Source organism: Podarcis liolepis (assembly GCF_965112155.1).
Source record: "Podarcis liolepis genome assembly, chromosome: 2".
NCBI lineage: Eukaryota > Metazoa > Chordata > Lepidosauria > Squamata > Lacertidae > Podarcis > Podarcis liolepis.
Genome location: NC_139555.1, coordinates 50,919,729 through 51,208,086, shown reverse-complemented (window position 1 = coordinate 51,208,086; position 288,358 = coordinate 50,919,729). Strand labels below are relative to the sequence as shown.

General features: G+C 42.9%; 3 protein-coding genes and 2 long non-coding RNA genes across 21 annotated transcripts; 2 read left to right on the top strand and 3 right to left on the bottom strand.

Moving 5' to 3' along the window:
• Positions 1–43,738: 43,738 nt before the first annotated feature.
• Positions 43,739–54,346, bottom strand: LOC310699317. The gene is made up of 3 exons (XR_014522035.1): positions 54,285–54,346; positions 52,554–53,217; positions 43,739–44,005 (listed from the first exon to the last, which is right to left on the bottom strand). It is a non-coding gene; the product is annotated as an uncharacterized lncRNA (long non-coding RNA).
• Positions 54,347–135,358: 81,012 nt separating this feature from the next.
• On the top strand, positions 135,359–198,648 carry ADRB2 (adrenoceptor beta 2). 4 transcript variants are annotated; one of them, XM_083483800.1, is made up of 2 exons: positions 135,359–136,982; positions 175,041–175,117. In XM_083483800.1, the coding sequence occupies exons 1-2, from the start codon at positions 135,779–135,781 to the stop codon at positions 175,100–175,102; spliced, it is 1,266 nt and encodes a 421-aa protein (XP_083339926.1). In that variant the 5' UTR covers positions 135,359–135,778; the 3' UTR covers positions 175,103–175,117. The 4 variants fall into 4 exon arrangements, with proteins under 4 accessions (XP_083339926.1, XP_083339928.1, XP_083339927.1 ...); XM_083483802.1 differs by lacking the exon at positions 175,041–175,117 and adding an exon at positions 139,307–141,515 and having other exon boundaries at positions 135,363–136,982; XM_083483801.1 differs by lacking the exon at positions 175,041–175,117 and adding an exon at positions 196,742–198,648 and having other exon boundaries at positions 135,366–136,982.
• Positions 169,801–178,978, bottom strand: LOC310697386. The gene is made up of 3 exons (XR_014521015.1): positions 178,790–178,978; positions 178,105–178,351; positions 169,801–170,505 (listed from the first exon to the last, which is right to left on the bottom strand). It is a non-coding gene; the product is annotated as an uncharacterized lncRNA (long non-coding RNA).
• An 11,238-nt stretch (positions 198,649–209,886) lies between the features above and the next one.
• Positions 209,887–213,070, top strand: LOC310700369 (uncharacterized protein). 3 transcript variants are annotated; one of them, XR_014522585.1, is made up of 3 exons: positions 209,887–210,243; positions 211,412–211,496; positions 212,669–213,070. XR_014522585.1 is itself a non-coding variant. In XM_083489710.1 (3 exons), the coding sequence occupies exons 1-3, from the start codon at positions 210,215–210,217 to the stop codon at positions 212,697–212,699; spliced, it is 390 nt and encodes a 129-aa protein (XP_083345836.1). In that variant the 5' UTR covers positions 209,887–210,214; the 3' UTR covers positions 212,700–213,070. The 3 variants fall into 3 exon arrangements, 1 of the variants encoding a protein (XP_083345836.1); XM_083489710.1 differs by having other exon boundaries at positions 211,412–211,741; XR_014522584.1 differs by having other exon boundaries at positions 209,887–210,235; positions 211,412–213,070.
• Positions 213,071–233,054: 19,984 nt separating this feature from the next.
• Positions 233,055–287,495, bottom strand: SH3TC2 (SH3 domain and tetratricopeptide repeats 2). Of its 12 annotated transcripts, none has more exons than XR_014520931.1 (19): positions 286,642–286,710; positions 284,812–284,912; positions 277,074–277,193; positions 270,217–270,344; positions 268,450–268,555; positions 267,073–267,216; positions 265,670–265,865; positions 265,055–265,128; positions 264,163–264,358; positions 257,809–257,945; positions 257,271–257,312; positions 255,460–257,175; positions 254,580–254,760; positions 251,833–251,983; positions 250,478–250,600; positions 248,959–249,109; positions 243,244–243,440; positions 241,031–241,588; positions 233,055–234,393 (listed from the first exon to the last, which is right to left on the bottom strand). XR_014520931.1 is itself a non-coding variant. In XM_083483418.1 (19 exons), exons 2-19 carry the CDS (start codon positions 284,906–284,908, stop codon positions 241,397–241,399), a joined length of 4,065 nt encoding a protein of 1,354 aa, XP_083339544.1. In that variant the 5' UTR covers positions 284,909–284,912; positions 286,642–286,746; the 3' UTR covers positions 240,832–241,396. The 12 variants fall into 12 exon arrangements, 10 of the variants coding, with proteins under 10 accessions (XP_083339544.1, XP_083339541.1, XP_083339547.1 ...); XR_014520932.1 differs by lacking the exons at positions 233,055–234,393; positions 284,812–284,912 and adding exons at positions 271,564–271,668; positions 283,309–283,449 and having other exon boundaries at positions 240,832–241,588; positions 248,963–249,109; positions 286,642–286,708; XM_083483418.1 differs by lacking the exon at positions 233,055–234,393 and adding an exon at positions 271,564–271,668 and having other exon boundaries at positions 240,832–241,588; positions 257,271–257,322; positions 257,810–257,945; positions 286,642–286,746.
• Positions 287,496–288,358: the final 863 nt, after the last annotated feature.

The following is a 288,358-nucleotide window of genomic DNA, read 5'->3' as shown; positions in this document are numbered from 1 at the left end:
TTGCTGGAAATAAGAACTGGAGAGTGTGCTGTTGCCATGTGGGCTTCCTACAAGCATCTGGTGGACCACTGTGGGAACAGGTTGCTGGAACCTTGGCCTGATCCAGCAGGGCTCTCCTTAATTGGCTTCAGAATACAGAACAGTTAGAAGTAAGTCTTCACCTTTACACCCACAGAGGTGATAACTAGCTCTAAGCAATTGGTGCCTCACAACCTTCTTCTCACCACTGGCTCGTTCTAGCCAAGAGGACGGTGGGGTACGCAGGTTATATGTAAAACAACGATAGGGTGACAGTTGGCTGGCTTTCCTCTGATATATGGGAAGAGAAAAATTGATTATCCTGGAAGAGGAAGTGACAGGATGAAATATGAGTTTCTTTCATTCATGCTTAAGAAAAAGCTCCTTTCCCATTCCGAAAAGCACTCTAAAACTTCCAGCTTCTTTTAAAGCAGGGGATAGGTAGGGAAAACCAAAAGTCCCAAGTTGCAGGTCTAAGGAGCACGCCCGTGTGCCGACTGTACACTCTGTACTCAGCTAATCAGGACGTGCTGAATGCAAAGACCTCGACAGGAGCCTTTTGTTGAATAGCCAAAACATTCTGCTTTGAGGTGGAGCTCTGTCAGTGTTGGTATATTGCAGCAGCATAAGGAGCAGCCGTGGAGTCAGTCGAGGTGAATTCTGTCAGGGACACAGGTATTGCGTTATCAGGGTAGAGCTTTCCTATTTATGAGCAACCTGTTGAAAGGGGACAGAAACCTGTTGACCATCTAGGCTTGGGAAATAGCCACTTCTTGAAGTGCTGTTCATCCACGGCAGGGGGCAATTTTTTCTCAAGATGGCCCATTCTTTTCACTCCCTGAAAAAGTGACATGATCCCATCTCCCACAGTATTTCTAGAAAGGAATAATATGTGATTGTCTTCAGTAGATGCTGTCAAGTAGAGTTAGGAGTGCTTTTGCACATGTGTGGAAGCTATTTGGGTGGGGAGGCAGTTTGCTGGCAATTGGATGGGATGCCTAATGCTAATATGAAAGATCACTGTAATCATAGGTGGAAAGAAATGAAGCCCACCACTTCATGGACATAAATTGGATGGCATCTTTTCAAAAAAATTATTTGGGGAGCTACAGCAACTTCTGTTTTGTTGGAACTTATGAATCTGCGGGTGCAGAATGCTGCAGCGAGGCTCCTCACGGGGTCTCTGCCATGGGAGCATATTCATCCAGTGCTTTTCAATCTGCACTGGCTCCCGGTGGAGTACAGGGTCAGATTTAAGGTGCTGCTTTTGACCTTTAAAGCCCTTCACGGCCTAGGACCCTTGTACCTACGGGACCGCCTCTCCCGGTATGCCCCACGGAGAGCCTCAAGGTCCATAAATAGCAACACCCTATTGGTCCCGGGCCCTAAGGAAGTTAGATTAGCTTCAACCAGAGCCAGGGCCTTTTCAACTCTGGTGGAACTCTCTGCCTCATGAGACCAGGGCCCTGCAGGATCTGATTTCTTTCTGCAGGGCCTGTAAGACAGAGTTGTTCTGCTTGGCCTTTGGCTTGGAGCCAATTTGATTCTCTCCCTCCCTCTCTTTCTTTTTTCTTTTCCTTCTCCTCCTGCGAGGAGGCTAAATTTTAAGATTTTTAATGTTCCATTATTTTAATGTTGTATTTTAATTTTGTTTTTAAGTTGTAATCATTCAACTTGTTTTTATTATTGCTTGTAAGCCGCTCTGAGCATGGCCTTGGCTGGGGAGGGCGGAGTATAAATAATAATAATAATAATAATAATAATAATAATAATAATAATAATCAGCACACTTGAAAATCTTCTATGAGACCACACACTGTTAGCCAGAAGCAGGGCTGGTCCTACCATTAGGCAAAGTGCAGTGATGACCTCGGGTGGCAGATGGGGGCATCCTCTTGGCTGCTTTTCCTAAGGACATAATTGTGCATGCTACATGGCTTGTCCTGGTCACAAGAAGTGGGCTACAAGCAGAGTAAGAGGAGTGTCAGAGCTAGGGTATTTGTAGTATGAATGACATTTTAGGCACTGAGAAGCTCTGGGTTTTCTAGCTGCATTGCTGCGATGGCACCCAGGTCAGCAGAATTTCTTGGCCTTGGGGAGGACTTTGTGGGAGTAAAACCAAGAGTTTTGTAGCTTTCCCTTCCCCTCCATGTAGCAAAGCACCTGTGATCACTTCCCAAGAGCCTGGCATCTCATGCAGTAAAATATTGTTGGTTCATATTTTTTAAATCTCAAACATTTTTTTAAATGTGCATATTGTGAGTCCTGTAGCATCACACAAGTCTTATTTTAATCTCTTGTACAAAAATAGTTCACATTTGCTCAGAAACTTGAGAAGACTCATTTACCAGACTCAGGATAGTGTGCATTTTCTGTGGATGGTTTCTAAGATGGCATCTTTTTGTGTGTGTCTCTGACCTTAATAGATTCTTGGTTTGGTCATTCAACACAGTGTGACTTCTGAAGATAGAGAAGTTCCCAATGATGAAACTGATCCTCATTTTACACATAGTATTGGGAAAGTATCTAATGGGTGTGGTGGCGGCCTTGTTGAGGCCTGCATTCTCTTAGTGGTACTCTGTTGGGATACCATCAGTGGGTGGGGCCAGAAGGTGGGGCCTTTCTCTTTCTGCCACCCCTTTCCTCTCTATCTTCCTCCTCACCTAGTGGACTGTGTAAGGAGGAACGAGCCACTCTTTCCAGAAGTGTGAAGTTGATCCCTTGCAGGTCAAAACTGCATGATATGAGGCCAAGGGCACCTGTGTGACCCTAGGTCCACAGGTTTCTCACCTCTCTTTTACATATGGACCTTTTGATGTTGTACAGGCAATGCAGAACAAGGGGCTTTGTTTCTCTAGGAATGTACAGTAATTAAGATTCTGCAGGAAGCCTATTGCTTCCTTACTGTCTGGGTGCACGTGCTCAGATCTAAGAGAATGTACTGCCAAGTCTAGTGAGAACTTCTTCCAGTGCAAACAAAGATGAACCACACACCAGGATGTCTCAACTAGAGACATGCACTGCATGCATACAATGTACTATACATCTGAGAACACTCAGGATTCTGATGGACAAATAATAGCAAAGCTGTTTTCAAAAGGACTGCTGTGGTAAAAGATGCAAGCAAATGTTATGTACTCTTGCTGTTTCTTAAGAGTCAGGTAAACATGGCATGCCACTGTGTATGTAGAACTATTCATTAGTACCAACATCTGACCAAACAGAAAGGGTATGATGAATCAGATGTGAGCCCTAGTCCTTATTTCTTTTCTGCAAGATTAGCAAGAGAAAGGTGCGTGTGCATGCTCAGGGCATATTTTCACAGTGTATGTCACTAGAAGTATTTTAGGGAGTGGTGGGGCCACCCCATCATCTATAGCTTGAGGACACTTCCATATCTGTCGCTTGAGGCTCAAGTGGCTTGGGAGGCGCAATGTGCCTTCCATCAGCTTCAACGAGTGGCCCAGCTATGCTCCTATCTGGACAGGGATAGACTAATTTCTGCTGTTTGTGCTCTGTTAGGTTAGAACATAGGTTAGATTACTGTGATGCGTTATATATGGGGCTGCCTTTGAAGAAGGTTCAGAAACTGCAGCTGTTGCAGAAATGCAGCTCAGGACCTCAAGAACCACCTCTTCTCACATGAACCAACTCAGATCTTGCATTTTTCATCTGAGGCCCTTCTCTGTGTTTCTCTTTGTAGGATGGTGGCACAAGAGTGGGCATTTTCATTAGTTGACCCCCGTTTATGGAATGTTCTCCCTGGGGAGGCATGTCTGGCACCATCATGAGCTCTCCTTAGGCTCCAGGCAAAATGTAGTTGTTCACCCAGGACTTTGGATCTTAATTTTAGCAGGGGTCAGGGAGTGGGGTACAGCTGGATCTGTTTTAATATATATTGTTTGTGTATTTTAGGCTGTTATAGCCTTGCACTTAATGTTCATTTTTTTGTAAGTCGTGATGAGTTTCATTTTTTGGGGGGGGGGGACAGATTATTATTATTCTTATTAATAGATCACACTGCACTTGGGGGCCAGGGTGGAAGGTTGCCAGGTCACTGCACCAGCCTGGAGCTGACACAGCAAAGAGGCACAGATTGGCCCCAATACCATCACGTAATGACAGCACTCAGACCCCCCCCCTCACTCTTGGAATACCCCCTTTTGCCCAGTCTATACACAGGCAGTGGCTGATGGGAAGCCAGCAGAGGCCAACAGCCTCAAGACATCATTTATCACATAGTTCAGAAAAAGAAATTAAGCAGACTCTTTTCGGCTGCAGTCCCATACACACCTACTTGGGAATAAGCCCCACTGAACTTAGTACAGTATAGCTTACATTTGAGTAGACATGCATAGCCTTATGTTAAAACATTTCCCATATGTTCTTTAAAGCTTCCGTTATTTTGTTTAATAAAAATAAAACTTCCAACTGTTTTTAAAGCTATTATCAGAAGTTCAAACGTATTGTTTGTGTGTTTTCTAGTTGTTGGGCACAGATGCAATGAAAGATGCACTGTAGGGGGGCTGCTGCCGTGTTTCTGTGATTCACACATTTCTTCCCGCCACTTCCCAGAAGAATATTCCTCTGCTCTGCTTTGATCTGATGCTACTTTCCATGCAAATCCCTCTTCTTTACTTAGGGAGGGTGTTAAGGTCCTGATACCATCCAGGATGGGAGCCAGCACTTCTCATTGACGTAATATTTGACCCCTGCATGATGCCAAGTGTCAGGTTACAGTTTAGCAGCATTTTGCCTTATAGCTGCTCCACACTGTGCAGAGAAGCTTTTCAAGCTGAAGGAACCAGTGCTCTGGGAATATGCAGTAGTGGGTCTATTCAAAGGGATGAAACCATAGTTTTTAATTAAAGAAATCCAAGACTTCAGTGGCTACTAACAAGTACCTACCCTTTGGAAGCATGGAACTTCAATACTGAACTTGGTTCTCACTGGTTTCCTTTTGATCTTAATGAGTTGACTTCAAGTCACAGGTTCAGGAGCTAATCTAGAAAAAACCCCCAAGAGGATTCTGAAACACAGCTTCAGACAATACTCAGGCCACATCTAACACTTCCAAGAACGTTGACCAACCACATTGTATATATTCAGCATATTGCTGGATACCAATCTGAATCTTCCTTTGTTTGTAATCCCGGCATCAAAATCATAAGAACATGCAGCCATAGGAACAGCCTGCTGGGTCAGGCCAATAGTCCATCTAGTCTTGCATCCTGTGGCCAACCAGATGCCTGTGGGAAGCCCACAAGCAGGATTCGAGCACAAGAGCACCTTCTCCTTCTGTGGTTTCCAGCAACTGGTTTTCAGAAGCATTACTGCCTCCCAACTTGCAGGCAGACTAGTTGCATTTTTTAAAATGTTTAAAAACTAAAATGAACTTTGCCTATGAAATAATATCCAAGTGGAATCAGGGGCTCGGCCTTTGATGCCAACATTGTTTTTTTAACCCCCTCAGCCACTGGGAGAGTTATCTATCCTAATCACAGTACCTGGGTGTCTGAAATGTGTGAAAGTGGTTACGATAGGGTCAGAAGCATATTATCAGTCCTCCTCCTTTGGTCTTATATACAGTATGGCTTCTTTTGCAAAAGTCTGTGATAAAGAAAATCAGTGAGAGACAAGCTAGATCCACAGCCAGTAAGTTTCCCAGGGCTTATTTATATATAGATCACGGGCCGAAGTCTCTCTCCAAAACAACATTCTGCACTAAGTTCCCTAGGTAATACTGGGGGGTGGAGGGGAGAGAGAACTTTGGTGCCTGACTGTTCATCATATGCTGGTTTAATCTTTTACTCTAATCCAGATAGGTTCTCTTCCAATTTATGGTTATGGAACAGCTGCTATTTTGGTGGAGCATTTGATGTCTTTCCATATATGTATCAGCATCCTTTATTGGCTCTTGGGGCAAGTTTATGATAGAGAGACTTTTATACCCACCAGCTGCCAACTAGGGATGGACAAGTCGGTTAGTTTGTTAAGGGTGCTGAGAGTTATCTGCCCAGATTGCTACAGTTCCCAAAGTGGTTTAACAATCAATCCATGTTCCTAGAGCAGTCTGAGAGTGGTGGCTCTCTGAGGGGGAATAGGGGTCTCCTAACAACTCTCAGTTGGGGGAAGCCATGACAGTTAAAATGGTATAATGCTGCTTTAAATGTACAGTTCAGATGGGACCCAAAATGCTTAGGAATGAGGTATGATACTCATCACTCATCACTCCCCCCCGATAGCATCTTGTTTGTGCTTATGTCTCTCTGCTCTGTTGGGGCCAGTGCTAAAAAGGTTCTGGCCCTATTTGAGACCGATCTAACCTCCTTGAGGCTGTTGTTATTTATGGACCTTAAGGTCCTCCTTGGGGCATACCAAGAGAGGTGGTCCCGTAGGCATGTGGGTCCTAGGCCGCATAGGGCTTTAAAGGTCAAAACCAGCACCTTAAACCTGACCCTGTACTCCATCGGGAGCCAGTGCAGTTGGTAAAGCACTGGATGAACGTGATCCCACGGCAAGGACCCCGTAAGCAGCCTCACCGCAGCATTCTACACGCGCTGGGGTTTCTGGGTCAGCTTCAAGGGCAGCCCCGCATAGCGTGAGTTACAATAGTCAAGCCTGGAGGTGACCATTGCATGGATCATTGTGGCCAGATCAGGGTGAGAAAGGTAATGGACCAACTGCTTAATACGGCTGAGATGGAAAAATGCCACCTTTGCTGTGGCTGCAATCTGCACCTCCATAGAAAGGGACGCGTCGAAGGTCACACCCAAACTCTTGACGGAAGGCACTGGCACTAATTGAGCCCCCGCAAGAGATGGGAGTTGGCCCCCCAACCCCATGTTGTCCCAACCCAGCCAGAGAACCTCTGTCTTTGAAGGATTTAGCTTCAACCAACTCCGATGCAGCCATCCAGCCACAGCTGAGTCAGGGCGGCTGTCCATCAACAGATAAAGCTGGGTGTCATCAGCATATTGAGGACAACCCAGCCCAAAACTCCAGACAATCTGGGAGACAGCAGAGACAAAGCAGAGTTGGCTGGGATGTGGACTAGAGAGAGAGAATAAAAGGCAGTTTGTTAAACGCAGCAAGTTGAGCAGAGGGACAGAGAGCCATGTTTTGTTTCTTTTTGGATCCAAGGTTGCAGCAATGGGAAAAGCAGGACCCTACTGGAGTGTAATGCTGTGAACCCCTCCATCATAGGCTCAGGTTGTATATATGTGTAAAGAAAACCATATCTCATAAAGACACCACAGTCTCTGCTGTGCCTCATTTACAAAGGAAACATGAAACAGGTAAGCACCTGGACCCAGGAATCTCATGCCTCTCAGAGACTGGGGTAACATGTAACAATACATAAGGAAAGCCTATCCACTTGCACCCTATAGATTTGGGAAGGTATGTTGTGTTCCCTTGTCTTACAGCTCAATCCAAGCAACATAAGCATCTCATTACTTGCATATTGTTAGACACCCATGGTTCATTTCAGCATCTCTTGTCAATATTTCTGAGAATTGTAGCATGACATTTGCATAACAGTACTGTATTTCTTTGAAACAGTTTCCATCTTTGACTGATTTATGCAGATGTGCAGCTCCTAATGAGAGGACTTGACAAATGAGATGTCAGCAAGAACTGTAAACTAGGTCCTGGGCTCATTGACAGCAAAAGAGAAAAATCTGCAAACTAATGTCTGAGCCTCTGGAATGAGTTCACTTTCAGAGAGACAACAAGGTGGCAAAGGTAGAAATTACCCTGTAACAGTGAATGGATTCATTTAACACAAATGTTTATTGGCTCCAATGTCATCATTTTTCACTGGGATGTTCCAGAAGTGGAAATGGTCATATTCCTCAGAAATAAAGGACATGCAAATATGCCCTGTGACACAGGTAGGCAAAGGAAACTACAGTTTGATGTGACCTGGAACAGTGTGCTTTATTGATGGCCAAGCCAGAGACAGCCAGTTTGAGACCTGGTGGCTCCGGCGATTCTATCATCAGAACAATCATTCTTAATATGTCTTTATTTATGCCAGTATAGCTGTGACTCAGTCCACATTGTCAGACAAGAAATTCATATTCTAAAAGGCTTGCAGTCAAAAGAGCAGCACCCGCAGATGTATTTATTAACAATATTTATACAGCCCAGTAACAAAATTCTCTTCACGGCTTAGAGTAGCATTAGAAAACATAAATTTAAATGATAAACAATAAAATAGAACCAAGATATAAACTGAACATATTTTAGATTTTAAAAAATAAGAGTTTAAAAAGCCTTGGAAAATAAATGTCAAAAGTCTACTTGATACTGAAAAGGCCAAAAAGTAGGTGCTAGATGATTCTCTCTGGGATCAGTCACGAAGCCACCACTGAAAAGGCCCTTTCACCTGTAGCATCTTACTTGGCAGGGACATCAGGAGATGGTCATTTCAAGATGACCCCAGGGTCTGGGTAGGAAGATATGTATGTGTGGGAATTAAAATAAAATAAGAGAACATTCTTCGGTAGCCTTGTCCTAAGCAGGTCAGGGTTTTGTAAGCTAATGCCTCCACTCTGAACTGTGGCTTCTTAGAAATGGATTGGAAGCCAGTGCCATACTATCACTGAAGTGCCCATACTCAGTTAGCAATTTTGCAGCCCTCTTCTATCAGTTCAAGACATAGTGGGGTAGAAGGATGTGAACTGGGCAGATTGTCCTATTGACTTGCACTGGCTGGGGACTTCCCTCATTTCAGCATGGATCCTTTTGTGTGTGTGTGTGTGTGTGGTAATTTCCCACCATTAATTCAAGATCTAACAATATTTTTAAGGTTAAAAGTTATTTTACAAAGTAAATTCCACTAACTTCAATGGTACTTGCTTTCTTGTTAGTGGGTTTAGGATTGCAGTCATAGAGGGCTTCCACACTAGGCAGTTAGTGTGGAATTGCCATGCTTCATTTCCAGACTTTTTAGGGGGCAGCTACATGATGCTGTCATCCAGGTATTGGCATTGGGTATATTCCCTGCAGTTCTTCCATCTTTTCTCAGACCATAAAAGTTGGACTTATTTCATAAGAATGGGAAAGTAGCATAAGCTCCACAGGTGCAGAGGCCTTTAGGCTACCCTTCCACCTTCTTAAAAGTGTAGGGTTTTTGACATGAGAAGTGATGTATCAGGAAAGTGAACCTATTACGACTCAGTCCATGTTCCTTATATAGAGAATGTGCCAGATTTACGTATAAGCTAAACAAGCTATAGCTTAGGGCCCCACTTTCTTGGGGGGGGGGCAAAAAAATGTAAAGAAAAAAACCTGGATGTACATTTCCAAAATATAAGATAAAAAATAAAATAAAATAAAACCTACATACAGCAACATGTGTTGTGTCGGCTCCTGTGATGTAAATAATGGGTGCCACCTGCTATATAAAGGGCCCCATTACCTTCAGTAGCTTAGGGCCTCATCAAACCTAAATCCCGCCCTGTATAGAGGATGTGCTCTGCCACTCAGCTAAGGCCTCTCACTTCCATTTTAGCATCCTTAGTTTCACCAGCTCTTTAGGAAAGATTGAATCTTTATTCAAAGAACCTCTTGATTCTTTCTCATTTGACATACCTTCCAAATACCCTATTTAAATATAGCTTATTTCAAGCCTACCTACATATTTTGTAAATTACATTTTCCAGTAGCAATGGTGCTAAAATTGGCATGCTCATTTCAGGGGATTTTTATACTTTTCAAAAGTGGTGGTTCAATGAGTTTGCATTTCCCATGTCTGTGATTTGACGGAGGCTAGAAGATAAGTTTGATTTAAAAATATCTTTGCTCGGTTTTGTATAGACACATTTATCATTTTCATATGCGGTACAGTCTGAAAGTTGTATTGACTGTCATTCATGAAACAGCCTGTATAGTTAGGTTAGAGCTACCTCCCCACTTCTCCCTCTAAAAAGGACTACTATATTGGTACTATTGCTGTTAATCATTTAAATAGCACCCACAATGGTCTGTGCGAATGCATTGTGTGAAAATTTGGGTCAGGAACTAAAAAAATAACCTCTGCTTTTACCCTTTTGGGTGAAGACTGTGGCTGATGAGGCGAGAAAAGTTCTTCCCTCAAAATTGAGATGCTGTGATTTTAACCTAACATCATCTCTGTTAGTTTTCAGTGATCATTAAGAAAACAATCATTTTCTTTCCAATGAGAAATCCTTTAGGATCTGGGTTTGCTCACATTGCTGTGTGTGCTGAAAGAGGATGCTATAGGTATTGTTTTTAACCAATGACAACAAAGAACCAGAATAAAGCAGAAAACAAGCTGTTAATCAATTAGGAAAGCCTGAGTCAAACTAACAAAACATGTTTGGCAGGCAAAATGTTTGAAAGAGGAGTAAACAGGTTGCATTGTGTTTATGGCACATCTGGCAGAAGGCAGTTTATATATGAGATTTTACTTATAGTTGTGTTATTATTCCATAGACTTCTGCCAGCATGCATTTAAATGACTGGTGTGTGTGTGTGTTTGTGTGTGTGTGTGTGTGTGAGAGAGAGAGAGTACATGATTGTCTCCAACAAATATTGCCTTGCATGAAATACTTCTGTGAGGTTAAGTTGATTTAAAAGCATTCCTGCATTTGACAAAACATTTGCCACATTATGAAGCATGTTCATAAATCAGCACAGCTGAGAAAAATTGGTCAGAAGGACTGAACACAATTCATTTTATGATGCACTGCCTGAGCCCTTTCCTTTCCCTTTTATTTACCGGTACTTGGTAATTTGCAAATTCATTCATTCGCAGTAAACAGTGTGACTTGCAGGTGTGTGTTCATATATAATCTCCCTGTAGAACATTTAGTCTGCCCGATTTCCCCCCTGAAATGATTAAGGACTGAAGATCTGTTGGCTGAGCACCTATAAGATACAATAAGAGTAGGGACGGACAAATTTGTCAATTTTGTTTTTGATCATTCTCATTTTTCCAATCTTAAGTTCAGTTCTTCACATTTCCATACCAGTTTGTGAATTTTTAAAAAGAAGAGTCCTCATGAAAATTCACCAGCATTTTAGTGTTAATTTCTCCCAATAATCACATTTCTTTGTATGTAGTTTTGCCCAATATACACATTTGCGTATCGAGGCCCCATGACCACCCTGTTCCCTAAGGTGCAAATAACTAGACACAACACAGGATATTGGTTTGGAATCAAATAAAGCTACAACTTTATTGGTTACAGATGTGAGATTTGGCATTGTGGTAAGCAACTGTGCATGTCACTCCCGCCTGTCCACTGGGAGTATTTCTAAGGGTGAAGTCGGTGTTGGGAGGGGACTGGCATGGCAAGAGAAAGGCCGAACGGCCCCACTAGCTGGGCATTTAAACTTCCCCTGGGCGTGGTGCCAAGGGCCGTAGTTAACTCCTGCCCCCATTGGTGCATTTGGTGGTAGGGATGTGATCCAGCCTGCGACAGGCTGGTTTTCCAGGGAGGCCCGGGGCCCACTCACAAAGCTGCCCACCCAAAAAGGGGGCAAATGGACTTTTGCAAAGTAATTTCCCCTAATGCATATTTGCATTTCATTTTCAAAAATATATGCATTTTCCTTCACATTATTTGGCTGGAGGACTGCACTGCAAAATTCAGAGAAGTGTGAATTTCAAAGAATCACTGTGTTTCAGTTCATGTACTGTTTCAGAAATAGAAGATAAATTTGCCTTTAAATGGAAGCTGAATTTAATTTCTGCCCCATGTCTGTGTGAAGGTAGTTGAAGCTACCAATTTCTACAGCGTTCCCTACTTGGAATATCTTCTTGATTCTCCGTCTCATGATCACCCTGAACATTTTGGGTAGGGCACTCCCCAAACCATCGTGGCACACCACGTTAGCTGTATGATCTGACAGTAACATGAAAGACTACCCTGAAACACCCTGTTATAAGGGGTATTCATGGTTGATTGATATGTCTGCTAAATGCATTGGGAGGCCACTTTCAGAAAAAAGTATTTTCATTTCTCCTTTAAAACCGTACTAACCTAATATTACCTATTGATGATAGCTGTGTAACTGTGTATTAAAACCTGAATTATTTTTTATTGTAAATAAGAAGGCACTATGAATTAGGACTGGGGGTAGAACAAGTGTGGCAACATCATGCTCTTTGGCACAGCATTGATAGGCCTTCTTCCTCAGAGGGAAAAGGTTCTGTATTGTCAGTGGCTCTGATAAGATTAGACAAGGTGCTGTGGATCTTAATGCTCCATTGTTACTATAGAGCACTAGCTTGGCTGCTGCCAGAAGCAAATAGCAAGGTAGTTGCACTAGCGGAAAAGGCCACTATCACACAAGATGAAGATGAAGCAGGATTTAAAGTGAACTTGACTCCTGCTCAGTAGGCTGAACTTTTCAATAGCATGTGGCATGAAGTGGAAAATGGGGTTCTACCATTCATCAAAATCCACAGTATGAGCCAGTCTCAAGCCTGAGATATTTGATGATAGGGTGATTTGCTCATTTTACAGATTTGCACCACAGAATGCCATCTCGAGCCTAGCATCAAACTATCTGTTTTCATAATTTGGATCACTGATGTCTGGTGAGAGAGCCCAAAGCTTCCACTACTATCTTTTACATAATTGGGATATATCAAAACTCTTTTGTCAGGCTATGATAACTTGACCAAGATCCAAGAAAGAACAACATCACACACTGGGAGGAAAATAATGTGTAAATAAATAATACCGAATGTATACATTTCCCCCTCCACCCATGCTTATTTATTACATTTAAATCTCACCTCTTCTCCAAGGTGTCATTCATAATCTCCCTGCCCAATTTTATCCTTACAATAAACTTGTGAGGTGGGTTAGAATAAGAAATAGAGACTGGCCCTCAGTTGCCCAGTAAGCACTGTGGCTCAGTGGACATTTGACTTTAGGTGTACTCAGTTTGAGCCCAGTCTTCTAGCCGCTAGAAGCACACTGGCTGTCAGTAGTGATATCTGATTTTCTATCATGTGTCTCTAATGACATCTATTTTTATGCCTTTTCAGACATTTGATTTAAGACCAGGTATTACCAACCATGAAGATATGTCTAGCTCTAGGTACTACTTTTTCTTTTTAAGTATATTGGGCATCAATCAGTGCTTGAGGGAAAATATGTAGCAGCAGTGAGACTCTATTTCTTACATTTTGAGTCTGGCATAGCAAAAACTACAGTTATTATTATTATTATTATTATTATTAATAATAATAATAATAATTTGTTACTTATACCCTGCCCATCTGGCTGGGTTTCCCCAGCCACTCTGGGCGGCTTCCAACAGGAGATTAAAAATACATTAAGTTAGGGAGTTCCAACCCCCTGCAGTGCAGTGCAGGAAATCACAGCTACAGGATCCCTGAAAGGTTGCCATCCAAACTATGTTTAAAAACATCTAATGAAGGAGAGTTCAACACCCTCTGAGGTAGTCTGTTCCACTCTTGAGCAACTCTGTCATAAAGTTCTTCCTAATGTTTGTTGGAATCTCCTTTCTTGTAATTTGAATCCATTGGTTTGGGTCCTACTCTCTGGAGCAGCAGAAAGCAAGTTTGCTCCTTCTTCCACATGACAGCCCTTTAGATATTTGAAGATGGCTTTCAACCTTCTCTTCTCCAGACCAAACATACCCACTTCCTTCAACTTGATTTCCAAACGCTTCACCATCTTGGTCACCCTCCTCGGGATTTGTTCCAGCTTGTCAATATCCTTCTTCAACTGTATTTCAGTGTAAATAGTTCTGCCCCAGTCCTTAAATACTCTCTCACTAGAGACCTGTAAGTTCATCATCATCTCCATAGCCCAGCACAAACATCTCATTCTGCTTCTTCCCTCAAGAGTGGCCACTTATGGATCACAAAAAAACAAGGACACTGGTTTGCATGACATTTGCACATGCTAATTTATATGTATAGATTCAGATTTAGAAACAATTAGTATAATTTAAACAGCAATATAATGTATCTTGCCACAATGAGGACTACTAAGGCCAGTTGACCTGTGTGTCTTCTTGGTTTGTTGCCCTGATGCTTTAAGACAATTTTCTCCTGTCTTCTGATTCTTTATATTTTAAGCAGGCTTGGACTGGACAGCCTTCAAATAAGTGAGTGACAGTCCTTTGATAGACAGCTTTCCTTTGTAAAATATGACACTTGGCCACCCTGTTCATCTGGCCCAGATAGCATGGTAATATTAGCAGGGCATGGTGTACTCTTAGTTCCTGCTTTGCAAAGCACAATGAGGACATTTTTTGCGCTTTCCAGATAGGGTTGGTTCTTTTAATGTGATGCTGTGACTTCTTAGCCCCTTCTTCTTTTAGCAACAAGCCTTGCAAGATGTGTCAACAAGCCTTTTATAATTGGGAAGCCCTTGCTCTGGTAAAGCCAGTGCCAGAATTCTCAGAATTCACTGTGTTCAGGACTTGCCTGGCGTTCTGTACTTAATGCCGTGGCCAAGCACACACTACGTGATGAAACTCACATAGCCAGGTTCATCTGGAAATTGGCATCTGGGCTAAACAGCATGTGGCCTGAGAAAAACCATTGGCAGGTCCGGGAGCAGTCGCAGTGTGAGAGTGTGCCCGATCCTCTAACCGTTTGTACCCAAGCTTCCCTTTTTCAGTGGGACCACCCCGGAGTAAGCGGCTTGAGATTTGTAATCAGGACTAGAGTGTGTGTCCCATTGATTAATGGATTGATTAATCTGCTTCAGCACAAATACAGCAAGGTTTGCCAGTGTTTACAAAGCTGGTGAGATTGATGTTGGCTTTTTATATCTTGCTAATTAGTATTTCAGCTGCTTATTGAATTAAATCAAGATATATTGCTGAGCAAATCCAGAATCCAAATGCCAGGTCAGTCCCGGATACAAAATAGAGAGATTTAAGCCTTCCTTATAAACAGAGAACAAGGGAATTTCCCTTCAGTTGTGGAGGATTGGCAGCCCTCCGCTCTGCTAAATGAAGGATCGGTACTCTTCCAAAGCCATCTATTAGAGTATTGGCTGGAGGATGAGTTTCAGGATTAAGGGCTGAGGAATAGTATTCTTAAACTGTAGACTCAGGCAGCTTCCACTGAAACTTTGAAAACTGCTGTAATGTAAACTCTACTTGTGTCTGCACCAGTCAACCCCACTGGTAGTAGGGTTACCAACATTTTCGACCATCTGCTGCTCCTATTTTTTTAAAAAAGCAATTTGATCTGCCGTACAAATGAGGGGGAAATGTTATGTGATTTAGAAATAGAGTTAAAATGCAGACAGAACACACATACTAATGCAACAAGATAATGAAAGGAATAAAGAAATGCAGCAATAACAATTTTTTGTATATCATGATTGTGTGTATAACCTGTTCTTTTATATTCCTTTATTTAACAAAACTTCTATATCGCTTGATTGTAACAAAACCTCAAAGTGGTTTATGAAAATAATAGTTATATTTTATTGTGTTATTCTGCCTTGCCCCTACCCCAAGTGCCATCCAGGTATGCTGAGACAGTGTTGGTTTCAGGAAGCTGGCTCCCCAGGTCTGCTGCACCACACCAGCCACTACTGCTGATTTCAGTCAGGGTTCCCCAAACTTGGTATTTACTTTAAAAACTGATTCACACAGTAGCCGATTGCAGGAATAGAATCACCTTGACACTTAAGAGAGGAAGCTCTGAGTCTGATGACATGACAGCACACATTCTCTATGGGACTTGGGGAGTGGCGCAGAGGCCCTGTTTTCAACAGCAGTTGTACATCTTCCACAATGTGTAATTCTACCATTGCACCCAGTGATTTACTAAAGTTGCAATGGCCATCCCCAAACCCTCTGCTGCTGTAGAGCTGAACTGATGTAGCTGCTGTGTTGGCTTGGAGTTGAGGCGATGCTTCTCTGGAATGCGGAAAGCCAGCCAAAACAAACAAAGCTACAGGCAGCGGTCCTTTGATGGCCAATAACTGGTGTGAGGAGGACTGAGATTACACATCGGATGCACTCTGACGAAATGTTTCCATGTGTTCTAAAGAAAGCATTGGCTCACACACTCCTGAAGCATTCGGCAAACTTCTGCTTTGAGGGAGAAAGGTTGGAAAAGGCCCTAATGCTCCTCAGATCTTCTCAGCATCTGGGGGAAATGGGAGCCTGGATGGCTCACGCATTTGGAATGCAAAACCCCACCTAGAAGAATTCAGCTGTAATTACTAAAGAATGAACCTCAAGGAGAAACTCACAAGTTTTGCCAGGTATAAACAATAGAAGTCTCTGACATGTTTGTATGGCATTTCTCCAGGATTCATACAGCAGTTAGTTTGTTTTGCGGGTCAAAACAACCTGTCAGAATTGAAGCCCACATTGGATCCTGAAGCTGGGGTCTGGTTGATGTCATGTAGCATCCAGATTAACCAGGGTTAATGCAGAATGAAACTAAAGAGAAACTCATAAACAAAACAGGATACTGTGCATAAAGAAAGACATCTCTTCCAAATCTGGCTCATTCTGGATCTGATTCAGAAAATTCAGTTGGGCAAATACTCTGCGAACTTTGAAGAATTAATATTACTAATATTTTTGTAGCTGGAAGAATCTGAAAGTTTCAATTCTGTTGGTTAATCTTTTTTCATAGTCAAGTCCTGTAACATTACACCATGTTTTTGGTAAACTAGTGAAGTGAGACAATGTAAATCAATGGGACATGAAACAAGGAATATTCAAAGTCTCTGAAAATTAGAATGTTGTTAAACTGAAGGAGGAATTAGATATTACAAGAGACACGGATACACCTGCTTTTTAATTTAGGTATTGTCCTTATCTGAGCACTATTTAGTAATTAATCTACTTTCCCCCTATTTGAATTAGACCAGCATAGTCCATACCCGCATGTGTAGTTGTACCTTGGAAGTCAAACGGAATCTGTTTGGGAAGTCCGTTTGACTTCCAAAACATTTGGAAACCAAAGCACGGCTTCTGATTAGCTGCAGGATGTTCGGTTTCCAAAAATAGTTCACAAACCGGAAAATTCACTTCCGGGTTTGTGGCATTTGGAAGCCAAAATGTTCGAGAACTAAGCTGTTTGAAAACCAAGGTACAGCCGTATTTGAATCTGTATATGAGGAGTAATTTGGTCTTTACATTTCATACCAGTAGGCACCTGCTTTTGTGTTTGTCTCTACCTTCTAATTTGTTGACTCTATTATACCACTTAAATACTTGACAGAGCATCCTTGCAGATATCTGTGCGCACACTTAATAAAAAAAATCTCCCCGGTCAATATTTTCCTGGACACATCCAGAATACTGCACTCAGCAGCAGTGTCTGGGCAGAAATTGGGAAAGTGTCTGGGAAAATCTGGACATATGGCAGCCCATGTTGGCAGTGCCATTTTTGCCATATTCCCATAAAAACATCCCAACAAATTTGAACAAAACTGAAAAAAAACCTCAACAACTTTTGCCAAAAAAGAGAGCGCAACTTTTCTGTCCAGATTTTTACTGTTTGAAATATGGCAACCAAATAAGCATGCAAAAGCGCACAGGCAATTGTAAATTTGCTCTTATAGTTTTCTGGCCTTGTGTAAATCTAAAGATAAAAAGAAAAGACATATAAAGCCAGTGCCATTTATTTCTGCAGTTTTCTGGTTTTGTGCAAATCTGAGGGATCAAAATGAGAGGAAAAATACTCATTCAGGAGTGCAAATAGTCTTTGCTGTTTTGAACAGACGGAGAATCTGAGAGACTGAGAGACAGAGGGCTGAAAGTTTCTTATGAAGGTAGAATTTCTTTCCCTGCTTCCAACTAATGAGAGATTGTGGATCTGCCACCTTGTAGGAGGACTGTTTGCTTTTGCCTTCTCTTCTTTAATATGCTTTTATATTTGTAAATGAAACAATAGTAGAAAGACACTACTAAGTGCTGTCTCATCCAAAGGAAATCAGACTCCGGGCACGCTGTCCCTGGAACTATTTAAGAACTGCTTATATATGGAATACTTACTCATCTGAAATTTGAGAGAGTTAGAGTGGGGCAGAAGATGTAATCGGAACTATTTCTCTTTCTTTTGGTTTTTAACACAGAACCTTATAGGTTTGTTTTTTTAAAACTAACCAGCAATGCTGATTTATAGCAGAATAAAAGTTTGTTTCTAAAACAAGGGGAAGGAAGTTTGTGAATATCTATAAGTATTCCCTAGTTCCTAATCTTCAGGTGCCTTGGGCTGCTGTAACATGCCTAAATTGCCTTCAAAATGATTGTTGAAATGCTCCCTTTGGAAAAGAACAGAGAGAGAAAGCAACCACAAAAAGCTGTGTAATAGACAGGAGTCAAGACATTCACTCTCAGAAGTCATCATGGTGACTTCAGGAAGATGAAGCAAAGCTTGCAGCATCATGCAGGTTTTCTGTCATGCAGACGACAAATATGTTTGTGAACAAAGCAACTGATAAAAAGGCAACCCTAAAAAAAAACAGACCATCAAAATGCATCTACTGTATTCAAGCTGTAGCCCAACCAGCACGTGGAAATGCTAGTAAGTGACACAAATGAAAATAGAGAGACAATGAAAATGTTAGAAAAAGTGAAACTAGTCAATCAGTCTAAGAACAATAATTCCATACGCACTTACACAATTCAGGACCAAAACCCTTTAATGAAGGAGCAGCCCAGCTTGTATGTTCAGGTCTACCATTTGGGTGGCTGTATATCTGTAAGATACTTTCTGGACCAATGCAGCTCACCCTTGCCCTTCTTTGGCTTGCTTGTTGAACTTGATGAGGAGCCAGCAGAGTGGAATGGTTTGACAGGATGCCATGTGGCATCAAAGGGACTACCCTGTTCCCTCAGTTTCATTTCTTAGGAAGTCCTCCTCATATAACAAGATAACTTCCAGAGCACAGCAAAGGCATGGGATGCAGCTGTTTCTTGAGACACAACATTTGTCACATGGTTGGCTAACCCGTGGCCTTGCTGATGTCGTCAGACTCCCATCAGCCCCAGACAGCATGACCAATAATCAGGGATTATGGTAGTTGTAGTACAGCAACCTTTGCAGGGTGACAAGGTTGGCCACTGGGCAGTGACTCTCACTTGAAAATGACTTCCAAGTATGTATAACCCTCATGCTGTTTTCAAACATGACAGTGTGTGCATGGGTGCACTTGTTTCTTTCCTACATAACTATTTGGGTCATATGTGAATCAGACTTAAGTGCCCTAAAATGGTGTAAACATAGGTTAAGCAAGAACAGTTTGAGGTAACACTAATTGGAGAAAAGCAAAGAACCTCCCTTCTGACAAAAGAGTGCTTCACTTTTTACCCCATCTCCCCTTGATGAATATCTCTTTTGGATCAAAAGATGAGCATCAAGAAATGGATACTAGCTTTTCAGTTTCAAATGACACAGGAGTGTCCTTATATACTCATGCCTGTGACAGTTATGAGAAAACAACAAACATTTATGAATATTCCCTTAAGACATGTTTATACTTTCTCTCAGCCATCTCTAACACCATGCAGAATTGTTTTGTGAGGGTTTCTATATTTCACATCCCTGTGTCTGTATTTCCCTTCTATTTGTGTATGACACTGAACGTAATATTGAGAGCTCACTGTTTAAAGCTAAGCAGGCTTTGCCTTTATTGCCTTTATTGAAATTGCAACATTCAGGAAAGAAAATGAATGAAATACATAGAACGTCCTGTATTCCTGTAATTTCCCCTCACTGAATCTCCCATTTGAATACCAAAGTGTAAGTGTTTGGTAGCAAAGAGGACCCAACTCATGAAAATAATTCTGATAAGATTAAGTCACATTTAGGTAATTAAGAATTGGGCTGCATAGGTCCTATTGCAGGTGTGGGGGAACTTTGACCCTCCAGATGTTGTGGAACTGCAACTCCCATTGGCTATGCTTGCTGGAGCTGATGTCAATTCTAGTTCAGCAGCATCTGGAGGGCTAAATGTTTCCCATATCCTGTCCTATATCATCCCCATCATCATAATCATTTATTGGATTCATGATAACACAGCAGTGGAAAACAAAATGCAAATGGTTAAATAGTATTTTTTTTAAAAAGAAAACTGATTAAAATGACAATGCACGTTTTTATAAAGGAAAAATGAATTACCATTATCTCTATTCCTTCTTTAGACAGGCAGGGGTGAGGGAGTGGAATCAGTTTTCTGCAGTTCCTTGTTCAGTAGAATTTGGCACACTGACTTTGTATACAGGATGCTGTGATGAAGATCCCCTGCTCCGCCCCCCCAGTGCTAAAGTAATAAATAGTGACATCTGAAGTTCTGTTCTGTGTAACCAGAGCCTTATAAAAATCCACCCCAAAATGCCAGATAGAGATTCTTTCCATAGCTTTGCTTATTCATAACCCTCCCATCATTCTAATGGCCGAGGCAAACTCGAGGTGAACAGGAATTATCAGGAGAAGAAATCTGAATGCATGCATTAACTTGCAGTGGTCTCTCATCCCTCTTCTTTGACAGGGTTCTTTATTTTTTAAAAAGTGAGCCTGAACTGTAGAGAGTATTTTAACCCTGAATACGGTGCTTCTGACCTTCTTAAGGCAGTCATCTCAATATCAGTTCTTTTACTCCTTTGTATATTGCACATAACTATATAGGAGGCAATACCACAGGAATATGAGGAATGATAGGGCAAATATGCTCTCTCCCTCTTTTTTGTCAACCCACCTGCAGGTGGCAAGAATCCAGGGGTATTTCACTGATTTTCTGTGAGTGGAGGGAAAGCAAAATACCTAGAAAGCGGGAGGAACTTGCTTTTGCTGGCATCAGTTCCTTTTGAGCCATTTCTGCCACCATCCAGACACCCTTATCACTCCAATTTTCATGTACACAAAGCTGATATGCATCCCTAGTATATGGTACAGGTGGCAAAACTGTGACTCCAATTAACACCAGCCTGAGCCACAGTGGCCAGTAGTTAGGGATGATGAGAGATGGAGTCCAGGAACATCTACCGGGCCATGGATTCGCCATCTCTGGTATGGCCTTCCTGCTGATGTATGGAGTTCATTATTGATATGAGTGGGGAGGGGGAGGCAGACTTCCCATAATTCCTGGACGTAGTAAAAGTTAGAATTAATTAAGGTTTGATTTAATTGCGCCAAACGCTAAAACTCACTGGATTTAGTTTATGCTAACAACCCAGGCCAACTTGGCATAACCACTAAGATGGGCCAGCAGCAGGGAACAAACTCTGGTTTCAGCAAAGAAACCACCAGAGGGCAAGACTGCCAGGCAAGAACGGGAGGAGCTGCTTCTCCAGGTGTGTGTGCTAGTGGGCAGGGAAAAGAAAAGGTTTAGGGTTTCAGATTGGATGATGTAGGCTGAGGTAAAATTGTGGCATTTTACAAGAGGTTTGGAAAGCAAGGGAAAAGCGGACTAGCAGAACTCTTGGGGGCTGGCTGGATCAAGCTGTAACAAAGGGACAGGCAGCATGGATGGTTCCTCTGTTTGTAGCCCTTAGCCCACTGCTCCTAAGAAAGGAGCAAAGAATCATCTTGAGATGTGAATGCTGGAAATCCCTCCACTGTAGACTCAGGTTGTATATATGTGTAAATAAACCATATATCATAAAGACACCACAGTCTCCACTGTGCCCAATTTTCGAAAGAATCTTAAACCGCGAGTAAGGACCAAGACCCCAGGAATCTCACACCACTTGGAAAGTGGGGTGGCATGTGAATAAGGAAAGTATATCCCCCCCCCGGGCCAAACCAATATATTCTTTGGGGGAAAACATCCTGTCAAAGCTCTCAAGCCACTAGAGACAGAAGAGTAATGATGAGGAAGTCATCTCACATTCTCCTTCCACTTTAGATTCCTTTGGCAAGGACGCTACTGCCTTTAAAGCCGTTTGAGCACCAAACTATGTCTACAGCATCTCTTTCGCCTGACTCACATTATTCTGCACTATACCACAGCATATAAAGGGATGGCCACTCCCTCAACAATCCTGGCTTATTTCTCAACAGCTCGTTTTTTTGAGAAACCCCACAGCTGGGACTCAGGATTCCTTCTTCAACTCATGCAAATATGAGTTTCCCTTTCACTCATTAAATCTTTCCCAATCTACTCATTAAATCTTTCCCAATTAAACTGAGAATTTGCCTTATGGCTTCTGAGACAGGCTTTGTAGTCGTGACAGTTCAGTCTGTCTTGGCGTGCTAACCACTGTGGAAGAGTTTAAAGGTCCCCTGTTCTCTAGGAAAAGCCAGATCTTATCCATGACTCCCTGTGCAAGAGTCTTAAGCTGGTATGTGTGCTTGGGCACTAGATGGGAGATTGCCTTTTCCACTGATGCAATTTGTTTACTTGGAAGCTTGTACCTCTGGTATGAAAAACCAATCATTCTGTGCTATAAAAATGTTCAGAATGAACGGTTTCAGATCAGCCCCACATTTGGATGCAAACACTAATCTGGACTAAATAGTCAGCATGTCTTTCTATCGACGAAGCTGGAGTTCATGTCCTGTGTTGATACAACCAAAGCCCTTGGCATCTCCAAGACACTGCAGTGAAAATGGTTGTATAACAGGATGCCAGCCGAAATTGTTGAAGCATCACCACTAATGTGGTCTGGTTCATTCCATGCTGACAAATCACTCTTATTTCATGAAGGATCAGCGGGTCTCTTTTGTTACGGAGTTCCATGTTGCAGCTTTGCTATCACACACCACTGCATCACTATGCAACCTGTTGTGTAACTAGAATGCATATGTCTATCATGGTCCTCCAAGGGCTAAGCTGAAGTGGTAGAAGTGTACGGGCAACAGTGCTCTATCATAGTCCATCAAATAGCTGTGCTGAATAATTTTTCAATAATTTGGGGCCTGACCAGATGGGACACTAAACTCATCATATACAATCACATCAGTTTTGAATTTCTTTTTAATGTTTATTATTATTATTTCCATTTGTACACCACTTTCTCATATAAATATGCCCAATGCAACTCACGATACAACAGCAAAATACAAAGAGACAATCCAAACCAACCATTAGTATTCTAAAACTTAACAGCAGTTAGGGTGGATCCCTCCCTTTTTATTAAATTTTGTACATGTAAGCATGCATTCATAAAATGAAAGAATAGTGAACAATAACATCACAGGAAGTCATAACCCAGAACATACCAAGTCCTACGAGGTAGATTTCATTGGGCCAGCATGACTTCTCTATCTCCCCCGGCAACCTCCAGCTGAGCAGGGACTGCTATCTCTGTTTCTTAGATTAAAAATCTTTTTCTCTTCACAATTTTCAAAATAAAGGAGCTTCTTCAGGAGGCCACAACTCTTCCTTTCATTTCTATTTGCACTGGTGGCATTTTATTACTAAGGGAAAGCTTTCATTTAACATTAAAAGCTGCTTAAGCTGTGAAGAACAGCCCCTGTTATATATTTGACATAAGCTTTTGGCAAAGAAGCATCAGTGCTTTTGAAGACACAAAGTTCTCATCATATACACTTTTTCAACATTTGTTTTCTCCACTTTATTACCCCTTGGAAATACCCCCCCCTTTCCCCATCTTTAAAACCCAAGAATTCAATACTGCTGCCAGGGAAAGGGAATTGTTGGGATGGAAGGGATCTGACGGTTATTGAGTCCAGCTCTCGGTAGCTTCTTAATATTCCTGACACCCATCTGATAAACAGGTCCACCAATTATTGTCCATATTATGCCCCCAGTAAAAAGAGTGAACTAACAAAGTAAAATATAACAAATATGTTTAGTTTAACAGAACTGTCAAGCAAAGTTAAAAGCATTCCATGGGAGAGATGGAACCAAGAAACACTCTTCTCCCTACAAAACTAACCCAGTCTAGCATTCCCCACTGATCAGACATATGCCGGCATCACTTTTATGGTATATTTCTGACTGTTACAAAATAGACAGTCTTACAATGCAAATAAATACTCTGCACCTTCCTCTGCAGTTCCCTCACTTCACACTGGAGTGACATGGGAGGGCGCCAGGGAGGGGAAAATTCGGTACCAAAGAAACCCCCCTGGACATTTTGGCAAATTCAAGAAATCCACCCAGACAGAAATTTTACTACTGAAAAAGAGGACATGTCCTAGAAAAAGAGGATGTATGGCAACCCTATGTATTATTCCTGCTCCCCAAACATTGGATGAAGGCTACTTGTACTTTAATAGACAGCTTATGTTCAGGAGGTAGGAGGGGTGACATTGTTCTCATCATGCCCATGTTCCCTAGAATGCACAAAAAGACTATCCAGAGTTTAGTGTGTCTTTTTCTTAATGTCTGACCTTTCTTGGCTGTTTCCCTAATGCTAACTGCTGCCTTCTTGCCAATAACGCAGCCTGCCAGTGAATAAACTTTCCCCAGCACATTTATAAGCAAGAGATGACATTGTTAATGGTCCTTCCCACTAGGCAGAGATACAATCCATTTTGGACAGGCTTCAAAAGGATGTTGGCCTGATTTTGGCTAATAAAGAGCAAGAGTAAAGTAACAAGATTACAACCAATCTGTTTATGCTTTCTGTTCTGGATAAGATGATGAAAGCAAAGTGGCATTTAGTGGGGCGTTTAGACAGCAGATGATTTTCCTGTAGCCCAGAAAGTGTGGACAAAGTCCTTTTTGGATAAGAGCAGATTAGGGTTGGCGGAGTCAGTCTACAAGGGTGGGGACTTCAAGCCTACCTTCGCAGAGATAGGCTGTGTGACTGAGTTTCCCATGTGGAACTTGTTCACACAGCTAATCCAGACACATCTTTACCCACCTCATATTTGATGTCAGGAGTGCGGCAGGTGGGTGTGGTTTGGGGGTGGTGGCTTTCTAGGCCAAATTTGACCCATGAACTGGAGGTCCTCCATTCCATGTAAGAGAAGATTTGCTGAATGGTGGAAGAGCTGGGAGAGCAAAACATGTGAGAGGTCTTTTTTTGCTATACATGAGGCAGAAAAGCAATAGTACTTAGGATATCGAAAGAATAAGAGCAGTTCTTTGGATATAGACTTGGAAGTTACTACTTACATTTGCTGCCGCATCAGCTTTCTGAGTCTATCTTCATTGTCAGTGTTGAGTATTGACTGGAGAAGATAATCTGTGCTCCAGGATTCTCAAGCAGATCAATAAGAGTATTAAGTTCACCCCTATTTCTCCAAACAGTGGATTAGACTGGCTGTCAGCTGGCATGATATGTATCTCCAAAGCTCTCCTCAGGCAGCCTCCTTCCCACCAGCCAATCCAATCTGCTCTTTCAAAGGCATCCTATGGGCCATTGATCCACAGGGGGGGGGGGGAAATAACCATGGGGGCATCCTGATTGATCTCCCCCCCCCCCGGTGAATCACTGAAAAGAAAAACATTTTCCACCTCTGCCTTAAGGAAACCCACAGTGAGATTCCTATTCAGAAAAATGTGGTAGAAAACTCATAACAATGGCTTTGTGGAGAAGGAACATGGCATCACAATGTGCATCTTTCAGGCACAGTGATAATATTCTGTTGAGGAGATTTGATAAAATCTCTGGCCGTGGTGTGGCAGGAAGAGGCTGATCTAAACCCCAGCCATTTAAGTTAAGACTCCTACTATTTATTCATACACACACACACACACACACACACACACACGTCAGTCACATGTCTGGGACATGTGAAAATTAGGAGTTTGAACTGACCACATGATTCAGTTTGGATCCTGATTAATCATTTAAAAAACCTGCCCAATTTCTTTCTTTCTTTCTTTCTTTCTTTCTTTCTTTCTTTCTTTCTTTCTTTCAAAAACCACTGTCTGATTCAGCTTGGACTGATGTGGAGACTGCCCAACTCATCTTAGGTCCAAATCCAAATCCTGATTTAGGGAAACCGAAGCTTCATGTCTCCCTAATCACTACTATGGGGTTGCTGTTATTTTTAAAGCTACTTTTTGGGGGGCAGAATTAGATGAAATTTGCAGACAAGGCAGCTACTCCTTAGTGGACAAAACATGGTAGATTCCAGACAAATAGGTCCAGGGTTTTGTTTTGGAAATACTGATTTTTTTAAAAACGGAATAGTCTATAACTTCCTTTAAATTTTGGCAAACTGGGTGACATTTACAGGCATGGTAGCCCATTCAGAGGAGGTGAATGGGTGTTCATGCAAGGACAATATTTTCAGATTTTAGGAGGTAAAAATATTCACTTAATCTTCCCCCTTTTTTTACAGTTGATTTTTTCTGAAAACAGAGGTGACCCTCAGTCAGAAAGTTGGCAAACTTTAGAATGATATACAGGTTATTTTGTGCTAGGTGCTTTTAAGATTGATTTTAAATCTTAAATGGAAGAAAGAAAAGACTTAAATGGAAGAAAGAAAAGATTGTATGATTTATACAATTTTCAATAGTATGATAATTGTATAAATCATAGAAGTGCACTTAGGAAACTAACCTCAAAATTTCAGGCTAGGGAATTTTGATTATATATTTTTTAAAGCTTCAGACCAGTGTTGTGTTCAGTTGGCACCAAAAGTCACAGGAATTACGTGCAAAGCTGATTTGACAGGAGAGGATGTGTGGGCATGTGAATCTGATGTATACCCTCTAGAGGAAAAAATGTAAACCACAAAATGCTGCTTTCTTACTGTATTTGCTTTCCCCTTCTGAGCCTTTACTGAGATTTCCATCTGAAATGAAGTTTCTGGCTGCTTGTTTGATGTTAGCTAAAAAGAAAGAGAGAGAGAGAGAGAGAGAGAGAGAGGGAGGCAGAGAGAGAGAGAGAGGGAAAGAAAGAAAGAAAGAAAGAAAGAAAGAAAGAAAGAAAGAAAGAAAGAAAGAAAGGGACACCTCTGCCTCATGCTAAACAACAAAGCACTAAGCAATCATAAAGCATTTTAAGCCCAATAGCAACATACCAATTTGTTATTTTGAATTATAGAACATGCACTAAGACACAGAGCTTTCTGGCACTTGAGAAATCAGAAGGAGAAAGACAGACATTCTGCTTCAAGGGACAGGAATGTCTTATCCTAGTTCTTCATTGTGAAGTCATATTTCTCACAGTTTTATGAGATCAGAAGTGAGGTAAGCGTAGCTTCCAAGGAGACGATGTATCCAGTGGCTCTGTAGGACTCAGTGCTGGCTGATGCACTGCCTTAAGGCTGCCTTAAAACCACTGAGAAGTACAAGGGAAAGGAAAGGAGGGAAGGTAGAAAGATGGAATGCAAATGAAGGTCATCCGTAAGCTTATCAAAAGAGAAAAAGGAGATAGCAAGTATTTTGTTTACTATTATTATCATTATCATCATCATTTACAATCATTGATATCCTGCCTCTCAGGATGCAAATCCTTCAAATGCGGTTTATAAGTAACATAAATGAAAACACATTAATAAAATCAGAATGTTACAATATAACAGTGAGTCAGAATATGTACCAGAGAGCAATTGGTGTTAGGTAGATGGCTTTGGATGTGGAGTTTAGCTGCAACAAGCTCCTCTCTGGCCTAAAAACCCTGATTTATTTTTTTAAAACATTCCTATGATCCAGAGGGCTGTAGAAATATTTGAAGTTGTCTGCGAAGACTTTATCAAAAGTGGAAAGTGTTGTGCTGTTATTAATGAGAAAGGGTTTGTGTCTCTTGTGCCTCTTTATCCTTTGGCACCTCATTCCTAATGTAAATTGGTGTGTGAAGTACTTGTTCCCCATGAAGGCACATAGATGCCCAGCATGTGCAATTTATTCCCTGCATGCTTTGTCACAGAGGCTGTGACGCTGTGTCACCTGGCGCTCCCCTCTGAACACATTCTTGGAGATACAACTACAGGTATCACAGACTGTGTTTATTGGCAAGCTGGAGTGCTTAGTGCAACTAAATAATAGGCCAATGTCCTTAAATATATAGTTTCTGTAGGGGGGAGTCGGGGTTTTTTTGCCCTTGGTGAAGCCTCCAGAGGGATGCTATTGAGGCTCCCAGCCTGTGTGTGTGTGTGTGTGTATACAAATGTCTGTTGGGGGTGCCAAACTGGGTCTTTGACCTACACCCTTGTGCAAATTAATTGAAACAAAGCATGTTTTCTATCTTACTCACAACCCTGTGCTCAAAACAAACACACAAAGTCAGTTGATCATTATGGTGTCGGATGCCTGCAGCCAATAGAAGGAATGATGCGCTTGCCACAATATACTAGGTTCTACAAAAGAGTTATTCCAGAGCTGGAAAAGAGGTATCCTGACGGTACTGGGATATTGCAGCAGGACCTAGCCCCCTGTCACACATCAAAAGTGGTGAAGAAATTCATGACAGAGCAGCAAATACAGGTACTTGATTGGCCAGGGAATTCCCTGGACATAAATCCCATTAAGAATTTGTGGTCTATATGCAAAAGTTGCCTCCGTGCTGTAGACTGTGTAAGACTATGGAGAAGCTCATTCAGGCGCTGATTCAAGTGTGGTACAGGGACCCGAAAATCAACAGTGACTGTTCGAAACTAATAGACGCCATGACAAACCGTGTTCAAATGCTGCTTAGAAATAGCGGAGGTCATATCCGCTACTAATGTAAGTATATATGAGTTTTGTACATGTATATGTGAGTTTTGTACAATAAACTACATTCCTTGTTTCAATTAATTTGCACAAGGGTGTACTGTAAGTGAAATAAAGCCTAGTTTTACCCCTGTGATATGGAAAAGCTGTCTAAATAAGTCCAAGCTGGCTTTTCACTCTGACTATAGATGTGGTAATAGAATATGCATGGTGCTAACAACTGGGACTCACTAATCAATGAGTATTTTGATTTCAGAGTCTCCACCTTTGTCTACTTCTCCACTTTCAAAGGGTCCAGAGGGGGCAACTCACTTAGCTTCTGTGAGGGACCTTCAACAGAAGGCTATGGGGTATGTGGGTTTTTGGCTAAAATTGGAGGGAGTTGTGGGACTGGGGATTCAGGCATTGGTTCTGTCTATATACCAGGGCTGAGGAAAAAACTTTCAGCCCAAGGTCTGCATTCTCTCATGGGTAACCTTCTGGGTAAATCAGGGCTCAGAGGCAAAGATGCATGAAGCCAAAGGAACAAGTTGGTGCACTACCAGACTTGGTGCACTACCTTTGCACAGCAGGCTACATTCCAGCCATGTAAATGTTAGTGTTTTTACATGCAACCACATCTCTCCAGCCACACAAGAAAGAGGCATTATCCAAATTCAAGGATACATTTCAGTCAGGCACTCAAGGATGTTGTGGAGCAGGTCTGGGGTGTTTGTGGCCTGAGGGGAAGGGGTGACCCAAGGGTAGAGAGGTCTGGAGGACCACATTGGCACCTGGGACTGAAGTTCCCCACCCCTGGTTTAAACAAAGAACAAATGCCGGTAAAAGACTTCTGGGAGAAGATTTATAATGAATTGAAAAAAATGTTGAAATACACATTTATTAAGAAACCAGAGGCCTTTCTTCTTGGAATAACAGGTCTGGAATTGCCCAAGAAAGATGTTAGATTGTTTTTGTATGCCACAACTGCAGCTAGAATTTTGTTAGCTAAGAATTGGAAAACACACGAAGTGCCAGCAGTGGAGGAATGGCAGATGAAGATGATGGGCTTTTCGGAGCTAGCTGATCTGACCGGAAGAATCCGCGACCAGAAGGAGGAGGAGTACCAGGAGGAAAGGATGAAATTCAAAGATTATTTAGTTAAATATGTTAAGATAATTTAAACAGAAAAACTTGCAAATACCAGATAGGCTTAGGATTTAAATATGTGATGTTAGAGAATAATATGTTTAAAGTTAAAATGAAAAGAAAGAAAGATCTTAAGTGATGAATTTTATGAGAAAATTGGTTTTGGAAAACTGTTACAATGATATACACTGAAACTCAGTCAGGGGGATTCGAGGAAGTCACTTAACAATGTTACTAAGATTGGATTAAGTACAGTTAAGATTTATGTTTGTTTGTTTAAAATTTTTGGAAAATCAATAATTTTTTTGAAAAAAAAGAACAAATGCCACTTCACTGTCTTGTATGGAGAAAGCAGAAGGCCTTGAAATAACAGAACCCCATTAGTAGGAGGGTTATACTCCTCCTTCCCACCCATAGACTCTGCTTCCCCCACATCTGCTTCCATGTTTCAGAAATGCCATGCACAATAACACAGTCACAGTCCCAACATCTAATTTGACTGAGACATCCCACCAGGACATTCTGTTGGACTGGACTTCAGCCTCCTTAATTTATTTGACTCTGCTTGACAGAAGATATGTTCAGGCGTGCTTGATAAGAGGTTAACTGGCGTTCTCTAAAACATAACTCTTCTCTGTTCAGAGATATTTGGGTTGCCAGATCTCATGAATATGCATCATTTGGAAAGTTCAGCAATGACACATGCATGCCCAGAATTATACAACACATCAAATGAAAGAGTAAAAGGCCTGTTTCTCCTAACGTATTGCTTTGATTCTGGAATTTGTCCATCTTTGTGTGAAGGGGATATTTTGGAACTTTGGGTTGTATCCAGTGTAGTGGTAAGTTAAAGTCCTTTAATGTTGTACTTGTTTTGCACCAGTGGAACATTGTTGCAAAAGAGAATGCACAAACAGGTTGCACAGTAGATTGCACAATCTCTTGCACAACAAGTTTCTGCTGGTGCCCTGGTTGTGTTGGCTTCCTCTGTTGTGCAGCGCTAAAACTCACCCATCTGCTGGCTCAAAGGCCCTTGGAGAGAATGCTGACTGCAGCCCTTTAAATTTTCAACCAATGAATTGAAACTTTGAGGAAGATTTTATGGAAACGAGATGGTTATTTTCTTTAGTGAATTACTGTGGCTGAGAGGAGACAGGTTCTGTACATTATAGGAATTACCACAGCAATAAATATTAAGTGCTTGCTATAGTGCTGCCTTTTAACTTCTTGGGCTTTACTCTTGCACCAAGCAACAAGATATACATTCAAAGGGGCTGGCTGAAGACATTTTGCTACTTGAGGCACCTCACTCTGCCTAATGCAAAATGTCCTCCAGATGTTGCCAAACAACAACTTCCACCAGCCCTAGCAAGCACAGTCAGGGATGATGGGACCTGTAGTTCAGCATCACATTGAGGACCAAACCTGGCGCATGGGAGGGCTGGGCCTGAATCACTAGGAATTGGTTGAAATGCCAACACCAAGGTTATCTGAGCTTCAACATTCCAAAAGAGAAACAGGCCAAAAGAACGTGCACAAAAGGCCAGTGATATAATAAGGTGTGGCGAATGACATTGTCTGACCTCACCTTACCTGGAGGGTCATCTGCTTATGTTTCATTCCATAGTGACACTGGATTTAACAGTGTTAAAGATAGCTCTGTCCCTGCCCAGCTGAGTCATTCTGCCCAGACGGAAAAACAACAGTGACTACTTGTAGGCATCTAGATGTTTGTGAAACATTCATTAAAGAGACACACACCTAGCAGTTGACTTAATATTTCCAGTGCTGGCATGCAGTGTGAAAAACAAAAACACATGGAAATAGCGTTTTGGCCTCTGGTCTAAGAACAGATTCCAAAACTGTGGGAAAATATATTTATAGAGAAGGCTACCTGATAACCAAAAAGACATAAAAATAGTGTTCTTTGTGGGCTAGGATCCGCAAACTATTATTTATCCATTGCAACGAACAAGCTGATTTTGAAGGCTAGTTTATGGAAGTTTGCTTTTGGAAGGTTGTCTGCTCTTTCCCTGCTCTAGTTCAGAGTATTCCTTTTATCTTCCTCATGCTGCTTTTGAAGGATATATGCGTGTGTGTGTGTGTATAATTAACGATTTAAAGATGTACAGGATGGTTAGAAATGTGGGCAGAACTCCCAGGATATGAGAAAGAGGAAGAGAGTTGCTGAAAGTAGCTGTATTTATTGACCATGGCTACGTAGATAGTCGGTGAAAATAGTACTTTAAATCAGGATTGATGCAGTGTGTGTCATGCCTGGTCTGAGTTTGAGTGAGGACAGCTCCTCATCAGATGAACAGCCCAAGGGCATTTACAAAGGGTTTATAGGGGTTCCTGTCTCCAACCAGAAGCCTCTAGCACCTTGGAAGAAGCAATGCAATATTAATCTGCAGCTGAGAGCCCTTGGACAGGGTTTCTGACTTGCCCGTGGAATTGGACAGCGCCTGGCTGTGTGTTGCTGCTCCAAACTGGGATTAGGGCAGAGACATTGTTAGAGAGTGGTCTAGGCAGGTCAAGCTTGAGATCTTTTGCATCAAACTCTAGATCGACTATACCTTTCCATCACTATTTTTGAAAAAAACTTTGCTTATAGGACAGCTGGGCCCACTGCAAAGTGCAATGCTGGTGACACGCCAACTATCTTTCCCACTTAACTTGCCCAGAAGTATGCCAGCTTTACAAATCAATTAGCATATGCAACTTTTTTTCTCTCTTGCAGGTTTGTGCCAGGGGCCTGTGCTGTGAGTCCTTTAGGTACCTAGCAACGTCCTCAGAGTATGGCTGGGTGAGCCTCTTGGCCCCTAGAAATGAAAATGTAGAAGGGAGTGAAGAAAACCCTTGCATTAAGCCTTAATGAAGGCATCCTTTCTCTTATTCTTCAGTACTTTCCCCCAAAGAGTTGGCAACCAGTTCGCCTCCTTCTTTGTTGCTGTGCATAGCTAAACAAGTTACATAGGCAACTGGCCATTAGCTAATGAGGTGCTGGAGCCTATCAGCCCAGAGAACCTTCAGTGGTGGAATATTCATGCATCAGTCAACGGAAAGGGAAAGGGGAGGCACCTGGGGGAAGCAGAGGCAGCCACTCATCCAGAGCTATCTACCAAGAGGCAGCTTGGATAAGCTGACAAGCTGCAACCAATTTATCAGTTGTGCCTTAAGGAGAACTGAGCTGCTTCCCTCCCTAATAGTGAGTGCTTTATAACTTATGCACGACATTTATGCAGATCTAGGAATGTGGGAGTAACTAGATTTGCCCATGATTTACCAGCAGATGTTTTTCCATTCTCTCTCTCTCTCTCTCTCTCCTTCCATCCTCAACCCCATTATTCATCATCTGGTCTGACAAAGAGTTCTGGGGAACTTCAAAGCTTGCATGGTCTTTTGCAATGACCTGATAATGGTATTGCCCTCATATGGATTTTTAGAATTGATTCAGCCTGTAGCTGTATATACATGATTTCCTTTAAAAACAACAACACAAAAACCCCTACCATAGCTAAATACTGGTTCGCACACAGCCATGTTATGTATGTTCATTTTTTAAAAAATAAATATTTCTTAGGATTTTACAAGTTATAACAGACATATCAATACACACAAACACAAACAAAAATAAAATAAAAAAGAACAAGTATAGTTTCAAAACCTTATTTTCTTAAAACTTATTTCACCGACCTCCTCATACCTCCCCTTTCTGCATTCCCATTTCAAAAATTTAGTTCAGCAAATCCTCACCCTTAATTTTGTCTAATTATCATCCTTACTTTTCTTTCACTTAATCTTTACAGCTGTACTTCATTTGATTTTGAAAACCACATCATTCTAAGACTCATGAATTTTACAATATTTCTTAAGATAATTCTTAAATTTCTTCCAGTCTTCTTCCGCCGTCTCTTTTCCCTGGTCTCGGATTCTGCCAGTCATTTCTGCTAGTCCCATGTAGTCTATCACCTTCATTTGCCATTCTTCCAACATGTTATGTATGTTCACCAGGTGGTAGGGTGCTTGAATTAAACTTGGTTTTCTGGCACCTGTACCTCCACCATGTGGTGGGGCTTGTGCACCTACGTTTGTGAGTAAGCTAAGAAGAGCCCGGCTGGATCAGGCTAATAGACCACCTAGCCCAGTATCCTATTCTCACGATGGCTGAAAGCTGCCCCTACTCCACTCACAAGAATGAAACCGGAGCATTCTAGGATTCAATTTAGATTAAACAGCACTGTGGTGTGATAGGTGAGCCAAGACTTTGTTTCTGTGCCACATCATGGGTGCTATTCTTTTAAGTTATTGCACAAGCAGCACTGGGGGTTGTCTTATACATGGGTGGACGTTTGATGCCGTGGCTGCCAGTGGCTATTGTGTGTTTTATTGTTTGCTGCGTCAATGGGTGGTGTTGACTGGCTGACACTCTGGCAGTTGGGTGGGCGATTTGCAGCTTCTGCTGGTGATGGGACAGATGGGAGGCAGATTTTGCGACACATGAGGGTGAGTGATTTTTGGCAATCCTCCACAAAAAAAGCTCAACAACTCTGTGCCATCTCCCCCCATTTTCTTAAATTTTTTTGTCCCCCACAATAGGGGGCGTCTTATACATTGGGGTGTCTTGTAGATGGAAAAGTAAGATAGTAGATAGCAAAATGGCTAACATAGTATTTGGCAGAAACTGAACTGCAGTGGAATGGATATAACACTGATTGTGATAAAGACAGGTCAAAGCCTTCTTGCCTTCTTCTATCCCTCACCAGAGTCCCTGTGTGAACCAGTCGTAGGCCTCTCTACAAACTTACTTCTCTTGTTTAGAGGAAATTGCATTTTTAGTTTATTTTCAAGGAAAATTCAAGTTAAAACAAATCCACATCAGCATATTGAAATTATTCTGTGGAGTTTAGCAGCTTAAAAGAAGATGAAGCTATAAAGGCTGAGTAAAGAGTTTATTTAGGTAGCTTCTGGAAGGGGGCCAGGAAATGGTAAAAAAAAAGTGTGAGAGAGGACAGCTGTCACACCTGAAACACGTGGGCCCTGAATTGATTGTAGCTTTCCCTAACAAGGACTATGCACACTTTTCCTTTGTATATAGTTATGAAATGTTCTACTGTGTTCATTTAGCCCTGTTTCCTATCTTCAGCAATGACTATTTTAATAGATAGTGCAAGTGTGTGAGTGATGTTTTTTGTTTCCCAAAGGTACTTTTCTGTGGGCCTACCAGTCCCAATTGTGGAACATCCTGATTCCTTACATTTTCCTTTGGTCCTGTGACTCCTCAAGCTGAAATAACTGTTTGTTTGTTTGTTTGTTTTTACATGGTTGATATTACATGGTTGTTATTACTTTCAAAAATTCTGGCATTCTGTACATATCCAGACAGAGTGCTGAAAAACATTTAGATTTTGAAAAATGGTCTTAAAAGCAAACATCCTCTGAGGATGTGTCTCTTCCCTTTGCGTGAAATGAACTTTTGTTTTTAGAAGCAGACATGAGGATATGCAAAAGGATTACCTCGCCACCGCCACCCCCCCAACTCAAGAATACGCCTCTGAAAAACAGAAATGCTCAGTTTGGCTGCAGGCAATTTAGACTCCAAGCCCAACTGAACCATTTTGCCAACTGTAACCAGGGCCAGATTTAGGTTTGATGAGGTCCTAAGCTACTGAAGGTAATGGGGCCCTTTATATGTCCAGCTGTCCTTTGTCAACAACATATTGTCACTGTTTTTTGCTATATGGTAATTTATGGACCTAATAGGTATCTAAAGCCATTTGCTGTATGTAGGTTTTATTTTATTTGTTTTTTATCTTATATTTTGGAAATGTACATCCAGTTTTTCCCCCTTTACAGTGGTACCTTGGATTAAGAACTTAATTCGTTCTGGAGGTCTGTTCTTTACCTGAAACTGTTCTTAACCTGAAGCACCACTTTAGCTAATGAGGCCTCCCACTGCTGCCGCGCCACCACTGCACGATTTCTGTTCTCATCCTGAAGCAAAGTCCTTAACCCGAGGTACTATTTCTGGGTTAGTGGAGTCTGTAACATGAAGCGTCTGTAACCTGAAGCGTCTGTAACCCGAGGTACTACTGTAATTTTTTAGGGGCCCCCCCCCAAGAGAATGGGGCCCTAAGCCATAGCTGTCAACTTACAGATTTGAAAATAAGGGACCAGCAGCCTTGAAAATAAGGGATTTTTTGAGCACAGATATGTTCTACTTCTGAGCCCCTTCAAGCCAAAGGCAGAAAGCCCAGCCAGCAGCCAAATGAAGCCTCAAGCTTCGTGGTTCCCACAACGCAGCAACCCATCAAAGCGGATGCAGCAAGGAAAATCACCGTCACCTCTCCGCTGGGAAGCGCTGAGCAAAGGCGAGTCCCCAGGCAACACGGCTGATTTGATCGGCACAAGGCATGCAAGCTCCACCCCCCGGTCGTTCTTAGACTGCTTATTAGGTGAGCAACGCAGCCAAGCATCACAGTTGGAGCCTCCCTCCTCCCTGGCCGGCAGGGAGGGAGGGAGAGGAGCTGCTTCCTTTGAAACCCGGGAAATTTCAGGGACATCATCAATAAGGGACAGCAGCGGGACACAGCGCTGGGATAAGGGACTTTCCCACCAAATAAGGGACAGTTGACAGCTATGCCCTAAGGTATAGCTTGTTTAGCTTATACAGTGGTGCCCCGCAAGACGAATGCCTCGCAAGACGAAAAACCCGCTAGACGAAAGGGTTTTCCATTTTTCGATGCGTTTCGCAAGACGAATTTCCCTATGGGCTTGCTTCGCAAAACGAAAAAGTCTTGCGAGTCTTGCGATTTTTTTCGCTTCCCCCCCTTTTCTAAACCGCTAAGCCGCTAATAGCCTTTTAGCCGCTAAGCCGCTAAGCCTTTAATAGTCGCTAAACCGCTAATAGCGCTAAGCCGCTAAGCCGCTAATAGGGTTGCTTCGCAAGACGAAAAAACCGCTAGACGAAGAGACTCGCGGAATGGATTAATTTCGTCTTGCGAGGCACCACTGTACATAAATCCTGCACTGACTGTGACTGCCCTCCATGGACCAGCTATAGTCACTGAGGATACTTCATTTCCTGGACTGTCACTTTTAAAACTTTTCCCATAATTTGAAAGCTTCTTCCCCTTCCAGTGTTCAAGCATTAGACACTGCATCAAATTGACAAATGAAAGGAAAAGAATTCTGACTTATTTGAGCAGATCCTGTGACTATTCCAGCTGTCTCTACAGTGTCATTCTTCAGATGAGAGCTATGTCATTATTATAACCCTATGCAGAATTTTCAACCCTATGCAGAATTTTTCCTCCACACACATTGACTAAACAGCCTGAATGTCTAGATGGCTGTCACATTAATGTTAGTTGCGATGAGGGAATCTGGATGATGCTGGGATAGTGTTAGACTGTTTCATTACGCCCAATGTGCAAAAGGATCACAAACTGAAGCCACCACAATCACTACCAGCCATCTCCCATGTAAAATGGGCATTGCAGGAGAGGATGGCTTCAGCTCTGCTAGTGGAAGGAGGTATTATGGAATAAGTAGAGGAAGTGAATCAGTTCAAGAACACAAGGATTCAAGAAGGAAAGAGGAAGTCCTATGGGGCTGTGATTAAAAGGAAGGCGCTGAGCCCTCGCAGAGTTCTTCACATCCTGCTGGCAGGTGAGGGGCACTATGCTGATGCAACTGTGTGGAGTTCATTTGCTATGATGTGTGCATTGATCATATAACTGTAAAACAAAATCCTTCATTGATTTGCAGCACAATCTTATGTATGGTTATCCCCAAATCCTACACAGTTCAATGAGATCCTCTTACAACTAGGGATGTACAAATCAGTCAGTTTCAGTCTCTCTGTTTCTTACTTTTCCAATCTTCAGCCAGCTCATTCCATTACCACATCAGTTTGTGAATTGAAAATAAAGTGTGAATGAAAATTTTCATCCACATTGCTCTTAACAAGCACATTTTTTGCATGCAGTTTTGCATAATATACACTTGTTTGCATGTCATTCATGCATTTTTAAAATGTCACTTCCATATATATATATTTATGCACACTATCCCCAAAATTTGGAGAAGTGCAAGTTTTGAAGAATAGCCACATTTTGGTTTGTGTAGTAGTTTGGAATGTGAAAATGTGAACCAAACAAATTTCTTCTCCATTCCTACTGCCAAGAAGAAGTGAGATTTGACTGCAGTCTTTATGTTCCCAATTGTTCCTTTGAAGTCCTGCCACATACCTGACACCATGTATCATGTCAGGTGCAGGGTGTGTGTGTGTTTTCTCTGAAATGGCCATGCAGGCCAAATGGGGATGCCTGGTGAGGTGAGTCTGGCCCACAGGCTAGAAATTTCCCACCCTTGGGCTATTCTATCCATCCTCAGAAAACCATCAAATTTAGAACTGTCATAATTCATTCAGCTCAAGTAAGGTAAAGGGACCCCTGACCATTAGGTCCAGTCGTGACCGACTCTGGGGTTGCGGCACTCATCTCGCTTTATTGGCCGAGGGAGCCGGCGTACAGCTTCCAGGTCATGTGGCCAGCATGACTAAGCCGCTTCTGGGGAACCAGAGCAGTGCACGGAAATGCCATTTACCTTCCTGCCAGAGCAGTACCTATTTATCTACTTGCACTTTGACGTGCTTTTGAACTGCTAGGTTGGCAGGAGCAGGGACCGAGCAAAGGGAGATCACCCCGTCGCGGGGATTCAAACCGCCGACTTTCTGATCGGCAAGCCCTAGGCTCTGTGGTTTAATCCACAGCGCCACCCGCGTTCAGCTCAAGTACATGAACATCATTTATCTTTTAGTCTTAGTAAACATACAGTTTTCAGTGCAAGAAAGTTCAGCTTCTTTTAAATATTATTGCCACCATGAGCATGGAATATCATTATCATAGAATCATAGAATCATAGAGTTGGAAGAGACCACAAGGGCCATCGAGTCCAACCCCCTGCCAAGCAGGAAACACCATCAGAGCACTCCTGACATATGGTTGTCAAGCCTCTGCTTAAAGACCTCCAAAGAAGGAGACTCCACCACACTCCTTGGCAGCAAATTCCACTGTCGAACAGCTCTTACTGTCAGGAAGTTCTTCCTAATGTTTAGGTGGAATCTTCTTTCTTGTAGTTTGGATCCATTGCTCCGTGTCCGCTTCTCTGGAGCAAGAAAGTAAACATACAGTTTTCAGTGCAAGAAAGTTCAGCTTCTTTTAAATATTACTGCCACCATGAGCATGGAATATCATTATCTTCAAGATGCAAAAAAATTCTTCTCACTCCAGTTGAGCAAACAAAAACCTAATATCTTGTGTACAGAACTACAAACTGACTTGTCTATTCTCAGGTCTATGAAGCTGGGTTACATAAATGATCTCAACAATCTCATGACTGCTAGCCAACATTCCCCTTGGTGTTCATCAGAGATGAGAATGGACAGTCTCCAAGGTGGCTGCTCTATGATATATCAGAAGTCCACAGCAATTTTTCTGCAAACTCACATATCGCACATTGCCAGGTCCTCCTTTGTAGAATCCCTTATTGCATCCTTTGCTTTCTATTCCAGTCTTATCAGAGAACCTGATGTTCTTTAGCCCAACCATCCAATTATGCGGGTTTGACTCAAGATATTGCTTGAAACTAACTCTCTTTGGACCATGGAATACTATAGTGTGCAGCATTATTAGTGGGAGACAATATTTGATCCCAGCAAAGAAATCCTGCTTTCAGCTTCTTCCAAAACAAATAGCCCTTGTGATGGATGGGACACGATGATTAATCTTGCAAGTGTCACTGCCTACAGGCAGCAAGAAATGATTATTTTATATCTTAGAGTGAATCAGCTGGGAACACTTCCCCATTCCTCTTCACCTCTCTTGCAATGTTGCATCCATACCAGCACTTCCTTTAAAGTGACAAAAGGAACCTGCTTACTACAAATATTTGGCCTTTGTAGTCACATGGCCGTGCACCTTGTGGAGCTTCTGCAACAGCAGATAATGAAGAATGAGACTCCATTCTCTAAGTATCATTTAAATAAAGGACAACAGAGGCCGGCTTCTTCTTAGTGTGACTCTCCAGCTCCTTGGCACTGTCTGGCTATGTAAATAATGAGTATACAATTGATGCTAAAACCAACAGACCATGCTCGTTATGCCCTTAGCTCTTCAAACATCACCGAGTTCTTGGAAAAGTGGCATGCAGGCTACATTAAATTGACTCCCATCGCCTCTGTGTTTTCTCTCTCTTTCTCATCCTTTCTTATTGCTGCCAGGATTGACATATTGTAGATACGGTTCAGGCTCTGCAGTGATGGCTTGTACCCTGTAAACATCAAGTAACTGCCTGCAAGTGCTAGAGACCTGTTGAACAAGGAATGAAAGATCCGGCACATCCCCATTCTTTGTGGCAGTGTGCATTGCAAAAATTTTTGTTACACAGTTCTGCTCAAACGGTATGTCAAGGGAATGCCCTGACTTCCTTTTGTTAGTGCCAATCCAGCCTTTACAAGCAATCAGGGTCTCCCCTCCTCCGCCCCAGTTATATACTGGGATTTTCCATGCCAAGCTCCATAAATTGTTTTCTTACTTTCAATTGCCCAGTTTTCATGCTTAATATTAGCATGGCATCTTGTGCAAATGTGTGCAAGTGGGAAGGGAGATGCATGCCTTCAAACTATCTGCGGCACAACATGGATAGACCTCGGACTCCCTAGGATGTCCCCACTACATGCTTCTGCCCATTTGGAGATATTAGTCCTGCTCTTTTACTCTTCAGTAACTGCTCCTGCTAATAGCAATGGAAATGCAGAAACTCAGAGTCCTTTGACACATTACATGTGGTAGGTGCATCTTTGAACTGCTTTTTGTATACACCAACAAGTGTAAAGTATGAACATGTCAAATGCAGTTGCAAACATGCATGCAAATCATGTTTGATTGCAACTCTTTGGGGAGTAGATACTTTCTGGCATATCAGGCTTCTGTGTAATTTGTGAAATAGCCCACACATACCACTTAAAATGGGGAATAAATGATGCTGAATAAATGATGCCACTCCATGGCCTTTGGTCTGTGTGGTGACACAAGGGTCCATTTTGCCCACCATCCTATCAAACTTCTACATGAAACTACTGGAGGGAACTGTCCAGAGTAGATAACCTTTATCTCCCCTTTCTTTTGAATTTTTGGGAGGCTAGATTAACTGATAGAGGGTGAACAAATCAGAAATTAATCCAGATCCCAGAAAGAACTTGTGTGGACTGGCAGTTTTTCTGAACCTGAGTCACATTCCCTCCATACAATCAAAGCAGTCTTACACCACTTTAACAGTCATGGCTTTCCCTCAACAAATCCTGGGATCTGTAGTTTGTTAAGGATCTCCTAACAACTCTCAATAAACAATGAACGACAGTTCTTGGTATTCTTTGGAGGAAGCCATGCCTGTTTAAGTGATACAAGAGGGCTTTAGATATGGCTGTGACCCTGAAATAGCAGTTCAGCCTGTGCTGGACAGGGTCACACTCTCCCTAAGGACTCAGGTCCACAGCTGCAATGCAGTCTCAGAATCTGAGCTGTCATACTTTTTAAATTCATTTGTTTTAATATATGTTTTTGTTCATTTAGTTTATTGGTTTATTGGCTTTTATTCAGTATATATGTTTATTGTTTTTTTGAAAATACAGCTGCAAAAAGTCAATAGGATGCACAGATCAATAAAAAGAGAATAAAAAAAAACCCATAACTGTAACCGTGACTAAGTACAGAGGTTTTTTTATGGGAGCTTCAATATTAAGAAGTAAATATGGAGTGATAGGTCAGAGCTTACATTAGAGTGAATTCAGACCAGTACTAAGGTTATTTATGTTTCATAATCCAGCTGAGTGGTTAACCATTTGTCAGATCAATTGTTTTATCTCTATCCTTATGTGTTACAGCCATTGTGGTTGTCACAGGTGAGCAAAGGTGACCATGCCCTTCAATAACCAATTAGCAAGTTTGTTGCTTGCTCACAATCAGAGCTGTGGGTGTGTATTTTGTACTACAGGAATCCAAATTCTTGGGCCAAGGTAATCACATTCTGCGTTGAATAACAGACTACAAACAGTCTTGGTTATAATGTTCTGTCATTATAGCTCATACTATACACACACACACACACACACACACACACACACTGACATGTTTGTCTGGGGCTGGGCAGAGGAGGAAAAATAAATACACAATGGGCAAAGCAACATAGGAAGATGCACATGGCACTGGGCAAAGGAGCTCTATCCTTTACCAGCTGTTTTCTGTTGCTCTTGGCTGAATAATTGTTTAGCCACCTTGAATGCCGTTTAGCTGAAGGGCTTCTAATAAATAAGCAAGCCGCAATTCAGAAAACGTAAATTGAAATGACACAAAATATAATCAGGATATCCTGGCAGGTAAATATAGCCCTAGTTATGAAAGCAAATCCCTGTTGCAACGTTCCACCGCAGCAAGAGATTACATTATACATAACACAACAATAGATTACATTTCGAAATAGGAAAAAAAAAACTTCCTACACAAACTTGTGCAACATCTCAAGGATTTGTCTGTTCTAAAGGCACATTTTTCAATATATGCTTTCTCTGATCAAGGTGGCTAGTGCATTGTAAGCATATTCCTCTCTCAGACTTCTAATAATCTAGTAATATCTATCTAATCTATCTGTCTGTCTGTCTGTCTGATTGACTATGGCCTATATTGTATTGCCTGAACTCACTCCTGCTTTAAGTGTGAAAAAGGCAGTGCAGAGCAATCTTTTGGCTGATTACCATATTTTTTGCTCTATAAGACTCACTTTTTCCCTCCTAAAAAGTAAGGGGAAATGTGTGTGCGTCTTAGGGAGCGAATGCAGGCTGCACAGCTATCCCAGAAGCCAGAACAGCAAGAGGGATCGCTGCTTTCGCTGCACAGCGATCCCTCTTGTTGTTCTGGCTTCTGAGATTCAGAATATTTTTTTTCTTGTTTTCCTCCTCCAAAAACTAGGTGCGTCTTATGGTCTGGTGCGTCTTATAGAGCGAAAAATACGGTAGTTGCCAAAAGATGTCTTTCTAGTGTAACTAATTTGGCTATGTAGAATAATGATTAATATAAAAGGGAACTGGTGTCAGGGGTGGTGAGGCAACAATGCATATCTCCAGCTAATCCTATCCTTCATAGGCGCCAACGCCTAGGGGCCAAGGTCCCTTTGCCCCCCAATAAAATATTTGAGGTAGCCAAGCCCCTGAAGTTGATGGGCATTGCCATTCGAATGGTGTGCGTGTGTGCCATATCATGTAATCAATTATGCAGGCGAGGCTTCCCTAAGGCCCCCAATATTTTATTCAAGTTGGCACCCCTGCTATCCACCCATTCGGTGATACAGGGCACTTCCAGTCTGTCACTATTTTGGGGTGGCATTCAATCAAATGCTTGCAATTAAAGCTGAAGAAACCTACCCCCCCAAAAAACCCCTCCCAGACTTCTTGAAACGTAGGGGGTTTGATGTGATGTTGTATAACTTCCGTAAAAACAAACCAGAGGGAATACTCAATAAATTGCCAGCATCATCTAATCTCCCCACAAACTTTGTGCAAAAAGGCTGAATGCTTAATAACCAGGTCATATGGAAGTGACGATAAGAATCTGCATCATATACTATAGATAACTGGTTCTGCACTGATTCTAGAGAAGATCTCAGCTCCTTGTATTGTTCTCCCAAGTAGCCAGTCACAGCTTAGGCTTAGTATTCTCCTTCTCCTATATAACAGAATTAGATCCAAATAATTGTGTTGCAGCTAACCAACCAGCTCACTGTCATTTTAAAAACAACAATAGTCCAATGTCCCCTCCATGATTATTTTAGTCCAAGTTCCTTATGTTCTAAAGGAGAAAATACCCCCCCCCCAACCTTAAAATAGCAGAATGTTTAATTGGTTTGCTCAGAAGCAGCAACATCTAATTTACTCATGGCACTAAGTGCCCCACTACTGAGGAATGAATGCTTTTGAACTCCCATTTTATTATAAGTGGAGAGCTTCAAGAGAACATTGTGCCAGTTTCCCTTACAATGAACACTACGCCAAACACGTCTTAATTGTGCTCGGTGTTTTGTCAGTCTCTGCGAAGTGACTTCATGCTTCCAGTAGCTGGAAGTGTGGACAGGGAACGTTCGTAGAAATGGGCCAGGCACACAGCTAGAGAGCCATGCCAGAGCCAAATTCCTTAGTCACAGGCTGTGCTCTCTTATCAGAAGAAGGTACTTCATTCCTGCTGCTATAAAGATTCCATGACTCATGACAAGTGCAGTTTCTGTAATGCGAGAAGACGGAAGAAGGAAATGCTTGAGCAAAGTATGGAAAGGATGATTTTCCTGTGATTTGAGCATGTAGAGTGTTTGGAAACGGGAATTGACATTTTTAATTTTAAAAATAGACTCAAACCGGTTGACTGTCAGTTAGCAAGATACTTGAAAATTGATAATGATGGGGGGTCATTTTGAGATTTCCAAGCTGAATGTGCTCACTCAGAAGTTAATACCACTGAACTTAAATTGAACCTACTTCCAAGTCAATGGACTAAGGTTTGGGGCTAGCTCACTTCTGGCCAGTACTATTGCTACATCAATTTGTGGTATTTTAAAATTAAAAAAAGCTCATGAAAATTCATCAGCATTCAGTATGAATTTCCCCCTAATATACACATCTTTTTATATTATTTTCATAGCTGTCAACTTTTCCCTTTTTTTAAGGGGAATCCTATTTGGAATAAGGGAATTTCCCTTAAAAAAAGGGAAACGTTGACAGCTATGATTCTTTTGTCTAATACTATGCATTTTTGTATAGTCATATTTTGGCACATTTTATCCCAGTGTATTTTTGTACACTTTACTTGGCTGGAGAACTGCAGTGCAAAATTAAGGTATCTGTGAATTTTGAATGATGCCTGTGTTTCGGATTGTGAATTATTGTGGAAAGTGCAAATCAGGTAAATTCACATTTATGAAGTCCCACAGATTACAAGTGGGGCTAATTTTATAGATAGAAAAGAGCCTCTTTGAGTCCTCAATGGTAAAGTGGTTGTATAAGTCTTTGTGAATCAATGCTTTGGCTGGTACCAGCATTTAGAGAGGATAATAGGGAACCTGTGGTCCTCTGGATATTGTTGGAGTCCAACTCTCATTAGCCGCAGCCAATGTGACCAATGGCCAAGGATGATGGGAATTGCAATCCAGTATCATCTGGAGGGCCACAGGCTCCCAAACCCTGATTTAGAGCATTTCATTCACATTTCTTGGGCTTCAACTTGTTTGTACTAAGCCCCAACTGGTCTATGCGCTGCACCATTGTGTGTGTGTGTGTGTGTGTGTATGTGTGTACATACATAAACATGATAAATGACTTTAAAAATTGATTTAATGCCTTGGCTCTCCTCTGGTCGTTAATCAGCTCACAGTGGCGATTTACTGTTTCTAATACCAGAGACCAATAAAGATTACCCTGTAATTAATTCACACCTAGCGTGTTGGTGGGCACAAGGCCAAGAGCCCCTTGCTATCGAAGTGTGGAAACACTCAGGATTTTTTGCCAGCTAGTGAATCTTTAATAGGCTCATTAAAAACATTGCCTTCTTCTAATAAAATACACTGGATTGAAATGATGAAGTCTGTAAAATGTATATTAAGTCAGATACTAGGAAAGTTGGATCCCATAAGCTGTGTTTTGCATTCTAAGTTGCACTGGACTGTAGGCTGAAAATGTCTAAATAAAGTAAAAAGTAAAAAGGCCACCCAAGTTGCAACTCTATACATGGTTATCTACAGAAAGTCCCATTGAACTCAGTGGGACTTACTTTTGAGTAGACATGTACTGGATGGCAGCTACAGTGGCTCATGTGGAAGTGCAATCCTAGGCATATGCAATTCTATGGATTAGTTCTTAGAATCACTGAACTGTAGAGCTGGAAAGAGCCCAAAGGATCATTTATTCCATCCCCCTGCAATGCAGAAATCACTGCTAAAGCATCCCTGACAGCAGTGGCAGACCTTGAGGTCTCAAATTTCGGTGGCACCCTGTGAGACACCAAAATTCAGCTCCCACTGCCTCTCCACACTCCATTCTAAAACATAGTTGCGGTGTCTCCTGCAGGGCCACTGAGGCTCTGTGCCCAGTGCGACTGAACATGTAGTGCTTCCCTAAATCCACCTCTGCTGACAGATGGTTTCAACATACGTGGTTCTAGTTAATTAACCCATGAATCAGTTAAATCTGTAAAGACCTGCGCACGAGACAGAAATCATTCTAAAGAGGTGGGGGACCACTTCCTCTGCTTGTACAGAGAAAAGTCTTGTTCCTGGTCAGTCCCGATGTATATCACATTACAGTTACTTACATGTAAAGGGCACTTGTCCATTCTACTGCCCATGCACACCATTTGGAGACGTTATTTTGGAGATTCTTGCAATCCTAATTTAACCACCCTAAGCAATTTGGAAACAAACAAACATAGCCACCTCGCCACAACTGACCTGGCACAACCTTATATACGTGCCTGGTGGTAAGGTGCACTTTGCTCTCAGTATTCTCCTAAACTGCTGCCAACAAGAAGGTGTCTGCCAATGAGCCTGTGAGACCTCAGTCCCCTCTTTCTCCATGGTCTGCACCCACAGGCACACCCATCACTGGAGGTTTGAGGCAATCAGAACTAGCCCATAAACCATGTCATGTGAATCAGCAAAGAGCTCCAGCTAGAACACTGATGGAAGGTTATGATCTCAGAATATAACACTCCAGGAGATAACATGTAAATCTTAATGCTGTAAACAGGCCCGTGTTCGATTTCCAATCATGTAAGCAGTGTAGCCACATATGGCAATCTTGGGAAGCAGAGAAATGAGACACAAAGGGCCCTCCCAGGTGGTACTTGTGTCAACACAGCTCAACTGAACCTGAGAACTGTATTCTATCCAAAATTATTTTGTCTGTGCTTCCAATCACCTGTTCCAAAGTGAGCTAAAAATAACTTCCCCCTGAACACTATCACACTAAGAATACCTTTCTTTCTCTGTCTGACAGCCAGAGAACTGACAGCAATTTGCTAAGGCTTTGCCAATTGACTTATCTGTTCCTGTTGCTTAGACAATAGTTTCAAATATTGATCGTTGTTCTCTGTGAAGTGCAGATCGTACTCAGTGGGCAGAAGGAAACAAATGAAAATTTAAACTTTTTTATTGCTGCATTTTGCTTTCAGTTGATGATGCTTTTAGTTGAAAGAAAATGTCAGCATGCCCATATTGCTGGGCTACCTACCAGGGAGTTTTTAAGGTCTCTCCAAATATTAAATTTGTAGTACAACACACACATGCTTTCTATGGGATCCAGGCATCCTCTTTAAAGGACTGTTTCAGGGGGGTTGCATTTTCTCAATGCACAATTTACAAGATGCAGTCACAGGGGGAATGAAATGCTTTTCCCAGCTGGCCAAGCTGTGGCCATGATGCCTATGTGTAGCTACATCACAGTTAGTGTGTGGTATGACATCCTTTGTATGACACCATATTGGAGGAGGCCAAGTACATACGAAATTACACCTAAAATGATTGTGTCCAATACATTCCTAGACCCAAATAAAGAATTAAAGATGTAATTTCATATCAACAACAGTCATAACAACATACTGTTTTGGGACACTCCTGCCCCTTCCATTGGGTGGCTGAGCCTATGAGCTTCCCACCATTCAAATGCCCTTGAGAGCCAGTGTGGTGTAGTGGTTAAGAGCAGTGGACTTGTAATCTGGTGAACTGGGTTTGATTCTCCGCTCCTCCACATGCAGCTGCTGGGTGACCTTGGGTTAGTCGTACTTCTCTGAAGTCTCTCAGCTTCACTCACCTCACAGGGTGTTTGTTGTGGGGGAGGAAGGGAAAGGAGATGGTTAGCTGCTTTGAGACTCCTTAAGGGGAGTGAAAGGTGGGATGTCAAGTCCAAACTCCTCCTCCTCCTCCTCCTCCTCCTCCTCCTCCTCCTCTTCTTCTAAAATCCTGGTGCCCACCCGCAGTGACATATTATTCTTATTATTCAAAAAGTGAACTCCTATTCCAGTAGAGGAAGCCTAAAAGGCCATTAACTGTTAATAACACATTCTTGAATTGCCCCCCTTAAAAATCTAATTGCCTCCCTGTGGGGTGTGTGCTCCACGTTGGGAACCACGACACTACAGTGCTCATGCAACAGGGGGGCTGCTTCAGATTTCACCTCCCTGATAAATGTTTCTGTATGATAAATGTATTTTCAAGCATCAATTCATCATATTCACAGGGCTTATATTTTTTTTAATGTATGCTACTTTGGGGGGAAAATAACTTTAAAATATGTTAGTTTGACATTTACAATCATGTGTGGAAAGATGTCAAATGAAGGGAAGTGTGCAACAGAATGCGGGGAATCCAGATTTGGAGACTGACAGAAATACAATCTAACATTGTTATATGCACCTCAGCCTCCGTATGTACTATTTCAGGTTCTCTTTTTCTTCTTTCATAGACCCGATGCTAAAGTTTAAACAGCATTAAGTATCTAACTTCTGCTAACTCAACGTGATAAAAAATGAATGTCACCCATTAAATGCTTCCCACAGAAGACATCTCATTTCAAAGAAAATCAAAACCTCCAGAACGAATTACGTTCTTAACCCCAGGTATCACTGTAGCCGTGTATCGCAGGCCAATGTATGTGTGTTTTAGCAACTTTGCATGGACTGAATGTGAAGTAAGGACACTAATTTAGCAGGGTGTTCAGGACTTTTTCCATTTCATGAGCCACTGATTATTAACAGTCCAAGCTGATGTCTTGTGGATCTACCTATGCAGTTACACCACTGAAAAATTTCCTCCTAAATCCACAGGGATCCTATTTTGAAAGAGCAACCTGGCGGTGTGTGTGTGTGTTTTGACAATTGACAGTATAATAAACCCACGCCAGTGCAAATCAATTGTCAATAATAGAGGATTATACAATACATACAAAGCACAGGAATTAATACTGTTTGAAATGTGCTGCCACAAACTGTGCTAAAGCTGAACAAGCAATTGAAACAAAAGGCTTAATTTAATCATATTTCCCTTGAATATTTTGCTGTCACAATATTAAATTCATTAAACAGCTACTGCCTGGTTTCCTAAGACTGAAATCCTACGCATATTTGCCCTGGAGTGTGGGTTAAACCACAGAGCCTAGGACTTGCCGATCAGAAGGTCAGCGGTTCGAATCCCCACGACGGGGTGAGCTCCCGTTGCTCGGTCCCTGCTCCTGCCAACCTAGCAATTCGAAAGCACTTCAAAGTGCAAGTAGATAAATAGGTACTGCTCCGGCAGGAAGGTAAATAGCATTTCCGTGCATTGCTCTGGTTCGCCAGAAGTGGCTTAGTCATGCTGGCCACATGACCTGGAAGCTGTACGCCGGCTCCCTTGGCCAAGAAAGTGAGATGAGCGCTGCAACCCCAGAGTCGGTCACGACTGGACCTAATGCTCAGGGGTCCCTTTACTTTATCTTTAAGTCCTATTGGACACAATTGACCTTCCATCTATGACAGCTATTAAGGTATAAATTGATTACCTTTTTTCAAATTAATTTTCGTGGACATTTACTGATCATCAAAGACATAAATACTGAGATTGGCTCAGTTTATGACTGTGTTGGAGATAGAAGTGAAGTCCACTTCTGAAATAACTGTGCACTGAGGCACCCATCAACTGCCCTCCCCCCAAATCAGTTAATCAGATTTCAAGACTTGGGATTAGTGCCTCTTGTGTTTATGTTACTTTTAAAAGTGACAGAAGTGATATTGTCCAAACAAAGGATTGACTTGGCTGGGCTTAGTTAGGACCAGACAGGTCAGCCTTCTATATTTTCAAATCTCTCATGTCTTTGCCTACATCTTTTATATTGCAATAATAATAAAAATTCAAGTTCCTCTGCCTCTGATGTATGTCTTGGCATATTTTCAGTGGGACTAACCAAACATTTTTAAAATGGTGGTGTTTTTTTCCATTCATTGTTAAGTGGAATATAGTTCTGAGGACATTTCAGAGCATTCCAGGGATCAGCTAACATGAAAAGTGCCATTTATTTTCCTTTTTGTGATTAACAACATACCGCCTTTCCGCTTATCACTCTGATTCATTGACTGGTACCATCCTGCTCTCAGAGTTATTGTTAATTCAGGCAGGCCAGTCTTTTTCTATCCCATAAATATGAATGTTTAAGATTTTCAAAGGAATCATTAAAATAAAACTCTGGGAGTAATAAAACACGAATTAGACAAGGAGATTTGGACTCAGTGTAGGATCTAATGAAAGCCATAAAAGTTGTGGCATGGGCAGTTAACAGAGGTTTGAACAAGTGTGCAGCATAATGGCTAAAAGCCTAAGCTACAAACCAAGATAAAGCTTGCTTTTGCCATGAATGTAGGGCATGCACTAGGTCTCAGGGCCGAGGCAGAACTAGAGCAGCACAACCAGTTTCACCATACTGGGAGATGAGCTTAGGGGGTGCCATAGGGCACCACAACTATGACACAATGAATTGAGCATAATGGAAGGTGAGTGGAGGGTGGGGTGAATTTTGGGCTCACACAGGGTACCTCTGAAAGTTGAAAGACCAAAGTCCATCCTGTCAGGTGCTTCCAGCAAAGCATCTGCACCTGATTGGCTTACCAGCTGGTTGTATCAAGGAGTAGTTCTATGATCTAAAGCAGGTGGGTATTGGTCACCCACCATTTTAATTTCTCAGAATGCTCCCTACACAACACTGCTCAAGAAGAGTTTGAAGAAGAGTTTGGATTTGATATCCTGCTTTATCCTTTAAGGAGTCTCAAAGTGGCTAACAATCTCCTTTCCCTTCCTCCCCCACAACAAACACTCTGTGAGGTGAGTGAGGCTGAGAGACTTTAGAGAAGTGTGACTAGCCCAAGGTCACCCAGCAGCTGCATGTGGAGGAGCAGGGAAGCGAACCCAGTTCACCAGATTACAAGTCCACCGCTCTTAACCACTACACTAGAGATGTTTAGGTGGGGCATGGCCAAAAAAAGGTTGGGAACCACTGCTCTCAGGGAAATCCAAGCTTGTTGCTATGTACTGGTCATGCTTGGATGTAACACTAAGCCATAGTTTAGATCTTATGACATTTTTTTCTTGCAAAAAAGTCGGGTGCAACCATTATGTGAAGAAAAAATTTACGAGTTAATGTGTCATTGTACAGTCTAGCTATCATGTGAAGATGCAAATCTTACTGTAACATGGAACTGGGGAGAGAAGGCATCATTTTGTCCTTGGAGTCAGGCAGCAAAATGTCCTCTTGAGCGAGTCCTGGCTGTGCTCCTCATTCTGTCTCACCAGCAGGGTTGGAAAAGCACTTACACACAGCCATTATGTCCTTCAGTATCTGTGTTCATTTGCAGGGTCTTTTTCTCAACTTAAGGTTCTTTTTAGTACAGCTTACCATAAGAACTTTGTGCAACTCATTCAGTCCTAGCACAAAATCCATTGCATTATAATAATAAGAAGGATTTGTTTGCTGCCAGCCTTTGCAACAAGAAGAATGTTACTTATCCACAAACGTCTTCAGGGCAAATGCAAATTGGGTGGTGGTGGTGGGGGGGCAGGAGAGAGAAAAGTAAACAATATTTTCAGTGTCTGTGCTGAAAACAAAAGGAAAAAAAAACTTTAGGATGAGCTGTGACCTGGGGCCATGAACGATTGTGATTCACCTCAGGTCTTACTAAATAAATTAGAAGTGTAACTGGATTGGCATCTTCTAAGAATAGCTGGAGTGGAACTATAGATAATTGTATTAAGCTATCTTTCACCCTGGGAGTCAAAAGGCATTTGGAAGCATTTTGAATGTTCAAAGCACCACTTGAGATCTCTTAGCCAACAAGGCGGTTGTCTCTTTTTCCCTCCTAACAAAAAAAAACCCACACATACACAAACACATATAGGCTACTTCAAATGTTACATATTTCCTATATGAAGACACTTCTGTGTGAGAAAAGGTATGAAACCAATGTTCAGATTGTCATGTACAATATAGGCTTACTGCTATATTGGTATAGAATAGCAGTCGCTGAGTCATATTTTCTTTCATTCCTTTCCCACCTGTAGGAAATTGGTGTAGGTTTAGCTACTTCTCCTCACAAAACCTGGCACAAAGATTCCCAAGGTGGGTGTAGCAGATTTTGTTACTGTTTGGACGCTTGATGCCATTTTGAATCAATAAGATAATACAGTGCCAGATTTTCATATAAGCTAAACAAGTTATAGCTTAGGGTCCCACTCTCTTGGGGCCCTCCCCAAAATTTAAAGGAGAAAACACTGGGTGTACATTTCCAAATTATAAGATGAAAAACAAATAAAACAAAACCTACATACAGCAACAGAGGCAAATGGCTTTTAGGTCCATAAATTACCATATAGCACATATTCAACACAAAAAACAACGACAATTTGTTGTTGACAAAGGACAGCTGGACATATAAAGGGTTCCATTACCTTCAGTAGCTTAGGGCCTCATCAAACCTAAATCCCGCCCTGAGATAATATATGAGCTGGTCTTGAAATTCAACTCAGCTTTTTAAATATCTCCGTTTTAAAAACAAAATTGTTATTATGAATTCACTGAGTTACAAAGCCATAACATGCAAATAAATAATGCAACCAACATTTTAAAAAAAACATGTTTGTGTATGAACAATAGAGAAAATACCCCCCAAACTGCTCATTCATTAGGACATATGTTACCCACTTCACTTACAAGATGAGCACTGTAAGAATAAGCCAAAAATCATACCTCAGTACAATCCAGCATACCTCAGTACAATCCAGTGCATGTAGCATACAGGTATGTATATATATATAGTCCAATGGGCCTTTTAAAGATGGAAAGCAACTTCTGGAAGCCATTGAAGTTACTCTGATTCCTGCTGCTTCTAGCTTTCAGTGAAGACCCATTGCAAAGTTTCCTCACACAGTGAGTATCCTCCCACAAGCCATGGGATACTACCTGGCCAATTTCCATCTCCTTGCTGCAAATTACCCCCCTTAGAGGGTGCACGTTTCAAATGCACATTTGTTTCTGTTTTCTGAGTAGGATCAAAGCAAAGCTTATAAATGAATCTTTATTGCAATTCACACCAAAAATGGATCTCTGTCAACGTAGAGAATGTGACAGAGCAGGAAGGAGAATTTATGTGCTAAACTGTGGATTCAGTCCAAGTATTTCCTCACACACTGTATCCCGGCGTATAGCTCCCTTGTTTCATATCATCAGTGAGAGGGAAAATGGTTTCTTTATATTGTTGCCTGGAAAAACAATTATGGCTATTAATTGCACTAAATGGGAAGGTGGGGTAAGAACTGGAAGTTAAGCACCTTTCTTTTCTCATAAACAGGAAGACTCAACCTTTCCCGCCATTCTCCATGATTTGCGGATGGAAGCACCATGTGGAACTCTAGGTCTTCAAAAACAGGAGCCCTGTGGGAAAACAAAGCAAGTTGACAAGCATAAAGGAAAAAGATCACTGATAATCCTAGGACAGTCAGGATCTTAATTCCATAATGTTGCAATTGTGTCATGCAAAACTTCAGTGGTTCCATTCAGCACTTTGGAATTTTCCTTGAACTCTTTATAACCTAGTGGCCTATGTTGAGACATGCATAAATATCCAGCTCCCTATTCTATTAGTAAATCACAAAGATCGCATACGTACAATCCCCCAAGTTCTTATTGGAGCATTCTGTCACACACAATTCCACAGCAACATATTGATGGAGAGCCTGACATAAAAAGATGTCAGAGATGTAGCATGGGCTGTTAACATACTCAAGGACCTTGCTGAAATTATACCAAGAAAGGAAGAGGGGAGGGTGTGACTACGAAACGAGACGTTGGTTCATGCTTCTATGTCTTTTTTTAATGCTTCAGGGAAACCAGGAACTGGAGCCAAAGCTCAAACATAAGGTATTTGGGGTTATTACTGCTACATATTTATTACAGCCAGGGCTTTCCATGAGCAAAGATGTGACGTTAGTTTTGCTCATAAAAATGTGTAGTCTGCATCACCTAGACAAGCCTGTTCCAGAACTTCAATTCACTCTAACATTTTGAGACTTTTGCACCTATGTGTGTAATGAAACTAGCTGTTATAGAATAATTAAGTACCATCCTTAGCAAAATAAAGATTATATGTGTTTGATCTTTTTCACATTCTTTCATTTTAACTAAATGCAATTTTGTTAATTTATAATATTCTAAGAAAAGATGTTGCCCTTTTAATATTAAATGTGATTTAATTTTGCCACTCAGCCTAACCCCTCTGAATCTCAAAATCATTTCTCAAACCGCATACATTTATGCTTTTATAAAAAAATCCAGAATTAACCCCCTTCACAATGACTCAGTTTTTGCCTTTAGAATATAAAACACAGCAAAGTTGTTCATTTCTCCATTCAGATCAAAACTGATTTGGGGTGAAACACATCAAAATGCAGTGTTTCATAAGAAATGACAAGATTTATACAAGATAGATATGGATTAAGTACCTTTGAGGCTGATTCAGATGGGACAAAAGGAATAGAAGTCCCACAGCCCAGCATTCTGTTCCAGTTATGGTGTGACAATGGACATGCTTTGGTCAAGAACTTTGGTCTATATAAAGAACCTGAGTGCAATTGTGCCTCCTCACTTTGGATTCCTACTCACTGGTTCTCAGAGGCATACAATGAAGAAAGTGGAGGCACAACATAACCATTGTGAGTTGTAGCCATTGGTGGCTTTGTTTATTCAACAGGATTTACCATATTTTTCCTTGTATAAGGCTAGGTTCCCCCCTAAAAAATAATGTCCAAACTTTGGGGGTGTCTTATACATGGCTAGATCTCCCCCCATTTTCTTAAATTGGAGTCCCCCAAAATAGGGGGCGTCTTATACATGGGGGCTACTTTTAGATGGAAAAATACAGTATATAGTACTTGATCATTAAAGCCTCTAAGGCTTCTAAGCAGTTTACATAACATATTAAAAATACATTTAAAAGCCATCCAAGTTAGTGGTCCTCACTGCATCTTGTGGTAGGGAATTTATATAACTAGGCACTGTGTGAAGAAGTACTGCTCCCTGAGAATCCTGAATCTCCCAGCATTCAGTTTCCTTGAATGAATAGGTTAATAGGTGCGCTCACATTTGAATTTCTCTGCAGGCAACTGTGCCCAACACACAGTTGTTGCAGAAAGAAGATCAAATGCACCTTAGCAACAAAAGGAACTAGGGTGGACTGAGTAAAGGAAAAATGGATAAAAAAACTTATGGAATATGCAGAAATGGCGAAACTTACTGGAAGAATAAGAAATCAAGACAACATACTTTTTATATAAGAATGGAAATGGTTTATTGAATATTTACAGATAAATTGTAAACAGATAAAAAACATTGGCAGGATTATTGTATTAACCTACAGTTTCATAAGAGTATATATTTAAAGTAGATAATTAAATGAGCAAGTTAAATAAATTTGGATATGCAGAAGATATTATAAAATGAATTTAAGGAACTGCAGAAAGAGGGGGAAGGAAGTCAAATTTTGCAATGTTAAATTGATTGTTAAACTAATGAAAATGTATAAATTTGAAAAGAATAAATGGACTGAGTTAGGTTTTATTCTCTTGATTTCCATTTTATTATTCTGCTGGCTTGTGGACATTGATGGGCAATGCTTAAGGCAAGATTCTGTTTATGTGTGGGGTTTGCCAAGCCTGAAACTGCTTGTCTTGTCCAGATTCTATATGCCACCATAAGCCTGGCATGCTGCCATATGTGTTTCTTTTAATCAAGCTTCTATTAAACTTTTGCTGAAAGGGATTGCTCTCCCCAATGGAATAGCTGCCAGGCTTCTCCACCCCTTTGCCTTTTGAGCACTGGCACAAAAGCCAGCTGCCAGACAGAAACGGGACAGAAAAAGCACTGGCACCCGGTAAACTGGCTGAATGGATGTTGTTTGTGCTTCCCTGGGAAGAAAAGGAGATCCGTTACTTTCCTGGGAGAGATGCCACTTGAGAGGCAAGAGATTTAAAGTAATTAAACTGAGCATATAGCATTTCTCTGCCAGAGTTCATGTATTAACCTGAGCAGTTATAACATGGAAACCTGGAATTTCATAGGTATCTACAAAAAACCAACCTGCTTTTTTTCTGGAATGATCTAGCAAATCTTTGGATACAGGTTCAATTGAGAGGTTAGGTCTAACCCTTAGGTTTGAAATGTCGCCTCTGAGCGATGTGGCACACAGGGCAGGAATTTGAAGTGAATTCATCGCTTATTTGCAGAACCACACATTTTTAGTCCAGATTAATAGTTGCTTCTATCTCTATGCCCTATTAAAACCATTCCTATACAAAACCCCACCCATGAATCCCTAACCATAGAATGGTTAGGTGGACTATTTAGCTGGGCCCAAAGTTAACATTTCTCCATGTGGTGAATATGTCTGTATGAATGATAGATATAGGAAAGCCTGTCTCATGGATGGTTATGGAAGAAGCCCAGGCAGGAAGAAGAATAAGGCCATTCTTGCCTCTGTGCCCGGCAACCATGACAGGAGTAGCCCTCTAGTGCAAACTGGTAATGAAAAGTGCTTGGGGAAGTATGAGGGATGGAGGGAGAAGTTTTTGCAGGTAGTTTAATCTACAATGTGAGAAGATTACCTTTCCATCTGATGGTAGCCCAATGGAGTCAGTCTCTATCCTGGTCCCAGTTAATGACCAGTCCACCCATAAGCTACTGTCATCTTCCTGCTGGCTTGAATAGATGCACTAAACTCACTATCCACTCATTTGGAGATGGTGCAAGAGACTCAGTGTTCAGTTGTTGTTTCTTCTTTCCCCCTGCTGTTTGAATAAAATATCATCTTGGCAACTGACATGTTGTCCCGTTGTGGAGAAACTGGCACAATCACAGTGGTTTTAACCGAGTTTCAGCTGCATAATACTTAGGCTATGAAAATAGGACTGTGCTGATGACACTTCAGACACCACGCCTTTGATAAAGCAAGGAGAATGCTACTACGCTGTCTCTGTATCAGGATAGATGAAGATAACTACAGGTGGTTTTTTTTATTCCAACACATGATCCCTCTATATTCAGTTTGAACCGGTTCAGTCCAGAAACAGATTGTAAAAGCAAAGAAATGCAATGAATTGTGGGTAAATGACAGAAGTAACTATCTGAAGGAGCGTCTCCACCCCCATCGTTCTACCCGGACACTGAGGTCCAGCACCGAGGGCCTTCTGGCGGTTCCCTCACTACGAGAAGCCAAGTTACAGGGAACCAGGCAGAGGGCCTTCTCGGTAGTGGCGCCCTCCATGTGGAATGCCCTCCCATCAGATGTCAAAGAGAACAACAACTAACAGGCTTTTAGAAGACATCTGAAGGCAGCCCTGTTTCAGGAAGCTTTTAATGTTTGATGTATTATAGTATTTTAATATTCTTTTGGAAGCCGCCCAGAGTGGCTGGGGAAGCCCAGCCAGATGGGCGGGGTATAAATAATAAATTATTATTATTATTATTATTATTATTATTAATGGTGCTCTCCTCTCAGAGGCATCCCCAGTTACTGCCTTGTAATTGTGCTGTTACCACACATCCTTCTTTACATTTGCATAGAACTACACACATAAACCCTAAAGTTCTCTCTCACCCAGAGTCCCTGGATGCCACAAAGGAATTAAGATTCCCAAAAGGAGGAATAAATAAGGAGAGAATAACCAGAAAATAGGGCACCCAAATACACTGTGGCAAAGGCACATAGGTAAAAAACAGATAATGATTGGGTTAGCACAATAGCAGGGTTGCCATATTTCAAAGAGTGACAATCCAGACAGAAAAGTTTTTTTAAGGGAAATCCCCATATCCTGATTTTCACAAATATTTAAGCCTACTAGTGGTGAGCATTTTGGAAGATTGGGCTGTTGTAGAATTGTGGAATTGTAGAGTTGGAAGGGATCCTGAGGGGCAACTAGTCCAACCCCCTGAAATGCAGGAATCTCAACACACAGTCCCTCATCCAATGTGAAACCATACTGGACCCTGCTTTGCAAATGCACTAATAATTTTCTTGCTACACCACTAGGATGTGAGGAGCGCTGTGGAAGACCTGATACAGAGTTACAACTATCACTAAATAAGGAAGAAAAGGGAGGAAAGATGTAAAGTAGGCAGAAGATGTAATAGGTTAAGAAATGGATCCAAATTAACCATTGATACCTAACCCAATGTGACACAGGTAGTTTTTTTGCAAGTTAGGCAGGCAAGAAGAGAAACAAGCAAGGAAGAGGGTGAGGAGAACACAGCTATTACTCACACTCACTTCATCTTGGAAGAGGTATGTTTTCCCTCAAAGGTTCACTGTAAAACAGGCACAGCTAAGCTGCTCGGCCCTTCTGAAGCCTGGTATGGTATGGAACTCTCTGGAATGAAAGGCGTGGGGAGGGTATACAGGCAGGCTAAGCCATGGGTTCTCCGGGAGCCCTCATAAAACAGGTACTAAAATAGAATAAGATAGGAAAGAAAAAGCCACCAAAGCTAGATGGAAACTCATCTTAAAGGCTCAATTTCCCAAGGGAGGGGTTTCATGAAAGAAAAAAGGAAAAGGAAAGAAATATATATGGTGCTAGTGGGAAATGTCTACTCAGGCCTGTCCAGCTTCTGGCCTCTCAGTCACTTTATCAATGGCTGCTAGTCATATGCCATCTCCAGGATTATTCTCATGCCCTGCCTATGGGCTTCTAGAGGCATCTGGTTGGTCACTGCAAGGAGCAGGGTGCTGGACTAGATATGCATTTGGTCTAAATCCAGCAGTGCATCACAAGAGTGATAATCTATGTTGGAAATTTAAAGAAAAAGAAGGTACCTTTTATCACATGTGGTGGACCTGCCCCAAGGTGAAAGACTTCTGGGAGAAGATTTATAAGGAATTGAAAAAAATGTTGAAATATACATTTATTAAGAAACCAGAGGCCTTTCTTCTTGGAATAATAGGTTTGGAATTGCCCAAGAAAGATGTTAGATTGTTTTTGTATGCCACAACTGCTGCTAGGATTTTGTTGGCTAAAAATTGGAAAACACAAGAAGTGCCAACAGTGGAGGAATGGCAGATGAAGATGATGGACTTTTGGGAGCTAGCCGACCTGACCGGAAGAGTCCGCGACCAGAAGGAGGAGGAGTACCAGGAGGAATGGATGAAATTTAAAGACTATTTAGCTAAACATGCTAAGGTAACTTAAATAGAAATACTTGCAAGTACCAGATTGGCTTAGGATTTAAATATGTGATGTTATAGAATAATATATCTAAAGTTAATATGAAAAGAAAGAAAGATGTTAATTGACTAAGTAAATTTTATGAGAAATTAGTTTTTGAAAACTGTTACAATGATATACATTAAAACTCAGCCAGGGGGATTTGAGGAAGTCACCAAACAATGTTAACAAAAGTGGAACTATTATAGTTAGGATTTATGTTTGTTTGTTTTAAATTTGGAAAATCAATACTTTTAATAATAATAATAATAATAATAATAATAATAATAATAATCCAGCACTGCATTTTTTTAAAGCAGATGCTTGCTTTAACCCAGCTTTTGGAGGCGCATCTCCTAAGACATGATTTCTTCTAATATCAGTAAAATAGCCACTGGCATGCATTAGATCCAGGTCGACTGCATATTGTCCCCCAACATCTGCCTGCCAGCCCCCATGTAGCAAATTGGCAGGGCTTGCATTGTGCAAGAGGGCTTTTGCACGTGTCCCCACTGCACACACTGGAAATTGGCTCAGGGTGGGGTGGGTAAACCAAGGAGCAGCAGACATGGGAGGGAAGAACAAATGTTCCATCTAGCAAGCCGAAACGCTGATACCAACAGAATGTTGGAAATGGTATGATGTTGAATTCCACCCTTTGTGCCTGCCTCCCCCACTTCCTAACTGGGGGAGCTTCCATTTGAAGGCAATGTGACCAGCCTGGTCCTCCAGATGTTTGGGTCTACAATCTCATCAGCCCCAGCCATCAACTACCCTCTCCTTTTTTTTCTTGAGAAGTGCTGGCATGTTGAATTGAAGGATGGTATTTGGTTTTGTTCCCTATATTTGTTCTCTATGTGAACTATGCCTGGGAGACACCAACTAACTTCTCTGGAGGAAATGAGATTGGAAACACTGGTTTGAAGTGATCTGAAAACAATTACTTGATTCAGGTTGATGCTTCTTATCTTGCACAACACTGATAAAATCATACAACAACATCCATTTTTGTGTCTCCCTTCGGAGTAAAGTGACTGCCTCTTTGGTTATATAACTTTGCACTTTTTTTTCTTGGCTGGGCTAATTTAAGAATCCAAGTCCAGCATAGAAATTGTATACACTTTCTCTGATAGATAAATGTCACGACTGCAGGAAGCAATTCCAATGCTATTTATAGGTTAAGTCCAGAAAGTATGGACATCCAGAGGCTTGTAAAAGACAAACAAGTCTTTCTGATCTTTGGAGATAGGACAACACACAAGAGATAGTATGTTAGGATGTTGATTTTAGAGGGTGCAGGTGGAAAACTCTTCCTTGCATAATTTTGTCAACTTCCTTTGCTGTCAGAAGTAAGGAACTGAAAGAGTTTACAGCTTTCTAAAAACCAAAGAGTGAAAAAAGAGGAAGGGGAAGTCCATGAAATGACTGGAGCTGGTGTGAGCAAGGTAGTTTTGCTTGTGTTCACAATATTTAAAACCATAATTAGATAAATGATCTCATGCATCTGATACAGCACTTGGACCCCCTGCTTTTAAAGTCAATATCTATTTTTACATGCATTAAAGGCCCACACAATCATGCAGATGTTGGGGAAAGATTTACACCACTCATAGGCGGAGATGCGGTGAGTGATTTCCAATAGGTTTCCCTACCAATTGTGTAAATGCTCTTCGAAACAGCATTTACAGTTCCAAATGAAGTGCTAGATAGAAGAGAATTGCAATTTTGCAGGCTAAAAACACTGCTATTTCAGTGCTGAGGTGGAAATGTAATTTCCCTCCATTATTTATTTTATCTAAAGGAGAGATGTTTAGATCCCCTAGAATGGATCTCGGCTAAGCCTCATGTAATTGGAAGATTAAGTCCCAAACAGGCAGGCATCTTTCAAGGGACAGTAAAGACATAATAAATGGCAGCTGTTACAAGCATCTTAAGTCCATAGCAGAAGAATGGATGAGTCTCCAGAGACTTTCAGCCGGGATATAAAGGCAAAAACTCAATATACCTTCAACATCATTTGAAAAGGCCAGTAACATAGTCTAGATGGCTTATAATTTAAGAGGATAGCATACATAGTACAAAAGAGAAAGGCAAGTAGAAAGGAAGAGGGACATTAGTAAAAGTAGGCACTAGCTCTTAAATGCTGCTGCTGCTTTCTCCACTCTGCATCTCTCCCCCCCCCATCCAATATTCATTTGAGTCTTCCTGTGCTCAGGTTTTTGTAGCCAAAGCCACAGCACCTTGCAAAAGAGGCTGGGTCCCTGAATGGCTGTTTTGGTGGTGGTGTTAGCGCTGCTTCTGCACAAGAACCAAGCTTGATTTCCATCTGTGGCTGCCCAAAATTTTAAGATTAAAAGGTCAATGGGACAGAACATTATATTATATGTAATTTATTGATTTCATAGATCTGTAGGCTGGGCAGGACACACACACACAGAGTAGGGAGAACCATTTCATTTTATGAACCACTCCCTGGTTCACATTGAGAAGTTATTTTTAAATGTCCTCCAGGGATGGAATTGAGAGCTGCCCATAGAGATTAAGGGAGAAATCAAATATTTAATGTCACGGGGATTGTTCACAGTCAGTGCATCTAACCATCTGCAGCCCCCCCCCCAAAAAAAAGATGGGGAAAGGCTAAAATGTGGAGGGGGAAACCCAAACAGACCATTGAGCACTCAACAGGCTCAGTGGGCATGGAAATATTTCTGAATGTTGGAGAGGGAGTAAAACCAGGGGGCAGAATGAAATGGATTGTCGAGAACCCTAATCATTGTTATACACATCACCAGGTAAATTGTCTGAGTGAAAGACAGTTCTTGGAAGGAAGAAACCACATGGCAGCTGGTTCTAGTTGAGCCCATAGAGTAGATCTGCTGTCTTTTGTACATTTCTAACTACATAGTCCTTCCTTGTACCCTTCCATCCTTGTTATAAGCCTGCTGTTCCTCCTTTTTCTCCTTCATTACCAGAAGGAGAAAAATCTTCGTGAAACAGACTGTTGAGAAATCTTAGACCCCTGAGTCAGATAAGGAGGCTCGAGCATGAAACAGTAACACAGCAGACAGCAAGCAAAGGCAGAGCAAAATGAAAGTGTGTATTGTTCGACTGACCTCCAAAATATTGGTTTTGGCGGAATCTGGGTGGCTGTTCCAGTTGAGCAAAGAAACAGGGGACAAAGGTCTGGGAGACTACTAATCTTGACCTGGCTTTTTGACTTTGATATTCAATTGGTGCTTTGTACACTGAGTGCGTTCAAGAGAGAGAAAACGGGATTCTCTTTCCTTCCAACCAGGGAGGATGGCAGAGGCTTTCCATGAATGTGCTCCAAATGTAGACTTTTGCAAATGAGGATTTTGGCAGTCCACACTCTGGGACCTGGCATATATCCATGGAAAACCTTGCTGCACACAATGAGGGATGAGTGAATCTGTCAGTTTCGGTTTCTCTCATTTTTCTCCAGTCTTCAGTTCAGTTTTTCGGTCTTAAACTCAGTCTGCCACATTTCCACACCAGCTTGCAACTATTATTATTTTTACAAAACCCTCATGAAAATTCACCAACGTTTTAGTGTCAGTTTCTTCTAATATGCACAGTTCTTCTATGCAATTTTGTATAATACCGTATTTTTTGCTCCATAGGGCGCATCGGACCATAGGGCGCACCCAGTTTTTAGGGGGGGAAATCAAGAAAAATAATCTTATTTTCCCCCAGCCCCAAAGAGCAGCGTACAGGATGCACGCAACCTCTCCCTGCCGGAGGGGTTGCGCGCGGCTATGTCACAAGCCAAGGCAGCCAGCGGGATGGATTCCACTGGCTGCTATGGCTTCCTCTTTAGCCCCACGCAATCTCTCCCTCCCGGGAGAAGCTGCATGGGGCTAAAGAAGTCATAGCCATGTGCAGCCTCTCCCTGCCGGAGGGAATGTGCGCGGGTATCCCTGAAGCCTGGAGAGCGAGAGGGGTTGGTGTGCACCGACGCCTCTCACTTTCCAGGCTTCAGCGAAAGCAACGTGAAGCCTTTGGAGCACGAAGGGAGTGCTCCCTCTGCACTTCGGAGGCTTAGTGTTGCTATCGCTGAAGCCTGCATTCGCTCCATAGGACGCACACACATTTCCCGTCAATTTTTGGAGGGGAAAAAGTATATGCTTTCACTTTGCAGAGCGGTTTTCCCCAATAGAATGGACCTTAGCATGTTATTTTCACTAATGTATGCATTCTAATGTACACTTTACCCTAGAATACAGTGGTACCTCTGGTTAAGAACTTAATTTGTTCTGGAGGTCCATTCTTAACCTGAAACTGTTCTTAACCTGAAGCACCACTTTAGCTAATGGGGCCTCCTGCCACTGCCGCACGATTTCTGTTCTCACCCTGAAGCAAAGTTCTTAACCCAAGGTATTATTTCTGGGTTAGTGGAGTCTGTAACCTGAAGCGTCTGTAATTCGAGCTACCACTGTATGCATTTTTGTACACGTTACTTGGATGGAGAACTGAACTGCCACATTTGGAGAAGTGTGAAAGGATGGCTGTGTTTCCATTTGTGTGTGGATTTGGAAAGTGTGAATTCAGTAGGTTTGCTTTGGAATGCAAACTGAGTCAGATTCCTTCTCCATTCCTGCACACAACTGGCTGATCTTGGAGGTTTCCCAGATGACAAAAAGAACCATAGAACCGTAGAGCTGGAAGGGACCACGCGGGTCATCCAGTCCAACATCCTGCAATACAGGAATCTTTTTGCCCAATGTGGCATTTGAACACACAACCCTGAGACTAAGAGTCTCAAGCTCTATCAAGCACGCTATAAATCATAGGACAGGTTATTAGCAAAACATATATAGAAAGTAGAAAACGTCACAGAACATCAAGTTTTAAAGCCTGTGCCAAACTGGCCAAGGAGAAGATTTTCAGGAAAACTCTGGACAAGTACTAACATTAGCATTAACATGGGATGCCGGAGTGAATTTGCTTTTTCACCCTTTGTTCCGGACCGCTGATGGGGATATCTCAGCTACGTGCCAAGATATGTAAGATTCAGATGTGTGAATAACTCACAATTCCCTCTTCCCCTTGAGTCATTCACACATGTTCTTTTGCCTTTACTTTCCAACATGCAAAGCAATTCTAAATATCCTCTTGAACATGGGCTGACATAATCACCAGCCCTTGCACAGAAAAGTCCTTGATTCAGCTCTTATCGCACCATCTAATGCGTATTTGTTTTTCCTGATCTGTGGCTTGATATTCTAATTCCCCTTGGCTGCTGGTGCTGCTTTATCTTTTAATAAGCAGGAATATTCTCTCTTGTGAGTGGGTGAGAAGAGCCTGAAGTGGTGCTAGCTAGTCATCCATCTCGGGCTTTTATGTCGGGCCAATTCTGCTGATACCGGGAGGAAGCCGAGTACTTCTGACACCACCACAAAGACTTACAAGATGATCTCATCTTCTAAGAGGTTCTGTATGTAATAATAAATACATGTTTATTTCCAAAACATGATGTGCCCATAGGCACTCCTTGCTTATAAATCTCCTTGCTGTGAGTAATCTGCTCTCACACTGCTTTTGAGAGGGAAATGTCATAACAGAATCTCCCATCTGGTAAGAGAGTCAATTTCCCCACTCCTAGTCAGCCAAAAGGCAAAAGAGATTAGATTGCAAGTTTACGCCAGTCAGGTGCTTCAAATGGTTGGATATTCAAATTGAGTAGCAAATTTGAATTGGAAATTAAGAGAAAGTTTTAATTGTTAAATGAAACCCATTCTTGTAATTTCTCTCCTGCTTCCTCAGTTGTGAATCCCAAGTGTCATGTCTGCCCATCCCCTTTGCATTTGGTTTGTTTCTTCCCCCCTGGAGGGCCAATATTCTACAGGTAAAACATATTGCTTTAGTGTGCTGGTGAGAGCTTGATACTCAACATAATAGTCAACCTCCTATATCATGATATTTCCAATGTGGGAATATAAAAAGAGTTTTCCTTTTTAATGAAGCAATTTGCATTTCCTTTTTAAAAAGCTGTTTTGGACCTTTACCTCCATATTCCAGTCATCAAGGAACGACAATAGTTTCTAGCCATTAACCTGGTTTGGTGTTACTATTCCAAATAGAAACAGAGAAAAGCATTGACAATGGAGCCTTCTGGCTTGTCTCTCATGGAAAACCTGGATCGCATACTAGGTGGAATAAATAAACAGATCCGTTGTTTATTCTTGGTGCATAAAATGGAAATGAAGAAATATTTATTGCTACTCCACCGTAAATCATTTAAGACACTGTGCCTTTGTTTAGGCAGCACAGAAGCCTTATTTAGTGACATTCATTCTTTAAATCTTCATATAGAATTCTTAATCACTGCTGTTTTCTTCATCAGATACGATGACTTAGAGCAAATAATCTGTTTCATGAAATACTAGCATTGAAGTCTCAGTTTACAGCTAGCACATCTACAGCAGACCTGCCCAATTTGTGACTGGCCAAGTTGAGCACACCACTTGAGGCATGTATTGTGGTTCACCAAGGACTTGATAAAGTACCTGGTACTCCTGTCTGCCTGGAACTGCAAAAACAAGTGGATCAGCAAGCAGGGGTGTTTTTAGGTACCCAAAAGACATACAAATATACACAAAACTGGCATATGCTTATTTATATGTACAAATGCACATTTAGGTCTCTGAGCAAATTGAGATGGTAGCTGGTTGTGGTTTCTTTTTTGAAAAGTTTAAAAATAGAGGGCAAGTCTCAGGAGATCCCAGGGCCCAGCACCAAAGGTCTGCAGTTCATGCCCATGGACCACTCTCATAACATTGTGTAGCACCCTGCTTGTGGTTAACGCTTAGCTGGAATGAAATATTCAACGCAGCAATAGAGAATTTAAAATAATTATTTATTTGTCAGACAAATAAATGAGAGGCACAGTGGTATATGGTTACCAAGCTCTGGCCTGCCCTCCTGCCATTATGGCCAGCACTTATATTCCCTTAATCCAGCCCCCTTTGCTCCTCCTTGGGCTGCCTCTGTCCAATCAGCCTGGTTGGATTTCCTATTGGCTGATTGCTATATCCAATCCTAAAAGATACACCCACATCCTCCTGTCCTTATAAGGAACACAAACAGCTATATATTGTTACATCTATAAATGACAAATAAGTAGTAATATATCTTACATGTGTCTCAACAAGGAATCTTAATTACCAGCTCACCTCTTGCCCTCCCTGCCCTATTGCCTTCTAAAACAAATGGTTAATCTTAAATTTTTATCTTAAACATATGTCAAGGATCTTGAGTTTCACATCAACATTGAAAGATATCCTTCATTTGAAGGTTTCTAAACAAATGTCTGGCAGCTAATATATCAGGACAGCATTTGATGGCGTCTTCTTGTCTGGCAAGAGGCTGGACTGGTGGCTGACTTAATTTCAAGATAAATACAACTCTTCTAGCATTTGTTAAATCCTTTGCATAATTACATTTAAGCCAACATATTTAATACACAACACAGATAGCCTCTTAAAAGGAATAAGGCCTTTTTAAAGTAGAGAGAGAAAGAAAGAAAAGGACTCAGTTTAAAACAGTTTCAAAAGAAGGCTCTTCAGTTCACATCCCCCCCCTTCAGCAAGCTGCTTTTCCCATTATCTGTTTAAGGAAGAAACAGCTTTAAAAAGACTTCCCAGCTAGATGCTTTTTTCTCCCATTTACCTCTGGCCTTAGAAAATACAGCTCAAGGTTTTAAGAGAGGCCCATGGTATCATTTTACTATTTGCCCATTCCTAATTATATTTATCTCTGCCTTTGTTATCTTCTGTAACATGTAGGGTCAATGTCCTGCTTTTAGTCTGTAATTTCAGCTTTTATGACTTTGAGAATTGTTTTCTGCTATCAATCAAAAAAGGGGCCCCTTGTCTTAGGAGAATGGCCAAGGTTTTCTCTGCCTGGCATTGAAACATTTGAAAATCTTTTAGGCTCTCTCTAATATACAAGTCCTGATCAAACATTAATAAAATGCAGGCTTATGCCTGATGCCTCATTCCCCCCTTTCAAGCTCAAGGACCTTCGTCCCAAGTGTCCTTGATAGCTTGACCTTCATCATATTCCTGAGGTAAAGCTCTGTATAGGGCCATGATATGAGGTAGAGTTTCATTTGAAACCATCTTGCTAATTGTACTTCTAAAACATGAAATGATACATGGCATCATACATAAAACCATTACCACTACTGTCAAGAAAAACAAGCAAGACAATAGTATCCCTTTGAGTCCTGTGACATTAGGTAACCAATTGGTGAGCCATCCCATATCCCATCCTTCCCATGTTTGTACTGGGACATGTGCTATATTCTCCATCTTTGTGGCCAACACACGGATTGCCTCACCATTATCTGAAATGTTAAAGCAACAGGCATTCCCTGTCAAGTTCAAGACTCCACATAGGCCTCCCTGCTTGGCAAGTACATAATCCATTCCCATTTTCAGCTGCAAAATGGCGGCTCTACTTTCATCCAACTGTTGTGCAATAAGTCTCAAACTCCGGGCCGTTGCATTGGTTACAAGTTCCACTACTGCTTGCAATCGAATTATTCTGTTTAGATTATAAATAGGATCCCGTGCCCCTTGTATGAGCTCACCAGGATTCCAGGAGGCAGGATCATAATAGGCTATAATGCGCTCTGGTGGCCAATCATCAGTACCGCTCCAACTTTGGGTACTTCCTCCTGCTATATGAGAAATATCAGCGTTTCTTCGTGTACGCTTGGGCAAATTAGTAGGCATAATCCACATTGGTGGTAATACCCATCCCAGGAAACAAGTCCCACTCCATTTGGAGGGGAGTTTCTTGTATGCCCATTCTCCACATATCCACCACAACCATCGTGTCTGAGGTCTTTGGTACGTGGAGTACAGAAGGCGAAATAGCAAAAGAGGTAGAGAGTTCACAGTGCAGTATGTTAGATTGCCTTTTTCTGTCACAGTTATGTTCCATACCACTTTCCATGCATGAATAAAAGGAGGTGCACAGGGCAAGGCATCCCGAGTTCGATAGGTAGTATCGTGTGCCCAGGTATTCTTAATATTATCCCAAGTATAGTGACAATGAGAAGAGCCTATCATGGTAGAATCAGCTGCATCTGATGATTTATGTACACAGAATTCCCCTTGTACAGGTATAACTCGTAATGGTTTAGTTGAGTTCCATCCGGGGAAATTCTGTACTTCTGTTTGGTGTGGTATTTCGCTTACCATACCAATGGCATCTAATGGTATCGGTAATAAGGGCATACCTCCCTCTGAATCATCTGGCCCAAGAGAGCAAACAAGGCAATTGGTCCTATTTGCAACATTGGCTACCATTTCAGCTAAACCTACCCACATATTGTGGTCATGGTGGAATCCATATTTAGTCAATTTGGCCAGATTCAAGGACCCTTCCCCTTCCCAAGGGATCAGGATTAATAATAGAATCATGTTGATGTCTAGCATATGCATTCCTTCCACAAAAGATTACCTTATAGTGATAGCAAATAGATATTAGTCCCAATATAATTCCCCCAGTGACAGAAATGGGGAACCACCAAGACCAAAACATATATCCCGAGGATCCCCAATGAGTAATATCTCTGATAATTGTTCCACAAGGGGGTGGGCAGTCAATTAATTGTATAAGAGAATCTTTCCTTTCACAATCGCTGGTTCAGATGCTCCTCAAACTTCAGGCGTGCGCAGGTCAGCCAGCTTCCAGGTTGTGGCTGCAGCAGGCCGGTCGTCTAATGTTGCCCGTGACCTAGCCCGTTCCCGGTAGGGCTAGATACAGGGGTTTTTGGAGAGAGTCAGTTTAAGAGGATTAGAGGGGTCACCTTTGCACGTCCAACTGCCTTCGGACTTCTTCAAACGGGAGTGATGAATCCAGGGGGTCACCTCAGCTACCTTCACCGCTGTTGGAGTAGAGAGCAAGACGGTGTAAGGTCCACGCCACTTAGGTGCAAGTGGATCACGTTTCCACTCTTTCACCCATACGCTATCGCCAGCCTGGAACTGATGAATCGGCTCGGCAATGCTGCACGGCGTGCGCTCGAGGACCCACCTGTTAAGAGAAACAAAAACACGGGAGAGAGATTGCACTTGTCCCTGTGTCACATGGTCTCCTATTTGTTTAAGATCAGCTGGAATATCCTGAACAAAGGAGGGCGGTCTCCCATACAGGAGCTCAAAAGGTGACAACTTAAGTCTTTTTGTGGGTGCACACCGAACACGAAACAGTGTTATGGGTAACACATCTACCCATCCCAATCCCGTTTCCTGGGTTAATTTTGCCAATTGGGTTTTCAGAGTCCGATTCATTCTTTCAGTTTTCCCTGAACTCTGAGGCCTATAGGCTGCATGCAGTCTCCATTTCACTTGTAGGACTCGACATACTTCTTGTACTACTTGATCAATGAACGCTGGCCCATTGTCACTTCCAATGCATCTAGGTAATCCAAACCTCGGGATCAATTCAGTGAGGAGTCTCTTAGTTACCTCTCGTGCCTTTTCAGTTCGGGTGGGAAAAGCTTCAACCCATCCGGTAAGAGTATCTACAAACACAAGGAGATACTTGAATCCCTTAGAAGGGACCAGCTCTGTGAAGTCCACAATTAGGCTTTCCATGGGGACATATCCCACATGTTGGATTCCAGGAGGTTGTACCGGTCCCTGCCTGGGATTGTTTTTAGCACAAAGAACACATTTCTGTGAAATGCAAGTTGCTAATTGTGATAGGTTAATAATATACAACTTCCGACTGAGACTCTCTCTGGTTGCAGTACCACCAAGGTGAGTAGATTCATGATAATTTCTTACAATTGTGCCTGCTAGATGATGAGGTACATAAATCCTATTGTCTGGCAGGATCATCCAACCGTCCTTCACAACTGCTCCTTCCTGTTCAGCCCACTTCCTCTCTTCTGGGGTATAGTGAGGTTTAACTTCTTCTGGAGCTACCTCTGGTATGAGGGCTGCTATAAATCCTCCCACAGGCTTTTGGGCTGCCTCTCGAGCTGCTTTGTCAGCAGCATGATTTCCTCTGGTTATTGGATCCCTTCCTCGTCCATGACCTTTGCAGTGCATTACAGCAATCTGTTCTGGAGCCCATACTGCTTCTAACAGGATTTCTACTTCAGGTCCATATTTCAAGGCCTTCCCGTGGGCTCCTATTAGACCTCTTTCTTTCCATAGAGCACCATGTGCATGCAGGGTTAAGAAGGCATATTTAGAATCAGTATAGATGTTTGCCTTACATCCGGCTGCCAATTGCAGAGCTCTAGTTAAACCTATAAGTTCAGCTTTTTGTGCTGAGGTGCCAGCAGGCAAAGCTTCAGCTTCCACAACTTCCTCATTGGTGACCACAGCATATCCTGCTCGTCTGGCACCTTCATGCAGGTAACTGCTACCATCAGTATAATATACAACATCTGGATTTTTCAATGGTTCATCTTTCAGATCGGGTCTACTGGAATAAACTTCATCCATTATTTGGAGACAATCATGTGATTCTTCATCATCTACCTCTGGTAGGGGCAGCAAAGTCGCTGGATTGAGCATATTCACTACTCGTAGATGAATCCTGGGATTTTCACACAATAGGCCTTGGTACCTAGCCATCCTTGGGTTCGTTAGCCAATAACTACCCTTATATTCCATGAGTGTCAAAACAGCATGAGGTACATTCACATACATTGTCTGGCCGAAGGTAAATTTATCAGCTTCTTTGACAAGGCTTGCAGTGGCCGCTACTGCCCTTAGGCATGGAGGCCATCCTTTTGCTACTGAGTCCAATTGTTTTGACAAATAAGCTACTGGACGGTTCCAACTTCCTAATCTCTGGGTCAGGACTGCCGCTGCAATCCCATTCTGTTCATGTACATACAGCTGAAAGGGTTTTTCCGAATCAGGCAGTCCAAGGGCTGGGGCCTCCATAAGTCGTTGTTTGATAACTAAAAAGGCTTGTTGCTGCTCAGGTCCCCATACGAATGGGTCCTTTTCTGCACCTCGAGTGCTTTCATGTAAGGGCTTGGCCAGACTGCTGAAATCAGGTATCCATAGTCTACAAAACCCTGCTGTTCCCAGGAATCCTCTGAGTTGTTTCCTTGTGGTAGGTTCCTTGATAAGGCAAATAGCTTCTTTCCTCTCTGGCCTCAATGCTCGTTGTTGGTGTGAGATGTCAAAGCCCAAATATTTGACCTTTTCTAAACATAACTGTGCCTTTTTCTGGGAAACTCGGTAGCCAGCTTGCCAGAGCAAGTGGAGCAGTTCCTCTGTACCTTCTTTACAGGTCTCAAAATCCTTTGCTGCTAGTATAAGGTCATCTACATATTGCAGAACCACCTTTTCTCCAGGTATTGAGGGGTAACTTGTTAGATCCTTCGCCAAGGCAGTGCCAAATAAAGTTGGGGAATTTTTGAATCCCTGGGGCAATCTCGTCCAAGTTAGCTGGCCTTTTGTTCCTGTTAAAGGGTCTTCCCACTGGAAGGCAAATATAGGTTGGCTCTGTGGTGCCAGCCGGCAACAGAAGAATGCATCTTTCAAGTCCAATACAGTAAAAAATGTTGCTTCTGGTGGGATCAAACTCAGCAGGGTGTATGGGTTTGGTACATTTGGGTGCAAGGTCTCGATAGCCTGGTTTACGAGCCTCAAGTCCTGCACTGGCCTGTATTCATCTGTCCCAGGTTTTCGAACAGGCAAAAGGGGTGTGTTCCATTCTGATTGGCAGGGCTTAAGCAGACCATATTTTAATAGGCGGTCCAAATGTTTCTGGATGCCCTCTGCTGCTCGCCGGGGTAAAGGATATTGCTTTACAGATACAGGGGTAGCCATAGGTTTTAAGGTTACTACAATTGGAGCTATATTCTTGGCCATTCCTGGTGGGCTATTTTCGGCCCATACTCCTGGTGGCACCTGTAGAGTTCGGAGGAGCTTGTTTAACTCTGTATCCAATGTAGGTTGGACTTGCAGGGCTGACATTAGGCGCCATGATTGTTCCTTAGGTACTGAGAGGGAAATTATTCCTGCTGCCTTTGATGGCAGTTTCATTTCTGGACCTCGAGGAGTGAAGGTGATTTGGGCCTGCAATTTGGACAGCATATCTCTACCTAAGAGAGGTATTGGACACTCAGGTATATACAAAAACTGATGGGTTAAACGATGTCCCCCAATCTGGCATTCCAAAGGTTGGAGGAAAGACCTCTTAGCTGACTGACCAGTGGCACTTTTAATGACTACACTTTTGGATGCCTTTTTCTGCAATAGTTCTGGGAGTACTGAGTATTCAGCCCCAGTATCAATCATAAAGTCTATTAAATGGCTTCCTAATTGAATCGTGACCGTGGGCTCCTGGAAGCCTAACTTTATGGAGTCCGGTCTTTCCTAGTCTTGGGTAAAATCCTCCTCTGCCAGTCCAATGACATTGTCCCTACTCCGTCCTTGTCCAGGTCTCTGATATCTTCCATTTCGGATCATTCCCCGTCCCCGTCCCTGGTTTCTTGGGCCGGAGCCTGGGCCTGGGCCTGGGCCTGGGCCTGGGCGTACTTCTTCCAACCTCAGGGGTTCAGGACACTCCCGCTTCCAATGACCCTCCTTCTTGCAATTTGCACATTGATTCCTTCCCAGTGGTGGATTCCTTCCCCGCCCTCTTCCTCCATTTAAGGGGCGGTAGTCTTGCTTCACTGCTGTGGCTAGCATTACCATCTTTTCCTTCTGCCACTTCTTCTTCTCTTGTTTCTCAGCCTCATCCCTATTCCGATAAACTCGGCGTGCAATGGCCATAATTTGGCTCATCAGCATCCCTTCCCATCCTTCTGATTTCTGAATTTTCTTACGAATGTCAGAAGCGCACTGGGCCACAAATGTAGCAGTAATCATTCTGCTGTTTTCAGGGGCTTCAGGGTCAAAAGGAGTCCATATACGATAGGCTTCTTGCAGCCTCTCTAAAAAGTCTCCTGGACTCTCATTTGGTTTCTGTTCTACTTCTGAGACTTTAGACATATTAGTGGGCTTCTGGCATGCCCTGCGGATACCTTGCACAAGCGTCTGGCGGTAGGTGGTAAGTCTGGCCAGGTGAATTACATTGTTTGGATCCCAATTAGGATCTTCCAAGGGAAAGTTGTCTTGGAGATGACGGTCAATATTAAAAATATTTCCCACTCTGGCCTGCTCACGCAAATATATCTGTGCCTTTTCAATTATGTCTCTCCTTTCCTCAGTGGTGAACAGAGTATTCAGGAGCTGGCGGCAATCTGTCCAAGTAGGACTATGAGTATTTATTATTGAAGTCACCAAGTCCATCATAGCCTGAGGTTTTTCTGCGAAAGATGGGGTGTGTGTTTTCCAATTCATCAGATCTGTAGTCGTGAATGGAATATATTGCAGGGTCGAAGTTCGAGGTGGCCTTGGTCCAGGTAGCCCGTTAACCAGCACAGGCTCCTCAAGTGCATCAAATACTCTTCTGAGAGGGGCTACTACGTGATCTTTCTCTTCGCTTTGCTCTAGGGGCCTCAAATCATAGGGGATGGTATTTGTCCCAAGGCGTTCTTTTAGCAGCTTTATACGCCTGGCTGTATTGCTTGCTGACCGATTAAGGTCTCCCTGTAACTTCTGTAATAATTCTCTAGGACTTGGATGTACAGGAGTTTGGGGTAGGCAATCAGTTGTTTCACTAAAAGAGACTGTAGATGGAGTTCTACTGGGACTCACAGATGGAATAACCACTTCTGCTTGGGCTTTATTATAGGCCTCCAATGCCTCCTGAAGATATTTATCATAATCTATCAAGGAATCAAGTTCTGTGACTCCAGCCCCATTATTCATTCCACTTTCTTGCCTTGGGGTTACAACTGGTGGAGGGTTTGGATTAGGCTCCCTTCGATGTGGAGCATAAGGTGGAGGTGGAAGCAGCTCTTCCTCTGGTCCCTCAAAAATGGGTTTGAGTTTATTTGGCAAAATTCCTTTCCTGGCTTCGGCTTTTACAGCCAATAATTTGCATCGTTGGACTTTGCATTCCCTTATCCATGGAGGATTTTTATTTAATGTGCTCAGCCAGGAATCTATATATGAAAATTGTTCTGGGCACCCTCCAATTTCTTTGGCGATGTTAGACCAAAGTTTGCTTACTAAATTTATATCAAAGGTTCCTTGAGATGGCCATTCAGTATTTTGCTTCGGCCACTCTAATTCACATAACGTTCTCAAGCGCTCTGGCGTCATTTTGACTCCATATGCCCCTGAGAAGGCTTTCTTAAAATTATTTAACATACATTCAAGAGGTGTATTTCCCCCCTTTGAACCCCCAACTCCCATTGTATGGCCCTGTGAAGTATCCACTCAGTCACTCACACACACGCTTCGTGGGTTTCCTTGCCCAGATGGAGTCGCCTCACTGGGAACCGAAGTACTACCCACTCCACACTCAGGTCAGCTACAGATTGCTCTGTACTTTCTCACACATACAATGCGCTGGATACTTCACCACACACTACCTCCCAACTTCCCCTTTTCCCCCACCAGACCACCATCTGATATACCCAACCACCTAGCGTACTCAGTTCCCACTTACTGAGACGCAGAAGTTTGATCAAGACTTCTCTTCCTCCCAGTTAATTGGAGGGCCAAAAATCCCTTTGTGCACTTACCCCTGGTTGGTTCCGTTTCCCCCCGGTCCGTCGCCGCCAGTGAGCAGGGTATCAGACAGACGAGACTTCTGCGTTCCCCCTGGAAAAATTTACCAGTGCGCGCTTGGGTAAGCAGTTTAGAGATCCTCTCTCTTGTACCCTGCTCAGTAGAGCGAAGGGGCTGCGTTCCAGCAGACCACTTATCCGAGTCACAGGGCACCATAAAATGTAGCACCCTGCTTGTGGTTAACGCTTAGCTGGAATGAAATATTCAACGCAGCAATAGAGAATTTAAAATAATTATTTATTTGTCAGACAAATAAATGAGAGGCACAGTGGTATATGGTTACCAAGCTCTGGCCTGCCCTCCTGCCATTATGGCCAGCACTTATATTCCCTTAATCCAGCCCCCTTTGCTCCTCCTTGGGCTGCCTCTGTCCAATCAGCCTGGTTGGATTTCCTATTGGCTGATTGCTATATCCAATCCTAAAAGATACACCCACATCCTCCTGTCCTTATAAGGAACACAAACAGCTATATATTGTTACATCTATAAATGACAAATAAGTAGTAATATATCTTACATGTGTCTCAACAAGGAATCTTAATTACCAGCTCACCTCTTGCCCTCCCTGCCCTATTGCCTTCTAAAACAAATGGTTAATCTTAAATTTTTATCTTAAACATATGTCAAGGATCTTGAGTTTCACATCAACATTGAAAGATATCCTTCATTTGAAGGTTTCTAAACAAATGTCTGGCAGCTAATATATCAGGACAGCATTTGATGGCGTCTTCTTGTCTGGCAAGAGGCTGGACTGGTGGCTGACTTAATTTCAAGATAAATACAACTCTTCTAGCATTTGTTAAATCCTTTGCATAATTACATTTAAGCCAACATATTTAATACACAACACAGATAGCCTCTTAAAAGGAATAAGGCCTTTTTAAAGTAGAGAGAGAAAGAAAGAAAAGGACTCAGTTTAAAACAGTTTCAAAAGAAGGCTCTTCAGTTCACATCCCCCCCCTTCAGCAAGCTGCTTTTCCCATTATCTGTTTAAGGAAGAAACAGCTTTAAAAAGACTTCCCAGCTAGATGCTTTTTTCTCCCATTTACCTCTGGCCTTAGAAAATACAGCTCAAGGTTTTAAGAGAGGCCCATGGTATCATTTTACTATTTGCCCATTCCTAATTATATTTATCTCTGCCTTTGTTATCTTCTGTAACATGTAGGGTCAATGTCCTGCTTTTAGTCTGTAATTTCAGCTTTTATGACTTTGAGAATTGTTTTCTGCTATCAATCAAAAAAGGGGCCCCTTGTCTTAGGAGAATGGCCAAGGTTTTCTCTGCCTGGCATTGAAACATTTGAAAATCTTTTAGGCTCTCTCTAATATACAAGTCCTGATCAAACATTAATAAAATGCAGGCTTATGCCTGATGCCTCAATTGTCCCTGTTGTCAAGCACTAGGTTGATGGACTGTCTGTGGCTTGGTGTGGCAGGTCACCTGTTGAGGAGTCCTGATCCACTAGAAGGGAATTCAGTTGCTCAGGGTGCTCTGAACCATCTGATCCAGTCTGCACACTCTTCATTTAAACTGTAGATAATCACCCAAAGATACAATTCCCTGCACCCTTAATAAACTACAGTTCCCAGGATTCCTTGGGGGAAGCCTTGTGTTTAATGTGCTTTAAATGAGTAGTGGTGTGCGTGCGTGACCTAATTCTGGTCTTAATTTAATCTTTAAGGCAGGCAAATGCACAGCTGCTTGTGCAACTGCAAACTAGAAGTGCAAACAAACTGTTGTTTGTTTTGTACTGCATTCACAGAGCTTCATAGATCACAGCTTCTATCCCTTGTCTTTTATGGGTCTAACTCTCTTTGTTTATCCCGATGTCCACCCTTTCCGTGCAAGTGGATTAATTAAGCTTTACATATCTAGTTAAACTTCATGTTTACATTTTTTTATTCTGAAGCAGAGCAACCAGTATTGGGAAACAGGGGACTAAGTACAAATTAAAGGCGATGTGTAGGTGCCGCCGACCAGCATCATACGCCTCATGCCAAGTAAGCTTTGATAAAAGAAGTGTGTGATGTGACACATTGCCACATCTGCATCTTGACTCCCTGCAGGTGACAGCAAACGAGTTGGAGTGAAAACATGGGAATGATGGGCAAGATGGCTGACGTCTCTACCAAACATTAATCAGAAGAAATACAGTAGAGGAGGGGCCTGGTCCGGAATGTATCCCCCCTTACCTTTACTTAATTGCCAGACTAAACAGGTCTGACACACTCCTGCATGAGCGTCAAAGGCAAAAAGCAGCAGCTTGCTTTTTCTTAAATATTTGAATATGTCTAAATGAATCTGCAGTTACGTTTCACTAAGTAAATTTGGCGTTTGTGTTTATGTCTGCCTTGGAGCTATGTATGTGATTACCAGCAAATGCCTTACACCCTTCTGTAATAACTGTGATGTGACAATGACACTCTGTTTTTGTTTGTATAAGTTATCCTTTAGTGTTGTTGGTTGATATTTTTGTTCATTGGCTCACTTTATCTAGAGCAGAGCTTTCCAGACTTTTCATGTTGGTGACACACTTTTTAGACATGCGTCATTTTGTGACACAGTAATTCAGTTTTATTAGCAAACTAGAGGTTAAACTAACCCCTTTCCAGCCCCAGGAGGAGCGCAGGGAGCGTTTGCGCAACACACACACCGCAGCCGACATATTAATATATCACGACACACACTTTGGAAAGCTCTGGTCTAGAGGATGAAGGTTTTCCATGTTATATAACAGAAGTAGAGGCTAACAAAATAAGCATGGTCCCACCCAGTCCCATAATGAACTGTGAGTGGGCTTGTCAGCTACAGAACAGGCAGAAGGCTCACCTGTTGGTTTTCCATCTGTGAGGCAGCTGTTAAAGGCAAAAGAGCTGTTCCTGAAAAGAAAAGCAGGCAGAGGGAAAGAAGAAACAAACTCTAAAAATGAGTCAGGGCAAAACACGGAAATTCTTTTGTAGACTTATATTTAAAAGGTTAACGGTTAACTTTAAAAGTCTTCAGACACCATCTGGCAAGAGCCTAGTTTGCTAGCTATGTGTCTTGATGGTGTTTACATTCAGCAGCATTGTGAAGCCTCTTGAATTAGGGAAGGAAACCACAGAGAGAAAATTATGACATTTCCCAGGAGCAGTAACCTGAGTATTCAAAACCTGAGAAATTGTCTTGAGCCAGTCAAATGTGTTATATGACCTACCGTTTTGAACTCTCTCCCATGACATATCAGCCACATGCCATCTCTAGTTTGGTTTCATCACCAACTGAAGACCTTTCTTCAACAACGCTGAACAGATGCCGGTTTGACAACAGCCGCATTCACAGCCGCTCACAGAGGTGCTAAAAACTATAGCAAGCTATCTCCTTAGCTCAGGCATGACCAAACTTGGCCCTCCAGCTGTTTTGGGACTACAACTCCCATCATCCCTAGCTAACAGGACCAGTGGTCAGGGATGATGGGAATTGTAGTCCCACAACAGCTGGAGGACCAAGTTTGGCCATGCCTGCCCTAGCTGGTTTGGGGGTTGCCCCTGGTTCTGAGCCAGGTCAAATCAATGTGCCCCTGCCTCCCTTGTTCTCTTAGATTCAGGCAGGTGGCTAGGGCAGCTCTGAAGGGCCGTTGTGCAAACGTGTGTGTGTGCAATTGTAGAGATCTGGTTGGAAAGCTTAAAGCCCACCACTGCTACACAGGAAGGATTGAAGAAAAGGAAATATGAATTGCCCCCACCCTGTAGCATGACCAATTGTGGCTAGGAGCGGCTAAGAGCTAGGTCTAAAAAACAGTGTAGACTCACACATGCTGGTCAGCTTCCATTTTGACTCGAAATATTCGTTTGGGGCTTCTCAGAAGTATGTAAAGACAAGCAAAAGCTGTTGGGGGGGGGGGAGAGGAGACCAGCCTGCAATGGCACCCACCAGAGAGCGCTCCAGCTGAAAAAAAGCTCTATCTCTGACTTGGGAATTATGGAGAATTAGCCCAACATTCATATAGCATAGATTTCCCATGTGCACCAGGCTCCCTCTCTTAGTGCGTTTCTTTACCCCATGACTAAAGTCCGTGTTTTCCATTGTAAAGCAGAAGAGGGCTGCAGAAGAGGTTGCCAAAGTGCAAAGGCCTCCATAAATGTCAGACTGCTGTGCTTGCCGGTCCTTGAACTCTTGCACTGTTGGAAATCTCTGAACTGTCCCATCTTGATAGCTAAAGTCAAAGCACTTGGAAATGCAGAGAATCCAGTGAATTAGCAAGGAAATGGGGTGGGGTAGGGTAGGTTGTTGTTGTCATCGTAGGGTAGGGTAGTCAAATGACCTTTTCAACCAGTTGGCTTTTTTGACATCATAATCTGTCTCAAAAGGAAAGGAATGTCTCTTTTGAAATAAAAAGACGACAGGTAAGAAAAGCTATGCAGTATGCACAAGCTTTTGCCAACCTTGTACCTTCCATGTGTTTTAGACTACAACTCCTATCAGTCTCAGGGCAGCAGTGCTGACTGGGGCTAATGGGAGTTGTAGTTCAAAACATTTGGAGGGCACCAAGTTTACAAAGGCTGGTAAAGTTATGCTTTTTCCAATGAAAACCTGTCTATTTGCAGATCTTGTTTTACTCAGCGATAAATGGGCACCAATCACAATTTTATCCATTTGCAAACTTGTTCTTCTAAATTGGATATCTCCCAAAGTTTGTATCTTTTATTTGGAAAACAAAGACATTGGGGCATCAATCTCCCACGGAAGCACTTAAGATGGTTTAACAGCTGCTATCTGTTTCAATGGGAGATATTTCAGCATGTGCTTCTCTCTCTCTCTCTCTCTCTCTCTCTCTCTCTCTCTCTCTCTCTGTGTGTGTGTGTGTGTGTGTGTACTTTGCCTCTGCAGCTCTGTTCTTCTCTGTTATACTTCTGGGTAGATAAATTGTCAAATTCATTTATGAAACGATTTGACTTGGACCCACCTTCACAAAATACCGGATGAGTAGCAGTTGGCTCTTGGTCGTGTTTTAGACTTGTGTGGACATTCTCCTCTGTGACACAACATTCCATGTCAAGTTAACAAGAAACAATGCTGTGAACCATATGAGGCTTGCTATATAAGGTTTGCTCAGCTGTTCCACAGCAGTTATTTTGTTTGAGTTGAGTGAGCAGCAAAGTCTAACGTCTAGCCTGCCCTTAATTTGTGTTTCCTTTCCACCCAGAATTTCTTTCATGTTCAGTTACGCTTTCTGTGCTATGTGGAGTGAAGCCCAGCACTTTACAAGCATTCTCTAATTGAAAATGAGAATCTCAGCAATGCAGTCTATATATGTTTACTCAGAAGTAAGTTACATTGTGTTCAGTGGGGTGAGTTGATCCCAGGTGAGTGTGTTTAAGATTCCCAGAGGCTCTACCAGGCTTTTTGGGGGGGTGGGGGTCGCAGTGGACCAGGTGCCTTTCAGCATGCACACACCCAACCATTCTGCATTTTTCTTTTCTTTTTTTAAAAAACAGCTTTAAAATAGAAAGGAGCTCACATCCCTCACAGTGGTGTGAGCCTCTCTGGGCTCTACCCACTCCCTCTACTGGTGCCTACACATCCTAGGTCTTCAGAGTGATGCAACACAATACATGGTTATGTTGCTCCAGAGCTGCTCCAAAAAGCGTGGCAAGATAGTCTCAGCCACCTCATACACAGGACCAGATTTAGATGAAGAGAGGCACTAGGCTATTCCACTTGTGAGGCCCCTTCCCATCCCCCACCCTCACGAATAGAAGAAAATGGAAGAGTGTTATAAACAAAATTGAGGGAAGCCAAGGATGATGATGGGAATTTAAAAATCTGCAGTTCACAATTTCTCTTCTAAAGGACATAAGATGTTACATACCATTGTGAATTTAAAAAATGCATAAAATTAACACTCAAAAACTCTTGCAATAACTGAAATTGGAAACATTATTTCTTAGGAAAATGAAGTTGTAATGCTGGACAGGCTGGTCTTCCTGTTATATACCTGCTGGGATTGACAAGGCATATGACCCTCACCTGAATCTCATAGCTGTCCTGACAGGTGATTTGGTCTGCAGCCACAGTGTGGAAATAAAGGAGAAGATTGCCCACCAGATACCAGGCACTCTATTATTCAAATTAGGCCCCAGTGTTTTTCTTACAATCCCCTTCTAGAAGGGTTACTGTTAATAAAGCCTAACATATTTTACTGTCCCCTCAGAAAAAGAGGCTACATGAGTCCCCCCCTCCCCCATGCTACATTGTATTTGTGGTGGTCAATGCAATAACCTCAACTGCTGGCTGAAGTGAAGCAGTGTGTAAGAGGAACAACTGGTGTTTCCTTGCAATGCCTGGAATGCACCTTAGTTGACAGAAGCCCCACAGCTCATTAAACATCTTTGAAAGCCTTGGCCATTTCCTCTTCATCATTGTGATCCAACAGCTGATAAGACTGGCTCAAGAATCATTACAGTGTTAGTCACTTGTCAGCTCACAGTCCAGTGAGGGCTGCCTGGAATGAATACATTCTCTGTTTTATGTTTGGCTTACTGCATAGATAGTGTGATTTCCATTGTATTTCATCTCTGGAACTTGGAAACACTTTGACATTGTGGCTGACATCAATAGAAGCTTGTAGACAGGGAATGAGCTGGGAAAATGTACATGGCTACCTCAGCCAATTAGCACAAGGAACAGGATGGTTTTGTTGGTAAGAATTTCAATGATCCTCATGGTCCCTTCCAACTCTGCAATTCTATGACCAGAATTATATAGATAGATAGAGAACTTGGAAAAGTGGAGGGGAAACTAACAATGCTAGTTCTCAGATGTGAGCAGGATACTTTTTTAAAAACGACCACAACAACCACAACAACATTGGGTGGATATGTAGAGAAACTTCAATGTGGGCAAGACTGTACTTGGGTAGCTCCTTATGAGTTGGTTAAAAAAAAGATATGCATGGGGGGTGGGGTGGGGAGAGACAAAAGAAGACACAGATCAGCATAAAAATTACTTATGCATAATTTAAATATTGCTCACCATAGCAGGGATGGTGTGACTGTTGATGGGCTGCTTCATGGCTCCTGCTTTCTCCTGTGTAAGATAGGGTTGTGTTCACACTCCTATTTGCTGTGCACTCCCTGCATTTCCAGTACTGGGTTTTTAATGAGTTTTCGTACGTTATCCAAAATGCATATGTATCCTGTACTTTCTTATAAAACACTTGTTTGATGTGCTGCTTCTCAAAGCTGCTTCACATCGATCAGGGTCCTTAAGCCGTTCCTAATTCATCTCTAGCCAAGGAGTGCATCTCCTGATGTGTACACAAACAAACAAATCTGACACGAATGAAGCTTTCCTGATGTTGACATGGGGGGGGGGGAAGAGCTGTGAAATGTGCCAAAAGCATGCACAACTTCACTGCACTCTAAATGCACAACTCACTGTGAACATGGCCTAAGACACATGGCCACTCTAGACCATGCATCTAGGATACAGCCTAAAGTATCGGACTGCTCTTTCTATGATGAGGGGCAAAATCTTTTCCCAGGTACCATGACCACAGTCAATGCCTGCTGCCTGGTAAATGCTGTATCTGCATGTACAGCCCAGTTAACAATATGGAGATTTATCCATGTAATTCAGGATTGAAATGGTTGGCTTGCCTGTGTGAACACAACAAGGGAGCTAGAGCATTCATGACTCCTCGAGGTTCTGTAACCACTGTGGTACATGATGTTGACAAAATTTGAAATTCCTTCAATCCAGGGAATCTTGAGTGAGGAGCTAGGGAGCAGGGATACTCTGAGACCATAAAGCTGCCTTGTCCAACCCACTCAGAGTCTCATTCTGAGGCCAGCTGAAGCCAAATCTTACTAGGTTGCCGGAAAGCTTTCCCTATTTCCCACCCCCTAGAAGCAAAGAAATAGCATGAGTGGCAAAATCATAATACTGATCCTGAATGTGAAACGCATGTTGTCTTTGCTTGTCTCCACCTTGTATCCAGCACTTACTGAGGCTCCCTTGTGTCCATAGTAAGATATTGGCTGCCCAGGGCAATTGAGAATTGCTCAGGGAGTACACTGGTAGATGGATGGGCTCCTAGCCACTCTGAACTAGAGTGGAGAGGCATGATCTTTGCAGCCCCTTGACCTGCATACTTGGTGGAGGCCAACCTGACCAACCCCTAGGTATGTCCCTGGTCTCCAGTTCCTTTCAACAAAGCAGTCCGTTGATTAAGCTTTCAGGCCTCAGCCTAATTTTTCTCATCAAAATCCAGAGTGAAGTGCTTAAATTTGGCAGGGTCATTTATTTATTTGAAGGTGTGTGTGTGTGTGTGTGTGTGAGAGAGAGAGAGAGAGAGAGAGAGAGAGAGAGAGAGGGAGGGAGAGAGAGAGAAATATATACTGTCTTTCATAAACATTTATTTCAGGGAAGTTTACATTGCAGTATGAAATCCAAAGTGAACACTAAATTATGTAATAAAACTATTAAAAATCAATAAAAGGTTGAAACAACAGAGCAGAAAACAGAAGCTTAGTAAAATTCCTGAGAGAATAAAAATGTGTTAATCTGGCACCCAATATACCCACATCTATCTATCTATCTATTTTCCACATCACTTATTTATCATGTGTTGGGAGGACAGAGATTTCTGAAAGTGGTTTCCAACAATATTGGACAATATATAAAACATAATGAATTTTAAAGGCATTAAAAGTGGGCACCAGAGATGCTGTTTGTGACTAGGAATGGACAAACCTTTCAATTTCAGTTTCTTTCAGCTTTTCATTTTTCCAGTCTTCAGTTTTCCCCATTTCCACATCTGTTTGAAATTTGGTTTACTTTTTAAAAGATGACCACATGCAAATTCAAGCACATTTTTGTGCAATTTCACCTAATGCACATTTTTTTTTGCATATTATTTTGTGTGATATATGCATTCTTGCAAATAGTTTTTTGTAAGGTAATGCATTTTTTGGTGTTAATTTCACGGGTACAAGTGTTTTTGAGTACACCTTCCCCTTACGTCCTTTTAAAAATGTATTTTGGTTAGAGGACTGTATCATAACACTGAAGACAGCTGTGTTTCAATCACAATTTGTGTAAATTAAGTGGGTTCACATGTGAACGAAACAAAATTCTCTCCCTTCCTTATAACAGAACTCTCCTGACCTCTGATGGCTGGGATACCCTTGGAGATCAATGCAGCTGCATAAAATATCCCCAAAAGAAATTTCAGTGAAGCAGAGCCACAATAAAAAACCATGATATGGCCGAGAAGTCAGCTGGAGAGTATATAGTTATCTATGTAGAATAACTCTGTTTATTCTGCATAGTGTTTTAGGTTGAGCCAGAAAGTCTTTTTGCCTTTTATCTTTATTGCTGAGGGGATTCTGTTTACATCATTATACAAGCAAATTTAACAGGGCTTGGTCTCTACATATCAGGCTGAAAGACAGTCAGGGACATTCTAATGTTTGCTGTATGCGGTGTGGTCAGGGTTCAGCCCTGTCCAGACTTTGAACCTGAGACCTCTTGAGAAGAGGATTGAGGAGAACTGAACCCTCCAGTGGATCTCCACGTCACCACTGCCTTTAATGAGCTAATGGATCCAGATATCTTTGCTTCAAGACTCGAAGTCCCCAGATCAGCTGCCTGGGTTCCTGGCTGGCTCTCAGACACCCTCTTCTTCTCCCAAAGGACCACAACAACAGAGGAGACAGCAAGCCACACAGAAGTTTGAGAGCTGCTGCCAAAGTGCCCAGCTGCCTACTCAGGAGGAGGGAGAATGCACAGAAGAATCTGCCTAGATTAATGCCTAGCTGAGAACCAAGAGGGATTGGAGCTTCCAGCTCCCATATAAGTTCTCAGACTCAGCTGCTTCCTTGCTGAAGTAACAATGAGCTCCAGCCTTCCTGATCTGGGAAAATTGACAAATCCACCTCCCACCCAACATTAAACTGCAGGCTTTTCCTTATGAATGCCACTAGTCTCAGGAGTGAACTTTGGTAATATGGCACCCTGAGCGAGGCAAAATTTGGTTCTCATTTTCACAATAATTCATTTTAATAGAGTTGCTTTTTTATGGATCTTCTCAGTAGGTGCCTGTATAAATATAGATGTTGTTGTTGTTTTGTGACTCTTGGATTTAAGATCTCCATCTCTGCCAGATTCATGAGTCATCTATGCAGTTCCTTGTCTTGCAACTCAAGCATGTCTCCAGTCAGCCAAGAACATGGGGAGTCTAATGTAGAAGGTTATTTTGTGGGCTACTTTGCTTTCACTGTACCTCTCCTCCTCATCGTATCCCTTCCTGAGTCACCTCTTCCCAAATGTAAAACTTTGTTAAAAAGTTATTTGTGTTATTTTAAAACAGCTCCAAAATGGTCTAGGAGCAGAATATCTTGACAAGCACCTACTCCATAGAGGCCATCCCAGCAATTTCAGCCTATTTTATGACTCACCCTAGGAGAGTGATGTACCTTAGAAGAGCTGTTTGTGCCATGCGACCTGTCCTTCAGCTGTGCTATCCTATTGCCAGGGTTGAATATTCAACTGCCAATCCATTTGGCTTCTGTATATGGAAAGGTTGGGCACTATCTTGTCTTTTGCCTCAGGCAGCAAACATATGAGGCAGGACATATGGTAGAGCATATGCCTTACATGCAGAAGGTATATGCCAGGTTCAGTCCCCAGCATCTCCAGGTAAAGTTGGGAATGAATCGGGTTTAAAACCCTGGAGAGCCACTGATAGTCAGTATAGACAATATGGAGCTAGTTGGGCCAATGGTCTGGCACAGTGTACAGCATCCTCCATATTCCTTCCCATGTCTCAGGCACATCCTTATTCTGGGGGGAAGGGGGTTCCTGCTTTGGGTCTGTCCATTCTCCTGTCAGAAATATGGTGGGTGCATATAGAAGATGGGGCTTTTTCAGCTGTGGTCCCCAAGTCTCTCAAGGTCTACCTGGATTTATCACAATTTACTTTTAGGCAGGCATCAAATATATGTTTCTTTGCCTTGGATTCTTGTTTTTTTTTTAAGAAAGGAGGGATAAAAATATGGATACTGATTTTTAAAAATAAATAAATTAAAATCCCCCTTTTGGAAAAGTCACTCAGATATTTTACTCCACTGGCGCAAGATAAATGAGCAGCTATCATCTCAATTTCAGCCAATGAAGAAATGAAGACTTTGTATTATAATATGCTTAATCCCTAGAAATAAACTTTGCCTAGATATTGGTTTTTAATTATGCATCAGCATGCAACTATCTACATTTTGCCTTTACATGGAAAAATAATTTCTTCTTGGCTACACACAAGCTTCCTTATCTTAACACTCATATTGAGAATCTTTCCCTGGTTTATGTCCAATGTGGAGAGTATCATTCTTGCATAAACACACTCTCCAAAGAATTAGAAATGGTGTTTTGGGGATTTAGAACAAAATATTTCTTTTTCCTTTGAATGTATGCTCTCTACAGCGTGACTTACCATTTTAGTGTACATTTGATCTTCCCCAGTACTGGTTTGAAAATATATGTCATGTTTAAAGAAGTTGGCAGTGTACTTGTGTGACAGAACTTCCAGGACTGTGAATTCTCATAGGATATCCTACTTATCAATATTGTTCTTCCCTAATAGCTGGTGTCAGAGTTCTCTCGCTGATAAAATGTTCTGCATTTGGGAACAAGCTTAAAAGTGGTTGCATAAATGCAGTCACTTGGAAATTTTACTTTTCTCTGCTGTAGGAAGAGGGGAATTTTGGAAGGAACAGGCATATTTTAAAGGTTTAACAGCCTGTATTTCCATGTTTTACTTTGATGCCTAGTTTGTGATTCGAAACCTCTGCTGGGGCTTTCTCCCCAAAGAGTACTTGCCTCAAACCTGGATCTTGACATCCAGGAAATTCTTCATTTTTATTTATATATATTTTCCTTTCTACAAACAAGATGAACATGCAAACTGTGGGAATTTCACTTCCTTATGACATTTTGCTGGATGAAGAATACTTTTCTCACTAAAAGGGCATTTGGCTGACAGTAGGGATAGGGAACCTGTAGTCCTCTAAAGATTTATGGACTCCAACTCCCATCATGCCTGACTACTGACCATGCTGGTTGGGACTGATGGGAGTAGAAGTCCAGCAACATCTGGAGGGGCCCAGGTTAACCCTGCTTAACAGGCTTCTGATATTGCTTTATTCTTCTGGGATGAGGTGTTAATTGATGCTATTGTGAGTGTTTTTCTACAGCTATTTTTATAGGTTATGTTTTATCTCACTTTTTAATGCTATTTAGCATTGTAATAAAATGTTTAATGTTTTTATTGTTTTAATAATGGGTTGGAAGGTGACACTCCTTAGTTTGCTCAGGCAACATTAGACAAGTGTATTTGAGGGGATCCTGACTGACAATTTGCCATAAGAAATACTTGATTTACAGTTGACAAACAGGAGCAAACTAGCTCACACACATATGGCTATACAGTGGTACCTCGGGTTACATACGCTTCAGGTTACATATGCTTCAGGCTACAGACTCCGCTAACCCAGAAATAATACCTCGGGTTAAGAACTTTGCTTCAGGATGAGAACAGAAATCGTGTTCCGGCGGCGCGGCAGCAGCAGGAGGCTCCATTAGCTAAAGTGGTGCTTCAGGTTAAGATTAGTTTCAGGTTAAGAATGGACCTCTGGAACGAATTAAGTTCTTAACCCGAGGTACCACTGTATTTTATTCACATGCACATATATGCATATATGGAGGACTTCTGAGCACATATCCCCTCTAGTCATTGGTTTCCTTAATGGAAAGTGAATACATGCTAGACAACCATAGACATAATAGCAGGTGTGGACTAGGGATAGGTTATCTTCAAGCCCTGCATGTTCTAGTTTGGGCTGAGAGAAAACAATCCACAGGTTTACTTTTCCCCCCCAGATGGTTATTTTCTTTCTCCCCACTCTGCATCACTGTCTGCCAGAATTTCTCAATGTGTTGTAGACCTATCACAGGGTAAGTGATCCTAAATATTATAGGGAAGAGCTGATAGACCTGTCACATAGATGCCATTTTGAATGGCGTGCATACTTTGTCACTTTGGTCTTTCCTCAGCAGGCTCACAGTTCTTTAAAGCCATGCCTTCCTCACTGATATTTACCAAAGGAAAGTCACTTCTCAACCAATCTGGTTTCCACAAAAATTTCTTTGTCAGATAATTGAGCAATATGTGTTTTTAGCAAGGTAGAGGTCAAGGAGTTTTGAAAACAGAATTGTTGGACTAGAGGGGACACTCATTCAGCTCAATTTTTCCAGGCTCACTTTGGACCAGCTGCAGAAAACCAAAACAGAGAGAAGGGGGATGAGAGCAAAGGCAGGGGGAGGGGGAAGCAGGCTTGTTTTTGTCTTATTCTAGAATGTAGCACTTAGCATTCTGAGCCACGTCCTTCTAATTTCAGCCTAAATGTATTAATAGCTAATTCAGAGCCATTGGTGTTACTCACAGCCCCCCTGCAAATAATTATTGCCTTCTTTGTATTGTTACTCATTTTGATACATTTGTAGAGCCCAACTAGAAAAGGGTGTGATTGTGTGATAGATTGTGGCCTCTTCCTTCCTCTGTGGGATATCAGTAGTCTAATCTTGTACAAGGAGCACAGGGTGATGTTCAGGAACCAACTTTATTATGAAAGTCACAAAGAATATTTTTAGTATTGAGTTCTCTTATAAGAGAGACCTATGAAAAAAGCTGTTAAAGGATACTATAAATAAAGATCCAGCGGAAGTGCAGCAGGACAATCAACATGGCAGACTGGCTTGACTGTTCAGCTCGGACTTCAGATAACCAGATTCAAACCCTTCCTAGGCTGTGAAGGTTAGGTGTAAACTTCAGAAAGTTAGTGAAACTCTCCCAGCATAACTACTTCCTAACATTCTTGTGAGGCTAAATCTCTGCTCCAGATGCCTTCAGAGAAATGATAGGATTCTGTTCTAGGTCAAAAAAGCTACTCCCCAAGGTCCCAACACACTGCAGCAGTTATGCTGAGAGATAGTGATGTGCTGAAATTCGAGCTTCATAGCTGAGCAAGGATTTGAATCTGGGTACTTTAAGTCCAAGCTCAACAGTCTGGCCCAGGGACAGGGAACAATTCGCAGACCAAGGACTACATTGCTTTATGGGCAACCTTCCTAAGGTCATGTGCCAGTGGTAGGCGGGGCCAGATGCAAACGTGGGTAGAGCAATGGATGCAAATGTTTGTCACTGTACACTAGGCTAGTTTCTACACTCACACACTCACTCTTTTCTAACTTCCACCTAAGCAAACAAGAGACATTATCAGAGTTCAAAGATACATTCCAGCTAGGCAAAAGCTCTGAGAGGTTAGCAGCCAAGCCTAACAAATGCATATTCTTGCTAGTTAGCATGACAAGGGGCTAATTCCATGGAGCAAGGTTTCCTGAACTTGGGTGTCCAGCTGTTTTTGAGCTACAACTCCCATCATCCTTGGCTATGGGTCCTGCTAGCTAGGAATGATGGGAGTTGTAGTCCAAAAAAGCATTTGGACACCCAAATTTGGGTAACCCTGCCATAAAGCTGTTTTGCAGATAGGCAGATACTCAGACCATAGAAATAGAATTGACAGAGAGAGCTCTGTGTGATGTCATTTCCCCTCCTCTTCTGGAGAGGAAGGAGCAAATAGTATTTCCCTTTGCACCCCTCTCTCTCATCCTTTGGCAAGTGTTGGATGCAGACATATCTCTGCATGCTCCAGTTTTAGGCACATGCCTGAAGCTGGTTATACTGCATAGTTTTTACTGCTGCCAGCAATGCATGATTATATAAGTAAATCTTATTTTTACTTACTTTACAAGTTCTTGCCTGATTCTTTGTTAAACAGGGTAAGAAGGGGCAAGGTAGCTTACTTCCAAGCTGGACTTACTCAAAACTACGTTTCACAGCCTAATTACTATGCTTTAAAGTTTGCTGCCAAGGATGGGATTTTGAAATACTGTTCAACCCATAGATGTGGGCACCTAGAGGAATAAATGACAATTTATATATCCTCTCCTACCCATTAAAACCCATCCCACAAAAACAACTGGGATACAAAGCAGGAGCATTGGGATGTGTGCCTTGGGGGAGTGGGGTGTGGGGCCTGGAGAGATTTCTAAGGGTCAAAGAGAAAGACCTGGAAGGATGCATTTGGCAACTGGGCCTGAAGTTCCCCACCCCAACTTTAGCTAGTACACAACATTCGTTATCTTGCTGCCTTTCCAACAGATAGTTATTTGCATTTATAGTATAGTATTGTGACCAAGATGTAGAAGACTAGGCAGACAGGATCCACCATATTGTTCTCAGTAAATACCAAAATATATACATAGGCCTTCTCTTCCCAGCATTCGTGGGTGCACACACCACAGTAAATGTGGGTATTTTGCTGACACCAATGCTTCAGGAAATACACAGTTGACGACAAGGAAGGTGCCTGAGGTACCACAAGATCAGGGCCATGCATTTTTATGCGACACAAAATAGAAACACAGTTAATGATAAGTCATCCATGAAATGATTGCTAGAGTCATTTAAATTAAAGAGGAGGATAGGATGAGTATATGCCAGGTGAATTAATTTGTTGGTTCAGCTCTCTCACTAAGGCTGGTCAAAGCAAAGTTTGCAAATTGCTCAGCATTTTTGCAAAGTACAGCAGAGTTCAGCTGCCAGCAGGGCTTAAGGATCTGAGAAGGAAGAAGGCCCAAACTTTATATGAGTTTTATCTTCACAGCAGCGTCATGTGAGAGTGATCATCAAAGCAGTCCATTCCCAGAGAAGCATCAGTGACTGTTTCTTATTAAAAGTCTGCATCAGAGTCAATCTGCAACTGAGCAGATAAGGAGAGAAGGAAGACCAAGAGCAAGCTGCATATATATTATTACCTATACTATTAGGAGCAGGATATATTAATTCTAACAGTACTGCGCTGTTAAAAAATGTACTAGGTTTCAGCTTTCAGTTTGTTTGTTCCTCTGTCTCAGTGAATAAATCTGTGAAAGACAGGGGTAGAGGCATCTTTGATCATAAACCTCATCTCAGACTTAAAACACTAGTGGAGGCAAGCACCAGCAGGTGTGTTTTTATTCTAAATTCAACATGTAAATTTAATTCTACTTTCACAGATTTGATGCAAATGGATACCTGGCTTGTTTTCTTTTGATTGGGCCTGAGTTTGTGCAATGTTAACAGTAGGGTATTTGGCTTATCTTGATATAAATGGTGCAAATACATTTTGTATTGATTCAGCCCTCTAATTTCTTTCCCATAGATTGTGGTTAATAGATAATTAGCTGGAGGCAGCAAGAATCCAAAAGGCTTGGGTTATTTCCCTGCTTCTTGTTGACATGGCTCCCATTGAGCTTCACCTGATATTTGTAACTTTATTGATATATTAAAGACAACAAAACTGTAAGCAGAGCCATCTCATCATGATTTACAAAACTTTAGGCTCTGTGCCACTGATGTCAAACAAGGACTGAGGGCTCTATTATATATACACACCAAGATAAAGCAGGAGAACTCTTAATGGGATTACGACGATGTAAATACAATAAGACTCCGGTTATGTAATGCATGTAGCCACCCACCCATTCCTTCCACCATTAGTTTGTAAACACAGTCAACATTCCTAAGATCTAGAAATAAGTCCTCATCTGAATCTCAACAAATACACCTTATATTGTATTGCCTGAGAGAAGCCAGGTTCTGACCCTGGCAAGCTTCCAAGGGAAGTGAGAGGGAGCCAAGGGTGGAGGCCCTTTGCTCAGCTAGCCTTGTTGCCAGCCCTGCACAGTTCACAGAAGTAGTGCAAGGGAAATGCTATGAGACATGACAGCATAAACAGCATTCTCCAAAGAGAAGTACACAGCAGCGTATGCATTATGGGTGGCTGGGAGTTGCTCTTAGCATGCCCCATTGCATAGGACAGTGGCAGACTCATGGGCTTAAAATCCAAAACATGTGCAAAGTTGGGCATGTGCGCGCGCAAAGGAGTGTGTGAGCAGGGGGTGCTGGTTCCTGAAACTGCCCCTCTGCCCCACAACTACTTCTCTTTTTGCTATAGATTCATTTCTGGTATTGGAGCCAATATGTTATCGAAGCTGACTATTCCATTTGGTCCGGACAACTGGCGATGACTAGAATAAGAGATTTATCTTGTCCCTCCTTGCTGCTTTCTGCACGCAACCACATGTGCACACTCATGATCCTAGCCTCAGAAGCCCCAATCTTTATCATTCTCTACTAGGCTATTTGTCAGATCTGTCCAGTCACTATCTCAGCCGCTTTTCAAGTTTTGAAAGATCAGCCTCGTTCAGACAACAAAAGGAATAATGTAAAGGCATGGAAGGAGAACAATGACATGGTGGTGGCAGGCCCCACTTCTGACCTTAGCACATTCTGCTAGAGATAATAATAGAGCCTACACATGAACATTATCTACGTGAAGCATCACCCATCAATTGCTTCAGATGTCTTGTAAAAACATTTTTTGCCCAGGCTTTCACTGACCTGTAAGACTTGTCCCTGTTATTGCTAAAGTTCTGTTTTTATAATACTGTTTGTGAAGGGTAGCTTCTGATCTCAGAAGAGGAAGGGTCTCATCAGGAGTCTTTGAAAGCTGGGACACTGAAGGCACTTGGCATCCAAAAGATAGAGGGGGGAAAGTCACTGTTTTATCGCTGTATCTCTATTTTTATGATACTGTTTCATTATTTTTATTTTATATACCAGAAATGTTTTACAATAAATGCACAGACTGTATTCCAACCTCCTGCTGAATGCATGACGACTGGGAGTAGGGCTGTATGCACATTGCACAATCACATCCCCACCCCACAGGCACTGAATTTGTGAAGAGGACTAGAAGAAGTGTAGCCAAGCTCATTTGGAAAGGTCAAAATCCCTATTCAAATTCTGGGTTGTCTTCAAATAACTTTTGCCCAGAACAGAGCCATTGAAATGAATAGACCTAAATTAGTAATGGCCATTAATTTCAATGGGTTTATTCTGAGTAAAAATCTGCTGACTACCACTCCTACTAAACAACAACATCAAGAACATGAATGCATCTCCCTGGTATGCACTAGGTATGCCAGAGACCCTGTGAAAAGAAAGGAGAATAAGGGTAAACAGCCCAAAGCGGAGTCAGCTCCAACTTATTGCCAGCAGTAGAAAGATGGCTTTTAAAGAGAGAGCTGAGGGTGAAATGTGGTGAAAATGACTAATCCTTCTGCAAATTCTAATTTAAAGACATCCATATGCAGAGTGTCTCTTAGGGCACACTTGTACAGGCTGAGCGTCTAACCTCTGAGACAGGGTGACCCTTGCTCTGTGATGGACAGAACATTGCAGCACAATTCCATGCATGCTTACTTGGGGGGCCAGTGGAACTAAGTCCCCCTGTGTTCAGTGGGGCTCATTCACTCTTTAGTAAGGGAGTTTATGACTGCAGTATTGGACTCAGGTTCTGATCTCTGCTCCCTGGGTGATCTTGGGCCAGTTATTATCTCTCAGCTGAACTGACCTCACAGAGTTGTTGTGAGAATAAATAAGGGAGGGATGTGCACGCCATTCCAAGATCTTTTCCTTAGAGAATTAATATATAAATTACAGACCTCAACATGTAGCTCAGTGGTAGAGCTGGTAGATTTTGGAGTTCTATCCTCAGCATTTTTAGGTAGGATTGGGAAAGGATTATCTGAAATCCTGAAGAACTGCTACCAGTTGGTATACCAAGCAGGTGATATTCACCTAGATGGAGCATTGGTCTGCTTTGCTATTGGGCAGCTTTCTTGACTCCTAATAAAGAAACAACTTCACAATCAAGCTCATCTTGAAAATATAGACTGGTCTGTCCCTTGACACCTTATTTCATTCCAGATCTGATTTCATAAGAGGCTGTTGCTGTTTTATCATGTCCTCTCCCACCACTGCTGAGATGGTTTTTTCCCTTTTCTCCCTGTCGCTGGGAACTCTTGTAAATCTCTAGGGTGGGTCCCATGCGGACATCTGGTGCAATCAGAAACACAAGGGAGTGGCCCAGATGATTTGCTGCAACAGATCAAAGTGGCATGGATCTTGATCTAGCATCATGCTTCTAGAGGTGTTTTGTAGCTGCTGCCTCAGGGCAAGGTTGAGCCCTTCTCAGTGTCAGGAACACGCCCTATATAATTAAGGGAAAGCCTCTGGCAATCGACACTGGCATACTCAAGGTAGGATATCTCGTGGTGCCCATGCTGTCGAAATGGATCAGAGCTTGGGTTAGCCAGCATATGAAGAAGAAAATGTATTGTGGGAGTCTTTACTGCTGGACTCCTGATGTGTACCTTAATTCTGATTCTGAGTTGCTGGTCAGAAAATGCTGAAAGAACCTACTTGTATGATTCTACCACCTTCTAGTTATACAATGTATTTTGTTCTCAGGTGAATGAGTATTCTGGTTGTTCTGGTTGCACATGAAAGCTCATACCAATAATAAACTTAGATGGTCTCTAAGGTGCTACTGAAAAGAATTTTTTTATTTTGTTTCGACTGGTTGTCATCTGTCTGTCTCAGGAGACAATGGAAGAGTGCACCTTCAGGGGTGAAGTCAAAGCATTGAAGAGTTGGGGTGCCTGCTGTGCCTGTAGAGAATGATATGGGAGAGATATGTTTTGTTGCAGCCAGATATATTTATTTTACTTGAAACCTGTGGTAATTATTTGGTTGGTTATTTCCAATTAATATCTGAAATTCAATCTTCTTCTGGTCTGTTTCCCTAACCAATTGGCAGGATACAACCTTGCCTATTCCTTGGTCCTATGTGGCATTTCCACTCATCTCCTTGTTTATAGTTCTCCAGGACTTGGTCCATACCCTCCAACATTTCTCTGATGAAAATAGAGATGTCTGATTCCATAATGATAATTTCACTATTTATACCCTATTCATCTTACTGGGTTACCCCAGCCACTCTGGGAAGCTTCCAACATATATAAAAACATAAGAAAACATTAAACATTTTTTTAAAAATCCTATCAGGATTGCCTTCAGACTGCTCGGGGGTCAGATAACGCCATACCCTCCAACATTTTCCCAATGAAAATAGGGACATCCTAAGAAAAAGTGGGACATTCTGGGATCAAATAATAATAATAATAATAATAATAATAATAATAATAATAATAATAATTTATTATTTATACCCCACCCATCTGGCTGGGCTTCCCCAGCCACTCTGGGCAGCTTCCAAAAGAATATTAAAATACTATAATACATCAAACATTAAAAGCTTCCTGAAACAGGGCTGCCTTCAGATGTCTTCTAAAAGCCTCGTAGTTGTTGTTCTCTTTGACATCTGGTGGGAGGGTTTTCCACAGGGAAGGCGCCACTACCGAGAAGGCCCTCTGCCTGGTTCCCTGTAACTTGGCTTCTCACAGTGAGGGAACTGCCCGAAGGCCCTCGGTGCTGGACCTCAGTGTCCGGGTAGAACGATGGGGGTGGAGACGCTCCTTCAGATATACTGGACCAAGGCCATTTAGGGCTTTAAAGGTCAGCACTAACACTTTGAATTGTGCTCGGAAACTTACTGGGAGCCAATGTAGGTCTTTCAAGACCGGTGTTATGTGGTCCTGCGGCCACTCCCAGTCACCAGTCTAGCTGCCGCGTTCTGGATTAGTTGTAGTTTCTGGGTCACCTTCAAAGGTAGCCCCACGTAGAGCGCATTGCAGTAATCCAAGCGGGAGATAACCAGAGCATGCACGACTCTGGCGAAGCAGTCCGCAGGCAGATAGGGTCTCAGCCTGCGTACCAGATGGAGCTGGTAAACAGCTGCCCTGGATACAGATTTGACCTGTGCCTCCATGGACAGCTGTGAGTCCAAAATGACTCCCAGGCTGCACACCTGGTCCTTCAGGGGCACAGTTACCCCATTCAGGACCAGGGAATCCTCCACACCTGCCCGCCTCCTGTCCCCCAAAAACAGTACTTCTGTCTTGTCAGGATTCAACCTCAATCTGTTAGCCGCCATCCAACCTCCAACCGCCTCCAGACACTCACACAGGACCTTCACTGCCTTCACTGGTTCTGATTTGAAAGAGAGGTAGAGCTGGGTATCATCCGCATACTGATGAACACCCAGCCCAAATCCCCTGATGATCTCTCCCAGCGGCTTCATGTAGATGTTGAAAAGCATGGGGGAGAGGACAGAACCCTGAGGCACCCCACAAGTGAGGGCCCAGGGGTCTGAACACTCATCCCCCACCACCACTTTCTGAACACGGCCCAGGAGGAAGGAGCGGAACCACTGTATGACAGTGCCCCAGCTCCCAGCCCCTCTAGACGGTCCAGAAGGATGTTATGGTCGATGGTATCAAACGCCGCTGAGAGATCCAGCAGAACTAGGAAACAGCTCTCACCTTTGTCCCTAGCCCGCCGGAGATCATCAACCAGTGCGACCAAGGCAGTTTCAGTCCCATGATGAGGCCTGAATCCCGACTGGAAGGGATCCAAATGGTCCGCTTCTTCCAGGCGTGCCTGGAATCAGAAACCAGGACAGCTTCTCTAAATCAGGGACATCCCTGGAAAATAGGGACATGGAGGGTCTGTTGGCCCATCTGCCTCCCACGCTTCCAGTCTCATTGGCCCTCTTAAAGCATGCAAATTTTCTTGTGGGAAGAGTGCTGCTGTGTTCATATCTTGCTTGTAGGTTCCCATAAGTATCTGGTTGGCCACTGCAAGAAGAGGAAGCTGGACTAACTATATGTGCCTTTGGTTTATCTACCAAGACTCTGCTAATGTTTTAATCTATCCCCTCCTTCTCTGCTCTCTTGGCTGCTCAGTCCTCCACTGTCATCCATGCCTTCACAATTCCTCTGCCACATGTAGCTCCATCTAGGCCATGTGAGTTGTTTCTCTGTAACACCTCTACCTAGAGGCTGTATTAATTATGGAATATAGAGGGATTTGTAGCAGGACTTGAAGGAAAGAGGCATGGAATGTTAGGAAGAAACAGCTAATAGTGGCTGGAGAAATTGAAAAGCAATAATGATGATGATGATGTTGCATGCCACTCCCATCTCCAAGTGGCACAAGGTTCCAGATGCTTATCCAGGGTTCAATTTCCTTGGAATGAGGGACAGCGGAGACTGTGGTGTCTTTATGACATATGGTTTATTTACACATACATACAACCTGAGCCTACGGGAGGAGCCCACAGGATTAACACTCCTGAAGGTCACAGCCTTGGATTCAAGCAAAAACCAAGTGTGGCTCTCACTCTCTGGCTTCTAGCCCAGCTGATACACACTCCACTGCCCCAGCCTTTGTTTTTCTCACAACCAGCCAGGTGAGGGAGCAGGCACACCCATTTTCCCTCTGGCACAGAGCAACCACCTTTGTTATATTAATAACCATACTTGGGAGGTAAACTACAACCCTTGTCAACCCTTACTGGATACAGGACCCCAGGAACTGGAAGGGTCTCAAGCATCATGCATACTAACCTGGCCCCCTGCAGCTCACAACACTAGTAATATTACTACTGCTACTACTAATAATAATAATGCAGAAGTTGGCAAATGAGGTGATGGAATGCTGAAGTGGAAGTAGACTCACTGTACCACTTCAGTTTGTGGGGTAAACCAAATTTTTAATGCTTTGACATGGAAAATTCTTTGCACATGGAAGTGCAACACAACCAGCAAAAGGCTTGGTTACAACATTTCCCCTAAAGATCAGCTTTCTGTTTGCAAGGATTTACTTATTTTTACATGGAGGAAGATTCAAGTGCAACCTACAATCCATTCTATCACTTCGTTCTGTTGCAGGTGTAAATCACTTTGTATAAGAAAACGGGGTACAGAATGAACTGAAATACTTTTAGCTGTACATCACAAATAGTTGATGGGTCATTTAGAATACCCCCCCTTTTGGTAGAGATTTGCTGTTTGATCCTGGCACCAACTTCGTAGTTCTCAGGCAACAGTAGAGGAAGCACCACACTTCCATTGAAAGATGTGATAGACCAGATTAATCGAATTGGCAGTAGATACATATAAACTATTTAAACTGGGATTAGCTGATAGCAAATTGTTTGTTTAATTACATATTTAACCTGAATGATTTTTCATGGCTTTTGTTTGAGATTGGATATAGTTAGTGTTTAAACCTTCCCCACAGCTAGGGGTGTGATTCATCTCCTCCCCCTCCCCCTTACATTTAATTTAATCTAAAAATTTGAAGCTACTACAGCTTCTTCAACCAACCAGGACAACCTCCATCCATGACAGCAGCTCTACAGTTTGTTAGCGTTCCATCACTTGTCCCTAGACCGTTCATGAATATTCTGTGATAATTGGTGTGAGGGTTCTGTTAGTGACCTTTTGAACTATTTCATATGCAAGGTTTTCAATAGATGTGTCTGTTTTGCTGCTGGTAAAATCCCAAGGCACCCGCACATCACACCTGTCACTTTTGTGTTCAGTCCGTGACTATGCAGATGCCTCTGTCCTACTTATCTTCTTGACTATCCTATATCCCTTTAAAAAAATGTAGCAATTCCAGACTCACTCCTGGGCATGGTGAATTTTGTCTGGATAAATGTAACTTTGAAAGGAAGAACAATACATAGTGAGAGTCTTTTGGTGGGACTTCTAAAATGTACAGTGCAGCTACCGAGGCCATAATTTGAAGAGAAAAAACTGAGTACAGGGGAAAGAGGAGCTCCTTATCTCTTATTCCTCATGCTGCTTTTTGCTGCTGAAAATTGCCCACACGTACTGCTTTTCTCCCCGTTTGGATAAAGGCAGGAGTAATCATTTCATTCTCTCAGTGGAGGTAGCCATAAAAGCAGCTGTTTGGGTGCACTTTTCAATGGAAAAATAGCCCATGAGGAAAGGGATAAGTAGCCCCTTTCTCCCCAGACTGGTCTTCCACCTCAAGGTCTCCCCTCGAAAAGAACCGCAGAGCTACATATGTGTTCTTCCTCCTTTGTAAGAAATGCATGTTATCAATAAATAGTGACAAGATTCAAACCTTCAGGACAATAAAATTGCACCTTATCACAAAAGAACACATGTATTTGCTTCCATTCTGTTCTTTTCCTCTTAGTTTTCATTTGGAAACAGATGTTTAAATGGAATTCTTAGGAAACCCTGGACACTCAGGAAACCTCATTCCTGGAAATCAGATTTGGAGAATTATTGGCATGTTCCTTGCTACCTTGCTGATTACCACCATGGCTTTCTATTTCTGTCTTAATTGCTGCCCCTGTTCCCTTTCCATTTCCCTGCTTTGGGTGTGAAAACAAGAGTTAATTTCTAATTTGATGTCATCTCTGAATGCTGCAGCAGCAGGAAATGTGAGATACAACAGATGATCAGCGGTCAATCAAACCGGGTATCACATGCAGTCAAAAGTATAACGTTGATAGCTAGGCTTTTTCTGGAGAAGAGTTGAGTTTTATGATTTGACTGCGCAGTAGGTTGGTATAGAAAGTGGAGACAGTGCTTCTAAAAAACGGGTGCTGGGCTCAGGCCTATGTAACAGTCATCATGCCATATGCCATATAAAGGTTCGACTTCCATACTTACCGTAATTATAAGAGTTAATGTGTGTGTGTGTGGACATCTAAGCAGTCATGAGGAAAATAAGTTCTCTAAATTTGCAGAGGCACTTCTCTTCTTGTATTCCAGAACTCAGTGCTGGTTTTTGAAAAACGTATTCTATGGTATTATCCCTTGTGACATTTTTTTTAAAAAAATAATATTTATTAAAGGTTTAAAAGTTACAGAAAAAAGAAAAAAGGAAAACAACAAAAACAAATTACAATACATTAAAGAAAAAGCATAGAAAGTGAGGCATCAGGCATAAGCCTGCATTTTATTAATGTTTGATCAGGGCTTGTATATTAAAGAGGGCTTAGATTTTTAAAAGTTTCATGCCAGGCAAGAAGGCTAGCTGCTTAAGAAAACACTGACAGTGTTTTCTTCCTAGACAAGGGGCCCCTTGATTGATAGCAGAAAACAATTCTCAAAGTCGTAAAAGCTGAAATTACAGACTGAGTAAGGACACTGACCCTACATGTTATAGAAGATAAAAAAGGCAGAGATAAACATAATTAATAGTTGGTAAATAGTAAAATAATGCCAATGTGCCTCCCAGTAAAATGAGCCAGATCTTCTTTCCAAGGTTAAAAAGGCCAAGACCAAATGGAGAAGCATTTAGCTGGCAGAAATTTTGGGAAGTCTTTTAAAGCTGTTTCTTTCTTAAACTGAGAGAGTTTAAGGGCAATAAATGTTGGGAAGAGATAATGGGAAAAGCAGCTGGCTGAAGCAGCTGGAGAAGGGGGGGATGCAAACTGAAGAGGTTTCTTCTGAAACTGTTTTAAACTGAGTTCCTTTTTTACAAAGGCCTTATTCCTTTTAAGAGGCTACTTGTGTTGTGTATTAAATATATTGGCTTAAATGTAATTATGCAAAGGATTTAACAAATGCTAGATTCTTATTTCATATAGTTGTAAAGAGTTGTATTTATCCTGGAATTAAGTCAGCCACCAGCCTAGCCCTCCTGCCAGACAGGAAGACGCCATCCGGGCGGTCCTGATATATGGCTGTCAGACATTTGTTTGGAAACCTTCAAATGAAGGAGATCTTTCAATGTTGATGTGAAACTCAAGATCCTTGACATATGTTTAAGATAAAAATTTAAGATTAACCATTTGTTTTAGAAGGCAATAGGGCAAGGAGGGCAAGAGGTGAGCTGGTAATTAAGATTCCTTGTTGAGACACATGTAAGATATATTACTACTTATTTGTCATTTATAGATGTAACAATATATAGCTCTTTGTGTTCCATATAAGGACAGAAGGATATGGGTGTATCTTTTTGTGATTGGTTCTAGCAATCAGCCAATAGGAAATCCAACCAGGCTGATTGGACAGAGGCAGCCACAGGAGGAGCAAAGGGGGCTGGATTAAGGGAATATAAGGGCTGGCCATAATGGCAGGAAGCCAGGCCAGAGCTTGGTAACCATATACCACTGTGCCTCTCATGTATTTGTCTGACGAATAAATAATTATTTTAATTTCTCTATTGCTGCGTTGAATATTTCATTCCAGCTAAGCGTTAACCACAAGCAGGGTGCTACATAAGCAATACAGCAATACAACATAAAAACACACAATAACATTAAAACACACATCCAATGTTCCATAACTTTATCTTTCTTTTACTTGTTTCATCGACCTCCTCACATCTCCCTTCTCTGTGTTCCCATTTCAAAATCTTATTCAGCAATGCTTCACCTTCTCTCAAAACTTATTTTAAATTATACGTTTCAGCTATTATGTCTCCGATTCTTCCCTTTATTATCAAATATTTAAGCTTGACATAATATTGTTCAAGTTTCACCTTTGTTCTTATAGACCAATTATTTTCACAATCCTTTCAGCTATGTCACTAATGCCATATTATCTTTATATCCTGCATCATTCTAACATTCATACAATTTACAATATTTTTGCAAATAGTCCTTAAATTTCTTCCAGTCCTCTTCCACTATCTCTTCTCCCAGGTCTCGGATTCTGCCAGTCATTTCTGCCAGTTCCATGTAGTCTATCAGTTGCATCTGCCATTCTTCCAGAGTGGGCAAATCTTGTGTCTTCCAATATTTTGCGATGAGTATCCTTGCTGCTGTTACTGCATACATAAAAAAAGTTCTGTCCTTCTTTAGCACCATTTGGCCAACAATGCCCAAAAGAAAGGCCTCTGGTTTCTTAGGAAAGGTATATTTAAATACCTTTTTGAGTTCATTATAGATCATTTTCCAGAAAACCTTAATCCTTGGGCATGTCCACCAAAGGTGAAAGAATATTCCCTCAGTTTCTTTACATTTCCAACACTTATTGTCAGGCAAATGATATATTTTTGCAAGCTTGACTGGGGTCATGTACCACCTGTATATCATTTTCATAATATTTTCTTTCAGGGCATTACATGCCGTAAATTTCACACCGGTGGTCCATAACCGTTCCCAGTCAGCAAACATGATGTTGTAACCAATGTCTTGCGCCCATTTTATCATAGCTGATTTAACCGTTTCATCCTGAGTGTTCTATTTTAACAGCAAGTTATACATTCTTGAAAGTACCTTAGTTTTTGGTTCTAACAGTTCTGTTTCTAGTTTCGATTTTTCCACCTGGAAGCCTGTTTTTTTGTTCTTATTAAAAACCTCCCTAATCTGACCATAGTGTAACCAATCCCACACTTTATCCTTCAATTTCTCAAAACTCTGCAATCTCCATGTGTCTCCATCCTTTTCTACTATCTCCTAATATTTTGGCCAATTGGCCTCCATATTGAGTCTTTTCTGAGCCTTAGCTTCCATTGGTGACAGCCACCTTGGGGTCTTACTTTCTAATAAATCTTTGTATCTTGTCCAGACATTAAACACTGCCTTCCTGACAATATGGTTCTTGAAAGCTTTGTGAGCTTTAACCTTGCCGTACCACAAATATGCATGCCACCCAAATACATTGTTTATCCCTTGTGACATTGAGGTTCTGGACAGGAGACCCTTTTCTCTGTGGTTTGGGCTGGAATGCTTACATTTTTAAAAAACAAACAGACAAGTCTCTCTCCAAGGCCTTTGCTTCCTGAGAAACAGAGGCCTTAGGGGAGCATGTGGCTTGAAGGACAGAGGGCTACAGTAGGCAATAAGTCAATGGCCTACTGAGTCTTCAAGCCTTTTCTGCCTAGCTAAGATATAGCAAGAGCGTGGAAGGAGCAGAAGCCTGGATTGGAGTCTGGTACTCCAACTTTGCTGGATGGCCTCCAGATGGGTGAATGAAAGGGCCTTGGGCTCTTGGAAATGTAATGAATGTGTAAATTTGGGTTTTTTGAGGAGTCTAACCACCTGACTCAGGGTACAGTCAGATATTCCTCTGGGTGGCTTGCAAAGTGAATAGCCCTCTAGCTGGCTTGGGGTCTGTGGGAACCTGTGACAGTCCTGCTTACCCACAGCAGAGCTCTACTTTGCTTCAGGAACACTGCCCAAGTTATCTGGTTTCTGGGGCAACACAGATCCACAAACTGTTGACATTTCTAGAATCCATCCTTCCTTGAGGAGAGCCATACCTTACTGAATACTTAGCAGAAAGTGAACAGTTCCTTTTACTGCTGTCTCGCCGGAGTCTGCCTGCCTGTCCACCTGCCTGATGCATTACTCTAGAGCCTTCTTCCATGTTCTTCCCACATGAAATTGTGTTGGGTGTGTCAAAATTACATAATGGAAGGAAAAGCTGTAGGAGGTGGATCATCTTGCAAAGCTCTTACATCCCCTCCCTTTCCCACCACATCTCTAATCATGATCTGTCATCAGCATTATACTTTTGTCCAGACTAGACAGAGTGAGGAATGCAGCCAAGCTCCCTTAATTCAAGGGAAGCCCTGGGGTTGACCAATCTCCTGCTCAGTGCCAATAGTAATCAGAAGATTAGTTGGCAAGGGAGATGCCTTCTTGCAGCAGGTACAGCCAACCCTCCCTTTATCAAGTTGTGTTGATGTAGGTGAGCCCAACTATTCTTTCTACCATATAATTTATTTTTTATTTAAGTATTTACATAATGCATAGCTAAGCAGTCAGCCTCTGAAACCTTCATTTGTTAAGACTGAAGCCAGATCTAAACACTAGCTGCATTGTTGTTGTATAAATATTTCAATAAAAGTAGGTCAAGAAAAGGGGAAGTGAATGTTTTATAAAATGTGCAGAGCGTGCCTGCTCTGCTCTGGGAGATAATTCTCTCAAGTCACCCTGCAACAAATTATACTACTTAACCAGGCAGCCTACCTAAGGATTTTGAAGGAGAAAGCACAATTTAAAACAATGTAGATAAGTAAACTTTGATCAGAGGGAGGATGACCGTTTAAGGAGCACATGCAAAAGTGTTAAAGAGTTACACACTTTCTGGTGAAGACTGTGACGAGGCACAAACTATCTATGAAGACTCGTATATTTGTCCCTTCCTCTACAGTCGTACCTTGGATCCCGAACGCCTTGAGAGTCGAACGTTTTGGCTCCCAAACATCACAAACCCAGAAGTGAGTGTTCCGGTTTGCAAATGTTCTTTGGAACCCGAACATCCAATCCGGCCTCCGATTAGCTGCAGGAGCTTCCTGCAGCCAATCGGAAGCCGTGCCTTGGTTTCTGAACGTTGTGGAAGTCGAACAGACTTCCAGAACGGATTCTGTTCGACTTCCAAGGTACAACTGTACTCCCACCACTGTATTTATCAGTGTTTTTCACTTAAAATTGGTGGCAACTAATAGACCGCATCTCACCTGGAGTGGATTAATGACCCATTTGGCCCTGTCTTCTTTTTAGGACAAAAGTTTGCATTGTGTATTAAATATTGTTGAGGAAATGCAAGGGGTTTGAGCTAGGAGAGAAAATATTATTTGGGGCAGTAATGTGCAGGAAGCAGCAGCTCTGGACCTGAACAGTGGGGAGAAACACATAGCCAATGAGACAATGTTAGGCTTGTCTTGCAAGATTGATATCGGACAAATCAAAATGATTGTGGGAGAAGGACGGGAAAAGAAGTTTTAACTTCCTTTTCATCTCCCCACTTCACTCATCCTACCTGGCCTTTATTAGTTGCTTTGGAAAGTAGATTTCAGAACTGCCGTATTCCAATGTTTCACATCCACCACAATGCATTGTAAAAAATTGGATGAAGGAAGAGTTTCATATGATTTTGCCTAATGGAAGAGGAGCCCTGGCCATTTTGAGATTGAACAGCTCAGCCAGAAATGCATCCAAGCAGCCATGGTAACTGTCATAGGAACTGACATGTAAACAAAGAGAGATTCTGGCATTTAACCTATATTTATAGAATAATAGAACTGTAGGTATATCAAGAGCCATCAAGCCCAAAGTGCTGGAATCCACTTGGTGGTGATTTATTCACAGAAGAGGTGTGCATATAGAGTCTGTGAAAAATCATAACTCATGTTGATGTTACTGTAGATCAGTGGATGTCAGAGTTATAAGCAGAATTGGGTTTGACATTTAATTACCAGAGGTAAGTGTTTTTGAGCTCTTTAATCATTCATTTGCGCAACCCACTGACTCTTTAAAAGAAGTTTTATCAGCTCATATCCTTAAGACTCCTGAATATAATTTGGTACAAATTTAGTATTCACAAATTTAAGAAACCAGGCAGACAGTTTTGTATACTAGGTGGGCAGGAGCTATAAAATATTTTCATCCTACATACTTCTATACTTTAATCCAGACCCACAGTCTTCCATGTTTTTCCAGTTTAGGGCCTTGGCACAGAACTGACAACATACTTCATGCTTATAAGCACCAACCTCTGGCATTCCACTCTTGGGAACCCCACCCACATGTGCACTCACACAGACACTCAGGCAAAGACCTGCCATGCTCAACTCTGTTTTAAATCATCAGCATTTCTTGCAAATGCCAAACTCTTGTCTCGCTTGGGTTGAGCTTGTCAGTTACAACAAATATATGCAAAGCAGGTGAATATTATCCCATGTGCCCATATTATAATCAGGTTGCTATTTGGTATATTGCAAAACAGATGAAGTAATATGGGATGAGTAATTCCTAAGTAAGTATCAGTCCTGAGTAACTCCTAAGTAAGTATCAGTACATTAGTGTATTGGCAGAACTCATGCTCAGACTGAGAAACTGCATAACCTTCTTCCAAAATGCCTCTTCTTCAAAGTCCCTTGTACAGCATCACTGTCATGTTTCTAAGGATGCAATTTTATACCCACTTTCCTTGTTATTGAGTAGACGCTTCTAAAACTGCACTGTAACCTTGTTCTGCTACCATTAAATCCCATTAAAATAAATCACAATACACCCGCCTGCAGTTTCCAGTCCAGAACTTATATCCGGGATGGGGAACTTGCGACTTCTATCAGTTTCAGCCAGAAAGGCCAATGGTCAGGGATAGGAGGAGTTGTAGTCCAACAACAGCAACAGCAACAAAAATGTGCGCTGCAATCAGTGGATTTGCCAAAGATTCCTTTGCATCAACGTCATCATCAGCCTATCAATGTACATTGCACTAGAGTTTTGCAGATAAGAGAGAAGCTCCTGCCCCTAAGGAGTGTATAATCTAAATAAGACAGCAAGGAAGGTGACAGAAGGAGAGGAAGACCAGGGTAGCAAGGGATGAAGGTGTACAACTGCAGTCTCACTTATTTAAACTAGGCTACAGATGGGGATTAAGAGATGAAACACAAAATCTTGTCAAAAAGATGGGTTTTGACAAGGGATTTGAAGGAAGAGAGATGGCGCCAGGTCCAGGGATGAAGTTCTTGGCATAGGAGACAGTTGGCAGAAAGGAGGAATGGTTAAGGAACACGAACCTTTCAGACAGCTGAGAGTTGTAGAAGTGGAGAAGTTAAAAGTTGGCATGGATACTAGTCATATATTGGGAAATAGTAGTGGACTGAGTTAAATTGTGCTTGTCATGGAAGGGGACAGAAAACCAGGGTCCAGATTCGATGAGGGGTGTTACAAAATATCCTATGAAGAGCCCTGATGTATTAGGCCAAAGATGTATCTAAGTCAGCACCCCATTTCCCAGAGCGGTCAACCAGAGAGAAGCCCCCAAGCAGGATATTAATGCAATAGCCATCTCTCATCATGGTTGTTTCCCAGTAACTGGAATGGTGCCTCTGATCTTGCAGGTAGCATATACATATAATGACAAGTCAACACCGATGACTCCACGTTTCATTTGTATCTAGGTAATAGCCAAACATACACATGAGGAGAGCTTGGATCTACAGTAGCATTGCTATTGGTGTGTGATTAGTTCCACAATCAGAAATTAAGCCACCCATCCTCAATATTTCACTTCACCTCTGGGCTCCAGAGACAACTTCTTGCAGTTTTGAAAATACGGAATCAAATGGATCTACAGTTTCTAACAAGGTGTTGCTTTTCACCAAAGGGTTTCATGAAATATTGTGTGGAAACAGCTTGTTCCCCCCCTGAAAGCCAGAACCTGGGGAAGAACCAATTCACAGAATACATATTTATGAGCACATGATGTCTATCACACGTTCTTATTTTAATACCAGGCATGAGCCAGGAAGCCAGAACACACTGAACATTATTATTGCTATTGTTTTTATAGGGAATACTTTGCCTTTTGTTCTCTACATATCAGCTTCTACCTGGCTTGGAGGTTTCAGTGAAGCAATAAGGGAAGTGGCTCATCTATAAGGTAGTCTTCCCCACCCTGTTGCCCTCAAGATGTCCATAGAATCAGAGAATTGTAGAGTTTAGAAGGGACCCTGAGGGTAATCTAGTCTTGCTCCCTGCAATGCAGAAATCTCAACTACATCATATTTGACATATGACCATGCAACCTTTGCTTAAAAACCTCTAAGGAAGAAGAGTCTACCACCTCTAAAGGGAAATTGTACCACCGTCGAACAGCTCTTACTGTCACAAAGATCTTCTTGATGTTTATTCAGAATTTCCTCCTGCCTCCAGAGCAAGAGAAAACAAGCTTGCTCCATCTTCTATGTGACAGCCCTTTAGATATTTGAAGATGGCTCTCATATCTCCTCTCTGTCTCCTCTTTCCCAGGCTAAACACACCTAACTCCCTCAACCATTCCTCATAAAGGGTCTGGAAACCAAGCCCTATCAGCTTGGTCGTCCTCCTCTGCACATGTTCCAGCTTGTTAATATCCTTCTTAAATTCATCCACAGCCAGTATGGTCAATGATCAGAGTAATGGTGGGAGTTATAGTATGACAATTGGAGGACGATTGTCATACTATAACCAATATGACAATTGGTTGGGGAAGTCTACCATAAGTACTTAAAATTGAAGAATGGAAACCATGTGGAGAGTGGGGACCAATGATGAGGTGAAATTATAAACTGAAGCATTCCAACAGGCACTCCAGATTGAATAAGAGCACCCAAGTGGCCTAAAGGACCACAGTATAGTGCAGCTGAGAGAGTGTTAGACTTGTGCCAGGAACACCTGGTTTCAAATTTCCATTGGATGCTCTGCCATGGATGTGCTGGTGATCCTGGCCAAGCCACTGTCACTCAACCTAACCTCCCTTAGTGGGCTTTTGTAAAGGGTAAAAAAGAGAGAGCAAATCATGTACATTTTCTGGAACTCCTTGGAAAAATAGGAGAATATTAAAGGGTCTGAAAGTGAAATGTGTGGCTCTCATTATAGGGCACTCACCTGGATTCCAAGTAGTGAAGAAACACAACAGGGACTCGGTGCAGTGATTGCTGAAGACTGCAAAGCAGGATCCAAAGAAAAGAAGGAACAGAACTTCCAAAAATAGCAAGCAGGATTACTGGGTTTTGAAAGGTTTTGAACTAGTTCATTGGGAGGGAACATTTTAGCAAGAATAACATCAACTCATAAACATATCAGATGGCTTTTAAAAAACACACACCAGTTCCTGATATAATCTGGCGTGGGCTATTGCCACCACAATTATAGGACGACACAGTACTTAAGACATATTCTAATGTTGATGGTTGCCACATTGAACAGGAAATCCCAGGCTGGTTATCATTGTTTAAGGAGTTGTGCACAACCAGTTGTTTTGATGTGATACAATAGGCCTGGGCAGATAAGGGCACTGGGTCCAGTGGCATGGGGCCTTTCGCTCTCAACAGTCAGCTGTTATGTAAAGCAGGTTGCTAAAGGAAATGTCTGGCTAGATTCTTCTTGGGCTCTTTATCCCTTAACAAAACAGTGTTTTGCTTGAGCAGGGGTGGCTAACCACCATTTTGAGGTAGGGGTGGGGGGCTGACCTGCAGCCCTAAGCAATTTTTCTGCCTTTGCAAGATCCCAGCAATTTTGTTGGCGGGGCAAAAATAACAGAAAAATTGAAGTAGACACAGCACTGAAGTAGGCAGAGCAGATTTCAGCAGCCTGGCAATCAGACTGATCATAGGTTAAGTGGTGAGGGAGTGATAACCCCCCATCTCAGATGATTTACATGGATCAGCTGACGGGGGTAGGCACTGTGTGCCTGTCTTTGTCCATGCAAGAATGTGCATGCAAGAGTGTGGAGTGGATACACCCACTGCTGTCAGTTAGCCCCAGAGAGTTATCCAAAGATGAATATAACCCTCAGGCTAAGCATGGTTAGCTATTCCTGTGATAGAAAGTGCTATAGGCTACAATGGAGTCATTCTGACCAGGGTGAAAGTGGAGCATTGGTTTTCCACTGGTAGATTGTGATGGTAACTTCCGCTAGTGAAACCATTATCGGTTTTCGTTACAGTATTTTTAAGAGACTCAGAAGGGATAGAAGGAAAAAACAGGAGGCAGATGGACATACATGGTTAAAAAAAAAAAAAGGTCCTCAAATCTGGGCTGAAGAGGATTATCAGTTGGTACAAGGTCTGAAACAGTTGAAGAGCACATAGTTAGGGTGGTCCTTGGCATCATATTTTCACAATGGCAGCAGCAACATCCACAGGGTGAACAATGGCCCACTACAGTATTGTTCCATATGGTTGTAGCAGCTACACTGAAACATGCTTGCAAGTTTGGGCCATGTTCTCAACCACCCCTCTGCTATGACATGAATGTGAGTTGGATTGTTAATCCATGCCCCTTTCTTTCCCCATTCTCTAGGCAATCCTGAAGATGTGGGCAGGCAGGCAAAAATAAATAAATGTGTGCTTGGTTCTATTTTCTTCTATGTGTAATATTTTATGCATTTGGGAGATGTTGTCTGCACAGGCATGAAGGTTGGCAGCCATCCACCATTATTATGTAAGCTACCCTGAGCTCCTGCATAACCTGAACTCGCTCCAAGTGCTGCAGTGCCCTGCCTCAGTAGCCAGGTGGGCACTCCTCCTTTCCCTAGTCCCATTTTTTTTAAGGGTGGAGGTCGTTATTGGGACCACTGGGTACTAGGAAAGATAATTGCTGCCCCCACTGCAATTTAGGTGGTGGTGGTAGTGAGAAATAGATATAAAGGAAAGGGAAGAGTTACAGCTGATTTTTAGAGAGGAGATACAGCCCAAAGAGAAGGAAATGGTTAGAGATATTTATCTAGGGCACAACTCGTCAGGGTAATTATTGAATGGCTCTCTGACAGGCCATCTAAACCTAGGGAAATGTTATCACTCTTCTATGGTTGTTTTTTTTAAATGATGGATTTTCTGTATTCCTAGGGTAGGGCGGGGCACAGGGACAGATGCTGAACACGGGGAAAGATGTTTTGATCACAATATTGTACCTCATAGAAAGCTAGTGAACAAAGGGTGGCTATATCACAATATATAACCAGTGTGGGAATTGCACTTTCAGGGAAAAATATATCCATAAAAAAAATAACAGCTGATTGGGATAATGGAGGTTGAGTTAGAAAATGTTACCATGAGGTGATTTTCCCCTTTAGTTTTACATATTAACATGGTTTTATGAAAAGATCCCCCATGTAGTAAAATTGAAAAGTTTCCAAAAATGTTAGCAGTCTAGTAATTTATAGGACAAGAAAACTGGGGATCTGGGAATATTTTTGGAAGACAACTGTACCTTGTAAAAATGAAGGGGGAAAGATCATTTGGGACAACGTTTTCAAAAATAATTGTGCAAATTGGCCATACATGGAAAACAATCGGAGGCTGTTTTAAGAATCTCCAGTTTCCAGTCATTAGCAATGGAAAAATGCAAAATAAGACCAGATCACACCCAGTAGCTTGATCTCGCAATCAAAGAAAACAATATATCGTATTCCCATTCTACATGGCACAAATTTCTCTGTCTCCATTTCATCTACCCTCAGTGCTTTGGAGCAACCTCACAGAATAGAAAAAACTCTATCTGACTAATAGCGACCACATAAGCTATTTTTGGTTTGATAGGAGATTTAATAAGAAAGCTCTCTGCGAATTAATTTTCTTTCAAAGAAGAATAGAGCACATAACGTTCCTTTTCCTATAACTCAATTAAACAAGTTGCTTTCCTAATATTAGGAAGGCCTCTTCCCCCCCAGCTGTTTGACATCAGTGATTTGGCTTAGCACATTCTCAGGGCCAATCAATATCCAGCCATTTGTCACCAGGGGCAAAATAAATTCACTTCCACTATAGGGAAATGGGAGAGGAAAGGAATGTAGGCAACAGGCTGTGTAGGCAAACTGCAGGAATGGGCAGTGTTCTGTTCTGTTCTAGGCTTCTTTGTTCCTTAAAATTATACATGATAGGACATATCTGGGTTTAAACAAAAGGATGTGCTGGCGTCAGACATATGTGTAGTTTGAGCCTAGGAATGTGTTGGTTTATGCCTCCTTCAAATGAGGATCTCAGAGTGGTTTGTGAAGTGGATGAAACCGTACCAGGATTTTACAGATGGGCAGTAGCAGACAGCGAGGTGGGGTGGCTGTGCTTACCTGACATCCCAAGCAATGGAGTCACCACTGTGTACTGGGATGGAGAGTGGGAGAGGTAAGGCAATGGGAAGGTCAGTGTTATGTAGATGCATTGGCAGAAGGACCATTTTGGCTCTACCATCTTGTTACACTGTGCCAATCCCCTTGCCCCTCCCATTCTCTCTCCTGGTAATTAGCAGCAACCCCATGGCTGCGAGGTCAGACAAATACTGCTGCCCCATCTCTCCATTTGCTACTAAAGATGGCGTCAATGATGCATGCAGAAAAATTACTCTATCGATGGTGACAAACTTACCGGATATTTCCATTGCTCTCTTTGCTTCTTAGTCCCAAAGGCAGTAGACCTCAAGTCATTCCCATGCTTGGTGTTGATTTTTCAGAGGTGTTGCTTTCAGGGTGTGAAGTTATGCTATGAGCTTTTATTCAGAAACCTTTCCAAAGACCTGAAATACTAGGAAAAAAGGCCTATTATACAGTGGTACCTCGGGTTAAGTACTTAATTCGTTCCGGAGGTCTGTTCTTAACCTGAAACTGTTCTTAACCTGAAGTACCACATTAGCTAATGGGGCCTCCTGCTGCTGCAGCGCCACCGAAGCACAATTTCTGTTCTCATCCTGAAGCAAAGTTCTTAACCTGAAGCACTATTTCTGGGTTAGCGGAGTCTGTAACCTGAAGCGTATGTAACCTAAAGCGTATGTAACTCGAGGTACCACTGTACAAGCGTTTGCTCAAGAAAAACAAAGGACATGTTGCATTACAAATCATTGAGTGCTTCCAGGATAGCATCCTATTGAAATGTTGCTTTTTTATGATGAGCCAGAAGTGGCACGGTTACTGGAGGGTCACACTGCATGTAGACAAGAGCTTTATCTTCATTGCAGTCTCACAAAGTTCTGTCCCTAAGATAAAGGTTAAAGTGGGCACAAAGTTTTATGCTTGGACTAGCCCCCATACAGCAAGATCTTAAGAATGCTTACCCAGAAGTAAAGAAAGCCTGCTTAGAGCTGCAGTCTTCCATCATAAAAGTGTTCTCCTTTGAATTGATTTAAAGTGGCTCCTGGTTTGCCACAACATTGTCAGAACTGCTTTTTAGTTAATCATTTCCCAGCATTAGATAGGTGGAACTATGCTAAGAGGAGGAGGAGGAGGAGCTGGTAGATTTCTTTCTTTAAATTGGAAGGACCACAGTGTAGTTATTCCAGTTCAAGCACATTTGCAAATTGCCATAAGTAATTGCCTTTCTTATTAAAATTGTTGCTGTATTTGAGCAATAGGTCTTAATCCCCATTGCCCCCTGTACTTCTGATTTCGCCTTCTTCAATAAAGTAGCTAATTACACTTATTGGGCTGGCTATTAACCAGAAGGGACATTTAATCATGCACCATCTTGCATTTGCTCCCCTGAGTCCAGCCTTCCTATTTGCTCCTGTTTCCAGGGATGGAACTATCAGGATACCAGAACATTTACTGAATGCTGGGAGTGAATGGAGGAGGGACAAGGGGGAGGGGATATTTTGCAAATAGTGACCAGCTAGCAAGAGTGGGGAGAGGGAGAGAGAGTTGGTAAGGTGGAGAGCAGAAAGAGGCTGTAGTATCTTTCACCTGGAAGTTACCTTTTTCTTTCTTTCTTGGGAAAAATAAGGCTTTTGTGGAAGCTTTTTAGGTAAAGGTAAAGGGACCCCTGACCGTTAGGTCCAGTCGCAGACGACTCTGGGGTTGCGGCACTCATCTGACTTTATTGGCCAAGGGAGCTGGTGTACAGCTTCCGGGTCATGTGGCCAGCATGACTAAGCCGCTTCTGGCAAACCAGAGCAGCGCACGGAAACGCCGTTTACCTTCCTGCCGGAGTGGTACCTATTTATCTACTTGCACTTTGACGTGCTTTAGAACTGCTAGGTTGACAGGAGCAGGGACCGAGCAACGGGAGCTCACCCCATCGCGGGGATTTGAACCGCCAACCTTCTGATCGGCAAGCCCAAGAGTCTCAGTGGTTTAGACCACAGCGCCACCTGCTTTTTAGAATGCACTTAATTCAATCCTAATTAGAAGCAGGTCTGCTCTCTCCAGTGCATAATGGACCCAATGTCTGATTGCTTCCACTGTAGAAGTTCCTTAAGTGAAAGTTCCTAGCAGGGAAGTTTCATGCTAGGCATTTACTCTGGAATTGCCTTTCTTCATTCGCTCACTTTTTATAGGGCTTCATCAGATTGCAAGCATCCTTTCCCACCCACTTGTAATTTATTTTTTTTCAGTCCACAAAAATAAAAATAAAAATCCAGCTCTCATGAAAACAGCAGACCCCCCCCCCCAATCCCACAGGTTTAAAGCACTGTGTAGCACTACATTTATTTGCAGAAATCTGCAAATAGCATAATGTGTTGCCAACATCTGGAAAACCATAGGAGCAATCTCCAGAAGAGATTTACAGTGCAGCACTACACATGTCTACTTTGACTGCAATTTTAGAGACACTTACCTGGAAGTAAACCCCACTGAACTCAGTCAGGATTATTTCTGAATAGACATTTATTGTCTTGCACTGTAAACCTTTAATATATAGATATATGTACGGTACATCTGCCCTTGATAACATCTGACATTGCTCTTGTTGGTTTCAGGGCTGGCCAGCCTATGATTCAGCACCATTCTGATTACATTATGAGCAAGTCTGAGATATAATCATATTGAAAGTATAACATATATTTGACTTGGAACAAGATAATGAGCTGGCAAAAATATCCCAGGGTTTTTCCATGATTGTGCATGTTCCCCTTAATGAGCAATTTGCCTCCAGAGGACTGGAGGGCAAGTGTTTGAGCAAATATATGTTTGACAAACAGCAGTTTGGCAGTTTAGAATTTGGAAAGCCCTTAGGCCTGTTTGGGCATTCAGAAAAAGCATGAGGGCATAAAAGGTGGAGGCATCACAGGAGCACACATTCCCAGGTCCAACCCAAACGGTCCCTGTCTGTTCCACCCCTGACTTCGTTGTGTTGAGCAGGAAAGCATGTAGGAGCATGATTGTACAGGGTTCCTGATCACGGAGAGGCTTCTAACCCCATTCAGCTAAACAAACTTACAAGCCTCCTTCACACCTTTCTCCTCAATGAGAGTGATGGAGCAGATAGTCAGTCAGGGGCCCAGCCCTATCATTAGGTAGAGTGAAGCAGCCACTTTACTGCAGTAGATACTGAAAGGTGGCAGTGATGTGTTGGGGGACAGAGGTGTTTGTTTCATGTGGCCTGGCCTTCTCTGAAACTCTTAAGTTAGCCTGCTTCCTTCAGGAGCAAAAGGAAATGCTCTCCTGTCACAAAGATGGAAGTAAGAGTCAATTGCCAATCCAGCCAGCTTCTGGCACTATTTTGCTTTATGTCTTGGCTCAGCTGTGCAGATGGGGACATTGGATGGTGGGGTTGCATATGCCCCATGTCCCCTGCATATTTCATTGCCTCACACATTCTTTGAATGCCTGAACAGGGAGAAGGAAAGGGAGGGCGGGAGGGAGGGAGGGAAGGAGGGTGCACTGGGAATTGGCTGGAAGTGAAGCACCTTGAGGTGTTGGGTGTCTTTTCCCATTTCTCTCTGGATCTATGTGGGGCAACAGAGCTTCTGCCTTTCAGGAAAGTTGGTTTGCTCCTTTCACATATTTGTAAGGAATATAAACAGACACGGGTAGTGCTGTGGGTAAACCACAGAGCCTAGGGCTTGCCAATCAGAAGATCGGCAGTTCGAATCCCTGCGACAGGGTGAGCTCCCGTTGCTTGGTCCCAGCTCCTGCCCACCTAGCAGTTCAAAAGCACATCAAAGTGCAAGTAGATAAATAGTTACCACTCTGGCAGGAAGGTAAACGGCATTTCCGTGCACTGCTCTGGTTCGCCAGAAGCGACTTAGTCATGCTGGCCACATGACCCGGAAGCTGTATGCCGGCTCCCTTGGCCAGTAAAGCGAGATGAGCGCCGCAACCCCAGAGTCGTCCGCGACTGGACCTGATGTTCAGGGGCCCCTTTACCTTTAAAGAATATAAATAGTACAAAGACAGCACCAGTACTGCCTCATCTACAGATGGGATTTCCTGAAAATCTTAGCATTGAGCTTACCTGCACATTTATTTTCCTAATTCCTATCTCACTCTGTGATCTCAATGGGACGTGAGTTGTTGTGCTTTTACCAGTTTCAATAAAAAACATGAACAAACAACACATATTCCTGAATTGGAGGGGTTGGACAAGATGATCTGCAATTCTTCAGTTTCTATGATTTATTGTTCTTTCACACGCATGTACATTCTGGTTTCCTAAAGTAATCCGCACATAAGCAGATACAATAAATTGCATGTAACTCTCTTTCTGTGTGTGTATTTATATGTGCTTGGGTGCACACTGTTGAAACTGTGCTGCAGAAATATAACACTGCATGGGTCTTGGAGGGTACTACATTGACTTCCTCTAATGCAAAGGGAAGTTACAACCCTGAACTCATTCCTTCAAGATTGCTGTTGAATTCTGCAGCTTAATTCTGAAGTTAGTAGGTTCTTGGTTGTAGCCTAAGAAGCAAAGCAAGCAAGCAAGCAAACAAACAAACCCTCCCTCAAGTATAAAATAATAATAGAAAGTTATCTTAAATCAAATAACCCCCCTAATCTTTTAAATCTGTAAATAATATTTTGAGCTGCCTTTATTTTATCTGTTTGGCTCCTGTTTCTACCATCATTTTCTAGCCTCTGTTAATCACATGCATAGATTTATGCAGGGAAATGCAACATTTGGCTAAATGATAAGTTTCTAATATGTAGCAGTTATATTCAGTACTAGAGGTTATATAAGGAGAATCAGCTACTGTGGGATGATTTATTTTATATTTTTTGTACTTGATTACGTTTTTACATTGTCCTGGAAAATAACGAATATCAGAGATTCCTAAGTCCCCAAGCCAACTGATACTATATCATATAGACAGTTAAGTGGCAGGGGGGACATTGGGCAAGTAGTCAGTATATAAAATACTGCTTGCAGGGTTGCCTATCCACTGGAGGCCAGAATCCAGAAATTGCATGCTGGATTCTCCCAGGATTCTTTGGGGGAGGTTATGTGCTTAAAATGTTAAAAAAATTGCTTCAGGGTTTGTTATCATAAGAGGCGCTAGATTTAATCAGAGATAAACTGCACTTTAGAGATGTTTACTGATTGGTGGTGTAGCATGGGGGCTGCCACAGGAGCATTTGCCCTGGGTGCAAAGTTGTTAGGAGCGCAACATTTCGATACTAGGCGCTGCCTCAATACAGCTGTGTGCTTCTGTTGCTGGGCTCTGTTGAAAGTAGCTTCTCCATGTGAAACAGGAAGTGACCTTGGCATAATCTCTGCGGTTGTGGTACACATGCATACTCCATCCATTTCCCTTCCTCCTACCCCACTTCTGTACAGCCCAGGGCACTGGCAACCCATGCTACGGCACTGTTACTGAGGACTAGTATGACACAGAAAAGCTATTTGGAGATGCGTGAGATTTTATCCTCCCCCCCCCCCAAGTCATAGTTGTGTCTTTAGTGAGTCAGACCCAATAACATTTAATAATGTAGATCTCATCTAGCTACTGTTACAATTACACCTGCCCAATAACTGTTGCTGCTGGAAAAAACAATTTGGTGTGCTTTGACTGAATTCATTGTCAACTGAATCCATTACCTTTCATTACCTAGTTCATTTGCAATTTTTGGCACCCTATTCATTAGAAGACTTCCATTCAAAGCTTCCAAGTAAACAGATGTCCTTTGCTATAATGTAGGGCTAAGATGATTTCTCACGTTCCTTTATTGTTCCCCTTCTTCATTCTCTCCTGAGTTCTACTCCTCCTGAACTTTGGTTTAACTAGCAGAATTTCAAAGCTTTCAGTTCCATCAGCTCATTTACATCTTCCTCTGTATTAGAGGTGGAAAACTTCTGAAACTCTTGATGTTGGTGGACTACAACTCCCATCATCCCTGACTACTAGTCCTAGTGGCTGAGGCTCTTGAGAGCTGGCATACAACAACATCCAAGAAACCACAGGTTCCCCCATCCCTCTTCTACATTGATAGTTGTTGTTGGCATCTGTCTGTCTTGGGAGGCAATGGAGGGGTGCACCTTTACAGGGGAGGTCAAACTCTTGGAAGGTTGCAGCGCCTGCTGTGGCTGTAGAGACCAATGTAGGAGAGATATGTTTTGTTGCAGCTGGGGCAGATGAAGGTGTCCATTCGTGCTGCTGCAGAAACACCATGGCGTTTCTTCTCTCTGCACTCCTCTCTGCAGTCATTCTTCCTCTGATCAAGCACAGCAAAAAAGATTGATATCACAGATTATTACAGCAGTGGTGTGTATGTGTGCGTGGATCCACACCTGCGTCTCAAGCAACCACACTCACTCATGTGAGTGGCAGGATCTAGAATACATCTAGATCAGGTGTGGAGAGCCAGAGGTTGCTGAACTGGAACTCCCAATAGTCCCAGCAAACATGGCCCAATGGCCAGGGATTATGGGAGTTGTAGTTTGGCCACAGCTGGGTGGCCAAAGGCTCCCCACACCTGATCTAGATGCAAAGCAGCATATTGAGCATGGCTATGAACAATTCTGCATTCAGATAAGCTACTTCTTTGCATTCTAAATTGTTGCGTGCGCAGCCTTGGTAACTCAGAACCACAAAACAGAGGACTTCTTCCGAATTCTTCCTAGTTTCTTCCTGATTTGGGTCAAGTTTAACCCAACAATCTAGCACTCCTGTGCTCTGCTGAAGTCAATATCTAGGACAAGATGCAAAGCAACTCTGTAAATAAAATGGCATGTTTGGAAACTTCCAGAAGTCTGTTTTCTCCAGTGATGGCTGTGCTTTTGTGGCTAACCAGCATGCTGACAGGCTGGATACCCACTAGCATGACCCCCATGATCCCAGCTGTTCAAATACATAAGTGATGCAAGACTAGCAACAGTAGCTATAGACAGGTATGTATTCTAAATTACATTCTCTTTTGTTTCTAGCTTTTCAAGAGATGATAACTGAGGAAGCCTACACCTGGAAATTCCTTGTCCTTGTTTACAGAGTTTACAGAGGAACTCCCATTACTCTTCCCTTGGCCTGTGCATTCACACTCTCTAGCAATTAGCACAGAAACTTGTTGCATCATGTGAGTAGGCTGTATGCTTCTAACCGAGAAGATCTATTTTAGCATATCCTGTTTCCTACCAATGACCAACAATTTGCTGCGAGGGTATGCGTCGTATTCAGTGCACTGTCCCAGAATTGATTTTTTTGCTGTTTCCCATGCATATTTTCTTTCTTCTTCCAGACATATTTTCAGTAAAGACTTTTGGAAATAAATAAATAAGTTTACAGATTGGCTTGAACACACCTATATGCTCCCAGTGAATCTGCTGCAAGATGCCTTTAAAAAAATGTTCCAGATTGGTTGTACAGTTTAACCTCGACTTACGTACGGCTCTACTTACATACGATTCCAGTTATGACCTTCAGTAGGTGCTTCGACTTACAAACTTTCCTCTAGATACGAACAGAGGCCTTGGTGGCAGCCTGGAGCTCACCTGGCCGGCTGCAGAGCAGCGCTGGGGCCTCCTCCACTGGGGAGAGGCCTCTGGTTTGCTGGAGCTCACCCCGCCGGCTGCGGAGCAGCACTGAGGACTCTGCTGCCGGGGAGAGGGCCCCATCCCACCCCTGAAGCTGTGGAAGAGGTGCCGCCTGCAAGAGGCACAGAAGGGCACACTGCAGCCCCAAACCCCGCCTGGCAAGAAAAAAAGTGACCCTGGTGGAAGTGAATCAGCTCTTTACTGACCCTTGCCCCACCCCCAGCTTGTAGCCAGGTAAGCCCACCCACCCTCAGTGCACGTAAGAAGAAGAAGAAATGGTAATTTTTTCATCCGCAATACACAGTACATTGATTATTGTCTTCATTTTATGGATTTATTGTCTCGTTGGACAGTAAAATCCGTGTTAAATTGCTGTTTTAGGGCATGCTTTTCACCGTCTAGAACGGATCAATTCAATTTTCCATTACTTGCTATGGAAAAGTGTGCCTCTACTTATGTACGTTTCTAGTTTTGACCAGATCTCCGGAAAGGATGATGGTTGTAAATAGAGGTTCCACTGTATCCGCTGCCTTGCGCCATGGGATTTCTGCTTCCTTTCCTCTGCCCATGTCTTCCAACCCTCTGCAGTGGGCTGCAGGAATAAGAGAGGAAGGGGAGTTCTGCTGTGCAAGTGGAGTGGCACTGTTGGATACAATCCATTATATTTGCTGCAATGGGCTAAAACAAAATATCATAAATGTGCAGGGGAGAGGGAGAACTTAAAACAGAACTGTGGGCCCCGAGACCATATAGCAACTTTATTCAGTTTTTGGTAATAGAAGTTAATAGGTGGCATTGGCAAGGTATGGAGGTGAGTGCAGTGTGGACTGGCCCATGTCTTTGTATGATTTGATTTGGGGGGATGGGTAGCAAATCACATTAAAAAATAGACTTGGACACTCATTTGACATTTCTGCTAACCACGCAAGTGATAAAAAGAAATATTACAGTCTCTAATTGTAGGTGATATTTTAGAAAGGTCACTGTCTCTGTTGGTTGAATCAAAGATTAAAATGTCCAGATCTATCTCAAATACAAGCCAGTGAAGTAATAAATGTGTGCAAAAGCAATTGCATGCCTGTATTTCTTCTGCCGTTGCACTTCAACAGGCTTCTTGCATGACATTACAAACTGGTATTTCATTCACAGAGAGTGTAGTATATAGATGGACCTGGATTGATACCATTCTGCCACATTAATTATGCACCAAGATTAGACCCTGAAATAAGGAACCAGTTCAGTTCAACATGTTCAAAAAGCAACTGATACCCGTTTATGTTCATGCATTTGCAAGATGAACTAGTTCAGTTCACAGTTCACAGTTCAATTCAATTCAATTCAATTCAATTTAATTTAATTATCCCTGGCATTTATTTTTATTTTTGCAGCATTCATAGTGTTGCAATATGTTATGATGCTGAACAGACCAGACATATCCAGAATGCTGCAGTCGGCAGTAGTGTCCAGGTGAAAGTTGGCCAAATGTCCGGGAATATCCAGATGCATGGCAGCCCATGTCGGCAGTGCCATTTTTGCCATTTCCCCATAAAAATAGCTCAAAAACGACTGTGAGTCTTGCAAGACCTGCTTATTGCCCTGCAGACCTTTTCCCACCTGGCCTGGGAGGGTGGGACACTGACTGACTCCAACTACAAAAGCTGAGTCTGCTCAACAGACTTGGGCTGGGGTATTGTTTAGTGCGTTTTGTGGTGGCCGTGCTGTTGCTGTTATAGATTTTTTTGGTATCTTTTTTGTATCTTATTACTGTATGGGGAAATTGCTCAATTTTGTTGTGTATTTTTGATGTTTTATTTATTATTTATGACTACATTTGTTATGTTGTAATTAGGTATTTTTTCATATCGTAAGCCACCTTGAACATGGTTTGAACTATGGAAAGGCAGCATAAAAATAAAATTGTGTGTGTGTGTGTGTGTGTGTGTGTGTGTATAAAATATACTTACGACTAAGAAAACATCAAGACACACACACAGTGGAATGTGAATGGTTTAATTTATTTTCCCCAATGATGATGATCTTTAAGCTTAAAGGCCCAAAGAGTCTTAAAAGTTTTTTTTAAAATAAGCAAGCAAGCAAGCAAGCAAGCAAGCAAACAAACATGTAAGAGAATGAATTTGAAGAACTAGAAATGGTCTAAAATTCTACCAAACTTAATTCATGTTCAGTTCGCCTGGCAATTATGGGGACTACTTTCAGGTACTGTTCAGGGATTTCTGAACTAATTCAGTGACCTTTGTTCATCTGAACTAGTTCATTAGAAGCACTGACAAAGACCAACATAACTGAAAAAGTTGTGGTGTAACTGAAAACTTCAGTAAAATGAAAACTGCAGAAAGTCTGTGGCAAGATGAGCCCCAAATGACTGACTCTGCAGAAGTTGCTGTCAAAGACCACTCTGAGTGTTTATGTTTCAGACATGAAACCTTTCAAGCAATGCCACTTTAGGGGAACTTGCAAAAATTTAATCAAGATTTGCATGTGCAGTTCTGCACAATGGAGACCTGTAACTCACGTTCCTGGGAGAAGCTACCATTATCTTTTTGTGCGGAAATGTGTCTGAGATAAGTGTTTTGAGACATGATGTGCCACATAGAGCTGTGATCAAGTATAGATAAAGATATATTTATAGTCAGTGTGGAATGGTATCTTTACATCTCATTCTGTTGAAAATGTCATGATATTTTATATGCCAACTGCTCATTCACACTATTAGTTGCAAAGAGCTAATTCAGCAGGGCTCCTGTAATGCTTCAGGAGCTCTGCGATCAGGATGAGGAAGGGCAGACGGCAATCATGCTGGATAATGGAATATCTTGGAAAGAATATTAAAATACTTATTTGTCTCATAAATCTAAAAACATGACCATTAAGCAACCAGTTTATAATGACTGATGTACAATTAAAACATCTCCAAAATGACCCAATCCCAAACCACGGCATGCGAGCTGATAACAGTGAATTGCTTGAATAAATGAATCAACAGTGTTTGTTAACCGTTTAGGGAGCAGTTTCAGACTTGGGGCTTTCAATGATCAGTGAACACTTTTCTTTTAGGGTTGTTTCCAGACTGTCTCGGTCCCTGCTCCTGCCAACCTAGCAGTTCAAAAGCACGTCAAAGTGCAAGTAGATAAACAGGTTCTGCTCCGGCGAGAAGGTAAATGGTGTTTCCGTGTGCTGCTCTTGTTCACCAGAAGTGGCTTAGTCAGGCTGGCCACATGACCCGGAAGCTGTACGCTGGCTCCCTCAGCCAATAAAGCAAGATGAGCGGCGCAACCCCAGAGTCGGCCACGACTGGACCTAATGGTCAGGGGTCCCTTTACCTTTACCAGACTGTCTCACCACTTGTGCCCCTCACATTGACTCAGCTTGTGTTCCAAGGTCTATAGGAGCATGAGCATAAGAACACTGGCTAAGAGATCATGCATATTTACTTACAGGCTTCTTGTTGATGATTATCTGTGTCTGTATGTCTCTTTTCATGGAGGATGAGCCCTAGGAGGTTTGGGTTAAGAGTGTAGAATTAGTGTTTGTCTAATTCTTAATTAGACTGATACACACTATACCTTTAAAGCACATTTGAGGCACGTTTTCCTCCTCAAGGAATTCTGGGTGCTGTAGTTTATCCCTCACAGAGTTACAATTCTCAGCAATCCTTGACAAACTACGGTGCTCAGAATTCTTTGAGAAGGAAAAGGTGCTTTGAATGTCCTCTAAAGGTATAGTGTGTAGTCAGCATTAGACTCTAGGAAACAGTTGAAAACAAATAGAAATAGCGTTCCTTCTTCAGTGATTCACAGCTTCGGGTAATCTCAAGTGGCCCCACCTAATATTTATGAAAAGGAGAAATGAGAGGATGAAAGAGGTACACTTGGCAAGATTGTTATGTTACCGCAACAACCAGTCACAAGAAGGTACAGTTTCCTTGCCCAGCTCTTTTGTTTGGAGGTGAGACAAACTCACAATCAACAGTCAAGTCACCCATCCATTTAGAAGAAAACCATTTGTTTATGCTACACAGGGCCTATGAGTATCTTCATTATGACTTTAATCCCTTCTCAGAATCTGGTGTGGATTCCATAGCAGGTTGCACACAACAGAAATCTGAGCTTCCAGGAAATACAGAAAATGTCCCTTCTGGAAAAAGAGACTCCGATTCTGCTCTTGCTTACTCCAATCATTATCTCATATTACATTATCTGGAGAACATTTCTTTATTTTGGGAACACAAAACTAGTCCATTTACAGAATATAACAACAACAACAACAACAACAACAACTTATTTATACCCCTCCCATCTGGCTGGGTTTCCCCAGCCACTCTGGGCAGCTTCCAACAAAATATTAAAATACAATAGTCTATTAAACATTAAAAGCTTCCCTAAAGAGGGCTGCCTTCAGATGTCTTCTAAAAGTCTGGTAGTTGTTTTTCTCTTTCACATCTGGTGGGAGGGTGTTTCAAAGGGTGGGTGCCACTACCGAGAAGGCCCTCTGCCTGGTTCCCTGTAACTTGGCTTCTCGCAGTGAGGGAACCGTCGGAAGGCCCTCGGTGCTGAACCTCAGTGTCTGGGTAGTACAATGGGTAATGGGCTTCGCAGTGAACAGTACAGAACAGTACTTCTGTCTTGTCAGGATTCAACCTCAATCTGTTAGCCGCCATCCATCCTCCAACCGCCTCCAGACACTCACACAGGACCTTCACCGCCTTCACTGGTTCTGATTTGAAAGTGAGGTAGAGTTGGGTATCATCCACATATTGATAAACACCCAGCCCAAACCCCCTGATAATCTTTCCCAGCGGCTGCATGTAGATGTTGAAAAACATGGGGGAGAGGACAGAACTCTGAGGCACCCCACAAGTGAGAGCCCAGGGGTCTCAACACTCATCCCCCCCACTTTCTGAACACGGCCTAAGAGGAAGGAGTGGAACCACTGTATAACAGTGCCCCCAGCTCCCAGCCCCTCTAGACAGTCCAGAAAGATGTTATGGTCGATGATGTCAAAAGCTGCTGAGAGATCCAGCAGAACTAGGAAACAGCTCTCACCTTTGTCCCTAGCCCACCAGAGATCATCAACCAGTGTGACCAAGGCAGTTTCAGTCCCATGATGAGGCCTGAATCCCGACTGGAAGGGATCCAAATGGTCTGCTTCTTCCAGGCGTGCCTGGAGTTGTTTAGCAACCACTTGTTCAATCACCTTGCCCAAGAATGGAATATTTGAGACTGGGCGATAGTTGGCCATATTGGCCACATCTAAAGATGGTTTTTTAAGAAGCGGTTTGATAACCACCTCTTTTAGCAGGTCTGGAAAGGCTCCCTCACAGAGAGAAGCATTCACCACCCCGAGAAGCCCATTGCCCAGCCCTTCCTAGCTAGCTTTTATAAGCCAGGATGGGCAAGGATCAAGGAATCAGGTAGTTGGTTTCACTTGTCCAAGCAGCCTGTCCACATCCTCAGAGGTAACAGTTTGGAACTGATCCCACGCAACTTGACTAGAAAGGACTCTAGCACTCTCCCGCCCTGCCCTGCTCCCATGGTGGAGTCTACCTCTTCCCAAATCTGAGTGACTTTATCTGCAAAAAACTTTGCAAAATCATTGCAGGAGATCATGTGGCCCATACTGGGCCCCGATGGAGCAGGTGGTTCCACTAAATTGCAAAACACCTGAAAGAGTCTCCTGCTGGTGTTTTCTGCAGATGCAATAGAGGCAGTAAAGAAAGTCTTCTTCACTGTCGCTACCACACCTGGATTTTACCTCAAGATTTTATGACATCCAAAATTTCTTGAAATTTTTGGACTTAGGAACTGAATGTTTCCACAAACCCCTTAAATGCTGCATGCTACAGTTGTGGGAAGAAGTACAGCAGAGGTGGGAGGTATCTCCTGGCCTTTATGTCTCAGCGGAGGCTACCAATTCCCAGCAGGGAAAGCAGTTGAAATGGAAATCTCCAGCCATTTCATTTGTCTGACCCTACTCCCTTCCATGTCAAGCAGGAGCTGGGCTTGATGTTCAAGTCTTGTATTGCTGCCAAGAACTGAACATTCCGGGGATAGTTTCATGGCATCAGTTACTTTATAGCCACACATCAAGGCATGTGAAAAACCAGCTCTTGAAAATAAGGAAGTCTGAGGGATACCGGGTAAGTAGGTTTCAGCATCTAGAACAGGCATAGGCAAACTCTGGCCCTCCAGATGCTTGGGACTACAATTACCATCATCACTGACCATTGGTCCTGTTAGCTAGGGATGATGGGAATTGTAGTCCTAAACATCTGGAGGGCTGGAGTTTGCCTATGCCCGATCTAGAAAGATCATTAATCCAAGACCTGTGCAACAACCCCACCCACCCTGGTCCATGCCAATCCATAACTTCATGAGACATGCAAGAAAGGAAAACGTTTTTTTTTTGGGTAGACTTATAAATCTGTCAAAATGATTGTATCCTGTTAAATCTTTTTGCTGTGCAAACATACTGTCAGGGAACTGACATCGGAGCTAGAGGTGGAGGGAAGGCTCTCAAATGATGCTGGAGAAGGGCCCAGCAGGGAGAGAGGCAGCTCCGCAGATGGGGAAGCAAATCAGCGCAACACCAGGGATATAGAGGGGCTGATGGGGGGAATCGGTGAGAGGGCTTCAGAACTCTTCACCGGGCACCAGCGGGGAGAGCACGGGTCCTCCGCTACCCACGCCCATCCTGCGCAGAAGACTTCCGCGCAGAGAGAGTAGGAGGAGACTGGGTGTCAAACAACTTTTATGTTGGAAAAGATTTAAGAAACGCCCACTGACGGATTCTGCTAGCGACTGAGGCAGCCACGAAGTGAAGGGCTGCCCAGACTGAAAGGTTTAGCAAGGCAACAAAGCCTGGAGAGGCGGCAACTTACGCACGAGCAACCCATACACATTACACATACCAAACCTTATTGTCAAACATATAGCATTCTAAACCTCTTAGTATAAGTCTCCCTCATTCTCCCATTTTAAAAGTTTCTGATTTCTTCATATATGCCTTTATAATGTGACTTGTGAAAGCAGATATGATACTGTGGCCTACCCAGTGCCTACACTGATACTGCAACTTCCTATATTGCTTTGAGATCATTCACCTGGTTTTACAAACTGGACATGTTGCTAAGGAACTTCAGTGGTGAGGGGCCTTAAAAACAACAAACACACAAACTCCTTGCACTTGAAAACAGTTGGCCCATTTCAATTCAGCTGCAGATTCCTTCAGGTCCAAGGTGGTGGGGGAGATGTTTGACTCAGTTCACATTTAAAAGTAAACCTACCAAATTTGCAAACCGAAACAGAGCCATCCTTCACAATTTGTACTTTTCCAAAGTTTGGGATGCAGTTCTCTAGCCAAGTAATGTGTTCATAAGTGAGAATAAAAATATTACTGAAAATAACATACAAAAATGCATTATCTTAGGGGAAATTGCTTGCAAAAATATGTATATTAGGCAAAAATGCATCTAAAAATGCATATAGGAAAAATTTGCATTAAAATGCTGACCAACTTATGAGGACTTCTTTTTTAAACTGGTGTAGAAACATGAACTGTTGTGCTTGACTGGAAATATGAGAAACAAGAGAAACCAAAACTGACCTCTTCACCCATCCCTGTCCTACACTAGGCCTTAGCTGAGAGAAACTGAAATAAGCAGATTTGTCAATCCCTATCACTGCACTTTATCTGCTTCTACCAGCCCCTCAACAAACAAAACCAAACCCCGACCTCTGTGAACTGGGATGGAGTGGGTTGGTAACCAGCACTGGAACACAAAGACAGGTATATTTCTGAGTAAAAGCTGGTGATCATGCTGTGATACTTGCTTACCTGCTCAAGAACATCATTTTTAGCATTGAATTGTATGCACTCTTATTGTAGTTAGCGTGAGTGAACGGGTGTGTGTGAGTGTGTGTGTGTGGGGGGGGGGGTTATGCAAAATCCAGATCCCTTTCCCAATCTTCCTTTCAAATCCTTAACAACATCCAAAAGCATTTGACACTTTTTCAGCCACTACACAGGAATGTTCAAAAAGCTCGACTGGCTCTCGTCAAGCTGTTGTGTATTGTTTGTGTGTGTCGCATGTACAACTACTTAAAATAGCACCCCCTTTTTGCAGCACTTTCAGTGAAGTCAATGAGGAAGCTTCGCTTTCAGTGAAGTCATTGGGGGAAGCTAGTCCCCGAATGAGGACAGCAGGACCAGGATCTTCGGTCAGCAGTGCCCAACCCACCATGAGTTTGGGAACGTCCAAAGTAGTTGATGTGTGCAATGTGGAGCCCTAAGCAGCTTTGTTAATGAGAACGTTCTTTCAAAAGAATAAGCACAGTGAACTTTGAGAGATTTGCAGGTAACAATAAAGAACTACCAAAGCCAGTGTGGCAGAGTGGCAGGCAGGTTGGATCATAGCTGTCAACTTTTCCCTTTTCTTGTGAGGAATCCTATTTGGAATAAGGGAATTTCCCTTAAAAAAAAAGGGAAACGTTGACAGCTATGGGTTGGACTAACCTGCATTCTAACTTCCACTCAACCATGAAGCTCACTGGGTGACCTCGAGCCACTCACTGTCTCTCAACCTAACCTGTCTTACAGGGTTGTTGAGAGAATAAAATGGAGAGAGGGAGAACTACGAGCTCCTCAGAGGAATGGTGGGATACAAATGTAATACATGCATATATACATACAACAGGTGGTGTCAGAGCCAGACCTTTTGCATACAGAGGGATCACTGTGAGGGAACCACTGACTTGATCACCACCAGAATGATCCCCCCACAAGGTTATTCTGTGGGACCAGGCTTGAACTTAACCAGGCACCAAGATGCAGAATATGGGATGTGGGTGGTGCTGTGGTCTAAACTGATCAGAAGGTCGGTGGTTCGAATCCCCTCAATGGGATGAGCTCCCATTGCTCAGTCCCAGCTCCTGCCAACCTAGCAGTTCGAAAGCATGCCAAAAAGTGCAAGTAGATAAATAGGTACCGCTCCGGCGGGAAGGTAAACGGTGTTTCTGTGCACTGCTCTGGTTTCGCCAGAAGCAGCTTAGTCAGGCTGGCCACATGACCCAGAAAAACTGTCTGTGGACAAACATCAGCTCCCTCGGACAGGAAAGTGAGATGAGCGCCACAAGCCCAGATTTGTTTGTGACTGGACTTAACTGTCAGGGGTCCTTTACTGTTACCTTTTAAGATCCAGAATATTAATCATCAAGTCACCCTGGCTCCTGATGGGAGCAAATTTGCATTTTTAGATGAGTGGCCAAGGCAATGAAGCCCAACAAACAGCAGGCAAAGGACACAAAGTACCATCTCAGCACAATCTCCCAAAACCACAAGATAACTTCCTGAAACATCTGACTACTGTATGAATGTCCTGGCTTGTTCCAATTCTTTAGGCTGTTGCAAACCAGTAGGCATTATGATTATGAGCAAAGTAGTTGCTTGATAAAGGCAAGCAAAGAGGTACCTCCCTGAGTTTTATTGAGAGTGTTCAAACTAACATTAATTAGCAATGAGACACAATCAACACTAAAGTTACTGGTAAGTTACACCGCACTGCTTCAGTGTCTCCTTTGCACTCCATATTTCTTCAAATGACAGCAGGCCTGGATTCCTGAAATCCATCTTATGTGAAGACTAGTATTGCTCCATTTTGTTCTCTTGTGATTGAGTGTAAACAAAGTCATGCCAGAAGTTGCACCTTTGGACTTGCAAAACCTTGTGCAATACCTGTTTTATAGGACCTGGTTTGTTAAAATTGAAGTATTATATTGAGTGGTGGTGATGGTGGCTGGGGGGGGGTGCCTTTCACAAAAACAAAAAAGTTGCCAGTATATTTAGTTTCTCTTCAATGTGTAAGTAAAGGTATCTAGTGAAATTGTGGTCATGTTTGAATTTCCTGCATTTGTCATATCTTACTACCGTATTTTTCGCTCGATAACACGCACCCGACCATAACACACACGTAGTTTTTAGAGGAGGAAAATCCATAGGCATGCCACCCGTAGGCATTTCCTCCATAACACGCACAGACATTTCCCCTTACTTTCTAGGAGGAAAAACTGAGTGTTATGGTGCAAAAAATACGGTAACTCATTTTTGCTTGAAATGAGAAAACTTCTATGTATAGCACAGGGATGGATGCACTGGTGACATTTCCAGGCTTATGATTTTATTATTTCATTTATTTCTTGGTTTTATATACCATCTTTTCATCCAATGAGTTTAAGGTGGTGTGCATAGTTCTCACTATATTTTATCCTCACAACAGCCCTGTGAGGTATGTTCAGCTGAGAAACAGTGACTGGCCCAAGGTAACTCAATGAGCTTCATGGCTGAGTGGGGATTTGAACCCTGGTCTCCCAGGTCCAACACTCTAACCACTATAGAAGATTGTCATGAGGGTCTTGCTACCTGCTTCAGAGGCATCTACTGTGCTACACCTGCACCAGGGGATATTGCATGTATTCTACATATTCCCACAGTGGTATCAGAAAAGGCACTGCAGAGGCAGGCATAATACAAGGGAGAGAGTTCCCCTTGGTGGGCTACTTCAGACCAAAGTTGTGGCTTGGATAATTAATATGGCAGTGGTGGTTGGTGCACGTTGGAGGTGGTAGAGTGGAAGGCAAAGAGGACAACAGTATGTGGAGCCAGAGCTAAGGACAGGCAGAGTCCACAAATTCTAGGCTTGTCACCATCCTCTCTGCTGAGTTCTACAAGAGCAACCCTGAGCTAGGGACTGGTTGTAATAAGGCAGGTGGATGGGGGCTGGGCTGAGGATGGTGGAGCAATGTCCCATTCGCCATAATAGACCAGCCTCCACTGGAATAGAGATATGGCTGGATTTTGCTCCAGCAAAATCTGTGATAATAATGTAAGAAAAGGCTGATGGAACAGACCAATAACCTGTTCTCTGCGGCCAACCAGATGCCTATGGGAAGTCCACAAGTCCACATAGGATCCTAGCACAACAGTGCTCTCCACTCCTGCAGTTTCTAGCAACTGGTATCCAGAAACAAGACTGTCCCCAACTGCAGAAGCAGAGCATGTAAAGAACCCAAGGTGAATGCTGGAGCAAACAGCATGTTTGGAGTGGAATCACAATGCCCACATGAAGCGGCAGATCTAAGACCTTTCAGAAACAACCTGCCCAATTGGCAAGGTGAGGAGTTGGTGAAAACACACCACCTCCTTGCTGGATGATGAAGATGCAGCTTTCTGAAGTAGACCTGTGGTACTCTGGACTTGGTTACATGCCATGGTTACATTTGTGATCCATTCTGCAATTTTAGGGAGTAGAACAGATTCATTTTGCTCTCTTATCAAAACTTGCTACAGCAAAACCACTTGCATGTGCTCACTGCTGCTGCTTAATCAGCTGAGGAGAGGAAGTTAAGGGAACTGTGGCAAGACATGTTCCTGGCTGTCCCATGTGATGACATAACAGACTCCAGCTATTAGACAGCAGTGACAACAAAGTACATGATTGTTCAACATTGGGTGTTTGGTGGTTTTGGATGTCACCATTCTTACAGTCAATGATACCAACCGGGTTGAGAAATGGAATAGCATCTAGTAGATTTTCCCAGAAGAATGTGCCACCTCACTAGGACAGGATATATTTCCTTTTATGTTTAATTATTTGCTGCAAATAGCTGTGATAACTTCAGTCTTAATTATCCTTCAAGAAGCTTAAGATCCTTAACTAGATATGGTGTTAAGCCCCAAACTGATACAAGAGGATTAAAAAAAATGCCTGCTCTTTCTCTCTCTCTGCTATTGGCTACATAGTTGACATTCTATAGCACTCACATTATAGCAGCTGGGAAGGATGACCGTTGCCCGCTCTGGGCATTGTAACAATACCCACAACTCCTAATCATGCAAGTAGCAGGGATGAACGTGCTAAGCTTTGCCCCCTCTGTTGCTGCCCTGATTGCCCTCCGTGAGTTGGAGGGTGAACTTCTGAGGTAGGGAGCCTTTTGTATTTGTGGAAGCTCCACACATGATTTAAAACTCTGGGTTCTAAATAGCCAACATATATGAAACTGGAGGTCCACACCCCAAATTCCACACCCAGCCCTCCACAGGACTGTCCTTTCTGAGTGGGTATATCACCGAGTCTGGCTCAGTGTCTAACTAGAGCACAAGGCGCTGTCCATGCCACTAACAGCCTATATATATATATATATATATATATATATATATATATATATATTGCTTGAGTTTTGACTAAATGGTTTTTTTCTGGGAGAGAGCCGCGGGCTTCTACATGCCTGTGATTTTATAGCTTTTAGGGTGGGATTTCTGCAGTGATTTCTGCAGGTTTCATTTCCTTTGGAAGGTCGCTGGAAGCTTATTGGTCTGCATTTATTTGCAAATATGCCGGCTGAGCACAGGTGGAGATGCGCAGCTGAAGCATTCCAGCAGGCAGCTGCAATCCACAGATCCCACATCAGATCTCTTTTAGGGACAGCCAGTATCGTAAGACCCTTGCAGAGCCCAAACTCAACTGTCTCTGGGCTAATGGACACAACCTCTTTTTCATGTGTATGTAAAATGAGAGTCATAATAGTGATCTATAGTTAGAAGTCAGCAGGTGTGTGGGGTGTGTGTGATTGGGTTGTTGCTTTTATTTTGAATATATATAGTGTGGTTTTTATGTTGATCTTTTCTGTGAACCGTCCTGAGACCTCTGGGTATAGGGCGGTATATAAATAATTAATAATTAATAATAATAATAATAATAATAATAATAATAATAATAATAATAAGGCAACCCAGCTGCAGTTTCTCTTCTTACACAGATTATCAACCTTAGCTTAAGGAGTGGAAGGACAAGTATGCTTTTTTGCCAAAGCAGCTCAGCCTTTCAGAGTAGTCTCCAACTATTTCCTAATCACCGTGGGCCAGCTATTGAGAGAAATCAGCCACTCTCTCTAATGAAGGGAAGGTATTAGGCAGTCCCTGTTCAATAAATCACCTCTTGCCCAACCTTACAATCTCTTTACAACTGGATAAAAAGGTTATTTGGGCCCTTAGCTGCATAACTGGTCTGTTAGAAAGCAAGCAAAAAAGTTGAAGTAATGTACCTTTAGGACATTTCTTCCTTCATGGTTCTTAATAATGCCACTTCCTCTGCATATTTCAGTCCAAGCACAAATGTCACTTCCTTCTGAGAATTTTGTTTTTTTTTAAAAAAAATATGAGTCTTGTATTTATATCAACACCAAAATACAGCAGTGACAACAAAGAGGAGCATACAGGCTAGCAGAGAGAGGAGAGGAGAGGGTGGTACTCAGAGTAGGCCCACTGAAATGGAAGAGCATGACGAAGTTAGGTCCATTAATTTCAATGGGTCTACTCTGAGTTAAATTTAGTTAAATACCACACTATTCATTTACTTTTTGATATGATTATTTATCTCTCTCCTTAATGTGGAGGCAGCCAAACAGGTTCTACATGTATTACTTAATTTAGCCCTAGAACACAGTGGAACAACAAGATCCTTAAAATGTATCACATAACTTACAAAACTTGATTTCTTGCTCATTATTCTCTCAAGATTTTTTTAAAAGAAAACCCTTCCTTCTATATACCCTAAAAATGTGAAAGACAGCATTCTCCAAATGATGATAAAGTCCATATGTTACTGTTAATGGCCTTGGGATATGCTTAACATATGGCAGAAATGTTCTCTAGGGCCACAGCAGTATCACTGAAAGTAAGCAGAAGTTTGAGGAATGTGTCATCGTTTTAGGAGAGTTCCTCCTTCCTGCTTCTAAATATTGCCCCTTCCTCTGCATGTTTCAGTCCAAGTTGCAATGGCGCCTGACCTTTCATCCCAGGTTAATTCTATAAATAATCACCAGTGTTGCAGGTGAGAACCTTACTTGGCACTGGAATGGGGGCGAGGGAGGATATTTCCCAGCTGGACTATGTCTGTTTGCTGTGGGGAATTGCAGCTCCATATTATGAAGGCCCCCCCCCTAGATTCTTTCTGGTGCTATGTTACTCCACATGTCTACAGCTAAGACATTATCCCACTTCGTTATGCAACAGCGATGCAAAGGTCTGCAAAGTGGCATGCAGAGCAGGTGACTTTTTGTTCCACGCCATTAATGTTAGACGTGCCTTGTTGAACCAGATCAAAGTCCATTTACTCCACCATTCTGCTTCCAATAGCAGGCATGCAGGCAACTGCTGCTGGGCATGGGGAACGACCATTCCAATGTAGCAACAATGACTGCAGCGTTCACAAAAACCACCAGCAAACCAACTACAAACAGTGGCATCAGGTCTATTGATCATGGCTTGTTAGTGAGCAACAAACCATGACATAAGAGAAAGTCAAGGCTTTCTGGCTTATTTATCCTGCTCACGCCAAGAGAGGAGTAAAGTGGGAGTGATCAGGCAGCATCCTCCAGCCCTCTACTCATTCTCACCCAGAAAGCCTGGCTTATTAATGTGTGAATGCAGCCATTGTGTGGCCTTCTACCCCCCGTAGTGTTTTCTCTACAGTTTCATTCACATACACACACACACACACACACACACACACACACACACACAACCAAGGAAAACAGAGATTGGGGAGGAGCCATAACACAGGGGCAGAGAACATGCTTTGCAGGATCTCCATTATTATGAATGTGGAAGATCTTTTCCACATTAGAGATCTTGGGAGAGCTGCTGCCAGTCAAAATAGCAGATGATAGTGGACTAGATAGACCAGTGTATGACACTGCCATACCCTCCTATGTTGGAAAATGTTCCCTCTTTAAGAGCACACAGAAGTAATTCCCACTGTGTTCAGTAAAGTTTATTCTCGGCAAAGCATGCATAGCAGCACTGCTGCGGCTGCCTAAGGCAGTAGTTTTGTATGGAGTATGTGAGAACTATAGCAGCACCTCTCTGTGCCGAAAACAGAGTGGATATTATCTGGGGCTTTGTGAGGTGATTGTACATTACAAGTACCTTTACAGCAGTTTGAATAGTCCTCTTTCGCTGTTCTTTCCTGGCAATTGGTATTCAGAAGCATGCTGCCTCCGATCCTGGAAATGGCACAGAGCCATTGTGACTCTTCTTTTAGCAAAAGGTAAAGGTAAAGGGACCACTGACCATTTGGTCCAGTCGCGGACGACTCTGGGGTTGCAGCGCTCATCTTGCTTTACTGGCCGAGGGAGCCGGCGTACAACCAGCATGACTAAGCCGCTTTTGGCGAACCAGAGCAACACACGGATACGCGGTTTACCTTCCCACCAGAGCAGTACCTATTTATCTACTTGCACTTTGACATGCTTTCAAACTGCTAGGTGGGCAGGAGCAGGGATCAAGCAACGGGAGCTCACCCTGTCGCGGGGATTCAAACCGCGACCTTCTGATCGGCAAGCCCTAGGCTCTGTGGTTTAGACCATAGCGCCATCTGCGGTAGCAACTGACCTTAATTGTTTAACCATTAGCAAACTGACCTTGTTTCCTCTCCTCTCCCCCCTTTTAAAAATGGTTTAACCTCACTGTGGATCTGCTTGCACTTCTTATTCCTTAGCAGCAACTGGAACACGTTCAGTAATGTTTACTATCTGGGTAGTCCCACTCCATTCAAAGGAAAGGATTGGAATCTCAAACAATGCTTGGCTTTGGTAAACCACCAGAATGTGTAGTAGAGTAACATTTTAAGCCCTGCCTCAGCTCATAGGAAAATTGCCTTTTAATGAGTCAGATCAGTGGTCCACCCAGCTCAGTATTTTTTTTATTTTATTACTATGCTGACTAGCAGTAGCTCACTAGCATCCCAGACAAAGGTCCTCTCCAAGCCCTACTTGGAGATGCTGCAGAATGAACTTGGGACTCCCTGCGTGCAAAGCAATGCTCTAACGCAGAACTCTCCCAGTAGTCAAAATAGGGCCATTATTTCAGTAGAGGCGAACACAAGAAAACTGGATGTGTTGGAAGAACTAGGGACAAGCCGATCATCGGATTTAGAAGGGATGGCAAAAGGCTATTGTTGCGGAGTGCAAAGGTTATGGAATAGGGGTGTGTTCCCCAAGCAGGGGTATGTATGGGGTCTGAATTCGGGTAGCGGTGGGCAGCGTTGCTGTAAAGCAGAGTGGCTGAGCACAGTACGCGCTGCAGAGAAAGAGATCGGGGTGTGTCTCTCTAGTCTCCCTTCCGCCGCCACCCAAGAGTAGGCTCGTCGGCTCGTCCGGATCTTCTCTCTCCTTCCCGCCAAGCGCCTCACTTCCCACCAGGCGTGGCGCACAATTCCGCACCCGGGCCCTTCTCCTGTTGCTCTTTCCAAAGCTTTCTGCTCTCGGGAGCCGACGCTACTTGGGGAACAAGGCGCCCCAAACGAGGGGCAGCCACAGCAGCGAGCGGCGTCAGCTGGGAGATCGCGGGACCGGGGAGTTTGCCGGCGGCGGCGGACCAAAGCGGAGCCTTCACTGCGTGCACCTGCAAGCGGCGGCCGCGGGGCAGCTCGTTGGAAGGCGCCGCGATCCGCTGCCGCCCGTCGGTGCCCGCGCCGCTACTGTGCCGCTCGGTCTCTGTGTGTGGCTCCCTCCCTCCCGCCTATTGGCTGGGAGGTGCCCGACGTCACAATGGGGAGTTCCTATAACTCCCCCACACTCTCAACATAACGGGCTCCGGGCAAGTTCTAGGCAGTCGGGAGGTAACGAAAGGGAGGAGGGTCCGAGCAGACAAATGCCTCCGCAGCGGCAAGCTGCATGCGGCTCCCGGTCCCGCCAAGCCCCGCGTGCGCTCGCCAAGCCTGGATCTTCTCCAGCGCGCCCGTAGCGGCCACTGAGAGCAGAGAGCCTGCAAAGGGGTCAGCGGCCGGGCGCTTCGGAGCCTTGGTTACACCCGGCGGGACGGACAGACCTTCGGCGCGCGGACCTGCCGAGAGGCGCTCCAAGTAAGAGCGGCGCGCAAGAAGGGCTCGGACGCGGCTGCTTTCCCGGAGGGGCCGAGCGCGATGGAAGCGGTGAGTGCCGCCAGTGCCCTGCAAGCCACGCTGGGCGCCAACAGCAGCAGCAGCAGCAGCAGCGGGCAGAGCGCGGGCAACTCCACCGGCTCGGAAGAGAGCTGGGTGGTGGGCATGGGCATCCTCATGTCCCTGATAGTGCTGGCCATCGTCTTCGGCAACGTGCTGGTGATCACCGCCATCGCCCGCTTCCAGAGGCTGCAGACGGTCACCAACTATTTCATCACGTCGCTGGCTTGCGCGGACTTGCTGATGGGGCTGGCGGTGGTCCCTTTCGGAGCCAGCCACATCATCCAGCTCACGTGGAAGTTCGGGAACTTCTGGTGCGAGTTCTGGACCGCCATCGACGTGCTGTGCGTGACGGCCAGCATCGAGACTCTGTGCGTCATTGCCGTGGACAGGTACTTCGCCATCACCTCCCCCTTCAAGTACCAAAGCCTCCTGACCAAGAATAAAGCCAGGATGGTCATCCTGTTGGTTTGGGTCATTTCTATCCTAACCTCCTTCTTGCCCATCCAGATGCACTGGTACAGAGCCACGGACTCCAAGGCCAAAGAGTGCTATGCCGATGAGACTTGCTGCGACTTCTTCACCAACAAAGAGTATGCCATCACTTCTTCCATCATCTCCTTCTACTTGCCCTTGGTAGTCATGGTCTTTGTCTACGCCAGGGTCTTCCAGGTGGCCCAGAAGCAGCTGAAGAAGATAGGTAAATGCGAAGGGAGGTTCCACCAGCAAAGTTCACAGCAGGAGCAGCAGGCTGGAAGGGGAATCCACAGGAGGGCATCCAAGTTTTGCTTGAGGGAACACAAAGCGCTCAAAACCCTGGGCATTATCATGGGCACCTTCACGCTATGCTGGCTCCCGTTCTTCATCGTCAACATTGTGCATGTCGTCTCGGAGGACGTCATCCCCAAATTTGTGTACATCTTTTTGAACTGGGTGGGATATGTCAATTCGGCCTTCAACCCTTTGATTTACTGCCGAAGCCCAGACTTCAGGTATGCTTTCCAGGAGATCCTTTGCTTCCGGAGGTCTGCCCTGAAAATGTACGTCAATGGATATTCCAACAGCAATGGGAAAAACGATTTCAATGGGGATCACAATGGCTATCATATGGGACAAGAGAAGGCTAGCGAACTGCTGTGCGAAGAAGGAAGCCCCCACACTGGGGAAGAGTTTTTGCACTGTAAAGGTACTGTCTTGCATGGTAGCATTAACTCCCAGGAGACCGAGCCTAGCACAGGGGACTCCCTCTTGTCGTGATTGTTGTCATTGCAAAGTGCAGAGAATAGAATGTAGTGGCTGTCTGGCAGCCGCACTCAAGACAAGGTTTACCCAGAATGTGGGAGCTGCCCCGTAGTTTAGCAGTTGATGGAAATGTTTAAGGATGGGCATATGTGGATTTGTATATGTGCATATTAGAGCCCCCTTCTTCCATCAAGGGTTAAGACACTGCAGGGGTTAGCCTACAAAGGAGTTTATTCTTGTGATGTAGTGTTACCAAACTCATCTACCTCACAGGTGTAGGAATAATATTGAACTGAGCTGCTGTTCCTAAAACTGAAATCCCTACACGCAAGAAGGAATTTGGTGCTACTGATGGCTCACCCTTTCGTCGGAAAACAATAGCTTTAAAGACTGTTTTAAGGCAAGAAGTTAGGGTTGGCTGTAGAGTGCTTAGGAATCTGTAAAGTCAAGTGTTTACTTTTGTTTTCAGAATACTGTCCGTAGTAGTGACCAAGTTTCCTGAACATGTTCTTCGCTGCAGCAAGCATTACCTTTGAAATCCTCACTAATGTCAGCTGTTTGTTGATATTAGCACAAAAACCCTTTCAATTCCCCTTCAATTTAGATTTGTATTTATTTTCTACCCACACAACCCTGATCTTATCTCATTTTCATTAGCCGGCACTATTCAAATGCCAGATACTTATGTAGTTGTGAAAGCAGTACCTGGTGTTGCTTTCCAGCGAAACCAGTCCTCCCTCGCTGTTCATTTATGATAATTTCCCCAAGGCAATAATATGCTGGTGTCCTGCATTGGGGCTCACTGTTCCCTATTAGAGTCTTGGCAAATGGACTGGGCGTCAGCTTAGATGACATGGAACCTGTGTGCATTAAACCTTGTAAAATCATTAACCCACACTTTTTGCTGCCGTTGCCATAACCCAGAAAGTGACAGCAAGAGACCTAGAAGTGAAATACGTTTAAGCCCAGTTTGCATTAGGGTATAAAGCAGCATTTCATTTCTAAGGGCAGAGGAGCTGAATCACCTGCTGTGCCAATGATTTCATTTGCCCTTCTCTGACTTCTAGCCCAGCAATGACAGGAAGCTAAAGGTATTTATTACTCAGAGCAGTGCTTTGCTGGTTTTAGATCAACAAGTAGCTAGCAAGCTGTTCTCATTTAGGAAACCCCCCCCCCCACTAACTAGTTAAGTTTATGGAATGATTTTAAAGGCATTAACCTATTACAACTATAATTAAGGTAGTAATCACTCCCTTTCCACTAATTCCACTCTTTCTGTTTGACTAAAACACAGCCCACAAGAACCCACAGGCAATGAATTCTGGGATAGATCTGGGATTGACCTGGCCTATTATATTCCTCCTTCATTTGTTAAATTAGTACCCAGTGTGCTTGATGGTCTACCTCATCCCTGCCCTGGAGGTGTTTAGGTGAAGTAAAGGGTTTATGTGGCCATTTGTATTTTAGGTTCACTGAGCTGTAGAGCCACTTCCCCTTGCACCACCAGACATCTTGCCCCTTTTGGTTCTTTGTAAAGACTGCCTTCCTTTTCTGTGCTGGGCCTGCAAATCATTCTGTGCTCTTCTGCAAAACTAATCAGTGCTGCTGCTTTTGAACAAAAGCCGAAAGTGTGTCATGACAAAGCTTGTTGCTGTGTCAATCAAACTCACCCTGTTTCCTGATCTGAGTAGGGTGTACAACTCTTGTCACTTTTTGATTCGAAAAAAATAAAAACATCTCAAACAACGACAACAAATGACAAACTGTTAGGATTCTAGAAGCAGGAGATAATTCTTGAAATATTATTCTGAATGTTTTTGCTTTTACATCTGAACTGAGCTTTACGAATAAGGCTGAAACTGTTGCTGGGGATGCACAATCATCTCCCTGAGGCTGTCCGGCTCAGTTTAGTGGGTATCTCTCTCTCTCTGTGTGGTGTACACACACATTATGAGTGGGCCAGCAAACATTGGCCACCTTCCATGTGAACTGCTGGATGTGAGCCTCCTTCAGTTGCAGTATATGACACAGTGACCTGTCGTGCATAACCCATAGATGTAGTGAAATACAGAATAATGAAATGAAATCAAGAAAGGCAGCATCTGCAGAAGGTCCCAGGTTCAATATCCAGCCTCTCCAGGTCGGGCTGGTGAGGAATCCTGTCTGAAACCATAGAGTGCCTTTGCCAGAGCTGAGCTAGATGGACCAATCTGACTCAATATAAGGCAGCTTCCTAAAAATCCATTTGTGTTTCTTCCATTGGCACAGAGCTCCCTCACCTGGCAACCAAAGCCTAACTCCCATTAATTTCTAATGTACTTGGGAGAGGAGAAGACTCATAGAATCGTGGAGTTGGAAGGGACCAGACAGAAGGAAGTATGCATTGTTTTTTTCCAGATTAATTTGACTCATGGCAACGAAGATTGTGATTCATTGTATTTCAAAGGATTCAGTATTTTTGGACACACTTTTGAAACAGCCTATGGCTCCATAGGAGACTTTCTAAGGCTGCCAGTCCTATACTCAGTTTCCCAGGAGCTGGAGCATAGGATCCCTTTTTATGGAGAAACGCTGAGTCAGCTCAGCCTGGTTCTGATTTGCCTGCTTTCTGGTTTGCTAGATTTTCTGACAAGTTGCTTTCTTTTTCTTCTGAGTTTCCTGTATGTCAGCTCCAGGGCTGTCAGATGGGAACCTGATATGATGCATGAGTCAACAGGTGCAAGAAAGAGGGGGGTAGGAAGTCTGAAGTGGGTGGAAGACAAGTGCCAAGCTATGTCGTCAGGGTCTTTGGTCCTGTCAGGACGCAGAACAAACTCGCAGATGATCCAACTATTGATGTTTTACATAAGTTCAACTCTCCCCCATTCCATGCACAACTTTATTTTCAGGGCATGATTGACAAGGGGATGTGAAAGTGCCCGAGACTGACACAGCAGAGGATATAATGCAATCTGCTGCCTCTCTACAAGGCAGTGGCACATTTTCATTTCCTGTTTGTCTGCCTATCTGCTCATTATTATTCTAATTCCTCCACTTAGCATCTGGGTAGCTGAACTGAAGGCCTTCCCAATCTTTTGGGAACAGAGTGCTATTTTAAGCTCCCCAGCACAACCAGAGATTCCCTTCCCCACCCCTACCCCCGCTGTAAACATCAGGGAAATTGCAACAAGTAAAACATAATACTATATATATATTTCTTATGTTTGCAATATTGAAACCCACCCCCAGCATTGTTAAGGACAATAGTTCACCATAGGTAAATTTATAAATCACAGTAAACCATGGTTTATGATGATGGGAATGAGCTGCCTTTGGTTTGTGCACCCCTCTCTTCCTCTGGCACATCCCTAAGAAGGGGATCAGAAGATTTCACATCTGTTTCTAGTTACTGCAGTTTAGCATCATGCCCCAATTCTAAACTCTGGTTAATCTTAGCTATGGTTTCTTGAAACAAGTCAACTTCAAAACTCAAGGAGCAGTGGTTTAGAAATCCCAGGCATCAGAGAATGCCTTGTCTTCCTTCAACGAGTTCTTGTCCCCTTTCTACATTAACAACCTTCTGTGGTGTCAGGGCAGACCTCTTTGCCTCTTCCCTCCTCCCGCAGGCATATCTAAGGGGCCAAGATAGTTGCCTGGGTTTGATTCATGTCATGTGACATACAAAGCGAAAGTTCTTCCATCTCTCTGAAATGATGCTTTGAGTGATAGGTCAACTTCTTGGAAGTTGAAGTCATTTTCCTTGGCTCTCAATATCAGAGACTTCCTGTTAGCACAGAACTGTCGTTGTTTCAATATCTTTGAATGTGTTTGTCCATTATTATTATTTTAATTGCTTGAAATAGCTACTGGCCAATCATGGTGTCTTTCATGCTGCTGGCAGCCAATATATACATTTGGATCAGACCCTGAGAATTCTAATAAGAAGTTTCCTAGAATAGTGTCTTGATGGGGAAAACATTGGGGAAGGGGGGAAAACTTGTTTTGTTCTTTTAGGCCTAGCCTCACTTTAAAATAAAAGTGTGTTGGGGACGCACTCAAAGCACTTTATATAAATATGTATGGACTTATATTTTGTTTATTGTCTGACACAATGTAATTTCAAGCAAGGGGCTGCTAAAAGAATGGTAAAGTAATGAGAAGCATGTATGATGTATGGGGGGAGGGAACAATCTTTGCATTGTGATATGAAACTGGCATTTGCAATCTTTTTGTGGTAAGGTAGTTCACGGTGTTGTCTGCAGGCCGGACATCGATCACCGTGGCAAACAAACAAACAAACAAACAAACAAACAAACAAAGGCTGAAAGCCTTTCTCAAAACAAGAACGAAAGTCTGCAAACAACTCTTAATGAAAGTGAGAGCAAGTGGTATGAACTGTATAGTGTTGACCGGAATGTATGGAGAGTTGTTTGTGCTCAAAATGCCTTTGGGATTGCCTCTCTTTGTTTTGTACATATTAAAGCACTGATGGACTTTCTGCTGTTTTACACTCCCTTTTTTTTTTTGCTTAGCAAACACCACAGTGGGCATCACTCATTCATTAACGGCATGCCCTGGCTGGTGTGTCTTTATTCAACACATGCTTGATAGGGAAGTTCCTTTCTCTGGAAACACAGAAGAAGACTCCCGCCTGCCTGTCTCCTTTCTGGCTGAACCAGTGAAAGATTTGCTGATTCCCATGAGAAATGCTGTTTGCAGAATGTGCAACATTTAATTTTTCACAAAACTCTTCCATCTACCTCTGCTTTCTGAGCACAGCCAAACCCCTTAGCTCTGCAGTTCACAACGCAGAGTACCAACCACTATACGATCATGGCTCGCTTCATTTTTTAAAAAAGCTCTGCAGTTCAAAAGCATTTTTTGCCACATTCATATTTCCCGTCCCATAATGCACCTTCATAAACCTTTCAACTTGTGTCTCTGTCAGGCTTGAGGCTTGTTTTTACTCAGGTCAAGTTATTACGGGACTCAAAAGCCCGGCCCTTCCTGAACTTGGATGCAAGAGGAAGGACATGTTGCTGCAAGCTTTGGAGGGGAAATCCTACTGGCAGAACTCTGACAATTCTCCCTCCTGCTTGTCAAGTACACTTAAGGGATAGGCTCAGAGCAGCTCTCTTTCCAAACAGGATAGGGAAGCAATCATGGATTGTCTCCTGTATCTCTTCATTTACCCATAGGTTACAATCCTAAATGGATTTACAATGGAGTAAACACCAATGAACACAGTGGGAGTTACTGCTGAGTAAACATGTGTTGTAATTATGAAACATGCTTCCTGTTCCTCTATACAGAAAGGTGCCTTTGATGGAATCAGACCACTGGTCCACTGAGCTCAGACTAGGGTTTCTGGCCCAAGAATGGGCAGAGCACTATGAAACAGAATGTAAGGAGAGGAACCTTCTAGGACAACAAATCTGGGATAATGTAAAATTCAACGCTCTGCACTGTTCCCAACCTTTTGAAACACATGTTTTGTTGAGGGGTTTATTTAACATTGAGGTCCCCATGAAGGAGGGAAATTGGTTGAGAATCAAGAGAACAGGTACCGTATTTTTCGCTCTATAACACGCACTCGACCATAACACGCACGTAGTTTTTAGAGGAGGAAAATCCGTAGGCATGCCACCCATAGGCATTCCCTCCATAACACGCACAGACATTTCCCCTTACTTTTTAGGAGGAAAAAAGTGAGTGTTATGGTGCAAAAAATACGGTAATTTGGACAGTCTGAAGGGTGAGGTACTTAAAGGTGAAGGCTCATCTTGCTCTATAGGCCGAGGGAGCCGGCGTTTGTCTGCAGACAGCTTCCGGGTCATGTGGCCAGCATGACTAAGCCGCTTCTGGCGAACCAGAGCAGTGCACGGAAACGCCGTTTACCTTCCCGCTGGAGCGGTACCTATTTATCTATTTGCACTTTGACGTGCTTTCAAACTGCCAGGTTGGCAGGAGCAGGGACCGAGCAACGGGAGCTCACCCCGTTGTGGGGATTCGAACCGCTGACCTTCTGATTGGCAAGTCCTAGGCTCTGTGGTTTAACCCACAGGCCACCCGTGTCCCATGGACTTTCCAAAATGAATAAGTGTGGCAGGAGAAGAGAAAGCAATAAAAACACTACTATTACAGCCTTCTTGCAATGAAGTACATCTTGGGTCTTGAAGTATGTTTTAAAGTAGATTCAAACTCAGTAGATATTTCAGTGTTTAGAAAAATGAAGTTTAGATTGAGGGAGCTTCTCCTAGTAGTATTCCACATGACATGTTATTGGGTGCCTTGTGCTTGCTGGATACCAATCATCGTACTCAAACAGCAGGCAGATCATTGCAGTTGTTGTTTTGTTTTTTAGTGTTATTGATTGGTTCCTCCCCTCTTCTTGCTCATTATGAGGTCCTAAGCAGGCCCAGTGTGTTGCTTCATCTTGGTAAGAAGCCTGATCACATCTCAGGGCTGTACTGTATGTGGAATAATGACACTAGAAGGGTACACAATTGAGAAAAGTCACCAAGTCAACAAAAACATTTTCTCTTCAGATAAACATTAACAGACTGTCCTAGCACTGTGAAACCTGACGCAGGGGACTTGGCAAAATCAGATGATGTTTGCTAATGAAGCCTGTTTCACACAGCATATGGCTTTTAGGTCAGTGGTGTGGGGCAGAAAATATTCCAAAATGAAAAATGCTTTGGGAAAATTTCCAGGTGTTTTATTTTTCCACGGAAAATATTCTGTTTCATAAGTTCATTAATATCAATGAACGGATGACCACTTCAGATGCAATATTAAGCAGGTCTAACAGTTTCAACTTTTTTAGATTTGCTTACTAAAAACATTGCAAATTACTCTATGGCACATACCTCTGATTTGAATAGGGCATTTCCCTGCAATTCCCCCCCCCCCCAATTTTCCAGAGAGACAAAATCACTGGCTTAGGTACAGGAGACTAGCATGCAGTACAGCACATTCACTGGAATGCAAACATGTTTACTCTGCCAACAGTATTTCTGGATTCCCTAAAGAAGACTCAGAATACAAAACTATACATGTCTACTCAGAGTAAGCCCTGCTGAGTTCAGTGGGACATACTTCCAGGTAAGTAAGTTTAGGACTGCAGCCTAATACACACCTGCAGACAAAGGTGTCAGAACCAGTCTTTATTATAAATAGAATTGTTTATTACATTTGTATCCTCTCTTAACTCCAAGTTGCTCAAGGCAACACCCATATTTCTCCACCGTGTTGCCTTTTAACTACACAACTTCATGAGCTGCAATTAGACTGAGGGAGAGCGACGGGCCTCAGCTCACCCAATGACCTTCATGGCTGAGTGGGAATTTGATCTCAGGTCTTCCCAGGTCCAGTTTCACACACGAACCACTATACCACATTTTAAAAAATTTGTTTAACAAGATTAACATACCACTTAATAAAAAACAATATTCTAAGTAGTTTACAGAAATTATATATTCATTAGAGACAGCAATAAAAACAGACTTCCGGGCTCCATCCACACGCTATGCATTTAAAGCAGTATCATACCTCTTAAAGGAGTCATGACTTTCCCGAAAGAATCCTGGATTTGTTAAGTGTGCTGAGAGTTGTTATGAGACCCCTATTCCCTGGGAAGTAAGGCCAGCAGCTTCAGTACTCTTCCCTCGTGTATATTTCTACTCTGATTGACCATCACCTAGAGCTGTAGTTTGGCGTGATTGCTCGGCTCTTTTGGGTTGAGGTTGCACCAAGGCTATGCTTGACTCTGGCTACATTTGCACATTATTAGCTGGACTTTCTGTCTTAGAGTGGTTTATCTAGAGTGAGCAGCATGCTGGTGCACTCACTTCACCTCCTCTGGTGTGAGCAGGATAAATAACCAAGGAAGCCTTAGCTTTGTGTTACGTCTGAACCAGAGCTTGTGGTTTATTTCTCTCTAACAAGCCACGATCACCAGCCAACCTGTAGCCATGGCATGTTGTTGGCTTCCTGATCATGGCTTGTTGGGGAGCAACAAACCATGATTTCTGGTTCAAACGTAGCAGGAAGCTGAAGCTTTCTGATTTGCTTATCATGCTTCTGCTGGGGAGGAGTGAAGCAGGAGCAAATTGGGCAGCAAGTACTGGCATGATGCTCATACACAATAAACAATGTCAAAAAGTCTGGCTTATTGTTATGTACAAACACAGCCACTGGTTGCCGATCTGTGGTTGTTGCATGATTGGGTCCACAAACTATGTGAAAATATTTCACACGACTTAATCTTTTTTATTGCTGAGCGAATTTCCGGTAAATGAAAATATTACATGAATATTGGTGGCAGCCTAGTATGCAGAGTTAAAAACTTCGTGGAACATTATTTTGCTGCAGTTTACTGAAGTTATCACTCCAGGAGCGCCCCATTTTGATGACACAGGGTACTGAGCTGTTGCGTTCTGTGAGTTTTATGCCCTCATGACAGTGCTTGCAAACATTCCAGGAGATATGGGAAACTGTAGAAATCTGTCGGCTGACTCAGCAGCAAGAGGCAAGTTGGTGCTGTCAGCATATTACATGCTTACACCCAGTTTTCACTTTGGATCAGCTTGCACATGGAGCCTTTGTGCGATCTCAGTTATCCTAAATTCTGAGATTCAGTCCACAACTTCTGCCACTTGAATTCCACGTGAACCTTGTATAATCTTGTGCTTGTAGTCCATACCAAATGGACAGGGGGCCTCTGGCTGGGGCGGGAGAGGAAATGCAGCCCTGCAGGCTTATCTGGTCCTTGAGTCTCATGCCATGTCACACTTGCTCCCTTGCCACACCCTCTCTCCCCAGGCCACGCTCCTCACCTGCCCTGATTTGCACACTCCTTGAGTGCTTCCGCTTGGTTGCAATGTGTCCTTGAACTCTGCTAGTGCATCTTGCTTGCTTGAATGGAGCCTAGTGAAGGGTGTGCGAAGAAATTAACCTGCTGTTCAAAGGTGAAATGTACATGTGTTACTCTTACCCCTTTTGCCCCTGACCCAGCCCACCATTGGCATGCAGCCCCTTGCCCAAAAGGGAGTGTGGCCCTCAGACTGAAAAGGTTTCTCTGTCCTCCTATAGAACTTCTTTCCTGGGTTTATGGAGTTTAATTCTGGCACAAAGGAACCACCTGCTTTATGATCAATGTCAGGGTCCTGCTCTCTTTCCCATGTGGGAACAAGTAGGCAGGTATAAGAGACATGGTCTACTGTGTGGTGGTGGCACCAGAGCCATTTCATGCCCTCCAAATGAAGACCTGCCAAGCTTCTTCCTTCTGCCTCTTTTAAGATCTTCAACAGACATCTGCGTGTCAGGTTTTTTAAATACTTTTAATGTTTAGTCATTGCTATTCTTTAATGTCTAGTTTTATATTTGACCGGCATTTGTGTGACTGCTACTCTTATAACAGTTGCCTTTAATTTAGTTTTTCCTTGCTGTTATTATTTTTACTATTTTGCGCATTGTGTTTGTTTTGAATTGTGTGTTTCATTATTTTCATTATTTCTAAATTCCAGAACAGTAGGACAGGAAAAGAAAGGCGTTTCTCCTTTCCTGCCACAACTGCCAGTCTGGGTTGGCCAGCTCTGCAAGGGGACACTTAGGAAGACTGCCACCATATTTCCCTTATGCTGTCTTCTAAGCTTGGGCAGAAGTGAGACCCAAGTGCTTATGAAAGGAGGCAGGGAGAACACTTTCAGCCATCTCTCATCAGAGCCCAAGATAGCTCACTGCTCTCTGTCAAATCCCACTGAGGCACACACATGTAGTGTGAGGTCAAATGGTCTAGGTATGTGACGGGCAAAAATGTCACACAAACACACACAAGGGTCTCAACAACCAATTTATGCAGTTGATTTAGGAGAGGACTGTGTGTGCTGCCTTGAGCATACATTAAATAAACAAATAATAGCAATCTCATCAATTATATAAGTGGTGAATCCTACTCACTCAAGTTTGCTAACAACTGTTGACAACTAAAGCTACTAACAGAAGTTAAATGTAGCATAGTATGGATAGGCCTCCTACCAAAGTGTAGTGACGTGAGCTTCATCTTCTTTGGGAGCAGCATCCCTGCTGTTAGATAAGCCTCACCTAAAGTCCACGGGTGTATCAGAAGCAGCCTGAATGCTGAGCGAAGAATTGCTGACAAAATTGGTACCCCAAAATACTTGATGCCAGGATTATTATTTAAAAAAATAATTAAAATACAAAAATGCCAGAATGATGACGATGATTAATAATAATAATAATAATAATAATAATAATAATAATAGTAATAATACTCTACTCTTATCCAACACCTGATCTGTGTTTTTATTTATGGGCTTCAATAATGGACAGACTTCTGCCATTGCATGAGAAGCAATGCTAATCTCATGCTTCCAGCCTCTAACTCCTGGTTTTGAAGATTACATAAGCGATTCGGAAATGTGGCATCAAGGAAAATCTTTTCTGAACTCTCCATTCCGCCGTTGTCCTTCTCTATCCGGGCTCCAGTCTTCTGTATCACATTCCCTTCACTGTATCTTATTTCCTTCATCATATGTTCTATGTGATTCTATTTAACCTGTGTGTTTTATCCAGCCCTTATGAGGACAGTTAATTTGGGACAGATTGTTCATTGCCCCAAATTAGACTCACTCCTTTCCTGCCCCAACAAAGAATTGTACACTGTACCTTTGCTAGGTTGCCAAGACACCATCACTTGCACTTTTCTCAAAATGAACAAAGTGTCCTAAGCAAACTTTCATGGGCTAACACATCTCCCTTGCAGAGTCTACTGAGCATGTGAGAAATGCAATGCGTAGTCTGGAGGAGCCTTGGTGTCATGATGTCAGGGATAGTCAAAGTGGTGCCCTCCAGAGGTTTTTGAGCACCACTCCCATCCTCACTGACCATTGTCCATACTGTGCAGGGCTGATGGGAGTTGCTGCTCTAAACATCTGAAGGGCACCACATTGCCTGCCCTCATAAGTTCCTTACAGCTGCTCTTATCTGACCAACCTCTCTTAAAAAAAGTATTTCAAAACTATTTTGCATTGAATCTGTGGCACTCAACTGATTTGGAGAGCCTATTTTAAAAAACGGAAACGGTATTAACATGCCCTCAGATGTCCCTCAGTAGAAATCTTGGCCACTTGGATTTTGCCTTCTCCATCAAAGTCAACTTGAAGTGTTTCCGTTCATGCCAGCATTCAGATTTCCAGCCCACTGAGAATCCAGAATGGTAGGTGTCCTGTTCCCAGATAGGAATGCTGACTGCTGTTGTGATTTTGCCTCCCCAACAGGTAGATGCTAGAGTTATGTCCTTGCAACTAGGAATGAGGAAGAAATTCAATTCCGTTCACATTTAAAGGCGAACCTACCTAATTCTCCCTTTCCAAAAACAATGTGCAAACCAAAACACAGCCATCTTAATGTAACTTTTAAATGTTTGCTGATAACTTTTTTATGCCACCAGGCTTATGCATACAAGTAAAATAATTGCTTTAACAGTCAGCTAGTGATTTTAATTGTTGTATGCTTTTTAGCGTATGATAACTGTTGCAAACCATGTTAGTTTTTAAAATAAAACTGCAGTATATAAATATTTTTATAAATAAAATAAATACATTATGCATTTGTGATGCTATTCTCCAGTCAAAAATGCACATATTGAAATGTGCATACAAATGCACATATTATTGAAAATAGCATACAGAAGTGCAGTATATTAGGAAACTTTGGTTTGCAAAAATGTCTATATTAGACAAATATATACATATATATTAGGATAATTTTGAGCTGAAATGCTGATGAATTTTCATAAAGGCTTTTAGAAACAAATAAATCACAAACAGGTGTGGGAATGTGGACAACTGAACTTAAGAGTGGAAAAATAAGAAACTGTGGGAAACTGAAATTGACAGATTAGCCCATCCCTACTTGAGGCCCAGACACCTTTAAGCCTCCCAATTCAGTGGGAGACAAGACAGCAGTGGATCCTCCTGCCATATTGCTTTCCAGTCCCCTGATTTGCGGTTACCTCCTTCCCTCGCTGCTCTGTGATGCATCTTGGAGCCCTTCTCACTACTATAGATGATGATGGGGCAGTGTACAACAGTGTCAGGATAGGACAATCAGCCATTGCACTGAAATATTTAAAGCTCTGCTGATGAGGTGGCAATCGTAGTAGATGGTTGAAAGCTAACAAGACAGAAAACAAGATGCCGGACAGTCTGCTGGGCAGATTGGATTAAGGTTTCATTGTTGCAAAGAAGGGAAACTGAATCTGTGGATTTTAAGTGCCGCTTACCCTAGAATAGCTTTGTGAGATAATGAGCATCAGTTGTTAGAGTAGAAAGCACAACTCAATTAGAGTCATGAGGAAAGGGGAACAGTGATTGACTGGAAACAACAAACAACAAAACTGGAAACAACAGAAAATACTGACAGTTGAGGAATGGAGAATGAAATTGCTAGATTACGCGGAGTTGGATAGATTGACGGGGAAAATTAGGTACTTAAGAGACCAAAGGTTCATTGAGGACTGGGGGAAATTTGTGGAACATCTGGAAAACATAAGTGAAGGACAGATAACGCTAGTGGGATTTAAAAGAGCACTGTGAAAAATGTAGGAATATTGTCTAAAGAGAAATGGAAGTAAGGAGTTAAATAATGTCAATATAAAGTATGAAATGCGTAATTTAAAAAATGACTACGGATGATTTGTGGAGAAGCTGAAGGAAGTCCTAAAGAAAGTAATTTGTGATAATAAGATGTAGAATTTTATTTTTATTTTGTTTTGGTGCAAATTAATAAAAATTATGTTTGGAAAAAAAAAATAGAGTAGAAAGCACAACTCGATTAGAGTCATGAGGAAAGGGGAACAGTGATTGACCATCCATTTTCTCAGTGAATGAGGTCTTTTTTAAAAACAAAACAAAACCCTATTAATAACTCAGCTGAATGAAAAGCCTTATTGTGGAATGGGAAGCTTACTTAAATTATACCCTCTCAATAGAAGAGAATTATAATTGAAAGGGTGTATAATATTGCTGGAAATTAGCAAGACTACACAGAGAAAGCTCATCTTATTTACTCTTGTGTCTTTTGTACAATCATACATACTGCTGAGGGGAGGGGAATGCTAAGAAATTTAAATTCTTGCAGGTAATTGCTTATTATGTATGGTTGGGCCCAATTTGCTTCACACGTGTTCAAATAATGACTATTACTGGTACTTTTAGTGCTTGAATTGTATTCTTAAAGAGAATGTTTCTATCATTGTGTCAGGTTGCCTTCCCATGCATTTTTTTCTGTCTCTTCAAGGGCTGGCCCTGTTATTGGGCAGAGGGAGACAGCTGCCTAAGGCAGCACATGCTGGGAAGTGGGCGGACGTGTTGAACAAGCATAGGCAAACTCGGCTAACAGGACCAGTGGTCAGGGATGATGGGAGTTGTAGTCCCAAAACAGATGGAGGGCCAAGTTTGCCTATGCCTCTTGTTGAAGGATAGATCTGTGAGTACCACTCAGCCTGCTCAGCATTCCCTCCTTCCCTCTGGTGCAGTGGAGGATGCTGTCCGGTTCGCCAGTGTTGACAGGCCTGCTAAACATCTGGGTTTTCCTGGATACGTCCAGGAATTGGAGGGTCAAAATGGCATCTGGGCGGATTTTTGCCAAATGAGCAAAATATCTTGGAAAACCTGGATATATGGGAACTAGAGTGGTTTTTAAAAAAAGACAAATGCTGTAAAAAAGACTTTTTTTGGGGGGGGGGAGATGTTCCCAAAAAAGCTCAACAACATTGTCCGAAATTTCACTTTGGGGAATATGGCAACCCTGGTCAGATTCAACTGCCAGTCCAGGTCGGCTTCTGTAAAATGGAAGGGACACTGTATTGTCCATTTTCTGAAGCAGCAAAATGCTTTGGGCTCTTTTGACTATAAAGTGTCTGTACTGCAAACAGTAAATGTGCCAGTTGCTGAAGTGTCCTCGAGTCTACAGAGGAGGTCTGTTCTGCATGCAGAAGCTGCTGGGTTCAATCCCTGGCACCTCCAAGAAGGGCTGGAAAAATCTCCCTGTCGGATACCTTGGTGACCCGCTGCCAGTCAGTGCAGGCCATACTGAGATAGATAGACCAAGGCTCTGACCCAGGTAGCTTCTTATATCCACAGCCTATTCCTTCAGGCTTTGTAGAAAATCAGTTTCTAGTGCTTCACAACCAGCAGACAGCAGTTCTTCCTTTGTTGTAGGGGATTCCAGACAACCTTCCTTCTTGATAGCCAATAAACTTTATGTATCCTTTGGAAAGCACCAATAGTTTTGCCCATGTAAAAGCAAAGCTGCTGAGTGGTGTGTGTGTGTGTGCATGCATTTGTTTGCTCTAAGCATTAGTTACTCACCAGAAACCCAGCCCTGAGTGTCACCGTGGAGCCATTTCACATTCTTCATGCCACTTGAAAGCAGTTTGAGGAGTGCAGCTGCAAAAGGCATGCCTTTGTCCTAGACACTCCTTGCCGATTTCAACTCTTACCCTTCTAAAGACACACACACAAACCCACAAGGGTTTTAATTAGGTGGTATCAAACCCACACAATTGGCAACTTTCTAATTACATCTCTCTTTTGGAAAGCACTTAGCTTTCTTTCCCATGACCAGTCCGTAAACATGAATCCAGCCTTAAAATCTTTAAACATAGCTCTAGGTAAATCATTCTAGAGTAATATAGACAGTAGAGGTTTGGAGTTGGTTGTGAGAGAGCAGAATTCTATTCAGTACTCAGCCATAGGTTCTCGGGGACGGAGGGGGGGGGGTTGGCTGAGCCCGACTCAGATGCCCAAAGGTGTTGTTTTCTTTTTTTAAAATAACTGCCTGCATAGGCTATTTAAGGATTAAAGAGAGATTAATGTTATCATTGTAAACTATTTTGCATGCTAAAAGCATTATTGAAATCCCACTGTTATCCCACTACTGTATATTTCTAAACATGTCATTGAAAAGGTAGCAATGTGATTTGATTTTGACATTATTTCTGTACTGTTTTGGGGCTTCTTAAAATACAACAGTGTGGCATTTTGTTATGTATTCCTCTTATGAGCAGCGCTTTCTCCTTCCCCAGCATAATGAATCCTTTAGCCCAACATTCTGGTAGTATGAAGTCCTTCCCACTGAATCTTACCTGCACTTAAACCCACACTTTCTTGTCTGGGTGTTATTAACAATGAATATATTGCAGTCAAGTTTAGGATTAGGGAATTATATCAAAGCACATGGTTAGGGCTGCCAGATTGTAATTTGCCAATTCGCTCTGTCATTTTAAAACTAACAGTTTAGCAGCAGATACTGCAATACCCTGCCTACTTAGCCTTTGTCTCCACCCACCCTACAGCTGTCACCTGGTTTCTGTGTCATGTTCTTGGGATTCAACTTGCCCCTGTAGGCAGCAGAGTATGGCAACAGAGGTGATGTGGTCCAGGGTGGTGGGGAGTCAAAACCCATTACTATTTCTGCAGCAGGTTCTCTGACTCCAGTCAATGGCAGACCTTGGCAATTCAAATTTCAGTGATGCTCTGCACAACACCAAACCCCAATGACCTAGAGCCACACATTCAGCATGAAAGGGGAGCATTTTAGCACCTGAGAAGAAGTCTTCTCATGCTGATTGGAGCCAAGCAGAGTGAAAGGAGATGAATCAGCCACTGAGGATTGACTCCTAGGGTCACTCTGGAGAAGGCATGCAGGAAGAACACAGAGGAGGTTTTTATATGTTCCAAAGCTCAGCAGTTAGGAACAATGAAGACACAAGGTTCTTTGTTTTCAAGAGAATGGTGTGCAAGTTGTGATACATACAAAGGAACTTCAAGGAAATCACAACGTAAGTCACTCCAGCAGAAGATATTGGAGCACTCCAAGTCATTTGCCCGTGTACATGCACAGAAAATAGTTGATCTAGCTTGAAAGGCAACACGCAGAGAGCTGCATTGGTCATTGCAACACATCCCTAAATATTTTTAATGTATAACTATACTATAATTGTATAATCTTAGATGGTTGCCTTATCTTAGAAGGGTATGTGGCTTTGAGGGGGCAAGTCTATGACTATAATGAAGGGACCCTGCACTTCTGAATGTGCTGCCACCACTGTATGGCAGGCGGAAGGACTGGGAAAGGAATGGGGTGAGGTGGGAGAAGCTGCAATGTGACTGCTTAACTGGTATTTTTAATACTACATCATGAATCTCCAGGCTACAGTCTGGTAACACTGAGTCTCGATGAACTCAGTGGATTTACTTTGCATCATAAATGGGTTCTTCAGGAGGTGAGAGTGTCATGATTCCAATTGGTCCCTGCTGCTGTCCATCCTAAATATTTTGAGCACGTTGCTAACTGGGAAGGCTCAAACTTTTCTCAGGCCTTGCCCCCAGCTGAAATCTCCCCCCCCCCCATGCAGCTCTCCCTTCATAAACAGTCTGAGAACCAGCAAAGAATCTCATTTTTTTGAAAGGCCACTTAGAGAGCAAAATAGCTTCGGCTCTGCCTCACTGATACTGAAATATGTCTTCACAGCAATGTTTTAGGCTGATAGGTTCTGGAATTATTCTCTTTCCCCAGTATGGTTTTCATTTCAAGAGTTATCTTTTGTTGTGCTGTGTAAATCAAGAATTAGTTCGTACTGAAGAAAATGCAACAAATGAGACTCATTAGATTGTGGACTTCAGAAAGTATGGGCTGTGTAGCACAACTGATAGCATGATCAATAGCTATTTATAACCATTTATTTGATGGGCTTTTTATATAACTGAGCTGGGCAGGCAAACAATACTTCTTGGTAATTTATTTTTCCTAGGACTTATGAGATCTTCTCAAAGAGTATGAGGCTGAAATGCTGAAACCATTTATCTGGGGCAGACCGATTTAAAGTCTTGTGTTCCTATAACAGATTCTCAAAATGAGTGGCTTTTGTGGGAAGAGGAGCAGCTCCCCATTTCACTTCCCTGTATAAAGAATTGCTGTTCTCACCTTGCAGACACCCAGCTGCACAATGCCCATATTTCTGTTCTCCATGCCGTAAAATTTGTGCCACCACTATGCACCCAGAGTAAGGATGTGTGAGGAAGAGACTTTGTCAGCTTTTCACGGTGGACTGACCTTGTCCAAGTGTCCCCAACCTGTATGTGGATCAGAACGGAGTTCCCCTTTGGATCACACACTTCTGTGGATTTTGTGATGTATTTTCAGTGCACAAAAAGTGCACACACACAAAAACCATTTTATGCAAAAGATACATGCAAAATGCATTTTTATGGGTGAACAAAAGCATTGAAAAGTGTGCATTTTACATTAAAAACTTCATTTTATCTAAAAAGTGCACACAAGATGCATGTAGTGGCTGGAATAGGTCCTGGGAGATCAGGGTTCAAATCCCCACTCAGCTGTGAGTCTCACTGGGTGGCCTTGGGGCAGCCACCATCTCTCAGCCTAATCTACCTCACAGGGTTATTGCTGGCATGAATGGAGGTGAGGCAGCCATGTACGCCACCTTGAACTCCTTAGAGAAACACGTAGGACATAAATGCAATTAATAAGTAAAATAAAATAATAAAAAGAACAAAAGGGAATGGAACTTGCACACAGCAGGATGGAACAGGCAAAGGGATGAGTGCCACGATGAGACCCAAAACAGGACAGAATTAGCTGCTCTCTCCATCCTTTTCTGGAAATGACTGGGGCAAAAGCCTCGGAGCTCAACAATATGTTGGTTCTGGGTGGGAAGATAAAGGAATGGATGCCCATGGTTGCTCACTGTCAAGAATCCTGGATAAGGAAACAATGCTTTAGGTCAGGGGTCGGCAAGGCTTTCCTTACCTGGACTAGTTCACTGCCACGGAACCCCCTCGGTGGGCTGTATCATGGGCACGTGTGAATGTGTGCACCTGCGATTTCCAGGTATTTCCAGGTATTTCAGTATTGTCTTCACTTACTGGCAGCAGCTCCCCAGGATTTCAGACGGAATTATTCCCCAGGACATGCCAAGGATTGTACCTGGGGTCTTTTGCAAGCAAAACACCTGCCCTATCACTGTGCCATAATGCATGTTGCTGTCAACTCTTTGTTGGAAGCCTTTGCAGTGGTAAAATGTATATCTGTGCCTAAAAATCTCAGTGTCTTGTCATGCAAAACAGGACTGCATATGACGGAACTTCAGTGGTTTGCAAACAGTTTGTACTTTCAGAATGGAAGCCCCGTATAAATGTGCTTCTGTGCCATCAAATACAATTAACTTATTTTAGATTGCCATTGGGAGAATAACATGTGAGCTGTTCCTCTTGGGCCCCTTCTCCCCTTTGAGTCTGCAAGCTGACGTGTTAGCAGGTGCTAAGTGGCAGCTGTGGTCAGATCTCACTCGCAACGCTAGGTGATGACAAACTGTACAGTACCGTGCTGTGGCCGTGAAGGGCAGGGGAGGGGTGTGTGATTCCGCTGGGTTGAACAACAGAAAAAACGGCATAATTAAGGTCAGGAACTTTGCTCACAAGCTGACGCTCGACAGCCACAAACTTGAGAGCAGTAGCGGGTATCTCAGGAAGTGACACAGTTTCTCAGCACAGCTAAGTTTGCTTTGGCTTGGAGAGCCAAAAACGAAGAAAAGACAACATACACCCACCACGAGAAAATCCTGGCTTTTGTCACTGTCAACTTCATAAACATCCAGCCTTGCAAACATCCCCCAGTTTGATATCACAGCCTAGTGTTGCCTCTGGAATCCTCAGGGAATGTGGCTTCATCCAAACAAGGGGATTTTTGGGTGATTTGTGCACCGTTTTCTGCACTGAGATCATCCACCAGAGGCATATGAAACTGCTACAAAATTCTAGAGCAGGGATCTGCGCACACAGCAGCAGGCTACAACCAGCTGGTGTCCTTGGGGAATCCCTAAGCCCACCTGATCTACTGCTGGGGAAGGAGGCCAAATTTTGTGCAGCAGCTATTAAAATACGACATATAATAATTAGCACTCAGGATTAGTAGAACATATTGACCAATGGACACTCCTAGGTCAGAAGGGTTTCCTTTTTGACAGATAAATGACCACATAAAACTGCTCTTTCATGTATACATGATTTTATATTATTTTACCTTGCCTTGAGCTTTTAAATTTTGTAATTGGTGGTTTTTTGTTTTGATACTGGTAATTGACCGTAATAAAAGGACTTGACTACTGCTGAGGAACAAGAATGCAGCCTGGTCATTCCTTCTAGTCATTATTTAATATCTGAGCTGCACGTACTTCTAGGAAAAGTTATTTGGCAGAGGAGAGGTGTGTGGAGCAAGAGGACAGAATCTTTTGACTATATTTCTAAATTCCATTTTTTTTCTGAACACCAAAAAGACTTGCATAGATCACACCCACACCATACATTTAAAGCACTCTTGCTTCTCCCAAAGAATCATGGGAACTATAGTTTACCCCTCACAGAGCTACACTTCCCAGCACCCTTAAGAAACTGCAGTTTCCAGAATTCTTTGAAGGAAGCCATGACTGTCAAAGTGGATTCTGGAATTTGAACTTGGCAATCTATGCAGATGGCTTTGTATCACTCTCTCCCACGTATACCTGAAATTGAGGTATGTGGAGCTGCTAGAGGACACCTAGAGATGGGAAGGTAAAAATTGATGTTTGATTTCTGTGGAGCCCATTAGGCTGTTTCTCAAGGGACCACGGTTATCGTACCATATGTAATGATCTCTGGCAAGCAAGCAAGCCCCAATAAGAAGTAATGACTCTCCCACAGTTTTGTGTACATTTATTTACAAAAAGACACATCCAGAGCCCAGCATCTCGCCCGCTCGCATTTACGCTTGTTGCTCTGTCTGAAGTTTCTCCCCTCCCACAGCAGAAAGGACGCCAGACTCCTGCCTTTCCCCTCTTGCCCTTCCGTTGCCTTCTGAATTTATCCAGACACCTGGATCGGGGACTGAGAGGCTGACCTTCCCCCTCCTTCCCATCCCCCCTCAACACAGACTCAGACCTCTGCTTATCTGCTGATTGCCTAGCAACACTCTGGCTGCCTTTCAACTCTTCCTCTCCTTGAGAGCTAACAGTCTTCCCCAGGAAGGGGGTGTCGAACTGCCCTTTCTCGACTGTCAGCGAGCTCTCATCTGCAGAATCAATCCCTCGTTCACTTAGCTCAATTTCTGAGTCTGACTCTTCCCCTGCACTCGGGGGGGGGGTCACGTTCCTGCCAACATACGTATGTATGTACATACATACATACATACATACATACATAGCTGTCATCCTTAGTGTCCTCTTGGACTCAGATGTGCTCCTAGAGGTACAGATGGCAGCTCTAGGTAGGAGCACTTGCTAGCCATTGCATCTGGTTTGCCAACTGCACCCGCTTCCTAGAAAACAGGGATCTTGCTATAATTATTCATAGATTGGTAATCTTGTGGATAGACTGCAGCAATGTGCTTTACATGGGGTTCCATGAGCAAGATAATTGAATCCCCGGGTGGTGCAGAATGCTTAAGTCAGATACCAGTGGACTGGTGGATGTTTGTGCTAGGTGTACACAAAGAGTGTTTTCAAAACTAATCCAGAGAACCTACTGCAGGTGTAGCCAATGTGATGCCTTCCAGATGTTGCTGAACTACATCTCCCATCATCCCTGACTCTTGGAACATTGACTAGAGCTGATGGCACCACATACCTATTGAAAACCAATAAATATACAATGTGTTACATAGGAAATGATGTTTCACTCTGAATGCTAATGACATTATTACTCCTGGAAGAGAAGTCTCCTCATTCTCTGTCTCCTAGCATTTAAGTATTTTCTGTAGAATTTGTACCAGACTGAATAATGCTCAGCAGTTTGCACTGAAAAGCATTTGCCCTGTTAGCAAAAGCTTATTAAACTGTCTTTAAGTTTTGTTTTAAGAAGGCATTATTATGGTGAAAAGTATAAGTTCCTATCTACTTAAGGGAGGGGGTAGCGTTGGGCTCAAGGATGCAAGGGTTAAAATGACAAGAAGAACAAAGCAATTGTATCATATCTGCCTCCAATATTATTCCTGAATGAGACAAATCATTAAGTTGCATGGTCCATCAATATAAAAATAAATTCCATCTCCATTTTGATAGCAATGTACTTACTCCTTGATTTCTAAATGGTCTTATTCCTCAGTAACTACCATAGACATCTTTTGAGAGTTCCAGTGTGGTTAAACCTGTAGTACACATGGCTATCATCCAACTTAATGGAATCTTCTGTGGTCAGTCGTGATTTTGGCATGATGTTTTGACTACAAAAGTTTCATTAATCTGCGATTAAGAGATGGTTGAACACAAAGTCCATAGGACAATATAGGCTGGCCCAGAGAAATCTAATAATGCCATATCATATGCCTGTTTTGAGTTGGACCTTGAAGTCAACAAGAAAGTGCTGAAGGAAATTACTGACAAAGAGTTGGAGATATTCGGGGAGGCTAACTGCATCTTCGTTAGTATCTTACCTGACCATGTAATCATAAAATTTGGGTGGTGGCAGGGGTTATTTAGGTCTGCCACGATGGTCCTTCCTCTTAGCAAGTTTCTTTCAAACTTTGGTCATGTGTCCATCTTTTCAGCTATCTGCCACATACTCTGGATCATTCTGAGATTCCAGACTGATTAGTCTTTGCTGTTTCTGCCACTGAATCTTTTCAATACCTTCTTTCCTTACACTCTGTAAGGCTGTGACATGCCTCAATGATAAGTTAATCTTCCAAGAGCCACCACTGGCTGGGAGCAGAGTCAAGCTGGACCTTGTCTTGACTTCATTCCGGGAATGGTCATAAACAGCAGCCTTGTTCATAATTGACTCTCCTCCAGGTAGGCCTTTTCGAGCTTGTCAGCCTCAGGCTTCATTTCACACTCGTTCAAGTGATAAACACTGAAGTTTGCATTTTTCCCCTGGAGAATTTTACAGAACGTTTTTGCCTGGCACTTGTTGGTCATAATAACAGTGATCTCACAGAGACAAACTTGGCAACAGTTGTGCCTTATTTTGCCAATGTGTTGTGTGCATGGGCACCTATGCGACAGAGTTACAAGTAAGCATTATCCCCATTACTCATTAGGACGTCCCAGTTTGACCTGGCTGTGTTTGCTCCATGCAGAAATGAAAGAGAGCACAGACCATTATTAATTATGGCAAATTAATGGTGTTTCCCTCCACCCACCCGCCCCTGGAGTCTCCTGGCCATTTTCTCTTAGAACAGCCAATCCTTTGCTGCTTTTAATGGGGTGTTTCCACTGTTGTTAATATCTGCAAGCCATGCAAATGGAGATCTTTTATTGGCCTCTGTATTCTGCCCTAGCTTTGCAAAGCCAGAAAGGTGGAAGAGCAGAATAGGGGACCCGTTTTCTGTGACTAGCAAATGCAGTTTATGGAAGCGGGAGGCATGAGAAATAAAAGGCAGAAGGAAGTAACTAGGTTTTGAAATCAGGAAAGCAAAAGGTTTCACAAGGGTGCCATTTTATTAGTAATATGTCCTCAGGCGAAGGAGGTGCTTGGGCGGTTTCCTTGCTGACTTGTTTCTTCTTTATCTAAACTCAAGGGTGGATGGATCTGTTGATTCTGATCTCTCTCGTTTTCTCATTCTCCCAGTCTTAATTTCTGCAATGTGGAATTTAAGAGGGATTTTAAGAAATCCTCATGAAAATGCACCAGCAATTTGGTTTCTCTTAATATGCACCTTTCTGTGTGCAATTTTGCCTAGTATGGTTTTATGCAAGCAATTTCCCTTAACAGAATGCATTTCCCCCCACTACTATATGCATTTGTATGCATGCTTTCTCCAGTGTAGTCATTCTTCTGCACATGTTTTAGTTGGAGAATTGCATTGCAAAATTCAGAGAAGTGCGAAATTTGAAGGATAGGTGCGTTTCTGTTCACAAATCGGTTTGGGAAGTTCAAATGAGGAAGCTTCACATTGAAATGTGGACCAAATTGAACTGATCTCCCACCCCACTACTAGCCAATTCACAATATTGTCTGTTAATTTGTTTCGGTGATATAAAGACAACAGTATCATAAATGCATAGAAAACAAGCAACCAGGATGTTGAGGCATCATTAGCAGTGAGAGAACTTTCCACTGGACACAAACTCTAAGGCCATTGGGAAGACCTTTTCCAGAGAAACAGGTCTCTCCAGAATGACACTTGATTATATGGAGGTCTGTGCACATGTGTTTTCCTGTTTGAATACAACAAAAAAAGGAAACCATGTCTGTATCAAATTATCTTGTGATGTTGAGCCTGGAAGGTTGCAGTGGCTCATTTCTGCTGGTTGCACTATTTGCTATAGCTTGTCGAACCAGCACTGTATGGTGTGGCTTGCTCTCGATCTTCAGCATCTGGCTACCTCCATATAGACTGCTGCCAGCATTAGGCTCCCCCTTAAATACCATCACGTTTATATTCAGCCTTTTCTCCAAGGTGGCATACAAGGTCTCCCAGATTTTTTTTTTAAACCGAAGTTTTTCAGGTGCTTGTTAGGACAATTGATTGTGCTTGACTTATCTCCAAAGCAGCAGCAAAAAGATGCTTTGCTAGTATTGTAGGAGAGTATTCCAGTAACTGGATGTGAATGTTTTCGTTCAAAATTACAGCTGCTGAAGCGCTCTGTGGTTTTCTCATTACATGGAACTAAGTACATATCCTGTTTCTAGGAGATCTCTCTCTCTCTCTCTCTCTCTCTCTCTCTCTCTCTCACACACACACACACACACACACACACACACTGCTTCAACTGCCTCTTATTTTTCTTATGAATATTTCTGCCTCGCTATTTGCTTTGGGCTAGGAAATTTTTATTTTCCTGTGAACATAAACAGTGAACTGTACAAACTCTGCTCCTTGGAAAAGTGGGCCGCTGTTTGTTTAGAGGACATCTGGGATCCCAAGTGTAGAACATATTTTGTGCAGCTACAATCTGCTCTTCAGGAGGACCTGCCAGGAGCAACCAGCTACTGGCTGAAACAGTCCATAGAAACTCGCACAACATATACAGTATCTGAGGTAATGCAGTTGTTCTGAATGTCTCTACTGTTGTATGCAGTTTAGCTGCAAGGCAAACATTTAGCCCAGGAGGAAGCCAAGAGGTTGCCTCCAGATGTTGTTGGACTCCAACTCCCACCAGCTCCAGCTAACATGGCCAATGCTGAGGAATGATGGGGATTGTAGTCCACTAACATTTAAAGGGGACCCAATTGGATACCACTGGTTTAATCTATTTAGTTCTTCATACAGTTGTGAGCAGCAGCTGTTTCATAGACTAACCATGAGCCTGGATGTTCTTCATGCACACAGAAGGCTATGGCCATCTTTCAATGAATAGTAAATTTGTCTTTGTACTTTTTCCTTGGACCTCTATGCATCAACAGATAGTGGAACCAATTTTCCTATAGCAGCATCACTGCCATTTATCTGGTGGCTGTAAAGGGGGAGTCATTTGGCTCTGAGGTTGGGTCTGCGTGGGCAGACCAGCAGCATCCTCAGCGCTGCCAGTTTGCCCACCCAGCCGCAGACTCACCGCCACCCAGCCCCACCCCATCCAGGTAAATGGCTCCTGAATTATGCCTACACCGCTGTGTGGTTGTGTGTCCTAAGTGCTGGCCAGTCCTAGCCCTCTGTCTATTGCTTCGTTTGAGGTTGGGAGCTTTCCCTGTACTCAAAAGGAATTATATTTAAATGCTTTCTAGGAATATAGCTGTTTTAGGTTTAAGGTTATCATCTTCACTGCTCAGTTCTTATATCTACCTGGATATTCAGGTTCGCCGCCCCCGCCCTCCCCACTTGCTTCAGTCTGCAAGTTATTACAAAGGCATTATTTCCTTCATTTTGCTTCTGCGGGTCATGCCTTTCTGTGGGGATACCTGCTGTTACTAGGACTGTGCTGAACTGCTTCCCTGCCCTCTTGACAATGCCCGCTGCTTGCGAAACGAGCACTCTTTCTTCCTGCCTCTTTGCAGAAGCTGCATATGGAACATTTCAATGGGCTGCGATTGCTTGTGCTTCCTTTTGAATGCAACAAGGTGACTGAGGGATTCTTTCCCTTTAAAACAGGTTTATAACGCTCTGTTTGGACTTGCAGTGGCATGAGGCTTTTTTAATTTATTTATTTTCTAAACCCAACATTCTTTGATCCCAAACTTTGGTTTGTGATTTGACTACTCATTTCCCCCAGTGCAAAAGAAAGTTTCCCTGTGGCACTGTGATTCTGAGCTAAAGGCATGTGTATATCCCCGCTTCACACGCAGACACATGTATACCGGCATGTGTAGACGTAAGCACATGATGACAACAGGTGAGGCATTCTGCTGCATGACCTTCTTAGCAAACCACCCAGTGTTGGCAAGGTGACTAGCATCCAGGTTGTTGCTGACTGCCCAATTCTCTGCTCAAAAGATGATCCTGTAGGAGGAGTGGCTGGGGTGGGGGAGAAAAGCCTGTTGTGTTTGCTGTGACCATAGCATCCCCTTGATTCTACCTGGTCATCGTCCACACCCTCTTTGCTACCCCCAGTCTTAAGAAATTGTCATGGCCCTAGAGCATGACTGACCTACTGTCATCATTTCAGATGTGCTCATACAGTGGTACCTCGGGTTACAGACGCTTCAGGTTACAGATGCTTCAGGTTACAGACTCCACTAACCCAGAAATAGTACCTCGGGTTAAGAACTTTGCTTCAGGATGAGAACAGAAATTGTGCAACGGTGGTGCGGCGGCGTGGAAGGCCCCATTAGCTAAAGTGGTACCTCAAGTTAAGAACAGTTTCAGGTTAAGAACGGACCTCCAGAACGAATTAAGTTCTTAACCCGAGGTACCACTGTACTTGCTGGAATGGCTGCCACAGCTACTCACCCCCCATCCTCCAAAAGGAGTGATCTGCAAAATCATCCTGGGCCAGCCCTGATCCCATCCACCTTCCCCCTAAAGATCTGCATAAACTGGAACTGTGTCAGAGACAGCTTGTTCCCATGAATAAACAGTGGGCACTGCAGATGGTGCTGGATGGATAGGGAGTCCCACAAGGCTGCCAGCAGGTATAGCTGCCAGCCGAGTCACCTCCACCTCCCTATCCCCATTGGTCCATGAAGCGTACCAAAACTAACAGTTCCCTTAGTGTGATACCACAGCCACTGAACGTTCACTGTCTCAGACTGAACTACGGTGCTCTATGGTCTAGGAGTTGACTCCTCTGTCAGTTTGTTGCTAAGTACCTTGGGCATATGCATCATTTCTCTGTTGTCTCTGCAGCTTGCCAATTTGCTTGCTTAAACTGAGGCTCAGGCTATGAGCTGCACTCAACAGAATGAATGTTTCCCCTTATTTTGCTCCCTGTGATGGAAAGCAGCTGCAGAAAGCTGCCACCTGCAGTGGAAGGTTGGGGTGGAGGGTATAGCCACTGAAGAGTTAAACACCCCTCTCCCAGTGTATTGTTAGGATCTACATTGCAAATTTCAGTGGCTGCTTTGGTGGGGGTGTGTGGGGGTGCGTGAATGTGAAACATATGCAGGACTCAATGTCACATGTATTTTGCCTTGGCATAATTCAAAGTCACTGCTTTGTTTTAGGGTAAACTAATTGATGAACCATTTTAGGGCTTTTCACTCCTGTGTCTGGGGTTTGTGTCAAATACACCATAGCCTTCTTCTCCTTCTTAGCATAAAAACAAAGTTCTGATGCTACCAGTAACAGAATAGCCAGAAATATGTTACTTTGAGTCCTTCCCCTCCTCCTTCCTTGTGCTGACTGAACCATCTGAAGGTACTTGGAACTCTGGCAACAAGGGGCAGTCATTTTAACTCCATTTTGCTGGAGGGCAAAAGGTTTAATACTAAAAGGTTTAGCAGCTTGTATTTCTTGACTTCTGGTATATGAACCAAAGTGGTCTTTTTACTTTTATAAGCTTGTTTGTTTGCTTTTCTTGTCTGTCCCTGGGTGTCTGTTTTTTATCACAGTGACAGATAGGCTGTTGCTCATGAATACATACGAAGACACCTTTCATTACTTCACATTGCACAGTTATGTATCCCAGCATGCAGCTCTCTGTCCTCTCCCCACTTCTCCTAGTCCCGACTCCTTGCATGTGAAAGCTGCAGGCTGTCATCCTCCTATGCCACTTACCCAGGAATAAATCGCTGTGCATTCAATGGGTGTTCACTTCTGAGCAGACATGTATAGTATTGTGCTGTCATTTACTTAAGTCACAAGTTTCTCAAAGTCTTGGAACTATCAAACAGAATGGTGGCATGTACAGATTGCAACAAATAAAGAAAACATGGGGTTGGTGATATATCTCTGCCTAGGACACTGTAATAATCAAATAGTTTGGTGTGAATCAAATAGGAGGGATGGGCAAATCTGTCAGTTTTCATTTCTCTCCATTTTCATTTCTCCAATCTTCAGTTCACTTCTCCACATTTCTACATTAGTTTGTGACACACACACACACACACACACACACACACACACACACACATTCCTCTTGAAAATTCACTAGCATTTAAGTGTGAATTTCGCCTAATATAGACGTTTGCAAAGCAAATTCATCCAAGTGCCATTTTTGATGGATGTCTGTGTTTCAATTAATGTATTGTTTCAGAAAATGCAGATTGGGTAAATTTGCCTTTAAATGGGATCTGAATAGAATTTCTCCCCCATCCCTACTGGTCACAAAGTGACTATGTACCTATGTGCAAGCATGCCAGTGTGCAAAGGCTCTGAATACGCAGTCTGTATCCTTCCTGTTAGCTGGGTGTAGAGTGTACATTTAGAGCCTATGCACATTGTTTGATACTTGCATAGCCCCATGAATAAGTTCCAGTTAGCTCAAGGAAGCCAAAGTGGAACCAACAGGCATGATACTATTCCACATTTGTACCCACTTTGACTGTCTGCACAGTTGTTTATGGAGCTGCTTTTTCATACTTCAGAGCCATGTTGCGCTTTGCTATTTTAATTGACAAAGAAGGTTGTTTTCTAAACCTTTTCTTCCTCTCCCTGCTTTTTTTCTGAAGGAGTGGTGGTGAGTGTAAAGGCAGACTCTGTGTCTCTGGAAAGCAATTTTTGAGCCAGTTCCTCTATCAGAGTCAGTTATCTGCAGTAATACACAACTGTTCCATTGTTTCCCCAGTTCCCTAGCTGCATCCAGTCCTTTTGTTGTTGTTGTACATGGTTTTGTCCCTTTAAGACGAATAGCAAGTCACTTTCTTCCACCCAGGCTTCTCCTTGTTCTCTGCAAGTCCATGCTCACCATGGGTGTGGAGCAGACATGTCGCTGTCTGTCAGTATTACAGTCAGTGCTCAGTGGTGAAAAGAAAATTATTCTGACTCTCATAATGAAAAAAAGGGCAAATGACCACCTCACTGACAGACAGCAATGCAGCTAACATGTTTCTGAGGAAACCACTTGTTGATAAAGAATAAATAGGAGCCATGTTGCTGGTGGTATGGGTGGAGGAGCCAGAGGGAGGGTGGTGCACCAGTTAAGTAATTTAGATCTGCCTTGGGAGGATATGCCTAAGTGTGCCAAGTTTTACAGATAATTATTATTGCTACTATTTCCCACATGGCTTTTCCACATTCCACAACAAAGTAAGCTTGGCCAAGAGACGGTGGCTGGCCTAAGGTCACCCAGTGAGCTTCATGGCTGAGTGGGGAATTGAACTCTGTTCCAGCCGCCTACCCACTACATTTCACTGTTCAACCTAGACATCTATGAAGTTGATTTTAAATTATGTAGTCACTACACCTTCCACACAGGCATCAACTTCAGGTGAAGAATGATCTTCTTTCAAATGGAAACACTTCTTGGTGAATTCGCATTCTCAGATTATGGGAAAGCCAATCCCTGATGGATTTATCACCTCCAGATTGAATGTCAGGTAGCTGCCTGAGGCACCAAGAAGTAATAATGTAGGAAAACTGACTGTGAGATAATTGATGAAAGTGACTGCAAACATTCAGTTTTGTGTGGCATGGTTGCAGCTATCATGTGGACTTCATTGTCACCTGTGATTTTGTGCTAGACCATTTGAACTGGTCCTGTCATCCAGAAATATTCCAGAAGCTATGTCAATACTTAACCAATCTCAATCTCAAAAGCTGTAACTTTTCTTCCCCACCAGCTGCTCATTTGCCTTTTCTCTAGCCCCTTCTATTGGTTGATTGCCAAGAGCTTTCTGTGTTTATGTGACTTCTCCCTTCACACCCATCTTTCCGATAGTTCTTTTAATGAAGCAATGGCATGTTCTTTGTTATGTGAAAGCCTGGCCTCAAGGGAAGCAGTGTTACGTGAGCGAAAGTGGAAATAGGAAAAAAAAACATTGGCTAGACTATGTATGAGAAACTCAGCATACAAAACCCAAAGGGCTGCACCCTAGCTGCCCAACCCTAGGGGTTTTACATGACAAATGATGAGCAATAGAAATGAGGTGTGGAACAGACTACTTGTGATACCTTAACTATTCCCCCAAATCCTCTGTTTGATTCACTGTGGATCAGCACATGCCCAAAGAATCAGTAAGCTGTTCAGCACTGCTACTGCAAGTTGTAACAATGGAAAATATCCCTTGCACATTCCTAGGCATTCATTTCTGCCATGTGCCGGTATGCTGTGTATTTGCCTCAGTAATTCAATTTAAATAGTTTAAACCTGTGTAATTCTAATGCATTCGCAAAAGCTGATTCACAAATGCTAACTCACTGCCATGCCTTAAACTTTGCCCTTTCTCACCTGAGAGGTATATTTTTAGAACCTACCCTATCTTTGTGATTCTAAGTTGTTTTAAATTGTTTTTAATGTATTTTAAATGGTTTCAACCCATCTTGGAACCTTAGGAAGAAGGGTGTATAATAAATTAAAACAATAATCATAATAATCACAACCACCACCATCATTTAAGCAGTGGTGCTGAGAGTTGTTCAGGGACCCCTATTCCCTTCAGAAAGCTACAGTTCCCAGAGTTTCCTGTGAAGAAGGATTGGTTGTTTGAACACTCTGGGTATTGTAGTTTTGTGAGGCGAATAACAACTCTCAGCACCCTTAACAAGCCACAGTTCCCAGAATTATTTGGGAGAAGCCATGACTGTTGTATGATATTGCTTTAAATGCATATGTGGCCATTGTGGCATGCCCCAAGGAACAGTAATATTTTATGGAACAGCGTGATCTCGCTTTTTTAAAACTGAAAACTCTCAGTGGTGTGTTTTTTCTTGCACTGGAAGCTGAGCTGGAAGACAATGCAAAACTGGCTCTTCCACTTTCCGAACTCCTAAACCTTTATCTATAATTACGTTTTGCAGTGTTTTAGCTAAGATAAACCAACTCTTCAAAAGCAGGAAAGCTGCATTAGAAAATTATGAGTCTTATGTCTATATAAGATTCGAGAGGGAGAACTGCAGTTTGGGGAAATGGTGGCTTCATAGTGGAGTAGAGCAGTCAAGGGATGAGAACACAGAAGGTGCTAGAATGGGTATGTTCCAAGCAAATACCCAGTTGCCATGGCTGCAATGTTGCATCATGATGCCCTGCTGAAGTATTCCAAGTATTCCTTTGCCCCTGGGGAAGGTGTGCAACGCGTCATGTGTTTCATACTTTCCATTAAAGTTTTCCTCTCATCCCAACGCTGCTCTGAGGCTTCGCCTTCTTATATCTCTCACTGGAAACCATTGTGTCATCAGCGAGCCAAGCTGCATCCCACACTCCGTTTGTTTTATATCAACAGACTAAAAGATGACCTGGTTCAAACTGGTGATTATTAAATAGTCCTGGGTTGAATTATTTGCCTATTTCAGTTTTATTCTGGAAGGTAAAAATTTCTTTTTTAAAATAGCAACAGCAACTAGAACCCTTAATCACTAAGTATTCTGCCCTTTCCCAGTCAGGTACAGTGCCATTTCTGTCTTTCAACATCATTTTTAATTTCCCTTCTCAAAGTGATTCCAATAAGGGAATCATGTAATATTCATGACACCATACAACAGACAAGGATATCCATTCCCTTTTAGAATGAACCCCCACAACACACCAAAACAATGTGGCGATTTTTGAATCTGTAAAAAAAAAGGGGGGGGGGAGAGTTCTGCTATTGGTTCAGCCCTATTATTCCATGTCTCTGCCAAAAAACCAGCGACCTAGAAATAACGTGGTGCAATTATAGCCCCAAAGAAGCCTAAATCTGGGTGTTACACATGCTCCACCCAGGAATTTCAGGCCATTACTTGCCTTGTGTTTATATTTAAGACTCTGAGCAGGCTCTGTTATGTCGGGCTGCTTTCAGTTTGTTATATAACAGGTGCTGCCTGCCACTTGAAAGTCAGCTCAGTAACTTGGCTTACTGGGATGACAGCAGAATGGATGGAGAGGCAAGCTTAGTGTACTGTAGCCAAGTTCCTTGTGAGCATGACCTTCTCATGCAGCCTTGGCAAAACCCGCACGGAAGATCGAAACCCTATTTGTCCCACAATTGACAGAGCTGAAACTATTTTTAAGATTAAACAACACCCTCTCCTTCCCACAAACACCAACAGTGCATTTGAAAAATCTTTATTGTAGCTACTTTCTTAATACTTCTGCCAGTCCAAAGGTGGAGAAATGATTTCAGCCTAGGATCCACATTATCTTCTTGACAACCTTCCAGGGACCACATAGTGGGCATAGTGATGTCATAGAAGAGCATTGGATGTAAATTTCACCTTTGTCCAATAAGCTAGTTTCCTCCACCCAGGCAAGGCAGAGGAATTATTGCAGTTTAAGGACACATTTCAGCCAGGCAAAAACACCCAGGGTTCAAAGTAGGTACAATGGGGGTATCGCTGAGACTGTAGAGAGGGGGTCTGTGACCCGTGACTTCCAAGAGTTAGGAGGAGCCCAATGACCAGCCCAAGTTCTGGAAATGATAAGAACAGTTTCTTATTCCCAAAGCCCAGTGGATGCAGATCTTAACAAAACCTTGTGAAATAATCTTAGAACGGAAGGGTCGTAGGTTAATCATGCAGCCTTAACCACATGGGGAAGATTCTAGTGAGAAATTTCAGAAAATTGCCTGTTAAAACCAAGGAAGCCAAATGTCAAGATATAAAGAATTTTATTAGAGAAGGGAAAGAAAAGGGAAGTTAACAACCACACACACACACACTCATGGAGGGGGGGTCGGTTTGGCTTGCAAATAAAATCAATACAGTCCATTTAACTGAACTAGCTACTTGTGAGCTACTTGAGCAGTCTTGGGTTTCGGAGTTCTTTGCAGAAGAGCGGTTCTGGACTTCTGGTCAGATGTTTCCAGGAGGACCAACTCTCACATATTTTTAGGAATCTGAGACCTGTTTAAGCCAACCCCTTTATGGAGACCGATTGTTCTTTTCTCCATTTGAGTGCTATGCTCCATTTCTAATGCCATAATTTATGGAGGCATTGAGAAATTTATTTAGAAAGTAGTTCCACCTTCTTAATCATGCTATGTGTGTCAGTCAACAGAACTGGCTAGTTCTAACTGGATGCAGCATTATAAAAAAAGAGCTTAACTCCAAATGTTTATTCAGAGATGAAGCTCAGATATTCGCTTATTCATACTTGATGTTCAGGATCCAAAATCCCAAACACTCTCAAGACAAGATGGCAGCATTGAGCTATGCTGGAATATAGGGGTTCCAGAGAGGCAGGTACACTCAAACCTCAGTTCCCGAACGCCAAAAACCTGGAAGCAAATGCTCCATTTTAAAAACATTTTTCAGAAGCCGAACATCTGACGCAGCTTCCGCTGGAGTGCAAGACGCTCTTGGAAGCTGTACCTCAGTTGTATAACATTTTGGAAGCTGAACGGACTTCTGGAATGGATTACATTCGACAACTGAGGTTTGGCTGTATTTGGATTTGGGAAGATGATCACATGAGGGTCAAGGACGAAAATAAGTTTCCCTTACTGAATAGTAAGATGGTTTGGCATTTTGATATTGAAGAGGTGATGTAGCCAGGACCTCAAGACACAAATTAGTGGAGAAGGGTGAGTGTATTCAGGAGTATTTCCTGCTATATCTTGGCTGCGCTCCATCTATGCCATTGCTCACATCATTTTTCTTCTTGTCCTAGTTACACATAAAACTATGAATCTTTTTTTTTAATCTGCAAAAAAGGACATTTATGTATTTCTAAACAGATTGTCAAAAGAAGGACTTAAAAATATATTTCAGAGAATTTTTTGAGCAAACGGCTGTGTCAGAATATTCAGTAAGCATGAAAGTGGAAGCAGAATGATCTTCATAGTAGGCTACAAGGTGTGGATCAGGCCAGTCCACATCAGAGTTTTCAAAGATTGGATTCCTCGGATATCCCTAGTAACAGCATCTTCAAAGCCCTTCAAAATGCAGTCTTACTCATAAGACAGCAAGCATCTTTACTGCCATCAATTTGCAGGAGTCAATCATTTGCTTGACGTCTGGGGAAAAAAATGTTTCTGGTCTTACTTGTTGACCCTAATGACAGATTTAGCTGCAGCTGAAATGTAAACATTATGATAGGGATTCTTTCTGCACCCAAATGGAAGAGAAATATAAATCTGCCTTAAACTGGAGTTTGAGTGCATTCAAATATCAATGCTTAACAAACTGTGTTCCCTCCTCCCACCGCCGGTAGGATCTCACACTTGATGGTATATAGAGGCAGGCAAAAGATCCTTGCCAGCCTAGGACTTTCCCTCATCTTAGAAAGCTACTGCAACCACCAGATTTTTCTTTGGTCAACCAAGATTTGGAAAAAGGGGAAGGGAGAGAGGCTGTTTGCCAGCAAGTAGAAAAAGCAAATTAAATTAGAGGAGCAGGTCAGGGGGGCAGCTACTCCAGCGCAGTCACACAACAGCAGTTGCTCTTTTTTAACTCTGATAAGGAGAACATATTTAGAAACAGGAGGTCACAGGCCATGGTTTGCTTTCTGAATTTGTTGGTGCAGTGGTCATAGAGCATGGGCGTTGAGAAGGCAGATTCGTACACAGAAGGGAAACCCTGTGATCTTAGCAGCAAGCAGAATTGTTTCACAAGTCAGCCGACAGCGGCAGAGACCAAAGCTGAAAGCTCAGACTTTTGAATCCTTGAGAAGAGTAGAACTAAACTGAGCATGCAAAGAAATTTGAGGCTCCCCGGGAACTCTGTTGTTGTTGTTGTTGTTGTCAGATGTAATATTAGCCAAGAGCAACAATTCCACCTAAAGTACTGCTATTCACACTACAACGCACGGTGTGAGCAGGAGAGGCTGATCTTGTACATGCCACAGAAAATTTAACTGGAGGAGGTGTGATTGTAAGAAAGATTGTGGTTGTTTGTTTGTTTCTCACCCATAATCAGTGCATGGGTGTGTAAGAGAAGGAATGTTTAGGTGGAACAGACTGCTGCAAAGCCAAATAAATAAGTGCTTAATAATAGCTACCAGTTGGCTTTAACAGTCACTGGAGACTGGGGAGTCGTATTTCATCCTCAGTTAAAAATCATTTATGTATAATTCCTAGTGTACAAAATGCTTCATAATTATGTTGACAACAGGTCCCTGAGGCTGGATTCCCAGCATTCTGCAGCTATGAGGGTAGAGTTCTGAGACATTATTTTGGCAAACGTGTGGCCCTCACCCTGCATTTGCAAATATAATGGGATTAAGGGTATTTAACCCCCTCCCTCTTATGCCCACTGATTTGTTTGGTTTTTTGACCCCCAAATGTCCAACTTTCTTCTGGGGACCCACATTTCCAGTATTTATTTTGGCATTTGCAGGGGCAAATGGGCAGGTATGGTAAGGAGTTAAGCACCCCATCCTGTCAGCTGGTTCTTCCCTCAAGTCCCACATCAGTCTTTAAATAGTGTGATGCAGTGTGTATAAAAATGCTACAAAAGAATAAGAGGTTGTAACAACAACATCATCAACAACAATCCAACTCCTTTAAACTAAAGCTACTGTAAGGTTCCCCTAAGATTAAAATGAACTCTGAACTTAATGCACACATCGTCTCTTAACAATAACAAATGGAATTATGAAAGGACGCTTTTCTTTTTAAAGAACCAAAGGAGGCCATCTTTGTTAGCCATATCACAACACAATAGTTCATGTATTACTATTGTGGTTTGAGATTGGGGACAGTGTGCTAGTATGTAATCACAGATACGGGAGTCTAGGTCAGCCTTTGCCAACCCATAATCCTCCACGTGTTTTGGATGACAATTCCAATGAGCAGGTGTGTGAGTTTTAGATGAAAACATTTGGGAGACACCAGGTTGGTGAAGTCTAGTCTTGCTTAGCTGGTACCACTTTGTATCGCACCAGGATTATCTGCTCAGCCCATGTTGTTGATCTTGCTGCTGTGACCAGCAAAACGAGCTCTGTAATATGTTCAGTTTTGAAATTATTGTTTATGACTCTACTGAGCATTTATTTCCATCTTATGAAGAAACTCTATTTAGGCTAGAAACAGCTACCCCTTGCTTCTGGGAAGTTTTGGATGTCTGCTATAGCCCAATTTATGCACGTTCACTTTGAAATAAGTTACACTTTGTTCAGTGGGACTTTACATCTAAGGTTGCATAGGGTAGCTGGGTTCTGAACAATGTAATCCATCGTACATCTACTGAGCAGGCTGTCCCACTGCATCCAATGGGTCCTGCTCCCTAGTGTGTTTAGGGTGGCAACCTTAGCTTTCCGTAAGTGAGTGTGCTCAGTATCCTTGCATGTGGAAGCAGAGCTGAGCCACTTGGAGCAGTGCAGGGCTTTTCATAAACTTAAGAAAACCAGGGAAAAATTGAAATCTCTTGGTCACCTCATAAAGTCAGTGGCAATCCTCTAACAAAATTTGAGAAGGAATCCCACCCCCCTCTCGGGGATTTCTCAAGAAAGGTTCATTTCACTCCCCACCCATCTTCCCCCAAAATGTTTGGCATAGCTCTGCTTCCTGATGCATCTGTAGGGTGTGATCCTGCAAACACTCCAGTGTACTTCATGCAAGTCAAGGAACTTAAGCACATGTACATGACTGCAGGATTGCAGCCACTGAATTTGTGTTTTGCTCCTCTGCCCTGCAAATGACTGGCTTGACTTTTCTAGAGCGCCAGTTTCCCTGGAAGCGTCGGTTCTAGCATAGGAAATCTCCCTTTGTTCTCCTTGGAGCCTTTTGAGATTCCCTTTCCAACATACTCATAGGAAATTACTTCTTTTGAATCTATTGTGAGAAGGCAAGTCTTGATTAATTCAGAGTCAGTGATTTCCTTTTCCCCAATTGTCCTTCAAATGGCCTTTTATGTGGCACTAGATCCCTATTGATAGCCCCCAAGCAAGTTACAAGAAGGATTTATATGTGTACGTTCTACGCACATCCTGTTTGCAGAGATGCTGGAGAGAGTTTTCAGGTCTGCAAACAGTTCTTCGTAACGTTTGCAAACACAAGCAACAGTGACAGTAGATGTGAGAGACTGCATCTCACTGTACTCATTCAGGCTAAACAGTGATGTTTCTGAGTTTGAATCCATTGAAGAGAGATCAGGGATGCGGACTAATAAAAAATATTGGGGGGGCCCCGGGAAAGCTCATGAATAATAAATAAGCTCATGAATATGCAAATATAGTGGCGCCGCCTCCTCGTGAGCGAATAGGGGAGAGCGTGCTGCGCCTATTAATCAGCTCCGAAGGAAATTGGGTGGAGCTTTTGCTCGGGAGGGAGGGCAGGAGGCATGCAGCCCGACCCTGTGCATTTTGGGCTGGGGGAGGGGCGGCGATGGCGCTCTGCTGGAGGGGCGCCGGAGATTATTGGGGGGGCGGAGCCCCCCCAAATGAATTTTTGAGGGGGCTCGGGCCCCCTCAAGCCCCATGGAGTCGGCACCTATGAGAGAGATGACAAGAGATGTGAAGGGTTCATTAAGCTGGCCTCTCCAGAAACCTACCCTTGTGGATGAAGGCTACGCCTCAAGACATGCCCCCCACCTCGCAGAGCTTTGTTCCTGTCTTCCTTTGCATATGGGAACCTGCAAATGATAAGGAAGATCCGGCCTTTAAGGGATTAGGGGTTTAGTACAAATGTGTGATGTTACATTATGGTTTGTTTATATTCCACTTCCTGGTCAAAGCCCCCCCCCCAATCATATTAATACAAAAGAAATATACAAATGGATCAAAACAATAAAAAATGCCAAAATCACAAAATGCCATTCAATCACACTTGATATGTGTTTTGAACTCGGCCTAGTATACCTGAAGGAGCGTCCCCACCCCCATCATTCAGCCTGGACACTGAGATCCAGCTCCAAGGGCCTTCTGGCGGTTCCCTCCCTGCGAGAAGTGAGGTTGCAGGGAACCAGGCAGAGGGCCTTCTCGGTAGTGGTGCCCACCCTGTGGAATGCCCTCCCATCAGATGTCAAGGAAATAAACAACTATTTAACTTTTAGAAGACATCTGAAGGCAGCCCTGTTTAGGGAGGTTTTTAATGTTTGATGTTTTATTGTGCTTTTAATTCTGTTGATCGGCTGGGGAAACCCAACCAGATGGGTGGGGTATAAATTAATTATTATTATTATTATTATTATTATTATTATTATTATTATTATTAACCCTGTGGCAAACAGGAAGGCGGGATCAAACAAACCACCCCTATCTTTCACCTAGGATGCACAAACTCCTATCTTTCCCTCATAGCCATGGTTCCATCTCTCACCCAGGGGGAATGGGGAAGGGGAGCAAGGGAGACAACAAAAACTGGCTTTCTTTTGGGACCACTGATGTAACATTCAAATACGACATTGTAACAAGGGTGTTACTAAAGAATGATGCTTTCCTCCCACAATTTTCCTGCAGTCCAGATCCTGGGGAACTGTTTGTAAAAGGGAAGAAAGCAATAATATACTAATAGAGATTAGCATGAGCGAGACTTTAGAACCTCTTTTGTGGTGGAACGGTTGTTCAGCTCAGCAATGTTTAACTTATGTATCCTTTCATCGGCAAGAAAAGAAGATTTGTGGGATGCAAATTGTATAAAATCACCAACTGTGGCTCTGCGGAGAGCAAGCTGACTGGATGAAGAGAGGGCAAATGTATCTGGTTTCATTGCTTTCAAGAAGTGGCAGGACGGGGGAATATGAGCTTTGTTAGCTGAGTGTTTTTATCCCATGACACAGTATAAAATATTCCCCACCCAATCCCAGGTCACTGTAATCTTATGTGTCCCTTTCTTCCAAATGTCTCTATTCCATTAGCATGACACTGTTCTTTTTTCTTTTTTTAAGTGCTTCAAACAGTTAGATTTAGGGCTAAAATGTTTTCCCAGCAGGTGTCCACATCCACCCATGCAGATGCCATTTTCCAAACAGCAATCCCTCTGGACTTGATCTTGGATGGATCCTGCAAGGGTACCCATTTCAGTCTGCAAGCCTATATGCACTCACCTGGAAGTAAGCACCACAACCTCCGAGTAGACATATGTAGGATTGCTCTGTTGAGCAGTGAAAGCTCCAGCTAGATCAGTGTTTCCGAAACTTGGGTCTCCAGCTGTTTTTGGACAACAACTCCCATCATCCCTAGCTAGCAAGACCAGTGGTCAGGGATGATGGGAACTGTAATCCAAAAACAGCTGGAGACCCAAGTTTCAAAAACACTGAGCTAGATCACTTGCAGGTGGGGTCTCCAATAAAATGCTTCCAATAACTCCAGAGTTGATTTTTTTAAAACAAAATCTATAGTGAATGCTTTAATCATCCCAATATATCTGGTTACCCAAATCCATTCAAATCAATGAGTTGCTAACATTCAGGATGATGGGTAAAGGAAAGGACTCAGCCATTCAAATGTGGGCAAAAGGGTTCCAGCTGGCAAATGTTAGATTCATGTGCTTTGTGTGCTTCAAGTTTCCTGCATCCTAGGTTGGATTTGGCAACAGTATATTATTTGGTGACTGTAAAAGAGAAGCTGTCTTATGTAAATGCACATTCCTGTTCATAGCTATCAAGGTTCAGAAAAGGCTTAAGCATTCCGGTTGCTTGTTTTCATGGTGCATCTGCATTTTTGCATGATACGCAAATGATATTTATGCAGAGGAGAGGGACATGCCACATCGCATGTCAAGAGCTCTCCACTGTTTATGCTCCCCATGTCATTATATTTTCCATGCAAAACCCCGTTCCTCATTAAAGAGTAACAAGCTTCTCTGGGAAGGTTCTGGACACAACTCTCTCACTGGCCAGTATCTTGCCCTGCTCTGGCCAAGATCTGTCATCTATTTATGCTCTGCCTCATGTGGAATCTTGTTCCTTCTTCAAGAGAAATTAGCTTCTCTGGGAAGGTCCTGGGCACAAGTCTCTCACTGGGCAGGAACCTCACCCCTCCTGCTCGCTATAATAATATAGCTTCTTGTTTCACACCTTGTAAATGTCACTTGGGAGAGGGGAGCAGCAGCTGAAATTTGCAATGTACGTGACCAGCCACCTTTTCAATCTCATCTCAAGATCCCCACATCCCTTGCTTAACTAACCTGCTCAGATTTATCAAGGGGTCTATATGGGTGAAATTGCACAAATCCAGTTTTATTATGAGCAGTCAAACTTGGGGATCTAAAATGCTGAGAGGAAGATGCACCATCATAGAGTGGAAAACACTGTAGAGGTTCAAAGATTTCAGGGTTATCTGCTTTCTCTGAATCCTATTGAGTCAAGCCCTCCTTCCCACACCCAGGAAAACTGGAACCCAGTACATTTGCCAGGGCAAATCCTTGCTACTCACATGCCTGAGATATTTTTTGAAAACCCAAACTCCAAATTCTTATATTCATATCTTTAAAAAAAAATAAACAAGGGAGAAATGTCTGTTCATATGATGTTTAATTTATCTATATGTGTGGACTGTTTCTATCCCATCTACTAACTGAATTTCTGAAAGCAGTATGCAGCTTATTTCAAGTACAATGAACTAGAAGGGCAATGCCATAGAGCCGAGCTCCTGACTGGGGCATTACTACTGTTTCCTGGGCAGGGCAGGGCTGCATGGGCACACCTTAAGAGCCAATCCACAACCCCTACAACCCTGACCTGGCTCCTGCCCCATCCCAGTAAGCAGCAGCAAATGCTGATGTTGCAAAGGGAGCTCAGCACTCTCATCTCACCCCCCTGACGGATGACCATTTGAGATTAGAGTGAGTAGAGTAGGCAGCTTCTTCCACTGATAGCTGACATGCAACCGAAAGTGTCACAGACTTCTATCAGCTTACTTTGCTCTACATGCTTTATGATAGTTGATTTTTTGCAACTAATTATATAAATAAGTCCCACCCAGTTATGCCTATTAAATGCCATGGTGGCATCTGTTTGGCACACAGGTTTTGTTTTCCAGTAGTAGTAGACTATAATTCTGTGCGTTACTGTTTCCTGAAGGTTTTATATGTGTTTGTTCAAAGACAGAGCAGGCCAACCCTGAAACAAAGTGTAATGTGCTGAATACTGGTGTGTACACATTTTCAGACAGAAGGCATCTGTCAGCTAAGCAGGTGAAGGAGGCAGCATTCAGCAAATTCCCTTCTACCCGCTGTCGTCCTCCAAATCAGCTCTGGAGGGGGACCAAAAATCTGCCTCCTATCAGCAGAGCAACACCGATTGTATTCTACCCTGTGTGTGTTGCTCTAAATGCTCTTTTGATATTATAATGGCCCTTGTTTATCATGGCAGTGTTGTTGCTCAAAATGCAACAATATGTTTTAATAATACAGTATCCTTGCTGGGACACATATTTGCTTTAAGTTCCACTTTAAAAGCACCAGTTTTAAAAGTGTAATTTTGTTGCATGTTCTTTTCCCCCAGGCTCTTCTGATAATACATTGGTGCATAAAGAGGAGGGTATGCTGTGTCTCATGTCATCCCTGTAACAGCAGACTTGAGATCCAAAATTGTTGGCAGTAGATTGTCACAGCTTTAAACACACACAAACCACTTCATTCCTCCCCTTAGTGCCACCATGCAGAGGATCCATGATTTCCCAGGTGGTAGAAAGAGAGTTAGTAAAATGGGCTATAAGTAGATGGTGCACTGACCTTGTGTGTCGACAGATCTGTCAATCAATATTGAAATTTCATAAAGTAAGCCTCACTGCTGGCTCCATCCTGCTGTTTCCATCCTACCTAATAAGCACTGAGCATTGCTTCTCATTTTCAAGCAATGGGCTCTGAGACCCCTCAGGTGAGACCTTCAAGTGGTCATTGGAAAGCCTGTGGCACCCTGCCAAAGAAGGGGAGTGGGTTTCCAAAACACACGCCCCCAGCACTCAGCTATGTGGGCCATCTGTAACACCAGAGCAGATAAGTAAATGACCACCAAAAGGGTCACAGGGCAGAATTAAATGTTGCACTAGGGCAATATCCACAAAATCAGACAGAACCATTTCCCCAATCCATGTCTTGTTCTGGGGCTTTTTCTGATTCTCCCAATAAGATTTGGGGGAAGGCACAGGAGTTGTGTGGTGAGGGAGAAGAATCCCCCTGTCATGATAGTGGGACCTGTTGCACTGGAACAGGAGTAGGCAACCTAAGGCCCATGGGCCACAAGCAACACATGGAGGTCATTTAACCGGCCCACAAGCCACCCCCAAACCAAGTTGCCCGCTTGGCGAGCCTCCACGCGTTGTGCTAAACCAGTGTGGCACAGGGACTTGCTTCTGCGGCACCGGAAATGGTGTCTGTGCAGACACAGATGCCGGAAATTGTGGGTGCGCGCACTTACATGTGCGTGCAATCCTGCCCATGGTGGGATCTCCACTGGAGTGAACTGGCCCAGGCCAGGTAAACCTTGCTGACCCCTGCACTGGAATCTGCTAGTGCAACAACTTACTTGGATCCAGCTCATAGTTCCCCTGCCAACAATGGTTCATTGTGACATCAGAGTCAATCAGCCAATAGCATTAAAAATGTGAGCCTATTGGAGAGGCAGAGAAGGTGAAAGTGAAAGTAAGATGGGAGAAAGGGATTGGAGGGCCTCATCCATAGCCTCACTTAATGAGGGGGTTGTTTGCTAATTGTAACATAGTGGGGTAAGCCAGTAAGAAGTTTTGTAGAGATTGCATTCAAATAGTAGTTTATGGCAATGCAGAGGCAAATTGCCTTGTGATACTCCCGTGATGCTTTCTGCTTATTTGCAGTTGTCAAATACTCTTTCACTATGCTCTTGGTGGCTTATACCTGCATGCAAATGCCTGAGGGACAGTGCTTTAGAATTCACTCTCCATTCTTCTGGAGAATGCAAGTCTATAAATATTTCTAGTAGAGCAACCTGGGGAATTGGAAAAGGAGGGCTCCTGGTACAAGACCATGCAAACAGGTAGGCACGAATGGTTATCAAGAGCCTGGAATACATACCACAGAACAAGTGCTATCAGAACAGTATTGTGTTGTAAAGACCTCCCATAGATTTCCTGGTGATTGTCAGCATTTCATAAACATGTCATCTGAAATAAACCGAGGGGTTTGATCACGAGGAAGTAACATTTCCCAGAACGGGTTAGAGGAGCTAGTCAGCCGGTGGGAATCACAGCTCTTTCAAATTCCACAAACAATTGCCTTACATCTGGAGAAACATTTCCATCACATGGAGCCAAGTGTCTACAAAGGTTTCCTCACTAAGAGTCTGAATCCATTTTAATCTGAAGGATTTGAAAGCAATTTATTGCAAGCATTTAAATGTTCATATGCCAGGCAAGGAAGGATACCCTGTTTCATATCCTTTAATTTCTCGTCTCATCCCTCTTCATTACCACTACTCTTGGCATCATGTCCAAAACGATCTGGTCTAGATACTCAAAAAGAAGTATTGATTGTAGCAGCGTGAATTTCTTATTTTAAATTGTGCAAATTCATTCAAAATGTCTCCCTTCAATGCGCTTCCAAATTTGCCATGTACCAAATAGACACTAAAGGTCTAGTACTTATTATTTTATTTATTACCTATTATACACTGCCTTTCAGAGCTATGCAGCTTATGCCAGGCAGTTGCCATAAAGCAAATTAAAATACAAAATTCACCAGGATGTAATAAATCTAAAAAACCAGCAGTAATATAGTAAATAGATGGTGTAGTAAATAAATAAAGCTGTGTACACGCTCCCATTTATTCTGCATACAGTGCTCTTCCGTCATTTGTTTGAGAAGCGGTGTACACACTTTAGCCAAATCCATTTCTATCCTGTTATGTATGAAATACTGTGCTTTGAGAAAAAGTCTTAGCTGTGTTTTAAGCTGGTAACATGAACACAGCTCAAGTGTTAAGAGTTTAATCAAAGGATGGTAATTATGTAATATTGCATAGGAGATCGCACTCCATTCTGAGTGGCACTAGCTAAGGGTTTGTGTTGATACAGTTTGCAAAAAACAACAGGCGCGCGTGGCTGAAATTGCAATTCAGGCGCTTCTCTGGGTTCTGCTCCAGAATGATCATTCCCAGCCAGCTTCAAAAGCATTGTGATGTTTTATTAGTATGGAGGTGGAGGTGAATGCTTGCCTGGAGGTGAGATGGCAAAGGGTTGCTAGCAGTAATCAAAGAGGAGGCTTTTTGCAAGAATATTAAATGTGACAATTGGCACTTAATGACTCACTGTGTAACCATGGCAGGAGGAGATGAAAGCAATTAGCCTCTCATATATGAGCCACAACAATATTCCGAGCTAATAATCAGCTATTGAAAGTACTGTATTTCTGTACTGACATTCCTGGTTCAATCAACTGCTTTTCAGCCCCCTCATCCCCTCAGTTTCAGATCTCATTTGAATGGTGGATAGAACAAAGATGGGGGGTGAATTAATATTTTCAAAGAGGCAGGTAAAAAATCTGGATGGACAAAGAACATTTCTCTACTTCCCTTTCCGGGCAAAGTTAATAAGCAGTTTGGGTGAAAATTATTGTTGTTTTTTTCCCCTCCTGCAGTAGCACAACAAGAGATTTTCATATATGAGAATGGCTGATTAATAATACACTGACATTGACATGCAGGTGTGAGTTCTCAAATGATCAAAGGTACAGTGTTGTTGTGTTGTAACATTTCCCAACTAGTCACTCAAATTATCATCAAGTTTGCTGATGATACTACGGTGGTGGGGCTCATTTCAGGAGGGGATGAGTCCGCCTATCGGGACGAGGTGGAGCGGCTCTGTGTTTGGTGTGGAGAGAACAATCTGGCTCTTAATACGGCTAAGACCAAGGAATTGGTGGTGGATTACAGGAAAAAAAAGGCGGACATTCAGCCCTTGTATATCAACGGGGAACGGGTGGAGAGGGTGGCGGAATTCAGGTTTTTGGGAGTGACTATGGATCAGGGCATGACTTGGAGCGCAAATACCACTGCTCTGGTGAAGAAGGCCCAGCAGAGAATTTATTTCCTCAGACTTTTAAAAAAGAACAATCTGAGTGAGAGACTGCTGGTGTCCTTCTACCGAGGCTCCATAGAGAGCATACTTACATACTGTATTTGTGCTTGGTTCTCCAGTTGTACAGCTAGGGAGAGGAAGGTGCTCCAGAAGGTCATAACCACAGCCCAAAGGATTATTGGTCACCCTCTCCCACCTTTGGAAGAACTGTATGGTTCCCGTTGCCTTAGGAAAGCAAACAACATCCTGCAGGATCCATCTCACCCGGGATACAGTCTGTTTGCACTACTGCCTTCTGGCAGGAGGTATAGAAACATCAAGTCAAGGACAAATAGACTGAAAAACAGTTTCTATCCAAGAGCTGTGGCCTTTTTGAATGCTGTAACTCGATAGTGAGACCTGGGAGTTTGATGGGTGTGGGTGTGGTTGGAAGGTGGTTTGTTTGGTTGTTGCTGTTGTTTTGCTTCTGTTGTTTTTAAGGGATGGCATCCAATTTCGTTGCACTTGTGCAATGTTGCACTAGTGTAATGACAATAAAGAATCTATCTATCTAAAAATTATGATATATTTTTTTGTATCTTGGAAACAATTGATTGTTTTTCTTTTAAACCCTGTCTTTTTAAACCATCTGCTCCACTGCCACCACATTATGATCCATTAGCTTTATTTAAGAACATAAGAACCACCTTGCAGGATGAGGGCAGTGGTCCATTTAGTCTTGCATCCTGTTCTCACTGTGACCAGCCACATGCCTACAGGAAGCCCCCAAAGTAAGACCTGAGCACAACAGCACTCTCCCCTCCTGTGGTTCCCAGCAACTGATGTTCAGAGACATATTGCCTCCCACTGTGGTGGCAGAGCATAACCATTGTGGCTAGTAAGCAATGATGGCACCCTAAAGGCTAACAGCTTTATTGTGGCATAAGCTGTTGAAGCCGGCATTAGTTCACAAGAAACTGTTTGGCTCTGTTCAGTGGTGTTGCTCAGCTGATGCTGGCAAGGCTTCATGTAGTCATTCTACGTGCTCTCCCTCTCTCCAGCTAGGAAGTAGACCCCCCCCCATTTTGTTTCCATTTTTAAGAAAAAGAATGCAAATTCAAGGCAAAGGCTGGCCTTGTCACAAATCAATGTGAAACAATCACTCTGGGCAGCAAATTCTAGAGGGGCTACCAATCATCTAGTGCTGATTTACAGAGGATGGGGGTTTTAGAGAAGAGAGGGGCTCCCCAAAAATTGCTGTCATCCTAATTCCACTGATTCTTCCTAATTCTTACAGGCATCGGCTGAGCAACCCCATGGGATAGAGTCCTAACCATTTTTGTGTGTGGAGCAGAGCCCACTTCAACAGCTTACGCCACAATGAAACTGTTAGCCTTCCAGGTGCTGTAAGACTCCCTTTTTGTTTCTACAAGGTGGGGAGGTATATGGGGACTCTGTTTTCCCAGCCCCTGCTGTGTTGCATCTGTTCCACATTCTGAATAAACTGCAGAGTTGTTTATTGCCATGGGGGAGAGAGAAGATCCCTTAACTCTAAATTCTAAGGTACACATTGTTTTTCTTAAAATTCCTCCCCCACCCTCTTCAATTTGTCTGCAGGGTTTTTCTATTTCCCTGGCATACTGGCACCACCAAGTGGCGATGTTCTAATCTGCCATGGAATTAGTGCTAAATGCTTGGAAGGTGATAAACGACTTCTCAAAATATGAGGAGCGCAAACTGAATGGCGCACAAACTGGTCTTGTTTTCTGCTGCAGAGCCATGGAAGTTACTGCAAATAAATAAGAATTTTATGGCAAGCCAACGTCTCCTGCCTCAAACTGAGAAATGGGGACTTCCCTAAACCTTTCTTAACAGACAGTATTGATATACTGCAGAAGACAAATGTCATCTGTGTACTGTGAGGTTCAACTTTCTTCTAATGATGTTCTGGCCATTTTCACACCTGCATGTGGATGAGGGCTGGCCATGATCACTATTTCCCTCTATGCAAAAAAGATTGCATGAACTCACCCTCTGCCTCATTATAAATGTGGAGGCTTAAGCTTTTCCCCTTTCCTCATTGAGCATTATTGACATGAGAATTGCTGAAACTTGAGTCCAAAACAATATTGATCAGGATGTCTTTACTGGGCATTTCCAGCATGCCGCAGAGTAGACCACACAGATGGAAACACTGAAGAGATGCAAAGAGATCTTTGTAAGGTTTAATAACAAAACACCTCTAACGTGCATCTTACATAGTGTCTATAATCATCATCCATCCACCAGGGGGGTAAGATACAAAGCCCATTATATACCATTCACAATTGCTGACACAGCTAATTACAGTGACTTATCAGCACCTGCTACACTGCTACACAGCTGAAAAACTAGGTGAGTATTTGCACTCTGGCTTTTAAAGTGGTACACACCCTATGGAGCAATAATGAACCCTAACATTTAAACAAAATATTCAACAGTCTTGGGCCTCTCTGGATCTACTTTTTTATTATCATTTGTGCTTATGGTGGTCTCAGGGCAGTTATACATGACCCTGCTTTCATACTGTTTGTGCCTCCAAAGATTTTGAGGCAGGCATGTGGCTTCATTTCCAATTGGTGCATATCCCATACCATCCTGCTAAAATCCTTTAACTACCCCCCCTATAGCTACTTTGCTTTAACCCCCCCCCCCACACTTTTGTTACACCAAGAATGTCCCGCCAGAGGACATTAATAAAACAACATTGGGGAAATATCACAGAACAATGAAGAAATGATTGAGCTTGTATATATAAAAGTGCTTGCATATATGAAGGTGCTTGTATATAAAGTTCTATATGACTTGAGACCCAAGCTGTTGAGTCTCCATATGCTTCAACCCATACCTTATGGTCTGTGGTAAAGGCCTTTCTAAAAGCACCACTGGTACAAATGACAAGGAGGATGGGCTTTCTCTGTGGCAGCACCTTGTCTTTGAAACTCCCTCCCAGAGGAAATTAGGCAGTCCCCATCCCTGACCATATGCAGGAGGAACTTAGACCTTTTTAGTTGTAGCTTGTTCAGGGTACTGGGAACTGTAGCTCTGTGAGGGATAAACTGCAGTTCGCAGGATTCTTTGGGAGAAGTCAAGTGCATATTGGAAGTGCTTTGAATTTATGGTGTGGCTATGCCCCTGCAACTTCAGCGGGCCCAAAGGCCATCTGGGCACTGTCTTCCCCATTATGGTGAGATTGTTTGAATTTCTATTTCAATTATAGTAATTATTTCTAAATTTGCATCTGTACACATATAAAATTGGCATATGCAAATCTTCATCTTCTTTTTTTAGTCAGGCATTTCCTCTCCTTTGGGAAGGCAGAAGTGGTCACTTTGGATGCAATCCCGCTGGAACGGAGCATGTTCAAGTCCCATTCATGCGCTTAAGTGGGAGCATTTGGCCCAAGCTTAATTTTCAGCTTAATTACATTTTTGGAACAGTGCTGTATGATTAATGAGATCCCATTTTTGTTTGGGAATGGTTTTCCTTAAGTTCCCTGGACAGTTTTGCATGCATATACTTTATTCTAAGTTCTCTTCATTCATTGCCCTATCATCTGTTCACTTAATCACAACTGAATGGAAGAGTTTCTTCCATTAAACTTCTTTTCTTTACATCTTGTATATGCAGCAGTAGGATTATAACAGTTTGGTGTCCTCTGCAACATTGGCCAGATTGAACTATGCCATTATAGCAGCCTTTCTCAAGCTTGGGTCCCCAGACATTGTTGCACTACAACTCCCATTACCCTGCTAACTAGGGATAATGGAAGTTGTAGTCAAGCAACAACTGGGGACCCAAGATTGAGAAAGGCTGTGTTATTGTATACTTGCTTATGTTTGGGTTCAGGGGGCATACAGTAACTCAGCTCTCAGAAAGTGTCTGTAATCAGCTGGATGCACCAAAATTTTGACTGAATAGCAATGTTTATTCCAACTGCAGCCTGAAACATAACTGAATGGAGAGAGTCAAATAATGAGAGGTATATATATACCCTGAGATATTCAGGAGGGACAGGAAGTAGCATTCTTAAATATATTGACAATATATCACAGTCACATAATGTCCAAATTCCAGAGGGGTAGCCACGTTAGTCTGTTGCAGCAAGAACAACAAAAAGTCTTTTGACACCTTAAACGTGAACATTTTTTTAATGGCATAAGCTTCTTTAAACTAGAGTCCACTTTACCAGATGCACAATGTGTAATTCTTGCTGGTCAGTTATATATCTACATAAGAGTGTAAAGAGAAATGTTAAAGTTGGAGTTAAATGACAATGAATTCAGAAAGTTCCATCTGTGACCATTCCGTTAAATATATGCAAACTGATCCTTCACAGCATCAGCAATTGGCAACAGCACACTCATCTTAGACAATACAACTGGAGTTTAAATTATTAAAAGTGAGTGCAGATACCCTTCACAATGGCAATGGTGGTGATGGAGATAACAGCATCATCTTAGCACTGCTGAGTACATTTAATGGCAGCAGCAGAGAAGAATACCATTGTCTCTATTCAGACCCAAATGAATAGAATTGAACTTCTTGCCAATTCAGCAATTTCATGCTGGAGTTTCCATTGGACGTTCCTTTGGTCCTGCCCTAACTACTCAGGGTGATATTTGAGCAATAGAATGTTCGTTAATAATGCAGTTTATGTGAGGGAAGTGGAACATCAGAAAGGACAGAGGGAAAGAGACTTCAGGGAGCTATGTACTGTTGCCATAAAGAGCAGAATAGGGGATAGGTGAGCTCTAGGATAGATCTAGGTAGAGCTGGAGGAGAACTTTGCCTGAAACCCTGGAGAGCCACTGCCAATAGACCATACTGATCTAGATGAATCAGTAGTGGGCTGAAAAAGGAACCTAAAGGAACGGTGAGTAAAGAAGGCAGGGAGTGGTGGTGATGATGTAGGAAGCAATTGTCCTAAAGGCAGAAAGGATTGCATGCTGTCAGCAGAAGTATACAGGCAAAGAACAGAACCAAGCATCAAGAAGAGCAAAAATGTATTGAGAGATGCACTTATGAGTCAGTCTTTATGGCTGTTCTGAATGGTTTCATGCATGCTCTTGGATGCTGCTCAGTTCTTTAGATTGTGCTCCTTGCTGTTGGGAGGGATCATTTGGCCCTAGAGCAAAGGCAGGTTTGCATTAGGAGTGATCAGTGGTCAACTATAGGCAAGCTTTTGTTTTTGGGTCTGACTCAGTGAATGAATTTGGCCAAGTGTCATTCATGGGTCAGGAAGCATGGCCATGGGAGGTCATGGAACCTAAATCTCTCACTGGGTTACCCAGAGCAGCAGATAGCTAGAATTCCAGCTCAACATCTGATTTTTTGCTTCATGAGACAGATGTTTAGGGCAAAAGCATCTGTTGTGTTTTCGCTCTCTCACTCTGCATCTCTTCTTCTCATTCCTCGTTCATGCACAACAGTAAAAAGAAAAAGGAAAAAAAGAATTAGGTTGCCAAACTCTTTATAATCCGTTTCCAACACAATCCAATGAATGGAATTTTTACATCGTTTGCTGTAGTTTTACGGGGTAATAGTGTTCACTGAGGAGGAGAAGGCGATAGTTTATTTACACTTATTACAGTGAAGAAAAGGTGAAACTAGAGAAAGAATGTATGGTTGTGAGTGGTTCACCTGCATAGAGAACTAGGCACATCTGCTACAAAATTAGGTTGATTTTTATACCAGTTTAACACTCATGACTTGCATAAATAATCCTAGGACCTGCAGCTAGCTGAGGCTGCTAATTACGTCTTATTTATTAAAGTATTTTCAACGCCACTCTTCAGCCAAAGAAAGCATCCAGGGTGCTTTGCAGATATCAACGGCAGGGCAGATCTTACCATCAGATTTATAATCTGAAAGTGGCACAAAGGGGGGAAAGAGAATAGGAGATAGGAGCAGGGAAAGCCAACCCAAACACTAGTTCTTATTTATAAAGCTTTAATGACAAGCTGGAATGGAAACAGTTCAAAGAGAGCATGAGCCAAATGTGGCTGGTATCTCAGTTGAGCCAATGGAGTGGCCCCGCTTCCCTTCCTCTCCTCTTGACTGCAGTCTGATGGAATGGCTGCAGTCAGGTGATGGCTGAGGGAAAAGGAAAGCTGGTGATGCTTTCAAAGATCTATAAAGAGAAAATTTATAGCCCCTTACATTTCCCTGGAGGGTGAGAGAATAGCAATTTTAGATGTAGATGGGCCTTAAGCATTTTGTTTTCAGCCTGGTCTTCATGCTTTGGGGAACAGAACAGCCCTTCACAAAATATTAGTGGTCATTCTCTGTGTCATAAAGGGATTGTGGTCTTCTGAAAATCTGATTTGAAAGCTCTATGGTTACATAAATAAAACAAAGCAAGTTAACAATGGGATTTTTTTTTAAGCTTTCATATATTAATGTAAATCCTTTTACACGAGATAGCTGAAAAAGTAAAAAGTAAACTTACCCCAGTATTTGAAGATAAGGCACATCATAACCAGTTTATTAAAATTATTTGGTACACTGAGAGAAAACACAAGGTTTGAAATATTAATTTCAAAAAGCAAACACTCAAAAGGAATAATAGGAGATATATATAAAATAACTGCAGAACTGGAATCATCCCAGCCTAGATGTCAATCAAAATGGGATACAGATATGCCTAGCAATATATCTCAAGAAAAATGGGCCTGGTTCTGGGAGAAACATTTCCAGATTTATACTTTGTAGGAGTTTAAAATCTATAAAATCATGCCTCAGATAGACTTCTCCAGATAGACTTCATAAAATATATCCAACAATAAATAATCAGTGTTGCAGATGCTCCAGATGTGACTATTTGTCATGTACTTGGAGGAATGTCTGATTATTAAATTATTTTTGGAGTCAGTATTGACAGAAAGAGATAAAGTCCTTGGCTAAGTCTGCCCCATGAATCCTATTCTAACAATATTTGGATATCTCAACAGCATCATTCCATAGTCAAATATTGGTAGCCTATTTATTAACTGCAGCAAAAATTTGGGAAATGACCTTTATGACTAAAGTTACAACTCTTAATAAGAGGAAGAGAAAACATACAAATAGAATATAACTCTACCGGAAAATGGAGTTTGTTTCTACTATATGCAAGGTGCAAGAGCAAATAAACCATTATTCCTTGTTAAGGGACATATAGACATTAGAGAAAACTTTATACATTTAGTACAGATTAAGCACTTTATTGTGTTTTGAAGAAGCTTGAAATGTCTGATATAAGGATTTTTTGTATTTATATGCATTATATTTACTAAGTTTATATTTATCCACCTAACTTATGCATTAAGCTGTCAGCTGTCTATGTAATATTGTCTTCTTCTTATTCTCCCTTTTGTAATCTACCGTGCAAACTCAATGATCTGTAACAAATAAACTATTTTTTAAAAAAAGAATAACAAGAAGCCGTTGCACAAAAAAGGAGGGGGGGGTTGTGACAAACTGAAAATATATGAGGAAACTGCCAAAAGTTGAATGTTTAAAGAAAAGCCATTCGAGTTAGAGAAATGCCACACATCATTCTGATCTCTTTTGCTTTTAAATGAACATTCTCATTTTCTATGAACACATTATGTCAGGCACGTCAAACAGGTAGATCGTGATGTACCGGTAGATGACCGGACTGTGAGAGCTGGAACTTAACGGGTTAAGCTTTTCCCAGGATGCTACACCATTCTGACGTCACTTTTGGAAGCTCGGGCGGAGCTTGGGCAAAGTTTGCCAGTCCCACCTTTGTACTCTGTGGGGAAAAGACGCAGTCTTGGCATGGCTGAAAAAAGTCCTGGGAAATCCTGAGAAATGTCGGAATAAATGCTGTAAATAGACAATCCTGGACTCTCTATGTGTTTTTGTCTGGAACGTGACAGTTTACACCGCTGTGTGAAGCTCTGTTGAGCCGTGACTGAGTGGCACAGCTGATGGAAGCGCGCCGGACCGGTCAGTAATAAAACGCTAATCGAGGTTCGTAAATCAATTAGCGGGGGTCACGGCTAATGACCACAAGTCACAGGTTATGGACCCATAAATTATCGCTTGTAAATCTGTCACGGAAGCTTTGATCTGCGGTGTCGAGCAGGAAGCACGGTCGGAGGCAGAAGCAAACAGGCAGGCTGCAAGACGCAAAGAGTGCCTGTGTTGCTGGGAACTGCGAAAGAGCTGAGGGCAGCTGAAATATCGTTTCTCCACGAAGCTGAGGAGCCAGAGGAGCTGGTGTGTTTTTGTAAGTACAGCTTGGGGCCCCCTTGGGAGAACGGAAGAAGATGGCAGAGAGCCAGGATGTACCGGTGGAAAAGCTCACTCTAAAGAGTTGGGCAACCTGGAGGCAAAGAGGGTGTGAAATCAGCGTGGGCTGCCTGGAATATACTGAAGGGTTTGTGTCAAGCTTCAGCGGGAGGCCAGAGCCCTGCAGACGCTGGTCTAGAAGCCCCTGTTCCTGATGATTTAGCCTCAAGGAGTGCTAGTGAGCAAGTCGGGGGGGCGGAAAGTTCCAAAGGCGAGTTTGAAAAGTTTTCCACTGAACCTGCTGGAATGAAGAGCAGCTTCAGGGAGGGCGAGGCTGGTGGGAGGCGCCGTTCCAGAAGGAGGAAGGCCAAGCCAGCTGGGAGCACCAGGCAGTGTTTTTCCACTGGAGTTCAACGTCTGCGTAGCAGTTGCCCCCACCGGAGCACACAGGCGCGGCAGGATGTTGTCAAGGACACCTACCATGGAAATCAGCAGGGTTACCATGGGAACCAGTCTGGGAGAGCAGGCCAGCCTGGGAATGCAAGAGGAGGACGTGGAAAACAACACGAGACGTATCAGATAGCAGCGAGCATGGCTTTGTTCGAAGACGGCTGTGTGGAAAATTCCGAGTTTCATTTTCTTATAGACTCAGCAGCTAATCGCAATTTGATTCCAGAGACACCTGCTGTCGAGAGGTGGAACTGCACGGCAATACCTGCCGGGAAATCTGTACTGTTTGCAAATGGACAGAAAGCAAATCTGACTAATATTGTAAATCTGCATTTTCGTATTTTGCAGGAAACGCTGGAGTGTTGTACCGTTCCTGGGATGCACCACTGTCTTTTATCTGTGCCGTATTTACTGAAAAAGGGATTCACGGTTTGTTTTCAGGGTGATGTGTGCACAATCTCCAAAGGAGGGAGGATGCTTGCCAAGGTTAAAAAGGGGCAGAATGATCTTTTCATTCTTAAAACGTCTCTGGAGGGTGATGGGAAGGTTGAGAAAGCACAAGCACTGTGTACTGAAATTCCCACTCATGTGCAATGTGCCCATATTTGGCATGCTAGGACGGCTCATAGTTCAGTAGAAGAACTACAGGTCCTGCCAGAAGTTTCTAAAGGGTGTAAGATTTTAGAATGTGGACATGATGTAAGTTGTGAAACGTGCAAACTGGCAAAGATAAAAGGATGCGGTTATCCAAAGATTGAGAGGATAACCACTAGGCCTTTTGAGCAGATTCACGTGGATTTGTGGGGCCCGGTAAAGGAACCAAGTCTGGGAGGGTCAAAATTTCTGCTCTCATTGCAGGATAATTTTACACAGAATTCCTGGACTCACGGTCTCAAATCCAAGGATGATGCAGCACAGCTGATCAAACGTTGGATTGAGGAGGTGGAAGGAATGTTTTCCACCAAAGTGCAAGCTGTCACAAGCGACAGGGGAGCTGAGTTTGCAGGTTCTGCTTTGCAGAAGTACTTTCGCAAGAAAGGAATACGTCACACAGTGACTGCACCCAATCAGGGGGGGAAGGCAGAGCAGATGAGTCAGGCTCTGGTTAAAACTGCACAGGTGTTGCTGAAAGATTCTGGGTTACCTCCAAGGTTTTGGTTGGAGGCAATCAAGTATGTGAGCTTCACCTGGAACCGCACCTACAATTCAATGGTAGGGGACACACCGTTTGGGCTGTTGCATGGCAGGAAACCCCAGATTCATTTTTTGCGCAGGTTTGGATCGCTTGCATCTGTGTCGCTACCTGCTGGTTTGCAGGGGCCAGATGGATCCAGGTTCCGAAAAATGATCTTCTGTGGGTATGAGCCAACAGCGAATGCGTGGAAGTTTGCATTTCCATCAGGTGATCAGAGTAAGTTACTGATCAGCAAGCACGCTGAGTTCTATGAGCAGGATGAAAAGTCAAAAGCTGCTCCCAAGCGTGATGTTCTTTCAGAATGTCTTTCTGATTCAGAACAGGAAGATTCTGAGGAAGAAAGGGAGGTAGAAGAAACTGAGTCTGATGATGACGATCAGGAAACTGACCAAAGTCAGGAACAGGAGGAGGTATCTGTAGTTTCTCCACAGGTTAAGAGAACACCCAAAAGCGAGCCCAGTTCTCCGGTAAGTGTAATGGAGAAGGTCCGAAAACGTTTTAAGTCTGAAGGGGAATCTCGTGAGAGTGAGGACACAGGTTCTGGTGGCAGTGAGTCAGAGGTAACATCTGAGTTTGTGCCCAGAAGATCTAGTCGCTCAACGAAGGGAATTCCGCCGGAAAGGTACCAGGCGACAAGTGCATGGGCCTGGTTCGCACAGTGTGATTCTGGGAGTGTTGAAGGGGTTCAACAGGTGCCTGGGAAAGATGCCGGGGAGGGGCACAAGGCAGGGGAAGGTGTTGAACTCAGAGGGTTTTGTCAGAAGGTGCAGCAAGGGGGGGTGTGAGAGCTGGAACTTAACGGGTTAAGCTTTTCCCAGGATGCTACACCATTCTGACGTCACTTTTGGAAGCTCGGGCGGAGCTTGGGCAAAGTTTGCCAGTCCCACCTTTGTACTCTGTGGGGAAAAGACGCAGTCTTGGCATGGCTGAAAAAAGTCCTGGGAAATCCTGAGAAATGTCGGAATAAATGCTGTAAATAGACAATCCTGGACTCTCTATGTGTTTTTGTCTGGAACGTGACAGTTTACACCGCTGTGTGAAGCTCTGTTGAGCCGTGACTGAGTGGCACAGCTGATGGAAGCGCGCCGGACCGGTCAGTAATAAAACGCTAATCGAGGTTCGTAAATCAATTAGCGGGGGTCACGGCTAATGACCACAAGTCACACGGACATCTGTGGCAGATCACTGGTAGATCACTGGCTTGCCCCAAAGAAGCTGAACAAGTTTTGTTCCCCTAAAAAAAGTCAACATTTTTGCCCTGCACCCCAAAAACTCGGGGCTTTCCTTCTCCCTAAAAAGCCCAATAACTTTGACCTGAACCCCCCAAGAGGGGATAGATCACTGCCAGTCTTCAACTCCGTGAGTAGATCGCAGTCTCTTGGGAGTTGGCCACCCCTGCAGTGTGTCATTGGCATACACAGAATGTGCCTAATCCACATTTTTTAAAGATCTAAAACAATTTCATTCATATACAGCAACAAGGCACAACAGTTTATCATTTTAGTTATTGGATTATTGCCTTAAACACATGCGTGCACACACAATTCCATGAACGCCCATGTACAGAAGACTAAGGTAAAGGTAAAGGGACCCCTGACCATTAGGTCCAGTCGTGACCGACTCTGGGGTTGCGGCACTCATCTCGCTTTATTGGCCAAGGGAGCTGGCATACAGCTTCCGGGTCATGTGGCCAGCATGACTAAGCCACTTCTGGTGAACCAGAGCAGCGCCCGGAAATGCCATTTACCTTCCCTCCAGAGCAGTATCTATTTATCTACTTGCACTTTGACGTGCTTTCGAACTGCTAGGTTGGCAGGAGCAGGGACTGAGCAACGGGAGCTCACCCCGTCACAGGGATTCGAACCACTGACCTTCTGATCAGCAAGTCCTAGGCTCTGTGGTTTAACCCACAGCTCCACCCGCGTCCCTATACAGAAGACTAGTTTCAAATAATCTGGAATACTGAAAGCCTGATCCTTTTTGTTGTTATCATCATTATTGTTTTTTTTATTTAAAAAAAACAGTCTTGATTGCTTCACAAGTTTCATGGTGTGGGAAACTTTAATATGATGGAATTCATACAAATAGACATGGCATCAAAGTGTCTGAAGTTATGCCTCCTTTGGGAGGAAAGGCAGGTTTGAAATTTAATAAAGAAAATGGCACCCTGGGACACAAAAGCATTTAGCTAGGAATGAATGAATCATGTTGCGTCTGCGTCAAAACTCACTGGCACACTGGATTTTTGTTTTTTCCTGAATTTGGATATCTACATTTTAAATCTGGATTCTGGAGGATGGGGTAGTCAATTGATCTTCCTCTTCCTTTGTTAAGAACAGATCTATTGTACCAACATAGGTTGATGCAGCTAGCTGTTTATGCCAGCATGCTGTGCCTTGGTTAAAGCATAAGTCAGGCCCAATAGAGGGCATTGATGAGAACATTTCTAGACACATGAATGATTATGAAGGCCTCCCCAATTATTTTTGAGTGGACCTCAGGATTCACCATCAGAAATATGTGTATTTCCTGAATTTGATGCATAGTTTGGGAATTGTATTATATTTCCTGGATCTGATGTATATTTTGTGAACATTAAATTTATGTATATTTCCTGAATTTGATGTCAGCTATATAAAGGACTGTGTATATATATGACTTCATTTCCACGGGGGCTAGAGAAACTTATCTTAGGACCCCACAGGTTGAAAACATGTAATGTAAAACTAAGGAGTACAAAGGCTTAAACCTAGATCTTAAGGGGAACTTGCTTTGCTAAGTTCACACAGCAAGCATTCAATTTTTGGCAGCTCCAGCTGTTACCTTATCCCAACCTTTCATGCTATTTGAGTGCATTAGCATCCATTTTATTCCAAGTTTACAAAGGACCTATCTCAAATCTATTACCTATCATTGGGGTGATGCCCCAGCATGGTTGTAAGATCAGTGTTGCTGTTCCAAAATAACACCTGGACGCTATCTTCCTACTATCTTAGTCTGCAGTGGAGGTTGCAATTGTTACCATTAAGTAGATTAAAATAACTGAATGTGTATTTGTTTTAAAACGTTTCTGAATTTCCCTTTCATTTAAAAATAAATAAATCCAGGGTGGTTTACCATAGTTCACACAACACAATAAAAGAGCAATAATCAATAACGTGGTAAGGGGAAGTAAAAGAGCTAAAAACAGTTGCAGCAGAAGTGAAACACCAGAGGTTTAAAGTATGAGAAAAGGGGAAAACATAGTACTTAAAAAAGATTAAGATATCCGTCAGGTGAGCTTCTCTAAGGTGAGAATTCCACAAGTTGGGTACCAAGGCAAGAGCACCACAATGCATGTTGTTTGTCATTGCGTTCCTCAGTACAATATATATTTTTTATGAATCAAAGGCTGCCATTCTAGGCATGCTTACCTGGGAGTAGGTCTCACTGACTTACTTTCAATGGCAGCCTGTAGGGTGATTCGCTAAACAAAACCCGCACCATTCCTACCCATATGTTTACATGCTGCAAATGGCCTCCACTCTCCCCGCCCCCATCAGTGTATATGTCAAGTTAGTATGTTTGGGCCCAATGCACATTGGTTTCAGCTTATGTACTTTTGCCATTTAATTGTTCCAATTATCACCCAGTTTGGAGAGCTTCTTCTGGAGCTCTTTGCTTTTATGCTTTTTACCAGCCTAAATAATTTGGCGTCATCATCTCATGGTGAGGCATTCTTTGCCATGGACACACCAGCCAGAAAATAAGTGAGCAAACCACATGCTCAAGATGCTTTGCAGGGTGTGAATGTACATGGGATATTCCTACACTGAGAGAAGAAAACCTCAATGAGAGACTCTCTTTGAGACCTTTGGAAGAAAGGTTGTATTGGTCTAAGACATGCTTAGGCAACGCTGGGAAACCTGCAGCCCTCCAGAAATTGTTGGACTCCAACTCCCATCAGCCCCAGCCAGCATGATCAATGGTCAGGGAAGATGGAAGCTGTAGTCTGGCAACATCTAGAGGGCCATAGATTCCCCAACTCTGGTCTAACGTATATGGAAATTAGAAGAAAACAATGATTAACTCGTTTCCACCCCTCTCTTCCATAAGTATGAAATGCTTTCACAGATGTGGACCACTGTTACAATTGTAATAACTGAAAATCAATCCTTAGAAAGATTAATAAAGGAAGGCAGAGTATTGAGACAAGAATTTATTAGAACTGAATATGAGAAGCAAAAAAGAGAGAGAAAGAGATAAAAAGAGAAAGTAATATACTGAGAAATTACAGATAGCCGTTGCATTACGTGACTCAAGATTCCGGCATGCTATTGCTTGAACGTATTAAAGCAGAAACATGTTTAATTAAAATGCACAAAAAGATACAAGCAGGATGTCAATGTAGTGCTGCAGGGGAATACAAAAAGGTTGTCTTAATTATCTCCGTAAACTTGACAAGCGTATATCCTAATTTGCATCAATATTGTAGCAACCTTAACATCACAGTGGTGCTTCTCTTCTGGGTGACCTATGGAACCCAGCTGCAGCAGAGAGGTCATGGCCTTGGAACTCCTATACCTTTGAGCTCCTGTCTGCATAATATCAGCCAGTTTGGGGGGCAAATAGTCTAACATTTCTCCAATGAAAATAGGGACACCCTAAGGAAAAGGAAGACATTCTGGGATCAAATCAATCAAAAAATGGGATGGCTTCTGTAAATCTGAGGCTGTCCCTGGAAAATAGGGACACTTGGAGGTTTTGTTGTCCTGCTATTCAATACAATTTTACCAAACATCATAGCTAAAGCAGGAACAGCAAACCTACAGTATATGGTGCAAAATATCCCATTCCCTCTTGCACAGAGCATTCATTGATGATATAGAAGTGCTTTGAATCCCAAGACATTGATTGCCATTAGGTAAGCCATTAGGTCTGTTCACAATTTTTAAATTTAACCTGCTATCAATACTCCTGTGCTATATCATTCTCCTACCATTGATTATCCAACCCAGTTCAACCCAGTTGTTTTTCCTCTCTCAGAAAGTTCCTTCATAATCTTAGTCAGTGTCTTTTTGTGCAGGAGCAGCCCCATAACGCAGCTAGGGCTGATGACAGTTGCGGTTCAAAGCATCCAGAGAGGACCAAGCTGGGAAATGCTGAGTTGAGGCAATGCATTAGATATGGCAGACCAAACAATCCCTGTATGTGAGGTCTTGCTTTTGTTGAATTTGGATTCTTATTTTGTTGAATGTTGGTTTCTCATTACAGACCCACTTTGGGGTTTGAAAGAAACATTAGAAGTTGTGATGTGATGCCACCAAAATCAGTGTCGTGAACGGGGGCAGAAGCACAAATGTTAACTGCGACACATCACCCTTTGGGTGCTTCCATACTCCAAGCTGACCAGATTGTGTTTCTCTTTCCTCTGCAGAGATCCCTGGGTGCCCTGGAATGGTTGAAAGTTGAGCGGGTTAAGCTTTTGCCCTCCTAACCATTTGCAACTCTCAGAAGCTCATGAAGAGACAAGTCTAAGCTCTGCTTTACTTTTGTTGGCACAGAGGAACTTCGCATTCCTTTGCACAGGGATGAAAGGAAGGTCAGCTAGCAAACCAAGTTTCCAGGCTGTGAAGAAAACTGCAGTGAATGAACCATTTCGGGGATTCAGCTGTGAGAAGCCAAATCAGTTTGAGATAGGATTGGTGGAGCCTTCGCAGTGCAAAAATGAAAGGCTTTCCTAGAGCTGAAGAACATGAGTTTCCAGAAGTAGGGGAAGAGTTAATGATTTTATTAACTCACCCACACTGTCTCCGCTGGAAATATCCTCAAGGAGCTGAAAAGCTTTGGGAAGACATTTTCCCATCTTGTTGTTAGTCTACTTGTGGAAGGGACATCAAATATCTGGCTTCCTGGTGAAGCCAGCAGATTGCTAGGATTGGGAGGGGATCATTATGCAGCCCAAACGTGAAAAGAATTTGGGAAGTAATACACTGAGGAGCATTCTTGTAAAACCAAATTGGTTTGCAGTGCACATTCAAAGCTGGTTTCTGCTCCTGGAAGTATTTCGCCAACCTTTCCCCAAGCCAACACTTGTCCCCATAGCCAAGTGGTTCCACAAAGACAGAAGTGAATAATCACCTCGTGGTAGGATTTCAAAAAAATTGACTCAACGTTTACCAAGGCCCTTATTCAGAGGCATTTCTCCGTAATATTGACTTCTGTGCAATTTCAAGAGACCCCAAGAGACCAAGATTGAAAGGCAGCTTCTCTCAAATTTTTTATTTTTTTTAAAACTTGTAAGCAACCAAACACCCCTCATATACTGTTCTTGAAGCTAAGCTTTCTGCATCAACCTCCTGGTATCATAGGATGCCTGCGTTCTTCTTTGGGAATCTTGAGATGTCTGGCCTTGACTACTCAGCTCACTCCAAGTGCTGATGATGTTTAACCCCTTTTGCCAGGAGACACTTCCAAGGCTTTGTAGGAAGGGGAAAGAAGCCTTGTTGAATTCTTGGGAGAGACAGACCACTGCCAGAGAAGCTTATGTGAGGAGTCTGGAGTCGAAGTTGGATGTCCAAGGGTGGTTTCAGAAAAGGAGAGAATCTTTCAAGTTGTGGTTTTATAACAAAACTCAATTCCCTGTATATTACATTAACAACTCTGAGGTGTAAAAAAAAAAAGCAGCTTTCAAATGTAATCTGTTTCAGCCTGGAAGGCAACAGTCAGCTTAAAAATGCAGAAGGAAAGGTTCTTCATTTTGATGATTATGTTAAGGGCTTTGTCCCGTAAGATTTAAAAGATGCCTGGAGCCAAACCATGAATTATTGAGGCTTCTGTGTGTGTAGTGTCCTGTCCCTTTGACGCAGTGTGCAATATTGCTAAGGATCAAAAGACCTTCAACTGTCTGCAGCAAAAGAGAAAGAGAAACCCATGCTATCAACTGCAAGGGGGAATGAAGCTATCCATCAGCAGAGAAGCTGGTGTTCTTGCCATTGTGCATGACAAGTGATTGTACTGCCGTTTGCTCTCATGGACTTTGTACAAGCATGAGCCTCTTATTCATTGGACCGCTTTGAACCCATTGGATTCCTAAATATCATGTGCGGGGGGGGGAGGAGAAGGGATTTGGGGCTCTGCAGGGCATGTTGCCTGTGAAATTAAGACACACTGGGCTTCCATGTGTGCTACTCTACAGTTGTGGTGTCTATTTATTTATTTATTGGATAAGGATGAGTTCTGGTTTCCTCACCTTCCTTACAATGGGGGAAGATGGTGCAAAACCTCACAGAGCAAAGGGTCACTGGCTGCTCCAAAATAATAATAAAAACTGAATCCATTGTGTGATGGTGTCCAATATCTGTCATTTTCTTCTTACTTTGCTGGTCCAGAAGAGACTATGTCAGTATGCTGGTTCCTCCATTTCTGTTTTCTTAGGTACACCATGTGTAGTATAAAAAAACCAAATTTGATTTAATGCTTAGAGGTTCTTTACATGCCCTCTTTGTGTACAATCAGCTGGCCTAGAGCCTCACTGGATATAAACCAGGCCAGCTTCACTACAGTCTCTCTGTTTATCTATGCATATTTCTCCAGTGGAGCCTCTCCACTGTAGCTTCCTTTCATGCCTTGCAAGCTACTTGTGCATTTGCTGCGTATGCAAACATTTTCATTGGCCACACTGGCATTTAACCATTATCTACTACTACTTATTATTATTTATTTATACCCCGCCCATCTGGCTGGCTTTCCCCAGCCACTCTGGGCAGCTCCCAACAGAATATTAAAAACACGATAAAGCATCAAACATTAAAAACTGCCCTAAACAGAACCAAACTAGGCAAGACACAGAAGACCAGTCAACAGGATCTCCTGCTTAAATAAATACATAAAAGCAGGCGCAGGGAGATCTTAATTGGGACTATGGTGCTGGAGAGACAGGCTAACCCTTTCACCCCGTGCCATTTCCTCCATGTCAACTTCATTTTTAGAAGCTGCCACTACTATATCAGTAACTTGTTTTCCCCCACAAGGTAAGTGGGAACTTCAGGGGTGCATGGGTTCCTGCAAATTATGCAGGGAGGTAACCCTGCAACCAGTAGTGATCTGTGGCTGGCTGTACCTATTTCCTCTGATGCCCCATCTCCTCCAAATACGCCTGATTGGGCTCTGGCCTTGGCCAAATCAAGTATACAATCCTAATAAAAACCCTTACAGAATGTATCAGCTCAACACTTTCTGGCCTCTAACAATCTGCCTGTATGATGACCCAGAAGTTTTACCATCCCTATTTAGAGATTATTGATGTGGGTTACCAATAATTCTCTACACACGGCAACACTTGTTGCCAAAGGCCAAGATGCTGTTGTATCTATCCCAGCCATTCCCTAGTCCTTGGGGTGCCTAATGTAGCCGCACCTATTTTAGAGCTGCATCCCTTCATCAGGAACATTAATGGAGGTGGCATCAAAACAGCTGCTCAGCATGCAAAGACCACCAACAAAAACCCATGGCATGGAAGTTACATGTGTGGTTATGATGCTCTCCAGCATCAGTTGTCCAACAGCTGCTGCCAATAGCCCTGGACTCCAGGGTTCTCTGCAGAAAGATCTTGGACTTCTTTGTAGCACAGACATATCCAGACAACTCAGATAACCATGCCAAGCTTACACATGGAAATAACACAGCAAAAGACAGAGTTGGGCCTTCAGATCATGCTTCGCCAACCACATAGGTCCCTTGGGAAGAAGCATGCATGGAGAACTCATGAGTGACTCAGGGAAAGGATTCAAGACCCATGAGTATCCATTCAAATGATCCATGCAGTGTAGCCAAGGAGAGAGTCTCATGCACAAGGAAGAAAAGGAACTAGAAGTGGTAGCTCATGGGGACCAGGATCAGGAGCTACCTGCTAGCTCAGCAGGATTGAAAAGCACTGGTAGGATTGAGTCTCACACCAGGGAAAAACATTGGATGGACCCAAGGCAGCCCCAAAGCCAAAACTCATCTTTTGATTTCCTGGCCAGAAACAATGTTGTCAGATGCAAAAAAGTTAGAAGCAACATGACTAGAAACCCACACTTCCCATGACACACAGAACAGTTTTGTTTTGTTTTTTTCTACAAAGCCACAAAAAGAAAGATGCATGGTGCAAAACTTTGTAAAGTTTTGGGCTCAAGCCACAGACCCAAACATATGACATAGGAGGTTTCCTTATACCAAGTCAAACCATCTGTCTATTTGGCTCAGCGCTGCAACACTTGCTGGCAGTGGCTCTCCTGATTTTCAGACAGGATAAAAAGCACCCCAACAGTCTTGGTGGTTGCATGTGCCTGGACATAGATTAATGCAGCATTTGTTTACCATCATACTGACTCCTACAGATGACTTTGGTTTTTGCATCTGAAAAGCTTTGAAGATGCTGCTAGGTTTTGGAAAAAAATTGACAAAGGAGCAAATGCTTAAGCTTCATTTTCCAAAACAGAAAGTATCTAAGTTCCCCAGATGCTTTGCGCTCTCTCTCTCTCTCTCTCTCTCTCTCTCTCTCTCTCTCTCTCTCAATATTTTCCTCTGAAGTCCCAAGTCTCTCCATTCTCCACTCACCCTGGAAATTGACGTAGCCCTTGATCTTACTTAAGCATTTGTCTGCCATAAAGCACCCCAGCTTCATCCTTTCATGGCTAGATGCGCAAACATGAATGATTGGAGTTTAAACAGTCTTGATGGGAGCATGTAAAATTACTTTATGTGGCTTTGGTTAAACAGCCTTGTTAAGCTGACAGCACTTGCAAACAAGGCTGCCCAAGTGGGGCTCTTTTATTAATATATTTAATCTTCTCAAAAGGAAAGAAAAATGCTGTGATTCATGTATGAACTGCACAAAGAAATGTGTTTGCTATCAGTCACCACACTAGCTTCTAGCTTTTTCATTCTTTTTACCAGTTTCCCAGCTTGCATAGGAAATTGGTTTTTTCCCAGATGTCCATTTTTTGTGCGCACGCACGCACGCACACACGCACACACATCCCAACTAGGGATGAAGGAGAAATTTGATTCTGTTTTCACTTAAAGGCAAACCTACCTGATCCTCACTTTCTGAAACAATACACAAACCAGAACACAGCCATCAATCAAAATCCATGCCTCTCTGACCATTGCAAAGTGGTGCATGTGAAAATGCACCGACTATGGTAAAGTGTGCATTAAAATGCACATAGAGTAGTAGTGAACATAATGTAAAAAAAAAATGCATTATATCAGGAGTAATTCGTAGTAAAGTGCTAATGAATTTTCATGAGGATTTTTTTTTCTTTAATCGCAAATTGATTTGGAGATGTGAGAACTGAATTTAAGACTGGGAAAATGAGAGATAAAATAAAAAAATAACAGCTCTTCCCATTCCTTCCCTCAACTCTTGTTCTAGTTCTAAAAGCATTATGGCAGAGTTGGGGAACCTGTGGCCCTCCCATTGTTGGCAGATCTCAGCTTTCATTAGGCCAGCCTGGAGGGCCAAAGGTCAGGCATGATGGAAGCTGTACTTGAGCAACATCTGGGGGACCACAATTTCACCACCCCTGTGTTATGAAAACAGCAAAAACATAATTAGTTGATGTTATGAAATTTCACTGATATATTCAGCACAGTGGGGGAAGTGGTCACATTGAATCTCCAGCTACATCACATCATTTCATTTCTCTTCCTCTGAAATAATCCAAGTTTTACGTGAGTTTATTGTTTTGGATTTGAGGCATCCAGTTGCCACTTCTCTCAGAGGAGGAAGATGTGGGAGTGTGTCCTTATTTGCATAGGACAACCATTTAAATCAGTACAAATTTGATTGAACAATTCTTGGATTTAAACTGGTTCCACGTGCCCCACTCATCCGGTAACAATTACTAATATAGACAGCCTATTCCACCAAGGAGGAAATAGCAAAAAATGTATAAGCCGCAAACTTTACCAAACATAGGAACCTGAAGCAAAATTATTTACACCATGCTTCTAGTAATGCAGATGCAGGGATAATAGGCAAAGGGAGGCAACTGTCTCAAGTGGCAAACGATGAGGGGGGAAGCAGGATCAGTCCTCCAACTGTTCTTCCTAAGCCTCACAGCCATTCCTATTGGAGAACAGAGCTGTGTATGCTACAGATCCTCTCCCTCCAAGCCCCTTCCCCACAGTATAACTAGCCCGTTGCCTCAGATATGGTGGAAGAGGCTATCCTAGCATCAGTGCTGAAGTAAGATTTATCTGTCAATCCAATCAGCTTCTGTGCCTTGAATGGGAAATGGACACCATCTTGTCTGCTTTGTGCAGCAAAATGTTTTGCACCTGCCCTGTAGAGATGATCCAGCAACAACTTGGTGCACCGAAGAACTCTCTTGAGCTCAAGATATCTATATGAGGTGACCCGAGCTGAATAAATGTGTGTGTGCCCATCAAGGTCTTATGCTGTGCTGTACATTATAGTGCTGATCTCTTGCCTTTGGACCTGAATAAGTATAAAGCAGATTCGTACAGTAATTGTTCTGCTAATGGAGTAGAACATTAGAGCAGCACACAGAAACTGGTTTCATCAAGACAAATAGAAGAAATATGCAACTGTCATTCTGATCTATATTGTCCACTTTCACTAACTGGTAGAACTCAAAATTGTTGGTTTTGTGGGTTCTTTGATGCTTTTATCTTATGCTTGGGAAAAAGGCAATAAAGCTTTAATCTCTACAGCAACCAGTAACTGGAGAGATATAGTGAATGACAAGAATAGATGGGGCAGTAGCAATACCCAGCTGCAGAGCTTGGCTTGCTGAGCTCCATCCTAGGCTAGTTACTCCAATTAATCTTCCTATTTGCAGCTAATGGGATCATCTAAAAAGAAGAAGTGGGAAATGGAAGGATAAAAAAGACAAGCTGGGAGAGTTAATGATGTAGTGGATGTTGTGCTTTTATCTGGGAGATCCAGCTTCAGAGAGCCAGTGTGGAGTAGGGATTAGAGAACTGGACTAAGTCTGGGGGGACCTGTGTTCAAATCCACACTTGGACATGAAGGATGACCTTGGGCTAGTCACCACCTCTTAGCCTAACTTACTTCTAAGGATGGGAAAGAAACTTCACTCAATTCTTACTTAAAGGCAAACTTAAGCAAATTTGCAATTTTGCAAAACAATATGCAAACCCAAATGCAGCCATCCTTTGAAATTTGCACTTCATTGAATTTTGCAGTGCAATTCTCCAGTCAAGGAATGTGTACAAAATTGTAGATTGTAGGCTAAAGTGCGCATAAAAATGCATACGTTAGTGAACAAAGAATACAAAAAAGGCAATACATAAAGGGGAAAATGTTTTGCAAAAATGTGTCTATTGGGCAAAAATTGCATTTGAACACGTGTGTAGTAGAGAAAACACTGACGGATTTTCACAAAGGCAGGCTGATGTGGAAATGTGGAGAACCAAACATAAGATTGGAAAAATGAGGAACTAGCCAAAATTGACAAATCCACCCATCCATACCTGCTCCACAGATTTGCTGTGATGATAAAATTGAGTGGGAAAGAATGATGTATGCAAGAAAAGACTGGATATAAATGTAGTGAATAAGTAAAATAAATAAATTATTGTTCGTCCCTGAAACTCACTGGGTGACTTGGGCCACTTACTATATCTCAGATTACCTGTTTTAAGGAATATTTCACACCCACCCCACCCACCCACCCACCCACCCACCCCATAAAGGCTTCCTTCAGATCCTTGGAGGTAGAACGTGCTACATTCACAACAGTTCTTGGCCAATCCAGGGGATGAAACTCCTGTGCCAGCAGCATTAAGTGCAGGCTGTAGACAATGATGCTGATGACGTTTCTTTAATCAATGCTGTGGTGACACCTTCATCCTAACAAAGGCTGCTATGCCTTTGTTAGCTGCATGATAGTGAGAAATGAAAAGAGGTGTCGCTTTCTCCTTCACATTTTCCCATCACAAGAAAAGCAGTACCTGCTGAATACATCTTTGTCATGTCCCTGTTAAATCCTCTGTATCTCTCAGGAATGTAGGCAACAACCATATCACTTCTCCTTTTGCATGGCAGACAATATTGCAACCTTTTTTTCTTTTCTTTTACCGGGCTGTGCCTTTTGCAGTAGTCCCAAACATAGAAGTGCTGGTGCTTTCACCATCAACTTGCTTTTTTCCATGTCAGGAAAACTTTCATCTAATAAACTTATATATCAGGCTGCTGGAAGAGATACAGGAGCAGCAGCAGTAGAAAGTACCACTGCCCTCTAAAAGGGCAGACTAACAAGCCCTTTTATCATTTACCATATTTATCGTCTAGTGGGTTTGTCCAGTAATTGGTCCAGGGATAGTTAGATGATTCATAAATAATCTGGAATCAAGGCAACATGAGTAGAATCCTCTGCACAACCGGGAACCTTGATAAAGCTGGTTCCCCAATCATGCAAGGTCTCTGCAGAAATTCCCTGCTCATTAGGGGAAGTCTGAGGACTGAGTAGGCAGGCTATTTGCATGGGGATGTTCAAGTGAGGAAGCCAAATGTTTGCAGTTTTTTTTTTAAAAAAACAACAAAACCCTAGCAGATTTACATATATGCTAATGAAGTCTAAACTGGCTGCAAGCTCCCAAGAAAGAAATCTTTTAGAACACAGTAGGAAGCTTATGGAAAATGTGATCTCAGCTTGCCATAACAGCGAAAAAGGCAAATTCACTGTCAATGCTTATTAGAGAGAGGAATGAAAACACAATAATTGTACATATCTGTGGTGTTCCATTTCCAACACATAGAATTATTGTATGTGGTTCCTGTTACCTGAGTTTCTGATAGGCATTGTGAAATGGGAGAAGGTACAGAAAAGGGCAACAAGAATGACCAACACAAACACACACACCCAGGAATACACTGTGCTATTTTAGTGTGATCCCCAACTTGTTATACTAGTAGTCAACTCAATTGGCCAAGTGCCAGTTCTTACATAGCCAAAACAGCACCATCCACATGCCACAGGGAGGTATCACCCAGCTTGAAGGAGCATGGTGGGACCCCAAAGTAGCCCAGTGAAGGTGGAACATGCTCTGTGGCCACATAATGATCACTGGCTGCTGGAGGAAGGGGAACAGAAAGACAGGAGCAGGAGGGATGAAATGGAATGGGAGTGTCCTGGACGAGAGCATGCCGGACTGGAACTTGTGAACAGGAGTACTCCATAACTGCAACATGTGTCAATAGCCATGATCCTGTGAACCACCATGTTCACAGAAGTATGCTAGGTCATATTGAACTAATAGTGTTACCAATATTTTATAAATTGCTTTCCATTAACAACTCTCTATAATTTTATTTCTATCCAATGTAATTAGTAAGCCTGATATATGGCCTTTCACAGAGGTGTTCTGCATGGGTTAACGATGCTGCCGTGCAAGCTGGCACCATGATGTCATCAATCTACAGAAAATGATGGAAGGAGACCCTTTGGCATTTCTGAAGCAAGGAATAAGCCATTCTGAGATGCTTGGGTTTTGGAATATATTGCAGCCGTCAAGGGATCTGAAGCTGATTCTCTAACCAATTATGACTTCTTCTTTTTTTTTAAAAAAGTCATTTCAGCTTAAAGTAGTTCAGCTCCATAGCTCTACTCATGGCAGCTTCCACCTCTTTCAATGCCAACTCTTTCTCTTCCTTTTAAACATGGGAAGTAAATATTTTTTGCTTTAAACTACTGTTTGGGGTTTCTTTGTTTTTTACTTTTATAACTCTAAAACAGGTAAGAGACGCAGCAGCTGCACATACTTAAAATTATTATTTTTAAGTATGTTAATGTCTATTATGCAGCAGACACATTATTTGATTATCTGTGGAAACTGACAGAAAAAAAGACTTATCTCTTTAAAATAGTAGCATCGTGCCAGAGGATGCATTGTTAAGAGCCATTTCCTCTCTTTCATTTATTCCGCAGAGTAACTTTGCTCATTTTCCTACTGGAGAAACGGATAGAATTAAGTTGGCCATGTGCCATCTGCACATCTGACAGTGGCAGGGAAGAGGAGGGAGAAAAGGTGTAGGAAAAGTGGAAATTATACTAATTAAACCCTGAGAAACAAGAGCAAAACATATCAAGGTGTGACAAAAGCAGCTGTGCATTGATGCTGTTGAGCAAACTGTTATATAAGAGCAGGAGAGAGAAACTGGAGAAGCCAGAGAAAGTTAACTACTAGGGGACATTTCTTAACTACTTCACTGCTGCCCTCTGATACAGCTCTGCTCTTGCAGTGAAGGGACATGTAAAATGGACACAGGTCTTGAATAACCTCAAATTCTAGTTCAGCATCGATTTTTGAAGGCAATGGATATCTTAATGTAGGGGAACTAGTTGCACATCACCAAAAATGAACATGATTTGCATAAAATTTGCCTATGCTTATTTTGGTTCACTTGTAGAAATAGTTACTGTCGTTCAAATAGTTGTACTTGCCATAGTGGGAAAGATTTTGGGTGCTTCAGATTGCTGTTATTTTCAATGGGAATTGCCAGCAGATTCGAGTGGCTTAATCACAGTTGATTGGAAGGTTTCACATAACAAACCTGGCTCCTGAAAGTATTGGATGTTTCATGATGTGAAAAGTGACAGGAAAATGCCCTGGAAGCTGTGGGACAACAACCCCTGCTTTGATGCACAATCATCTAGCCTCCCTACAAACAAATCGGAGTGACTGCTTATTTAAGAGTGAAAAAGGTCTAATCTCTCTGAAAACAAATCAGGACGAATACTAATTTAGGAGTGTGAGGAACACTTTCAGCAATCATCATCATCATCATCATCATCTTCACATTTTTCAGTTATATACATTTGCAGAAAATATGTTAACTCAAATGATCACAAATACAAAAGTCATCTCTCCTAACACTCAAACTAGACATGATGCTGGAAGTCCACTTTTGGACTGACACCATTTTTCCTTTCTCTTAAGCATGTACATTTTCCTCTCTAGGACCAGTAGCTCTGTACTTTTGTGTAGTGATTTGGACCGGGGCTATGACATGGAGGGCAAAGAGTTAGATCCCCTCTTCCCTGCAGTGCCCTAATCCAAATCATTCCCCACTTCTTTGTCAGTTCTTTTGGAGAGAAAAAACAAAATAGCAAAGGTTCCCAATTCAGAGCTAGCACACCTTGTCTACTTTGAGTTTTGAGTTTGAAATTGAAATTGAAATATTTTATTGTCACTTGTACAACTTGTATACAGTAAGATTACATGAGCACCCCCCCCACTCAACTCTCTTACTCTTAATTCCCCTCGTTTACTGATGCACACCCACCAAACCCGAAAGTCAGTTGCCCTGTTGTTATCTTTTCATTCAGCAGCCTAACAGCCCACGGATAGAAGCTGTTCTTTACCCTGTTGGTGCGACTAATCATGCTTCTATACCTTCTGCCTGAGGGCAAGAGATCAGGAAAGTGCTGGCCAGGGTGTGAATCATCCCTAAGAATTTTCCTCACTCTCCTGAGGCAACGTTCTTCCGCTAATTCATCTAGCGGATTCATGGGACAGCCCATAATATCTTGTGCTGTATTCACCACCCTCTGTAGGCACTTTCTATCAGTTGATGTCAAACCAGCGTACCACACTGTGATGCAGCATGAAATGACACTTTCTATTGTTGACCGGTAGAAGGAGATCATCAAATGGTGATTGACATCATTCTTTCGCAATACTCTGAGGAGATGGAGTCTCTGTTGGACTTTCTTGACCACCTGGGTTGTATTTATTTTTACATTGTTTTTTGCTTAAATCACCCTCATTTATTATTTATTTTTAAATTGCCCTCCATGGAGGTCTCAGGGTGTTGCCCAAAGTGCATCACAGAGACGCAAAACAGGTGGCAACCCTATTTCTGTACTTATTAAGAGAAGGTTTTGATTTCGATTCTGCTTGGTGGAGCAGAGAGCTGTGTTCTGCCTTGGACAACAATCTATGAAGACCCTGATGTTTACCTTTCTTTAATAAAGCTTTTTTTATCAATGTAAGATCGAAGATAAAAAGAAAATAAAACACAATCAAAGTTACAAAACATAGGAGCAGTACAGAGGTTGCATGTTCCAAATAAACAGAGAGCAGATAATGTAGAAAAATAAAAGCAGCAAAATACATCATGAAAGCCAAATTTCACAGTGCTAGTTTTGTATATCTTAATTTGACACATAATAATTGACATCACCCACCCACCCACCCACCCAAGGCATTAAAATGTTCTGCATCTTCTTTATCCTTAGAAATGTGTGATTTGTGAGTTATTTCTCTGCAATAGCCGAAGTCCACATAGTCTTGTACCACAATGAGGGGTTTGTGTGCTTCAGTGTCTTCCGTTTCTGGGCCTTAAAAGTTCTACCTTTTTATGAGAGATCTGTCTTACAATAGCTCTCTTTACACACACCCACACCCACACCCACACCCACACCTGTGATATTCATACATCCTACAAATACAGCTCATGTTGCTTTAACCTGCCTGTTGACATGTTGAAGAATACTAAACTCAACACCCTTGTGATATTTGATAGTATAATATTGCTGCATAGTTAATTCTATTTAATTGTCTCACAAATCTTTGCTTGGAAGCATTAGACAAACTGACAGATCATGAGGCAACAAATGCCACAAAGAGTAAAATATCAAGCACACATATTTGGGGCTTTTTAAAATGATAAACACAAACCTCAGCTTTCCTGTCAAAGGTTAGAATCCAATTTTGTTTGATAAAAACTTTGCCGGTGTTTTGAAGACAGAAAACCAAGGAAAATGGTCTTCCCTTCTATGTGCAGGGAATATTTTGTATGGTGGAACATTCCATTGTGTGAGTTTTCACCTGCAGTCAGAGAAAGTGGTTGGGCTGAGAAAGAACTCCATTATTAAATATGATCATGTGCCCATGGACCACACTGAACTTGCTCAGAAATAAGATGACCTCTCCCCCCCCCCAAAGTGAAAAGGAGTTTGGTTCATTTTTCAACCAATCTGAGTTTGTGGATTTTTCATGGGGACACTCCCTCAAAGCAGCAAAGACCCTTACCTGCTGATTGCCTGGGGAGCTGTTTTGTTTAAGGTTGCCCTGGGAAAGATGCTTTTGGATGCAAAACCTATCTCCCACAGGGAACTCTCTTGTCCTTAAAGGACTAGTCTCTCTCCTTGAGCCAGGTAAGTCCAGCCCACGGCCAAATCTGGCCCACTGGTCGATTTAATCCAGCCCCACAGGCAGTTTCTTCCCAGGGTGTGGGCATGGGTGGTGGTTCCACTGGGTGGTTATTCACTGTGGCTTGCTAACCCACCTGCCGGTCAGCTCTCACAGCCACTCACCATGTGGCTCCTGGAGCCGCCCACTCATTGGCTCGCGCACGTGCCTTGTTCTTTACCCCGGTCATTTGCCGGTTCGTGCATGTGTCAACAACTTTGTGGTAGAATCCTAAAAAAAGCTCAACCACTTCAATCCTTTAAAAGGGTCAACAAATTTGGGGGAAAATCTTACAACAACTTTGGCCAGCCCTCACGCATGTTCACTTCATCAAATCTGGCCCTCTTCGAAAAAAGTTTGGACACCCCAGCTTAAGCCAAGCAGTATCAGTATAAGGGCACAATGACTGGTCTCTTTCCTTCGGGCAAGCAGCTTCAGTGTGAGGTCACAATGGGCGTCTCTCTCCTTCAGGCTAGCAACATCAGCATGAGGTCACAATAACAACTTTCTCTCCATCAGGCATCATCATGAGGGCACAATGGCTGGTCTCTCTCCTGCAGGCAAGCAGCATCAGTGTGAAGTCACAATGGACAGTCTCTCTCTCTCCATCAGGCAGTGAGCAGCAGGGACCTTTCTGAAGCAGGCATCTACAGAGTATGGGCAGCATCTCTCCCTCATGGAGCCAAGAAGAACCCTGGTAATTGGGTACAGATTCAGTGGCCATGCACAGGAGCACATAGTCACAGTGGCCACCAGGCTCTCTCATTGAAATGGGCGATGTTTGGGGGCAGAGAAACAGCAAGCGAGGAGGGAAGGGTTGGCAGGCAGACATTCCAACTTTTGTTGGGTTCCTACATATGAGTGCCCGAGGGTGGCCTGATGCCAAAAAAGGCAGAGATAAGCAAGGTGAGCACAGAAATATTAGCAGCAGACCAGATATTGGTACAATTTGTGGGGGGGAACAGGCAGAGATTTAGCAGGCAGATGCATAGGAGCCCCTATCTACAGATACAGCAGTGCTTTGGGTTTCAATATGTGCCCTCACTGAAGTGGGGTGCAGATTAGGAGAGAGAAAAACTAGGTGGTAGCAGGCAGCCTTTTGGTTTGGCATAGGAGAATTTCAACACGCAAAATGTGCTAGATATTTTTTGGGGTCGGGGGAGAGGAGTGAGAGAACATAGGGATTGACGGGCACAGAAACTATAATATACTTCAACACCTGATTTTATCAGTATTTTAATGTATATTTCATATTGTAGGTAAACTTATTAGAGGCTTTGATGAACCCTGCAAACAAATCCTGTTAAATACAATAGTAAATAATATAATATAGAGGAAGCCAATATTCAGGCAGGAGGCAATGGGAGCAGTGGGGGGGGGCATTGTGTGGGCAGGAGCAGCAATGCTTGCCCTAGACTTGGCAGTATGCAGCTCACCCCATGCCAAATGTCTAGGAACTCCAGCAAATGAAGGTTAAACTTCAGAATGACTAGCTGCTCCCAAGTGTCATCCATGAAAGGTGTGTGGACTCACAAACATTGCCTGCTACAGAGAACACTAGTTTACTCAGCATCCTGGCTGGTGGGCAGGACAGGAGTTCCATACTGGCAAGACAAGGCTCCATCTCACCCTTCTGGCTGATGGAAAGAACATAATGTGATCTGCAAGGGGTTCACTGAATCAGCACCTGACAGTGCTCTATATGCTATCTGTTTCCCAGGGGAAACAGTTGGCTTCACATACTGTCCCTGCCCAATGTACTGCACCCATGTTACTTGCACTGAAATTGCGCAGCAAGGGATAGAGTTGGAGGTGGTCTTGTTAGGTATACTGTTCAGCTGACTGCTGCTATGGCTATTTCCCTTGTTTACAGATCACATCAAAAAGGCTTTGTGGACGTTCTGAGTAATACTTCCTCGCCTATTTTAAGCCGGAGCTTGAGGTTTCTAAACTTGCAGGTGCTTTTTGCATTCAAGAGATTTTTCATTTGTTCTGTGTTTACTGGTCTTGTGCCCATTGCCAGATATGAAAAGAAAACACGGAAGATGTTTGTTGAATCAGCAAGTGGTGGCTTTATAATGCCATTTGTGCAGCTGAGCCCTTTGGCAGCCTGCTCCATTTCTTCTCTGTGTATACATACAGAAGAAGGATCTCGGAAAGTGGAGGGTTATGAACAAAGACAGAAAAGGGATGCAGAGAAATGGTGAGAAACTAGCTTCTCATACACGATCTACCTTTAAAACACATTCAGAGCACATTACACCCCTCAAAGAATTCTGGGCACTGTGGTTCGTTAAGAAGTGCTGGGTGGGAATTGTAATCTGTGAGGCGTTAACTACAGCACCCCAGATTTTATGAGGGAAAGAATGAGCTTTGAATGTGCTTTAAATGTATAGTGTGTACTGTTGAGTGGGGGGGGGGCAACTTTCAGTTTGGAGCCAATAATTTGTTTCTTCTATAGCACTCTTCATCAGCCTGGTGCTTTCCAGATGCATTGAACTGCAACTATGCTGGCTCGTGCTGATGGGAGTTGTAGTCCAAGGCTGCTTCCAGGCTGTCACTATTTTATAGGTGGGATTCAGTAACACACCAGTAAATTCAAGTGGATTGGAATTGGGAACCCTTGCTCAACTAGCTTCCCCGTCACCGCCACCAAAATCATACTTTCTGTGAAATGAAGAGTAGCAAGAGAGCACACTGGGAAATGTGGAATCCCAATTGCTCCATTTGGTATTGTATAACATCCCTGCAAACAAAGTACAATGAATGTTTGACAAACAGCTGAGGTTGTACAATCTACCTGAAAATGTCATGTAAACGAATCAGGATGAATGGTCATCCAGAAGTGACCCAAGGCATCCGGATGGTACCAGGTTGGCAAAGACCACTCTGTAGCCTCACTAACCCTTCAAAGAAAAAGAAATGATTTTATAACATAGACTCATGACACAGAAAGCAGAATAAATGGATCTGCTTTTACCCAACAGTTATAATTCCAAAAATTGACAGACAGACCCACTTGTCCCACGTTGCTGACCATCTGATGCCCTTTTGGTACATATGCAAGAAAGGGTTTCTAATACACATATGTTCTGTCTCAGATTCAGTTCCAGTTCCTGCTTTTTTGTAGGGATGCCCTTGAGCAAGGTGCTCTCAGTTGACCCCATTGCCTCATCCTCATCACTGTTGCTGCTGCCTCTCTGTGGGTCAAGTTCACATCACCTCCCAGAGGAAGAGGACAAGGGGTGAGGAGGTCACTGCTCCTCTTTCTGCTTGGTTAGTTGACAAGGACAGGTGAGTGTACAGCAGCCACAACAACAAGGAAGACAAGCATCAAGGGCAGAAGCTTCCAGGAATTGGCAACATGCCCTGCAATGGAGATGTTGGACTCGGGAGGTGCCCAACATTACTGACTCTTAACACACAACCCTGCCCAGATCCTACTGCACCATCATTCCTTTTTAGGAGATTCCTTTTTCTTCCAGTTGGAAGCAACAAACATTGTAGCAATTAAAGGAGAGAGAGGGAGAGAATAATCAGTTCCTTCCCATCAGTTCTATTTTAGTTTCTGATTCTCCATGACCTATTTTAACCCAAAGTACAATTCTATTTAATGCTTTTCTAAGGTCCGATCTAGATGTGAGATTTGTCACGTAGTTTGCCCTTCTGTAATGGTTTCCAAAAAAACATACTGTCCATCAGTATGAAGATGATACCCAGCTCTATCTCTCCTTCAGATTGGAACAAGTGAAGGTGGTGAAGGTCCTGTGTGAGTGTCTGGAGGTGGTTGGAGGATGGATGGCGGCTAACAGATTGAGGTTGAATCCTGTCAAGACAGAATTACTCCTTTGGGGGGACGGGGCGGGCAGGTGTGGGGGACTCCCTGGTCCTGAATGGGGTAACTGTGCCCCTGAAGGACCAGGTGTGCAGCCTGGGAGTCATTTTGGACTCACAGCTGTCAATGGAAGTGTGGTGTTTGCCTTTTCTTTTGAAAATGTCTGTACAGGGGGAGAGAAAGAGTTAATAGGAAACCAAAAGAAAAGCCAGAGGCAGAGCCTACCTGTTTATAAAAGGGCTTAGCCCAAGGTTTAGTTAGTTGTTTGGTTGGTTGGGAAGAAGCAGTTGGGAAAAGCCATTGGGAAAGCAGTTGGCAGACAGATGCAAATAGAGAGACAGTGCAGTTGGTTCTTATGTGAGGGGGGGGGGTAGAAGAGTTAGAGACAGAATAAAATAAGACTAAGAGGGTAAAGGGTAACAGCATTTCGAATGCATTTAATGTTTATTTGTGTTTGCAATAAACTACAATCTCCATTGTTAACTTAAGAACCTGACTGAGACTAAGTGATTCACCGGGGAGGACCTGGTTGGTGGCAGCGGATTAGGGGTGTACGGGTCAATAGTCCGTGAAACGATCAAGGGCTCCATATGAACACCACAGGAGGCACATGTCAATTCTGTGTCCAGGGCAGCTAACTACCAGATCATACAAATTTTATTTTTAATATTTAAATCTATTCAGAACTCAGAATCTGCCATTCCTTCAGTGGTGTAACTAGGTAACTTTAGACTCTAAATTTAATGGTAGTACCTGGCACAGACCAGCAGCTCTTTGGATGGGTACACATACTGTTTCACTTACTTCAAAATTTGGCAATCCATCCCTGCTGCATTTAGTGGTGGTCCAGCTCATTCTGCTAAGTGGGGCCCTGAACATACTGCATCCATTCCTATGCACATATTCAGAAAACCCAGTCCTTTCAGTTTCAGTTTCAGTTTCATTGTTTCCTCTTAATGTGGGGATGAGGGATGGCATACTGCAGAAATCCCAGCACAACCCAAGGGCAGTGGACACATTGTCCATCCTTCTCCGAAATCTTTGTCAGCAGTGCTGCACTGCAATGAAATAATTCCAGCATGGGGGGGGGGTGCGCCTCCCTTTTGCACCCTGCCCGCCTGCAGCCCATCAAACTGATAGGTGCTTGGCGAGTTCAATATAAATAAAATGGTGGTGTGTTCTGGCATAATCTTTATAAACACAGATAAGTCAATTCTGCATAAAGGAGGACTTTCTTTATTCAGTTCACAACAATGCTATGAGAATAAGTGCTGCACAGAGCAATCAAGATTTATTGTGATTTGGTTGCTGTTATTTTTTAACAAGACCCAATATACTCCAATATCATAATCTTCAGGAGCACTTGGAGTTTTACCAGCTTTAAGTTGCATTTCAGTGTGAATGATGATGAGTCAATAATTGTCATCGTTTGATTGCCTGCCATGGGAAGGTGCACTCTCAACTGATATATTTTGTTTTTCCTTGTGATGTATCATGTATTATTGCAGCCATAGTTCAAGGTAGACTGTGGTATCGGATTGAAAATGAGGTCATTTCTGTTTGGATATGTATCTTCTTATAGTGAAGAGTTTACTCAAGCAAAATTTGTTCCCTAATCCCTATATATATTGCTTTCATGTTGTCTCCCTAAGGCTAAGAATTGTCCTTGTTGTGGGGAAAAGAATTGTGTTTGCATCTCATGGTCTCTCTTTGTGAAGGTTTGTAGTCATAAACTGGTTACCATGGCAATTAAATGTGAGAAGCAATAACTTCCTTCTGCATTGTGAGGCAACTATTGTAAAAGGAAAAAGTTCAGTTCTGACAAAACCTTGGAAAAAACAATGGAACTCAAAATATATTTTGACAATAAATGAAGCAAATTGCAACATAATCTTGAGAAATGTGCTTCACTACCTGGATTTACCCCTCCCATGAGCCATTACATACCAGCTTTTTTCATTTGGTATCCATTTGCCATGCTAATGAAATGATTATCTTCTTTCTGGGGGATGGGAGAGAATTCTTTCTGCCATTGTTTAAAGGAGTTTTGCTCCAATTTGTTTCATAGCATTTGTTTATACATTTCCCTCTTCTTTTACAAACCATCTATATATCAATCTTAACATTACTGGAAAGTTTCACTAAACTTAAAGGAACTCACTTCTGAGTAAACACATTCGGGTACTTTCTCAATGAATGTTCTCTTCCTTTGAGAGGTGGGTTACAAAAGCTACATTCTGGAGCCAGCCCTATCATTAGCCTGTCAGCCCTATCATCAGCAGCCACCTCCCCACCACCACAATCCTTCTTGATTCCCCTAAACTAGCCTTCTCTACACTTGAGTTAGCCCTTGGGTGGAAAATGTCTAATCACTGGTGCTAAAATATGAGTTAACTGCCAATCCGGTCAGGTTCTGTATATGGAATGAGAGGAGGAGACCATTTTGTCCGTCAGCTCAGGCAACAAAGTGTCTTGAACCAGCCCTGGTATCAACCTCCTATTAATAGGTCTGCAAACAGGGTAGCTGTTAGGGACTGGTCTACCCTGCCTTTCTCACTTTGCCTGCCTGGTATACCCATCTGCCTCCTTGCTCAGTCCACCTGCCTCCTGTTCTGTCATCATGCTGCTGTTCATATGACAGCCTTATAATTTTATTATATAGTAAAAAACAGATAGAGATAGAGATAGAGATAGAGATAGAGATAGAGATAGAGATAGAGATAGAGATAGAGATAGAGATAGAGATAGAGATAGAGATAGAGATAGAGATAGAGATAGAGATAGAGATAGAGATATATGGAAGTTGCTATAAACCCATCCTTTATCATCCAATGACAAGTAAACTCTGTAGAGACATCTTTCTGCTCAAAGGCATTTGGAGCACTTGACACTTTCCACCTAACAATCATTGGGGGGTATAAAAAATGAGCAAGCCCAAGGAAGCAATGAGGAAACATAGTGCCCGAATCTCTGAAGAAAATTGCCAGCCGAAGAATGGCCCCTCACAAAAAAGAAAAGCTCAAAACCCTGATTATCTGAACCTAAACAGAATTTGTGACTTGCCTTTCCCACCTTCTGTCATTCCGCAGCTTTTCTTTCGGGATGTCAAGTACTTTGAGGGGAAGGAGTACTCTATAGTCTCTGACTAGTGTCATAAAGCTTCCTAAACTATAAAAGGCCATTCATAGTAAAGTGAGCTGGCAATCGTTGAGATACAGACTGATAAGTGCAATTTTATGACAGATTTCTAAGGAAGAATAAATAATAAAACTGAGGAGAATTTGAACCATTACTCAGCTTCACAGGGAGAATTCAGGAAGTGAATGATGTCCAAAATAGCTGTAGGGACAATTTGTGATACTTGTTATTTACAGAAAAAAACGAAGTCAGCAAATAATTTTTTTAAAAAAAGCATTTCAACAAAGCCACAGTGAGGAACGGAAAGTACTCTGCAGGAAAGAAAGAAAAGAGAACCATTTGTTGTCCTGGGATTTTGGCTACAATAAACAATTAGAGTAAAACTTTAATATCCACGCCTCTTTAATCCTCCTTGGATACATACTCTGTACCCATGAGTTCTTTCTTCTTTCCAAATGCCCCTTTGTTGCATAGACACACTCCTTCTTCACCAGACCTACACAAACATTGTAAGGCCTGAAAGAGCTGTCTCATTCCTTGGAAACTACCACCCTTGCTAAATTGGTCTCTCTGCTCCCTTTCCTTGTGCCTGTGCAAGAAGACACAGTATCAAATGACAGGATTCCCCCCGCCCCCCATTGTGCCTGTATGGAAAGCTCCGGCAAGACACAATAAAGAAACAATTGATGCTGGTATCTCAAAGTGTACCGAATTTTCCCAAATCATTTTAGCAGGTGTGGTTGAGTGAGATAGGCTCCTTTGTCCTGATGACTCATGAGGCCGATTTATTTTGCAGGCCTACTTAAAAAATTAGTCATAAGTAGAGGTGGTAAAATAGAAAGCCTTCCCACCAATTCTATGTGGCTTATGAATCTTTGGCAGAGGCCTTGATTATCTTCTGCTTTAAGGCAGAAGGCGGTGGGCAGTTTGGGTGAAGAAATATGGGCGCTGAATAGGTTCCTTATACGACAGCATTAACAAGAGGAAAGGTAGATCAAAATAGAGATAGATTCCATTATAAGCCAAACCTTTTAGTTTGGCCCCACTGCTGACTTGTTGCAGAACTCTTCTGCCTGTGCTTTGATTTTAAGAACCTACAAGAGAGCCCACTGGATCCGGGCAATGGCCCATCTAACCCAGCACCCTGTTCTCACAGTGGTCCAACAGTTGCCTGTGGAAAATCCACTAGCACCTTTGGTCTGGTTAATGTTGCTGGCACTCAGCATGGGGGCAAGAGCTTTGCTGCAAACCAGATGGCCTTGCAACTAGGGGTGAGGGTGGAAGTTTGTTAAAAGTGAGCAAAATAAAGAGCAAGAGCCATCGAAGCTTCCTCCACCCTCACTCAGAAACAGACCTCCCGCGTTACATGCAGGAGTTCATGAGCAGTTTTCAATACCAGTCTTCTGATGAACTTTTCACTCTGAACTGTAGTCATTGTTCTCAATCTCTGAGCTTAAGCTTGTAACTCTTCTCACTTCACTGTTGTTGTGTACAAGTGAAGCACAGAATGCTAAAGCAGACTAAGCATCAGCATGAACTGAGAAGGTTTGATGAGAATCTCAAACACTAAATGATCACTGGGAAGAAGCAAGCCCCATCACTAGTCATGGTCCACTGGTAGGTTCTGACCCACTGGTTAAAGACTGATAATTCAGACAACATATATAGGGGTTTCAGTTGGAACTAGGTGCTTGCCAAGGCAACAGTTTGCAAAGCTAGGTCACTGGACCCTGTGAGCTCTCCAAGGTCCTATAGGTCCTTTGAGTGTCTTGGGTTCCTGCCAGGGCACTGCGCAGCTTCTCCTGTGAACCCTGAGTTCTCATAGAACAAGGTAGAATGAGGATGCCACCACCATAAAGGCCCTATTCTCTGTGCTCAGCAGCACAATTTCTGAGAAAGAAAGCACACTTGGTGGACAGCAAAGGAGTTTTGGGGGTGCTGATAACTAGAGGGTTGTGGCTGGCCGTCTCTCGATCCCATTCCCTACTCAGCAATCAGAGCCTGCACCAGGCAGGCTTGTTCAGCTGCGAGTAAATATGTTTCACTTAGTTTCATCTTTAATGAGGAAGAGGTTTAATCATTAAATAGCTTTTGCCTTCAAGAGCAGTTTAATTTCATTCTAATTTGTCTCTTGCTGAGCTGATGAATAAGGGAGGCCAACAAAAGGTTTCACAACAATTCATAACAAATTTGGCTGCATGAAATTACAAAAACACAGCCACATTTTCCCAGCCGGAGGGGACTTGGGGATGTTCACACCATAATGGGCATCTGCTGCATGAAGCCTGTTCCTGTAAATGGGTAGACCACTCGCCTTGATTTACCACCATCATGTGCCCAGAGAGGTCTCTGTTCTTGTGACACCAGAACAGAGATAACCTTGATGAACCGGAAAATGGGTTTTATGTGAACTTTGACCATGAAATGACTGCCTGAAAGTTACCTTAGGACAGCCAGCAATATGAATCTGGCCTTGGGCTTCCAGTTTGTGCTTCCATACTCTGGTCTGGAAGCCAAGAAGCAGAAGCAGCATTCAGTCAATAGGTGCTGTTCAGTTTCTCTGTCTTGTGGGGGGGGGGGGCTGGCCCTGCCTGGAGACCTAAATGCACCACACTGCTTTCTTTAGCGGCTTTCATTAGACAGAATTTGGTCATTAGCTTTTCTTTTATTGTTTCCTCTGGAGGTTTTTCTGGAGAGTATGGACGTGTGCAATATACTAATACCACATTCAATTAAACAGCAAGATGCAAATTCTTTGGAAATGGAAATTATTAAAAAGTTAACCATGTGATTTTTCATTTACAAAATGACAGAATGTTCTATGAGGCAGAAAACAAGAAAGGCAATCAAGTTTTCTTGTTAAATGTTAGCTTTGAGGAACATTGTAATCAATCATTAATGGTTGCCGAATCAATATAAATAACCTGAAGTGGCTCTAAGCAGCGGGGCAGTTTCTGTTTACAAAGGGATGAATATTGATGTGGCCAGAATTTGTGGAAGTTCATTTCACACAACTAAGCCTTCTCCATGGGGGACGGGATTGGGGAGAAAAATAAAAAGGATTTCAATAAAAATAAATAGCTTGGACCAGACATATGGCTGACTACTAAGAAAAACAACTCATGATACTATCTCTCTCTCTCTCTCTCTCTCTCTCTCTCTCTCTCTCTCTCTCTCTTTCTCTTTCTCTCTCTCTCTCTCTCACACACACTCCATGTTGGAATAACTTAGAGATTGCTGTTGATTGCTGGTTTAGCCACACTTTACAGATTGACCAGTAACACAACTATCTTGGCATATCTCTTCAGCTGTGGCTGGTCCTGAATACCACAGAAAACAATACAACACAAGATGTCATTATAATGGTGGCCATTTTCGGCATGGGGCGACTGCCTATGCATAATAGATGGCTGCAGTGTACAGATGGAATCTGTGACCCTCCCAATCCTTTAGATCTCCCACACTGACTCAGGCAGTTTGACCAATGGTCAGGGATGATGGGAGTTGTAGTCCAGCAATATTGAGGCCAGAATTTCCTCATCCCTCTTCTACAACAATTCCCCTCGAAAAACAGTTTCAGACATTTTTAAATCTCTGCTTGATTCTTTTTTTGACTCCTAAATTTGTGGATTACTTGCTCAGCACTAGAGCACTTCAAAGGCCCGTTTTGTTCCGAAATTGGGAGCTTATCTCTAACATTTTTAAAAGTGTTTACAGTTATGTCTTTTGTAAATGGGAATGAATAAAAGCCAGGAGATGGAGAGAAATGCTTTTAAAGTTTTTAAGTGCTCGTTGTCTGTAATGAGGACAATTAAAATAATCAACATTGTAAAAAAAATGGCTTTTAATAAAAGGTCTGGTCTGACTGTGGGCAACTCATTGCAAATCAAAACGAAACACTTTGTGGAGAATGTATCTGAGCCGTGCTCGTATTCTGCACTTGATTTTCTTTTCTCTAAATGCCTCCCAACATCAATGTCTAATTTGAGGCCATTAAGAGTAAGGACTAGGAAAGCTCTCCAGGCCTCAGAAAACTTCACTTAAGCAAATGTCTGTTATTACAAAAATCATTCATGTACCCTCTGCTCTCTGTTCTTCAAGCAGAGCTGTTTGAAATGTATGTATAAAATATAGTTGGATGGGCAGTGGTGGGGGAGCATCTTAGTTGTGACCAGACAATGACAGTGAGATATTACAGAGAAAAGCCGTGCAAAGGGCAGAAAGCATGACACAATCCCCTCAGGGTACATATTGCAAAAGCTGATTCACAGTCAGAGTGCCATTTTAGATTTGTTTTTGTTTTTTCCCCTTTTCTTTTCAGGAATTAGGTAGAGCAAGGTGCAAAGAGCTTACTTTAGTATAGATTCTAGATTAAATTCAAGTACCTTTTAAGAACAATACAGTGGTACCTCGGATTAAGAACTTAATTCGTTCTGGAGGTCCGTTCTTAACCTGAAACTGTTCTTAACCTGAGGTACCACTCTAGCCTCCAACTGCCGCCACGCCGCCAGAGCACGATTTCTGTTCTCATCCTGAAGCAAAGTTCTTAACCTGAGGTACTATTTCTGGGTTAGTGGAGTCTGTAACCTGAAGCGTCTGTAACCCGAGGTACCACTGTAGCTGGAATTACTTCTTCTGCCTCATCATATTTCTAGCAATCAAATTGTATGTTGGTCAGGGCTAGGGTTGCCATATTTCAGAAAGTGAAAATTAGTTTTGCCCAAATTGTTGAGCTTTTTTATTATTAGTGCAAAAACGACATTTTTAAGAAAAACCACGAAAAATGAAACTGCCAACATGGATTGCTGTATGTCTGAATTTTCCCAGATGTTTCAGCGATTTCCGCCAGACACTGCTTCCAACGCCAGGAAATTCCAGATGTATGGCAACCCTAGTCGGGGCCTTCTCTACAGCAGCCCCCAGACTTTGAAACTGTACCTAACTCTCTTTGCTCTCCTTTCTGGTGTCAGCTAAAACAATTCTCTTCCATAATGCTTTTGAATGAAAAATGAGATGGTCTCTAGCTGCCTGGGTTTTATAGTTTTTGCTGTCTATAAATTGTTGGGTTTTTTTGGCAGATAGCTCACTCAGTAGAGCACAAGACTCTTAATCTCGAGTCAATGTGTTGCCCTCAGATTTGCTAGACTACAGCTCCCACCCTCTCTGATAATTTGCTATGCTGCAAGGGGCTGATGGGAATTCTAGTCCAACAACATGTGGAGGGCACCATGTCTGCTTTACCTGAAATGGAGAGGATTGCCCTCACTAAAGGAGGGCACATGGTCACTCTACAGCTCATGCATCACACTCTTCATTTGCATGACTGTGAGTTAAGAATGCTGTCAAAATCATTGTGCAAACCAGGTTCTAGCTCCCCAGGAGGAGAACAGCAAAATTAACAAGGATTTAGTACACGTTTCTTCATCTTCCCTCACTGTAAACATGCCTTTACTTCTCAAGGGTTGCTCTGTTCCTCTGATTTGACAGTGAGAGTCTGTTTATCTCTTATTTTTGCCAAGGGTCCCAGACAAAATGGTACAGAGAGTGCATCTGAATTGTAGCAGCTGAGGGAATAAATAATCTTAAAACAAATGTTAAAAACATGCAGATGACTCTTCCCTTCCATACTTTAAGAGGCTTCCTTTAGAGAAGCAGAGTCTGTTCCCAATCCTAGCATGCCACTGCGGACAGGAAGCTCAGTAGACACGAACGGGTGGAATGTATTGTCCTGATATTACAGTTTACACCAATCAGGCATTTTTTTCCACAGAAATCCCCAAATCCCTTTCCTGTTCAGATGCTGCAGTTATGTTCCCAAATCTATGAAGGTTGGAGCAGGAACATACTTTTCCTGTGATCTCGCCTATAAGCCTTTTCCCTTCCTTACATTATCCTCATGCCTTCCTTTCAACATCAGGACTCTCTGGAAAAATGGGTATGTTTCCTGATGCAATAAGAAGTTGTCAGCAGCATGCAATCTCAGCACTAGGAATGATTTCTATCAGCTGCTTGGACATGTTATTGCCTCCAGTTATTACCAAGCAAAAGTAAGCATAACCACAAGCACGTTATATACTTTCTCCTAAAAAGTAAAATAGATAGCGTGAAAGTATTTAAGTTGGCATAAAACGACTTTGGTTGCTGCAGCACTGAATTATAGACTGAACTGTGATCTTTGACATTGCACTTAAAGTAAAATCAATCTAATTTGATTTTACACTGTAGAAGATGATCATGCTGCCTTATAACCCCAAACCTTCTCTCTGTTCCTTTCACATATGGCCACTGCAGAGCTGGGCAGATTATTGTCTATTACACATAGATGTGGGACACACTTTAATTTCATGTATTGCTAATTTTAATTAGTTTTAATGGTTTTAGCTACTTTTTATTGATAATTTTAATATTTCTTGTAAACCACTTCAAGATTTTACTACAATTGAGTGCTACATAAATTTAGTTAAATAAATTTAAAATAATTGGCAGAAAAGGAGTGACGTATCACCTCCTCATCTGCAGACTGAGAAGCAGGTCTGTGTGTAGCTAATTGGTGGGCTGGCCCTGGCTAGTCTCTCAGTGCAGCAGGTCATAGTATCATCAGATTATTCGACAGCAAAATGTATTTCGTCAGAGAATATAAAACGTGTCTGTGTCTGCAGAGGAGTGATCCTAAATGATGGCTTACAGGATCCTTGTTGGATTGTTGCCACTTATGTTGTACGCAGTTTTGTCAACAATGTGGCACGAGATATTAAGGAGAACATATCATGAATAAAGATCTGCAGGTAGATTTGAAACAAACCTGACATTCTACCGGTATTTCCTACAGTAAATGACAAACCATGGAAGCCAATGTTCCAATGGTCTTGCGAAACTCCCATAACTTTTCAATTCTTCTCTGTGATTTATGTTGTGGAATAGCTTGGTCAAGAAACATTATGCACACTCTACAACTGACCTCTTGTAAAATTCTGTAGGCTAATGAGTTACGACTATGCCTAACCTAGCCAAGTAAACCATTGTCTCATTTCTCCTCATGCTGCTGTACTGATCCTAAGCTGACCAGCTTTTATTAGGTATTTATGTGCAATAAAGAAAAATAGGAACAAGCTTCGAATCCAGAATTTATGGCCATTCATTTTTGTGTGTCTTTTCATGAGACAAACAAGATCTCCCAATAACAAGTTAAGAAGTCACATTCCCCTGTCACTGCTGCAATTGAAACATTATGAGTTAGCTATACATCTGCACCACATTCTGCAATGTAGATGTTTACTAGGGGTGCCATATTTCAAAAATTAAAAACCAGGACACCCCAAAATTGTTGAGGAACTCAAAAGTTTTTGAGCTTTTTTTTACGACAATAGAAAAGAACAGAAATTTTCCATTCACTTGCTAAAGATCCAGGACAAAGCACTGCATTTAGGAAATTTCACCCAGACCTCAACTCCACCTTTGAAATCCCAGCATGGCAGCCCTATGTCTACTTAATCTAGTGCCTGCATCATGATGCTAATTTGTACTAGTTTGGGGAAGGGATGTAATTTAGTGGGTGGAGCATCTCTATGCTCTCATTGCAAGTGTCTGAACAGCTAGACTCTCTTGCATTAATGTTTTGGATTGTTACTGTTGTTTGTTATCTCTGCTGGTGCTGGAAAGCTGTTGTTGCTGTTGTTGTTCAGTCATTTAGTCGTGTCTGACTCTTCGTGACCCCATGGACCAGAGCACGCCAGGCACTCCTATCTTTCACTGCCTCCCGCAGTTTGGTCAAACTCATGCTGGTAGCTTTGAGATCACTATCCAACCATCTCGTCATCTGTCATCCCCTTCTCCTTGTGCCCTCAATCTTTCCCAACATCAGGGCCTTTTCCAGGGAGTTTTCTCTTCTCATGAGTTGGCCAAAGTATTGGAGCCTCAGCTTCACGATTTTTCCTTCCAGTGAGCACTCAATGCTGATTTCCTTCAGAATGGATAGGTTTGATCTTCTTGCAGTCCATGGGACTCTCAAGAGTCTCCTCCAGCACCATAATTCAAAAGCATCAATTCTTCAGCGATCAGCCTTCTTTATGGTCCAGCTCTCACTTCCATACATCACTACTGGGAAAACCATGGCTTTAACTATACGGACCTTTGTTTGCAAGGTGTTGTCTCTACTTTTTAGGATGCTGTCTAGGTTTGTCATTGCTTTTCTCCCAAGAAGCAGGCGTCTTTTAATTTCGTGGCTGCTGTCACCATCTGCAGTGATCATGGAGTCCAAGAAAGTAAAATCTCTCACTGCCTCCATTTCTTCCTCTTCTATTTGCCAGGAGGTGGTGCTCGCTTCGGCAGCACATATACTAAAATTGGAACGATACAGAGAAGATTAGCATGGCCCCTGCGCAAGGATGACACGCAAATTCGTGAAGTGTTCCATATTTGCCAGGAGGTGATGGCACCAGTGACCATGATCTTCGTTTTTTTGATGTTGAGCTTCAGACCATATTTTGCGCTCTCCTCTTTCACCCTCATTAAAAGGTTCTTTAATTCCTCCTCACTTTCTGCCATCAAGGTTGTGTCATCTCCATATCTGAGGTTGTTGGAAAGCTAGAGTATTCAAATATTATATCACTGGACTGTAGGTTACATTTTAGCCACACAAAAACAGTTTCTTAAACACATGCCACTCTCCTGCCTCTAACCAGGCAAGCAAGAGGCATTAACACAGTTCAATGACATATTCCAGCCAGGCAAAACAACAACAACAACAGCCAGAAGAAGAGTGCCAAGTTGTAGATGTGGCTTAGAGAGAGGAATGTGTGGCTAAGCAGGATGCCTGGCCTAGGAAGAGGCCTGAGGGCTAGAGAGAGGCGGCCAGGATTGCTGCATTGAGTCCCTATACTAGGGAAAGGGGAAACATTTAATTCAATTCACATTTGAAGGCAAAGCTGCAGAATTTACATTTTCTGAAACAATGCATAAACCAAAACACACTTAAAAATTCACAATTCTCTGAATTTTGCAATACAGTCATCCAGTAACTAGTATGTACAAAAATGGATATACTTTGGTAAAATGTTCATATAAATGCAGATATTGGCGCAAACAAATGCATCAAATTAGGGAAATTGCTTTGTAAAAATTTGTATAGTGGGCAGAAGTACATATAAAATGTGTACAGTAACATAAATTTGTATAAAAATGCTGAAACATTTTCATGACCAAAAATGCAGACTGATGGAGAAATATGGAGAACAGCACATAAAATTGGAAAAAATGAAAAATTGAGAGAAATTTAAACTGACATATTCTCCCACTGCTTAGATTTCTTTTATGGTGAAACTGGATTAATGGATAGAGGAATACGGTATATACCTTCTGATTTTAACATAATTTGATATGTTTCTCTACAATATGGTAAGACAGAGAAAGTGGGTTAGCATGCTCTGTCTCAGGATGGGTAAATTAGATTCCAGGAATTTCAATGAGTATATCCCTAGCAGATTGGGAATCAGGAATTATAAGAACTCAATAAACTGAGTATCTGCCAGGGTGGCTTTTACTTATGGAATTCAGAGGCCGAACTGTGATTTTGAAGGTCCCTTCCAAGCTAGCTTCTTTCTTTCTTTCTTTCTTTCTTTCTTTCTTTCTTTCTTTCTTTCTTTCTTTCTTTCTTTCTTTCTTTCTTTGGAGAAACAGTGTTTTACCAGGTTTAAACAACTTATGGTCTGCGCCCATCTTAAATCTTTGTGCCTCCATATGTAGGACTATGATGACAGCAACAGATGTCTAAATTGTAGGTTTGGCAAGCTCTGATATGTTCTGCTTTATCAGACACATGCACTCTAATTTAACTGTTCCAAGGTCTTCCAATCCTTTTGTGCTCACTGTTGCTGTATGGCAGGTGCTTTCTAGCTAATTAGCAACCTGTGATTAAACCATAAAGTGACAGGAAGTGGCAAGATAATTTCAGCTGCAGTCATCAAGGCACTTGGGCCAGAGTAGTGCAACTGACTTTCTTGGGATTGGTGGAAATGGCAAGATGGCAGCCCTTTAGTAGGATCCATAAACTACTAAACTGGTATGCACAACAATTGTTTTTATGAAGACTTAGCTAGCCCCGTTAAAGTACATGGCTTTACTGCCAGCCTTCCAGTGTAGTGTTGGCCTCAGTGCATCAGCAGGTGGGAGAAGGTCAAGGAAGCATTTTTAATTAATCATGCACTCATAAATGTTTGTTTACATGTAGTTTCTTAACATTTCATAAGCAAGACTTGCAGTGTATTTAAGTCATCTTTACATTCTTGCATGCATTTACAAAATGCAAACAATCTGCTAGTGTCTCAGGGTGGGGGTGGGACACCTTATAACAAAAATGGGGAAACACAAGCTATCTAACTTTTCCAAAACAATCCTGGAATCACATACCGATCTAAATGAAAATAGTTAAAAATACATTATTTCTATTAGCTACAAAAGACTTAGTATAATACCAAAGAATATGGTTAGTCAACCAAGGACCAAGGTTGTAGGACCATCATCATATAGACTAATACTATTAGCGATTTCAGTTCTCCAAGTGCTGGTCCTTATGTCGACGAATAGCAGCTTCCACACACAAGCAAGGGGAATCTGCATGCTCAGGTGAACTCCAAAGTTTGGAGAAGTGCAGCAGCAGCAGCAGCAACAACAACTACTTTAGGAAAAAAACAAGTAATGTGGACAGACTGAGCATGCTTAGTGGCCACAGAATGCAGGTAGGCTGTCAATTAATTAATTAAGTAAATAATATTGATTGTGCAGAACATGAAGTGGGATTTGAAAAGCAACCTCCCCTCTTTAGCTGCAAGGAACCTGAAAAGTGAGACAAACTATTATAATTTGGGATATTTGTCAGCCCTCCTATCTAGGGGCTGATCTGGCAACAGAAACACCACCCAAAAGGTGATTTGAGATCATGAAAATGCGAGCATCTGTGGCTGACATCCTTGTTTTCATCTCCCCCCCCCCCCGAGGTTGCACTGCATACCAATGCAACTATTAAAACAGACATTTATAGGGAAATTGCGTAGAAGAAGGCTTTGTCCAATCCATTTTTGTTTATGTAACAAACACTATGCTAAGCAGGTGTTCTAATATATTCAGACTAGCACCGAAAGGCATGTTATTTGTTAATCAAATAATCTGTACTCAATATATTCTCTGTGGTTCTCGTTGACTATTCAAGAAACCTGATACAACAGCAGAAAATAAAAATCATAATTAAAGGTGAGTTGGGGACTGACGGCTTGGAAACAGATATGTTTCATAAGTTACAGTGAATCAATTTTTAAAATTACTGCTTTATGAGTATGGCAAATGCTGTCTTGTTAAATGTGAATATCAAGATGAACATGCTCTTAAGAGTCTGTAGACAGAACCTTGAAGAGAAGAGTTTCTCTGATTTGGCCCACCTGGAGGGAGCATGGGTGATGTGCGTCTCATTCGGGGAATGGCAAGCACCCAGCATATCTCTGTTGATCAGCCCTTCAGGAGGACATGCACTGACTCCTCCTTATGTCTGTAGCAAGCCCAAAGCTTTTCTTGTGAATCCAACCCTTGCTTTTGAAGAACTGTGAAAAGCAGCTGTGGATCCTGCTCATCCCATGAAAACTAAAGGAATAGGCAGGTTCCAAGATAAGCCTCTTCTGATGTCCTCAGAAATGTTGGCTCATTCTCTAGTGATTGTTTGCCATAGCTGATCCTAGCGCCATGGGGAAATGTTCTTTTTTTTTAAAAAAATAAAATGATATTTATTAGAAGTTTAAAGATTACAGAAAAAGGAAAAAAGGAAAACAATAAAAAATTTAACAGAACATACATTACAATACATAAAAAGAAAAACATAAAAAACAATACAACAATACAGCAAAAAGAAACAAAAACACTAAAACACACACCCAATATTCCATATATTTACCTTTCATTTACTTGTTTCATCGACCTCCTCACACCTCCCTTTTTTGTATTCTAGTTCAATTAACTATTTCAGCAAATTCTTTCCATCTTTCTCAATTTTTGTTCTATAATTTATCTTAACGGTCCAACCTTAAATTTTTTCATTTTGGCCCATTATCAATCAGCTTTTACTTAATTCTTTATTGCATTTTTGCTAAAACCATATAGCTTCATTCCAGCATCCTTCTAACATTCATTAATTTTGCAATGTTTTTGTAAATATACTTTAAAATTTTTCCAATCTTCTTCCACCGACTCTTCTCCCTGGTCTCGGATACTGCCAGTCATTTCCGCCAGTTCCATGTAGTCTATCACCTTCATCTGCCATTCTTCCCTGGTGGGTAGATCTTGTGTCTTCCAATACTTTGCGATAAGTATTCTTGCTGCTGTTGTGGCGTACATAAAAAAAATCCTATCTTTCCTTGGCACCAATTGGCTGACCATGCCCAGGAGAAAGGCCTCTGGTTTCTTCAGGAAGGTATATTTAAATACCTTTTTCATTTCATTATAAATCATCTCCCAGAATGCCTTAATCTTTGGGCATGGCCACCAAAGGTGAAAGAATGTCCTCAGAAATGTTGGCTCATTCTCTAGTGATGGTTTGCCATAGCTGATCCTAGCGCCATGGGGAAATGTTCTAAGGCAGACACAGTGAAACTCCCTTTCATGTACTAAAGCCAGGTAACCTACACAGTGCCTTCCAGAGTTTGTGGGCTACAGCTCTCATCATCCCTGATCATTGACCATGCTAACTAAGGCTGATGGGAGTTGTAGTCCACAATGTTTGGAGGGTACCACATTGGCTATATCCCTGAGCTAAAAGTATTTATCTAGTTATCATCTGAAGAAAAAACATTGGATGCTCCCCAAACCTGAAGATAAAGCAATCCAAGTGCAGTCACAAGAGCAGGCCCTGAGATAGCAGTGGACCTCTCTGGGATAGCAAGAGAATTGCTCAACATGCTCAGTAACTGGAGGGAGGGAAAGGAAAGATGCTGTTTACAGTAATTTTTGGCACTGGGCCTTGCCTTTGTTCTCTGATTTTAATGCTTTATTTGTTTTCATGTGAGCCAAGGCCTCTCAACCTGGCTTGAAGGGAAAGGTGAGGGTGGGCCTTGCTTCCCTCCGTCACAATAATAAAATGATGGCTTGGCTGAGGGAATACATTGAATGCCTGCAAGAAGCGTTCTGTGAGTCGGACGTCTAGTCTGCGCCACAGGAAATGTTTATAATGAGTTGCTAATTATTTCTGAGGCCCTTGCATAACACAGATGACAGGGAAACGGGATATCAAGGGATGGCAGCTTGTCCCATTCTCCTGTCTAGGCCTGTCGATGTTCCAACCTCTTGGCCCTTGCAAGTTTGGCACTAAAGCACAGTGAGTGGCACTTAAGAGGGAACCACTGCAATCAATATATTAACTCTGTTCCCAACAGCAGGCTGTGCATCTTAATGCCATTAAATGTTTTGTGTAGTGCACATTTTCGTACAAGATTGTCATCCTGGAGTACAACATACAGACTGGGCACTTACCATGGAATACCTATGCTTTGCTTGAATCATAGAATCATAGAATCATAGAATCATAGAGTTGGAAGAGACCACAAGGACCATCGAGTCCAACCCCCTGCCAAGCAGGAAACACCATCAGAGCACTCCTGACATATGGTTGTCAAGCCTCTGCTTAAAGACCTCCAAAGTAGGAGACTCCACCACACTCCTTGGCAGCAAATTCCACTGTCGAACAGCTCTTACTGTCAGGAAGTTCTTCCTAATGTTTAGGTGGAATCTTCTTTCATGTAGTTTGGATCCATTGCTCCGTGTCCGCTTCTCTGGAGCAGCAGAAAACAACCTTTCTCCCTCCTCTATGTGACATCCTTTTATATATTTGAACATGGCTATCATATCACCCCTTAACCTCCTCTTCTCCAGGCTAAACATGCCCAGCTCCCTTAGCCGTTCCTCATAAGGCATCGTTTCCAGGCCTTTGACCATTTTGGTTGCCCTCCTCTGGACACGTTCCAGTTTGTCAGTGTCCTTCTTGAATTGTGGTGCCCAGAACTGGACACAGTACTCCAGGTGTGGTCTGACCAGAGCAGAATACAGTGGCACTATTACTTCCCTTGATCTAGATGCTATACTCCTATTGATGCAGCCCAGAATTGCATTGGCTTTTTTAGCTGCCGCGTCACACTGTTGGCTCATGTCAAGTTTGTGGTCAACCAAGACTCCTAGATCCTTTTCACATGTACTGCTCTCAAGCCAGGTGTCACCCATCTTGTATTTGTGCCTCTCATTTTTTTTGCCCAAGTGCAATACTTTACATTTCTCCCTGTTAAAATTCATCTTGTTTGCTTTTGCCCAGTTCTCTAATCTGTCAAGGTCATTTTGAAGTGTGATCCTGTCCTCTGGGGTGTTAGCCACCCCTCCCAGTTTGGTGTCATCTGCAAATTTGATCAGGATGCCCTTGAGTCCATCATCCAAGTCGTTGATAAAGATGTTGAATAAGACCGGGCCCAAGACAGAACCCTGTGGCACCCCACTAGTCACTCTTCTCCAGGATGAAGAGGAACCATTGATGAGCACCCTTTGGGTTCGGTCAGTCAGCCAGTTACAAATCCACTGAGTGGTAGCATAGTCAAGACCGCATTTTACCAGCTTCTTTACAAGAATATCATGGGGCACCTTGTCAAATGCCTTGCTGAAATCAAGGTAGGCTACATCCACTGCGTTCCCTTCATCTACCAGGCTTGTAATTCTGTCAAAAAACGAGATCAGGTTAGTCTGACATGACTTATTTTTCAGAAATCCATGCTGACTATTGGTGATCACAGCATTCCTTTCTAGGTGCTCACAGACTGTTTGCTTAATGATCTGTTCCAGAATCTTCCCTGCTATTGATGTCAGACTGACTGGGCGGTAATTATTTGGGTCCTCTCTTTTCCCCTTTTTGAAAATAGGGACAACATTTGCCCTCCTCCAGTCTGCTGGGACTTCGCCTGTTCTCCAGGAATTCTCAAAGATGACTGCCAGTGGTTCTGAGATCACATCTGCCAGTTCTTTTAATACTCTTGGATGCAGTTCATCTGGCCCTGGAGACTTGAATACATCTAATCTAGCCAAATATTCTTGTACTATCTCCTTAGTTATTCTGGGCTGTGTTTCCCTTGCTGAATCATTTGCTCCAAATTCTTCAGGTCGGGCATTGTTTTCTTTATCGGAGAAGACTGAGGCAAAGAAGGCATTGAGGAGTTCAGCCCTTTCTGTGTCCCCTGTTTGCATTTCACCATCTTCTCCTCTGAGTGACCCCACTGTTTCTTTGTTCTTCCTTTTGCTACGAACATACCCATAAAAGCCTTTTTTGTTGCTTTTAACCTCTCTAGCAAGCCTGAGTTCATTCTGTGCTTTAGCTTTTCTGACTTTGTGTCTACACGTGCTGGCTATTTGTTTGAATTCCTCTTTGGTGGTTTCCCCCCTTTTCCATTTTTTGTACACATCCTTTTTTAATCTTAATTCAGTTAAAAGTTCTTTAGATAGCCACCCTGGTTTCTTTAGGCACCTTCCATGTTTTCGTCTCATTGGTATTGCCTGACGTTGTGCTTTTACTATCTCCCTCTTAACAAACTCCCAGCCATCATGAACTCCCTTTCCTTTTAGTATTGCTGTCCATGGGATCTCACCCAGCACTTCCCTAAGTTTTATGAAGTCGGCTTTCTTAAAGTCAAGAAATTGAGTCCTAGTATGCTTGGCTGCTACTTTCCGCTGTATAGTAAACTTCAGAAGAGCATGATCACTCGCGCCTAATGATCCTTCCACATCTACCCCACTAACCAGGTCATCAACATTGGTTAGGACCAGATCTAAAATGGCTGTTCCTCTTGTTGCTTCTCCCACTTTCTGGACAATGAAGTTGTCTGCAAGGCCAGTGAGGAATCTGTTTGACCTTATGCTCTTGGCTGAGTTTGACGTCCAACAAATATCCGGGTAATTGAAGTCCCCCATTACTACTATCTCCCTTCCTTTTGCATGCTTGGCCATCTGTTCCAGGAAGGCAGCATCTATGTCCTCCGTTTGGCTTGGGGATCTATAGTAAACTCCCACAATGAGGTCTCTGTTATTCTTCTCTCCCTTAATTTTGACCCAAATGCTCTCACTTTGGCTTTGAGGTTCTAAATCTTGGATCTCTTCACAGGTATACACATCCCTGACATATAACGCCACATCCCTGACATATAACGCTTGCTCAGGGTGTTTTTTCAACAAAGCATCTGCATGATGTTATTCACCAAATGATGACTGGATGACCACCTGTCAGGGATTCTTTAGCTGTGACACCTACATGGCAGGGGGTTAGGCTAGATGACCCTTGGGGTCCCTTCCAACTCTACAGTTCTATGGTTCTATAACCCATTTGTGATACCGGAACAACTCGTTCACAATATTAAGCCCCCGAACTGGATGCTCCGTATGTTGTGCGGCTGACCTTTTGGATTCAGGCCAATGAAATATGAATCCATGTAGCTTCCCTATCTGCACAGCTTGTTCAAGCCAGCCAGAAACTGGTCTTCCCTTTAAAATAATGAGGTAGACATTTATTCTCAGAAAGGTCAGCGATGACGTCAGTGGGCAGGGAGACATATCTCCTTTGGTGCCCAACTGGTGAGCTCGTCATTCTCTCACTAAACAGGGATAGAGCGAGCTATCTTGAGACTGGTTTGGGGCCAAACTCACTGTTTTGTTTCTGGTGTTTGGACACTAATTTTGGTGTTTTTCATCTCATTTCTGGATTGTCTCCTGACAGCCGGCACTGTGTCCTCACCCACCCCCAAGCTTCAGGGCTATTAAGCAGTTTTACAAGAATTGTTGGCACTTATGATGCTTCCTATCACTCCTGTGAAGGGAGAATTTTGTTGCCAAGTTTCCGGTCCTTGCTTCCTGCTTTGTGACAAGGAGGCTCTCCAGGGAACTCAATGGAGCAGAAGAGAGCAGGGAAGGATGAAGTCAGGCCAGCGATAATATCACAGCATTGCGAGAAAGTCCAGCTGGACATAGAGGCCAAATTCTGCTCCATGACAGGATGTCTTCTTCCCCAAACTTCTCTGATACTGCCAGGGATCATTCAAAAACCAACAAAAAGGGATATTCCAGAACCTAATTGGGGAGCCTGTTCCTTTGCTGAAAGGCAGCGAGGAGAGGAAATTCTTCCAAACATTTGCAGTGGGTTGAATCCAGGTGCATGTGAATGGTGTTCCACTTGCATATCAGAGATTTCCTGCCATTTCTTTACTTCTGAAGCCATTTGGTTTCCTGGAAAGCCAGGGCTCCTCTAGAATGTTGTTGAATATGGCCTGTGGGACTGAAGCTGGTTTGTTGTGTGTGAGAGAGAATTGGCAGCACTTAGGCATTTGTGTGAGCTGGAGATCCTACCACTTAAGGGCCTCTTTGACACTTGCCCTCTATATTATCTATATTCCTTTCTTCAGCACATACGGCACCCATTTCTTCCTGACATCCTGTTAAATATTTGAAAGTGCCAATTTGTCAAGGGCTAATTAAAGGTTTATGAAGGGGCATGAAGACTTCCTGCCTATTGCATATTTATGTGCCAATAGACTTGACATGAAATAGATACTGCCCATGGAGGCATACAGCTCCTTATCCCTTTCTGAAGCGAGTCCGTAATTTGTTTTATGAGCTGAATATTCCAAGGTTATTCAGCTGTTCCTTCCATAGTTTGAATTCTAGCTATTTTTTCCTGGTAGCTTCCCCTCCCCAAATCTTTCCAATTTGTCCATGTCCTCTCTGAACTGTGGTATATTACTTACAGATAGTCAAAAACTTTTCTTTTTTTCGGCTGTTGAATAAAGTTTTCCAATCATTCTGTGTTTCAAAGTGGGCTCCATGCTTTCCTACAGATAAGTAAAGAAGCAATTAGAGAAGCTTACTTGTAAAATGCTTAAGTTGCCTCATGACTTGCTATGTTGGACTCCTTTTTCGATTGAAGTGTGGGATAAAACACTTTAGCTCTACAAATAATAAATTTGCCAGTCCGTTTCCCAGTTGATCAAATGAATTTACTCTGATGTCTATCCTTTTGGGGAAGTAGATCCTAATCTAACATAGGTATCTGAGCCGCAAAGAAATTTATGAGTTTTGGGGAAGACATCAAGCACAGCTTTAACCTCGCACTAGCCCCTACTGGTACATTTGTAGGCATTCAGTTGACACTGATCATATTCTGGTTCTGTGGCTTCTCCAGAGTAAGGGGCACATGGCTTGGATTCTATGCACAGCTTGAGTTGCTGATTTCACAGGCTTGGAAATCTGACTCTTTCCACCCAGTATTGATGACCCAGAAAGCAAAGCTCCTAGAGCTGATATTCCTGGAGCCTTTGAAATTTATACAAATGAACACTGAATAAAAATGTAATGACATATGGAGTGCCTTTCAGGATTGCTTTGATGATAACTGTATTCCCTCCCCCATAGCAACAGCTGCTGTGACATAATATCTCACCGGGCTGTTTGCCCAGGTGACACAAAAAATTCCTCTCCTGCCTTCCCACTTTCTTTTTGCATGCCCCCTGACAAACACACAACCCCTGTTACTTTTCCTACCTACCAGGGAAAAAGACTGTATTATGCGAATTCACAGCAATCAAACAGCTAACAAGAATGCAATTTATTATCAGTTTCTTCTCTTTCATTTACATTTGTACTGTGAAGAGAGATTTAGTTTTCTGCATTTAAAAAGAAAAAAGATTTAAATGGTTTGTGGTTTCTCTTTTTATTGCTAAAGAAACTGGAGCATTTAAACAACCTGTGGATAAAACGTATTGGAAGCTCCTAATACTTAATAAAATGACATTCATTTTCACTGCTTGCTTTGTGGTCCCTGTGGTTACTTATCAAGGCAACAGGATTGCTTTCTTCCTGTAACTTTTAGTGTTTTATGAACTGCTGCTTTTGATTGCTCTACTTTTAATTGATAGCTTATCTGAATGCTAGTCTAGTATTTGCAGCGGTGTAGTTTTAATTGTTTATTTTTATTGCACAGTGGTATTCTTTGTAAGCTGTTCTGAGTATAAAGAACAGAAAAGCAGGGTATATATAACAATTACACAAATGATAATGCTAATTTATCATTTCCAGCTGATGAACCCCCAGCAGATGATGAAAGTGCTTTCTGGACCTCACATACAAAGCTTTGCATTTACTTTCCTCCAGTCCATCAAATCAGCCTGTCCAATTTTCCAGTCCTCCATTGTGCACCAACTTCTTGCTATTATCAGCAAGTTCATCAAGACATTTCTCATTGCAAGTGATTACTAACTACAATAATCATGCTGAACACTGCAATAGTGTAATGATTGCTTCTTCCATGCAAGACAGCATTTTAATTTTATTTTCTACTGGGAAACTGCGGGCAGGGGAGATGGCATGCAACTGACAGCTGGAGAAACCAAGTCACCAGCCACATGCTCACCAAAGTCTGTGGAGAAGTCATAGAACAGCAAGCGTATATTCCACAATTTCTTAGTGACTGTCCAATCTAGGATTCATTCTGTTTTCAAGCAACTGCAGTAGCTGCTGAACATTATGATCCCCACCCCTGGGAGGTAAAATCTCAGATCACACTAGGAAGGCAGCCCAGATCTGTAAAGGGAAGCAGACTCATGCCACGTGAGATATTCCCAAGTGGAGATTCGTGCAGTTATTGATTTTTCCCAGGCTGCACAGAATTCTTTGCTGCAAATTAAAGGGGCCAAACGAGGTTAAGATTCTTGGGCCACATTCTCAGCTGGTGTGTGCATCCACTTACTTTACTGGAGGTGTGCCAGTCTCCAGTCGCCCAGAGTGTATTTAAACAGCGCGGAGGGCTGCAATCCTAAGCAGTCCTGCTAGAAAGCTAGTCTCATCTAATTCCAAGGGACTTGCTTCTGAGGAGACATGCTTAAGAAAGTGTCTTATGTTTCCTACCCAGCGAGTGCATTGGTTAGCGATGCTGAATAGATATACAATACCCCCCCAACTCCTTTTCCTTTGTGCCCGTTTGAACTACCAAGGGAAGTGAGAAAGGCCTCCTGGGAAAGCTACAAATCTCTGGAAGGCTTGAAGGAAATAATAATAATAATAATAATAATAATAATAATAATAATAATAATAATTTATTATTTATACCCCGCCCATCTGGCTGGGCTTCCCCAGCCACTCTGGGCGGCTTCCAAAAAAATATGAAAATACTGTAATACATCAAACATTAAAAGCTTCCCTAAACAGGGCTGCCTTCAGATGTCTTCTAAAAGTCTGGTAGTTGTTGTTCTCTTTGACATCTGCTGGAAGGGCATTCCACAGGGAGGGTGCCACTACCGAGAAGGCCCTCTGCCTGGTTCCCTGTAACTTAGCTTCTCGCAGTGAGGGAACCGCCAGAAGGCCCTCTGCGCTGGACCTCAGTGTCCAGGTAGAACGATGGGGGTGAGAAATGCTTCAAGAGGATCCTAGAATGGGGTTGCATGTTTGAAATTCACATTTGAGAGATGTTATGAAATGCAGTGAGAACTAGGCACTTGATTGGATGGCTCTTGTCACAAGTTTCAGGTACTGGCAATGTCAACAATTAGGGAAGCAGAGTTCTAGTGAAACTGCCAGTTCCAAAGGTTCAGAAGCTGTAAATCAGGAGTCTGAAAGTGTGAGCTTACATGAAAATAAAAGCTATTAAGGAAAGGGTGGGTAACCAAATTAAGGTCCTGTCACCTATTCAGACATTCTGTATGATTTACACATAGATGGTTCGTTTTACACAATTCTCTAAAAGATGAACAGGGTGTTAAACAATTGTACACTTTCAGAAGACTGTAGAAAGGGTGGGAGCAGGCAGACTGTGCACTGTGAGAGTACTAACTCCCTCGGCTCTGTGTGTGTGTGTGTTCGAGAGAAACTAATTCAGATGCAAAATTTTTAACCAGGAGCGTGCTTTTCAAAGAATAGTAAGTATTACTAGATTATTTTTATAGCAGGAGGTTAATTTCTGGCTTCTTGGAGCACACTATGTTATTTCATAATTTTAGTGTTTCTCTATAATAATCAGAAATGCTATCTAACAAAAGCTGAACCTATCAGGATTATTTCTAAAGGTTCTCCCTTAAGCAATGAAGCCCAGTTCTTTGCCATCTTAACTGATTTGTTCCACAGATGAGGAGTGGGAAAAGGAATCTGTGATCTGTTTAGGGTTTAGAAAGTATGCAGAAACACCACCTCTGGGAGAGAGTTGCTCCTGTGTCTGTTCAAATATACACAGCTGCATCTTAAAGGTTCTGATGGTTAAGGTGCCCTTTTTGATTTAAAAAATGATTCTTGCTTTTAGTAACAACTGAAAAATAATCATTACCAGGAAGTAATTTTTATTGCTTATTGCTCTCTAGCGGTGAGATGGGATATAGCACAAAGAAAAAGCAAAACTGTACATTGTAAGCTGGCAGACGCCCAGCGCTACAACACCCAGAAACATGTATGAACATATGAAGCTGCCTTAAAACAAGGCAGCCCATTACTCCATCTAATCCAGAATGATAACAGACAGTAGCTTTCCAAGGTCTTAGGACCCAATGTCTGCTTAATGGAAGACGTCAAGGGACAGAACTTGGAGCTTTCTACATGCAAAGCACGTTGCTCTATAAGTATGTATTGCCCCGCCACATTTAGACACTGTGACATTTGTTCTGAGGCATGTCCTGGATGGCTACATCAGCCGTTTGCAGTGACTGGCACAGTTCAGAGTTACTGCTATAAGCAATTAGGGGCTGTTATAAAGACAGCGAGGCCTCATATCCCTCATGCTTCTTAGCAGAGACTCAAACGTTCAGGCAGAAAGCAGGCAGGCATGGTAGCACCTCAGGAATTTACCAGCAGAGATGAACAATCACACACAATGTTGCATTCATTATTATTTTTTACATGGGGCTTGTGAGAATAGCATCTACCCATAGGGAGGCTTGCCTGCTCCAAATGTGGGGGCTCCCTCAGCATCTTCTGGTGGAGCAGAAGTACAAGCTCCTCTGAAATGGGTGCAGGGGGTGGGAAGCTGAATTTTTTGCTTTGTAAGAACTTAAGAAGAGTGTGGCTGCATCCGACCCAAGGGCCATCTGGGGGCAGCATCTCACAATGGCCAACAAGCTGCTTATGGGAAGCTGGCAAGTTGGACCTGAGTTCAGTAGAGTTTGGAAGAAGAGTTTGGATTTGATATCCCGCTTGGATTTGATATCAGTACCCGAAGAAGTCTCAAAGCGGCTAGCATTCTCCTTTCCCTTCCTCCCCCACAACAAACACTCTGTGAGGTGAGTGGGGCTGAGAGACTTCAGAGAAGTGTGACTGGCCCAAGGTCACCCAGCAGCTGCATGTGGAGGAGCGGAGACGCAAACCCAGTTCCCCAGATTACTAGTCTATTGCTCTTAACCACTACACTACACCACACCACACCACACCACACACAGTAGCACTTTCGCTACTTGCAGTACCGCGCAGCTGGTATTGAGAGGATGGAGAACACAGCCACATCCCTAGTAGTCACTGAGCCTTGCTGTCCCCAAATTTGCCTAACCCCCTTTTAAAACCATCTGCATTGGTGGCCGGTGCATCTCATAGCAATGAATTCCATAACGCCGCAACATGTGAGGAAGTACTTCCTTTCGCCTGTTCTGAACCTCCCAACATTCAATACCATGGAAATGATCCCAGGTTCTATTATTATCAGAGGAAGAACCTCTTCACTTTCATCCGTGCTCTTCGTAACATGAGAAAGAGTTCAGAGACACTCTGTGCAAACACAACATCCCATGGAAAAGACCATTCTCTTCCCCACCCTCTCAAAAGTGGCTTTATACAGGAAAATAATTGTAATGCGATGTTAAGACTAGCTGCGCTGCACCAAAAAATAGGGCATCTGAATTCAGCCTCCTGCCACAGCCTGGCATTTGTAGGCACAGAGGCCCTGGGACTTCTGATTTAGAGCTTGGAATGCACAGAACTTTATGCATTTGTGATGTGGCTGCAGGATTGCTGTAAACATGTGGCATCTCCAAGCAGACTTAAAAGCTCATTTGAGCTCAGATGACTGTGAAGAACAGCTTGCAAACACTTGAAGCTGGCCCAGGGTAATGCTCCATGGCCTGCCAAAAATAAACGGGCCATTCCTACATGGGGTATATCATCTCAGCCTCAATGGAAGGGGCTGGGAGCACCCAGCGGGGAAAAGTGCAGGGAAGCAACAGAGCAAGCATTGCAGCAGTAAAGAAGCAGAGGCCTACTGGGTGTAGCTATGGAAACGTTCCCTCCCTGTGGAATTCATGCTACACTCCATATCTCTGGATACACAGGGTACAGCTACTCTCAGATCCAGGTCCAGTGGAGACTTGGCAACTACATGCATGAGAAGGACACACTTTTCCTGTTGCCAGGAAAGAATCTCTGAATGCTTCTGAATACCAGTTGCTGGAAACCACAGGAGGAGTGTATGCTCTTGTGTCAGATCCTGCTTTCAGGCTTTCCACAGGCATCTGGCTGGCCACTGTGAGAACAGGATGCTGGACTAGATGGGCCATTGGCCTGATCCAGCAGGCTCTTCTTAGGTTCTCCGGGGAAATAACTGAGGGCCTGACTCTGAGGCCAAGGGTGCCATGGTTTGGCTTCATTAAATCCTGTAGCCAGAGCCCCTATTTCACTCAGAAGGCAGAGAAATATATCCCCCCGTTGGAGGAATTACTGCTCAGTGTGCATGCCCTTGTCCCTATCTAAGACTAACCTTCTTCAGGGAGTAGGAAGAAACGAACCAGGAGGAAGAGAGGGGATGTAGGTCAGGGTAGCAGAGAACATGCTTTGCATGCAGAAGGTTCCAGGTTCAACACCTGGTATCTCTAGGGGTGGCTGGGAAACAATCTGGCCTGGGAACCCTGGAGAGTTGCAGACAGTATGAGCTAGATGGACCAGTGGTCTGACTCAATAGTGGGCCACGTCCCAGGTTCCTATGGAATGGCAGGCTAGGGGCATCACTTGTGGTTCAATTCAGTTGCAAAGGCAGCTTGTTGCTTGGCTGAAGAATGTGTCCTGAACCCTCTTTTAATCGTCTTCTCCTTTACCCATCACATACACATGCTCTCTTTAAAGGTGCTATCTGCCATTATGTCTTTTGCTATGAATATCTTTGTGGTCCCGATGCAGTTTACACCAGCACAGAGGAAACTGCTTGAGGATAAAGATAAAGCTGGAAAACAGAAATAAACATAACCGTGGATTGCCGACAACTTAAAACACACACACACATACACAATCCTTAAAAAAAACAACCCCAAAAGTTCCTGTAGGTGAACTTTCTATCTTTCAGGGCTCATTCAAGGTTTGCAGGGAATGTGAAAGTGCACTCTGCATTTTGGCACTGAAGTTGAATGGGTACAAGTAGAACATCCTCATGCTGTAACTTTTCAGAGATCATCTCCAGCTACTTCAAAGCCTGGCCAACTTTTTTCCTCAAGCTAATTCTTGTTTATATCCTACCTTGTGCTTTCAATTTGCACTTTAAGCAACACCTTCACAGTGTGTATCTAATTAAATGAGGTCTCGATGGAAGTCTTCTCTTCGTATGTGTTGCTGATAAATATTAGGCTATAAAAACACAAGGGACCTGGCTTTTATCCACTTTGCGTCGGTCTATTAGAAAGCGCATCCATCCCCTGACAGATTAAGGTTTTCTCATCAGTAATTTCAAAACACAGGGAGAGTGAAGTGCCGGAACATGTTTCTCCCCTTCGCTTCAAAGTCAAGGAGGCACTTGAGAGCTCTTTGGCAGTGAGGTGAGAAAAACGAGCTTCGTTTCTTCTGGTTCAGAGGTCTGAGAGCTCTTGAGTCCCACAAGGTGATTTGTCATACATCACGTCTTCCTTCGCTCAGCCACCGGGCCCGATACGTGGTCCACCCCCTTGGGCTCTTATCGGACTGGGAAGCATGATATATCTGTGCCAGCTTGGACTGAATCTTGCATTCCCAAGCCTGGTCATCAAGCTCGGTGGCAGCAGCCAAGGCCAAGAGGAAGTAGTTAGCTGCATCTTGTTCATCCTGAGGATAAAGGGGTGAGGAAAATTAGAGGGGTGAGAAACCAGTTTGACTGACTGTGGGTATCAATGCAGGGACCAAAGCATAATGGATGCTCCCCAGATCTCTTTAAGCAAGTTGCACAGTTAGTCAGTCACCAGGGGAATACTGACTTTGCTCTAATCGACCAACACAGATAATTATTAATTAATTTCTGCCTCCACACATCTATTTATTGTATCATTTATTATTTACCCTCCACCATCCTCACTAGCTGCCAATAGGCATCTAACAATAATATATTGAATATTTAATTCAGTATAAAAGCACAGCAATGCAATAAATAAAACTGTAATTAAGAACCCTAAATAAAAGCAAGAGCAGAGAAAAAGCAACACTGAAAATTAAAACAAGCATCCCAAAGAAACACCAGCAGCAGAAACACAAATCACTCTGTCGGGGCAATGGCTTCATCTGGTGGCAGAAGTTTAATACAGAAGGCTAATTGGGCCTCCCTCAGAAATGAGTTCCAGAGCCTAGGTACAGGCCCTGTCTTGCGCCCTTCAAAACTTGCCTCTGATATTGGTGTGAGAGAAGGGAAGGACCTCTCCCAGTGATCTTTTAAAAGCAGAGAGAACCTTGAAAATATGATTGCATTTGTGCCTCAAGCAGCATTTTTTGAGAGGAACTCTTCCAGTCATGGCACAGCTTCTAATAAGTTCAGAAACTTCAGCTGGTGCAGAATTCAGCAGCCAGGTTGTTCAGCGGGACAAGTCAGTTTGAGTATGTTTTACCGATTCTGGCCCGACTACACTGGCTGCCAGTTAGCTTCTGGGCCCAATTCAAAGTGCTGGTTTTCACCTATAAAGCCTTAAATGGCTCAGAATTGCAATACGTCAAGGACTGCCTCTCCCCATGTGGACTGACCCAGACCCTGTGATCATCATCTGAGGCCCTCCTCCACAAAAAGTCCAGAAGGTGGCAACGTAAGAATGGGCATTTTCTGCAGTGGCTCCCCATTTGTGGGATGCTCTCCCCAGGGAGGCTCGCCTGGTGCCTTCATTACATATCTTTAGGTGCCAGCCAAAAACCAGGCATTTGGCTGATTAACATTCTATGGCTTTTAAAATGTGTTTGTGGGAGGGAGATTATTGGTTTGTTTTTGTTTCATTATGAATTTTGTGTTCTCATTTTTTGTTTTTATGTTGTGAATCACCCTGCGATCTTCAGAAGGGTGATATACAAATTTTAACAACAACAAAACAACAACAACTCCTCTGTTTCATACCTAGTCACAGAGAATGAGGTGGGGTGGTCTAGATTGCCAGAGAGAAAAATTAGCTTTGAAGGGAAGTAGCAGGGCTATTGAAAAGCAAAATTAAGGTTCAAGACCTGTGTGTCAAACTGAAATCAGAGGATTTGGAGGTCCAGAGAAGATTGAACAAGTTCTGGAACTGCAGCAAGGCAGAAACCAGCACAACAGAGCACGTACATCACCACAAATGGGTGGCATTTTCTGGAACAATTCATGGCAACTGATGACTGCAGGCTCTTAAGATTTTTAGTGGGATAGTGAAAGACTTCATTTAAGCGCAAGGTCAGATGAAACTTAGCATGTGGCCTTGCCACATGTTTAGTGAGATTCATCACAGGATGTGTCACAGACTGCTGTCACTCACCTTTAGTTTGTGCAGGGTCAAATCTCCCAGGCGACAGTAAACCTTGGAATAATACATAGCTTCCTGAGCGCCTTGCAACAATGGTGAGCGCAGAGAGAGTGTCCTCAGGTAGCAGTCCTCAGCCATTTCATACATTTGCAGACAATAATACACTGTCGCCAAGCGGTGAAAAGCAACCAGTTCTTGCAACTGATCTCCTTAAATTAGAATTAAAATTAAAATTAAATAAGATTAATGATACATCCTACTAATATACAAATGAGTACATGTTCGGTGACTCTGGGTGATGTATGAATTGAGGATGCTTCTCAATTTCCTTCTTTCTGAATTTCTGTCCCCCCCCCCCAAAAAAAACAACAACAGCAAAACAATGAGCAGTTCCTCTGACTTAATTTTCTTTGGCTGCAGTGCTGCTGCTACTGCGTGATGCCATTTTCTCTGGCTTTTCAATGCATATTCCAGTCCCTATGTCCTAAAAAAAATCTGTGTCACTGTCAATTTGATAGCATAAATTCATGTCAAACTCTTGACAGGTAGGTTTCCCATCAATTGAAACAAAATAAATATATATGTCATTATGGTCTCCGTTGTATGAATTTTTTTTATACATTATGCATTTTTTAAAATGCAGTTTTTCATTACAAAAGATTAGAAGCGTCCAATTTCTTCTATGAAAAGAGGGGGGAAATTCACAGCAAAGAAGGGATGGACTGAACGGCAACTCTTGCACTTTAATATAACTACAGAACAGACTATAAATCTGAAATTGGACACACTATTTCTAAAAGTAATTGCAGAAAATTTCTACTGAAAATCAAAAGATAGGAGCAGCAAAACAGATTTATACATTGACAGATTTAGGGAGATCTACACACTCTTCCTCAGAATGAATACACACTGCATTGTGGCCAATGGCAGCTAACCCACATTAAAAAGTTGGTTGAGTTTATGGATAATTGGCATAAAATGGTGGACTGGAACAAGTATCAGTTTATTTCAGTTATTTCTAGACTACTGGCTGCAGCCACACTAATATAAAGCCAATAATGTTAACATAACGTAACATAACAATTTTGCTGGATCAGGCCAAAGCCCATCTACTCCAGCCCTCTGTTCTCACTGAGACCATGCGCATTGTCTTGGTTAGATAATTTCTGGTTGAGACATTGGAAGAATTCATTTGGGGAAAGATGAACATATTTGGGAACTCTTCCTCAGTGACAGGGTCCCCAGCAATGAATGATAAAACTCATTTTCTTTCTTCAGTTCTTAAAATCAATACAGACCCACCTCCTTTGCTTCCAAACAGGTATCTATCTCCAAGAGCAGCAGCAGAAGACATCTCTTACTTAGGCATTTGGTGACATTCTGTGCTCTTTTTCTACCTTTACTATTGGTTGATTTCAGCATTTTAAATCTATCTTGGTTTTGCAATGTATCTTTCAAATATTTTTAGCCTGCTCTTCATTGCAGAATGAGATGCTATTAAAATGTGTGTTATAATAGTGGCTTTTCCAGGAACAGCAGTCTCTCTAATTCCTGGTCCATTGCACCTCTCCCTGGGTGTTTTCCACAAGATGGCTTAGACATTACTGTGCTACGTATCTGTTAGGGATTGATTAGCTGCTTGTGCGTAAAAACGTGCTCCCTCAGAGTTTGTGCGACCCCACAAACCTCCGTGTGTGACGGAGCTCCTCAGACATGTCTGCTCTAGTCACTAGTAGAGTCCGACAGTGGCTGTCTGCGGAAGCGTTTCCAGCAAAGGAGCTCCTTAACGGAAACGCGTCTCCTGGACTCACGGCGTGACAGTTTCCGGCGAGGTGTGGGTCTCCCTATGGGAGACTCAGATACCTCCCCACTGTTCTCGCTGGAAGCGTCCCTGAGCCCTCCCTCCTGCTCGCATTCCCTCAGAGATCCACTCCTCCCCCTGCTGGTCCCTGCTTCAGCTGTTGAGTCTCTTTCTTCCTCCCTGAGCCCCTCCACCACCTGATGCTCCGATGGCAGTTCCCTGACATCCACCTCCCCTCCAGGGCCCCCCTCACCCCCTCCCATTTCCTCTCCCCTGGGAGGTGAAGGGCTAAAACCCCGAAAAGAATCTTCCTCATCTTCCGACGTCTCGAACAATTCCCTCCATCGATCGTCGTCCTGGCTCGCTGAATCCTCTTCCTCTTCAGAATCTGGGAACCCCTCCAACTCCTCTTCCTCGTCGGTGGTGGCAAAGTATTCCCTTCGGAACCTCGCTACAGGCTGAGGTTTACGTGGGAACCTCTGATGAAAAGTCTCTATTAAAACTTCGTCATTGACATCCTCTGCCCTAACCCAGGTGTTTTCCGACTCCGGTTCCCCTTCCCACATTACCAAATATTCAGGTTTGCGTGAGAGAGCGTCCGCCCTAACATTCTCTGGGCCTGGCACGTAACAAATCTCAAAGTTAAATTTGGAGAACTCCTGGGCCCATCTCAACTGCCTTTGGTTGAGCACTCGCGCAGTTCTCCAGTACTCTAGATTTTTATGGTCCGTGCACACTTGCACCTTATGTTGTGCACCAACTAGCAGATGCCTCCATCTCCGGAACGCCTCATGAATAGCAAGAAGTTCTCGGTCGTACACCGTGTAGTTCCTCTCGGATTTGTTCAGCTTTCGCGAAAAGAAGGCACACGGTCGCCACTCTGACTCCTCCTTCCCCGGCTGCAGAAGAAGCACCGCCCCTATGGCTCTGTCAGATGCGTCTGTTTCAACCCTTAGCTTCTTTCGTAAATCCACATGCAGAAGTTGTTCTTCAGAGGCGAAGGCCCTTTTCAGCTCCTCAAACGCTCGCTCCGCCTCCGCCGTCCATACAAACTTCTTTTTACTGCTGAGACAGTCAGTGATGGGCGCCGTCAGATGGGCGAAGTTGCGGATGAACTTACGATAAAAGTTTCCAAACCCTAGGAACCTCTGCACATCCTTCTTGGTTTTGGGTGTTTTCCATTCCAGCACTGCCTGTACCTTGCCGGGATCCATGGCCAATCCCTTGTCTGACAGGCGGTACCCCAGGAATTCCACCTCCTTGGTATGGAACCGACACTTCTCCAGTTTCACCCACAGCCTGTTGGCTTGCAGTCTGCTCAACACTTCTCTGACGTCTCTCACATGTTGCTCCTCATTCTCCGAATACACCAACACATCATCTAGGAAAGCAACGCAATTCTTGTAGAGCAAAGGGCCCAGTACGTGGTTCATAAAAGATTGAAAACACGCTGAGCCTGCTTGTAATCCAAATGGCATAACGAGGTATTCAAATGCCCCCAAAGGGGTAAACATGGTGGTTTTCCATTCATCCCCTTTCCTTATGCGTATCAGGTTGTACGCCCCCCTTAGATCCAGCTTTGTAAAAATCTTTCCCTTCCTCACCCTGGTCAAAATATCATCAATCCTGGGCATAGGGAAAGCCACTGGTTCAGTCACTGCATTTAACCTCCTAAAATCACATACAAGTCTCGGCTTGTCCGCGTTTTTTTTGTCCACAAAAAACACTGGGCTACCCCCTGCTGCTTTGGACTCTCTGATGAAGCCTCTCTTCAGGTTCTTGTCAATAAACCCTCGCAACTCCTGCATTTCTCTGTCTGACATGGCATACAACTTGCCCACGGGAAGCTGTGCTCCAGGGAGTAAATTGATCTGGCAATCAAAGGGCCTATGAGGTGGTAGTTGGTCAGCTTCCTTCTCGCTGAACACGTCGCTGAGATCTGCATACTGTGGTGGTACCTTCACCTTCTCCATTACTTCAGTCCCTGCTAGGGTGGCTTGGGCCCCTGCTGAACCCTTTTCCCCTTTGCAGTGTTCTAAGCAATGTGCTGATCCAAAGGACACCACTCTTTGATGCCAGCCCACCAGCGGATCATGTAGAGCTAGCCAGCTCATTCCCAAAATAATGGGAGCGCCTCCCAGGGTGGCCACATTAAACGCTATCAGTTCTGTGTGCCTTGCCACCCTCATTATCATTGGGACAGTCTGCAAGCTGACTCCTCCTCCCAACAACTCCCTGCCATCGATCGTGGTCACCTGCAGGGGGTTGCTTAAAGGGATAGTCTGTATCTGGTGTTCAGCAGCAAACTCCTTGCTCATAAAATTGCAGGAGCTGCCTGAGTCCAATAGCGCCTTTATTTTTAGGGGGTGCCCATTTTGCAGCTCTAGCGACACTTCAATCACTAGAGCAGGTCGAGGAGCTTCTGGCACGGGCACTTTCACTGCTCTTTGGCCTGGCTGCAGTGCCCCGATTGTGGCAACCAGGCGTTGGCTTTTACCTGCTCCGTTCCCCCCTGTTCTCCCCCCTCAACAGCTCCCACCATCCCTTGCCATTCCTTCCTCTGGGGGCAGACTCTGGCAAAGTGGCCTGGCTGTTGGCAGAGATAGCATTTCCGGGCGCCCTTTCCCTCCTTCTTAGCCCCCTCGCTGGTTTTTGAAAATGCGCGCGCGCGCGCTGTTCCGATTTCCATCGGCTCTGCCGGCGGGAAAGCTGGCTCAGGAATGTCTGGAATGCGGAACTCCTTCCAACGTTCCCCTCTCCCTTCCCGCCTCTCCAAGGCTCTTGCCTCCTGCCGCGCTCCTATGGTCAGCGCAGATTTGGTCAGCTGATCCATAGACCCCGCCCTGGGGCTCCGTGACAGCTCGTCTTTCACCGCCGAAGAAAGACCTTCTTCAAATAGCATCTGAATGGGTGGCGCCGATAAATCCCAACCCAGTCTGTGAATCAGCATGGTAAACTCAGTCCAGTACTCACGGACAGATCGACTTCCCTGCTTGCAAGCCATTAGCTGTCTGCGCACCACCCCTTCCTCAATATCGCTGGAAAACATGATATCCATTGCACGAAAGAACTTCATCGTGTCCTTTAGTACGCCATTGTGCGTTGCCATTAGGGGTCGAACCCAGTCTCTCGCCCCTTTCTCAAGATGCCCAATTACGAAAGCAACTCGCGATTCCTCATCAGGGAACTCATCGAACTGCACATTAATGGCATATTGCATCTCTGTCCTAAAGGCATGGTAATCCTTGGGGTCCCCCCCCAAATTTCTGCACCAATCCTGGTACCTTTCTGGGGAACTGAGTGGCTCTCCCCTTCTTGTCTGCATCCTGAGCCCTTCTCTCCTCCAGCCTCGCCGTCTGCAGCGCCAGTTGGACCTCCAACGCTCGGTATCTATCTTCCAAGCTTGGACCAGCTCCAGCCCCCGCTCCTCCGGTTCCGGTTGGTTCGCTCATGATGCTTTCTCTTGCACAGGCAGCGTACAGAGACTGTCGGACTGCTGTTAGGGATTGATTAGCTGCTTGTGCGTAAAAACGTGCTCCCTCAGAGTTTGTGCGACCCCACAAACCTCCGTGTGTGACGGAGCTCCTCAGACATGTCTGCTCTAGTCACTAGTAGAGTCCGACAGTGGCTGTCTGCGGAAGCGTTTCCAGCAAAGGAGCTCCTTAACGGAAACGCGTCTCCTGGACTCACGGCGTGACAGTTTCCGGCGAGGTGTGGGTCTCCCTATGGGAGACTCAGATACCTCCCCACTGTTCTCGCTGGAAGCGTCCCTGAGCCCTCCCTCCTGCTCGCATTCCCTCAGAGATCCACTCCTCCCCCTGCTGGTCCCTGCTTCAGCTGTTGAGTCTCTTTCTTCCTCCCTGAGCCCCTCCACCACCTGATGCTCCGATGGCAGTTCCCTGACAGTATCCTTAGTCCTTTCCTACCTACATCCACACTGAGCCTGGTTGCCAAGGTAGCAAATTCCAAAGCCTTCTCATAATTCTGGAGTCCGAGCTGCAGCTCCGTCAGCTTGTTGAACACTCTCAACTCAGTCTGCAGCACCTTCAGCTTCCTAGCCAAAGGGACAGCTCCTCCCTGGGGGGAAAATGACACAATGTTTTCATGTCACTTCACAACTTCATTCCATGTCACACCACCATTCGAGCTGCATATTAGCACTTCGGAGAGAAGGCGCTCCAAACAAAAGGGATATGCCATTATACCTGTCTCTTTCCACCATTCAGTACATCTAGCATTTCCCCTTGTGTTTACTAATAGCGTATTGATAATTTAGCATATAGCAAACAATACATTACTCCTCCAAGTTGCCCCTCCATTCATCTCTACCCACCCAATACCAGCCACTTTAACATCCTCAAAGGAGAAGAACTTGGAATACATTTAATTTTTTTAACAATATTCATTATTATTACAAGGTCTTGTAGAGGAAATTGTTGAGGAAATTGGGGTGCCAAGTCTCTCTGTGACCGTTTCTCCTTCAAATTCTCATTTTCTAATGAGTCAAAATAAACATTGACATTTTCTTCTCATATGATAATTAGCATAAATACAGTAATGTATTCTGCCCTATCCCTTGTACCCCCCCCAGAAGAAAAAGAGATTGTTACACTGTGTGTGTTTTGTAACTCTGGAACTTTGTTCCATTGGCTGTTGTGTAGAAACTGTAAGGCAGCCTTCTGCAGCTGGAGCTGATGGGAATTACAGTCCCAAACATCTGGAGGGCACCAGGGTCAGGGTAAGCTGCAATAAGGGCCTGCCTTTAAGCTACATGTCAGCTCTGTTCAATTCAACCTTCTGCTACTACAAGAATGATGCAATGTGCAAACTTTTCTTAAAATCAAATAAAAATTCTCAGGATAAAAAACTAATGCAATCAAGGCTACAGTTGGAATAAACAGTCTTTTATACATTCCAGGCTTTCAAAAATGCTGTGGAAAATGGCCTTTAATCTAGGGAGTTCACTCCTTTGTATCTAGCCATGCTACATGCTACATTGATGCAGCATAATATTTCTGCCTATGTTCCCCAGCTGAAACACAATCTCCTGCTTTAAAGTAAGCACCCACTGAGAATAGCAAGACAGAATGATAATGTTTAGTAAGGCCATGAGACAAACCAAGCCCACAGAGCCCCACTTCAAGTCCTAATGAAGACAGCCAGAGAACAACAACTCTGAGACATTCTCATATGACTTCACAACTACATTATTTCTCATGTGGAATATATTCTTGCTCATAAAGAGTGCAAACTATAGAAGCACTATAGTTCAATAAACCTATGAACAGTCATGAGGTGTGTGAAAAAGCATGTCTCCTTAAACTTCCTCCCTCTACCTCAGCATAGGCTATCTCAATCCATGTCAGTAATACTCAAGTGCAGTCGTGATAAGTAGATCTCCACAGATACAGACATAAGTGCCATTTTTGTGTGTGTGGTTGATACCCTGTAATAGTCCACTGCCTTTTGTCTGTTCCAGATCCCATTGAAAAAGACATCACCAGCCTCTTCATATAGTTCCATGGCCAAATGCAGCTCTTCAGATTTCAGTGACGTCTGTATGGCTGCCTGGGAAAGGGATCAGGTCAGGGTAAGAGCAATGGCAGTATCATCATACAAGAAGAATGTAAGGTATGGCTAAAAGTTATGACTGAATGTTATACCCGGCCCTTCGTCATTGTAGCATATATGCAATGTTCGTGTTTGCTCACAGTATAGTAACTACAGTGGTACCTTGCTTTTTGAACGTCTCCGTTGACGAACGTTTCAGTTTTCGAACACCATAAACCCTTGTAAATGCTTTGGTTTTCGAACACTTTTCAGAAGTCGAACATGTCACGCAGCTCCCATATTGAGTTTTCCGTACTGAGTTTTTGGTTTTTGAATGTTTCAGAACTCAAACGGTCTTCCGGAACAGATTACGTTTGAAAACTGAGGTACCACTCTATATGAATGCCATTTGCTACTTACATCCAGGAGCAAACCAATTCAATATTCCTACACAACTGCCTACAAATCAGTGGGGTTGTACTGGAATGGACAGAGTCAGAAGAGTCTGAATTTCTATTGCAAACATAAAGTCTTCTTCTCCAAAACTGTAGTGCACTCATGATTACGAAGGAAAAAGTGATTATCACATATACTAAAAGTTCCAAAATTATTGCAGACTTCCATTGATCAAGGGGCCAATGTCCGCCTGCCTCACTCCATAGCTCCCCCTCTTTCTCCACCTTCCTTCTGTACTGTGGCATCTATTGCTACAACACTCTTCTATTTAACTCCTTCTTCCCCTCTAGCATTCATTGCCAGTCTCCCCAGGGGGAAAGCATCCAAATGTCACAAATATATCCCTATGCTTCAATAACATTTCTTCAATTTTAAATAATCAGGGGGGTTCACTTCATGAGCTCTTCAGTAATGGAATTTGAGAGTTTGGGCACAAATAAACCTTTTATCAGTGTGCCGTGAGTCATTGCACATTTCATACCCAAGTGAAGCTCTGAGCATATGAACCTGCATGTCAGTACAATATACAAGACTTGTGCCTCTCCCTCAGCCAAGATCTATTCAGTGTCCATCAACTGGTGGGAAATTTATTGCCACTGCTGACACTACTTCTCTTAGACACTGACTCTGACTCAGCAATCACCATGCGCCAGACATTGTACATTAAATCAAAAGATAAAGATTTTCCTGCAGATAGCAGTTTGCTATTTATTAGTGTTTGGAACCTCAGCTTGGCAATCTTACATCACAGAGCCGTTAGTTAGACACAACCAGGCCTCTTATTTTTACTTTACCTGCAAATACATTTCCACAAGTTCATCCTCTTGCATTTGATAGTAAAGCCTTCCAGCCTGCAGCCAGGCCTGCGCTGTTTTGACCGTTTCCTCCAGGTCAATGAAGATTCTCAGACTCTGTTTGGTGTAATCCAGGGCCCGTTTCACATATCTGTGGGGTTGATAGAGGCTCCATCATTGCAAAGAAAATGTGGGAGCTTGTGCATCAAGTCAAAACAAACCAATCCTTTCTGACCAGCCCTGCAAAGCTTTCCTTGCATCATTGTTTCCTAAGTCCGACACAAGCTGAATGATGGTCCCCTTCCATTTAGTGCTAAACTTCACAGAGAAGCTCTTATAAAGCAGGTGGAATGGGCCAGGCATGTCATAATCACTTACTGTTCTAAGACCTCTACTGCATTTGGTGTAAGGAAAACAGTGGCTTCCACTGTAGTTCTGCCATGGATCTATGCCTTTCCTATTCCCTACAAAATGAAGTCCAGTTCACACTGTGCAACAGAGTAGCCTCTCTATGGGCAAGAATGAGTCTGAGGTTCATAACCGGCAACATATTAAAAGTGTGTTTACATCACCTATGAAATCTGTTCCCTCCAATCGTGGTAAATGAATTGCACATGAGATGTTTGCACATTAGTAATGGGATCAATATCACACAGCAAACATGGCAAAGAGTAGGCCATCCAAGAGATAACTGTTTGTAGTTGTGATTTTAGTGTTTTTTTAAGGAAAAATAACTGCAACTGACGTCTTTTCATCTCAGTGGCTACTGATTTCTCTTTTCTTTCTTTCTTTTTTTTTGAAAATATTTTTTATTTGCTTTTACCAATACAAGTTTACAATCCAGCAATTTATATAAACATCTCTTGAGATTATCTGAATCTCGACAGCCCCCCCCATCCCCTACATGGTTCCTTATTACAATGTTCATAACTGCATATAAGTCCATTCTCCAAATTTCATTTTTTCTAATCATCCATCGTTACATTGCAAGTGAGTCTTGGAGTCCAGCTAAAGTTTTAATTTGCTTACAACGGTCTCTTAAATAAATTATAAATTGTTCCCATTCTTTTTCAAAGTTCTTATCCTCTTGACTCCTGAGTCTCCCCCTTCGTTTTGCCATTTCAGTGTAGACCAGCAGTTTGGCTTGCCCATTCTTCCCTAGCCAGGATTTTTTCTTCCTTCCATCCTTGGGCTAGTAACATTCATGCAGCTGTTGTCACATATGTGGCTACTGACTTTTCAGTGACTCCTGTTCATCAGATAAATTATTTGCTACCATTCTTCTGGGAACCTGTAATCCTCCAGATCTTGCTGGACTACAACTCTCATCATGCCTGACCTCTGGTCATGCTGGCTGGTGATGATGAGAGCTGGCGTTCAACAGCATCTGGAAGGCCACAGATTCCCCACCTCTGGCACAGAAAGACGCTATCACAGACAGCCAGAAGCAGTCACCCCAAATCTTTTTTTAAAAACACCCTCTGGTGGGACAATGCCACATGGCTGAGGAACAGTGAAATTTGCGTTTGAGATGATGGATGAATAAGGTGGCGGCAGGAGATGGGTGAGATTTAAGAACATCCTGTCTGCTCTAGGATGCAAAATACATCTTTTCATGAAAGCTGTTGGTGATATGTGAAGTGTTTCTCTCCTTTTCAGACAGGCAGTATTGGAATAATGTCACAATGGCCTGTCAGTCTTCAGGTGAGCAGCATCAGCATGAGGTCACAATGCCAGTATTCCCCCTTCAGAAAGGCAGTGTCAACACAGGGCCACATTGTTCTCCCTCCCTCACTGAAGCAGAGAGCGGCAGCATGTCTTATATAAACAACTATTTATCTCTTTCACTGGAAAAGCTGGAAGCCGGAAGTGGATACAGTCTCCTCCTCATGGAGGGGGCTCCTCATGGAACAGTATGTGGGTACAATTTCTTTTTTCTTTTATCAGTGTGTCTGTACTGTAGACACCAGTGTTTTCTTTCTGTACTGTAGAAACCAGTGTCTCTCTCTCTATCTGAAATGGAGGGCGGCATGTAGTCAGAGAAGTGGCAGATAAGGAGTTGATGGGCAGGCATTCCTACACAGTTCTTTCCATTGTGCATCCCTTTTCCTCCAGGGTAACCTGTAATCTTGAGCAAGGAGGCTTACAGTACAAACCTCCTCTTCGTATATTCCTTCCCTCTGAGCTCATTCTGACCTTTCATAGGAAGGGTAGCATTCAGATTCCTAAGCAATCATAACATAGCCAATACTGCAAACAAAGCAGTGGTAACTTGCAAGTACACGATAGATAGCTGCATTTAAAATTAAGTGAACGATATTTATTCTCAGTATGCCCTGGGGCTAATTTACCACCTAATTTATCACCTGCACTAAATGCCAAAAATATTTTCCTGGGGTATTTCATACTATTTTTCAAAATGTTCAAAGCAGTGTACACCCCCCCGGGCAATATAAAAACATTAAAAACTATGTTTCTCAATGGATATGGATACTTTTTGAAACAAATGTATGGTTTGCTTTAAGACCCACTGTGCCGTGTTTTGTGGCTGGTGTAGTTCATGCCATGTGGTCCGTACTCAACAGTGGCATTTAAAATTTCATATTTAAAATTTAATGAGTTTGCACTAAAAATGATAAAAGTGAAAATAATTGAAGTTGTCTGGCAACAAAATCACTGAAATAAAAAACATGGTTAGAAATGCCTCATTTTTTCCATCTTAAATGTTGTACATGGTGCCGACTCACCTGGTTGTCTGCAGACTCTGGTAGAGCTGGCTGAGGACCTGCAAAAGCTGCCCTTCCATTTCTTTGTCCTGGAGCTGCTGAGCTAGGAAGAGTTGGTGCTCATGGTAGATGATGCAGGACCCAGTGTTGGGCTGCACTTTGCGATAGAAATGGCAGATGGACTCCGTGACCTGAAGTTGACCTGGGTCGCAAGATTTCAACATTTAAAATTGTGGGGTGTAAAAACGTATTGCAGTCAAATACAACATTCCTACAATGCACATGCTGGGGAATGCTTTGTATCACTCAGGAGAAAACTTGCCAGTTCCTCCTGAGCTGGGACACACTTCCTTTGCATGTGACTTAATGTGGGTGTGGCCTGTTCTTGGACAGAGGAGCGCACGGCCTCCATGTTCTGCTCTTCTTGTTCTCCATTTTGGTTTCCTAAGAGTTAGGAGATGTGACTGCTGAGTCGCAGTCACTTGAGACTATTTCCCTTATGGGATAGTTCACATAGTTATATGTTGTTCTGTAAATTAAGTCTGCCTTCAAGGATCTTATTGTGAACTGGATGATTGTAAGTAAACTAGTTTTATGTTAAGTTTAATCAGATGGTCGTGTCTATTCTTTTAGGAGGGATATAAAAAGGGAAACCAGGAATCTTAAGTAGTGAGGCTCAGACGATCCAGCAACAAGCTAACCACTGTGTAATTTTAAAAGGGGGATCTTTGGAACTCTGCTAGGATATGGAACTTGCTAGTGCAAGTTAGGAAGGATATCATTAAATAATCTATCCTCTCCTGCCTCCCTAAACATCCCAACAAAAATAAGGTCAAGGAAAAAGCAAATAACACCTTCCATTTCCCCCCTCAACCCACATCCCAATAGGCTAGCTACTCACTCATAATGTTGCTTGTGTTCAAGGCAACGGCCAAGGCGAGTTCATGAAACAGTTTGCTCTCATCTGTCTTATGCATCTCCACCTGGCACTGGGCCAACCACAGCAGAATCTGCACCAGCTCCAGCTGTGCATCATCTCCACCCTGTAGTTCAAAATACAACCTAACAGCCTGGAGAAAGTAGCATTCCGCTAGGTGGCTTGCCTGGCAAGAGACAGCCAGGCACCCAAAGTTGGATAAGGCAATGGCTTGGTTCCGCCTGTTGCCAGTCTCCTGGGCTTTGTTTAAGGCCCTCAGGTAGTTCTCTGCTGACTTCTGCACCTGCCCTTCTCCTTTAAGGGCAATGGCCAGAAGGTTGTGGACAACCCCGTCTTGCGTGATGCTGTCTGTCTGTCGCAGAGAACGCAGGAGGCGCAACATGATCTCCGACGCTTTTTCTGGCTGGCTGCTCAAAGCGTACACCCACCCCAAAGAAAGGGAGGACTCAAAAGCTTCCTCCTCGCCCATCACTTTGCCAAGGGCAACAGCCCTGTTCGAATAATGAACGGCTCCTTGTAACATGCCATGCTTGAGGTACATTTTGGATAACACTGCACAAAGGGCTCTCTCCGTGGGCACAGCTCCGTTTTCGTGGGAGAAGGCCAAGGCACAGCTCAGGTAGAGGCAAGCCAAAGCGGGGACGCTGCTTCTGCTTCTCCTGTCTTGGATCACCAGGAGCTTAGAAGCATTTGAAAGGATGAATCCAGCTCTCCAAATGGGTGTTGGTGCCCCTTTCACAGGGCTGGGAGGGGAAAGCCTGGCCGATGCCAAGGCAACATGTGGCAAGCACTTCTTCTCATAGAGGTAGGTCAGGAGAGGCATCAGGTCCAAAGAGGGTGCACTGGAGTCCTGGCTAGAGACACTGGAGCACAGGAACTGCAAGCGTTCGGAGAAAGGCAGGACCTCGTCATACTTGCCCAGCTGCAAGAAGAGCCTGACCACAAGAAGGCAGGCCCGAGCTTCCAAAGCAATGTTGCCCATGGCAATGGCTTCTCTCAGAATGTACATCATGACCTCAAGCTCATTCTCAGAACAGAAGCAGTGTCCAGGCAGGCAGGCCAGAAGGGCCACCCCTTTCCCAAGCACGGACAAAAACTTCTGCTTCATCTTCTGCTTCAGGTAAATGGCAGCAAGGTTCGTGTGCAGCGAGGCAAGCAGGGGCAGGTCATCAAAACCTCTGTCAATAGCGCTCATGGCTTCCTCAAAATACACTCGAGCCTGAGAGAACTTGGCCTTCTTGGTGCAGAGGCGGCCCAAGAGAAAGCATATCCGGATGTGAGCCCAAGCAAGGTGACCTCTCTTGGCCCAGTTCCTGGATGTCTCTAGGTATAGGACTAGCTCTTCCTCACTGGAGAAGCCATAGAAGGTGGAACTGAGGAAGGAAAAAGAGAGGTCATAGAGACTTTGGAAATGGGGCACATAGCCATCTTGGTTGAGGAAAGTCAATAGAGGGTCAAAAACATCAGAGTCCTCCATGTGCCCAGCGTTCAGGTCAATAAAGAACTTGGGGTCATCAAGGTCATCTGGTTCTGGCAGAAGTAAGTGTTCCAGGGTAGAAGGTGAAGAGTCACCAACAGGACTGGACTTTTCAGAACCACTAGGAGTTGGCAAGCTATTGCTAGCCTGCTTCCCCCAGCTCTCAAACATCCAGCCATCCTTAAGTCCCTGAACAACTGCATCTGAAAGAGAGAGATAAGCCACAAGGAAATGCTTCCCCTCACGAAGATACATTTCAGGAAAAACAGCACCCACTTTCCCCTTCATCCATACTCACCTGATGGCATTCTTGGGTACATTGCCACAGGTTCAAAGCCATCTGTGGGACCCAGAAAAAGGGTGGAAAATATGCAGAATGAGATCGTGGGAAGCAAGAAGGCTGCACCTCAAATACTGCACTAAAACCAAAGGCTTTCACTATCTTCATCTCACAACACATTTAGCTTGAAATCGGGAGATGTGCTCAAAGGGGAGAAGACAGGCGTAGGAGGCACTCAGAAGCACTATGACCCCGTAGGTGAAAGGAGAGCTAGTTGTCCATTCTGAATTAGAAAAGTTAATTTTCCAAAAGGAAAATGCCAACAAAATCTGGTTTTAAATTTTGATAAAAGTAGTACTATCTCTTTCATTTATATTGTTTGACCAGCTATTTAAGAATATGATGGCTCACTAATATTCAACAGTAATTGATGACGGTGATTCAAAACATGAATGGAGTGAACAGTTGGAGGGAAATGGCAAAAGTTGGGAATGACAGGTAGTACAGCACTTTGCTATTAGACAAAGGGCTGTATTAGGGAGGAATGGATACTCACCAAGCCTGTACACAGAAGTGATGTCTGTTTGTGCCCATTCACCCAGAAGATTACTGTAATGTGTCTCATTGCCGTTGGATGGAACCTGCAGAATGGAAGTGACTTCTTCTTCACTAAAAAATACTGGATACTTTTGCCTGTGTTGGGGATAAAACATGGGTAACAGCAAGTCAGCGCTACACCCCATCCTAATCTCTCTCTTTGCCTCTGCTAAGAGACAAAAACTGGTGTCATTTCCAAGGAATGTGTGATATTTCCTCTCCTTAACTATTCCTTGCAGTACAGCTGAAGCTGAGTACCAAAGTTTTAGATGTGGTGAAGGCATTGCGTTCCAAGGAAAATCTACTTTACCCAAAGTTAAGAGAGCATATCTGCATATCGGGGGGGGGGGATCTCTGGCAAGGTAACTGGGTTTTTCCCACCAACGTGCTGGAAACAAGTTGTGAGGCAAACAGTGAATTTGGCAAAATTAGGACTCGAGGAAACTGGGGTTCAAATTCTCACTCAGCACTGCAAGCAAGTTCATCCCTGATAGGAACCCACCATGGTATGCTTACAATGATTTTCCACTTCCTATTATTGACAAGTTGAATTGTTTTAAGGAATGGCAAAAGGTATTGTCTAAATTTATCTGGCCGGGGGGGGGGGGATGACCCAGAATTAAGTTCAAGTTATTAACAGATTTGAAAGAGAGAGAGGGTTTCTCCCTGCCAGATTTAAGGATTTACTTTGAAGCAGCAGCCTTTTGCTGGTTGAAAGAATGGTTTTTGCTGGAAGATACAGACATTTTAGATTTGGAAGGTTCTGATAATGTATTTGGAAGGCATGCATATTTATGGTATGATAAGATAAAGGCTCACAGAGGATTTAAAAATCATATAATTAGAAAATCTTTATATAATGTTTGGATAAGATGTAAGGATTTGTTAGAAAGGAAAACACCCAGATGGATATCACCTTGGAAGCTAAGACCTATAAAAGGTTGAATATGAAAGCCAAGTGGTTGAAGTATAATGATATTTTGATGGAAGTAGGGGGACCAATTTAGATTAAAATCTTATGACCAGTTAAAGGATAAATTAGATGTTTGGTCCCAGTACATCCAGATAAATGAAGTGTTTAAAATGGATAAGAAAATTGGTTTTCAAACAGAGAAATCCAAACTGGAAATGGAATTATTAGATACAAAAATGAAAAACCTATCCAAGATGTATAATTTATTGCTGGAATGGCATACGAAAGATGAACAAGTGAAATCTGTAATGACTGAATGGGCTAGGGATGTGAGGCACAATATTACGATGTTGGATTGGGAGAAATTGTGGAAAAAAGGAATTAAATTTACAGCATGTAATGTATTAAGAGAAAATTTGATGAAAATGATGTACAGATGGTACTTAACACCAGTGAAGTTAGCAAAAATGTATCAAACTCATGATAATACATGCTGGAAATGTAAGGAAAAAGAAGGAACCTTTTACCACATGTGGTGGACGTGCCCCAAGGTAAAAGACTTCTGGGAAAGGATTTATAATGAACTGAAAAAAGTGTTGAAAAACACATTTATTAAGAAACCAGAAGCCTTTTTACTTGGTATAGTGGGGCGTGAAATCCCCAAAAAGGTTGTTACTTTTTTTCTGTATGCCACAACAGCTGCGAGAATATTACTAGTGAAGAATTGGAAGAAACAAGATTTACCAACTATCGAAGAATGGCAGATGAAGATGATGGACTATATGGAACTTGCCGAACTGACTGGGAGACTCCGAGACCTGAGAGAAGAGACGGTGGAAGAAGACTGGAAGAAGTTTAAAGAATATCTGAAAAAATATGTTAATATTTAAATCTTAGAATAGCTTTGGAAGTAGATATACCGTATTTTTCGCTCTATAACACGCATCTGACCATAACACGCATGTAGTTTTTAGAGGAGGAAAACGAGGAAAAAATATTCTAAATGAAACAGTGGATGTATGATTTTTATGGTTCATGCTGTGGCCACAGACATGTGATCTGACAGTGAGTTTGGGGTAGCTCAATGCAAAAATCCTGAGGATCCATGTGGATCCGCGCTTTGAAACCACGTTTTAAGTGGGGAGGGAAGGAAAAGAACTCAAGGGACAAGGAGCTTTTCCGCGGGGAGGAGGGAGGGAAAGAGCACTGTTGCTTTAAAGGTATACTTAAGGTATTTGCCCTGTGCCTGGGTTTTTTTCCATTTAACAGTTTGCAGCCTTTTCCTTCCGCTCCTTGTTTTGAGGCGGAATAGATTTGAGCAAGTGAGGAGGACTTGGATTGCAGGGGATTCGCCATTAGCTCCTCCTTGCAGCCTGAATGATAAGCAGCCACCAGCAGCAATAGAATGGAGCACAACAAAGCGGTAGGGGCACTAGGACCCAGACAATGCTCAAATCTATCCTGCCTGAAAACAAGCTGCTCCATCCCAGCCGATCAGCTGAGACGCGGGGATTTGCGAAGTTTTCCCCTCTCCCTCATGCCCTCCCCAGCCTTTTTTTTTACTTCCTGGTTTTCACTGCGTGGCTCAGAGCTCGAGGTTGGTTTTATTTTGCTGCTGGTTGCTTAAATTTTATCTTTCCTGCCGTCTCTCTGCAGCCTCATTGCTCTGTTTAGAGAGCGCGCAGACCTTTGCTAGCGTCTGTCCCTCCTCCCCTGTAAGCGGCTGCTGCCGGCTTTGCTGCTATGGCTCTCCTTCCCTCCCTCCTTCCTGGCTCCAGGTCGCTTTAAAGAAAGCAAAGTGAGAGCCTCGTAGAGCGTGTAAGTGGCTCCCGCTTTGCCTGACTGATGGCAGCCATGGCTCTGATCCGTGCATTCACTCCTTAACACGCACAGGCATTTTCCCTTACTTTCTCGGAGCAAAAAAGTGCGTGTTTTGGAGCGAAATTTACGGTAGGCTGTAGGGTTAGAAGTAGAAGATAGTGTATTTTAAAATAGTATTATTTGTAAGTGATAAAATGTGAAGGCTTTTATGGTAAAAGTAAGCTTGATAAAAAAATGGTTAAAAATTATGATATATGTAAACTGCTAAAGATGAAGTAAAATGAAAATCAGATAGGGGGGACTTGGGGAACACCTAACAATGTTTAGAAAAAATAAGGATAAGACAAGAATTTGTATTGTATTTTTTTTCCTGTTTGTGTTGTTTAGTGGTGTTATAAAATGAATAAAAAAAATTGGGGGGGGGGAATACAATGATTTTCCAAAACAGATTTTTTAAAAAACTAAAATGTTAAATGCTATTACTGCCAGCAGTACAGCACCTAAACTATGACAAATAGTATTTATTTTATTTTAAATTGGTTAATTATTGTATTGATTAAGATAATTAATGAAACATTATTCCATCAGCAGACTTAGTCTGATGAAGAAAGGAAATGTAAAGTATTATCCTAGACATGGTGATTCAGAGGTAAATCTGAGTATTGGTTTATGAGTTCAATGTAGATTATTCCAAGGTGAGTGTGGGATTGCAGACTCAAGTTTCAATGTTATAGGCTGCAATCCTATACCTGAGAGTAACCCTCTTTGCATTATTATGATGCATGATATGTAGTTATGGCATTCATTATCCACTTACAGTAGAAGGAAAGTATCACTCCAAGAAAAAATCTTTCCAGAGCATCGTAAACTGAAAATCTTGAGGAAGATTAACAGTGACATCTTGTGGCCACTGCAATTTCACACGCAACTCTACATGCATACATACAGAGCTCAAATGTACCTGAATTGGTTAGGATATACGCTTCATTTGTCTTCTAACTTACCTCCTGCATGAATAACATTCGTATGTGATATATGCAATAACTGTCAGGAGACAGCTTTTTTCAGTAGGGGCACCACAGCTTTGGAATGACTTCCCTAAGGAAGCACACCTGACATCTACTTTGCAAGCTTTTAGGCTGAGGGTGAGTAGAAGGTAGGTTGAAATCTACTGGTAGTTTTCTCTGGCAGTTTGCACTAGATCTGCAAGGGATTCCAGTTCCCAAAGGTTCAGCTGCAGCAGCAACCACAGATTGCTGTTTTCTACCTATATTAGGCTCCTGAAAGAAAGAAAGCTAAGCAGACATGGACTTCTGGGCAAGAGAATGATGTTTAGTTCAGTTCTCATCCTGGAAAACAAATTCCTAGGCTCAGAACATGCTCAGAGGTTTGTTTGTTTGAATTCTAACGTTTGCTTGGACCATAGTTTTCAAACCCATTACTTGCAGTGATACAATACCTTAATCAGAGCACCTGGACAAATCCTGCCACTAGAAATCCAGCCTCATGCTGCCACACATGTGCTAGTTAAGCCTTCACCAAAAGTGGATGTCCCAGAGGTATTAACACTTTATAGTCCTCTGGCCAGAAGATAAACTACCTGAAATTGATTGAATTGACTTTACTGTAGGAAATGCTAATGACCAACTAAGCTTCCCCACACTGTCATGTAAGCTGTCTGTTTTACCTGATGTAAAGCAGCATTTGCTCTGTCCCTTCAAATGGTGACTCTTTATTCTCATAAGCTTGCAAATTGCACACACAGTAGTTGCTGCAATTAAAGGCTACCATCTTTCTCTTCTATTACCCAAAATGCACCTCACAGCAGATGATCGCTTGAGAATATATTTGGGACCAAGACCAACTACTATACATTAGTGCAATATTCACCAAACCATAAACCACTTTTGAAAGCCTTATCAAACCCTCTTTAAAAACCCAGGATTTCCTTAAACTACAGCTGCAATCCTATACTCACTTACCTCAGAGTAAGCCACACAGAACTCTACAGGACTTACTTATGCATAAACAAAAGATTGCCATGTACACATTCCTTTTCTAGCTGTTCTTACATGTGACCGAAGTATTTTCTGAATATTCATCCACTGATCTGAATATAATTATCTACTTGCTCTGAAACAAGGTTGTTTCTACAATAAACCCATCAACTATGAGCTGGAGTTCTATGATGCACCTCCACATGAACAGAAACTCCCCCATTCTTTTCTGTGTCAGGACAAGCACCATGCGCAATGCACACAGAGAGCTTTCCCCAATGTTAATGTGAAATGGGATTCATTTGGAATATTCTGTAAGCTTCAGAACTCACATGTGAACACCAGAGCTACTGGACTGGAGCAACTGCCCCCCCCCCCGCTCTTCCCTCACTGTTGCCATATCAAGCCAATTTCTACATACTGAAGAATGTTATCAGTTAATTGAAATTCAGAGGAAGAGATAAGATGCAAGTTGTGGCAACATTTCTTAAGGATATGCCTCACAGAAACCTGAAAGAGGCATACGCTGTGGTGCTTTTGTCTCAAAAGCCTATTTTCTCATCACCTGAAATTATATATTTTAAATCTCCAGCCTCATTTTTAAAAAGATCTGGTCCTCACAGATGCAAGCAAACACTTGACGTTTAAATCAATTACTACAGGAGACCATTTAGCATTTGGTGGGGGGAGAAATAATTACAGTGGTGCCCCGCAAGACAAATGCCTCGCAAGACGGAAAACGCGCTAGACGAAAGGGTTTTGCGTTTTGGAGGTGCTTCGCAAAACGAATCTCCTATGGGCTTGCTTCGCAAGACGACAATGTCTTGTGAGTTACTGCTGGTTTTTTCCCCTCCCCCCTTTTTCTAAGCCGCTAAGCCGTTTATCAGCTGATCTGATCAGCAGATAAGCCGCTAAAAGCCGCTAATAGCGCTAATCCGCTAATCCTTCAATGGGCTTGCTTCGCAAGACGAAAAAACCGCTAGACGAAGAGAATCACAGAATGGATTATTTTCGTCTTGCGAGGCACCACTGTACAAATAAATTCCAAAAGTAAAGAAAATGAACACCAGATTCTTCAAGGGTTGATTCAAGTCACTTTGTGGAGAAACAGGATGCAAGAACACCAAAATATTTGAAAATGTGAACTGTCAAGCAAAAGTAAACAGATACTCTTATCTGTGTACTTCCTCTGTGTGTTGACAAGGCCCCTTGATTTCTTCAGAGATTAACTTCCCACCAGGTAGTGATCACCCATAGAATTGTACTGCTTGAGTTGCTTTGTGCCTGAGGCAAGGCATATCTTTAAACATCTCCATTTAACAAACTCATATTCAATTCACAAATCATTTCTATATTATGATTTTGATCACATGCCTTGAGATGTTTTCTTAAGCAAAAAATAATAATAATAATCTTGAGCAACAACATTTTTCCTGTCTCCTATCCACAGTTCCCTCACACCTCACCCTACACAGAAAAAGATCCCAAACTTGATTTCTGCATTTATGCAATAAACACCAATTGTGTCTTTATCTCAGCCCACAAGTGTGTTTTCCTCCCTCTGTGGGTATTTCACACTTACATCGGCTCACAAGTCTCAGGATGCACACATCTGGTTTGGACAAAGCCTACTGCACCGCTGGTTGTGGATTTCCCTATAAACCACTGGAGGCCTGGAATGAAGAAGCCAGTGACCTCTATGGTGTCCCCTTTGCAGAAGCTCAGCTCGTCCCATCCTTTCCCTCTGTGATCTTCTGTAGTTGTGCACCTCCCTTGGCCTAAGAAATAAAACAAAAATGTCCCTCATTCCAGCAGGCTGAACCATTGAACCATTCTCTCTTTGAAACAGTGACCACTGGCAGAGAAGGGCATGCTTATGAGTTGAGTGTGAAAACAAAGTAACTTTGTGTCCCATAACATTTGTGTTTTGTCCTGTCACCTGAAACCACAGCTTATTCTTAATACAGCTTAATACAGCCCCCCTTCAAATGAAGACAGAAGAAAGAAAGAAGCTTGGGTAAAATGTTTGCCTATTTCAGCTTTCAGCGTGAAAACATTTGGAGTGAAGGTAGGGGATAATCACTACTATTGCAAATGTTCACACTTTTTGTGTCAATTTGCCATCACCTTCCCCTCATCTGTTGCTTTGGCAGTACTCCAACCTGTTAGGCGCTTCCTTTTTCATAGTGTGGTTTCAGTCAATTAGGTACATCACATAGTAAATGTAATGATGTCATGACACTATTCTAGGCAATTAGATTTGATGTCACTGAGGGCAAATGAAGCTAATTTAGCTGATGTTTCCGCTTCTAATTTAAACAAATGATTAAAAAATGCAAACTATATCCTGTGCAAATCTAAGACATTCTAAAAACCCTGCAATCCCACCCCCACTTCAAATAAAGAGAGAAGTACACAATGGATCAGTCTTAAGTCAGTTATCTACAATTTACCCCCAATAAGATTGTCCTCACCAATCTGCAAAGAGCCAGGTCCGCTGATTTGTTTGGAGATACCACAGCTCATTGGATAGTTCTTCAGGAACCACCTGTGGATATGAAGAGCTGTGAATGAACACTCTATTTCTTTCAGAGTACAGTCATACCTTGGATCCCAAATGCCTTGGTATTCAGACATTTTGGCTCCTGAATGCCGCAAACTCAGAAGTGAGTGTTCCGGTTTGGGAACATTCTTTGGATCCCAAACGTCCAACGGGGATTCCATGGCTTCTGGTTGGCTGCAGGAGCTTCCTGCAGCCAATCAGAAGCCACGCTTTGGTTTCCGAACATTTTGGAAGTCGAATGGACTTCCGGAACGGATTCCGTTTGACTTCCAAGGTACGACTGTACTCTTTGCTTCACATTTGGGGGTGGGGAATGGTGCACACTAACCTTTCATAACATAATTGCCAATAAAAGTGATCTCAGGATGTATTTACAGAGGGCAGGTATATTAATAGCAGCCCGTTTTACCCTCGGAGATAAGAATGTTTTCATTCTGAGCGTTTTACTCTGAGTGAACCCAGGTTACGGCCACAATGACTCACAATGTCGGCCCTGTGTATAGATTGCCACAGCCGCTCTACTTACTGGTAAAAAGGATGGGGCAATGGTTCCATGGCTGTGACAGGGACCAGGCCCCTCTGGTCATTCAACAGAGATGTCCCTTCCCATTTGGTGTCATGCCCAATGTCTTTCACATGGACAAGCTCATTTTTGGAGAGCTTCAAATCCTCCCCTTCTTCATCTGTCAGGACACCAACCACGACCCTGGCAAAGAAGTTTCCTGCAGATGAAAGAAGAATTGATAAAGGTCAGGATTATTGTCCTATAAACAGCTTGGAAACCCTGCTCCATGTGTTACTACCTTCAAAGCCAGGCATTTTCTGTCATGGTGTCACAATTGTGGAATTCCCTCCCCAGAAACCTTGTTTGGTCCAGTCTCTCTATTCCCTTGCATAAAATCGTGAGGACTTTTCTCTTTAGGAAGACCAAGTTTAAAGCTATTTCAAATTGCAGTGCTTTATGGGCATTGGCTACATAGCTGCATTTGTGTTTTACTGGTTTTGTTTTCATTGTACTGATTTGTAACTTGCCTTGGGTCTTACTCACCTACGAGAAAGGAGGGTAACAAAAGTAACAAGCATGATACCAGTGAAAATTCTGTGGGAAAATTCCTCTCCTACAATGACCACTTATGTGGGCAAGAGGTTGCCCAGCAGGTCAGAACCATGTCTTAGTCTGAAATCTCGCTGAAGCAACCATTTGGAGGCTGGGATGTGGGCTCTGAGGCAGAGAATTGTTCAGTGCATTATCTCAGGATCCAGTTGCTTCCTGACCTCATGTTTGCTTCAAAAATAATTTTGTGCAGAACGATTTTGGGCTCCTCGTGTTGACTATATGAAGTGATTTGCTCACAGTGAACTTACTTTCTAGTAGTCTTTGGTCAGGGTTGGTACCCCTGTTACATATGAAAAAGCCTGTCACCATCTTTGTGGTGTTTTCAGAGATAGGTAAAGCCTTCCTGGTCACTCAAACATTTTAAATAATTTAGATAATCTGGGTCTTTCTCAGTTTGTATATCTGTGTTTTAAATGGGGAGTAGGCAATTTTTTGGTAGCTTTTTAAATTTTACTTTTTCTGTAATGTTATGGTTTTATATATTATCTCATATATTATTTACTGTCAGCCACCCAGAGAACTTTACATTATAGGATCTAAGTAAATAGTGCCTGTCTATTGTACACTTTTGCTGGGGACTCTTCCCCTCACCAGAACCAGATTTTGGGGTTTGAGGCAGGTAGGACCCCTTTCCAAAATCTACCTACTCCACACCTGCATGGTCCCACTCTGGCCTTCTCTCTCCTGCCAATAGGAGTCCAGAGCAACCCACTTAAGAGCCCACCTTACAAATATGCAGTACTATGGATCCAAAACATACTCCTAAAGGGATATTTGGAGAGGAGCTGTAAGACTGGCTTCATATTTCTCACCTTCCTGAAGCAGAAGACCTAAGTACATGGTGGCCATGTGATCCTCATCTAGAGCAACAGTTATCTCGGTGTCCTCCACCAGAGCACAGTTCAGCCAGTACTCAGGGGTGAAGAGAAGATGCTCCAAACAGCAGCCCACATAGCCTGATCCACAATAAAAAGGAAGAATGCAAACGTATCATGTGGCTTCCAAGAGCAAACATGCAGCAGTGGTTTTCTCAGGTAAAACATTTGACACAGAATGTCGGTCATTCTTCAGGCCCACGCCACACAGCCTCAGGGCCAAACTGAAAACGTTCTATTTCTCAAACTTACATAAGCCGTCTCTCAGCAGGAAGTTTCAGAAGTAGTTAAAAATCAAATAAGCCAATAATAACAACAAAACCACAAAACAAAACTTTAAAGCACAATAAGCTTTTTCTTTAAAAAAATCCTATAACGTAGGAGAAGGGAATGTTTTTCTGTCAAGGGCCACACTCCATTAGGGATAATTTGTCAAAGGCTGCCTGCTGGGGTGGGGAGGGCCAAACCCAGTAGTGTCTGGGGCCACGGGCAAATAAAGTGTATGCATCCTTTTCTCACTGCCACCCCCTTCTCTCTTGTTTGATAACCAATCAATTAACTAATCAACAAATTAATTTCAGTTTCCTATGCTTACAGCATCATAATTTTGACCCATGAGCCCTTGTCTGATCCTCCCTTCCAGCTCTTCGCTATGCATGGATCTTTTACAAGCTTTCAAGGGTTGAAACTGCCTCTTATATATGGAGATGAAACCACTTCAGCTTTGTTTCTTTCTCTCTTCCTTGTAGTGTCTCATTTGACACCATGAGCCATGGTATCATCAGAATGGATTTCATTCCACCCCAGCCTTGCCTTGTTGGAGAGGGGTAGCAGTGTGTGAAACTGGACCTTTTTCAATATACAGTGGTGCCTCGCAAGACGAAATTAATCCGTTCCGCGAGTCTCTTCGTCTTGTGGTTTTTTCGTCTTGCGAAGCACGGCTATTAGCGGCTTAGCGGCTATTAGCGGCTTAGCGGCTATTAACGGCTTAGCGGCTTTAAGAAAAAGGAAACAAACTTGCAAGAACTCGCAAGACGTTTCGTCTTGCGAAGCAAGCCCATAGGGAAATTCGTCTTGCGGAACGACTCAAAAAACAGAAAACTCTTTCGTCTAGCGAGTTTTTCGTCTTGCGAGGCATTTGTCTTGTGGGGCACCACTGTAAATACTGAAAAGAGACACAGAGGCAGAAGCTCTCTTTCTCTCATATCTTAAGAGACTAGTCCTGCCCACAGCAACTTATATAATGATCCCCACATCCCACCCTCCAGCTCTCCTGGTGGAAAGCCAGTCTCCCCTCAGTTCCATGTGATCTACCGAGCGCTAAGTATGTTGAAAACTTCCAGATTTCTTCTATGGTCCTGAAGGAGAGTAGAAAGCGACTGTCCTGTGCCTGGATACAAACCAGCCGGGCTGACAGCTCCTGCAAAAAAGGAAAGCAGGAAAGACCATGGGAATTATGTTGTGAATGAACATGTGCTATATTCTGTGTTTCTGTTTCTTCTTCTTCTTCTTCTTCTTCTTCTTCTTCTTCTTCTTCTTCTTCTTCTTCTTCCAACAATGGCATTTGAAATTTGGATTGTAGACTAAGGGTCATGACTACAGAAAGACAATACAACCCTGCCCTACATAAAGGGAGATTAGCTACTGACATGAGTCAACAATGTGATGCAGCAGTAAAAAAAAGTTGATGCTATTCTAGGCTGCATCAGCAGAAGTATAGTGTCACCTGGAATACTGTGTCCAGTTCTGGGCACCACAATTTAAGAAGGATCTTGAAAAGCTGGAACATGTACAGAGGCGGGCAACCAAGATGATCAAGGGTCTGGAAACCAAGCCTATGAGGAACGGTTCAGGGAGTTGGGCATGTTTAGCCTGGAGAAGAGGTGACTGAGAGGAGATATGTTCACCAACTTCAAATATATCAAGGGCTGTCACATGTAAGACAGAACAAGCTTGTTTTCTCCTGCTCTGGAGGACAGGACTCAAACCAATGGCTTCAAGTTACAAGAAAGGAGATTCCAACTAAATATCACAAATAACTTTGTGACAGTAAGAACTCTCCTTCCTTGAAGGTTTTAAAGCAGAGATTGGGTGTTTACTGCCCTGAGCTCTTTTGAATAAAGATGGTATTACAAATAATGTGCAGGGGAATTGAAAAATGGTGGGGAATTTAAATTATGGTGGGGATTTTTTAAATTAAAAAAAAGCTTTCTGAGTTTTAAATAACTTTTCATTCAATTTTAATAATTTGACAATGTGTGGCATTTATATAATCTCAATTTGGAAAATAAATAGCAAAACGAAACATTTCTGATTGAGATATTGTATTATTATAGTTATCAACAAGAACAACAACAATAAGAAACCAAAAAAGGAGGAATAAAAAAGAAAAGAAATAAGCATTAAAAAATCCATGAATGAATGATAAAAAACATACAACATTTCTTGGGTACATTTGTCAACATTATTTGAGTGGCAAGTTTTGTAGTTATAAAAACTTGAAGTGTCCAGTCACTTTGGAGCAGGGATAGTTACACAGATGTGAATACGAAAATAATTATGAATATGATTATGAGTGTGATCGAAGGGATAAAGGGAATCTGTGGGCTCCAAACCTTTTCCTTTTATAGGATCATTCTAACCATGTTGAGCTATATGTTGTCGAGGCGGGGAACTGATTGTTCTTTTTGCAACTACAGATCCAAGAGCTTTGTTGACAGCCGTGATGCCAACACTCAATGCCATCACATTGTCACCTAGTTACAGTGACAGGCGTGGCAGGAATAATAAAAGCTGGCAATTCACCTCTGACTGCTTTATGCAGGCATAAACAAAAGCATAGCTCCGTACTAGAGCAGATGTTTTGCACACAGAAGATTCTAGGTGAAAATCCTTGGCATTTTCAATTTAAAAGATCTCAAACACCAGACATGGGAAGGACCCTTCGGTTTGAGATCATGGGAGAGCTGCTGACAGAGTAGACAATACTGAGCAAGATGGCACAATGGCCTGACTTGGCATAGGACAGATTCCTACTTTGCTACCCATGAGGTGCTTAAGAAGTAACAGCAACAACTTTACCTTGAAAAGAGCACAGACATCTTTGTCGTCATTTTCTAAGGCCCACAGCTTCTTTCTGGCTGTCTCCTGCAGCTGCGGATTGGGGCCCTGTCCCGAGAGACTCATGACAGAAAATGAGAGGGCAATCTCTTTAAAATTAAAAAGAGAGAGAAAGAGAGATAGGCAATTAAAGAAGATAAAATACTAAATACCTTTGTCCAGCATTCTGCATGGATCAGCTCTACTTTCACCTAACTGTGAGCATTAGTGAGCATCAAGGAGGATTGAATGTTTCTATCATTCATCTATAGATATGTAATCAAAATCCCCATCACACCTTATTAGATTCCACAGATTAGACTGGTGGGTTTACAGCTTTTGGAGACAAGCAGGTGTCTTCAGGGAAAATAGCAGGTGTCTTCAGGGAAAAAACAGGAGATTCTCAGCACTGGAACAGCCAGTGTGGCTTCAGGATAGGTCAGGAGAGGTGCTCTGGCAGGGCTTACATTGCACTGTTCCTCCTGATCTTTCACTGGAACTCACTGGAACTAAAGCATTCAGTTTAATTCACTTGTGGAAGATGCTGTTTCTTGAAATGCTTCCTGGGTTCTAGGACAGGCAAGTCAACTCACAGCAACAACATGTTTGCCAGGTCCAGTCTAGCATACTCTGAATGGCAAAGGGTCACCTTGGCTATGTTCCCCAAAGCAGAATGTAAGAGAATCACTATTCCTCTTGTTGAGACCAGCCAGACTTCTTTGTTACTCCATCTTACTACAAAAACCGCCACCAGTTAAAGTGCCAGCTACTGAAGTAAGCGGTTTTACCCTCACTGAAGTCCTGAATTCCAAGAGAGTGCCTGGCAGCTTCTGGCTCACCTTCCCCATTCATAAATAGCCCACATCAGGATTCATGCAGCATTTTCAATGAAGATTCATTTAGATGTTGTTGCAAAAAAATAATTTACACCCAATTCATAATAAGTTATCACATGGGAATTGGTGGTTATCTGAGGATATTTCTGAGAGTGTTGTTTTTTGTTATAATTAAGTGAAATGTGTCCCTTCAAACCTAATTGGAATTATGCACCATCTATGGGTGCTATTAGCCACTGGAAAGATGATGGGTGGTACAGGTCAGACAATGGCCCATCACTTTCCCATTCATACTGTCTTCTGCATTGACACCTGGAATTACAGACACTGGCCTGCTATAAACTCTGTTCCCTTTCCTTCTTAATCTTCTGCATTGCTAATAAGTCATGCAATGCAAACTACGTCATTATCTCCTCCAGAGAAATGATCTCAAGGGCTGGCTCGTTAGTTACAGATGTTAAAAACAAAAGGCAGCAATTAGACAAACACTTACCATTTGGGAACCCTTCCCCTACAGCCAGTGACACGGACTCAGTTTCCAGAGTGCCCTCTCCTATTTGTGCAGACTGACTTCCTGGATCCAGTTCCCTGGGGTTACCTGACAAGTCACCATGTAGGCAGAAGGACCACTGTCAACTTTTTTAGAAGAGGGAAAGCAAGGGCATAATACAGGAGGCCACCAACCTTTCTGGGCTTGTGGGCATATTTGGAATGTTGAAAGAGTGTTGCGGGTACCTTCCCCTGTGGCTGCTTCTCTCCCCGGGGTCACGTCACCACCCACCATGACAGAAGGACAGACAGACAGACAGACAGACAGACAGACAGACAGACAGACAGACAGGAAACAAGCTCAAGTGTACACACACACACACACACACACACACACACACAAACACTTTATTTTTCCAGGAGAGCAGGATAAAAGTCAGATCCAGTAGAATCAAAATATATCACACTGAATCTGCATTATATTACATGAGATCACTAAAAAGACACACCAAATTAAAGTACTCCATATCACTGTACATGATAAAAATAAATAAATCATACATCTGTTGCTTGCCATTGACCCAAGGCAAGGATTCCTACTGAGTTTCATGACTTTAGCATAGAATGACAACAAAACCACCAACAAACTGCAGAAAACATCTATGTGCCCAGAAGTAAATTATTAGTCAACGGTGGTTTTGAAGGGATACTTGTGCCTCAGATCCATGATTTTGTACCACGGCGGAACAAGACAGCACCAGATTCTTACACTTCAGTCAATGGAAGCAGATGTGATCTGTGATTTGATGAGGAGGGAGAAGACTGTGAAAAAAATGTGCAATTCCAATAGGAAAGTGTATAACCTCCCCCCCCCACCTGACCCCTTTCTCCTATGTAGCCATTCCATTTTCTTCCTCCACCTCCCAGATCTCTCTCCCTTCCCTCCTACCCTCTCAGTTCCTCTGCTTTCTGATCAGGAGCCTATTTGAGTCATGAAAAGTGATGCCTTCCTTTTTACTCTCCCAACTTCCTCCTTCAGTGCTGGGTACTTTTCAAGTAACCACTGTCACCACCTCATGACAAGAGGGGCGTCTTGTTGGGCATGAAGGGAAGTCCTCAAGTGCACCGTTGGGCTCATGTGACCACAGCTGGTAAACAACAGGCATCATGAAAGGGGATATAGCAATATATAATACCCCTCGACCCCAGGGACTTCAATACGAGTGGCAGCAGTTTTTCTGCAGTCCCAAACAGAAGTCTTCCCAAACCTTGCTACTTAAGACCTTTCCAGCTGAAGGGTGGACTTAAATTTCACACAACCCAAACATTTCCTGTCCTCTGCTAGTGACTTCTCCAAATGGGAAATCTCTCACCAAAGGACCACCATCATTTCCTTTTGTTCCTGGCACTGACTCAAACAGGAGCAGCCCATGTGGTAGGGAAGAGCCACCCTCAAAACAGCATCGCTATGGCCACTTACCTGAACAGGGTGGTGTCAAGGCTGGGACTGCAAGATTGGTGGCAGTAGTCCTGCCAGTGTACCCTTGTGGTCCTGACCTCCCCCTAAAGTGCTTTTCACAGAGGTAACAGTGGCACAGTCTCCTCACCTCTACCCTACTGGACTCAGAGGCTCCAGCTCTGACTTACATTTCTTTTCTGCTCATGAATTTGAAAGTCATAGATCTGGTACATCTAGTTAGATGTAAGAAAGGAAGTACTACTATTGATGGGCCAGGCTATCTGGTCTGAGTGGGGAAGAAACAATTCCCACAGACTATTTTAAAAAACAGAACATATTGGTGATTGCTTAGCAGGGGCTAGCATGCTGCACCCTTAGACTGGGCTGTTGTAATGCTCTGGGGGATAAACAATGTGTTATTTTAACTGGCTTTAAAACACACACACACACACACACACACACACACACACACACACACACAAAGAATGGCCACCCTGAATGTTCTGGAGATGGAGTGGGTGGAGGGCTATGAATTATTGCAATTAAGAAAGAACTTGGACCTGTTAAAAGGAAAGTTAAAAACTTGTTAAGAGGCCACACATGTAACCCACAATGCCTTTGAAAGCTGCCTCCAGAGTTCCTCCCTGCCTGTGTGTTGGAGAATGAGTGGACTTTTTTTCGTTACCACTAATGGAGCACTGATGGTTTCTCTATCTGCAACTGTGAGGCTTCCGAGGGCAGATTTCCTTCTCTGCCTAAGGAGTTCCACTCTGTCCTATTATCCCTGGGATGTCCTTCCACTGAGTACAGTATAGGACTGCAACCATAAATTATTATTTTTAACATGTATGTATGTATATATGTACGTACTGCCTGTTCCACAAAATCCATTGAATATGTTTTGAGACCATTAAAAAAAACCTGATTCATAGAATTGTACAGTTGAAAGGGAGCACAAGGTTCATCTAGTCCAACCCCCTGAAATGCAGGAATCTTTTTCCCAATGTGGGGTTTGAACCCACAACCCTGAGATTAAGAGTCTCATGCTCAAGGTCATGGGTTCGAACACCAACCCGGCGCTGGCTGGAGTTGGTTGGAGTTGTGGTCCAAAGGCACCAGGTTGACAGAGGCTGGTTTAGGCAATCTTTCGGAAGCTGCATAGGCTAGGAGCACAAAAGATGGCCCCGTGTTGAGCTACTAAGAGAGAGTATTGATGTTTGCTGCTGATATTTTTATTTATTTTATTGGCTGCTTGCTTGTTTTCGTTTCGTCTTTCACGACAGGGTCCTTGTAAGGCACCTTGAGCAAAGAACAGAGGTGGGGATTGAAATGTTTTCAATAAATGAAAAAATAGGCCAGATTTGGAAGAGTAAGCCTGATGCCAATGCAAGAGCGAGAGAATGATTCCTGCGATCTTTGCTTATAACTATAAGCACCACAGAAATGTTTCTATAACAGCAGATCACTATCTCAGTAGCCTCCCTGAGCCTCTATGGATTCCTGTTCTTGCTTTGAGCAGCAACTGGGATTTTGTGGAAACCAACCCTGTGGGGGAAAGGGCCGCCTAGTTACTCCTTGGAGGAAGAGAGTGGATTTGCATAAGTGTTTGCTCATCAATTTTCTGGGGGAAATGGAGATTTCCCATAACTGCTGCAATCTGAAAAATCTAGCCAGGCTCATTCGACTCCACACATCATTACACATAGTCATAAAACTCTTAGAATCAGGAAATTTAGGCAGCAATTAAGTTAATGATGCTGGAGGCTCATGTGTTGTTGTTTTTATAAAAAAACCAAAGCCAGCAAGCTCTTCCCAAGCTGTGCAAGCCTAATAGGAGTTTAAAACCTGGGTCTTGTCAGTGGTTAGACAGGACTTGATCTGTGTGCCAGGAAATATGGGCTGCAAACAATGGCATGTTTTTATAAGTAGGCTCACTAAACAGCCCCACTCCATTGTCAGCTTTGCTAGTCTCTAAAACAAACTGAATTGATTTTATGTGGAACTGTAAACCATATTACAGCTACAAACAGGGGAAATATAGCTCTGTAGATGCTCATTTAGCAGGCTTTTTGCTTTGCTTTGGAGAGTTTCAGAGCAGAACCATCATGTCTGCTTTTGACAGCTGGGTAAAAAACAGCATGGGAGATTTGCCCAAGCAACTGAAATGGCCCAATGGCAGAGCGTGAAACTGGTAAATTATTATAGCTAGCAAGCTACATCCTACCAGTGCCAGTTCAGTTACTTAACCTGCCATCCCCATGCCACCGTCTAGAAAAAGGCCTGGATGGATCAAAGATAAAATGACAAGCCACACTGAACTGCCTAGGACATTCCATGTCAATATGCACATTTGTTCAATCATAAGTTGATTCTGCCCCCTTTCCACGATAATCTGTGATTTAATAATAATAATAATTCATATTTAAATACAGTGGTACCTCGTGTTACATATGTAATCTGTTCCGGAGGTCTGTTCGTAACATGAGGCATGCTTTCTCTAATGGTGCCTCCCGCTGCTGCTGCACTGCCAGAGCGCTATTTCCACTCGCATCCCAGGGCAAAGGTCACAACAAGGGGCATCAATTTCTGGGTTAGCGGAGCACGTAACCCGCAGCATTCATAAGGGGGACGGTACATAACACGAGGTAGCACTGTACATGTTTTATATGAAAACACTATTTAAACAATATTTTATCTCAGTATTTTAAGGTAAATGCATTTTACCTTAAAATATGGTGTTCATTTGTTTGCGCATTTTGGTACTTTTTTGAGTCAATGTTTATATTGCAAGGGACGTGGGTGGCGCTGTGGGTTAAACCACAGAGCCTAGGACTTGCCGATCAGAAGGTCGGCAGTTCAAATCCCCGCAACGGGATGAGCTCCCGTTGCTCATCGCAGCTCCTGCCAACCTAGCAGTTCGAAAGCACGTCAAAGTGCAAGTAGATAAATAGGCACCGCTCTGGTGGGAAGGTAAACGGCGTTTCCGTGTGCTGCTCTGGTTCGCCAGAAGTGGCTTAGTAATGCTGGCCACATGACCTGGAAGCTGCACGCCGGCTCCCTCGGCCAATAAAGCAAGATGAGTGCCGCAACCCCAGAGTCGGCCTTGACTGGACCTAATGGTCAGGGGTCCCTTTACCTTTACTTATATTGCAAAGTTCTAAGAAGTACAAAATCCAAAGGATAAGTATTAGGGCCTTTCTGCATTTATCGTTTATAGTGGTATAGTTGCTGGGGGTTTTCAGATTTTTTGTTATGCTGCCGCATGGCAGTGTCCTTATTCAGCTAGTATTTTGGAACAGCGTAATTAAAGCTTTTTCTTCTAATGCAAAACCCAGCTTTTCTGAAAGAACTGGATTGGCTCCTATGAAACTGTAAATGGCAAGTGCCAAAGGGCCTTATACAGGGTGTGTGAATTAGGTCCCTTCGCTTAAAAAGGCAGAATGGATGGAATACTGCTCTATGTCTACAACAGAGTTCATGTGAGGAGTGTAAACCACATCAGTCAGGGTTTCACCAACATAACACCAGCATTTCTCACAACAAACCAGGCTTTGCTCCTGTAGGCAGGAGAATACATACTGGAAAGCTGTGGCAAATCAGACTCCCAGAACACACCCACAGATATTTAAGGATGTAGATCTGCCGTTCACACTTGATGTGCTTACTCTGGAAAATGCTAGGGTAAAGCTGGTATAGCCAGAGTGAAATGAATTTTCAATGTAAACTATGAAATGGCTCTAAAATGCAATTTAACACAGGGCCATAGCATTTCTCATCATTCTAACACAAAACAGGCATCAATAAACACAGGCCAGAGTTACATACATAGACATAGCCATGAAACAGGACACATCTAGTGCTAGTATATATGTCCCCATGTGCCTTAGCCATTCTCAAAACATAACCAGGCCACCTCTGAGCTAGTCCTTCAGACTCATTTTACAGGAAAATACTGCTGGGGCAGTCCAGGCTTCACTGCAATACAGAAGTACACACACAAACACACACACACTTCTGGAAGGAAGAACAAAGTGTTGTTGTTGTTTCAACAGTACCTGATGCCATCTTCCCCTCTTTGAACCATCTTTCTGGGGGTTCAGCTGTGTACTGTTGCAGACTGGACCAACTGGCCAGGCACACAGGTTGATCGGATGAACAAGAGGATGCCTCGTCACCTGGGGAACACATGCAGTCAGAGATGAGATGAGATGCAGGATAAAAAGATATTGCTGATTGCAGAGCTCCCCAAGAGTCTTACTCCCATGCACCCGAGATGACGACAGCAAATAAATTAACCCCTTGCCGTCACAATGGATAGGACCTTTCCTCTCCCTTTCTCATGCAACATTTGCAACAGGGCTGGCTGAAGCCATTTCTCTTAACCACAATTTCTTAGCTCTTTATTTTAGTCCCAACAGTCTTTTAAAGGAGGAACTACTTCTGCTTAGACAGATGAACCGAAACTACTTTCACAGTTAGTATCAACTATCAGGAGTCAGTCACACTGCAATCAAAACAAGATTTTGTGACAGCTTCTTGTGAGAATCCCAGAGCATTGTGGTCTCCGTTCATTGCTCGAGTATCCTACCAATTAAAACTGGCAGTGACTGTGGAGGAAAGATGGAGGGAGTAGATTCTACTGCTTCAGACTGACATCATCAGCCTTAGGGCAGGTTCACACAATCCTGCGCCACTCTGGTACTTTACACTTGATAACCCTTGTGCTTGATGATTTGCAGCTGGCTGTATGAGTGGACTCTACCGTAAAAAGTATATTTCTGAGGTGACACAGAAGTTCCATCCAGTGGGTGCTGGTTCATTACGGCAACTGGGTCACTGTGCCCCACCAGCCTCAGTCCGCCTTCAGTCAGCTGCTGCCTGCCTGCCTGCCTGCCTTCTTCCTTACATCCAATGCTAGGGGTTGGTTCTATGCACTTGTGCCATAGATACCTACCACATGACCCCAGGCATCTGCTGCTCAATTGAGTGGCATCAGAAAAAGCCAAAGCTCATGAGCTTGCTTGCTTCTGTTGTACTTATTTGTATGGTTTCAATTGAGATAATAGATAGTTTTACTTCTAATTGTTTTTAATGGCTTTCCCCCTATGTTTTCAGCAGTTCTCATTTTTATATCTCAGCTGTCTTGAGTTCCATCAAGGCAAAAGGTGGGGTATAAATGTAATAATAATAATAATAATAATAATAATAATAATAATAATAATAATAATAATAATAATAATGGCATGGTCAGAAGTGGCTCCAAGTACTGTAGTCACTGAGTGATGGATGTGAACATGTGAACCAGTCTTAATTTGAACCATAATCTAATCTAAACCTTTCCCTGTTGCTTAAGGGGAAACAGAAGACAGAAGAAGGCACACTGAATTGCACCTGCAACTGAATTCCATTCAAAATCACAAATTAAAATAATTAGCTCACACACCATACTCCATCCAAAACAGAAAACATTATATAGGGATTAAAAAAAAATAAATGGTGGGGCATATCCAGTGCTGTTCCACCCATGCAGCAGATTTCAGTTTAAGCAGCAGCATTTTCCCATCCTCTCCCTTTCAGCCCTGCAGGCACCCTCAAAATCTGCTGCAGGGGATTGGAGGAACCCTTTCCCCCCCCACACACACAAAGAGCAGATTTTGAAGACACAGATGGAGAGCAGGGGCAAGTCCAGTTGCACAAGTGGAACTCTGCACACACGGTGTTGGATACAAGCCAGTATCTTTATTGTTCTCCAATCAGGACTGTTAATTATCTGCCTCACATATTCAGCTTTTATTTAAGCAAGGCCAAAAATCACTGCCCAAGGATTTCTCAGTATATCACCGTGAACCTCCCTTCGTCAAGTGGAGGACGGAAATGAGTTTCCCCACATCAAGATGCAACCATGACAGCCTAGATAACAGCCATGAAAACAAGAAAATCTGTGTTGGGAATGATGTAGAAGAGGTAAATAAAATAGCACATATCATAATGTCATTCTATAAACCTACAGGGTAACTGCGAATGGAATACTGTGTGTGGTTTTGTTCATCCCATATAAAAAAGGATATTGCAGAGGAGAGCTGTAGAAAAGATGCAGCCAATGGTTAATGAAAACAACCAGAAGAACATCATCTTCATGGAGAAAAGATCAGGAAGTCGGCATTTTTTCATTTGGACAAAATGCGGGCTAAAGCAAGGGAGGAGCATATTAAGAGGTTTACAGAAGTGTGTGTAGAAAGAGAGACAGGAAAACCCAAAAATATCACTCATGCATCATCCTCGACCACCAGTTCTTCTCACAATACAACAAGACTAGATTCTTCTCTTTGTGAGTTGTTGGCCATAAAAGGAATTAAATCAGATAGAGAGATAAATGATAGATGATAGATAGATGATAGATAGATAGATGATAGATAGATGATAGATAGATGATAGATGATAGATAGATAGATAGATAGATAGATAGATAGATAGATAGATAGATGATAGATAGATATTAGAATGCAGTAGCATCTGCAAACTAGATTATGATCTGTTGATGGCTGGAAGTAGGAAAGATGGAATTGGAGCATGCAACATATTTTCCATGAGGGAAGCTGTAAGAATCCAGTACTGCAGACATAAACTGAATTAACAACACAATTCTAATCATGCCTGCTCAAAAGTAAATCCTCTTGAACTCACTGAGGGTTTACCCCCAGGTCATTTTGATTAGGCTTGCAGCCTAGATACACCATCCTGTTTATAGGGTGCTTCTACCCCCTCAACCACTGGTGATCGTGCCGAGAGCAAAGCAGCAGGCTGCTAGGTTGACAGACCCTGTTTGATCTGATTCTGCTGTGCTGATTGACGGCTCCTGCAGAGTTATACCACAGAAGGCTAAAGGGCAAATACAGAAGGAGGCTGTGAGCAACTCACCTGTGGACCACAGTGAAAATTTCCTCTGGAAAGGGGCACCAAAGCAGCAGCCCATGTGTCCACCAGCCCATGCAGCCCCAAGGCCAGCAGTTTATCCTTCCTAGCAGACCCGGGACAAGACCAATGCAATCCACCACATCAAAAGTACTCTTGTTAAATCATTGGAGAAACAGCCTCTCAATGCACAATGCATCTTTTGATGGCCGCCCTGCATTTGGAAGGTGGGAGGTGTGGCTGGGCACGTGTCCCAAGAGGCAGCACCGAGCCAGCCTCAACTCTCCCCTGCTCCACTAGTTTGTCGCCCCTCCATGCCACTTCAGATTGTATCTCAAATGCCAGGCAGTACATTCCTGGCATTCTGAGCTTTGGTGGGTGGTGAAGAAAAATCCAGATGTCTCTTGAAAGGCTGGTTTGGGTCCTCCTTAAAGACAGGCATGAAAAGCCCACACATCTGCATGGCATAATTTATGCAAATGAGGTGCACTACTTATGCAAATCAAATCCTCTGCAAATCTTAACTGATATAATTTTCAGGAGGTGATCTGCTCCTGCTGTAGAAATGAAAACAGCAGGCCAAGAGCTGCAACAGAAAGTGATCATCCTAAACCTTTTCACTGTCATTAGTGCTCCTACAACCTGCGCTCCATTTTCTCTTCTCTAGCAACCAAGATACATAATCCAAGCTATTGTTCCCCATGACACTGTATCACAAAACCTCTCATTTCAATCAATAGGAGAATGAGAATTTTACATTGAAAAGATTGGGTAGAATTCAAACTGTTGAACTCAGGCCAGAACTGTTGAAATCAATCGACCTAACTTAACTGTGTTCATTAATTTCAGTGGCTCTGCTCCAAGTACAGTGGTACCTCTGGTTAAGAACTTAATTCATTCCGGAGGTCCATTCTTAACCTGAAACTGTTCTTAACCTGAGGTACCACTTTAGTTAATGGGGCCTCCTGCTGCCGCCGTGCAATTTCTGTTCCCATCCTGAGGTAAAGTTCTTAACGCAAGGTACTACTTCTGGGTTAGCGAAGTCTGTAACCTGAAGCGTTTGTAACCCAAAGCGTTTGTAACCCAAGGTACCACTGTAAAACTTTCATCATTGCTATAATTTATAGCCCGCTTTTGTATGTATCATATACCCAAAGCAGCATATAATAAAAGCAATATAAAACAACATAGCTCATGCAGCATAAACAAAGTGATGGAAAGAGGTGGATAGAAACCAGTCTCAAAAGGGCCCTTTACTGAAAAGCTTTCTGGAATAACAAGAGTGGCAGGGACGAGTGTGTCCCTGTTTGGAGGCTCTTCCTGAACTTGGCTTCTACAATAAAAAAGACTCCATCCTTCATGAGCACCCACCATATATCCAGCAACAAGAGCCTCTCTTGGAGAGTTCTCATGTAGACTTAGATGAAATGGGACAGTTGTTGACAAATCTCAGTCCCTGCCCACTTGGAACTCAATGCAGGTGGTAGATGATGGGTGAAAAAGGTCCATTCTCTTGGCTCCAGGTAACACCCTAGCAGCTTCATTCTGGGAAAACCAAGGCTACCTGACTGTCTTCAAGGTCAGCCATAAAGTGCATGGCACACTAGTCCAACTTGGTGGAGACAAGGACATGAATCATGGGAGCCAGATGTGACTTATCCAAGAATGGATGCAGTTGGCATAATAGGTGAAATTGGTCAAAGTCACCACTGTCTACCCATGCCTAGACAGCTGGGAGTGGTGGCTCCTGCAGCATCCCCATGTGGCAGATCTGTGGATTCAAGGGGACTGCAACCCCATCCAGAACAAGCTGCACACTTGCACCTGAATGGTTAGGTCCTCCTCTTGGGAGCGGTGGTGCTGTGGTCTAAACCACTGAGCCTCTTGGGCTTGCTAATCGGAAGGTTGGCAGTTCGAATCCCTGCAATAGGATGAGCTCCCGTTGCTCTGGCCCAGCTCCTGCCAACCTAGCAGTTCCAAAGCATACCAGTGTGAGTAGATAAATAGGTACCACTGTGGCAGGAAGGTAATCGGCGTTTCTGTGTGCTCAGTGGCTTCTGTCACGGTGTTCCATTGTGTCAGAAGCGGTTTAGTCATGCTGGCCACATGACCCAGAAAGCTGTTTGCGGACAAACGCTGGCTCCCTCGGCCTGAAAGCGAGATGAGCGCCACAACCCCATAGTTGCCTTTGACTGGACTTAACCACTGAGGGGTCCTTTGCCTTTTACCTTTACCTCAGGTCCTCCCCAATGGAATGCATTGTTTCTTATTGGACATTTTATAACCCTTAGCACCACTGTTTATAAGCAATCACCCATCCTTATAAAGCAGGAATGGTGAACCTCAGGCTAGGGGAGGGGGGAATATGGCCCCCCAGGCCTATGTGGCCCATAGAACTCTCTCCATGCCACACACCCAAGGGCCACCTCCCCTTACGGGCAGCCATCCAAGTGCCACATACCAGTGGTGGGTGGGGACACAGGCCAAAGTAGACTGAGCAAAAAATGTACCTTGGAACAGCATTATTATTATTAATATTAATAATTAAATTTGTATACCGCCATATGCCCGTAAATCTCAGGGCAGTTCACAACATAAAATCGCAATATATAAAAAAACACTAAATACATAATAAAAACAAAGACAACCCAATCATGCCCCTCTTTCACAATGCATTTTAAAAGGGCATTGAATGTCAATCAACCAAAGGCATGGTCAAAGAGGGTCTGCTTGTGCCTCCCTCTGTCTTCCACTCAGCCAAGCAAGAGGCATTATCAGAATTCAAGGGCATATTCCAGTCAGGCATGAAGCAAGGCCAGGGAAGGATGTGGCCTGAGGGGAATTCTGAGGGCCAGACAGAGATGTCTGAAGGGCCAAGCCTGAGGTTCCCCATCTCAGGAAGATAAAAATCCTCAAAATCAACTTGAACTTGGGAGAGTGATCTGCCGCCTTTCCTGTCACAACTGAATGCTTATCAGTTATCAGAAGATCTACCTATTTCATGCAAAACCCTCATTCACGTCAGTGGCGTTCAAGGCATTCAGCCATGGGCTAAAGATAAGAGAATCAAACACACTCAATGGAAAAACAGAAAGTAAAAAAAAAAGGGAAGAGTGGGGAAGTTGCACTCTCTGCACTGACCCTCTCACCCCTCTTCATTTATAATACTGGATCCGTTCACAATGACCTTTCTCAACTCCTGTCCCCATCACTACCGGATGAAAACAAAACACCTGTTTACATTTTCACCGCAACGAAACCATTGGCCCCCTTATGCAAAAAGCATTCATGGCTTTAGAATCACACCCAGCAGCAGGTAATTCAACAAACCACAGTCATATGCCTCCTCACACAATAATAATAATAAAAATCACTCACCAACATGAGGGGAAGAGGGGTCACTGCTAGGCCTTGGCTTGCCAATTTCTAGGGTCATGAATATGCACAGACTATCTCCATCACACACATATTTTTTACATCTTCCCCACAGCTGCAGGTAGGCTGGATTTTTGCTCATCCCTAGTGAAGCAAGGTAGATTACCCATCCCTATCTAATACACAGCATCCTGGATGCAATTGTGTGGATAAACACAGTATTGCTAGCCAAAAAATTTTTGGGGGGTAGGGCATGGAGTACCCAGAATTGTGGGTGGTGGTTAGGTACAGCCTCCTCTTTACCCTCACCAGTCATCACAAATATGGTCCCAATGTGTACGTATTTGTATTGGAAAAAGGTAGCTGTCCAAACACATCCTCCAGAGGGGGCGGGGACCTTTATTTAACATAAAATTATCTTTTCCACTGTATATTTTTATTTATTTATTTATTTATTTATTTATTCACTCATTCATTCATTCATATAAAATTTCTATAACACCCTTCATCCAAAGATCGCAGGATACGCTAGGTTAATTGGATTCCGTGCTAGAAGCCTGATAGGAAGCAAAGCCATGGCCATATGATAAACTGACCAGGTCTTCTTGCTGTTTTATATTAAAGTTCTTTGCTGCAGTTGTGAACACTGGAAACTTAAGGGCTATTTGTTATATTCCTCTTCTCTATTTGCAAAAGGTAGGAAAGGTAAAGAGAAACTGCAAAGAAACGGTAACATCCAATCAGACTCAAAAGTTCGGCAAATAAAGCCAGATTTGGGCAAGCAGTTATAGGGTAAAAAGGTAAAGGGTCCAGTTGTGGCCGACTCTGGGGTTGTGGCGCTCATCTCATTTTACTGACCAAAGGAGCCGGCGTACAGCTTCCGGGTCATGTGGCCAGCATGACTAAGCCGCTTCTGGCGAACCAGAGCAGCGCACGGAAATGCCACTTACCTTCCCGCCGGAGCGGTACCTATTTATCTACTTGCACTGGTGTGCTTTTGAACTGCTAGGTTGGCAGGAGCAGGGACTGAGCAACGGGAGCTCACCCCATCATGGGGATTTGAACCGCCGACTTTCTGATCGGCAAGTCCTAGGCTCAGTGGTTTAACCCTCAGTGCCACCCGCGTCCCTTAGTTATAGGGTAAAGAGGTGCAATTCATTAAGGGTCTGGAGCTCTTACTGCTCAATCCAAGGGTCAGAGTGCCTTGAATGAGAGAGGGGCATGACTCCCATGCAACATGGCAACCCTTCTTAGTGACAAACAGATCCTCTTTTCCTACCACGCATTTAGCAGTATCTCAACTTCCTTCAACAAGTTTGCATAGCTCCAGTAGCTCATATGATTCAACGTTTCAATTATGCATACTCATCCCTGTTTATTCAATGAAATTTGTCCAGAGGGGGATGGGAACTATCCCTGGTGCTTACTTACAATCACAGCTGCCGATTTAGGCCACTGATTGACAAGTAAACATGCATAGGACTATTATGCAAATCACCATTTTACCTGTTTTTGTGTACAAAGGGCTGAAGCCATCCTGAGCCCATGTCCTTGGGAGTTCAGGGAGCATGCGGGGATGCGAAGGCTGGAATCCTATGCACATTTACCTGGGAGTAAACCCCAATGAATTCCTTCTGAGAAGACATGAACAAGATTCCATTGGCTGACACAAATTAAAGCATTCTGAATCTGATAGGATAGATAGATAGATAGATAGATAGATAGATAGATAGAGATGTCCCTGCAAATGCTTGCCTATATATGACCGTTATTCAGCATCCGAACTGCACGCTGGTCCAGATTCTCTTGCTACATCTACCACAGCAAGGCCACTGTGGCGTAAAGCTTACAAGTGCTGTCATGGGATTAGATCAAGCCTGAGTGGCTTAACTTTTAAGCTTACAGTCATACCTTGGTTCTTGAACAGAATCTGTTCCAGAAGTCTGTTTGACTTCCGAAAACGTTCAAAAACCAAGGTGCGGCTTCTGATTGGCTGCAGGAGCTTCCTGCACTCAGTCGGAAGCCGCATCGGACATTTGGCATCCAAAAATAGTTCGCAAACCGGAATAGTCAGTTCCGGGTTTGGGGCTTTCAGGAGCCAAAACATTTGAGACCTAAGCTGTTTGAAAACCAAGGTACATACAAATAAACGTATACAAAATTCAATACTTAAGTTGCACAAAATCTAAACATGTATGTATGTATAATATAATATGTATATGTATAATATGTATCTGCAGTGAAAACTTATCTGCAGTGAAAACCAAGGTACAACTGTATTGGATAGCCTTGGTCAAAATGTACACTCTCAATTTCACCTGCCTCAGTGGTGTGTTGGGGGGGGGGGTGTGATATCTTTGCCAGGGGCAGCCTGTCCCCTGGGTTCTGGCAAGAGCCCTGCAAGATCTAATGAGATTTTGCAGGGCTCCCATGAGATCTTGCCAGAACCTAGAAGCTGCTACCACCTCAGTCGTTTCTCATTCCTTCTCTGGCTGTGGCACTCATGGCAAATACCCCTTGCATTCTGCCACCTGAGGCCCTGATCTTCACAACCCTGAATTTCTTGCAGGAAGGGGAAGGATTCACTCTTTGCATCCCCAATTTCTTGTTCTTCCAGGTAGTGCAATGATATCCAGTCATGAAAGGTGCATTTTATTTTATTTTGCGCAGGACCCTGCAGATCCTTCCCATGTGGACTGTGCCACCTGCAGCGAAACACCACAGTACACAATGTGTATATCAAAGACTGCACACAGTGAAGGACATCCACACGACTTGGGAGGCCAGCTAAAGCAGTGCTCCAGAACGCTGGAATGTCGGAATCTGCTTTGTGCAGAATCTGACCCATCGGTCCACTTAGCTCAGTACTGCCTGCACTGACTGGCTGCAGCTCTCCAGGATTTCAGACAGGGAACTTTTTCAACCGTACCTGCCAATGACAAGGACTGAAGCTGGGACCCCCTGCAAGAAAAGCAGGTGCTCTATCACTGCTCTACGGCCCTTCCTTGGAGGAGAGAGAGAGAGAGAGAGAGAGAGAGGAGCAAGAGGGTGAGAGAAGCAGCCCATGATGCAAGCATAAGACTTTCGCTTCCGGAGTGCGGATACCAAGAGAGCGGCTCCTCCATTCTTTGTGCCCGCTTTCTCGGTGCCGGGCGAGCGCAGGGGGCAGAGCGCGCCACACGGGCGCACACGCTGCCTCCGCCTGCGCGGCTGGCTGCAGTGGGAGGCAGCAGGCAAGACATGCCAGGGAGGGGAGCGAAACGGTGGCCGGGAGGAGTACCCAGAGAAAGGGGGGGGGGACGGGAAATCAGCAGGGACCAAATGGATGGTACTGACCTGGAGGCTCATCTACAGACGTTCTCTTCGACCCCCCTGTTCCCGGCTGGCCCTTCCCCTTCCCAAAGCACCTCGGGCGCGCAATTGGGAAGAGAGGCGAAAGGCGAGGAGGGGCGCGAGCGGGCGGGGAAGGGAAACTTGAGAGAAACTGTTCGCGCTGGGGTCCAGCTTCTGCCCCGCCCTGGCGCAAGGAACAGGAATTTCTCCAGAAGGGAGCCTTATCAGCCTTGCTGGTTTCCCAGCAGCGCAGCCGGACGGGGAGGTCAATGGGTTACCCAGGAGCGCAGCTGTAAACACCTCCGGAGAGGACGGGAGAAAAATAAAAGGGGGGGGGCTGCCCGGCGCAAACTGGAACGGGGCAATAATCAACAGGGTGTTTATCCGCCGCCTCCCCCGCGCACTACCTTACCAAACAATGAGAGCGCGGGAGGGGGGCGCCGCAAGTTTGCGAAGAGGAAACGGGCTGCCAAGTTGTTTACAGCCGCGTTGCTGTCCGCTGGCCTGAGACGCTGCCCGGCTTATTTGCTCAAACTAGCTCGTCTGGTCCAGCCACCTGCCCAACTCCCCCATTTCTAGGATCTCTCTCTCTCTCTCTCTCTCTCTCTCTCTCTCTCTCTCTCTCTCTCTTCTTTCTCCTGTGCCCTTGAAAAGAGAGGCTTTCACCGCTGGTTAAACTTCAACTGAAACTGCAGAGCTGCCCTTGCTCCTTGCCACCCGTCTGGAAAGGAAGCAAAGGCAGGGGAGAAGGGTGTGAGCTACATTCCTGTAGGGTCGGAAGGTTCAACTGTGGCTGGCCATATGTGCTGGACTCCAACTCCCATCAGCCCCAGCCAGCAGGGGCAGTGGTCAGGGAGGGCGGGAAGTGGTGTCCAGTCCAGCAAAACTAGAGATCACTAAGATAGCCACTGCTGGTGTAAGTCTGAGTGGCCATTTCTGGTAAGTTTCCCTCTTATTCCTTCTTGCCACGTTAGGAAGTTAAATAGATTTCCAATTGCTGTTTACTTCCGCATAACGTCTGAATCAGGAGCGGCTGGCTGAGTCTGGCCCCGGTGCCTGCATGCAGCGGTGCACTGGATGAGGGCCAATAAACGGAGTTTGAAACCTGACAAGACCAGTTTGGCTCCCATGTCCGGGAGGCAGACCAATTACCTGTTCTGAATTTGGCCAAACTCTCTCTGAAGGATGAGGTATATGGTCTCTGGGTGCTCCTAGGTCCATCTTTGTCGCTGGAAACGTGTTTTTAGCAGCTAGGGACTCGTTTTTTCATCTTAGGCTGGTTTAAGACTACTTAGGTTGTAGTTACGTGTTTTTTTCTTGTTGTAAGCTGCTCTGAGCATGGTTTGAACTGTGGAAAGACAGCATGCGAATGAAATCATGTATGTATATGTACAACATCTGTCATGGGCATAGCCAGGATTTTTGTTAGGGAGGCAGGCCTTTTGTGGTGGGGGAAGAACCTTAGTTTGCTATATATTTTATTGATTTTTATTGATGGGGGGCTGCCCCCCCAGTTATGCCTATGACAGCTGTGACCATTCCTAGACCACAGTGGGCCAGACACTGGAAATCTCAGTACTGGACTACTGCAATATGCTCTATGGAGAGCTGCCCTGTCAATTGGTCTGGAAGCTACACTTAGAGCAGAAGATGGCAATAGCAGACAACACTATTGCTGAGAGAGCTGCACTGGCAGCCAGTGTGCTACTGGGCCCAAGCG

What these genes read in the sequence shown, in the direction of transcription:
- ADRB2 (XM_083483803.1), top strand. Translation starts at nt 135,779, where the DNA reads ATGGAAGCGGTGAGTGCCGCCAGTGCCCTGCAAGCCACGCTGGGCGCC. An exon ending in AGAGTTTTTGCACTGTAAAG is followed by an intron (nt 136,983 to 141,549) that starts GTACTGTCTTGC and finishes TTTTTTGCTTAG; the next exon opens with CAAACACCACAGTGGGCATC.
- LOC310700369 (XM_083489710.1), top strand. Translation starts at nt 210,215, where the DNA reads ATGGAGCCAAGAAGAACCCTGGTAATTGG. An exon ending in AGAAGAACCCTGGTAATTGG is followed by an intron (nt 210,244 to 211,411) that starts GTACAGATTCAG and finishes CCTTGTTTACAG; the next exon opens with ATCACATCAAAAAGGCTTTG. An exon ending in AAAAGGGATGCAGAGAAATG is followed by an intron (nt 211,742 to 212,668) that starts GTGAGAAACTAG and finishes GCTTTTTTGTAG; the next exon opens with GGATGCCCTTGAGCAAGGTG.
- SH3TC2 (XM_083483415.1), bottom strand. Translation starts at nt 283,447, where the DNA reads ATGAGCAAAAATCCAGCCTACCTGCAGCTGTGGGGAAGATGTAAAAAA. An exon ending in AGAGGGGAAGATGGCATCAG is followed by an intron (nt 271,669 to 277,073) that starts GTACTGTTGAAA and finishes GTGACTTGTCAG; the next exon opens with GTAACCCCAGGGAACTGGAT. An exon ending in TGACCCTGCACAAACTAAAG is followed by an intron (nt 241,589 to 243,243) that starts GTGAGTGACAGC and finishes CTTTATCCTCAG; the next exon opens with GATGAACAAGATGCAGCTAA.